The sequence below is a fragment of the Marmota flaviventris genome, chromosome 10, assembly GCF_047511675.1.
Source record: "Marmota flaviventris isolate mMarFla1 chromosome 10, mMarFla1.hap1, whole genome shotgun sequence".
Lineage (NCBI taxonomy): Eukaryota > Metazoa > Chordata > Mammalia > Rodentia > Sciuridae > Marmota > Marmota flaviventris.
Genome location: NC_092507.1, coordinates 31,489,272 through 31,774,889, shown reverse-complemented (window position 1 = coordinate 31,774,889; position 285,618 = coordinate 31,489,272). Strand labels below are relative to the sequence as shown.

The window sequence follows — 285,618 nt, the reverse complement described above, 5'->3', positions numbered from 1 at the left end:
GGCCTGACGCAGGATCAGTGGATGCTGCACTCCCTCCTTCTGCTGCCTCTCCTCTCTTAGGCTGGCACCCAGCGGGGGCCCCTGGCTCTTCAGCAGCACAGCAGAAGGCCCCGGGAGCTGGGAGCTGTGTTCTTTGCTAAATATTCTCTACTTTTAACTGGGAAACACAACAGGCAATACATGAACCTTCTCCCTGCTTATCCACAGTTTCGGTTTTTGTAACCTGTGGTTTGGCCATATAAATGGAAAATTCCAGAAATAAACAATGCATAAGTTTTAAATGGCACACCAATCTGAGTAGGGTGATGAAATCTCTCACCGTCCCCACTCTGTCGTCCTGCCTTGGACATGAATCATCCCTTTGTCCAGCGCATCTATACTGTATATGCTACCCACCCATTAGTCACCTAGTAGCCTTCTGAATTATCAGATCAACTGTTGCTGTAATGCAGTGCTTGTAAACAAGTTTAAGTAACTCTGATTTTACTTCACAATGGCCCCACAGTAGTGGAAAGGAGGCGCTTGGGCATAAAATGTGGAAAGACATAGCACCAGGTGGACTGAGAGTGTAGTGACATTCCCAGAAAAAACACAGTACTATAAAGGGTTGGGTACTAGCTACAGTTTCAGACATCCACGGGGGTCTTGGAATGTATCCAGTACAGATAAGGGGGTATCCTGTGTCCCTCCCACATCCAAGCATGGGAGAGTATAGGGATGGAGTGGGAGGACAGTGCCAGAAGGCGGAGTTGGAAGAAGAGAGGAAATGAAGCCCCAGACATTCCCGCGCTGACCCAGTGACCTCATGATGATTCACCCTGTCGTCCTGAGGGATGTAGGGTATAGGGTGTGGGTGAGGGTAGAGGTGGGGAGCAAACCACAGTCTGAGTCCTGTTGGGTGGACCTTTTTTAGGGAAAGAAGCAGGTGTTGTGCTGAGTCCCTCACCCCAGAGTCCTCTTGGGCCATCACTTGGCTACTGCGTCTGAAGCCTGAGTGGTCCAGTGGGCTTTGTCCTCACCCTGCCAAGGCCCTCTTCCCTTCTGAAGTGCTGCAGAGAGGAAGCACAGGTGCCCTTTCCTGCCCCGGTCTCCTCATGACAGTGCCATGACAGAAGCTATCCCTCCCTGGCCCCGGTGCAGCGGGTGGGATAGAAGCTTGACATTTTCCTTATAGCCTCCAGAGGGGGTTGAAATGCCTCTCCCCCACTTAACACGCAGGGACACTGAGGCTTCTGGAGGTGAAATTATTTAGCCAAGGTTCCAAAGTGTGTGAGTGGCATAGGCAGAATCATTCCCAGGTCTATGGGTCCCTAAAACAGAACAGGCTGGACAGAGTAGTGGGACAAAGGACAATATCAGGATATTTGGATGGATCACTTTTTCTCCTGGTGTAGGCAGGTCACTTGCCCTGAGGTGACAGTACCTGACTATCCCCAGGAGGAGGGAGACGGCTTGGGGGATGGCCTTCTATCTAGACCAAGGACACTTGGTGGGAAAGTGAGTGTGTTTGTCCACAGAAGAGAGGGGAGCAACTGGCACCCTTTAATCTTAAGAAAAGGAGGCCCTGGAGGGCTTATTTGGGAGGAGGGACAAAGCACCGAGGCATGGAGATGCCCTTATGCACCCGTGTGCGTTGCTCCTGCTCACATAGTTCACTTACAGATCGCAGCCCCATACCTGATGCTGGGGAGCACTGGGCTGCACCAGGTACAGTGTGCGCACATGCACAATCACATGCACACAAGGTCTAAAGTGACCTAAGAGGGAGACCAGTCAGATCCTGGAAAGGTCTCCATTAGCACCGAGAGGCTGCTCCATGAACAGGCTGCTCCAAAGCCTTCCCTTCCCTGCCCGCGTGGCTTCTCCCACTTCTCTCTCCAGCTCTTGCTGGGGACATAGTGATTTATTGAGCAGTCTCTTTGTGCCAACTGCATCCTCACTCCTGCCCTAGGTGGGGTGCCATTGTTACCCCTTCAATTACATGTGTGAAAAGTGAAGCTTAAAAGGGAGAGTCCAAAACTGACCCAAGGTCACTGCTCCCACACCCAGACAGCCCTCCCTGAATGGTTGTGCCCTGGTGTATATCCAGTAGGCATTTTAAATTAAAGGCATCAGGCCAATTAGGTTTCCAACTGGGACATTAAATATTTAAAATCCTTTCATGTTGTTTAATTGTCTGCATACTGCAGGGCTGGGGAAAGATTAGCCTCGTGGTTCACATGTACTTGCTCACAAGTTGGCCTTGTTTTCTTCTGGAAGCTTCTTGCAAAATTAGCTCTTCTGGTGACATTTCATGCTGTAACCACTTCCCAGAGTTTAAAAATATGTGTGTGGTGTGGGGTTGAAGGTGGGGGTGCTCTGAAACAGTCAGGTATGCAATTTGGGGGCTGGGGGTGTAGCTCAGTGGTAGAGTGTGTGCTTAGCATTTGTGAGGCCCTAAGTTTGATCCTCAGCATAGTAGGAAAGGAGGGAGGGAGGGAGGGAGGGAAGGAGGGAGGATGGTAATTAGTTAAGTTCTCGTATCTGTTTGCACTAACAAGCCTGTTGGGGGTCGATCAGGAAGGAGCCACAGCTAAATGCATTTACATTTTTCTGGACAGTTGCAGAGAATGGATTTTGATGGATCGAGCTGCATTTTAAATGCTGTAAGTAGCGTAGATGAGTTTGACGTCCATCATGAATTATCTGATGTCTATGGCAACTCAATTTCCTTCCCTCTTTCTCCTTTTCCCTTTTCCCCTTGTTGGGTGACCTTAAGATGAGCCCAAGATGAGGTTAGGACAAGGTTTTACGCCAGTTCTGCCCTCCTCGTATGTGACCTTGCGTAAGCACCTCACATGGTTGAGCTTCGGTTTCATCAGCCTTGTCTGGAAAGTCATCTTGAGGATTAAACAAGCGGATGTGTGTGGAGCTCTGGATGCAGATAGTGACCAAGGTGACCAGGTGGAGCTCTTAGCTTCCACCCAGAACCTTCTATGTGATGGTGGAAAGAGCAGATAAAGCACAGGAGTGAGGGTAACCCAGGAAGGTACAAACAGGCACTGTGGGACCACAGGGGATGGGGGACCCACCTTTTGGAGTGGCTGGGGAGAACTCAGAGGTGGGGACATTTGAAGTGGGTTTTGCAGCATAAGTAGGAGTTGATTGTTCCATTGTTTGTATACACCTCAATTTATTCCAAATAAAGATTTGAAAAGGCACATAAGCATTCTATATGAAGGTAAAATAAAGTCGATGAGGAAATCAGGGGCATAGAAAATAAGGGAAGAAACTAAAATAAAGCCACGGGGCAGGTGAGGACATAAAGCTACTGGAGGCGATTAATAAATAAATTTGGCCCTAAGCTTCTTAGCAGTGAAAACAAAAAAGGAACATGATCAGTTGGCAGTTCTTAGTCATCGTGTCCACAGGATAAAAACACATCAGGTGCCCAGGATGTGCACAGCCTTCCCTGAGGCTAGACCTGACACACATTTTCCCCATGACTTCTCAATAAGGGGACTCAATGTGACACTGTCCTTCACAACATCTCTGCAATAATCATGTCCTTCCAGTGTGATGGCTTCTGAAGGGGCATGGGTCAAGGGACAGTACTCTTGGCAGAGGGAATAGCATGAGCATAGCTCGACATCTTTTTGGGGTCCAGTGTAGGGCATGTCTGGGGCCTGTGGTCCACATGGCCCTGAGTGCTGTGACTCAGTGGACCTCTGGATACCTGTGGAAGCAGTATGGGGATGAGTGTGCGAGGTGGGGCCACAGGAAATACTGCAGGCCAGGGGCCTCACTTTGCAGACACAGCCAGGCTGTCTCTTTGTAGAGCAGGGACAAGACAGGGCTCAGGGCTTCTGTGGCCCTTGTGGTTGGAGCCATTGGCAGCTGGGTTGGGGAGTGGGAGGGCGGGGCCTGGGCAAGACAGGAAGCCTGATTGGCCAGTCTGCCTCCTGGTCTCGGCCCTCAGACACTTGCCACCTCTATCAAGGCTTGTCAGGCCTTTTCTGGAACAAAATTTAAAACAACAACAACACATGCCCCTCAGTCCGTCAGGAAGCAATATGAGAAACCTGAGCTGCCCCGCTCCCGGAGCCTATTTTGGGGGTTTTGTCTGTTCTATTTTTGAGGCTGGTGAACTGGTTTCCTGTTTGTTGCAAAATGGGTGGTTGTCACTGTCTGTGCCTGCCCTGGCTCTGGCCTGGCCTGAAGGGAGGTGGCCTCGCCAGTGAGTCCCATCGTTCCGCCTTGAGCCAATTCTGATCTGGATGAGGGCCAAAGAGGAACCCAGGATTGCCAGGAGCAGGCCCCCTGCCAGCAGCCTCCCAGGATGCCCAAGTGTGTTTGAAGTCATGACACTCGTTTTGACAGTGCTGTTCTCTGGAAAGACGAGCTCATGTCACAAGGAGGGGACATCTCATACTAAAGGGTCCAATTAGAGACTCAAGTAAGAGGATGAAGATGGGACTTGGAAGAAAATGCCATTGATCCCTGGAAGGCAGGAAGCAGACACTGATGTCGATTGCCACTTGCTGGGTGGCAGTCATTTTTGCCACTCACATCTCATTGAATTCTGTATCCTTCCCATCCTTTAGATAAGGAGCCCGAGACTCAGAAACACGGAGTCAATGAGAATCATTTGCTCAGGATGTTGGCCCCGATGATGCCTTAGAGAAAGCTCACGTTCCTCCCCTCCTGCACCACCTGTTTACTGGCGCTGAGGGAGGCGGAAAAATCTGCAAAAACTCACACAGTTGGTTAGTTAGTGGAATTGGAAAGTTGGTGAATTGGTAGTTCCTGGCCTACTGCTTTTCTGAGCGGGCAGGGGAACCCAGCCAGGGCCTGGGTTGACGTTTGCACACATTTCCTCTCCTGGAGCAGCTGGGGGGCCAAGTCCCAGCAGGACCGCGGGGCCCTGGGGATCTGCCTCTCCCCTCCTCCTCCACATGCCGTTCCAGAGCCTGCCATGCCTCATCTTCTTTGGGGATTAAAACAGTGAAGACCCTTCTAGAAGTGTAGGTCTGTTTGATTGGCTGGGTATTCTCTTGCATCAATATATTTTGGTTGTCTTCATCTAGCTCCTGGGCCCCTGGACCTCACCGTATGGAAAAACTGAAGCCAGTTTTCACATGTGTATTCTTTCAATTAACCCCATGCTGAAAGTGTCACTAATTTATGACCACAGTCCTCCAACCCCAAGGCTAGACTCTCTACCTGGGGGCTCTCTCAGGTCTTAGTAGCTCTTCTCAAATCATTAGTTTTCCAGATGAATCCAACCCAGGACTGGGTACACTCAGGATGGGGTAGAGGGATAAAAGACAAGAACCAAAACCCCATGGGCGTCACCAGAGGGACCTTGGAAGTTGGGTGGAGGCTCAGAGAAGGGAAGGAGGCAGCTGGGCTTGACAGCATTGCCTGGGGGTTGTGGTCCCTGATCTCTTCCCTCCACTCCCTCAGGACTGCCCTCCCTGCACCCTCCTGCCAGCCCTAGGAATCTGCACTTCTTCTCTCCTGACCCGCCTCCTCCTACTGGCTTTTCTGTGACTTTATTTAACTCCATGTAGTAACTGTAGCTCCCTGAGTATACAGAGAGCATTAATCATAGTCTGTTCTGCCCATGGTCATGGTTCAGGGCCAGATAATATAGATGAAAGGGAGGGTGGAGGGTGAGAAGGAGGTGGCTAACCCCTTCCTTTGTCTCAGGATGGGCCCTGCCCAGTATACCATGGGTGGGCAGGGCAGCTCAGCCCCAGCCTGCCCTCTCACCTCCATGCCTGCCATTGCTGTATAGAAGGCATCTTGTCACCTGCCTTCCTGATACCCAGGGTCCTCTGCAGATTTAGTGAAAGGGGCACCTGTCTTACTTTGGCACCTTCTCCCATAAGTCCCCTAGAGCTGGATCCATTTGAGCTTGCTGGGTTCTCACATCTTCCCTGTTTCATTGTCTGCATGCAGTACAGACTACCCGCCCTTAGTTGCTTCAGCATTGGTTTCTCCCACTAGGGCTGGGTGGTCCTCAGCTGACCTTGACTGGGCTCACTCCCATAAGTGCATTCATCTGGGGGCTGGGCTGGGAGGCCCAAGTTAGCACACACACACACACACACACACACACACTCACACACACTCACACACACACCTGGGGCCTTGGTGTGGGTTCTTAGCTGGGACACCCTGGTTCTCCTCCACATGACCTCTCATCCTCCACCAGGCAAGACCTGGCTTCTCCACAGTGTGATGGATCACTATTCCAGGAGGGTGAGAGCGAAGCTGTTGGGCCTCCTAAACCAAGGTTAGCATAGCATTCCTTCCACCACATTCTTTGGGCTTAAAGCAAACCTCATGGCCAGCCAGATTCAAAAGAAGGGGAAATAGACCCCACCCCTCCAAAGATGTGGCAAAGTCACATTGCAAAGTTATCTGAGTAGCAGTCATTTACTGTGTCCTACATTTGGAAACCTCTGGACAGTGGCTTCCAGGGAAGCCTTCTGAACTTGGAATGGTTGAGAAGCTCAGGAACAGATGCTTTGGTACCTGCCTGCCCTGAAACTCAGGCCGGGTCTGTTTGCAGAGTGGAACTGGTGCTGGCTGCTTCAAAGGAGTGTGCGCACCCACCTTCTGGATTAAGTCTTTTAACCCTGCCCTTTGCAAAGGGTTTTCTCAGGATCTGAGTCATGATCGGGTACACTTCTGCAGGCACCTCTCAGATCATGCCAACTTTATTTCCTTCAGCCTTCTGAGCACGGGTCCCCCTATGAAAATAGATCTGGATGGTTTTTATCCTTTTTAGCATGTGTTTCTTAGACTAACAATATTTTAAAATTCTTCTTCCTAGGTATAGAAGTTAGGATTTTTTTTTAAATTGTAAGCATCAGAAACTAATTCTTACAAACTCAAAGAAAAGGAAGAAGAAAGAGGAGGAGGAGGAAAAAAGGAGGAGGAGAAGGAGAAGGAAGGGGAGGAGGAGGGAGAAACATTGAAGAAAATTGGGGGTACCTCATGGAATTGGTGAGAGGCTGGAGAATTAGCCCGTGTGAGAGCAAGAACCAAAGTAAGGAGCTCAAGGCTAGCAACACACTTCTGTAGCCCAGGGATTCAAGTGCTAAGAAGAAATGAGACAAGAGCTGCAGGAACATGGAGGCTGTCATGTCAACCCGAAGGATCTGGCAATGTTGACCTCAGAGCACAACAGGAGAAACATTCCAGGTGGATAGAACAGCACGTGCAGAGGCATTGAAGCTTGGAATCAGACATGTTTAGGAACATGCGGGTAGGTCAAGGTGAGTATCAGGAGAAAGTAGGAGAGAGGCAACACAGGACCCTGGAAAGGGAGGCAGATGGAAAGCCTTTCCTGCTGATTGAGGAGTTGGGATTGCATCCTATAGGCCAGGGTTTAGCAAACTGGGTTCCTAGAACCCTAATGACCTGAGAGATGTTAATACAAGTCTCCTGAAAAAAGATCCCATGGCCAAATAAGTTTGGGAAATGTGCATATGCTTATGGTCTCCTTCTTGGAAGATCAATAAGATAGTGAAGGCTCTGAAAAGTCCTGAGGGAGGAGACCTGTGGAAGGCCAGAGCAGTTCTCCAGGTGAGAGAGGCTGAGTTCTCTCTGTCCACAGGGATGGAAAAGGAGGAGTTTCTCCATACTGACAACAGAAGAGATATAGCCCAGCCCTACAGGATGTCACAAGAGTAAGCACTTTCATTCTTTTGAAAAAGTGAGGGGAGGCTTGGTTGCTAATTCTATAGAAGGGAATGCAGCTCCTGTGGAAATTGAGTTCTGACCAAAATGCTATTTTTTTTTTCTAACCAAGTCAAGTCTTCCTAGATTTGTTTACATACCAACCTCTTGGTTCTCTTTGGCTTTTGCTGAAAATGCTAGATTTCCCCAGACTTGTGACGTTGGCCACCATGACTGAACGCTCTCTGCTTTTCTTAATTCTAGAAGTGGGAACATTTCCCCTCCTCCTATCGGGAGTTCTCTTTACATTTTTTTTTAATAAAAAAAAGCATCTAATTTTAAAATCCTCTCTCCTCCTTCCTCTCAGAAGAAGGAAAAGGAAGAGTTTCCCAGGGGAATTTGTCTTGAACAGAAAAACAGAATTGAAGTGGGGCCTGCTGAGGTGGCTCAGGAGCCCTGCTCTGCTGGCTGGGAGCTCCAAGCCCCACACCCTGAGGCTTTTCAGGAGGGTCACGAGGGCTGGGCCCTGGTTAGCAGTGGGAAGGAGTTGTCCTGAGCAGGGCTCCTGTTGGTCTGGGAGGTGTGTTCATCCACTGCGGGTCTTGATGTGGACATTCCAGGGACTTTGAGAATAGGCCCAAGGCCTTCACTAGGGGACACTAAGAATGGGGGGGATTTTGAGTGACAATGAAAGGAGCCCATTTGACAGTGACTTTAGTGCTGCTACGGTTTCTGGTCGCAGCAGGAAGAAAAGGAAGAAGAAGGCTTTTGTCATCAGTTTATAACAGAGTTCTAGAAGGATTGCCAGGAGAGAGCAAAAAGAGAATGCAAACTCATAGCTGTTGAGAACCTGCTTTACATCCAAACAGGAAGCTTGTGTGTGTGTGTTCCTGCACAGAAGCATGTGGTCCTCAGTGCCTGCCTGCGAGTACTTATTAATATTAAATCAATGTTTGGATTTCACAAGTTTTTCTAAAGGAGTATGGGAGATATTCTTTTTTCCTTTCTTCAAAAAAGAAATGAACTGTGGTATAGTCAGTGGTAGAGCGCTTGCCTAGCACGCACAAGGCCCGGTGTTCACTCCCCTGCATCACAAAGAAGGAAAAGAAGGAAAGAAAAACAGAGAGACTAAAGGGTTTTCTTTAATGAATTATAAATTAACACATGCGTTGTATCAAATTGAGAAAATATAGAAAAGTGCCAAGACAATAAAATAGTACCAAGGCCTGATGAGGATAATTCACCTGCCCGAGAGAGAGAGAGCGTGAATCTTATCTAGGGAGGGCCCCAGAGTGTGCGGGCTTCTCTATTTACCCGCCAACCGAGTGAGCCAACACTGAGTGAGGATTCTCTGTAATCATAAATACCAGGCCTATGCATTGTTCCATTTAGCCCCTGATTTTACAGAAAAAGAACCTGTTATTGGCAGCACTGGGATTTGATCTCCAGGCTGGGCTACTTTGTCCTCAGACAGTTCTCTGCTCTCTACTACCTTTTCGAGGCCTTGGGAAACAGGGCTGCTGCTGTCCTGGGGCTGCTTGGTGGTCCCAGCAGAGGGCAGTGGGATCAAACCATTGGTTTGATTTTTGTTCATGGAGAACGAATGGGAAATAGAGATTCTAGACACGGGTCAGAGGTGGTTTAGGGAATTAATAGTGTTCCCCCTCAAGAAGTATTCATGAGCCCTGAGGTGCTGGATTATAGTTTTTTTAAAAAAAAATCGTGTATTTTTAATGAATTTGTCTAGGTAGATAGATACAGAAATAAACAGATGTGTGTTTATGCATGGGGTAACCTACATACACATTTCCTGGCACTGTTCTTTGAGAAGGCCCAGAACAACTAATGCTCCGATAGACATGAGCACACCCAATACCCAGCCCTTGGTTTCTAAATATCATCTTTTTAATCAAAAGAATCAAAGCTCTTTGGAGAAATGACTGATTTCAGACCTGGGCAGGGAAAATACAACATAAGCCTGAAACATCTTGTAATACCATAAAGTAAGGAAATATTTAAACATAAAAGCAACACATAGCAAGATAAAAAAGATGCTGGGATGTCTAAAAGACACAGAAGCCAACCAAGAAAGAGTTCCCAGTTGCCAAAGCTGGGACCTTTGAGCAGCAAAATAAATAATGGTAAGATTGAATTATAACCCAAAGGATCCATGGTTTTTATTATTTATACCATCATTCTTATGAATGTATCATTATAAATAAGTAAAGAGGGAAGAAGGAATAAGTTTTTACAGAAGAATTTCAGATTTTATATATATATATATATATATATATATATGTATTTGTTTCATTGCTTTATTCCTATATATATAATTCCCTTTCCAGTGGATGGAGTCTGATTCTTCTCCTCTCAAGTGTGGGCTATATGTAGTGGCTGGCTTCCAAAGAAAAGAGTGTGGAAAGGGAAAAATAATAACTTTACAGCTGATAAAGCTGGCAGAACCACCTGCAAGGATCAAGATGGACACACCAATTCTAAGTCATGCCAATATCACGTGACCCTGGAAAAGGAAGTGAAGAGAAGGACTTTTCACCCTCAGGACATTTTTTCCTCTAAACCCCTAGCCCCAGTTTAATCTTAAGAAAACATCAGACAGACCCAATTGAGAGGTGTTCTACAAAATACTGAACTAGTACTGTTCAAAAATATCATGGTCATGCAGGGTGCAGTGGTCCATGCCTGTATTCCCAGTGGCTTGGGAGGCAGAGGCAGGAGGTTGGCAAGTTCAAAGCCAGCCTCAGCAATTTAGCAAGGCCCTAAATAACTTAGAGAGACCCTGTCTTGAAATTTAAAAAAATAAAATAAAAAGGACTGGGGATGGGGCTCAGTGGTTAAGCACCCCTGGGCTTAATCCCTAGTACCAAAAACAAACAAAATCATAGTCGTGAAAAACAAGCAAAGACTAAAAAACTCACCAATCAGAGGAGAGTAAAGAGACATGACAACAAAATGCAATGTAAGATCCTGGACTGGATATAGGGGTAGGAAAAAAATACACATTCATAGAAAAACTGGTGAAATCCAAATAAAGCCTGGAGTCACATTAGAGAAAGCTGGGTGACAGGTCTCTGGGAGCTCTCTGTACTACCTTTGTAATCTTCCTGTAATTCTAAAATTATCCCCAAATAAAAGGTTTTTTGATATTCTTTATAAAAAAAGAACTAAATACAAAAACCTGATAATATATTTTAAAGGCAGATTATGATATGAGATATCATGTTTATCTGTCAAATTGGCAAACTTTTTTGAGATTAAAAACCTAATACTTATAGTGTTGTGGAGGATGGGAGGACTTGGGCTCTGTAAACAACCACTGATAAGATCACAAATTGCTTTAAACAGCAAGAGGGCAGTTTGGCATTATATATAAATTAGTGGTGCATTTTCACCCATGAATTCCCCTTTTAGGGATTTATACAGTAAGATAATCATCAGTGTGGATAAGGATCACCTAAAAGAATACTCTTTACCACATTGTTTACAATAGTAAAAGACTAGAAACAATGCAGATATACAAGAATGCGGAAATCAGTTCTATTGTGGTCATTCTATACAGAGACATGTCATGTAGCAAGCAAAACTGACTCATAAACTATTGTTTAATAAATGAAAACATGTTAATAATATAAGGGAGAAGAGAAGGCGTGCACAGAATGATCTAAATGTAAGGGGAAAGTGTATATAGATATATAGTGTATACAGATGCCCCAGAAAACCCCAGAAGGTAGCAGGCCCCAAGTTCCCAGAGGGTACCTTGGTGGTATGTGATTCTGGGTATTTAGGCTACTTCATGGCTTATGGAAAAGCAGCCCAGTGGGCACTTATTGCTAGGATTGCACTGAAGTCCTCCTCCCTATAATCCACTAATTATTCTGCCATGTAGTAGCCATCCACATCTGAAAGAGCAGTGCCCCAGTTCCCCCAACTCTTCTCCTCTCTCTGCTCTCCATCCACCTTTCCTTCAAGGACAGCTTTCCTCACTGTAGGGCTCTGGGGAGACAAGCCAGGGATTCAGATGCAGCTACTTTAAATTAGTCTGTATTTCCCACTGTGGTTCTGGTAGTTCCCCCACTTTATTTTCTGTACAGGTATCTTCAGTGGAGGCAATGAAACCCAGGGAGCTGCCACAGGTAGGTTTGAACAGCCATGGAAGGTGTCCTCTCTCTAAGTCAAGGTCATTGCTGGAGGGAAGGGCCTGGTCAGGACTGTTTCTGCAAGGCTGCCATGTCTCCTGCTCACTGGTCTCCTCGCCAGTTGTTTCCTGTTCCTTGGTGGTTTGTGGCTACTGGAAGGTCAGGTGTCAGAGGGAGGGAGCCGGTGCATTGTCCCTTTGCTTCTGGAGCCTCTTCCTCTGGCTATGAGCGCCTGCTCAGTACATCAGGGGAAGGGGACTGAAGAAAGTTAGAGTCTTAGAGAGTGGAGCTGCAAGGGAGAGTGAGTCACACATTCATCCTCTCAGACCTTTCCTGGGGCCTCCTCAGGCACAGTGTGCCTGAGAGCAAGTCCTTTTGCAATGTAGCCAGGTACCAGGCTGCATGCCAACACAGATGAATGACAAAGCTCCTGCCTCAAGCAACCCAGGACCAGGGAGGTGCAGACAGATGAATAAATGATGACACATTAGAGGTGTCAGGATAGATATTTGTGGGCATACAACAGGACGCGTGGCTGCTTCTGCCTGGTAGAGGTGGGGAGGGTGTATTTGGAAAGACTTCAAGGAGGAGGTCTCCTTGGGTTACCTTGGGTACCCTTGGGTTGAGTCGGAAAATATTATCAGGCATTTCCCTGGTCCATGGAGGGTCCTACATGAGACAGGATTAGATTTTCTTCATATAGCAACAATAAGCTAAAATAACAGTGTCTTAAACACATAAGGGCTTGTTTTCTATTCTCACAAAAGAACCAAAGGGAGCCAGCCCACGCTTGGTATGTGGTGGCTCCACAATATCATCAATAGCCAAGTTTCCTTTTTCTCTTTTGGCCCCCTCCATCTGTAGAGCATGGTTTTCATCTGGAAGATCACCACTTGTTCTAAGGTGGCTACTTGGGCACCAACCATCACATCTACTTTACAGAAAGGAACTGGAGAAATATGGAAGAGCCCTTGCAGCCATTCTTTTAAAGAACATTTTTGGTAGTTCCACCCAATGATTTGCATCTACACCTTATGGCCAGGACTTAGTCACCTAGCTGCAAGGAGTGGAGGGAGGGAGGATATTGCAAAACAGAATGCTCCATTTCAGCAAGGTGCTAAAGGGTCAGAGGAGTTTGCTCAGCACGGAACAGGATTAGGTTGTTCCAGGGAAGAAGAGCAGCAGGTGCACAGGTGCACGTGTGGAGAAGCACAGGCTATTGGAGGAACAGTGAGTGCACCTCATGATCTGGGTGTAGACTCTGTGTGGGGTGAGGAAGGGGCAGAGGATTCTGAGTCTGTGCTATGAGAGGAAGAACGGGGACTGTGCTGGCAGTGATTCAAGTCTGAACTTATTCTACGAGACAGAGTGACTCATGCTGAGGCTTCTGGGGCGGGGGGTGCTAATCAAATCTGGATTTTAGAAGATCAGTCTGAACATTGGTCTCAGAGACAGAATGTGGGTTGGGAGTCAGGATGGGTGCATCTTGTTCATGGGGCCAAGAGGGAGCATGAATTGTGTTTCTATGGCTGTTGGGGATCAGGAAATTAAAGCTGGTTAGGTAGGAAGGGGTCACATTGTTGCAGCCGGAAGACTTGCAGCAATAAGAAACAAAGATGTGCTGAAGACTTTGAGGTTGGGGTGTGGCATGAGTTTCCTACTTATGGATTCTCCCATCTCTTTCAAAGGGGTTGCTTTGCTCTTGCTTTTAGAGGAAGAAAAAGGGAATCTTACTTTTACCACTCTTTCTCTGTGCGTCAACTTTATCACCTCTGATCTCATTTTGAGGATCTGAAACAGATTAAGCAATATGTCCAAGGCCACACGGTTAGGAGATGACAGCACCAGGGAAGCCAATTCTTCCAGCCATCTCTTACCCTCAGGCCAGAAAAGAGTACCTGACTGTCCCTAGACTTTGCTGCATGGGATTGTTTTGTTTGGCATGGCGTGGGATTTGATGTGGATGTCATGTATGATCCTATCTGGTGGCAAACTGTGTATATGTATTCATAAGTTACTTTTACATGCAGTTATTCAAAGGAGGCAGCATGTCCTTAGTTGGAAGGGCAGGGTGTGGGCCATTGTTTGGTTGCAGCTGAGATGGGGTCTGGGCACTGTTTCCTGTTTAGAGTTTCCTTCTTTAGTGAACCGAGGACCCTGCCTAGATCAACCTTTCTCAACACTAGCCCATCACCTACACTATTATTTATTTACATTTTCTTTAAATATGTTTTCATTGAGCTAATTATTTTTACTTATATTTGACCTGAACAATAAGTTCTGCGAAACCATAGGTTTGATTTGATTTGATCTTTCTCTAAATCTCATTAACACACACTCAATACTGTAAATAAAACGTCTTCCTAACAATGGTTTGTCTTATGCATTGCCCTCATGAACCTATTTCATCTTCCCAATAACTTTATGAGGCAAGCATTTTATTATCCCCATTTTACAGACAAGGAAACTGCAGCACAGGGTACTTAGGTAACCTGCCTAAGATCACTCAGCTAGACCAAGGCTGAGGTCCCAAGGTGCACCCTTCAGTGGCCACGGGGGGGTGGGGGGAAGATGAGGAGAGCTTCAGCACCGCCCAGAGGTTACCTGGCAGGGCAGGAAGCAGGGAGGACAGCGGCTGCAAGGTTTTACTGCTGGTGTTCCCTGGAGTGAAGGAATCAGGAGGAGACCTAGGGATGGTGGGGAAGTAGGGTTCTGCTCCATGGGAAGGTGGCTGGGCTCAGCTGCCCAGCAAGCTGAGGAGGAGGAGGAAGGAGCTACGGGCTGGGTTAGGCTTCAGTACTTATTTGGAGTTTTCCTTATTCCGTCAGGCATTCATTCATTTCTAGCAGAATGATTTACACCATTCCCAACTTTCTTTGAATTTTGCTCTCCTAGATGAGATGCAACATGGAGAAAACCGTGTGCCCAGGGCACTAATTATCTGGACCACATCCCAGGATGCTCTTGCTAGCAGGACACCTTGACTGCCATGACTAACTTGGGCTTCCCTTAACAAATGGCCTTGGCTGGGCCCCAGGAGGACTCAGCACATGAACTATGGTGCTTTGCTCCTACCTAAGAAGGAGAGCAGCCTAGGCTCACCCTCCTGCTCAGCCCCCATCTCTCTGCCCAGGGGGCTCCGGGCTCCTGACCTTCTGCTGGGGTTCCTGGCTGGGTGGGCTTAGATGGCCACTTTGTGTCTCTGGGTCTGTGCCCATCTGGATGCAACCCAAACTGCCTAGAGGATTTGGGAGAGTCTTCAAGTGTCCACAAACTTGTCCATCAGCTGTGGTCACCAGAAGCCTCACTGGCTCTCTCCCTTCCTGATCTGGCTTCCACATATGCACATCTGCTTGGAGAAGTTTCACCTTTGCCCCCACCTTTCAGGTTCTGTCTGGAGGAATGAGGGCAATCATGACAGGGTGGAAGGATGGTTAGGGACAGGACTGGTACCTGTCACTTGAGCCTCAGAGGATAGGAAGTTTTGAGCCCAGAGCCATAGGAAGTCCTTTTGAGACTTCCCTCCACTTCTATCTCTGGTTTCTCCAGAGGGGCTCAGAATCTGGCAGGAATAGAAAAATATCCATTCCCTCCTGGCTGCTCATTACCTCTGCCCTCATTCCTCCCCCTGAAACTCTGAAGATCACCTTGCACAGGAAGGAAACAACTTCAGATTTGGTGAGCTAAGTGAGGGAAGGCCTGAGCATACCACAGGAAAAGGGTGATAAGCCCAGGCTGTCCAATGTGGAAGTCACTTGACATGTGACCAAGTACAATTGAGAAAGTGGATTTTTAATTTTCACTTAAATTTAAGTTTAAAAACTAAGACATTAGCTGGGCATGGTGGTGCCTGGCTGTAATCACAGTAGCTCAGTAGGCTGAGGCGGGAGGATCTCAAATTCAAAGCCAGCCTCAGCAACTTAGTGAGGCCCTAAGCAACTTAGGGAGACCCTGTCTCAAAATAAAAAGGAATGGGGATATGGCTTAGTGGTTAAGCATCCTTGGGTTCAATCCCTGGTGCCAAAAACAAAAACAAAACAAAACAAAACAAAATCAAATCCCCAAAACTAAGACATTGTGTAATCTCTCCACCAAACACTAGAGTTTGCTTTAGCCTTTGCATCCTGTAAGATGTTGCTGTGTTGGAAAGAATGTATCAGATGCAGGCCTCAGTAATATTTTAATATTTATGGAGTATTAGATTTTGAATATTTTGTGTTATGTAGAATATATTATTAAAATTAATTTCACCTGTCACTTTTTTTTTCTTTTTTAAGATAGCTATTAGAAAATTACATACATAGTGTATACTATATTTTTATTAGAAAATGTTGGTTTAGAACAGAGATCAGCAAGCATTTCCTATGACAGGTAGTAAATATTTTAGGACTTGTGGGTCATAGAGTCTTGGAGGTCACAACTACTCGACTCTGCCTTTGAAAAGAAGCCTGAGACAGTATCTATGTGAATGAATGCAACCATGTCCCAATAAAACTTTATTTTCAAAGTTTTGGGCTAAGGGGGCCGGGCCTGATGCAGGACAGGGTAAGAAAGGCCCTCCAGAAGGAGAACAGATGAGAGGACACTCACCTGTGTGGAGTGCTGAGACTGTACCAGGCACCTGTCACCTGTTTTCCTGGTAATGAGTCTTTTCATCCTCCCCACAAACCTGTGGGGTGCATATGACTAGCATCTCTGTCCCATTTTCTTAAGGCCAGGCTCCTGCCCAAGTGCACTGGGTAAGAATTTGTGCTAGGCACCCCAGCCCAGGGCCTGCATGCTGTGTCCCTGTCACATGCCATCTCTTTTCCTCACTACATCTCCCAACACTCTCATGAGGTGTCAGTAACCTAATTGTGCAGATGAATACCTAGGACTCAATGGGAAAAGAACTTGCCTGAGTCCCCCATCTGCTACCTGGGCTTGTGCTTGACCCTAGGTCACCTGCCTTCAAAGCAAGTTCTCCTTCCCCAGTGTGACTCTTTCTAAGAACTGTCTTGTCCACTGTGCTGGGCCTTGTTGCCTGCTCTGTTTGAACCCTGGTACCTGTGATCAGGGTAATGTCATTCATCATGGGGCCAGATGTCCCTGCTCTTCCTAGATGCCTGGAAGCCCCTGGGGAGTTAGGGGCAGGGATGGGCTCCTGGACTCGACATCACCTCTTCTCCTCAACCCAGGTCAGAAAAGGGGCTGCAGCACTCAGAGGCACACCTGGAAGAGCATTTGACTTTGTGCCTTTCAGTTACCTCCTGCTGTTACTTATCCAGAGAGCTACAAAAAGCTGGGAGAAGCACCCAAGAAGCACTTTCCTTGCATATATATATAAATATATATATATATATATATATATATATATATATATATATATATTGAAAGAAAATCAGTGTCATAGATTATATACAGCTTTATATTCTGCTCTCTGTCTCATTTGATATCATTATGGACAATTTCCCAAACCAATATTTTCAAAACCAGAAGTTTCAGAGTCTTCTCATTACATTTATAGAGCTTCAGAATTTGTTTAACCACCATTTCTTATTGAACATTTAGGTTGTTTACAAGGTTTTGCTGTTATAAATAACGCTATCATAAATATCTTCCCATGTAAATTTTGTATCTATTGCTCTATTGATCTGTCTCCAAGTGTGTAAAATTCTGAATCAATCTCTCTCTCTCTCTCTCTCTCTCTCTCACACACACACACACACACACACAGCTTCCCTGCCTAATCAGTGGGCTTTAGGCCCTCTTGGAGATAATCTGTTGATGGGCAGAGAGAAGAATGAAAGCAGGGAACAGATCCCTGGGAAGAGGGGCTCAGGAGAGCAGGGCCAGAGTTGGGAGGGCCTGATGGAGCAAGGAGGGCAGGTTTGAGGAGGGGTGAGATGGTGGCTGGGGCAGCTGTCCTATGGAGTGATGCTTATGAAAGAAGAAATGATGGCTGCAGATCTGCCAGGACGCTCTGCGGGGACCTGTCTAAGAATGGGATGTGGTGGCGAGAAGTCAACACCAGACGCATGGCTTGACTCTAGGCCACGCTCTTGTGACGAGTGTGTTTCAGCAAGTCATAGAAACTCACAGACCTCTGCTGGTTGCTTGTGTAACCAGCCTGCCTGTCCCAGACCCTCACACTTTGGGGTGTTGCTGCTGTACCCCAGAACATCCTCAGAGTGCACATGTGAGCTTCCCACCACCTGGACACAGCTGTGGGGCAGGAGCCGTTGGCCTCCCTGGGCTGGTCCCACGACTCCTCCTCCAGGATCACTTGGCCCTATAGAAATACAATGCAGGTCACAAATGTGAATGATGTTAAATTTTCTGGTAGCCACATGAGAAAAAGTAAAGAAGAAACAGTTGAAAACAGTTTTGACACTACATTTTCTTTAACATGACACATCTAAATGTCATCATTTCAACATGTAACAAATATAAAATATTAACAGATTTTATAATATTTTTCCATACTTCATCTTTGAAAATCAGTGTGTCCTTTATATTTACAGCAGGTTCCAATTTGGGCTATCCTCATTTTAATAGCCATAGGTGGGAGTGGCTTCCTCATCAGATGCACTACCCTGCGGCTGAGGGGGCAGGTGCCTGGCTTCCCCAGGGATCAGGGAACACTGCTCTCCCGGAGGCACAGCTACCTCCACAGATTGCCGTTACTCAGAGCAACCAGGCCTGAGTGGGTCATGTGCTGTCTGCCCCTTGCAGACCCAGAATCCACATCCTTCCTCCTTCACCTGCTCCCTGTAGAACCCCACAGCCTTTTACTCCTAAGTCCTGGAAATCCAAGAAGCCTGATTCTAAATCCCTCCCCAGACAATGCACTCCTTTTGCAGGTCATGGCCACTTGCCCTGACTGACCACTGGCCAAGACAGGAACCATCACCAATTTGGGGGGCTCCTCTTTCCCCCTTTCTAAGGGTAGCTCTGACCTCAGTGGGCTCTGGGTGATTTTCTGGCTCCTTTATTCTGAAGAGGAAACCCCCATAAATGTCATCTCCAGCAAGACACCTACTATGCTCATAAAGCAGGGGTGACGTAATGACCTTGAAGTTCCCTTCCTGCCCCAGCTGCCTGGTGATATGTTTTCATGTTCCAGTGTTCGTGTGTGTGTGTGTGTGTGTGTGTGTGTGTGTGAGAGAGAGAGAGAGAGAGCGAGAGAGAGAGAGACAGACAGACAGACAGACAGAACATGGAGTATGTATGACAGTGACTGGGAAAGTGTCCTGAAAGGGCCTGTAGCTGCTAGATTGCCCGCCACCCCCTCATATCGCTCTGCGGGCTCTCAGGCCTGCATGGCCCCACTTTCCTCCTCCCCCCTCTGTTTTTGTGAAGTGGCACACGGAGATGTTATTTATTGTAGCATTCTGACAAATAAAAGCCATTCCTCTGATTTACAACCCCGCCACCTCCTCTCTTTGAGTCAGTGTGTGATTCATCTCTCTAATGTGATACTTCCGAAGCGTGTGGCTCACTCGGGGAACAAGTGTGGCAGGAGCCTTCCTCTTCTGGTCTCTCGCTGTTCTTCCTGATCCCAATGCCCATCCCAGCCGAGACCCAGCCATGGGGGACCTCTGCCAAAGGGCGTCCTATTCTCCTCTGGGAGTGATCCTGTCCCATTGGTTACTCTGTTCCAGGTTCCCAGGAGAATGTGGCAGGGACCCTGAGGACAAACCCTGATTCCCAGGCAGCTGCAAATCCAAGATGCAGTCTGGTTTGGAAGGGCCTGACCTGGAAACCCTGGTGTGCATGGTCTAAAGAGGAGTGGCAGGGAGCCAACAGCGGCTGCCAGGGCCCACCCTGGTCCCCAGGCTTGTTGGTTCTCACCAGTTGCACAATCTCCTGAGTCCTTCTAGTGACTTCCAAGATGTGCCCTGCTTTACTCCTCATTCATTCATTTTCAGAGATGGTCTTAAACTCCTTGCTGACCTCACACTGCTCTTTTATTATTTTTTTTAAATTGTGTCGAAACATACATAAAAATTTGTCATTGAACCATTTTAAGTCTATAAATCAGTGACATTAAGAACATTCCTTTTGTGCAACCATGACCACCATTTCTCTTCAGGACTTTTTTCATCTTTTCGAAATGAAACTCTGTGCCCGTGGTACCCCAGCTCCCCCCAACTCCTCCCCTCAGTCCTGGCAGCCATTATTGTTTCTGTCTGTGGGTTTCTCCTCCCTAGGGACTTACTGGGAGAAAAATTACCCAGGATGATAGGGGTTCTGCCTGGTTGTGTAGACTGACAGGGTAGCAGGGCCCCGCTTAGGCATGGACTGCTCCAAGCTCTGATTTTACAAGAAGACAAGTTCAGAGAAGCACCTGCCCCGCCCCAATGCCCACAGCCAGTCCCTCTCCTTCCTCAGCTCAGCTAGCAGCAGAATGGAACATGGGCACCCCCTACATAACTCTTTTTGTTTTAAGAGATTTTTATGGCCTGTCACCACTGGGAGATCCAGGGACGTTAACAAGATCACGAACAATAGGGAAGCAGGAACTTGTAATTAAAATTCTCCATTTTTTGAATTCCCATTCTTCATTCAAACATCAGCCAACATTCTTTTCTTTCTTGGGTTCCTGTCTTGGTGGCCTCTGGGGAGAGCATCCCTGTTCTTGTCTCAGCAATCAGTCGCTTTGCTACCTTCCTTGCATGGCCTTGCTCACGAGAGGCCCTTAGCTGGACACTTGGGGGATGGACCTGATGGCTGGTCTGGGCTGCTCAGAATCATGATCCCCAGATGGAATCAGGCCGACCTCCCAGGGGCAGGCAATGCCTGCCATTCTTCCTCATCTGCTTCTCTTCCCTGCTCTGGTTTACACACCATGCAGGACAACAGTCCTCCTGGCCTCCTCAGTCTGCATCCTTTTCACTTTCTCCCCAGGCAGCAAGTGTCCACCTCTGAAGATCTTTGCCTAGTGGAAAGGATAGAAGGGCCTGCTGCTGTGGTGTCAAGGGACCTAGAGAGTTGAGATGGTCCCTGACCATGCCACTTTGAGACAGGCAGAAATATTCTGAGAATAAGCCTGCTTGCACACTGGACCTGGCCTTGGAGCTGCCCCTCCAGCTCCTGGCTCAGCTCTGATTTGTCCAGGTTCCTCTGTGGGTGCCCTGACTCTTCTTCCTGGCATTTCCAGTGATCGCCGCTGCCCCTGGCACTGGCTCTTAGCACCTGGTCCTCCCTTTGGCACATGCCCCCTTGGCAGACTGATCTGGCCCAGGCCCCGCCACCAGCCATGCCAAGTCCTGGGGCTGCCCGCCTCTCCCCAACACAGTGGACCTGGGCAGTTTGAGCTGGTTGTCCCCTCCCATGGCCCCTCCTTCACCAGCTCTAGGCTTTTTGCTTTTCTCTCTGGTTTTCTTGGTCCTGACCATGGATCCAAAATCTTGTCCATAGTGAGGCTGCTTCTACCTGACCATGAAAGTGCTGCTGGGCATCTGATGTTATTTCCTTTAGTCTTTCCCAAGCACTATGAAGGACAGATGAGCACCTCCATGTTAAAATAAGAAAAATGAGTCTCAGTCTCATCCGACTGAGACCCAAATCTGCATCTGTCTGCCCCAGAGTCTGCATCCTTTTTACTTTCTGCCCAGGCAGCAAGCACCCACCTCTGGAGATCTTTGCCTGGTGGAAAGGATAGAAGGGTTTCTGTCATCTTCATATTTTTCCCTATTAAATGCTGTATATGACTCAACATGCACTTTGCACATGATCTCACATCAGCCCCTGAGAAGGGCTGTTTTGTCTTCATTTCCTGTTGAAGAAATTGAGTCACAAAGAGCAGCTTGCCCAGCTCTCTCCCGAGCATGGAAGAACAGAGGGTGTTGGGGTCTCTGTCTGACTCCCAGGCATAGGGACTGACTCCAAAGCCAGCAATGCATCCACTGAGTTGCAGCCACCCCTCATTGGCATCGGAAAGTAAGGGGACATGGAGAACAGATGTACCTGGGTTGCCAGCAGGTGGGGTTGGGAGAAAGGCAAGGCAGGCAGCACAGTCTGTGCTCAGATCAAAGTGATCCTAGCAAGTGGGCACCATCTGGGGTTGCACAGTCTGACATAGGGGCCAGAGACCCAGGGACAGTGATGCAGGAGGGCGCTGATGGGCTCAATGGCTACTATGGAGGCACAAGGATCAGGCATGCCTCTCCAGCCACATAGGCCTCCTACTGTTCTTTGAACTTGCTAAGCATACGCCTGCCTCAGGGCCTTATGACGTGCTGTTCTGCTGCCCGTGATACTCTGCCCTCAGATGCACACATGACTTTTTCCCTCTCCCCCTTCCTGCCTCTGCTCAGGTGCTTCCCTCTCCCAGAGGTTTTCTGACTCTATGCAACACAGTACCCCAGCATGTTCCTTCTCCTTGCCCAGAGTGTTTTCTTCTTACCACCTCTGCCAGTGGTTCTATAATGGACTAATTTGTCTCTCCCCCTAGAACATAAGCTCTGCAAGAGCAGGGCTTTGTCCTGTTTTGTTCCCTGGGATATTTCCAGCTGCTAGAACAGTGCCTAGCTCCTAGTCCTGCTCTAGAAACATTTCTTGTATAAGTATAATGAATGAGGGGAGAAACTGGTTCCTATAACTGAAATACGGTATCAGAGCAGGACAGCTGATGGCTGGCTTACCCAGCTCCCAGCAATGTGATTAGTTTGGGGCAAGGCTGAGCCTGTGCCTGGAAATCACAGGTCCCAGCTGCACTTCCAGGGACTCACTGTCATTCCAAGTGCCCTTATCAAGGACTCTCAGCAGCCAGGGGACTGTAGTATGCCAGGCCTCGTGTCAGGGACCCTGCCTGATAAGATGTGCCACTGAGAGAGAAAAGCAGGTCTCCCTCTCTTGCCGAGAGCTGAGTGGGGCCACACTGAGGAGGTGCCTTGTCCCTGAGGGGTGGAATGCATCTCATCTACTTAAACTCTAGGGAATGGCAACCACCCCCTTGCCTTATCCCTTTTTTCCTGTGCTCATTACTGAAGATAAGGGAAAAATCCAACTTTCCCATCAGTGATGTGAATGCTACTAAGACATCATTTGCCGTCTTTGAGCCTTTGCTGAATGTTAGCCCCAGAGGACAGGGATTGGGTTGTGTGTGCACATTGACTGGCCCATGGGAGCTGCCGTGTCTCTGATGGAGTGAATGGGCTCATTGAACACGTGACATAGCAGGCTCCCCACATCCTGCATGAAAGCCTGGGTGCTCATGGCAGGTAGTTCAGGTCCACATTAACCCCTTTACTGGGTATCATCTCTGTATCTTCATTGAGCACCAGAAGCTGTGGTGAGGATTTAACAAGTGGGGCACGTGGGGTGTAGGGTGTGCCTGGCACAGAGGCCTCTGCAGACGTTAACTCTTAGAATTAGCTACTCCTGTTCCTGTTTAGCTGACAATGACTGAGGCTTTCGGGTCTGGGAAGTGAACTGCTTTGGCCTTTAGCCCAAAGCTCTTTCCTCTTCAGCGCAGAGAGTGAGCCCTTGTAAACTGTTATCTGTTGTTTTAACTCACTTGAGCAGACCAGGGCAGGGTGTAAACCCTCCTCCCCAGCGTGTTATTCTGAACCATAGTTAAATATCAGGGACCAGAATTTTGCTTCACTGGGTGATAGGTTTAGGGATTGAAAGAGGACTTGTGGCTCTGTTGACCCGCCCTAGGGCTGAGAAAGCCCTGGACATACAGCGTGACTCTGGAAGCTGACAAACGCCCAGTGTTCCTGCAGACAGGCCGAGGAGATGGGGCTGCGTGGCCAGAACAGCTGGGTGGAGGCTGGTGGCAGGAGGCAGCGAGAGTCCCTGCTTTGTTCCTGGGCAGTCACAAGGACAATCAGAGGCATAGAGAAGCCCCTTTCCTCTCCCTCTGGGCCTCAGCCCAAGATTTGGAGCTTCCTGCTTGCTGGCCAAGGAGCACCGCCGGGAGAGCCCCAGATCGGCCTCTGCGTGGAGGCTGGCAGGCGGCCAGTGCCCAGGGCTGCCCAGCTGGAGCCAGGGCCTCTTTGCTCCCACAGCCCTCCTGCCCACTTGGCGAGTGACACGGGGAGAGAAAACCTGAACCAAGGGTCTGAATCCTAGGCTGGGGTTTATTGGTTCTGCTCAGGATCTTGGTGCTGAGGCAGGTCACTACCCTCCACCTCCTCCCTCTCTCCTATAGAGAGACAGTGGAGCTCTGAGAAGGAGCTTAATACCTGTCCACCCCCCCGGGCATGCACACGGTAGAGATCTGCTGTAAGAGAAAAAGAGAGCAAGGGATAGCAGGTTTCCCCTGGATATTTTGAAGCAGCTAAAGATGTTTCCAGAAAGAGGTCAGAGTGAGGCCTGTTGTCACAACTCCCTTCTGAAGATCTCTAACACAAATAAGTCAGTCAGAAATGGAAAGGAAAACCCCTCTTTCTGGAAAGCAGGCAACAGCTCCACATCATCCTCTCTACCCTGAAGGCTGTCGTGAACCCCCGGAATCTGGTTGAAGTGAAGAGGTGGGGCAGAAGCTGGCACCCACCTGAGTGGATGCGGCAGACTCACCTGAGGCCTCCTCTCCAGCTGCTCCAAGACAGGGCTTCCTTTCACAAACAGACAGGCAGAGCCACAGACAGACCCAGGTCCTCCCAGGCAGCAACAGAAGAGGCTCTTGGAGGCCCAGCCAGCCTGGCTCTGTCCCCCAGAGTCATGGACCCATGCACACACCCCACTGCCTGGACACTGGCTCAGTGTGGACAGTACACCGCCGTGCCCAGCACAGAGTTCCTGAGGAAGAGTTCATGCAGCTGAACTCACAGCCTGACTCAAGAGAGGGCTGTTGTTTTTCTTCCTGGACATGTGATAAGTGTTTATATTTTGGGCCCAAATCATCAATGTCCAGAACAGGTTTCTGGCCTTTGTAAAAGTCTGGGGTCTGTTAGATTTTATTTTGTGGACCACACAGGCCTGATTGGTGGTTTCTTTGCTTAGGTCCACAATCTGACTGAGGGCTTTGTTTAAACACCACGGGGCTCTTTATTATTACTTTTATTCCAACCACAGTAACCCCAAACCTTTGTAGATTTCTCCCTTGCACTGGGTCTTCTCTGATCTGTTCATCGCTGACCATGAACACATAAAAATGGTGTGTGTTGGGGGAGCATATATAACTATGTCCACATGAACACTGGGTGGTGCAGCTTGCTCTCTACAACAGGGCCTGAGATGTCAGGCTGTCTGAAGTGTAAGATGCGACCCTTTCTGGTCGTTTGCTACCAGCAGCAATATGGCTCATTTTGCTGTATAGCGTATCCATAAATTCATGGAATCTCAAAACCTCTTTTCTATCCTCTTAGAGTCTTAAGAAGATCTGAAAGAGTGCAAGGTTGTTTCTGATAAGTGGAGAGTTTGATTTAGATTCTGTTTGTTTCTTTTTCTGTTGTTTTGTTTTTATAATACTAGGGATTGAACCCAGGGGCACACTACTACTGAGCTACATCTCTAGCCCTCTTTTAAAATTTTATTTTTGAGACAGGGACTTGTTAGGTTGCTGAGGCTGGCCTTGAACTTGAGGTCCTCCTGCCTCAGCATCCGGAGTTGCTGGGACTTCAAGGGTGTACCCTTGCCTCTGGCTACATTTAGATTCGGAAGCCAACAACTCTGCTGGAAAGAAAAATGTCATGTCCAAAGCCCCTCTTAAGGGAATCTGTTTTGATTCAGGTTTATATGCTCTGCAGTATGACTACTAAGAGGAGAGACTTCCAATCTTTGATTTATATAAAGAACATATGGATGGAGGGAGGGAGAAAGGAAGGGAATAACAGAGAAGGAACTTGTTTCAAAGTGTTCACCAGAAAACAGAAGGCTGTAGGGTTATTCTGTTTACCAAAAATAGTACATAAAGATATTTGTTTGAACTTAAGCAAAAATTCACATATGACTTAGATGCAGTGATCCTAAATGTATTATTAATCATCCACTGAACTGAGAAATTCCTTTTATTGGTCAAGAAGTGATTTATTGTCCATTTCTAAATAATCTATCCAAAACCCCTTGAGAGTTCCATAGTATATATGCTTCATGGCTTATTGATTATAAGTCTTGTTGAACAATTAATATAAAGGTGTTTCTGAAAAATCAAAATATCTACTAAGTACTGGCCCACCAGGTACCTGAGTTGTCTCTCACAAAATTGTGTTTAATTAGTAGTTAGAACTTTAAAAGTTAGAACTCAGTTCATTTCTGTTCTTCAAATGCTTAAAGCATTGTTTTCTCACCGTGTCTCATCAGCTTGTGCTATACAGTGGTGAACAACTCAATACATTGATAACTTAAGAAAACATGTTTATTTCACATTCCGTTTTCATGATGACTATAGCATCCCTGGGCTACAGAGGTGCCATCTGCCTTCCTCTTCTGGCACCTAAGTGGAAGGAGTGGCTGCACCTGAGATACATTGTTCTCTTTTTGCAAAGGGTAGGTACAAGAGTGGCCAGGACCTCACAGCCATTCAGAAAGCTGCTTCTCCAACCTGGCAAACATCATAGGCCCCCTCGTCTTGTTGGGCGGTGTTGTACGGCTAAGCCAAAGACAAAAGACAAAAACATATGACCCCAGGATGCTCAGGCAGTTCACATGAAAATGGACAGGATTATAGAGTCCATTTGCAAGAAGAGAACAAATAGTTGGGAGTATTGATCAATCACAACATCCACCTTTTTCTGTAATGAGCTCTTGGTCTTTTGCTTAAATCCCAAGCCTTCTCAATCTTTGCTGATAGTATTGATTTTGTATTTAACTAGCAAATCTCTTCTACGAAGACTTGTCTCTAATCTGTGACATTTTCTAATATAATCTATTTTAAAGTCCTTAACTCTACCTCATATACATTTTCTACTCAGGCAACGAAAGGCCCAATCAGGGAGAAAGCGCTTGCCTGAGTCACAGGCTCAGGCCACAGTCTGGCTTGACTCTGAATGAGCCATGCTGCCCTGGGCAGCCTTTTCCTTCTCTGGTCTCAGTAGTCACGTCTGTTCTCATGGGAGGAGGCAATGACCATGGGAACATTTAGGAAGGAAGGATGCACAAAAAGACATATTTGGCGGTTTGAGACTGCTTTCAAAGTATTTGGCAATGGGGTGGGGGCAAAGCTCAGCTGTAGAGCATGCACAAGGCTCTGGTTCAACATCCAGCACTCCACAAAGTGCTTAACAATGAACTAAGGCTGACACAGGCCTCAGCCCTCCGGAAGCCCTAGTTAACTCTCAGTGCTGGATTTCAGGAGGTGTCAGGGCAGCATTTGAGGATGCCCAGAGCAGTGACCGGTAACTAACTGATACAGAGAGATCTCAGCTCTTCAACAACCAGTGCAGTCACTTTAGCTCCTCCCAGATGAGTGACAGGCCCATGTGATGTTTTTACACACATTCTTACAAATGAGAAAATCCAGGCCTGCCAAGCAGAAAGAGTATTAAACTGGAAATTATAAGACACAAGCTTTAGGCTTAAATCTACTGGTCACTTGGCAGGTTACTTCACCCTTATATGCCCGGATTTCTCTGCTAGTGGAATGCAGGAGACAGTCCCTACCTTATAAATAGATTCTGGGAATAAAGCAGCCAGCACAGCACCAAGAGGTGTTTATTGAATTTGCATCTGAACCCACGATAATGTGGCCTGAGTTTGGGACCCAGCTCTACCACTAATTTGGTGAACCTCTGTTTCCTGTAAGCCCCATAGACTGGGTTGATCTGTGGGGCCAGTAAGTGATGCATACCACGTGTTCCCACAGCGCCTGTACACAGTAGATAGACAGATGCTGTTTTCCTTCCGTCACCCCTGATCTCTGTATTGGTGTGCTGAAACATCCTCATTGCTGCCTCTACCCGGCCTTCCCTGTCATTTCTGATATATTTTGCTTCTGATGACTACCACCTTTTTCTCTTTTTTAAAAATTATTTTATTTTCTGTTCTCCATTAGTTCATTTCCCTTTCACCTTCACCGTATATATTGTGAGCTTGGCTTTGAGAGCGGTGATAACATTTGGCTACAAGTAACAGCAGACCCACCTGGAGCCGGCTAAGCCAGTGTGGAAGTGTACACCATCCCACCCTGGGGAGTAGGGCAAGCATCCAGGGCCAGCAAGCTGCAGAGACCCGAGTTCATCCCTTTGCTCACCCTCCCCTCAGCAGGATTCCCCTTGTAATCAGAAGATGAAAGATCCCAGTGGCAACTGGGGTAGATGCTTCCTTGTTCATGCCCAATCTTGGATTTCTTCTTTGTTAGAGAGATTGCATAGTCCTGAGTCCTTTGGGGTGGTTCCCCCCAAGAGTGCTGCTCCGCGGAATGGCCACTGAGAACCAGAGGACCTACGTGGCCTGCTTGAGATGGCATCATATATGTCAAATACAACTTTTCCCACCTCCTTACCTCCCACCCTTGCCCCTGCCTGCCTGCAAACCTTCAAGAAGCCAGAGGCAGCCTGGAAGGGACTGTGGACGCACTGGGCAAGAGGAAGAGGGAGTTAGCTAAGCTGCTTTCCCACTGCCTGGCCCAGCTAGCAGCAGGCCTGAGCTGGGGAGGAGAGAAACACCAGCTGGGTGAAAGGTCAACTTTTTCCTTCCCTTAGTAGTACTCCAGGTCAGCCTGATTCATTACTTAATTAAAACTATTTTATGGGTACAATTACCAGAGGATTTTTGAATTAATTTTATTATTATTATTATCATTCAGTAAAGCTTTTAGAACTCAAAATTTTAGGAACATTATTTTAAATTGTTATTGAAATAACCCTGTATTTATAGAAGAGTCGCCATGATAGAACTTCCAATGTAGAATTTCTCAACCTTCCATTTTCATTATCAATCCATCTCCACCCCAGGAGTCTGTTCACATCTTTATTTCTGTAATGATTCCCCTTGAAAGTTTAACCTGTGAATATACAGTTTACCTGATTATTTGCTGTGGTCCCTTTGAAGACCACAGACCACCATAATATCTAAGTATTTTTCTCTGCCAACAATCAATTTTTTGCCCCTTGGAGACCATCTCACCTTTATTGAGAATCTACACTCTAGAGAGTTCCATATGCCCTGGCTCAGCCTCCCCTGGTGTTAACATCTTATGTAACTACTGTGATTTATTTGTCAAAACTTAGAAATAACCCTGGCACAACAGCAGGAACGAAAACTATGGACCTTGTCTTGGATTTCTCCAGTGTTGTCCTCTTTCTGTTCCAGGACCCCACACTGCATTTAGTTGTCACATTTCCTTTGTCTCCTGCATTCTGTGGCAGTGTCTTGCGTGACCTTGGCTCTTTGGAGCATCCTGATGTGGCGTGCTCTAGGGCGTTCCTCAACCTGGGCTTGCCCGTGTTTCTCATGGTTGACTGAGGCTATGGCCTCTGGGGGAAATGCCACGGAAGGGACATTCCCTGCTTATTGTACCCAGTAGGGCACATGACATCACCATGACCGATGGCTTGTTATGTTCATCTTAATTGCAAGGTGGTGTCCACCAGGTTCACTGTGAAGTTACTATTTTCCCCTCTCTACATCCTATTAATTAGAAGCTGGTCACTACACCTAGCCCACACTCAAGGGGAGGAGGACAAAGCTTAACTTTCTGGAGGCAGGAATATCAAATAATTTTTAGACACATGTTAAAAACCACCATTGTGATGACAAAAAAAAAATCCCCTTTCCCCTTTTGCCTATTTATTTGTTTATTCAATAAGGTAATATTATCATGCACTTATTTTTTTAATTTATCAAGTTATAATGCAATACTTCTGTTGTTTCTTTTGTTTACTCAAATTATTCCACCTTTGGTCATTGGAAGCTTTTTCGGGTTGCTTTTGTCTCCTTTTGACTGACTTTCTTCCTTCCTCCTCACTCCTTCCTATTTTTTTTGGTACTTTTTTACTTTGGGGTACTACAAGATGCTGGCTCAATTTGTGTTTTCCATGCTCCAGTTTTACAATCAGCTCTTTCTACAATGAACCCTGAATTCTAAGACTTTTAATTACCCAAAGTGACCAGAAAGGTTGTAGATGTTTCTTAGATTTTTTTTTTTTTCAAAAGGCAGAAAATAACCAGATCTTCAGGACACACTTAATGGGCCAGTGGAATTAGGCGACCCCACTTCTCGACCCCTCGCTCACTGAAATGGTAACCCTGAGTCACTCGTCCTCATAAGGCCGACCGAGTTAGTTGAGGGATATGCGCATGGTTTGGAAAGTGGGTAATACTTTCCAAAGGGAAAAGCTGATTCCTGTGGCTGACTTTTGACACTCTTGTTTCAGGGCCCAAGGTCCCTAAAAATCAAGAAGTGGATGAATTAATATGTTGGCCGGGTGGGGGGGGCTGTTTGGTGTATAGTCTCCAGCTCCCTGGGGCCACAATGAGAGAGCTACTGATCATAAAGGGTTTGCCTTGCAACACTCTGGCCAGGAGCCCCTACAGGGGCATGGACATGAGATCGGCAGACTCTATAATCTCAAAAGGCCTCTCTTTTCTGAAGGGTTGGGATGTGAGCCCTGTGGGGACACCTGCAGGATGCCTGACCATTCCTGACTCAAGACCCTGAGGAACAGCCCTGCACTCAGAGAGCAGATGGCACTGGGATGTTCCTGGTTAGACCTAGCAAAGACAATAGGTGGGCTTTAGACTTAGTGAACTACTTAAATTAAATTTAGAATAACATGCAAAACCCCTCAGCATACTCCCTGTAAACACCTAAAAGCCGTGACTTCAGTTGAGAGGAGGCAAAGACAGTTCTCTGGACTGGTGGGTTTTCTTCTGGTCCCAAGAAGAGCTCCTCTCATCCCTGAGAGGGCAGCTTTTACACCCTGAGAAGGGTTTTTTTTTTTTTTTTTTTTTTTTGGTGGGGGGGTACCGGGAATTGAACTCAGGGGCACTCGACCACTGAGCCACATCCTCAGCCCTAGTTTGTACTTTATTAGAGCCAGGGTCTCACAGAGTTACTCAATGCCTTGCTTTTGCTGAGGCTGACTTTGAACTCATGATCCTCCTGCCTCAGCTTCCTGAGCCACCGGGATTACAGGTGTGCACCAGTGAGAAGGGGGTTTTTGCACCCCAAGGAAGAGACCTTCATACCTCAAGTAGGGAGCTTTCACACCCCAAGGAGAGGCCCTTCCCACCTCAAGGAGGAAAGCTGGTCAACAAAGGTCTAAACATGGGAGAAGCTGGAGGCTTTGGCTGCTAAGATCAATTCTAGCTCCAAGATTTTATAATTCTGCAAATGTACAGAGTGGTAGAACTATCCAGCTGGGCCTTCCAGGAAGCTCACATTAAATGGGCTTAGTTTGAAGAGAAAGAAAGCAACATGGCTCAGCACTAGACATGGGAGGCAGTATTTTTAGACTTCTGCCTCAGTTCCTCCTCTGTAGAGTGGGTATGAAGGGTGTTTGCTCACTTCTACTCCCAGTGCCTTCATGAATCCAGAATGAACTCAGCCGAGTCTTCCTGCTCATCTCCTAACAAACACAATCTAATGGGAACAGACTATCCTGAGGATGGACCAGTTTGGGCCAGATGATCGAAAGTCCTTCCCCACCAGGAGAATTTGGAACTTGAGCGGCCACTGGCCCCTGACACACAGCAGATGCTCATTGCAGATATGTCAATGGAATGAGCTGAGCCGGTGAGGAGCAGGTCCGGCAGTGGCTGACCCAGCTCTGGGAAGTGTGGCAGGAAAGCAGGCTAGGATTTGAGTCCTGAGGCAGAGCCAGGCCCCACCAGGCTCACAGGACTCAAGGCAGAGAGATAAAAGAGCCATTCGCAGCATGATGGGAGCACTGTGGAATCCTCAAACGACAGAGCTGGCAGGCCCACACCCTCCTTCTTCAGAGGCCAGGAGACAGGCACCAAGTGCCACCTCTGAGAAGCTTTGGCTACACTCAGGCCAGCACGCCTCTCTGCTTGCCTCTGACAGGGAAGCCCATGTTCCTGTGAGCTCTTGTGGGAAATTCACACCCCCACGAGACCCAAGCTTTTGGGAGTCAGGGGTGTCTGCTTGGATTCTGTGTCCTCTTCAGCTCCCAGCTCAGAGCCTCCTTCAAACTTGGGTAGGACTGCATATAAAATCTAAGAGCAAATTTGGGGACTGGAGGGAGGATCAGAAGTAGTCAGTGGAATCAGGGAGCATTAGAATGCTCAGACAAAGCTCTCTATGTGATATGGATGTCAGACACAAAGGCCAGAGGCCCAGGGGCTTGATCAAGACCATCAGGACCTCAGAGGCCTTGGCTGGGGCAGATGGGCTCTGGGGCCAAGCGGACCCAGGCTGGGCTCTGGGCCAGCTGCCAGAGCTGCAGCCACAATGGAGTCTAGTGGGCAGGTAAGTGCAGAGTGTCCAGTGAGCAGAACAATTTACCAGCTCTCATATTGTGGGGTTGGGGTACAGCTGGGCAGCAGGAGGTGAGGCAGGGATGGGAAGCTCTGTGACACTCAGGAGAGACTGTGCATTCTTGACCTGGCCAAAGCAGATCTGGCTGGACTCCAAACCTAGTGCCAGGAAGGGAAACCAAAGCACATGCCCAGCAGCCGGGACTGAGCCAGGGACGCATGAAGAGCGTGTCGGGAGCACCATGATTCAAGCTCCAGCTGTGCCCTAGTGGCACTGGAGCAAATTCTGCTTTTGCCATTTCCTAGTTGTATGTGGCTGAGCAAGTGTCTCTGGGGTCTCTGTTTCCTCATCTGAACAATAGGTAAACAACACTGCCTGTCTCATGGGGTGGGTGGGGGGTGATTAAGTGAGAAAGTGCTTGGCGCACCCTGACATATGGCGAGCACTCAACAAAGGCTTTGCTATTTTTAAGTCATTTGTTATTTTTAAAGTTTTCTCAGCCTCGGCAATATTGACATTCTTGGTTGGATACTTCATGGATGTAGGGGCTGTCCTGTGCATTCTGAAAGGGTGGCAGCATCCCTAGCCTTTATCCACTAGATGCCAGTAGCAACCCCCAGTTATGAAAATCAAAAATGTCATGTCTGCACAGTGCCAGATGTCCCCTAGGGGCAGGGGAAGCAAAATTGCCCCCACTTGAGAGCCACTGTGTACACTTTACCCACCACGTACTGGTCTTCAGACAGCAAGTGGTTTTCTGATAAGCCTGCAGCCAGCGAGGACAGACCACACCTGCCTTGGTCAGTGTTTCTCAGGTCCTGGGCTCACCTGGACCTGGCCAAGGGACCCATCAGAGTAGGTGAGGCAGAGGCTGACCCTGGGCAGGTAGGACCAAGCCCAGCTAAGGGCAGGAGCAGCAGCAAACTACCATCAGTTCTAGAGGCATATGCTGACCAGCGTGGGCCAGAGCTGGCTTAGAGAGACCACGGAGGAACAGGCACCCCTTGGATGAGGGCACTACCCCAAACAGAGGATATAACACAGGATGTCCCCTGTGCCACATCCTGTGACATCTGGACCTGGTAGAAACCATCATACAGTGCAGAAAGGCAATAGACTGGGGAAAGGGAGAGTGTTGTAATTATTGCGTGCCTACTGTGTGTGAGTTGTTGGACCAGGCATACTTCAATTCTCATGCCATTTTCAAACAGGCCCATGACACTCACTTTTCAGTCACCAGGAAATGTTTAGTAAATGCCTGCTGTGTGCAGGGCACTGTGCAAGGTGCGGAGGAGATTCAGGGGACACATTACAAAAAAACTCCCTACCTGGGGCTTGCAGGAAAGATGGACAGCACAGAGAAGAAGGCAGTGTGATGTGAGACTGTCCCCCGGAGGTGGGCGCATCGGGAAAGCAGGGATGGGCGACTGGTGAGGGGCTGCGATGGCATTGTATGGGCATGGACTTGGCTGAGAAGGTCGAAGGCTAAAGGTCCAACTTCAGTTTGCTTCTTGCTTTTAACCTTACCAGTACAGCGTTTGAAGCCCAAGTGCAAATGAACCAGGGGTAAAGGTTAAGTTCCAAACTGAGAACATGCTGGTGAACCTGAGAGCTTTTACAGGCTCCGAGGCTCAGGGACCTGCCCAAAGACCCTCAGCTACCAGGTGGAGGAGTTGGTGTTGATGGACTTCTGGGCCACTCGGAAGCTCCTGCTGTTTCAGGACACACGGGAGTTAAGTGGCATCAGATGGGCCCAGGTAGATAATGGGACCTCCCTCTCTGGGGAGACCGTCCAGCAGGCCAACTCAAGAGTGAGAAAGGAAGCAAGTCACAGCGAGGGAGCCGAGGTTTATAAATAGCTGGGGAGATGAGGAAGGCTGAAAAAGGAACAAGCTGGTGGGGACAGGGAGGGGAACCTGAATGAATTAAAATAAACCGATAGTGGGGTCATGCCTTTCCAGCGCCCAGGAGCCTGGAGCCCTCCTTCCTGCCGGATTTCTGGGAACTCCCTAAATCCAGAACTAAGCCAAACAAAGGAGCTGGAGAGCCCAAATGGAAAGGTTGGAAACACCATGCCATGGCTCTGGGCACTCTGAGGTTGATTTGCTTGGCAGAGGGTGACTCAGTTGACATCATGGGTTTCTCCAAAATGCAAGGTCTTGGGTACCTGGCCCTTTGCAGATTCGTCCACGGTTACATGCCAATCATGCCTGTGATGATGGTCTAAAAATTGGGGGTGATGGCCCTAAGTCATAAAGAAAGATCCGGAGTATTCCCAGAAGATGACTCTGTCCGCTGAGAGGGACATGTTTAAGGCATCCTCTCTATGAACCCTCCTCTGACCCCCGTGAGAGACTGATTGTCGAGCACTTTTTGTGTGGTCGTCTCCCCACTAGCCTGGGTCAGAAACAGCATTTATGGCTCCTCTGCACTTTCCCAGTGCCCGGTGTGACCACTTCCCCATCGGAGAGATGCAAAAATATGTATAGGGTGACCTGAAGACCTGTTTCCATCAAAAAAAGTCCAAGCAAGTTTTAGCCCGTAGAGAATTCAACTTTTTTTATACAACCAACCAGCCACCCAGCCCCCTCTAACCATCTCATGGTCATTTCCAGACAACGGACCAGGCTCCTCCACCTGAACTTTCCCTCAAGGGTCCCATCTGCGGTCACCCTGTTGTCACTCAGCATTGAAGGCTGTCATCCGTTGTCTGCTCCTCCTGTCCTCCCTCTCCCTACACCTTGTCCCATCTGGTGGCTTTCAGTGGAGTCAGCTTCTGTAGGATTCCTCACACCTGCCTCCTTGTCCATCCCCCTCTGTGACTGAGTTCAGCCCTCTGGCTTGGAAGCTGACCACCTTCCATCTTCCAACACGTTATGCGGTCTCCTCCAACATCCCTTCCCCTGAGATCAAAACACCCAAACACAGGTGGGCCCTGACTCCTCCTCCCTCTTGACAAACCTCCACTGGCTCCCCTTGTGGTCCCCCATTTCATGCACATCCCCACACATCCCTCTCACTGAGTTCCTTCTTTAACATGTCCCCCACCCGCCCACCCCATCTCATCTCCTACTGATTCTCCCCTGTGTAACCTGGGCACAGTGGCTTTGGTCCCCATTGTCTGCCCTGTGTTTGTGCCTCTGTGCCTTTGCTCGTGAGGTGTCCTCCCCAGGAGAACCCCTCCCTCCTATGGCCATATGGCCACATATCCTCTCTTGTAAGACTCAGCCCCAAAGGCACCCTTTCTATGAAGCCTTCCCCAATTCTCCTCTTGCACTTCTAATGGTAGTAATCACATCCCTTCCTGAACTTTCACTTCTCTTAACCTTCACTTCTTTTGTGACATTTGTCCCCAACACCAGATTCTAGTTGTCATTAAAGTGGTCTCCAAATTTTATTGATCATATACTTCTCTAGTCAAAGAATTGTGGGGGGAGACACTCCAACATATAGATGTTTTACTTGTTTTTAAATTGAATCACTCTACTAATATATGTTATTTTATACATACTAAATACACATGCACACACTGTCCTGGTATTTTCTTTCCATGCCCAAAGAACTGGGCATGCCGTACTTGGCAGAGCACTGGCGTGGTGAATGAAGGGTGCTGGGGCTGGGGGACCGTGAAGTGGGGGCTGCTCACAGAGTGGAACAGGCAGCTGGAGACTAGGCAAGCGTGGACACCAGGCTGGCGGGAGAGGAACCTTCCTGGCTGCTGCTCCCACTCTCTCCAAGGAACAGGCATTGCAGCCAGAGCAAGCCTGGCAACTGGGGCAAGGTTCAGGAACCCCTGGGCAGGAGGGGACAGCAGCTGGGTCTGTGTCTGCCCCAGGATCCCAGGCTCTCCTCAGATGCCAGGCCATCTCCTCAGGAGACAGAACCTCAGGGGAGTGGGGCACAGTGTCAGCAGCAGCCTGTCCCCTTGAGCTAGCATCTCCACCAGCAGTGGCGGCTCTTAGTAGAGACGCTAATGCAACACGAAAGAGAAGGTCCCCGACTCCCGCATTACTTGACAGATAGCAAACCAAAGCCCCAGGGAAGGGACTTGCCCAAGGTGACCAGGACACTATGTGACGTGTGAACTCTCCCTCACTTGGCATGTGGTTTATGTGTTGGTGTTTACACTGTCAGGTCTCCCCTGTCACCCCACAGCAGACCTGCAGACACAGCTGCCAGGCCTGGCTGCATGCGTGGAACGGAGCCGCTGGGGATCTAGGAAGGAAGGACAGCTTCCCCTAATACCCCCAGCACACATACACACACACACACATACACACAGGTACACCCATGTGTGCACACATGTGTGTACACCTACCAACCAGGATCTCTTTCTGTTAGGGCCGCCTCACCAGCAATGCTCTTTACAAATGTCCCTGTAATCTCCCGGCCCTGTCACCTCCCCCATCAGGGTGGCAGGTCTCAGTGCCTCCATGTCTGGCCATGCACGCTTCCTCCCAGGGAATTTGTTATTTTTCCACAAAGAGAAGGGAGCTGAGGATGACCTGCCCGTGACGCGACCAGGACAGCAGGGAGCTAGCTGGGCAGACCCGAGGCCATGGGAGGAGCTGTGACCGGCCACTGCCACTCTTTGAGCCACAGTGGTTACGGAGTCTCCACTGGGAAGGATCAGAAAGTCCTGTAACTGGGTAGTGGTGATGGTTGTACAGTGTTGTGAAAGTACTTAATGCCACTGGAATTTTACACTTTAAAATGTTTAAATGATAAGCTTGACATCATGTGCATTTTATCACAGTTAACAGAAAACAAACAAAACAAAAACAAAAACATGGACTAAGGGAGTGCTTGGGGCTTACCCGAAACTCCTTTCTGAGAAAACAGTATCATAGTGTGTCAAGAGGGGCATAGGGACAGTAGTTCCCCCTCATTCTCTTAAAGAGGAGGTGTCTAAGTTCTAGAAATGTCTTGAAAATGTTCTGAACCTTACAGAGAGAGGTCCTCTTACAAACCTGTAATCATTAGGTCCCCTGTCGCTTTTAATGACAGAACAGTACCATAACACTACCATTTTTTTTGTGTGTGGCTAATATGGTATCATTTTGGATTTATGTCCCCAACCTGGAAATTCCCAAACCTAAAACTGTGCATCACAGTCACAATGAGAGTTCTGTTAAATGACAGATTCCTAGAGCTCATCCCCAGAGACTCGGGTTCAGTGCTGCTGGGGACAGCCATCTGTATTTTACAAAGCTTCCTGGGAAATTGTGATATGGTTTGTCTGTGGACAGGTCATTTGGGAACCTCTGCCCTGGCCCAGTCAAGTATGGGAGGCTGTATGTAAGGAGGACCCCATGGGTGAACATGTTTGCACATTTCCATTCAGCCCTCCCGCCATCTCTAGAGAGATCTGCACCAGGTCGATGCCTCCCCACCTGGTTCCCTGTGGGTTCCAGCATCATCCCCTCAACTCTCTGGCTGGTAGGGGTCTTCCCTGCTGTCCAGGTCTCTGATGAAGGCTGTCATTCAACATGCCTGCCTTAGACCAGATTGCTAGAAACTGGGCCTTTGGGAAAGGCCCTCGGACTCCATAAAACCCATGTGTTTCCAGGGCAGGAAGTGTTGGTTGATGTGTTCCAACTATATCCACCCAGCATTGCCCGGTTCAGCCTGCAGGGATCCACGGAACATTCTCCACTTTGTGATTGGTTACTTTAAAAATATGTATTCCATAAGCAATCCATAATTATTATAGAGTGAAAAATATAAATCAACTCAAAGGTATGCTCAACCAAAAATTCCTCTGTGCTGAGATCATCATTGTTAAATAATTCTTGTATTAGATTTCTAAACTCTTTCCTATGCAATATGTGTGATATTTGTTTATTCAACAAATATTTGTTGACTGCATCCCAGTCAGGCACTGTGGTGAGAGCCAGAGATACTGGAGTAAAACGATCAAGACAAAAATCCCTGTCCTCCTGGAGCTTGTAATCTATGAATTTGTGTAAATATATTAAAAAGAAAAATGAAGAACTGTATGTTTCCTTTAAGCAATCTTTTCCCACCAATAGTACATTGAGAATGTTTTTCCGTATCAACAAATGTAGATTTATCTACAGCATCATTTTAATAATTGTGTGATATTCTGTTTGATATTTTATCATCATCAAAATTGCCCATAGCCAATCATGGGCATGGACAGTTTGTTCTGATTTTTCATTATTGTCAATGATTTTGAGATGATCATCTTTATCTAGAGATTTTGGGTGCCTTTCAGATATTACCTCAGAATAGATTTGTACAAGTGGAATTTGGGGGTCCGAGCACATGCACTCCTCCTCTTTCTGTTTTCTGAAAATTCTTTTGCTTTAAATGACTATTAAAATTTTCAAAATAATTACAGAGTCATAGGAAGATGTACAGAGAGCTCCTGTGTGTACTTCACACCATTTTTCCCCAATGGTTGTGTTTTATGTAACTGTAATACAATATCAAAACTAAGGATCAATGTGGGTACAATATGTCCATATGTCATTTTCTCGTTAAGTGTAGATTCAGGTAACCACCATCAAAATTGAGATATAGAGTTATCCCATCACCTAAAAGATCTCTATTCTGTTGCCATTTAGAGTCAGACCCTTCCCTGTTTCCCACAACCACTCTTAACTTCTGGCAACCACAGATTTCTTCTTCATCTCTGTAATTCAGTCATTTCAACAACATTGTCTCAGTTAAATCAATTGACCTTTTGAGATTAACTTGCTTTACTCCGCATATTGCCCTTAATATCCATCAACAGTCGGTTCTTTATTATTGCTGTATAGTATTTCATGGTATGGATGTACTAGTTTGTTTAACTAGTCACCTGTTGTAGGACAGTTGATCGCTTTTACAAATAAGGCTGCTGTGAACATTTGTGTGTAAGTTATATGCACAAAAGTTTGCATGTGTATGAGATAAATGCCCAGGAGTATTACTGTTGTGTTATATGCTAAGTCACGTATGTTCAGTTTTTTTGTTTAAGAAACTGCCCGATTATTTTTCAGAATGGCTATAACATTTTATATTCCCACCAGCAATGTATAAGAAACCCAGTTTCTCCACATCTTCACCAACTTTAGTATTGTCACTATTTTTAAATATTAGCTGTTTTATCATGGTTTTAATTTGCATTTCCCTAATGGCTAATGACATTGAACATTTTTTATGTGCTTACCATCTGCATGTCTGCTTTGGTGAAATGCTTGTTTGTGTCTTTTTTCTCATGGCTTGCTTGTTTGAGTTTTGAGAGGTTTTTATGTATTCTAGGTATGAGTTCTTTGTCAGATTTGTGGTTTGCAACTATTTGATCCTAGTGTATAGTTTGTCTTTTCATTCTCTAACAGGCTCTTTTGCAGAAAAGAAGCTTTCAATTTTGAAGAAGGCCAATTTATTGATTATTCTGTTTTATGTATCATTCTTGGGCTATCATGACCAAGAACTCTTCACTGGGTCCTCAGTCTTGAGTATTTCTTCCTATGTTATCTCTAAGAGTTTTATGGCTTCACATTTCCTGTTAAAACCCGTTGACCTGTTTCGGGATTCATTTTGCATAAAGCATAAGGTTGGCAAGGCCTCCCTTGGCTTTGTTTACAGATAGCCAATTGTTATAGCACCATGCGTGGAAATTGTACTCTTCCTTCAATGAATTGCTTTTGTAGCTTTGTCGAAACTTGGTTGGTTGTAGTTGCATGCAACTATCTCTGGGTTTATCCTTCTGCTCCAGTGACTTATGTGTCTATCCCAGCAATAACGCACGCCCTGGATTACTCTATCTTAAAGTTGGGCAGAGTGATTCTTTTCACCTTTTTATTTTGTTCATTTTCAAAATAGTTTCACCTAAACTTCTCCCTTTGGCATGGGCTTGTTAAAAAGATTTGTGGCAGCATATCACCAAACTGCTCCTACAAGGTGGGGCTGATTTAAACTTCCGCTAGCAGCCGTGGGGGTGCTGCTTCAGACACCCACACCAACACTGGCTGTTAGCATTCTTTTAAAAGAATCTTTGCCTATCTGATAACTGAAAATGACATCACATCTTTATTTCAAACTGCAATTCTTTGGTTGCCCTGGAGTCTAATCAGACAGCCCGCGCCTCCAGATCTAAAGTCTGAAGGTGTGGCACCTGGCGATAGGAAGCTTCACATTGCAGGCTTCAGAAATGTCCAACAGAGGCAGCAGGCAGGTGTGTGCGTCGCCCAACGCCGACTCCACTTCCCCTCTGAAGGTACCGCACTCCCTCTTCCTTGCTTATTCTCTCACCTCCGCTTTTGGAGAGGCAGCCATCTGCTCAGGCAGCCGCACGTGCCCCAGGCAGGCATCGTTCTGCAGAAAAGCCCAAATTTTCCTTCAAAATACAGTCAAATTTGACTGCTTCTCACCTCCCCCGCCTACCTGGTTCACGTTGCGGGGGGGGGGGGGGGGCCCTCCAGCATGCCGTCCCTGTCACCAGACCAGCCTGCTAATCGTGGCTGACTCCAACACTGGTCCCCTAGTCTATTGTCTGCTTGTATATTCTCAAGCCAGATGACAGAAGATTGTAACTAAAACACAAGTCAGGGGTCCGGGAGGGTCAGTGGTAGGGTCTCACCTAATGTATGCAAAGCCCTGGGTTCAGTCTCTAGCACCCTCAAAATGAATAAAGAAGTAATAAAACACAAGTCAGGTTCCTTTCCTCAGTAACCTCCCCTTTTTCTCCAGAGTAGAAGTTGAGGTTGCTGAATGGCCTGCAAGGTCTGTCCCCACGTCCCCATGCAACCTGCTCCAACACCCACCAAAGCCAATATATCCTTCCTGTTTCTCAAACACACCCAGAATGTTGTGTGTTCCTGATCCATTTTTCTGGTTTCATTTCTCTGGAAGACAGTTACCTCTGCCTGGAATGCATTTCCTGAGGACCCGCGTAGCTCATTTTCTGTCCTTCACCCTGTTGCAGATTGGAACCCGTGGAGCTTTGCAATTGACTCCTTATGGGCCCATCACTAACGGATGTGCCATGTATATTGTATTTGCTTATTTGTGTCTCCCAGAAGGACAGAGAGTTTATTCATTTCCTTACATACTACTATATGACTGACATCTAATACCACACCTGGGGCATGCAGACTATGTCATGAATAGCCTGTGAGTGAATGAATGAACGAATGAATGGCCACCTACTAATCAAGCCTGCTTGTAAACATTTAGATGACTTCCAATTTTTGTAACAAACAACGCTGATGTGAGAATCCTTGAGATGAAGTGCTCACACGTGGTCACGAGCATCCTTAGGGTTAATTTCTAAATAGAATAGCTTAGATCAAGGGGTTGTATATTTTTTAAGACTTTTGATGGGCTGTCTCAAGAAAGGCAGTATCAATTTCCACGTTTACCAGAAATGCGTGTGTCTTTTTCTCACACACACTCACCGACACTGGGACCTGTCATTTTTAGAAAGTCTCTGCAAGTGACTTGCCACCCTATTCTCATGTGTGTTTTTATAGAAGGAGCTTTGTGTAACTTAGCAGAAAACAAACCCTTTTACAGCAAGTCAGAGGCGGTCTTCCTGTGGCTGTAACCATGGTCCATGAAACTCAAGGCCAGAGCCCACAGTGTAGCTGGCAGAGCTATGGGCAGGTGTCCAGACGTGGCGCTTCCCAGGAGGACCCTAGCAGGTTGGACGTGAGTACATAGGTGTCTGGCCAAGAGTATGGAGGCTGTATCTTGTGGATCACTTGCCTGAATTCTTTCTTTTCCTAGCCAAGCTTGCTCAGGATCTAGACAACTGACAGTGTAAAGTTTCACATCTTTCTAAGGTCCGTAAGTCTGGGATAGGACCCAAGAACTTGCATTTGTAACACATTTCCCCATAAGGCTGGTGCCACAGGCCTGGGTGTCACACTTGGACACCTGCTGGCCTGGAGTTCAGATGTTGCTTGGTCTGTTTCCTGCTAGGTTTGCTAGGTCCTTCCCCAACCTTTGAGGCCTGGTTAGGCCTGGCTGCTGCGTCCCGTGGCACTGACTTCATCATAGGCATGCCATCTCTCTGTGACCCTCTTCCTGGTGTAGAGGCAGACACAGGTACAGGCTCACAGTTCCTCCCAGTTCCTCCAGAGTGTAGAGGCCTTCAGTGGAAGCTCCCCAGGCATAAGGATCAGCTCTGTCTCTACCAGAGATGGCCACAGACGCTCGTGTGTGCTGACCAGCAGATGAGCACTTGGCAGAAGCATAGTTTGAAAGCTGCTCAGTGGGCTTGTTTCACAGGTGAGGAGGTCAAGACCTTGATAAGGGAGAGGGACTCACTCAAGGTCACACCCTTGATGGATGACAAGGGTAAGACTTGAAACACAGCCTCCCTAACAGCCCTCTGTGAGGAGGTAGAATAAGAGGACAGTGTGTTTTGGGGAACTGGCTTGGGTCCTCTATTTATCACGGGCTCCAGACATCTCCCTTCACCTTGTAGGGCTCCCACCTGCCACCTATAGCCTGAGCAATATAGCAGCCATGTGCTGCTTTTGTGTGGACCACACCTGGCCACCTGTGTGAGTGACCAGCACGATGCCTGAAGCGTAGAAGACAATAGAGACTCTCCCGCCTCTCCATGGCTTCTGATGGACCACCAATAGTTCCGTGGATTCAGCGTCCTTGTCCCAAAGGGCAGTGTGGTCTGTGGGTGCATTTTGACCTGGTGGGTCTCAAGTTCCAAGAGGAGAAAAGGAAGAGAAGTTAAAACCCTTCTGGTTTCTTCCAGGAAGAACACACACCTGAAGGAGCAGGTGGTGGCTCATGTGATGTCAGCCCTGCTGGTGTTTCATGAACTTCCCTTCCCTCCTCACCACATCCTCCTGGGGTTTTCAGTGTCAGGGCTCAGGGGGAAGGTGCAGGCACAAGTTAAATATAGAAAGGTACCTACTCAGGGTGAAATGCGTGGGCCGAGCCCCGGGTGAGGGGGCGTCAGCACCTACTAAATTTAGCAGGCCCCACTTCCTCTCCCCTCCCCTTACATGTCAATATGCAAAAAAACAATGCTTGTCAGTTTCCCACTGGGGAAGAATTCAAGGGGTGACCAGAACTTGGAAATGAAGCCTTCTGGGTAGCCATGGTCCCTGTCCCCTGCAAGAGCCCATCTATGGCCACTTTTTATCGTTACAGCGGTTCTGTGAGCTGGGCATGGGAGAGTTGCTGGTCTCACTTGATAAATGAAAACACTGAGTTCTGGAGAGGCTGAGGGACTTGCCCAGTCATTGCCTAGACATAAATAAGCTCAGGTTTCATCCTGACGCTCAAGACCATTCTTAAGAATTTAGCACAAGAGTGCTCTGGGCTTGGTGACCAATACAGTGCATTCAATCTACGGTGTTTTCCAGGGTCCTGAGTGGTTTGCTAACTGCAGGTGGAACCCCACAAGCTAAAAAGAGTGGACCCAAAGTTCAGCCCAACACCAGCGCCTCACCTAGGAGCTAAGACCTGCTGAGGCCCAGCCTTGCCCCAACCCTGCACAACTGGGTTCTGCGTTCTGCCATGTGCACGTGAAGTTCTGGCCTAATGCTCTAATGCTTTGAATGGGCTCACAGAGACAGCCAATTAGTGGAATTTTAGACTCTGGAAGTTCACTCCTTCACTTCCTTGTTTATTCTACTGCCATTTATTGATTACTTCCACATTTGCAGCCTCCTGCTGGAAGTTGGAGACAGAAAATTGCTGCAAACATTTCTGAGCATTAGCCATGCATCTGGCAAGGTGTTGTAGATTTATGGTTTAGTCATCACGAAGACCCTGTGAAGTAGGCATGTGCCATGTATAGACAGGATTCCACCCAGGAGCCTGCTCTGCACCTCTTAGGCCTCTGAAAGCTGAACCCAAGTTGCCTGGCCCTGTTCTGGCTCAGAACTCACAAGCTAAGAAGGACCCCAGTGACCAGCCAGTGCCAGTTTTGTACTCATTTGGGTTTTAAGCAACAGAGCCATTTATTCAAAGAACATTTCAAACAGATTATGTGAGTCACCCCACCCAAAAGGCCACCATTCTCCTGGTGCCTCCTTGTGACAGGTGGAAAACCATTCCCAAGTCCAACTTCGTTTTGCAGAAGGGAGACAGGATGGACCCGTGAGAGGTCTTGCCCTGAACCACACAACTAATGAAGATGAAGTTGTTAGGGCTTTGGGACAAGGGGAGGTCTGTACCACAGGGATGGGGGCTGGGATGCTGGGATTCCTTCCCAGAGAGCACTCGGCCAATTTGTGTAATGGCATTCCATGAGGAAAACTACTTTGTCATAGCGTTTCTGAATCATCTTAGGAGTGAGAGGAGTCCCGTGAAGTTGTGTTGACAGCTTGCCAACTGAAGACCCTCTCTCCAGAATTATTTCCTCTCTCTCTCTCTCTCTCTCATACACACACACACACACACACACACACATTCACATATACACACACACACACTCTTTGTCACTAGGTTTCAGAGAGTTCTAAGAGACCCTGAAGCCCAGAAACGACCCTCAGCTCAGGAATCATCTGTTCTTTTTGCTTTGGCTGAGACCCCCGGGGGCAGTAAGAGGGGCGCAGATAGGGAATCGTTTTCCATGGCAAATGGACCTGGATGCTGGCCCACCCCTGTCCTGCCAGTAATGGTTATAAAGCCACACATTTCAAAGAAACTTCTTTTTACATGCATACCTTCCAGTTGGTGACAAGCACTGTCTGTGACTTGTGGGGGAGAGGGTCAGATTGGAGGAAGGCAACCTGTGCAGACTGAACATAGAGACCCTGAGCAGGGAAGAGGGGTCCCGTGTGGTGGTGCCGGGGACATATCGTTCTCACCTGGGCATCAGGCTCTGCTGCAAGCAGGCAGCTCCCATGCCTTGTCCCTGTCTCGGATCCTCTGTGGAGAGGGAACTCCCCGTTCTGAGCCCAGCTGAGTGCTGAGCTTGTGCCAGGTCCTCCTGTGACATGGGACCACTGAGACTCCTCAGAGCCCAGCAAGAGGGACAGCAGAATCCCTGTTTTACAGATAAGGAAATTCAAGTCTGAGAGAGACTAAGCGAGCCACCCAAAGGCTCCAGCTGGTGGGTGGCAGAGGACATGTGGCCTTCTGATGAGTAGCCCTTCTGATGAGGGCAGGCCAGCTTGCCCTGGCCTCGGTCCCTGTGTGGATATCACCCCCAGCTCTCCAGGATCCCTATGCCTGTGGCCCTTCCTCTGATGACATCCTCAAGATCAGCAGATGCTTTGGAGTGGAATCATACGGTCAAGGGAGAGGGAGCCTTTTTAGGCCTTTTGATCCATGTTCTAAAGTGGCCCCCCAGAAAGATACTATTTAAAGATGTTCATTGCAGCATTGTTTACTATAAAACCACCAATGGCCTATCAATAAAGACCGATGGACATAAAATCTGGTCCATCGGCACAACACCGTGCTCTGCAGCTGTTAAAGGTGGTGACACGTTCAGTGACTTGAAAGCTATGGACTAGTAGCAGGTCGATAATTGGAACATCTCATAGACATAATCAGTAAGACCAGACAGCACGTGTGTCCAGAAAAGGGTCAACCAGGAAGGACACCTAGGCGCCAGTAGTGATCTCTCCTGTGGAACATCAAGTCAGTCTCATTTTATTTTTATACTCTCTGAAATTTTCACAGTGTTCCTATGTTTATAATCAGAAAAAAAATTGATTCCTTCTGCTTTCCTCATCTCCCAGCCAGAAACATGGGTGGGATTTACGAGTACCCTTGGGGTGGGCAGCTGCCTGACCAGGTCCTGGGTGACTGGCGCAGGGTGGGCAGCTGCAGGGGACATGGAGGAGCTGCCTCATCATTTCATCTTCTCTCTGCCCTCCCCATTCCTCCCCTCTTCCCACCCTGAGGTCTGCCTGGCCCACCTCAGTTTCTTACCCGCTTCCCTTCCCTCTTCTATGGTGGGTCATTGACCCTTTATCAGGCAGACCCGAGCCTCCACCCTGTTCCTGCCTCTCACAGGCTGGAGTCCTCAGTCCCATTGCAAAATGGAAGTCCTTTGTCCCCCAAACCAGACCGTTCACAGGTCCTAGCAGTCTAGGGATGGGTGCCCTGAGCCAGGAGCCCCTGTAGCCCATCTTTACCTGCTGCCTCCATACAGAGTGCTCATGCCCAGGCTGCTGGGCACTAGGAACACCCAGAACCTTAGATTCTTCTTATGGGAACGTGACCATGACGAAAGGAGGTTGGAACCAGAGAGAGAGCAAGTCCCCTTGTCTGTTCCTCTTGCAGCCGAGCAGAGGAGAACGTGAAGACATCAAGGCCAGTCTCAGGCCCCATTTCCTCAGCGAATAGGTTACCTTGCAAAATCCTCATTTTAAGATTAGAAAGTTGGCATGAGAAATATAGGGACAATGAATGTGAGGTGATTACTTAGAAGCCTGGGCATTTGGTACCCATTATTACTTTTGATTTATGGAAGTTTTTTTTTTTTTTGTCTAAATACAATTAGTGGTTTATAATCTATGGCTCTTTTTACTGCATTAGCCACAGAGAGAAGCTGTGGGGCCAGAAGGCTGCACATCAAGTTATTTATTCAGAGTGGAAAGCAGGGGTGGTGCAGCTGCCTCCAATATGCTAGTTAGGGCTCTAAAGGACCTTAGAATCATCCGGGCAAGGGGCCACCCACCAGTTCTTTGTAACGTACCCATTCATTCATTCACCACTCTTTTATTCATTCAACAAACATCAGTGAAGGGTTTTTATGGGTCACATGCCATGCTGAGTACTGACCTCCCAGGAGTCACTGCCTAGCTAGGAGGCTGAGGAGTTGCCCTGTCTCCTTTTCAGGGGTTTGTAGTATTCCCCCCAGTGGTGAGGGGTGAGCCTCCAGCCAGAACATTCTTCCTACATCCTTACACTGCACTCCTGCTCAGTTTAGGCTTTGACCTGTCCATCCTCCCCTCTTCTGGGAACATCAGGATGTGGCAGCCTAGGAAGGTGGGACCAGAAGCCATAGGGGCCCCTCTCTTCCTTCAAGGAAAGACCCAGTGTGTGTCTGTAACAAGTGCTGATGACGGCCTCGGGCCAGGGGACTCCTCTGCCAGTGCTTCTCAAATGCAGGTGCCCGTGACCCCAGGGAAACATGGCACTGTCCCAGGGAACTGGTGGAACCACAGCATTGTGTCAGTCCATCCCTCAGTTGGAAGTTGAATACTTGTGTGGTCTATCACATGGGCGGATGTCTGCTTTGGTGTAGAGTAGAATTTTATACCTGCATGAATCTGGAAGACAGAAGACTAAGGCCATTTTGGTTCCTGGGGACTGTCTTGGGCCATGTCCTTGGGCCTCCCTGAGGAATGTGCCCCTGGCCCTGCCCCCTGCTTAGTGCTGCTTTGGTTAACAAAAGGTGGGGGGAGGGTATTAAAAACCTCACAAGGGTCATCTCCAGGATGTGGCCACCTCCTGTGCTCCACCTCCTCAGTGGCATGCGTGAGAAGAATTGGCCCATGTCACACTTCAGCTAGACTAAGGGAAGAACTTATCCATCATGGGGATTGTGAGAGGTTATGAGAAGAAAACCCTGTCATTCAGATCCAAACTCCGCAGGAAGGAGAAACAGGAAAAGGAAGCATCTCCATGGGGCTCCCAGCTTTTTTGGAGCTCAGAGCCTTCCAGAACCAGGCTTCCTTGCTCAGCTGACATTGAAGCCCTTCTGGTCCAGGCTGCTGGCTTCTTTGCTCCCTCAGGCCTCTGCCCACCTGGCACGTGACCAGAGATCCATTCTATGGCCAGCCTTTCTCCTCCGCCCCACTTCCCGCCACTCCTCACCTCCAGCAAGGTGAGGTTGCTGCCCTCGGCAAGCTCCTGACAGGTCAGAGGGGTGTGTGTTGGGATAAGGTCTGTGACAGTGTGAACTGGCTCCTGTTCGCCCCTCCGATGAGCACACCCTGTAAGTCATGCTTACCCAGAATCCCACGGGCCAGTACATCCACTGAGCAGAATTTGCAGAAGAACAAAAAACAAAACAAGAAAATCCAGCTGCAAATAATAACAAAGCTCCCGTTAGACACTTAACACCCAGAACAGAGCTTCCAAAGAATGTCAAGCACTCAATCCCCAGTGACATAATCTAAAGCTTCCACATCCTTCCATCTGGCCAGCACCCGATCATGGCTGTCTCCCCAAAGACTGGAGTCTCCAGCATCAGGGAACCAGTTGCTTCATTCAGCTCTTCCTCTGCATGCAGTAGGTGTTTAGCAAAGATTCAGGGACAGATTTCAAAAGGCTGGTCAGCCTCTGAGCTCTATTCATTGGTGAAGGATTCTGTATGTTTCCATGGAGGGCAGGTGACTAAGGAAAGGAGAATGTTTGACCAAGGTTGAACTCGAGGTTTCTGGTCAGTTCTCTTCTCCTGAGAACAGTATTTCACCTGCCACTCACCCAGCATTGATTGAGCCCAGTCATTTGTCTCCTTGTTCATTCATTCACCTACCATCCGCCACAGGCTGGGCCTGCCCTGAGTCCTGGGGATTGGGCAGCACTGACCCAGACAGACAAGATCCTTTCCTGCTCTTATGGAGCTTACATGATAGGGGGACAGTCTCCAATGCACAGCTCACAGTCAGTGGGTGTCGACCTTGCACCAGGCCCTGTTGAAGTCCTTCTCATGTAGTTTCTCAGTGGGGACCCAGTGGCATCTTGGTGGGTAGTGTTTTATTGTTTAGAACACATCACTTAGCATCTGTGGTGCTTTACTCCTACTGTCAGGGACACCCTTCCCTGTTCCCCGTATCAGCCAATGGAACATCCCCAGACAATTAAAGATGCCCCTTCAGGATCAGGAACTGCCCCCCTGAGGGACATGACATGATCTCATTTAATCTTCTCCACATTTGCATGGAACTGATTCTGTTACTCATCCCATTTTTTGGATAATGAAACTGAGGTACAGAGATGCTCAATAATTTGTTCAGGGTCCCAAAGGTGGCGTGATGGGCTTGCAGCCCAGAGCCTGCCCTCGTTCCTACTCTCACATGCAGCTTTGAAAACCCAGCAACTGGAGATTCCAGGCAGTGAGGGATGCTGTACTGAAAATCAACCCGGGTGATGTCATGTTTCCTAGGCATAAAGCATCGCGCAGACCCAGAGGCAGAAAAGAAAGAGAACGAGCAATGTCAGGCCACACACGGGGCTTGCCACCCAGCCACTCGGGACATCACCTGTAGAGGGGAACGTATGTGTGCACACTCAGTGGTGTGTGCTTTAATGAAACCTCTGCCCTTAGAGGGAACACTGTGCTCATTGAGGAATCACCGGTCACATGGAAGTCACTTGCCAGACTTGCACAGGGATCGGAGGAAAGGCAGTGTCCAGCAAGCCAGATGCTAGGGCAGGGAAGCAGCCCTCTTTGGCTGTCCATCTCTAACCAGTCTGAAAAAGTAATTATTGGCCCACTATGGTGTGCATCGGAGACAATAGCAGTGGATTCCGTGAAACCTTCTGAAATTCATTTTTGTTTGGAGCACCCCTGTGGCTGGCATGTGGTAGGTATTCACACATTGATGGATGGAAAGATGGATGGGTGGATGGAAGGAAGGGAGGAAGGAAGGATGTGTAGATGGATGGGTGGAAGGAGGGATAGGTGGAGGGATGGAGGGATGGGTAGATGCATAGAAGGATAAGATAGAAGGATTGATGGAGAGATGGAGGAAGGATGAATGAATAGAAGGATGGATAGATAGATGGAAGGATAAAGGATTAGAAGTTCAGATGGACAAATTCACCTGCTCTTGCCCAAGTGCCCCCAGCCTGGATAGATTAATAAGATTCAGCATCAGCCCTACATGGATCTTGTAGAAGCCGGATATATTCAGGGTTCAATTCACAGTGGTATGGAATTAATGGTCAAATCACAAGTCAAGTTTAATTCTGAAAAGCATTTGTTGATCTCACCACAAATCAAGTCAAGAATAGGAAAGAAAGCATTTCCAATTGCTTTTCTTCACTGACTGACATAAGCAAATGCCTTGCCCTCAGTCTTCTCAGTACATCTTATTAGATAGTTGAAGGGAAATGCTAAGACTTGTTGAGCACCTACTATGTGTCTGACACTCTATAGTTTTCAAAATAGTCCTGCAATGGAAATATTGGGAGTTTAGGCTGCTCAGATAGGTAAAGCCAGGGCACAAGGTCACACAGTAGTGGCTGAACTGGAAATCAAAACCAGGGTTGTCCTAACTCAGTCCCCAACACCCCATAGAAAAACAGACACATATATTTCTTAACGCAGCAGATCCAGGTGGCTGTAGCCCGTGTGACTTGCCTTTATCATGGGTTCTCTGCACAATGCAGGCCCTGGCGAGAGACTCGAGGGGAAGGAGATGGGGCTCAGGATTGAAGAGGAAGGAACCTGGGTTTGTTTCCACCATGGTGCCCAGGAAGAGCGGCTTAGTCAGCAGCAGAGCCCATTAGTCACCCACCCTTGGGGGGGAGGGCCAGGTCTGTGGGAGGGAACCAGCTCCCCCGGGGAGAGGGCTGCAGACACAGCCCCCCCCTGGGAAAATGCAGGGGCAGGGTGGGTGGGTTCCTTTTCCCCTGCCACTTTTTCCATTCCCACCAGGTCTGTCTGCCAGTTTAGCTGGGGGAGGAGGGGACAATGAGGGAAGATGCCCAGGGTCAGAGAAAAAGGGAAGGGGAGGGGCAGCTTGCCGTCCTTCCTTGAAGGCAGCCAGATCTGCCTTCCTACAGCAGTTCCTCCCTTCCTACCTGTGTGACCTAGAGCGTGTCACTTTCCGTCTCTGAACCTTGGGTTTCCTGTGAGCCTCACTGGGTTGTCTTAGAAATTAGATGAGATACCACATGTGAAAACGCTTGGCCAGGGCCAGCACATGGTCGGTACCCAGGACATAGCTTCCCTCCCCGTCCCCTGTCTTCTCTGGCTGAGCCTGATGAGAGGACAGCCTCAGCCAGACGCAGGGAGCCAAGCCCCATCCTGCCAGCCACCCCTCCTCCCTCCTTCCTCCGGGGGCCTGGCTACCTCGACAGTCATGTTTCTGCCCAGGGAAGGCAAGGACTACAGCCTGGGCCTTCTGGAGGCCTCTGAGTGGAAGACTGAGGCCCAGGGAGGGCAAGGGCTTTGCCTAGGACACTCTGCGGGGGATGAATGAATGGTCCAGGGACCCAGCACTCCAGTCCTGGTGTCACCTGCCTGTCCTTCTCCTGAGGCTCTGCCATGGTGTTGGACACAGAGTGGGGGGTTCCCAAGTGTTGGTCGTCAGGATCAGGGAGGGAAGAAACGTCAAAGCACCTCCCAAGGCCTGGACAACGCTGAGTGTTTCCTGGACATTTGTACAACAAATCCAAAGGCTGCCTCGCCCAGAGCTGCCTTTCCAGAGTGGGCTGAGCCTCGCAGGGTCCCCCGCCCTGCAAACCCAGCCTGGCAAGGTGCACTGTGCACCCGTGTGCAGAGAGGGGAGCTGCAGAAGCCAGGGGGTGTCCTGGGATCCTGCCCCCCACAATACCCTGGTCCCCTCCCTCACTGCCCACCCTCAGCAGCTCATGCAGTCAGCAGCTTTAGGATGATCTTGAAAGCAGAGTGGCCATCAGAGAAGAGAGGCTCAGGGCTGTAAGGCCCAGAGCATGGGGCTGGCAGCCATACTGTCACCAGTGCCCATGTCATCATCCCATCTACCCACCAGAAGCCTGGCTCAGTGCACTAGATTGCGGGGAATGAGAGAAGCTATTTGTATCCTAAACCTGCCACTTCTCAGCTGGGTAGCTTCAGGAAACTTATTTGAACTCTCTAATCCTTTTTGCTCATCTCTAAAACTTTCTGCTTATAACCATGGTTGTGGGTAAGAGAGGACCATCCATGGCTGTGTAGCGGGTAGCTGTGCACAGACTTTGGAAACACTGAGTTGCTGTCTTATGGGACTGCAGTGTCATTGCCACTGGGTTAGTGTTGGGGAGGTGGACCAGGAAGCCTGGACTTGAGCCTTGGCTGTAAGCAAGTCAGATGGTCTCTTGAGACCTCAGTTTTTGTCACCTGTAAAATGGGTGCGAGTCCTCCGCCTGCCTTCCAGGGTTGTCTGTAAGCCTACAAGACCATACTGGGAATTTGTGGTTGAGAAGTGCTTGGTAAATATTGGGAGGGCTTGGGTGCCCTTGGGGGTGGGGTGGAGAGGGCCTAAAGAAGGTCAAGAATTCCTTAGAGAAGGAGAGAGAGTGTGGGGGAAACCCTGACTCTTCTGATGAGCTGGGGAGGCTAATGCAGGCTCATCATCTGACTCTCTGACCCTCTGACTTCTCATCTGAAGAGTCATATGTGCCCCATGCTTCCTGGGCAGTCATCATACAAGTCTGACCCACTATTGCCTCTGTTCCTGGAAAGAGTGGCCTGCTGAGACTGGGCCTCCCTCTCAGGGCCAGCAGAGCCTGGAGACCCCCAGGCCTTGCTGACCTCACCCCCTGACCCCGCCCCGTGCCTGCCCAAGCGCCCTCAGCTCCCGCACTTCTCCGCAGTTACCCAGCTTCCTGGAGTTCCCCTTTGCCACCAGCTGCTCTGTGCACACATGTGACCTCCAGCTCAAGATGTCGCAATCTGGCTTCAGGCTGCCCGGAAACCCCCGGGGCAGCTGAGGCTGTGCAGGGCCAGGGGCAGCGGCGGCTCCGCAGTCATTGCCACACTTTGTGGCTGTGAGTTGGGAGCATCGATTTGGTTTCTATTTTTGGACGTTTCTGTTTCCTCTACAAGAAGCAGTGGGTGGCCCAGGGAATTCAGCCTTCCGGTGGCTGTGAGATGATTCCAAGCACAGTATCATCATATGGATGATGTATTTGAGGAACTGCATGAAATGCTGTGGTCTAACGGTGCCATGGTGCTTTGCAAATGGCGGTGGGGGGGGACCCTGGAATCCACTCTCCTGGGGATCTGAGAGCTGATGTGGTAGTTTTCTGTCCATGATTTTTCTTTACCTTCTTTCAAGAGGCCGAGGAGGGCAGGGAGGCCAACCTGTGGTGCCTCTGTGCACCTGTCCAGCATTTGATCCCATTCTGCCATGACTGTTGCCCCATTTTCCTGATGAGGAAGCTGATGTCCTGGGAAGAGAGTCGAGCCGCCCAAAGGAGCTCGGGTAGCAAGCAGCGGGGCCGAGCTGGGGTCCGAGCTGGGGTCCGGGGCTGCCTGACCACAGAGCAGCTTTTTGCTGCCGGGGCTGGTCGGTGCTTCTCTTCCAGGCCCACACCCAGGTTCTGTGAGTTAACTGGCTATATGAGCTTGGGCAAGTCACCTGACACCTCCTTGAACCCCCGTTTCTGTCTCTGTGTCGTGAGAGAGTTGAACTAGCTCAGTGCTTCTTAAGCCTTCACACAAAGAAAAAGCAAATGCGTTTCTTTGGAGTTTTGTATTTTCCCTTCAACGTGCTCCATACATTTCGCATTCTTTTCCTTAAGATATCAGGGCTCATTTAAATTTTCCTCCTGACCTCTCCAAGTAGCATTGACACTTTGAGAAGATGTATTTACTGTACCCCCAGTACAAAACAGGGACCCCAACCCGGGTTGGGAAATCTGAGGCTTTCGTGCTTCCTAGGGTTTGTAAAAATGTCCATGATTTCTGTGTAGCCCAAGGTTTGTAAGGCCCAGGCCACATGCTGCCATGTGTTGAGGGACACTGTCACTATGTCGGAAGGCTTCCCGTTCTCCTTTGTCCTCCAGGTACACCTGTCCTTCCAGGCCCATCCTTCCTAGGGGCAAAGGCCTAGGGAGGGCCTGCTCCAGTAGGGGACCCCTTCCATAGCGGCACAACCCTGGTGAGAGCCGGTGGAAGGGGATCTGCTCTCCCAAGAGGTGCTGAATCTACACATCAACTTTAGTGGCTGAAACCTTGGGCAGGTCACATAAACAAGCTATTTTGTCCTCTGTAAATACAGACGTGAATCCAGCTTCTTCTTCACAGAATTATGGTGATACTGAAGACAGCAAGACCGGAAAGGTCCCAGCACAGGGTCCATCATAAGGGATGTGGCAGGACAGGTTAATGATGCCTGCTGTATTTTAGGACCAGAGAGCCCCAAAACCAATAAGTCATTTTCTCATAAAAGCCCCTTTGTCAAAAATTTCTCCCTTCCCTGAGGTTCATATTGGTCACCAAGGCCTTGAATAAAGGCACTGATGACTTTTATTAAAATGCATTTGCTGCACAAAAATGCTGGGCTATACCCCCCAAGCCTATCTTCTTCATGGGACCTTGGAAAGTCATCTATCTTCTCGGACCCTCTGTTTCTTTATCTGTAAGTGAGGCTTCTAAAGAGCAAATCAGCTGCTACAGGCAAGACTCTTTAAGGTGTTCAGAGGCTAGTAGGCAACACATGACTCAGTGGCCCATTTATCCCAGGACTCTAGGTCCAATAACAGGGATCTATCTAAGTCCCTTTGAGGATATAGAGATGCATCTAATCCAGTTTTGAGAGTCAGGGACCTTTTCTGGCAGAGATAAGGGTCTCATCTGAGATGTGATGGGTAGCAGGAGTCAGTCACAAAACAAATGGGGCTCCAGAAGGCTGGGGCAGGCAGCACAGGGTGGGGACAGTAGAAGTGCAGGCTCACTCCCTGTGCACAGTTCTTAATTCTCAGACTCTCTGCGGGGTAGTTACCGTTCACCCCACTTGGCAGATGGGGGAAACCAGGGTGTGTTGAGCTGCATGTTCAAGGCCACACAACTTGCATGTGGCTCAGGTAGGCTTTAAACTCAGGCCAATGAGACCCCAAAGTCTGTACTCCCAAGTGGACACCCCCTCTTCAGTGAGTCAGAGTGAGGGGCTTGGTGCTCCACAGTAAAGGCTGGAGAAGGCCTGGCCATGTTTGTGGCTAGCGCCTGGCGGGCACCAGGTCTGAGAAGGGAGGATGTCTGGAGCCTGGAGGGGCTGATCCTGGGGTGTCAGAGGTCATCCATGTCAGCCACTCTGGGTGGAGAAAGAGCCAGAAGGCCTCTGGTTCTTCAGCACTCCCCTCACAGCTCTGAAGGGCATCTTAATGTCTTAATCCTGTCGGGGCCTCTGCTCTCTGGTGGCTCCTTCCTTTAGGCTCTGGGCTGCTTAAGGACACACGGTTAGCCTTCTGTGTGTCTTAACCCCAGGCCGTCCAGCACAGGGCCTGGGAGTGGATGAATGTTTGCTGAAGGAAGCTGTCAATCCATGCCCTGCTTTCTCATATGCCTCTGTCAGTGGGGAACATTCACCAGGTACTTGGGGCATGGAAGGGTGGCAAGGGCTCAGAGAGGTGAGTGTTCTCCCAACACCTGCTCAGGTGACATGGTGTCACCTGTTTCCCTGAGGTGTCAGTTGCTGGGTGAACAGCAGGCCTCCCTCCCTCTTCCTGAAGCTTGGGATCCTTTCCATCCCAGGACCCCACTTCTTCTTGGCCCACCAGCCTCTTCCAAGGCAAGCGGAGCCTCCCTGGTGTGTCAAGGGTGCCTGGCCTGCTCCCTAACGGACAGGATGCACCTGCTCATGTTCTGCAGGCACCAGAGATCTGAACACCACAGCTGATAAATGGACACTGGACTCTGTTTCTCCAGGGTGGCCGCCATGGGGGCCTGGAGCCTGGATGCTCCTCGCTTCTAAGCAGGAGAGGATCAGAATTTTGGAAGTCTCCCTAGGTGGGAACCTGTCATGGGGACCGTGGACTACTGGACACGGGTGGCACGGCCGCAGATGCTGCCTCCTTAAACATGGAAAGGTGGCTCTTCAGAGGCGGCGTCTCCCCCGTGCAGCCCACAGATCATTTTTTTTAATGAGTTGTCACTTTGACAATGGGGCTAAGTCCTGGGTCTGATTCAACGTTGCTGCCTCCCCCCTCCCTCCTTCTCCTCCGCTCCTGCTCGCTTGCCTCCCTCTCCAGCCTCCACTTACTGGAAACGAAATCTCTGAGCGCATGAATGGCAGGGAGGGGGGAGGCGCCAAGACAAAGAGCTGGCTTTGTCTGGCGGTGAATTTAGATAGCATGTGGGTGGCTGGGGAGCAGCACAGACTCCCTTCACCCGCCTGTCACGGAGCTCACCTTGTGTTGGTGGAGAAGGAGGGATGGGTTGGATTCTCAGGCAGCGCCTGGGTCCCAAATGATGGGGCTGGAGACAGCCACAGCATGCCAGCCCCATGGGAAGAGAGGGCTGAGTGACAGAAGGTTGGCAATTTGGGGGAGGGGCGCGAGTAAGGCCTGGAAGCTTCTATCTGAGAGCAGCAAATGAGTTCTGGATGAGGCTGGCCTGTAGGGCTCAGCTCCCCACACCTCCGCCAACTCCCATGATTCAGGTTCCCCAGAGCTAAGGGACACTAACCCCTTCCTCCTAACATTGTAGTCCCAATCACCTCGTCCCCTTCTGTGTCACCTTCATCACTGTCATCAGCAGCAGCAGCATTCCAGCAGGGCTCATCTCTCTCTACCGAGTGCCAGACACAGCTCGTGCGTACAAATGGATCTTCTGACTAGTAGGTACTCTATAGACATTATCTGTGGCTGACCCCGGTCCTGCTTTGTCAGTGACTCAGTGGGCAAGATGACTGCCTCCTCTAGGCCTCAGGTTTCTCATCTTTAAAATGGGCATGATACAATAATGCCATCTGCAGAAGGTCACTGGAGCTCTAGATGGGTTGGAGCATGGAGACACTCGGAAGATGTTGGTGGACTGGAGGATTATTGTTGTTAGAGCAAGTTGTTGGGTGACATCCTGGTTCTGGAGAAGGGGTGCATTTGATGTCACAAACATTGTAGCCCACAGACAGCAACTCACTCTGATTGCCCTCTAAGCATCCTGTTAACACCCTCAAAACCAATTGCATGACTTTGTCATTTTACTGCCACAGTGCTACATGCGCGTTTCCCCTGCAACCCATATCACCCCAACATCAGCAGCCACCCACGACGGGGTCACCGTCACCTCCCTCCCAGGCCAGGGCCGGCTTCCTCTGATTCTGCCCTGGGTGTCTCTGGTTGAGCCCCCTGCTCCCCCCGCCCCCGCCTGCCCAGCCTTGCCAGCCTCCCTCTCTGTATCTTGCAGAACTGCGGCTCCCTCCTCCTAGGCCTCTTGGCTCTGCCCCTCCTTCCCAGGCCTGCCACCCTGGTAACCTGGAATCACCCACGTAGCCCATCACTCTCCTGCTGCATGTCCTCTAGCAGCACTAAGTGATCAGTCAGCAAAGCACTTGGTGGCCACCAACTGTGTCCCACACCAGCCTGCACCCTGAGCTCAGGAGAAGGTGGCTGGAAACATTTTCCCAGAAGAACCCAGGCTCTGTACATTTTTGCTGAAAGAATGTTTACCTTTCGCCTTCTCTGGGCCACACACTGTGCCACGCACATGCCTGACGGCTTCTTAAACCTGTCGGTGAGAGAGGTGCCACTGCCCCGTTTTTCAGCTGAGAAAACAGAAGCCCCAGAGAGGTTAACTGACTGGCCAAGGCTGTGTGGTTAGTATCCATGGTGGGCCTTGTTTCTGATACAGTGGTATCCAAGGCCAGAGGCCCTGTCCCCTCCCTCAACCCTGCAGAGATGACCCTCCCACCCAGGCACACACTCGAGCCACAGTCTGCTCCTTCACAGGCTACTCAGGTTCATCTCCAGGAAACCTACCAGAGTCCTCTTTGCAGGCGGAATGGACCCTCCGAAGCTGCTCACCGCACTGTCCAAGCTCTCCGGGTGCAAGCCTGCCTCCCAGGGCAGGGTCCTCTGCGCTGGTGACCTACTATAAAGGACATGGAGCCCTAGCTTCCAGCTCCGACTCCACCACCGCCTATTGGGGAGACTTAAGAATCTCTGCTTCTGGCTGGATCTCAGTTTCCTCTTAGACATAGGGAGGGGCTGGAGGCTCCTGAGGGCCCTTCCCACAGGAAGCCTGTGACATGTAAGGGTGCAGGGACAGCATAAGGCCTTGGTGGGTCTGCAGCCTCCCTGCCAGGATTTGGGCCATTTGTAGGCATTGCCGAACACCTGGAGCTGGCCCCTGCTGTCAGCATGTGGGTTTCAGTGCCTGTGGCATCCCTTGGCCTCGCTTTGCTTGTGTTCCCACACCATCACATCACTTAGCTTCAGCACAGCCATATGACCTGCTGTCCAGTATAGCCAGGAGGCCACCAGCAGTCCCTGGGACAATGACAGAAAAGACCTGAATCATCAGGAGCCAGCAGGAAAGCTCATAACTACAGCATCCCTCCATGGGACTCCGGCACACATGAGCCACTTAGTGTTTGCAGACTGTTGCTTTGCTTTTCCTGGGTCACTTATTCTGTCAGCATCTATTGAGTACCTGCTATCTGCCAGGCCTAGAGCTATGTCCTGGGGACATGGGTGAACCAGACACTAAGGACTCTCTTGCCTCTGCAAGGACTGGAAACCTGTCCTATGCCCTCTGCCTACCCCACACCCCACCTAACCCCAGACCTAGGAGGAGTCTCAGGACACTATAATTTGGGGTGCCTGGGGGTTTTGTTGCAAGGCAACATCTTACACCCCTGGCATGCGGTCAGGGGACCTTAGTTCCTCCTACAGCTGCTTGAGTGTCCTCATGACATGGCTACTCACTTCTCCCAGCAAAAGGGACTCAACAGAGAGCAAGGTGGAAACATAGTATCTAGCCTCAGAAGTCATGCGAGTCAGGCCTCGTATCCAGTTAGTTCCTCAGATCAGCCCCACCCTGTGTGAGCGCTTGGAGATGGGAATCCCTGAGAGGTACCTTGTAGTCCTGTGAGCGCCGGCAGCTGCCAGATTGATCTTTCTGCCTAACTCTTCCTGAGGGCTGAGCATGGAAATGCAAAGTTCATTTGCAGGCGTCCACTGGGGCCATGAGGTGGGCTTGGGGGCTCTGCCACTGTGGTCAGCTGGGAAAGCTGTCCCAACTGTGGTCTGGAGCTGCTGGAGGATGAGAATCCTCAGTGTTAGAACCCAGCACTTTTTTTCTCGCATCAGCCCCTTTATCCAATGTACTCACTCTACCCATGCTACTTGTTTTTGTGACCGCTAGTGTCACCTGTTTCCTGGAAGTCACACTTGTTTAAAGAAGGGACGTGTGTCATTCTAGGAGGTAAGGAGTTCCCTGTCATTTGAAGGTATTCAGGCGTTTGCTATAGGGCACTAGGTAGAGGTGACACAGGGGGGAGACTGACAGCCCTGAGTATCCCCCACTATCTTTGGGACCTGCCTGCAGGAGATGGGTCCTCACTCCTCTTCACAAACATACTCAGCCCCTATAGGAAACGCCAGTCTCCCTGCCTCTAGTCCCCTGAATGAGGCTTTGGTCTATGGAAACTGTCCTTTTGCTCCACCCCCCAACCTCCACCTGTGGGGTCTAAGTGCCCGGAATTCTGGCTTCCCGCCCATACCGCCCACATTCCACTTGGGAGCCTTCCCTGGGTAATTAGGACCATTAGAGGCCTCCTAATGTCACCTGACCTCACGGCTCGTGGTGGCCCCTCGCTGGCTGCCCATGCATTATTAACATGCAGAGAGCACGAGAGCTCTGCCCAGAGGTGTGACGCCCTGCTGTCCCGGTGCATTTGTTAGCAGCATGTCCCTGGTGGCTATCGTTGCCCCCCTCTGAGGCTGTCCCGTGTTGTTGGGCCTGGCTGTGCCCCAGAGTGAGTGCTATGAGGCAGCTGGCTGTGGGCACGGGGAGCATGTGGGGCCAGAAGTACTGGCATCAGGGACCCCAGACTACAGGGCTAGCACGTCTGTGGGGAGGGCTTCAGGTTACTCCTCACCTCTGCAGGGGAAGGAACTGAGAGCAGAACACACCTCTCCTGCCTGTTCCCTAGTACCTGCTCTTTTCCACGCAGAAACAGGTTGGGCCAGCTAACCTATACTTAAATTGAGATAACTGGAGACACAAGGACAGTGACCAGGAGCCCCAATGATCCAAATACAGCCCTACCACTTACATGTCAGTGGCCTCAGTTGGGGCCTTTCTCTGATTCTTCACTTTTTCCTTCTGTAAAGTGTGCATGTGTTGGGTGGGTGGGGGGGGGGGGCACGATTGGAAGAGATTAGAAGCTTTCTAAGCATCTTCTTGCCTTAAAGTCAATGGGGGCTCATTCAGACTAAAAGATCCATGCTTGATATCAAGTTCTTTCTTAATAGCAAATTTGAGAAGGGGTTCCAGAGTCCTGGGAAACACTGGTGCCTGGAGGTTGAAGGTGGAGGTGGGGGTAGTTGGGATGAGCTTTGACAACCAAAGGCCGGAGCTTGCTGCGTATCTCCCCATTTTGCAGATGAGTAGTGAATGCACAAGGAGCTGGAGGAATGTTCCTCGAGTCTCAGGCAGGCTAAGGGATAATCCGGCCCTGGGTCTGCTCTCCTTGACATGCAATATAGAAGGAGGTAGCATGGGAAGGGAAAGGTGCTGCCAACTATTATCTCCTCTATATCCCGAGTCTATCCCTTGCCCAATATCATCTCATTTCCACAGCCACCCTGGGAGGTGGGTATAGCTACCATCTCATCTTATAAGGTCCCCTGATGCTTGCGCAGGTGAATGGAAGCCCCAAGGGTGGTTCAGCCAGTAGTCCGGTTTCTGATTGTTCCTGGATGGCTGGGGGTGGGAGGTGCATGTCCGAGACAGCCTGCAGAACCCTAGTCAGTGTGAGGAGCGCGATTGAGAGCAAGAATGCAGCCACGTGTGGGCCACCACAGCAATGTGGCCTCGAGCAGCAGCTGCCCTCTATGCAAATGAGTCCTCAGTACCAAGCATATGCACCACAGAGAAAGCCCCTCCTGAGCCACCCTGGGTCCCCAGCCTGTGCCTTGTGACACCTTCCCCACAGCAGCTGCCTTGACTCGAGACCCAGAGTCTCAGACCGACCAGTTCACAAGAACCAGGAATTCCCCACGCCATCCTGAGACAGCTGCAGCCCAAGCAGCAGTCAAAGGCTGGCAGTGGCAACTCTGGGGGCCTCTCTGAGCACTGTCAGGAGGGCCTCAGATTAAGGACAAGTCTGGGCTCATCCATCGCCTGCTGTCCCTTCCCCGCTTCCCAGGGCCCCCTGTTTGGCCTGCCCCACTCCCCTGCCCGGTTCTGAGTGCCCTGGGCCCAGCCAGCCCCTGGTGATCTCTGCTCCTGCTCTGGTAGAGCACTCAGCTCCCAGCCAGGCTGCATGCTCCCCTACTGAGGTTGATGAATCTGTGCCCGGCTCTGGCCTAGCTCACTTATCCCCACAACCTGGGAGGCAGATGGGTTTCTTGCTGTGACCCACTTGCCTGGGGTCACACAGCTACCAAGCGAGAGAGCTGGGGTAAGGAGCTGGAAGTATGTGTGTGCAGAGTGTGTGACCAGGAATAAGATCAGCCCTTAATTCTATAGCCAAAAGAGCTCAGGCAGGTTGAGGACCCGTAGTGTTGGATTACTATTTGTTCAAACAATAAGACAGTGGAGGGCTGGGGTCGTAGCTCAGTGGTGGAGCACTTGCCTAGCATGTGTGAAGCACTGGATTTGATTCTCAGCACCACATATAAATAAGTAAATAAAATAAAGGTCCATTGACAACTAAAAAGAATATTAAAATAATTATAAAACAGTGGATGCCCCCCCCAAGGAGTTCTGAGGATATTTCCTATAGCTCTAGGCACAGCCCCCTTCACCCCAAAGAGCACTCATGAAGCCTGGGCAAGGGTCTTGGCTCAGGAGACCCTTCCAGCAGCTGTGCTGTGGGCAATGATACCATTTTACACACAGAAAACTGAGGCCTTGCAAGGCCTAAAAAGTGTCCCAGATTCACCAGGACGGAAGCAGCTGATGGCTACCAAGCCTGGGGCTCTGCATCCAGTGCTCCTTACTGAGCTGGTAGGATGAGGCCTTCCCCGCCACGGCCACCAGGCTGCCTCTGGCCCGAGGTGACGGAGCAGTGGGTCAGCTGGTCCCCGGCCTGGTCCTCTGGGAGGAGAGGAAACACCAGTCCGCGGGGGATTCCTCCCGCAGCGCCGCGCCCCTCCACCACTTCCTCTGGACACTCTCGTTTTCTTTGTCACTTGTTTAGTTTCTGCTTTTCTTCCCTCGTTCCTTTTTCTCAAGACGACTTTCATTTCCGCCTGTCAGTGTCTCACCCACCCCAACCCTCCCCCATCTTCTCTACTAGGCCCCTGTGTCCCCCTCTTCACCTTGGGATCCTGCCTGGGCCACATTTCCCACTAGAGTGGGGGTCAGGGACAGGAGGGGGCTGCCACCCTGCCTCTTCCTCCTGGTGGGAAAGCCCAGGTGGCTCTCAGAACACCCTGAGAGCCCAGCCAGCCCCCAGGCCTCTGCCCAGCCCCCTAGGCCTCAGGCTCCTCCTCGTCTGTGAGACAGGAGGAAGGCGGCAGATCTCAGAGGATGTGAGGAGAAAATGAAATGACACATGTAAAGCGCCAATAGCCAGTACTTAGAAAAACCCAACAAACGCCAGTTCTGAGCCTCCAGGGCCTGTCTCTGAGTCACTCCGATGCCTGTGTCACCTCCCGCAGCCCGTGTTGGCTGGGCCCCACACCTGGCCAGAGGCAGATGTTGCTGTCTGTGCCCTTCTGTGTGGAGTTACCAAGGCCGCACAGGGGTGGCTCTGAGAGAGGAAGGGCCGGTCCTCACTTCTGCCTCTGCAAAGAGGGGTGCAGTCCTCTAAAGCAAAAGCCTCTCCCCCAGGTGTCCACACACAGAGGCCTCCAACTTATCCCTGCAAACTGCCAGTAACCAGGAACTCAGAACTGCAGGAAGCCCATCCCCCGCTGGTCAGCTCTGCTTGCTAGAAAGTTCCCCCTTCCAGTCAATCAAGGGCTGTGCGTCAAAGAGGTTAGGATCTTGGCCTCCAGAGCCCCTACTCATGATCAAACTCTGGTGTGGCAACTGGCTACCTTTGTGATATTAGGAGTTTCCTAACCCCTGTATGCCTCAAATGGGGTACCTGTGGGACTTCCATGAGCATATGTGTCATGTGCTGTCCCCCTGTAAGTTCCTGGTAAACACCACCCACCACCACTGGGATTCAAGAGCAAGCATCCACAAATTCTTTCATAGCTACTCAAAGACATTTTTTTCCAGACCCCTTCAAATCCTGAGGTTCTACTTAGAGTCTCCCTGCTGCACCTGGCCTTGACTCCTGGGGGTGGCCAGCCTGGAGGAAGTGACCCTGGTTTGGAACCAGATCTATATTTATAATCCCAGATCCAGCCCAGGTCTGATTTACCCACACTTCTCCATGGGCTCTCGGGCTTAAAAAAATGTTGGAGACAAGAAAAGACACAAAGCTTGGTTTCAAATATGAAAACTGCTGCTCAGAACTCTCGTTTGGTTAGTATATTCAAACCGGTCGGGCTCTTTGTCCTGGTTTACCAGCTCCCTCTGGGGCTGACACTTCTCCCTTTGTCAGGATTCCTTGCGACCCTGCTGGCTGAGGAGCCAGAGCCTGCCCTGAGTCCTACAAGTTACTGTATCTAATTGTAAAAACAAAATTATTGTTCAATTTTTTCAGCAAAAGAATACATTTGGGAAGGGACACATTTGATAGGATGTGGAGTAAGTCATAGCTCCTGGGTCTTAAATGGCCCTGGAACAGGTTAGCTCATCTGTCACTCTATCCTTGACTGTAAGGTGGGGACAATCACCTGTTTTTCAGGGTTGTCAAACCTCACCTGGAGCTCCGGTAGTAGCTGCCTGTCTTTGGGGGCCCATAGGGAAGGGACAGGATTGCTGGCTCTCGCTTTCCATGCAGGCAGGTTCTGTAAGGACACTGGACACTGGTGGGTCAGCTTCGTGCATCAGTCCTGTGTGTCTGCGTCTTTCTTTCAGGCTGCTGCCATCCGTCTTAGAAGGAGCAGCTGCTATCGGCAGCAGACAGTAATTTGGGCTATATATGGTTCCGGAGAATTCTTAGCTACTCTTTTCCTGCTTCATGAGGAAAGTCCACACATGGCCATGAAGGTTGACCACCCCTCCAGGCCATAGGGCAATTCAGGAGGAAGACGACTCTGTTCTCCACTCTTGACAGCTTTTCCTTGTGAGGAACTGTCATCCCTTGTCTCCGTAACTGGGGGAGGCTGGTGGCAGGTGTGGGGAATCATTGACTTAGAGGCAGCACCAGGCTGTCCTAAAGACCAGGCTGGTAGTCATAGCCTGGCAGGGGCCTCTGTGTGTGCTCATCTGCTTGGAGTTGGCTGATTCAAAGCTGATGAAAACGTGGTGTCTTGCATTTCAGCCTGCCTTTTTCATTCACTGGCTTTGGGTCTTTGGGTAAGTCACTTGACCACCCTGAACCTCAGTTTCTTCCTCTGTAGACTCTACCACAGTGGGCATTGCTACTCACTTCAGTAGCAAGAAAGAAAAGCACATGTGACTGCTCATTCAGGCCTAGGCAGTTCATGTGCAGGCCAGCCCACTTCTTCCTTTCTCTCAGGAAAACCAGCCTCACCAGCTGTTCTCAGAAAAGCCGGGGCAGGGTTTAGGCGAGGGCCAGGGAGCACATAGAAGACTTATCCTGAAGTTGCATCTGCAGAGTACGCACACTTGTTACTAGAGTTTGTTTATTTGGAGTGGCTCTGAAAGGTCACAGTGGACAGTAACAGAAGTGGGTGTTAGAATGTAGCTACCCCTAGGTCACTATCTGGTCCTACCCCTGCAGACCTGGAAAGAGGATCCTGATTCAGCCAACCCTGTGACCCTGGAGGAACAAAAGGCTACATGTGGTTTACAGGAGGCTTCTGGCCACACAGGCAAGTGATGCCATTTTAAGGAAGTTGGGAAATCTTCTGGCTGTCGTCTCTAAAGTGCAGCAGCTGGGGTCCTGCAGGAGGGCTCGAGGTCCTCTGAGTCCTTCACTCTTGAGCATGATCTAGCAAATCAGCTTGCTTTCCAGCCCTGACCACAGAAACCCACAGTGGGGCCAGCCTAGCCCTAGACCTGGGCTCTGAGAGCGGTGCAGAGGTGTCCAACTGCTAAGCGAGACCCATCTCTCTCTCTTCCCAATTGGCAGTAAAGAACAAAACTATACTTAGGACTACCTCCCTTTTCTGTTTAGCTCTCATTGGCTTTTCTTGAGCTCTTGGCACCTGCTACTGCTTGACTGCTAATGAGCGCTCACAGGGAGTAAAATGAAATCTACGAGTAATAAACAAGCATTAATGAGACGCATCAGAACCAGCCAATTCCAAGGAGTTGTGTGGCCTATTTTTAGGAGGTGTGTGCACATGCGCACATCTGTGGCTCTAATGCTGCAGTGTGGGTGCCTTTTCTGCTAGTGAAATTGTTCCCCGTTCCTGTGATGGAGCCAGAAGTTGAGTATTTCATGGAGTTCCCCAAGAATTCCATGACTTCCAGTTACAGCAGGGGAATGAAGATGGGCAGAGGAGAGAGGGGTTCCCGGGAAGGGACGAGATGCCCCAAGCTCAGGCCTTAGCTCTGATTCCTACCAGTTCAAGGCTATCAAGTCCAGTTCGCTCGGTCCTTCCCCTCCCACTGCTGAAAGCCTCGTCTTCCCTAGATTGCCACAGCTGCTTCTAATTGCCACCTCCATGCCTACCTTCCAATCTGGTCCCCATGGTGAACCCGGGAGATCCATCTAGAACACAGGTCTGGGCCCATCATCCTGGACGTGGCTTCCCAGGGCCTTTGTGATTAATGCCAAATTCTGTTAGACTTGCAAGAGTCATCTGATAGCCATTCCCTGCTCTTTCCTCTCTCCCTCTCCAACAAGTTACAGCCAGCCCACCCCAGGGCGTAGTTGCACACCGTGCCCCCAGGCCTTGGCAAATGTGGCTCCCTCTGCCTTAGACAGCTCTGTGTTCCGCCTCCCTCGACCTAAGCAGACCACCAGACCACGCCTGGGCAGACCACCACCCCACCTCGGCCCACCTCACCTCCCTGACAAATTCCCACTCAACATTCAAGTCTCAGTCTAGAAGTCACTTCTGGGATGGCTTCCTTGCCTACCCCCTCCATGCCTAAGCCTGCCCATCCAACGTGCCCCCATGCCCCCTGGACCCACCCTGGGATAAGACCCGTCACACTGCAAAACTCGTCACACTGCAATTGTCTTTTTGTTATTCTGTCTCTGAGTAACTGGGAGAACTTGGACACTGGAGGTTACCCTGCTGTCTCCAGCTGCTGTACACAGTGGACACTGAATATCTGTTTGAGTGGAGGGAGAGAAGGAAGAAAGGGAAGAAGGAAGGGAGAAGGAAGGAGGCAGAATAAACCAAACTTATTTTACCGATCTCATGGTCTGGTCAGGGCCAGCCCTGGTATCGGTAGTGTCAATTCAATCTTTCCCAAGTGCCTGCTCCGTCCCAAGCCTGAGCTAGGAGCCCGAGAAGTCAGAGAGGGCATGTTCCAAGGACTGCCCTGGAGGGAGGTGAGGCAAGCCACAGCTGTCCGAGGTCACACTGCAAGGGAGATCCCTGCCCCAGGCGCCAGGAGCTTAAGGGAGGGAGGAAGAGGACCCAGCGTGGGCAGGGTGGCGTGGGGATTCCCAAGCTGAGGGTTTCATCAGGCTTCAGAGAGGATGGGGTTTCTCTTTGGTTGAGAGTCTGATGCAGCCATTATTCCCTTAGGAAAATTCCATGCTCTCTCCGGCTAATGAAGTCCACCACATCCACCTCCTCGCTTCCTGATGTGTGTTAGGAAATAGAGCTGGGTGTCCTGGTGTCCCAAGAGGCAGCTAGCAGTAGGAGCAGATGACTCTGGATCCCTCTGCCTAGGTTCTAACCCCAGCTCTGTTCCTAGAAGCAGCAGAGCAACGGTGGGTAAGTTCCTTGATTCTCTGTGCCTCAGTTTCCTCTCCTGTGTAGTGGAGACGATAAAGGTGCTTTGCAGTACCATTGCGTTCAACAAGTTGATATAAGACTCCAGACTGGGCCTGGCACAGGATACGGATCACATAAACATTTGCCACCAGCACTAGTCATTAACCAACATGCCTACAGCTCTTATTCTAGTGTATGAGCTTTTCAAAAAATTTTGGAACACTTGACATGAGATCTATCCTTTTAACAAATTTTTTTGGTGTACAATGCATTCTTGCTGACTATAGACACAATGTTGTGTAGAAGATCAATAGATCGTACTCAACTTAGTTTACTGAAAACTTGAACTTGTGGAATAGCTGCTCCCCCAGCTCCTGGCAGCCACCATTCTGTTCTGCTCCTATGAGTCGAACTGTGTTAGAGCCTTATGCACATAGAATCACGAAAATCTCTGTCCTTCGGTGATGGGCTTATTTAACTTTGCAAATGTCCTCCAAGCTCATCCATGTTGTCACATATTGCAGAATTTCCCTTCTCTTCTTTTTTAAAGCTGAGGTTGATTATAGAGAGAGCACATTCTTATATGTCACATTTTATTTTATATCACATTTTTATCTCCATTCATCTGCTGATGGATGCTTGAGCTCTTTCCACCTTGTGGCTACATGAACAATGCTACGGTGAACACTGGAGAGCAGGCATCTCTGAGAGATCCTGTCTTTGATTCTTTTGGATAAATACCCAGAAGCAAGATTGCGAGATCATATGGTAGTTCTATTTTTAATTTTTCGAGGAATCTCCCTACTGTGTTCCACAGTGGCTGCACCATGTACATACCCACCAGCCGTGCAAGGGTTCCAGTTCCTGTGTCCAAGTGGGGTCAGCCTGTGCAGGGACCGTCCTATCTGTGGGATGTACCTGGGGCAAAAACAACTCCCTCCCTATCTAGTCCTTTTCAGAGTGTCTGCTGGTGCCCAGGAGCGGCCCCAGCGCCTGCTCAGTGGTGGTGTCTCCAGCTGGTCAGGTTGAGAGGATTCCTTGGCTGCCCTGAGGCCAGCTTTTCAGTACATGGGTCATAGAGAGAAGCCAGGCAGGATGTTTGGGGGTGGACAGGGGAGGCGTGGGAAGGGCCAAGTGGCTTGGAAGGACCCCTCAGCTGAAACTGGAGTTGGAATGTGGTCTAGGAGGCTGGGCCTCTGGAGGAGGTCATGTGGCTGAGCCCAACCACCCGCCAGAGCCGGAGTCCTTGTGTGGCTAGGAATAATTCCCTCCTGTCTTAGCTTCTATTCTTGGCCTGTGCAACTTAGGGCAAGAGACAGCCTGACCCGCAGGAAAGGATGTGCGGGCTGGGAGTCACCCAGTCATGGGTTCAATTCCCGTCTCTGCTGCTTAACCAGACGTGGGACTCAGGCAAGGCATGGAGCCTCTGGTGTCCCCCCATCTTGGGGCTGACAGAGTGGTATAGAGGCAATGCTGAGTTCTGTCCCCAAGTCCCACCACCACGTCCTCCCTCTCTGATATCACGGTTTTGACTTCCAAAGTTGTCTCTTAAGAAACCCAGGGCTTTCTAGATGAGCCCAAGACCTCCTGGCAGGGATGGGGACTCCCTGAGCAGGGCAGGGCAGCAGAGGACAGCAGCTGGTCAGGAGCATCCGCTCTGGAGCAGCCCCCCACCCCCGATCAGGGGCACGCCCACTGTGAGATGGAAACGTTGAACCACAGGAAGGAAAGATGACTCGCTCGCGCTGTTTTGGCTTTTTTTTTAGATAGGTGAGTTATTCCTCTGAATGAAGGAATGACTGTGGGTTCGAGGTAAAGATAAAATTCGGATCCAAAATGACTTCTTGTTCCACCTCCCACCAGGTCCTATTTCCGATGGAGAAGACCTAACCCGGAAGCAGACCCTCCCTGTTGTCCTACCCCTGAAGTCCCAGCCTCTGTGCCTCGGGACTGGCTTCCTTCTCTTTTCTACTTGAAGGCTGTCCCCTTACTGGGCACCAAACTCTGCTTGGCTGACTCCTCCCCATCTCCCGAAGCTCCTTCTCCCTGCCAGGAAGTCCTCAGGACTGTCTGGTGACCCTCTGTGCACCCTCATCCGTGGCTGCAGCAGGACATTCTAACCCATGACTCCCAGGTGTCTAGCCTTGGTCTCTCACCTTACCAGGGCTGTGCTTCTTTCTGCTCCCACGTGGCATGGGTCCTTGCCCTCCTGACCTCCTGGTAGGCCCCAGTGGGACAGAGCCAACATGGGGACCCTGGTCCTACTGATTTCAAAGCTTTCCTGGGCTCCCCTCAGCCCCTTGCTGCACACAGGAGAAAACAGCCCCTCAGCCTGGAATTCGTGGCTCCTGACTTGGCCCTGCCTGGACCTTTGGCCTGCTTTCCCCCAGCAAAGTCCAGGTGCTGATTCCCAGCACACCACAACCATCCTCTCCCCGTCTTCCCAGAAGGCTGCCCGACTCCTCCTCTTCCCCGATCACGGCCACCACATGATCTCTCCCTGGTCAAGGCCTCTCCAGCTCTCACGGACTCTCTCACTTCTGGGGAATGCTTGGGACTCAACATGTTCCCACTTCTGTACTCCTCCTTCCCAGCCTGTGGGAAGCCCTGGTGGTCAGGGATGGGAGAAAGCTTAGGAGGGATAGTCCTTCTGTCCATCCTGGGAGAACCAGAGGCATTAATGGATGGGTGAAGTCTGCAAACCAAAAGCACCGTCCTGCCTTATCCTGGTCCCTTTACCTCTGACCTAGAGTCACACCCCAACCCTCACAGGGTCCTCCTGTCTCCCAGTTCACCTGACCCATCTAGTGTCCCACTCACTGTCACACCCACCTAACAGGCTCCCTTATCTAGCAGCTTCTCCTGCCAGTAGGGTCCTGCCCCAGGGTGGCAGGCCCTGCTCCTAGACCCTGCCTGGGCCCTCCCACCTACCTTCCTTGGTTCAGGCCATGTCCTCCCCAGATCCTCTCTGCCTCCACTTCTCATCCTCTTCCAGAGACTGAGTCCTCCAGGCAGGACCAACCCCTCAGGGGCCCCTTGCTGTCCATCTCTGTGTGCTGGCACCGATCTGGTGTTATAACATTCCTGCTGCAAGTGCCCCTGTGGCTTTCAATTTGGACTTGACATAGACAAATGCTGCAGTGACATTTTCTCCTGGTGGATGGTGTTGAGTCTGAGGATGTTCTATGGGCCAGACCTGGCACCTTCAGATCGTCAGTTTATTCAGGCCCAGCCATGGTCCTAAGTGTCTGTCACTTCCTCTGTGGTAGGGCTAAGGCCCAGAGATGCTAAGCGCCTTGCTTGAGTTCACATGGCAACATGGGACAGCGCCAACGTGGGGACCCTGGTCCTACTGATTCCAAAGCTTTCCTCCATGTTGCACGCCAGTGATAGAAGCCAAAATTGTGGACCTCTCTCTAAAGTTCAACTGTCAATAAATTGCCTTGGGGATTTTGTCTATCTTTTTGTAACCCATTTTCCCCCCACATCTCCCATGGGTGCTTGCCATCATCCCTGGCAAGCAGCTGACTGGCGTATGAGGGCCCATGATTCCCCTTAGACCTTCCTGCCCTCCCCAGCTCTGTTGTGGGTCCCCTCCAGGTCACCTGGCCCAGGCTGTAGTCCCAGGCTGGACTTCATGCATGCTTCTCTCCAGGACCTGCAGGGAGCAGGGCTGCCCATGCCCGGGTCTGCCAAGCCACCTCCCATCCCTGACATCCAGGCTGCCGATCGATAAATCCATCTCCTGCTCTTCTCTCCTGACCATCTGTTTTCCCTGGTGGTCCCCAGGGAGTCTGCCAGGCTGGTTGAAAGCTCCCAGGTCAGAGAGAAGAAGCTATCTGGGGGCCATCTGTTGGAGAGGTACCTCGGGCGGGGGTTCCGCAGCTGAGGGAAGCAGCCCCAGCAGTTGAGGGGCTACTGGGAGGATTCAGCAATTAGGGAACCAAGAGTCACCTTTGCCTTTAGGCTCAGAGCCAGGGTGTGCCAACTCTCCCCCAACTCAGGCAGACCTGGGAGATGCCAGGCCTGGCTGCCTCTTGGACATGTCACCAGGGCAAATGGTGCCAGAGGGAACAGGGAAGATGGTCTGAAGCTCACCACCTCCCTCCCCCCAACACCTTTTAAAACACACACACACACACGCCCTTAAAATTGGGTTGCCAGTGACAACCTGGCATATCATCTTCTTTTTATATTATTCTTAGCCCCTCTGTTGCCATAGCAACTGAACAATGCTTTTTAAATATAGCAGTTAATTTTTTCAGCTTCAGCAACAAAGTTCTGGTGCTGTCCAGAGAAGGCCAGTGGCCAGTTTCTCTCTGAGGGCAAAGCCCTCCGAGCTCTTCTCCCTGCATGTCAGCTCCCAGGGTGTGAGCGGGGGCCAGGTCACTTGAGACAAGGCAGTGACCCTCTGCATTCCCCAGCCTGGCTGCCCTCCAGAGCCAAGGGGGAGCAGAAAGAATTTGGTTCTAGAGTCAGCAGACCTGGGTCCGAATCCCCCCAGCCCCGAAACCTCCAGGTTTCCTCCTCAAGCTTCAGGGTCCTTGTTGGGTGACTGGGTTGAGGCATGTGCCTCAGGGACCGTGATGAGGCTAAAAGGAGCAGAAGGAGGTGAGGGGGTGTGGTGCCCCGGGAAACACTCGAGGAAGGCATCTTTGCTGCTTCCTTTCTGCTTCCCCTCCTCCATGCCTTCTCTCCTGTTCTTCCCTCTCCCTTTGCCTCTTTCTGCTCCCCTCCTCCCCACTGTCTTGAATTATTGATGTTGAATTCCCAGCCAGTAACATCAGAGGGTTAAAATCCATAAGCAGCCTGCCTTCAGTCCCCCCTCGGATTGCCCTCCCTTCTTGAGCCGGTGAGCTCATCCGAGTCATAAATCATACATCATGGCTCGAGAACCCAGGCCCCTGTGGTCCGGCCACTGAGCAGCCCCTGGCAGGAGGCAGCCAGGGTGGGATGTCTCCTGGAAGGTACGGCTGGCCCTGAACCTTGAGTGGAGCAGGTACCATCAGTGGCAGCTTGCAGCCTGTAGCTGGCAGCCTCAGGGGTCACAGGAGGGAGCAATCCCTGACCCAGTGACCGGACGCATTGTTTCTGGGTGCCTTGGGCCCCGCAACTCTCTCCCATCATCATCCTGCTCCTCTCCCAGTCCCTCCCCCAGGCTCGCTCATCACCCACTCATCTCTGAGCATCCCAGAGCTCAGCATGGCAGCTGTTAAACAACACACAGCAAAGTTTCTAATACTCAGAAGCAGCCAAAACATGGCATGGGCTGTCCAGAAGGTAGTGAGATCCCCTTCACTGGAGAGTTAACTTAGAGACAGAACAGCCAAAAGACAGGAGGTTGTGGGAAGGATTATGCTAGGTTACAAATTAAATCAAATCTTGCCTCAACCTATGGTTCTGTAATGGAAACAAAAATATTGAAATCATCATATAATTTTGCAGAACCTTGGACACTGATTATTATCCTCATTAACAAAAAAATAAAGTCAACTTGCCCAGGATCCTTATGCTAATAAAGAAGCTGACTCTGAACCTAGTATTCTACGTGCCCTACTCATCAAGTTCAACTTTCCTGCTGAAAACCGCATTGAAGAAGATGTATGGAGTAGCAATTGAACACGGCTCTCGCTGAACCCCTGGCAGGTGGCTTGGAGACCTACTGAAGGCACCGGCTGCTCTCTGGGAGCTGCCTGTCTTATTCAGGGGCCAACAGTTGATACAGAAGGAGAAAATGGGTGCTCTCAGAGCTGTGGGAGCCCTGAGGATGGAGGGATGCTCTGGGCTGGGAAGGGACAGGTGTGGGGTAGGAGGAACTGATGCAAGAAGGAAGGGTTACAGCACTAGCCAGGCCCCGGTGGCCCCAGGCCCCTGCAGGCATTTAGATCTTACTTTATTCAATCTTCCCAGTGGCTCTTCAAGATAGAGCCGCATCCAGTTTTGACAGATGCTTTGCTGTACTGATCAAGGTCACACAGATCAGCAGTGAAGGGACATTATGTGTCTGACCCCAAGACTTCCATACTGTGGGGGAGGATGCAGAGGGTCCACCTGTCAGTCTCTATTGTCTGGAGAACTGTCTAACTAGGAGGTGATGGCTGAGGGGCCTGGCTCGGACCCCCATCCCCACAGAGCTCCCTAGAGAGGATGGAGGGGACCAGGGCTAGGTGGGGAGTGGATGCCACGCAGGGCCCTGGCTCTGTCCTTTGAAACCTGAGATCTGGGGCAAGTCCTGGCTCTCTCCTGGTTCTCTGTGACTTCAGAAAGATTAGCTCAGGGTTTGGTTTCCCCTCTTCACTCAGAAAGGCAAAACATCCATCCCCCTGCCTATCTCAAGTGCTGAAGTCAATGTACCATTGTTAGCACTGACTCTGACCATCCACCTGAAACATCAACCAGCTGCGGCACCCTGACCCCTTACCCTGCTTTACGTTTCTGTATAGCACCTACCTGCCCCGAGGTTACATTTTGTGCCTCTCTGCTGTCTTGCTCCTGCCTTCTCTGCCATGGACTGCAGACCCCGTGAAGGCAGGATGAGAGTGTTAGGGGCTGTCCCCAGTGCCTGAACAGAACTGGCACACACAGAACCAGCATGCCTTCATGTAGTGACCACATGAGGAGGAGGTAGCCTTTCTCATGCCCCTGTGGCCCTGTCTGTGCCTCCTCCTGGTACTTGTCACAGGGTACTGTAATTGCATATGGGGACTGTGCCTCCCTCATACTCCATAAGTCCTTGTGGCATGCAGTGGAGCCCAGCCTGGAGGAGGTATTTAATGAATGTTTGTTGTAACAGCCATCGAAGCTTTCTCCTCCCCATGCCTCAGTTTCCCCATTTGTACACTGCAAGGGTGCTCCCTGGAGAGGTTTGTTGAGTGCTGTCCCTTGGTGTCACCCTGGGATTTGCAACCTGGTGGCTGGCATTTCTGCACCTGTGCTTGGTGCATTTGCGCCACCATTTGCCTCCTGATGCTTATCTCGACTTCCAAGGTTGGTCACTGCCCAGAGCCTGCCTTCCCCTTGATGAGCAATTAAAGCCCCAGAATAGCCCATTGTTTAGAATCAGGTGCCTGGACTCGGCATTTAGCTCCAGCGAGCCGAGTGTGCTCGGACCCCTGCCAGCCACGTGGTGGGCATCACTGAAGCTGCTCAGGCTGCTTGGCTCCTAGAGGCTGTCTCTGGCCTCAAGCAGCCCTCCCCAAGGGGCAGCAGAAACTGATGAGGAGCAGGCATCAGTGGGAACCAGCCTTTACTAAGAGCCAGGCGTCTGATCGTGCATTTCCTATGTCCCCAAGCCAGAGCAGTGTCATTATCCCCATTTCATAGCTGGGGAGCCTGAAGTTGAAAGAGGTCACTTTCCCAAGGAACTGCGACAACTTTGTAGAGCTTCTGAGGGGCGGAACTGAAGTCTGAACACAGGGATGTCTAGCTTCAAAGCCCAAGGTTTTCACCATCCCACTTAGTATTCCCCAAGTGGTGGCAAGGGTGGGCATCATCGGCCCAAGTGACATAGCCCTGAGACGGGCATTGAGTGGTTGAGAGAGGAACATGGTTTTGTGGGTACCGTCAGAGATAGACACTGACAGATCACCAGGCTGGATTTCTGGCTTCTTGAGGTCTCCCCCCAAGCCCTGCATGTTCTTCCTGTTCTTCCCAGTCTTGTCAAATCTCACCTTGTCCTGAAGGACAGGACATTCCTGTTGGGACAGAAACCTGGAGTGAGTGCTATGGAGGGAGAGAAGCCAGAAACTTGAAACCAACCATGAATATGGGCAGGGTAGCACTGGGAGGCCCGCCTGGGGCTGGCAGCACAGAGTCCAGTCCTAGGGCTGGCTGAGTGGGCTGCCAAGGGCCCGTCATCTGGCACCACCACTTACCAGTCATGAGACTTTTGGTAAGCTGGGTTATTTCCTGGGCTTCCGTTTCCTTATATGTGAAATGGGAATAGATAGTGACTACCTGATTTGGCCCTCTTTGGGGAGTCCATGAAGGAAGAACCCATGTAAAATTCTTAACTGAATTCCTGGTAGGAAGTAGGCACCTAGGAAGCCAATATCTGCCACTCTCCTGTTACCACCCTGCTGCGTAGTCCCAGGATCTGGGGCATTGGGCTTGGGATGGGAGGCTGTTTTTCCTCTGGACCCGCCCTGAGGAATAAGCTGGATGCTTGGCTTGGGAACAAGACAGGGATACAGTTTCTAGGCACAGGGCCCAACACTGGGTCTCTTTAGATGTTCCCTCGTTATACAAGGGAGGGTGGGCCTGAGCACAAACAGGACAAATGTGGGTAAGGAGAGCCAGACCTTCTCTCACGGCTGCTGTACTTTTAAACTTGAGCAGGGGTCTCTTCAGGCAGGCTGGGGGCTTGTGTACCACTGACTCAAATCAGCATAAGCTGGAAGTTTCCCTGGAGTTCTCCCAGCTCTGGAGGGAACCTGGACCTGCCTTGCCCTGCTCCACTTCAGGTGTCTCCACAATGTGCCGCCTAACACCTGCGCCAAACCTGGCCCAAGTGGTCAGAATCTGCAACCAGGGCTGCAGTTAGCCTGGTTGCTCTGAGCTCTGCCTCTGGCATTTCTGCGTGAACCAGTGGGGGTCAGCAGGCCACTGAGCTGCAGCCTCCCTCAAACTCTGTGCGCTGGCCCTCCACCTAGCCGGGTGTCTCCCTTCCTCCTCGGTTCCCCACCTTGGATTCCAATTCTCTGCAAAGGCCAGAGCCCTGTGTGAGCCTGACTAGCTATTACCCTCCTATCCTGAGCCACTTGGAGCATGTTCCCCATGCCCTCCAGTTGGGACTGGATTCCTTCCCCAAAAGGAAGATGGCCTGGAAATGGCACTGTCATTCATTTGGCTTCAGAGATGGAGACCACCTGGAAGCGCCCTCTGTCCCATCCATGAGTGGCCCTGCTTGGATTCTTTACAAGCTCCTGTCACCCTCTGGATGCTCATTCTCCAGGCATCTTTGTGATGGGGGCGCCTCGTCCTTCTGCCAGCATGTTCTGTTGTCCCAGCCTGCTGTTGGTGTACTGTCCCAGGTTTGAGCTCAGCTGGGGTATTGCATGCTTTGGGTTTTAGGTAACAGAAACTTAATTACAAGGGCTTAAGCAACAGGGGTCTTTTAACTCTAGAAGCTTAGAGGGGGGGCCATTCCAATGCTGGACATTAAGGATCTAGGCATTTTCCAGCTTCACCCTCCACATCAGCATTATCTAGCCTGTGTATATAGCTTCATTGTTTAGAATCAGGTGCCTGGACTCGGCATTTATCTCCAGCGAGCCGATTGTGCCACCATCAGATGATGGCAAAGGCCCACAGGGCTACATGTGACATGATGGAGTTGTGCAGAAGATGTATGTCTCCCCCAGATTCCCTTTTATTAGCAAAGAAGCTCTTTCCCTGAAGCCCTGGGAAAGACTTCGCTTCACTCTAAAGTGGGAGCCATAGATCCCATTGGTCAGAATTGAGTTCTGTGAACCAATTCGCTAGAAAATGGAATGAAAACTAGCCCTACTTCATTAGACCAGAGTAAATTACCCCCTGGGCCTGGAGAAAGACTCACCCAAATGAAAGCAGGCCTCCACCAGCAGAGAAGAAATAGAGGGAAGAAATAGGTATTGAGTACCTCCCAGTACTAAACCTGTACTTCTCCTATTTCTGTTTAGTGCCAGAGTTCCTGGTCATCACCCTTTGTATCACAGGAAGCCATATGACCTCTTCCTCCCTGAGTGCACCAGGGTTTTCGGTGTACGCAACAGAACCTGGCTTGAGATAACTCAAACAAAAAGGGAGTATATTGGAAGGATAATGAGAACCACACAGAGTTGATAGGCAGACTGGAGGACCAGGCTCCTGAAGGATCCAGGGCTCCTCCAGAGACCAGAACACAGGGACTAATTAGTAGCAGTCTTGTCACATGGCAGAGATGGAAGAGTGAGCTCCAGACACAGGACCTGGAAGAAGCATCAGTCTCAGTCCCCCCCACCCCACCGACCAGGCTGCAGGAAAGCAGGAAGGCTTAGTGTGCCATCCCCAGTGGCCAGGAACACTGAGTCTCCAAGTGAAGAGAGGTGCTATTACAGAAGCAGGGAGAGGGTGCCGAGCAGTCAAAACCAGCAAATGCCCCCCACAGTAGCACGTCGTTCTCTGCTCCACCCCAAAACACAACTGAGTACAGGTTCCCTGTGGAGGCATAGGACACATGACTTCAATTGCATGGGGACAGCCCCTTTGAGCAGGAGTCACATGAGTACCCTCTGTCAGGTGTCCACAGAGATACCCTGTATCACCCTGTGGGGCAAAGAATTCTGTCATCCTTCTATAGGCTCCTTGTGCTGCTTACCTGGGGGATGGCCCTTCCTGTTTCTCCCAGTCACTCTAGAATTTCTGTCAGCAAATTTTCTGTTCACCAGTTTCAGCCCCAGAGTGTCCCAAGTCTTTCTTCAAGAAGGAAAGGAAGGTCAACCCCCAGGCTCACTTCTCCCTAGTGCAGGTTCAGCTTGGGAGCAAAGGGCAGGCAGGTCAGGTGCTCAGCGCTTCCTGGGCAGGAATCCGCTTCATTTCCCCAGCAGCTCTGACATGCGGCTGCCATTTTCCTTCTCTAATGTGGAGGAAACAGTTTCAGGAGGAGTTGATACCCCTTCCCATGGGCACAGCTAGTGCCTTGCTTCCCTGCAACCTGGTTGTGGCGCGGGGTGGGGGGGGGGACTGAGACTGATGCTCCTGCTAGGTCCTATGTCTGGAGCTCACTGACCCCAAGGCCCCCTCCTAATCATTTCACTCCACTGTCCCTCATCCCACAACGCCTCTTGTTCTTCTGCATGGAGCGGAAATGGGTCTGTGACCTTAGTTCACACACTTGTCCTGTAGGCTCATCCACCCCCTGAGCCCTCTCTGCCCCTCCAGTACAGGGACCCATACACATCCTTGTACCTATAAGAGCCTTCACACTGCCCAAAACTGCCGTCCCAGGGTCTTGAAGTTGTCCCTCAGTGCTGCCCAACATCCTGCAGGACTGCACATTCACAAGTTGCATTTTTAATTTTCACAATGAAACTTTGTCTTTGTCCTTATAGTCTTGACTTTAGGGGAGGTGGCTCTGCCCTCTACAGCCAGCAGAGCATCCCTCTGCCCTACCAGTGCCCTCAGCCTGGCAAAAGATCAGGGACTCTATGGGTGCCCTGGGGTTGGCATGCTATAGCTGGGCTCCAAGAAGCCCCAGAGGGCAATCGAATCCCTGCATGGGGCAGCCTTGGAGTAAGCTGTGGAGAGTGACGTGAAACGTACCCCCCACAGCTTCCACCAGAGCACCCCCCTTTCTAAAGTTTACCCACTGGTCTTCAATGTGAGTTTTGTCTTCTAATAATATTCTCTGGATAGAATTCATTAGACCACTGGATACAATGATGCCTTTTTTCCCCATAAGATTCGGCAAGATTATCCTTCAGCTAAACGCTCACCCTGACCTCTGGGAGAATTACCTGGACAGAACTGTTGCTCAGTGCTCTCTCTCTCTCTGACATCATTTGGGGGCCCATTACCTGGACTTGCCATCAATGCAGGCAATACCTCAGCACATGGGTAAATAATAGAGCAAGTTTTCTATTGTGTTCCCCTGATTCCCTTGAAGCAAAGACCCTGGTACTTTATGGCAATTTATTACATATCTCAAAATAACTAGAAGAAAGGAGTTTGAAGGTTCCCAACACAAAAAATGCTAATTACCCTAATTTGATCATTACTTGTTATGTACATATATCAAATTATCACACAGTACCCCATAAATGAGTACAATGATTATGTGTCAATTCGATTTTTCTAAAAAAGAGAAAGCAAAAGAAGTCGGAGCCTGGAGAGCTGGACTCTCTAGCTCCCTGGCTCCTTCCTTCTGTTGGACAACAGAGCCCATCTTGTTTTGTTCTTTGCCTCGGCTGCTAGAATGCCCAGAGCTCAGACACCCAATTAGGCATCAGTCTTTCTCAAATAAGTATTTTTTCCCATTATCTAACATTTGTGTGTTTCTCAAGAATTAGAAACGGAGACAAAAACAAGAAAGGAAACAAAGATCCCTGTGTCTCTAGCCCCCATAACTGTTAATATTTTTTTTCCCTCTGGGTTTTGTTTCTGAACAGTTTTCAGGTGGCTTTCTTTCTAGAATTTTTTTTTCTCTTTTTGTTAGAAATGCCAGGTGTCACAAGGAATCAAACACAGTCTGGGAAGAGGCTCAGCAAGGTAAACGTAACGTTTTTCTGCAGAAGGGTGTGCTACTGAACAGGTCTGGCAAGCAAGCACACTTGGGTGGCCATTCTGCCTGTTTTTATCCCCAAGATAGCAGTGTCCCTTGCCTGATAGGAGGAACTTGAGGTTACAATCTATGTGATTGGCTAATTTGAAAATTGGGGAGGACAGAGGGAAGGTCCATAGTCAAAATGGCTATTCCTGAGTCTCACATCCCAATTAAGGCTAAATAGTATATTATGAAAAAGGGACCATTGGGCTTTGTATTTCTCATAAGCCCCCCCCCCTTTTTTTGTACCTTTTGGTCTCATTTTCATTTTTGTTCTTGTACCCTTTGGAATTGCCACCCATCCTAGACGTATTGAATCTCTGAGGTGGACACCACCCATGGTAATGAGTTCTCCCCTTTTAGCCATCCCAGTGGTCAGGACCACTTGGAAAGGTCCTTTCCAGCTCTGTTGAAGCTTGTCTTCTTACCAGGTCTTGAATAAAACCAAGTCGCCAGGCTGGAAATGATGAATCGTGAACACCAGAGGAGGAGTGGCAGCTCATAATAACAATACCAGCAAAAATTAAAAAACAGAGACACAGATCAAGTCCACCTATGCAGGAGATTAGGAAGCTTAGTAGGTCTCAAACTGACTCAGAACAAACCTGTGACTCTGACAGAGCTTTTTGTGACATTTTTCAGGCACTCCTATAAAAATCTCTTCCTTTATGACCTCCCAGTTTTACTTACCTTCGGGAGACTGACACAAAATACACTCAAGTAACAATTGAAGAACAATTGTCTTATCTTTTAAATGCCTATGTATGGTTATATTTTGATTTTACTCTCCTGCCAGATGTCTGAGACGCAGTTGGTCACAACTGACCTTTTTCCTATCCTGTTAGAGTCAGCTGAGATCTGCCAGGGATCACTCTTGGGAACTTGAGAGAAGCCTCTTGGCTCCTTTACCTTTTCCTATACCACTTATGCCATCTGTCTGGATGGGTCAGAGCTTTGCTGACCACATGTGGCTTCCTTTGGAAGCACCGGGGACATTTCCCTCTCCAATGCCCCTCCTCTTTGGAGAATGAGCACTAATAGGGTTCCTGTTCCTTAGGGTCCTCTTGAACCCCACGATCACCCATCAGGTAACTAACTGGAGTTGCAGGGCCCTTTGAGGGGTCCCATTGTCCCCTGGATCCTGGCTGACCCTAGAGGGCAAGGGCCAAAATATTGGCTTCGTCTTCCTTAACTCTTTTATTTCCTTGACTTTGGTCTCCAAGTTTTAGTTTTAAACATACAGCTAGTCAGTTTCACCAGTCTTGAAGTAGGAGTACTGGCTTTTAACTTTAATGTCTATAATTAATTGTGGTCAATGTTAGTAATGGAAGTCAGCGTTATATTCTTTCTCTCCTATAGGTGATGGCCTATTGTCTCAAATTAACTCAGGTTGTTCTATTAGAAGCAGTGCTTCTGCAAAACACTAACAGGCAACACTCAAGTTTTACAAGGAAAATACAGAATGAAATTAATAAGAACAAAAACATATTCAGTTTGTATAATAGCTATGAACCAAGAAATATAATTTTTATGATCCCAAATGATATTTATTTTGAAATCACAGTAATCTTTAGAACAAAAAAATCTGTCTCTTGAACATAACTTTAAATATGTATAATTATGGCCTACTTTGGAGGCATCCTAACATGGAATAAGGTGAGAGGCAGAGTCTCATTTCAGGTAGAGCTGGGTTCTTGACAAATCTTAGATAAAATGCTTTATTTCTGGAGCTGATCTTTGCCTCATTCTTAAATATCATTTTACAGAGTTTTCACATATTATTTCCTGAATCTATCTGAATATCAGTTAACATAGACAATATTACATCTGAAACATGAATCAAACAGAAAGGCTAGGAGAGCTATTACAAATCCAACTCTCCTTATTACCTTCCAAAAATACATTTAAACTCTCATCCCAATGTAAAGAGTAACACAAAATTATATATATATAATTTATTGATAACAGGTTACCTTTATCCAGTTCCAAAACTTTAAATGACATAAATACCACTCAAACTGGTTATTTATATAAATCTGGAGGAGACTATTGCTATAGACAATTTTAGTTTGGAGAACACCACTTGGTAAAATGTTGTTTTAAGGTTTACAGTTTAAAAGGCTTGAAGAACATGAATACATCTAATACACAAAGAATCCAGTAATGGTTAGGGTCACAATTACACAGATGTCCTTATTAACTAAGTTTAACTTTTACATTAAAGCATAGACAAGGTTCAAATAGTTCTCATATATATATACATAATAATTGTTTATTTAACCAATTATATTTAAAAGACTTTAAATTTTTTTTTTTAGTTGTAGGTGGACAAATACCTTTACTTTGTTTATTTATTTTTATGTGGTGCTGAGTATGGAACCCAGTGCTTCACATATGCATGGTAAGCGCTCTACCAATGAGCCACCACCCCAGCCCTAAAAGACTTTAAAACAGGTTTAAGCCCTAATCTCTTTAAGTCTTAGTTTCCCTAACTAATAAACCCTAACAAACACAAGAAATATCTAGATAGATAAGAGAATATCAATGTTTACAGAGACCTTCTTGTTTCTAATCATAGAGAATTAGCATACTGAGGTTAACCTTAGGGAAAAAAAACTTTGAATAACTTTAGCTAACTGTGCTGATTATAGCCAACTTAATCACATACATGAACTTTTTGAGGTTTACCTTCTACAAACCTCGTGCAACTTACTTAGACATTCTACAATTTACTTACTATATAAAATACTTCCTCATCCAGAAACATTTTTCCTTTTAATTTTCCATACTAAAATATGTTTCCATACCTATAACTTTGTTGTATCTCTCTTTATTCCAGTTGCTGATTCTTTCTTAAATTTACATTCTGAAAAAATTCTTATAAATTTTCTGAATTTAGACAAATTGTTTATTTTTTAACATTAACACTTTATTATTATTATTTGTGGTGCTGAGGATTGAACCCATGGCCTTGTGCATGTGAGGAAAGCACTCTACCAACTGAGCTATATCCCCAGCCCAATTGCTTCTTTTTAATAAGCTTTTCACAGAATTTAATTGAAAAGAGCTGAAAAAACTTTTTATCTATTTACATATAGAATTATACCTCTTCAAAAAAGGTGTATTTGTTTGTTTGTTTGTTTTTTAATACCGGAGATTGAATTCAGGAGCACTCAACCCCTGAGCCACATCCCCAGCCTGGCTTTGAACTTAGAATCCTCCTGCCTCCGCCTCCCAAGCCACTGGGATTACAGGCATGTGCCACCATGCCTGGCTACCTATTAGAATTTTAAACCTTAATAAGCTTGCTTTTAGTTTAAAGCCCAGAAATAAGCAATCTTTAACTTTTTTTTTCATTTACCAATTTATAAAAATTGGATCCAAATTTATGTTAACTTGTGGAATTCAGAAAGCCAGGAGTATTTAAATTTATACTTAGTTGATGTTTTAGTATTTTAACTTTGCAAATTAATCAAATTTATCTTCTAAAAATACATGAAGATTAATCCTATTTATGTTAAAAAACTAATTTGCCCATTTCTAACTTAGGTTACACATGAAACCAAGGTATCAAACAAGTCTGGTTAACACTTTAAGTCATTTAGTCCCACCAAAGAAAAGTCCTTAGAAACAATGGACATTGTTGCACTTTAAGCATTTTATAGACACAAATGCTTTGGCCACCTAGAAAAATATGTGAGTTAGTCATTTCAGAGACATCTTTACACTTACCAATCTAAATTGATCCTTTTCGTTAGGTTTTATTTAAGTCATGTGAACAGAAAGGCATTTGGATCCTTTCATTAAATTGATGAGTCCTCATTTATCTGTAAGCCAATTTTGGTACCTTGTACATGATATAGACACCAGTACATATATAGACGCGGCATGCACAACTCAGGTATGCACAAGTATCCATCAAACAGACAGAAAACTGATTTGGTAGTGCTTTACCAGGTATTAAATCCCTACCAGTAGGAGGCAAAAGAATGATCAGATTTAATCCTTTAGAAGTTAAAATAGAGTCTATCAGATTTTTACCATAGAACGCAGACATGGAGAGGGCCTGGGTCCATTTTCCTTCCCTGTCCCTCAGCCTTAAATTTTCCCTGGAGATTTCTTGTATGCCCTCAACTCCCTATCTGCTCAATGAGCCCAAATAAAATAATATTTTATCATCTTTAGTTTCCTTTTTCCCTTTTGTCCTAGGACTATCTTTCCAATATTTTAACATCAGGCCCAAAGGTCTACCTGGGGCATTTCGGTGTCATATATTTAACTGCCCCTGCACTGTTGTGGCTCCTTCCCCATCCTGCTCTTGTGGGTGTGGTCTCATGTTTCTGAATAGAGGTTCAAACCACCACCACCACCACCACCACTCCTGTTTTGGAGGGTTCTTGCACTCATGTCTCAGTCACACTCATACAACCTCTGGGATGTCCTGATCACCAAGGAAGTACTTCTTTCATGAGAACAGATTTTCCTACCTTGGTCTGCACACAGAGTTACCTGGTCACTGAGGTGCTTGCTTGGGCCCTTTCCCGGCATTGCTGATCTACTCTCAGTTCTGGGTTCACTGTGTGCCTCAGGGATTGCAGGTTTCCTCCCCAACTCTGAGGCTGCTGCAATAGGTAGCAGAATATAGTGAATTATCTCATTTAACCCATAGACAGCTATTGTTATCTTTTCTCTATAGATAAAGAGATTGGAGAACAAAGAGGTTAAGTATTTTCCTACTGTCCCACAGCTATCAAGTGTCTGAATCAGATTTTAAACCCAGGCAGTCTGAGATCAGACTGATAAAGACTCAGAGCATATCATATGTTTAACTGCCCCTGCACTGTTGTGGCTCCTTATAGTCCCTGCCCTCATGGAACTTAAAGTCTTTTTTTTTTTTTAATCAGGCAAGCTAAAACACCACCCAGAGTGATGTAATTCACTTGTATTTGCTGAGAAGCAACTGGGAAGTACGAATGTTTGTAAAGTGCTTGACATCACGGGGCCATCAGGGAAAAGTCAAGGTCATGGATGGAATCTTGGTCCAGGTTCTGCAGTGTGCTCTTTGGCAAGACTAGTCACCTCTCTGAGGCTTCATTTCTTTATTTACAAAATGGATTGTCAATGCCCATTCTATCTGCCTCCAGGCATCTTTATGGAGGCTAAATGAGGTGGCAGCCGGAAACAAGGTTTCAAAACAGGAACAGAGCACCAGACAAGGGTTTATTACAGGACCAAAGTGAAACTTTGGTGTCAGTTTGATGAATGAATGAAGGAAGGAATGGTCCTAGCAGCCCTGCAGATTGACTCTGTGAGTGACAACTGGGTCCCTTCGGGCCATCCGTTGATGTTTTTCAGCGTCCCAATAAGACTCTTTATCCTTGGCCATGCCCCGTGCTCCGGTCCCTTGAGTTATTTTGCATCTGATTTTGTGTGAGCCTCCAAGACTGTTTTAGCAATCATTTATTAATGTCTTTTGGGAGACAGGTCTTGCAGTCAACTCTGTGGGGAGACAGACAAATTTGGAATGATCTCTGCCCTCAGGGGCTTCCAGGCTAAGAGGAAAAAAATATTAATAATAATAAAAACAAAAGCAATAATGACTTGCAATTATTGAACATTTAGCCCATGTCAAGTTTTATGTTCAGATTTTATATACATTATTTCATTTATTCACAAAACTTTCTATGAATCTCTAGAACTAATGTCCCCCCTTTGTTTACATGGAAATAGATTCAGACAGGTTAAGTAACTTACTCCAAGTTCACACAACACTGAATCTATAGAGCTTGGCATGAACCTGAGAAAGAAGATATAGAATGAGGTAACTATTAACTGCTGTGGACCCTAACAGAGGGGCAAGCAGGATGACTGTGGTGATGGTGACACCACAGCTGCTGATGTAATGCTGGTTTCGTTGATGACGTTGATAGGAATACTGCTGATGACCTAACCTTATGTGTCCATCTGCTGAGCTTCTGCTTTGTGCCAGGCCCTGGGCTGGGTGCCTGCTACTATTTTCATTTAATCATCCAGTGTCACAATTTTCGTTCCCATTTTTCTCAGGACATTGAGCTAGAAAAAGGCCGCATGCCTGCCCCAGGGCACACCTCCAGTCTGAGCTGGCTGCATCTCTAGCTGCCTCCAGCAGAGCAGAGGCTCCTCCCCCTGCCAATCCTTACCCTGCAGGGCATGGGCTGGGCATCTCAGAGATACACCATAAATATCTGTTAAGTGAATATTGAATAGATGGATTCCCCAGGGCTTGAAGTCTAAGCCTAGGAGATACAAATAATGTCTCAAGTGAATATGTGAATGAGCATTATTTAAATCTACACAGTGCTGCTGTGATTACTAAAATGCAAGTTAATTGCAAAGTATTATGTTCATTGTTGCGTTTGTATTGTTGTTTATCTTCTGGGTGAGAGGATACTAAGAGCGCAGTTACCATCAGGAGGAGTTTTGAGAACTATCTTCATACAAAAGGGGTCTGTGTGCTGAAAATGGTGGCAGCATCCCTCCACGCTGCGCCACATGTTCAAAGTGCTTTTCCCAGTGTCTGGCATAGTGACCACATGGAGAAGGGAAGCCACTCTCCAGTCTGGGGACAGGACTGGGCATTGCTCCTGGCCCACAGACATCTTTCTTATCTCCATGAGAACTGATGCAGTGTCTAATAGCTCTTAAATGGCTATTGGATGCTTGTATGAATGAATTAATAAAGAAAGAAAGAATGAGTGGATTACCTCCAATAGGTGCATGGGGAGTCTGTGGAGGGTGTTTCCCCCAAGGAATACAAAAATCAGGGCTTCCAGGCCCAGGATGCCTGCCTGCGGGGTCGGCAAGGACAAGGGGCTATGTCTTTCCACTCTGTGTGCGGGGTGATGAGGCTGTGGTTGCACGGCCAGGGGGCCTGGTCTTAACCCTGCTATGACCATGTTGGGGAAGGGGCAGTGGCTGGGGCTTTGTGCTCAGCAAGGTGGTGCTCACCATTTTTTCTAACTCAAATGAAAATTGACAGAAGTATAATGTTCTCACTTCTCTGCTCCCCACAGGCCCCCCTCCATCACAGTTCTTGAAACTCTTAGAAGTCTCTGATATATCTTGACCATGAGACGGTGGCTGGCTTTTGACAGGTAAGCTCTCTCCATTCTCCCCACACACCACAGGCACAGCCCAAAGGCCCCTGGGCCAGGTTTTGTGGCCGGGAGGTGAGTGGGGATGGCCTTGGCCTTGGGTGGGAGAATGGAACCCCACACTCTACAGAAACTTCAGGAAAACGCCACCCAAACACCCAGAGTCCTGCAGCTAGCAGTTCTGCTGTTGGCAGCAAGAGTGACAAGAGTGTGGGGAGGGGAGCCGGGGAACAGTTGTGACCTCAGATCTCTGCTTTAATGTCACAAAGTCCCAAGCAAGCAACTGCTGCTTTGTGTCCATTTCCTTTTCTGTCAAGTGAGGCAATAAATGGGACTCATCGAACAGGACAGGCCTCAAGCTGGCTGGTCTGGGCTCCCACTCAGGCCCGGGATGTTGGGGTGGGGTCCTCCATGAACAATCAGCTCCGTGGTTCTGAATGAGTGGCTGAGAGCTCAGAGGAGGTGGTTATGTTAGAACCCACTGAACGTCAGCAAGGGGCCTGGGTCAGCCAGCTCCTTGATGAGTGTCTGTGGCCCAGCCTCTCCTGTCTCAGGGCCCTGCTACAGCCCTTCAGAGAATTTCCAGGCACTCTGGACACCCACCCTGCTCTGGGCAGTGGCTCTGGCCATGGGCTGCTTGGCTTGCCCTCTTCCCACCCAGCCAACTCTGCTCCCTCTGTCCTGCAGGACAGTGGGCTGCCTCCCCCAGGGCAGTGACCTTCTAGGGACTCAGCCCAGGTATTAAGCCCCTCTCAGCCTCCCCCTCATCACTAAGTTTTAGCAAGGTGACTCCTGGCCCAGAGGGGTGTCTGTGTGGTGGGGAACACTTGTCAATCTTAGAATTTTACAATTTCCTCTCTTGGCACAACTCAAACACTTTCATGTCTTCTGTGCCAAAGCGGGCTCTGAGGCCAGAGAGCTGCCCTCCAGCCCCACCCCATGCCTCCCATTGGAAGCTGGTCAAACCTCCATCTGCAAAACCCCTGCCTCCTTAGATGATTCCAGACTCAATCACAAGAGCTCTCAGGAAAGGGCTGAACAGGGCCCATCATATAGTAGTTGACATGTACATTCTGTGCTCTGCCACCTCTATCCCTGCCCTGGAGAGCATGGCTAGAAAGACCTATGAGGGCTTGGGTTGAAAATGGCATGCACAGTTAGCATGTGCATCGTAACAGGAAGCGAGGGCACAGGCCTCAACCTTCCTTTGAAAAATCTATTCAGTAAAACTCTGTTCCAGGCACTGGTGGACTCTGGGGACCCAGTCAGCAATAGGATGGTCCCTTCACAGAAGGGACATGTGGAAAAAGGGGCAGAAATGCACTATGAGGATTGGTGAAGAAAACGACATGCAGAAGAGAGGCGGCGACACATTCAGAGAGGGTTGTGACTTGAAGGCGTGTGGAGGGGAGCGTGTGGTCTGGCACCTGCGGGGTCAGTGGAGTTCGTCAGATGAGCAGGACTGCAGGAGGGAGTAGAGGTGGCCCAGGTAGAAGGACCGGCATGGGCAAAGGCCTGGCTGTGGGAGCCTCCTGTGGGTTGGGCCTCTGTGGCTGGTGTTGGTAGTGACCTTCCCGGCAGAGCTCCTGTGGCAGGGAAGCCTTCCCAGAAGCTTAGCATCCGACTCCCATCAGCTCAGATGTCATCGGGAGGGTCACACCTTCAGCCAGGCCCCACAGTTTAAGAGGAAGGAGGCAGATGAGTTCCATAACGAGGGCCGCTGGGCAGCCTATAACGGTGGCAAGTCAGTGGGAGACTCTCTGGCTTCTCCTGGCTGGGGCTGAGGGCTCAGTGTACCTGCACACTCTGGAGGGGTCTGGAGACATTATTGCATTTGCACTGGTAGCTCAAGCCCTGAGGTGGAAAGACCCCAGATACCTGCACATCATGGCCACTGGTACTCAGACAGAGGGTGTTCAAAGGACTATGGGGCCCTGGAGGAGCGAGAGTCAGGGCAGGGGCAGCTTGGCACTGTAAGGAAGGAATCTGAAGCAGGACCTGGCCGGTGGCTTAGCCAGGTTGAACCCAAGCAGTCCTTGCTCAAATGACCCCGGGCAGCCTTTCTCTAAGCACTACAGAAACCTACAGGGTTGGAGATATGTCTGTCTTGCTTTAGCACCCAGTAGACACTCAGTGAAAATGGGCTCACTAACAAGAATGCACAAAGGCCTGATGACTTGGCTCCTGAAAGAACTGGAGCAGAGAGTGGGGATGGGGATCGATTCTCTCGGGCAGAGGGAGCAGCTGGAACAAAGGCCTCAGGTTGGAGCACCTGGAGCTGCCAGGAGGTGCTGCCCGGTGTAGAGTGTGCAAGGCTGATGGGGCTGGAGAGGACAGTTTAAGTGGCAGTCCCTCCAGCCCACCTGCCTCATCCCAAAGACCTGCCGTCTGCTGCCTTCCCTGCCCAGCCTGCCCTACCTTGGGAAAGGGAGTGCACTGTGCCCTTTGTGGCCCCACATCCTAATTTGCCACTTCTTCTCTCTAAGGTTCCCATACACTAAGGCCATAAGCCCCCAAGAGGGTGGGCAAGTGGGCCAAAGATGTCCAAGAAAGACCACTCAAAACTCACTGCTGTAATGGGAAGCTTTCTGAATGTTCTAGGCTTTGGGAGCAGGGTGGGAATTTGGGGCTTGCTTTGCCTTGTTTTTTCAAAGGCCCTTTCTTTCCTCAAGCTAGATGAGCTGCACATCGACACAGGGTTGGGGCTAGCTCCGTGGCTTCCTTGCTGGGCACCCTTGGATGAGTCAATTCATTTTTTCGTTCCTTGGTTTCTGTCTCTATAAAGTGGGAATCAGAGCAACTATAGAAATAACTGGGGCAGCATTTGGGGAAACTCTGGGACACCACCAGGCTCAGTGAAAAGTAGTTTCTGGGCTTCCTATTTTGCTAGTGGGGCCTCAGTTTGCTCTATAAAATGAAACGTTGGACAATGTTGATCTTTATACCAGCCAGCCATGTCAATAGCTTTACCATACATGCCCTACATGCCTAAACGCACGTGTAATTTAATCATTTGTGTATGGAAGATAAATGTGCAATTTTTAGCCCCTTTTATTGTGTTTTCTTCTGATTACAAAAGTAATACATATGACAAAAGTCATACATATTTATTGAGAAAATTTTGTAAAGTTCAGGAAAAGAAAAAAATTCGCCCACTGCTCCACGTCCATGACTGAGATACTTAGTGGATCCTTCCCCCACCTTGCTGATGCATATGTCCATACACACATTTCAAATATATGCAGGTATTTTGGATGATAATCTGCACTCTATTTTTTAACCCAAGCTGGGCTATCCAAACAGGCCACTGGGCTGGGCCGTCTGTCCCTGTGCCCGGGAGGAACTGGAGGTAGCAGCTGCCTCTGCTCTCCCACTTCTGCCTGGGCGGCTGGTTGGAGGCATCTGACCTTCGGATGTTCCATGTCTCTGGCGGGTGCACATTTGACACTAATTTTAGCTTGGCCTCTTGAGCCCTCTGGCCTCGGGGCCTGCACATAATGGACGCCTTATGTAGACAGCTGCCAACGGTGCAGGAAGAAGTGTCCCACCTTAAAATGTTCCTCATCGCCGGCCAGTGCTCCGCTCTCGGAGAACAAGCTGGCTCCCTGTTCCCTCTCCCACCAGGAAGGGGCGGTTGTTGATGTTCATGGCCCAGCAGGCTGTGCCAGGGGCAGGTGGCCCGCCCCTCACACACGGGACACTGCATCTCTGGACAGGGTAGTGTTTTTACAGGATGGGTTTTGGTTTGAACTGGAACAGCCAAGAGACTTCCTGAGAAGTGGCTGTGGGTGTGGGGTGTCTGAAAAGTCCTCGTGTGTGTGTATGCTGAGCCTTCTGGAGCCTCGTCTTACATGTGTCAACTGTTATAAAGGGACAATGTCATTGGACATCCCATTTTGTCCTGATAACAGCTCAGTGGTTTTGGTGACAGCATATCCATTTTACAGGTGAAGGAACGGAGGCTGAGACTGAGAAGGAATTAGCCTGAGGTCCCACGGCAGGTCCGTGGCAGGGACTTGAATGTGAATGTGGGTCTCTCTCACTCTTAGTCCAGGGCTGTCTCTGCTCACCAGCACCACAGAGGAAAGGGGCTCTGACCAGGCTCATGCCCATCAGCTCTGTATTTCCCAATGTTTGGTCTTGTTCATCTAAATGGGACTAATTCAAGTTCTGCCTTGGAAGGAAAACATGTTTATTGAAAATGAAGATAGCCGGTTGTTCTGTTTCTAAAGCACAGTTCTAATCGTGGCAGATCCTTGCTTCAGAATTAGAGGATCTACTTTTACCACAAGATAAAGCCCACATACCTTAGCTGGCATTCAGTTTCCATGGTCACTACATGTGGATGCCCCTGAACCTGGCTCCCCAACACTGATCGAGCAGGATACTTGTGTATGGTTGGGAATTGTCCTTATGATCTGCTTCTTGGACGCTGAAGCTTCCCGAGGCAGGACACCCATGGGCTATTTATTTCCATTTCCATGGGCCCTGCACTGGCCTGGGTACAGTCAAGCCATTAAATGTACTGGCCCTCACCTGTGGTCCTTCGTTGGAAACATGAGTTTTAAGTCAGGCTTAGAAATAAGCCCAGCGAGGTCCGCCCAGCAGCTGCCAGCCCAGTAAGGAGTAGTTTTTTTGGCTATATTCCCAGGAGGGGGCTGCAGGGCCAAGTCAGAAAGCCCTGGGGAGGCTGGGAATCGGAATGTGAAAGATTCCCGGGTGTGTGCTGAGACTCACCCCTGCCCCCATGGCCAATCTTCCACCTCCCCCCAGCTCCCTGGCCCTATGGTGACAATACACCCTGTGTAATACATCCCCTGCCCCGACAGTGGCTCTTTGACCCAAGTCGGATGCTCTTCAGGAACAATTCATAGCAGCAGCAGCACAGCTGCTCTGGGGGAAAACAAGTTTTCTAGGGATCATTTGGGCTGAGTGAGGACAGGACCCTTGCACCAAACAGTGCCCCTCTGGACCCAGCCCCTCAGCCTTCCAGACAGAGATGCTCTGGCTATTATCACAGGAAAGGCAAAGCCTTTAGAGTCCCACTACCTAGGTTCTGGCCATTTCTACCACTTAGTAGCTAGGGGCTCCATCTCTTTAGGCCTTAATTTCTTAATCTGCAAAATGGGATTCATAATTCCAGCTTTTGGAGTTGCTGTATCTCATGGGAAAGTGCTTTTCAAATGTCCAGCACAGCATCAGGCACCGAGCAAATGCCTGGCTGCGCTCCTTCTCCTGAGACATGCCGTGGCTACCTGTAAAGGTGGTGGTCTCTGGGAAGAGGTGTCGGGTATATTGCACATGACATACCAGTCTAGCCACAAGCCAGTTCTCTGATTCTGGCATGTTCTTAGGGGTTTAGCCAAAGACAAACCTATTGCTTGCTGATATAACCCATGGAGAAGTGGGTTTTATAATAGGTTCATTTCCCTACACAGCCAGATTTCCAGGATCTTTTTTTTTTTTTTCATTCACTTATTTATCCTACAAGTATCTCGAGAGCCAAGACCACCAGCCAAGTATGGTAGGAGATGTACAGACCCTACAGGCCATGCAGGGACCTTTTCTTCTAGAAGCTCAGTTACCATCTAAGTGATCATTGTAATGCAAGGTGAATAAGTGGGAGGTGACCTGGGAAAGGCAGGCCTCTGGGGAGAGCATGACCACTGCCTACAGGGTCGATTGGGAAAAATTCCATGAGGAAGGTGGTAACCAAAGGAGCCCATTCAAAAGCCTAGAGGAGAAACCATCCCATTCTCCAAAGAAATAAAAATAGTCAAGAATAGACTTAGGGTATTCTAAATTGGTGTATAAACAGAATCTGAATAAAAATCCCAGCACATTTTATTCATAAAATGATTACAAATCACACCTGGAAAAATGGACATGGATGAATGTCCTAGAAAAATTCAATGTGAATAAAGGAATAGACTGTGCTCCAATGGACCAAAACAGGGAGCCCAGAAATTTCTGTCAGAGTGCACGAGGTTTAGTATGTGAAAGCATGACACTGAACATGAGAGACGAAAAGACAGATACTCCCACCATGTTCTGAAGACCACTCGGTAGTGTGGAGGGACAGCAGCAGCTCTGCACTTTGGCCCTTGTACCCCAGTAAGTTCCAAGGTGATCAGAAAGCATACAACCATAAAGGGCATAAATAACAAGGGAACACTTATATCACATTGTGATGGAGACTGCCTCCTTAAGTATAAAACCAAATCCAGAAACCGTGAAAGAAAAGAACTTGAAATCCACAGGCAAAAACCCCATAATGGTCAAGGCTGAAGGAGGGGGAACAAACTAAGGAAAGAATTTCCACACGTGAATGAGGACGAAAGGGTTAACGGTACTCAGCCGCAAAGAGCTCTCGGAATGAAGCGAAGATGGATTGCCAGTAGAAAAGCGGCCAAAGATGTGAACAAGCAATTCACAAGAGATGAAAGACCCAGGATAGCATACGACAAGAGGAACTGACAGTCAAAGGACACACATTACAGAACCAAGATGTACTTTGGGGTGCCTATTGCAAAGAACAAGAGCACTTGGGGAGGTACGAATGGGAGGCAGCACTGTTGGTGGGCTGGGACTGGATACACACCGTCTGGAGGGGAGACGTCCCAGTACCTACCAACACCTCCAGAGCATCACCTTCAACTCGGTAGCTCAGTTCTACCTGGGATTCTATCCTAAGGAAATGATCCTACAGTGCCCAGGATTGGGTATGTATAAGAAGGCAGCAGAGAGCATTGGTTAAGAGCGTGGAATCTGAGTTCCGCTAGACCAGGGTTTAGGCTGTGTGACCCTGGAAAAGTTACGTAATGCCTCTAAGCATCAGAGTCCTCATCTTTCAAATGAGGGTAATAGTCATCCCCCCTTCTTAATGAGGTATGTTGTGAGGCTTAAATTTGCTAAATATTTACAAAACTCAGCAGAGAGCTGGGTACACAGTAAGAGCTGAATTAATATTAATTATTATTACTATTTTTTTTTTTTTTGCCAAGAAGGATGTTCACCATAGTAGTGTGTATAATAGTAAAGAATGAGAAACAACCAAATTGTCCATCAGGAGGGAAGTACCAGTTAATGACTGAAGGAAGGTGTACAAACCTGTATTTATGGATATGGAAAGATGTCTGATATATTAGGGTATGATTTTTAAAAAAAGAGTTGAAAGAGTATAGGAGGTATGTTGCACACAGCATAGGATATGTGTCTGGGTATCTAGAAGGGCATAGGTGCTTATTGTTATCCATAATACTTATGTTCTATAAAGTCCCCATAAAAACTGAATTAGCATATACTGAGTCATTGCTCCTAGGAGCACTACAGCATTAAGTTTCTCTGAGACTCTGGTCACAGCATTTTTGTCAACAGTCAATACATAACATCGTTCTGTGTGTTCCTGTTTAGAGACACCTGGATCAACATGGATTGCTGATTCATAAGCGCTGAACTCAGAGCTGACAGCGTGTACCTGGTGCCTGAGTGAAGCTTACCTAACATGCTTCTTTTCCATAAGGCACTTCATAGCTTTCTTGTGCTCAGGGACACTAGACAGCACTTCAGCAGGGCACTTGATGGCCATTTTAAAAAGTAAAATCACCAAAGAAGCACAAAAAAACATGAAAAATGTGGCACTGAACAGTCCATAGAAGGACACTTGTTTACAGTACGGAAGCTGAAAAAGAAGACAAAGCATCACGTTGTTTGGCCTCAGCTGGGAAAGTCAGGTGACTCAAAAATTTCCCCACTCTGCACATTTGCAAATGACTGTAAAGTGAATATTGATTTTGGGGTTACAAATAAGTTTCCATCGAGTAGGTAAATTTGCAAATCTGAATCTGTGAATACTAAGGATTCACTGTATCCTAAAAGATGATGTATTAGTCCATTTGGGTTGCTATAACAAAATACCATTAACTGGCTAATTTATAAGTGATAGAAATGTTTTGCATGCAGGTCTGGAGGCTGAAAGTCCAAGACCAAGACAGACGTGGCGTCTGTTGAGAGTCCACTGTCTGAGTCATAGATGGCAGGAGGAAGGGTCTCTCTCAGGTCTTCAGAAGGACACTAATCCCATTCACAAGGGTTCTGCCCCAGGACCTAATCATCTCCCAAAGACCCGTCTCCTAATACCATCACCTTGAGGGTTAGAATTTCAACATTAGAATTTTGGAGGGACACAAACATGCAGACCATGGCAGATGGTCATGCTCATGGTAGTTGTCTAAGAGTCAGGACTTCAGGTGAAGTTTTCTTTTTCTCTTTATTCTTACTTACAATGCCTGAAATTTTTATAGTAGACACATGATATAATTAATCAAGGAAATAAAGCTACATTTATTTTAGAGAAAACTTGTAATCGATGACACTTCATTCTCAAGATAAAAACCAAAACTGAGAATAAGAAGCAAACATTGTTATATATCACTTACTATGTGCCATACAGACTTCTAAGACCCCTGACTTTTAAAAATATTTGCTTCACTGTATTGCCCAGGCTGGCCTCAAGTTCCTGGGCTCGAGGATCCTCCTGCTTCAACCTCCTGAGTAGCTGGCACTATAGGTGCATGATATTGTATCCAGCTCTCTTTAATGTATTAGTTCACATGCTTCTCACCAAAAGGCTTCACAAGATGGGTTCTACTACTGTCCCCATAACTGGGCAAGAAAACTGCAGCAAAGAGAGGTCAGACAATTTGCTCAAGGTCACATCCAGTAAGAGGCAGAATCCAGATTTGAACTCAAGCAGCCTGGCTGCAGAGTCTGAGCTTTCAGCGGGCATTCAGTGAATGTCTGTTCATGAGCATTTCCTGGCCTGACACTGGGCTCTGGAGATGCCCAGGGGAATCCGAGCAGCCTCTGCCCTGAAGTGCGTCCCATCTGGATTGAGCGCTGGCATTTCAGCTCAGGGGAGGAGAGGCCTTCCCAGCCCAGCCCAGCCCGAGGACTCAGAGAAGGTACCACCAGCCCTGCACTCCGTGTCTCCCACAGACTGCCTCCCTGTGCTCTCTGGTCCCTGAGGATTAGCCCCTGAGCTCTCTTCTCGGCATCACCCTGGCCTCCTCTATCTTGGAACTTCATGGCCATTATCTTGCTCTCACCTGTCCAACCACATGAGCTGGTGTCAGAAATTCCTTTAACCCAGGGACTCAGCACATTCCTCACACATCTTACCCATCAGTAAAAGTGTATTGAGTGCATATACAAACCAGCAAATAGAAATGCCAAGAGTCTGAGATCCCCCAAATCCTAGGCATCCCGGGTTGTAGCAAAGTAGTTGTCAAGGCTTCTGAGGCTCTGAGGGTCTCTGGAGGCTGAGCCGTTCTGCCAGGAGCCTCTGTGACCACAGGATCAGGAGGCCCAGCTGACAGAGCTGCAAGACCAACATTAGCCAGGGTGTTGTTCCTGCGGCTTCTGAAAATCCCCCTCCCTCTGGGGGAGGCTAAGAAAGGGCCCGTTCAGCTTCTCTTGGCACTTCCAGGGGGAAGGCTGGGGTTGGGACAGGCCAGGCCAGGGACATCTTTTTTAAAATAGCTTCATGCATATTCAACTGCTCCCTGAAATAGTTGGGTGGCTATTTTAAACAGCTTTCTACTCAGATGCCCACACGTAGCAGCATCTACCTTGAGCATGTAAGCCAGCCAGAAGCAAAGAAAAGGGTACAAGAGGACAAGGTTAGGAGCTTCTGGTGGCTTCCCTCCACTCCTCCCCCACCCCTTGGTGTGTGTTTCCTCTGAGGGACTCTCTTACATGAAACTGAAAGTCACAGTTACTATGACAACCTGCTGAAGGAGGATTCCCATTCAATGACCTTACCCACCAGGATCCCAGGAGCACAAATACTCCCAGGCAGCCAGACCTGGCCCTTGGTTTGCTTCTGAGTCTCTCTGGGCCCATTTCCTCCTGGTTTACACACAGTTCTAACAATCTCCCAGCAGAGTAGAAACAGAGGCCAAGGGAGGGCAGGGAAAGGCCTGGCCTAACCGCGAGGGGTTGAGGCCACCGCACAACCCAGCTGTGAGGGTGGACAGAGAAGGACACAGGACTCTGCCAAGGAAACACTTAGTAACAAGTATGGACTGAGACATCCAGACAGGCCCTGGGCCATGTGCTGGGGGGCAAAGATGGTCAGCCTCTGTTCGTGCAATGAGCATAACTGTAAGTACATTCACCTGACCTCTGACTTTGTCCCCCCGCCCCCAAAAGAAGATTCAAAAGAGAAGTTGGAAGCATAAAGTGATAAGTACTGGGGTTAAGGTGAGAATGCAGGTTCACAAAGGAAGGAAGCTGTCTCTGGGGAGCTGGGAGGTGAGGCTTGAGCTGGGAGCTCAGAGCTTTCCTGTGAGACAGCAGGTGGTAGCCTGTTCCAGGTGGCTGGCACAGGACACATAAAGGAACAGAGGCAGGAGGCAGCCGCTCATGGTGGAGGAGAGGGTGGAATGAGCAGAAGAGAGGCGGAGTGACCCTCTGTGCCATGTGCCTGGGGCCTTAGTGGCCCTGCTGTGTCAGAAGAGCTCTCCAGGGCCATGGTGTGACGAAGCACTCCCTGCATCATGATGGAGAACAGCAGCCAGAAGGAAATGGGAGGATGTTGAGAGCTTCATGGTGACAGGTGTGGTTCTAAGAAGGAGTTCAAGTTCATTCCACCTTCTCAGAAGATGTGTCAAAAATCAATACATACAAAGAACAGGGAGGCCAGAAACCTGGGCCCCAGCAAGAGGGCCCACGAGGGGCTGTCACAGGGCCCCTGGGCTTCCGCATGCTCAGCTGTCCAGGAGATGTGGCAAAGGACTCCTTAGGTGTCTGAATTTAGACTCACTGTGATGCCCCACAGTCTTCCAGGAAAAGTTCTGCTCAGGACATCCTGAGCAAGGCAAGGAACAGTGCTTGGCTACCCTTGAGAAAGATGGTCAGTCAGAGGGAGAGGTGGAAGCAACAGGTGGAGCAGAAGTGATGAGCCTGGCCATCCGAGGGCATCTGTGGGGCAAGGTCTGACGGCTCAGTGGCTTCTGGAACCACCAGCAAGAGTCCTGAGCCTCGGAGGCAGCCGCATCTGTCTATTCATTTCCTCTCGTTCCTCCAAATGCACGCACCCTTTTTAGTCTGATTTATTCATTTCACTCATCCAGCTGGAGCTGTGGCTGGGGCTCATTGGCATAGATAATGGTTCCTTTCCTGAATTTTCAGGGATTTGTGAAACCCCTGAAATTTGAAGAAAACGAGTGCCTATCCCCTGCTCATTTTTCTGGAGAGATAGCTCATAGCTTTTAGCAGATTCTCACAGGGACAGGTGACCCAAAAAAAGGTTAAAAACCACTGATGGAGATGGGGATTGTTTTATTTTAAAACAAATTATTTCACTGTTTGGTGGAGAAGCAGGGTGAGAGAATGCCAAGAGAAATCCCAATTCTGCACTGAGCTATCTCAGATGGTGAAATGGCACCGGGGACTCTGCTGGCACCCCTGTCATTACCGGGCAGCGAGGGTATGTGGACTAGGCACTGAGGGCCTCTGAGGAGGGAGCCAGATCCCCTACCAGGGTTCTGCTCTGTTCCTCCCTCTCCCCAGCCACAAAGTCTCTGCGAGACCACAGCCCAGCCTGCACTTGACAGGTGCCCTCTTGGTTTGGATAGATTTAGGAAGCTGGGAGAAATCTAAGGAGAGAGCATCTAGGCTAGACTTTGCATATCGAATGAGGCTTTGAAAAGAAGGGGCGGCTAAAGTTCATTGATCAGCTTTAAGAGTAGCATCAATCCCCTGCTAGAAAGCCCGCAGTAGCTGTCTGTCTCCACATAAAAGCCAGAAGTCTTATAAATGTCTTCATGACCCCAGGGATGTGGTCGCCAATGACTTCCCACATCCCAGGCCCTCTGGCCTCCATACTGTTCCTCAAAGGCTGACGTGGGGCCTTTGCACTTGCTGTTCCTGTGCTGGGGAACATGCTCATGGGTCAGTCCCTCATTGCTTCAATGTCCCCTTCTCAGTGAAGGCTTCTCTGGCCCCTGTTTCACATGGCAACACCTCCTGCTGCCACCACTCCCATTTGCCATTCTCTTTTTCCGTTTCTCTGGATAGCTCTGACCTCCATGAAACATGTCCCTGTCCATGGACTGTGCCCAGTGCCTGGAACAATGCCCGGCCCCCAGCAGGTGCTCAATGAACATCTGCGGAATGAATGAGTGTCTCCTTCCCCTGCCCCAGTTTTTACATACCATTTTTACACACTATAATCTCATGTGGATCTTATAAAAACTCTGCAGGGTGGGTTTAATGCTCCCTTTTCATGATTGAGAACCAGAGATTCATAGCAGCTGGAACCACTTCCTAGGTCCTGGGGTCTCGGAAACTCTGCTCTCCGTCTGTTCTCCACCCCGGAGGGCTTTGAGACTGCCCTCACCAGGACTCCTTGAGCCAGACGAGCGACTGTGTTTGTGCATGATCCTGTCAATAGTTCAAGTTCCTAGCAAACTGGCAATCCAGCTGAGTCCAGTTTTGAAGTATCCTGGAAGTGGTCAGGCATGTAAAAAGCAAATAACGGAGAAAAGAAGACAATTTTATGGGGCTTTTGATGAATTGCATCTTGCTCATTTTTCTGTGTGTTTTGTCCCCCACGCCCCACCAGTGCTGGGGATTGAACCCAAAGCCCCCCACACACTAAGCAAATGCTCATCCACTGAGCTACATTTCTAGTACTTGCTCACTTTTCTGGAAGGGATTACTTACATGGTGACTTTGGACTTTGAAAGTTAGCTAAAGCCAGATGTAAGGCCTGAATGCCACCAGACAGCCATGACAGGAGGCCACTGCCATGTATATAAGCCGGTGCATTTGCTTGTGGTAGAATCCATAGGGATCTCTTCTCACCCCATACATAACAGTCCCAACACAACCTGCCTGCAAGGCAGGATGGAGAGAGAACTATGCTACAACCCCTGCAGGTGTCCGGTGCTGATTATGGAGAATGTCAAAGATGAATATCACAAAGAATGTGCCTTTAGGGAACTTACAATCCAGCAAAAGAAATGGATGGAAAACTGGTTCTGTCCACGTGTGCTTATTTATTCAAACCCTTACCTTGTTCCCAGAAGGATCCAAGGTAGAATTTGGGATTATGATAGAGTAACTGCTGCAGCTGGGGTGGGACCTAGGCTGGATGTAGGGGTGAAGCATCATGGCCCGTATGGTGAACGGGCAGGAGGCCCTTGTGGCTGGAGTGTGGGCAGGAGAGCCTTCAACTGCAGTATGTGCTGGGAGCTGGTCCTTCCTCCCAAGTGGCTCACAGTACAGTGGAGGAAATGGGCAAGCAGGCGAAGGCTCTTCACCTATCTGCAGCCGTGCTCCTCACTCTCAGAGACTTGCTCTCAGTACATGGAAAGCCCCAGACTAACGGGGCCTGCAGCATTTCCTGTGGTGACAGAGGCAGATGCTCCTATAGGCCTTGGTCCTCCTGCATCCCTGACTTTAGGCCGCATGCGTAACAGTCCCAGCAGAGCTTCCGCTCTGAGAAGTCACACCTTGTATTCAAACAGCAAGCTTACAGAGCACAGTCATATCTGTCCCCTCTCTTATCCCTCCATGAGAAGGTCAGGGGAGGGCCGATTTCCCATTATGTGGATGGGACAGCAGAGGCTCAGAGAGGCTAAGCCTCATCCTGGGAAGTGGCAGAGCCAGCATGGGAGTCCAGGCAAAGGGGCCTGAGGCACCGTCCACACAAGCATGCAGCTACTGAGACAAACTTGGGCACAAGACCACGTAATGGCAGGAAAAGGTTCTGTGGCTATTGGGAGAACACTGGACTCTGGAATCAGACTGAGCTGGGTTCAAATCCTACCTTCACCAGCCATGAGCTGTAGAGCTGCCCTAACCTCCTTGAGCTTAAGGTTTCTCACCAGTGACATGAGAATAATAGTTCGGACTTGGCAGGATTATTGTGAGAACTAAATGAGATGCTGCGTGGAAGCTTACCTAGCAAGGTGACAGAGGATGAAAGCCAACGGGTCCCAGCACAGTAGAGTCTAATCTCATCTAATCCTCCAAGCAACCTACAAAGAAGACCCTATTACTTCATTATACAGGTGGAAGGAAACAGCCCAGGGAGATGGCAAAACACTCACAGCCAGCCAGTGATGAAAACTGGCCCCAGAGCCTCAGTTATTAAACATGACCGCTGTAATTGCATCTCAAATCATTTTGTGGATGAAGCTTGGCCTACACAGCCTCAGACACTGGCCAAGTCCATGCAGGTGACCCCGACCCTTGCAGGAGGAAAATGCTGTCCAGAAGGGAGGCCTTGGAAGGTCCAATGGAGCCTGACCCCAGAGGAAATGGTCAGCAGTTGTGGCCTTGGAAAGGAAGGGCTGGAGGGTCACAGGCACCAGGCAGAGCTGCATGGCCAAGGTGGTTGGTGGCTTTGTACTAATGAAGTGGTGACCTGGAATCCAGCAGGCTGGGCTTCCCTTTCCCACTTCCTTCCTGTGCCGACTGTCACTGTCCTGCTGAGTCACCTGCAGGAAGTCAGGGTGGGGAGGCAGAGAGCGGGGAGACCTAGGTCCTCCTGAACCTCTGTCCCCAGCTCACCTCATGACCCTAAATCAGCCACTTCCCTTTGCTGGGGCTCAGTTTCCATATCTGCCAAGTAAGCAGCCTGACCCAAATCTCCAGGAGGTCAGCAAGGGCTTTTTAAGGACACAGTGCTTTCTGGAACATAGTGCAGGACAGAGGACCACCAGTGAGGGACGAGTCACTAGGCTCTATAGAAACACTCCTGTGCTCCCTCACAACCAGCCGAGTTTTTCCACAATTCCTGACTGTCACCAAGAGTAGTAGGACCAGGAGGGTAGTGGAGGGCAGCCCCTCCAAGTGCTGGCATGGTGACCACATGGGGCCACCACAAAGGGCCTACCCACAGGCCTTAGTCCTCTTCTAACTTAGTTTCATCTCCTGGCACCCCATTGGATGCATGTTCCTGACGTTTTATTGAGGCCTGGGCCTGGCGAGGGCCTTTCTAGATCTGTGGGATTCCCAGCACAGGTTCAGTCTTGTGGGAAAATACACAGCTAATGTGGGCCTTCTCCCAGGGTCCAGCAGTGACCACATCCTGCTCGGGGCCATGCAGGAACCCTTCCATTCACCCACACCCACAGGAGCTGTTTTTGCTACAACAATTTCCAACCCTGTTTAGAAGACCTCTCCCTAAGGACGCCATGTTCTGAAGTCAATGCAAACTCCCTTCTGCTGTGGCCCACTAGGATGTCTGGGGTCCTGCGAGGTGAGGAGTTTTTCCAGGGCTGGAGGGCTGCCTGGTGAATGGTGGAGCAGGGTTATGGCACCCGCCTTTGCCTCCTTCCACAGGAGGGGTGGTGGCATGAAACAGGAAGGAGGCCATTGGGCACATGACTCCAAATTTAAGACTCTTCTCCTATAAGTTGGGGTTCAGTTGGTTTCATGTGGCTTTTGAGCCCTTTCTGATGTGTCTACTGTTTCCACCTCAGAGGACAGCGTCCCTCCTGTCCTTGGGGCTGTAGCCTTGCCACCTGGCTTGCGTGGTTCCCACTTGCTGTGTCATTTTTCTTTAACTGGACACCATTTCTTCTCCTTTCTCACCTCCCACTTGTCCTCCTGGTAAACTCACATTTAAGGGACCGTTTGCCTGTCATTCCTTCCAAAATGTCCCCCCAGACCCTGTCCCATCTCTTTCGGCAGCACCTCTGTACACGTTTCTGTTATTTCATTTTTCACCCAGCTTGGTGGCAATCTGGGTGAACATCTGTACTGCTCCCGGAGCACCAGGACTGTGTCCAGGTGAATTTGTGACCTGGAAAGTGACAGCTACCCCGTTGAATGTCTGTTGGAAGAAATGGCAGTGGATTTCCCAGAGGGATCCTGAGTGAGCCGCAGCCTGTTGCTGAGGCTCAAAGCGGCATGATGACGGGACATCCCTGGGAGCCCTGCCACTTAGAGACTGTGCGTCCACACATACCGCCTGTCCCCCATTGAGCTTCAGTTTCTCCTCTTAAAAAAATGGGTTAGCCTCTCAGGTCTTTCTAGGGCTGGCCCACAGCGGTGTTTCTGGAACTCTGTGAGCCACCTTTGCCGTGCCCTGGGGCATTCGGTGGGTTCTGACCTTAATTCCCTGCCCCCCTTCATCAGCCATCCCAGTGCCCCCTCAGGGCTTGGCCAATTCAGGTTCTGGTGCACAGGGAGGAATCAGACTTGATGCCCACCCTCAAGGACTTGCAACCTAGTGATGAAACAGACATATGAGAGCAGCATGGTAACCACAGAGTGCCACGGGGGCCTGGAGGAGGCCAGCCCCAGGCTAGCCCATGGCAGTGGCCAGAGAGAACTTCCCAGAGACATAGGCCTGAGAGACCCAGGGAAGCAGCGTGCACACAGCAAGTGCACACGGGAGCCACTGGGTGTGGCCAGCGGTGTGGACAGAAGGTGCGTCAGCTGCTTCAAGGTGCTGGGGTCTGTCGGTGCCAGTGCTTGGCTGTGCCTGTGTGCCGACATGTGAGGGAGAGAGACTGGGTGAGGGCAGGGAGGCCAGGCTGGTACCCCAAGGCCCCTGGGAAAGAGCTGCCCAGCTAAAGGCAGGATGGCAGAGGCTGGGCTCGCTGGATTACGGAATCGCTGGGGAAACGTCATCTGGGAGGGTGTTAGAGAAAGGGGGGTGTGTCTCAGCAGGGCTACATCATTCCCAGAGATGAGCTGAGAGCAGATTTGTAAATGAATGGGGACTCACAGATAGCCAGAAAGAACCTCCGGGCTGGGACAGCCAGCCTCCACGAGGAGACCTAGACAAATCAGTGGCAAGGTGGCGGCAGTGGGCTTCACACACAGCCAGACACAAGGCCTCTCTCCCCGCTCCTCTCTCCATCCACCGGCCACCTCCATCCCATTAGACTGGCCTCTGGGGAAGAGAGAGGGGCAGGTGAGCTTCCTACCTGCTGACTTAGAGGTCATGTGCTGGACAACCTGTGTCCATGAAAGAATTTAGTGCCAGGGCCTCTGGTGCTCTGTGTCTCATCAACCAACCTGGGGTCCGGCAGGCAGGAGGCCTGACGCCAGACAGACACCTGCTGAGCATGGTGCACTGCTGGAGAGAGCATGTCTCTTTCAAGTTCAAGTTGCCCCTAGACTCCTGAAGCCCATGGATAAAATGCACAGGCCAGTCCTCAGCTTCTAGGGAATGATAAGGGCTCTGGACTAAGACAAACCTTGAACCTCAGTTTCCTCATCTATAAGTGGGAATGATATTAGTGCTGCCTCCTAGGATTACTATTGTACGATTAAATAGATGTGAAATGCTCAGTCCAGAGCTTTTGGCACATGGTAAGTGTTCAGTAATTGGCAACTGGAATGAATTCCATAAAAGGAAAGCCTCCACAAGGGGTGTGTCCTTTCAATTTATACTCCACATACTGTGTTTTTTTTTTTAAAAAAAAATTTATACCATTGTAGTAAGAACACTTGAGACTAACAAATTTTTAACACTGCATTTTTATTGACTATAGATGCAGTGTTGTAGAGCAGATCTCTGCACTCTGTTCCTCTTGCATGACCATGATTAATAACTCTGCATAGTCTTTTAGAGATTCAGAATGCTCTCTAAGGGAGCAAGTAACCAACATGGGAACCAGGGGCACAGGGAAGTTTCTGTACAGAAGTATGTGTTATGCCTCCTATACCATCCCTTCTGCCAGAGGGGACCAGGTCACCATGGGTCTGCTCAAAGAGAAGCAGGTTGAATGTGATGTTGGGTCAGTGGGCCGAGCCACGCCAAGCCAGACCTCTTGACTAGGCTAACAACGCTAAATTACATCCCTGCATACAGCTTCATGCCCCAAACCTTCCCATTGTTTTAGCATTCATGATGGAGTTAGAGTTTGGAAAGGAGGAAGAGAACTGGAGTTTGAGCCCGGGGCCACAAGTGACCTCTTTGTCATCTTACACATGCTCAAGTCAGACTCTCAGCCTAAGGGGTCTCAGCAGTTCAGCCTCAGTGGAGTGGCCTTGTCTCAAGCCTGGTCCTAAGCTGACCTACAAAGGAATGGCTGGGTCACATTGGCAGTCTAGGCCTGTGTAAGACATCCCAGAGACCCGTATGTGCTTTGGAAGGGACAACCAGTGTAAATTAGAAGGGGGCCCAGTAGCTGTGGCCTCTGTTTGAGGCAGGATCTGGACTTGGCTCCTGTCAGTATGAGCCACAGGGCACAGCTCTGGGGTCAGATCCTTAGCAAAGTGAGCTGAACCTGAAATTCTGGTTAGACTAGCAGGACGCCCCTCAAGTCAGACCCCCAGACAGATATCCCACCCCCGGCATTAGAAGGCTATGAGGTGAGCAGAGGCAAGTCCAGGGCACCCACAGGCATGTGGCTTATGGTGAGAAAAGTCATTCGAGCCCTAAGTGGAGCTCAGTTTCCCACATCCTGCCAGGCCCGGGCAGGGTGAGCTCATGAGCTCAGGGATGGGTGGGGCTGAGCCTTCAGAAACTGATCTGAGATCCTGGAGCTGAGCAGAGCCTGGAGGAAAGAGTGGCACCCTGGTCTGCCCTCACTGCCTTGTGGCTGGTCAGCTCCCCTCCATCTCAAGGTAGTCCTGCCACAGCCCCCTCCCCCAATGCATGCCACTTGGTCCCCGGGCCATTGAGAGAGGGTGAGGAAGGACCAGCAGCTCCCTCTGTGAGTGTAGGCAAAGGAGGCCCAAGCACCCAGCTGGCGATGTGGAATCCTTTCTGCGTTCAAAGGCAGGAATGGTGTCCCAGAATGAGCACTGGATTTAGGCTCTGAAAATAAGTCCAAGTCCAGGATCTTCCTCACTTTGGCCTCTGGGAACTGTCACTCCTTCACCCACAAAACGGGGTCCCAGACAGCATGAGCCGTGGAAACTCTAGGTCTGCCAGAACTGGATGCGTATTAAAATGAGCTGAAGAGTGGCTTTGGAGAGGTGGGAAAAAGAACATCTGCCCAGCCTCTGCCTCTGCCGTGAAGGCCTCTCACCTTCCAGCCATGGTCAGAGCAATTCTCAACCTGGATCCTTGAGACCACCCCGTGGACGGTCTCGCCCTGGCCCCAGGTCCTTGCGACAGTACCTAACTCCATGCCTGGAGACTTTCTCCCTCTTTGTGCTGTTTCTCGGCTGGCTGTCCAGACCCTAATCCTGTAGACCCTTCTCGCCCTGGAAATTGGCCATGTAGCGGGAGTGGTCTCTGGGATGAGCTGGTGGGAAAGTGTGCTCAAGGCTGCCCGCCACCACCGACCTCTTGGGACCTCTTGGCTAGAAAGCTGTCACAATCTGAGCAGTTACCAAGCTGGGCCTGCAGGGTCTGGCCGGCCCTGGAAACCTGGCCCAAGGGGGAGGCAGCACTCACTGTCACTGCACTCACAGTGGCTGGATCTGATCCCCTTCTCTAGAGATTGCTGGGATGGGTGGGGATGGTTGGAGACAGAGCTGGGAGACAGTGGGAGAATGCACAGGCCCACGATGCCCATTGCAGGGTGGGGGGCCTCCAGGGAGAAGGTGGGTGGGAGGAAGGGGCGGAGGGCAGGAGGGAGGCTCTGGGACGAGGAAATAGGTGAAGCTGTTTCTCGAGGCCCACAGGAGTTCTGAGCCCTGACCTGGTTGGTGGAATGGGGCTCTGAAGAGTTCCAGCCTTGGCCAGGGCTGGCTGGGAGGGCGGGGCTAGGCTGGGGGCAGGCGGCCCTGCGGGCTCCTGTGGCCAGCTGCCTAATGCACTGTGGCCATGCAGGGCCTGCTGGCTCAGCCTCTCTCTGGAGCCGAGCATCCAGGTCCCCAAAGCCCAGGAGTGCAGCAGCTGCAGATGCCTCCCAGGAACAGGCGTGGGGATCTCCAGGGCAAACAGAGGAGAATGTCCTGGCCAGCCCCCGCCCGAGGGAAACCTCCCCATGGCCACAGCAAACAGGAGGTAAAATATATTTATTCCAAGCAGCAGTTTTCAGACTTGCCCTTTGGAAGGTGGCACAAATAGCCCAGCCTCCCGGACAGCCCTGCACAGAGGGACGTGCCCTACCCCCACCCCAGTAAAGCCAACAACCCATTAGATGGGGACTCAAGGTCAAGTTCAGCCTTTTGGAGCCCTAGCCCTGTCTTTTCATCTCTGTCCAGGCAGCCTGGCAACAGCCTATCCAGGAGGCATTAACAGGCTCCTTGCTTCCTGGAGCTGCCATCTTAAGGACCCCCCAGAAGGTGGGAAGCTGGCCCCTCAGGCAGCCCATCCCAAGTCACCGGAGAGTTAACAGCCACAGGTCCATGTTGGGTGCTAACTGGATTCTGAGCTTCATGGGAGTTCTCATGCGTCCCTCTCTTCTTTTACCAATGGTCAACACTAATTCTTAGAAAGAGGGCAAATGGAACTATCTTTCTAGAAAGAACTTCTGGATTTAAGCTCAGCCAAGGTTCTCCTAGCCAGAAGCCAGGCTGGGCTCTGTCACTAGATTTGTCTCATTGTTCCACGTGGCAGCCTCTGAGATGGGCAGGGAGCACTATCCCATCTTATAGAGAAGGGAAGACAAGCCCAGAGAAGCTAAGAAACTGGCTCAACCTCACACAGCTATCCTGACAGAGCCAAGATTAGAGGTCACCTCTTTAATGACCTAATGTCCTTTCTCTTCCTTCATGCCACTGTATTTCTCTATTGTCATGAGGATTAGACAGAATGGTACGAGTGAGCTGTGTCAGAGTAGTGTGTCCCACTTGGTGCTTGTTCGTTTTCATTACTGGTGCTGAGGGCACAGGAGGCGCAGAGTACAGTGACAATCTCCCCCCTCACCCTGCGCCTTTCCAAGATAGGCATCGCCAAGTGACACAGCCCCTCAATGATGACGCTACAGTGGATCAGGTCTGTGATCCCAGAGCTTGGAATTGAGAAAAACAAACAAAACACTGTGGCAGCTCCTGGGGGTTCAGTGGTGAGCACAGCACACACATCCTTCCAATCATGGAGCTCATACTTCAGAGAGGGCAGCCAGTCATCAGGCAGGAAATCACACCAAGAAAATGACGGTAACAATGTCAATACCTGCTGGGCTCTAACAAGGAAGGCCATGGTGCTAGGGAGTGTATCCCAGGGACCTGGTTTAGTTGGGGGTCAGGGAGGGCTTCTGTGAGGTGGTGATACACAAGGGGAAATAGAAAGGCAGGAGAGGAGTCAGCTGGGTAAGGAAAGGATATAGGCAGACTGGTCTAGGGGAAGGACACAGCACATGCAAAGGCCCTGGGGCAAAGAACTGAAAGAAGATCCTGTGCCTCAGATTGAAGCAGTCCTTGGAGACCATGAGAAAGATTTTGATCTTCCCCTCAACAGTAGAAGGAAGCCATTGGCAGACTTAAGCAGATGGGTCTGGGATCCACAGGGTATGGATTAAAGTATGGAGTAAAGACATTTGGGGACTTGTGAGGGGACAGGAATACTGAGAGGAGCATGGGTCCTATAAAGGAGAAGCTCTCAGAAGGCCCGCCTGTGCCAGCATGGTGCCCATTCCATGTGCCGTGCCCATTCCATGTGCCTGCAGCACACTTGCCTAGCATGCATGAGGCTCTGGGTTCAATCCCCAGCACCACAAAAAACCCAAATAAACAGAAAAGAATTCCACATACTTGCCAATGAGGTGCAGGGAATGGGGCGAGGGGTGGGCCTGCTTGTTCTGGTGAGTGTGAGTTAAGGATGAACCGGTGGTTCCCTCCCCTGCTCCCGCTGCTTCTCACCTGCACTGGTGTCCTGGGAACCCCATGAGGAAGTGGTGCTCCACATTGCTGAAAGGTGACTGGGTCTGATCCCAATATGAAGATTCTGTCCTGCTGGCCTGAGGCCAGGTTAGCTGGAGCAGGTCTAGACATAGAGATGTCTTTAAGAGGCCATTGGGAGGCACTTCAACCGTCAGATCTGCTGCAAACTTTGTGGAGAGGTTTTGGGTCCGGAACAGGGAGGATGTTCCAGTGCTGGCGTCTCTCGCTGTCTCTGTCCCATTCTCCCTCCTCCCTTCCTTTGCTTCCTACCCTGAGAATCCCACATACTTGAAATATCCCAGGCCCCGCTCAGCACCCCGAGATCTCTGGACAGGCTGAAAGCTGGGATCCCCCTGAACAGGGTGAAGGGTCATCAGGGGGAAGGCCTTCTCCTGTGTCCACGCAGGAGGAGGGGAGGGGAGAGAGGCAGGAAGACCAGCTCCTGAGTACCTCCTTCCTCTCCATCCACTGATGCATGACATGATCATTTAACAAATGTCAGGCACTGGACTGTCACCAGGGGCCAGTCCTCCTGGTGCCAGGCCAGATTTGTGTCTGGGTGGCTCTTAGTTCTCCTGACTAACCTGCTTCTGGCTACATCTCAGCCACCTCTGGAGAGGGTTTGGCCCCAGCCAGCTGGGTTTAGAGACAGACATGGGCCTGGGTGTGGGAGGGGCCCCGGGGAAGTGCAATCTCGGCACGCGCGATTCCTCCACCTTGGGCACAGACTAGGGTGAGCTCCAGGGGCCCCTGCTCCTCACACCTGGTGTGACCCTTGTACACCATGGCTCTCGTTCTTCCCCTTTCTCCTCTCCATCAGGGCTTGAGCAGGGTGCTTCTGGATGGTCTGGTTTTTCCAAAGTGAGCATTGTGACCCCGCTTCCCCAGCTCAGTGCCACACACAATTTAGACTCCCAATCAAATCTGATTTCTGGTTGTGCAAGGAGTCCTCGAAAGTACCCTGCCAGATAAATTTTCAACTGTGCAGAACCAACACCATCATTTTCTTAAAAAAAAAAAAGAAAGAAACTAGGCCCAAGTTCATGGTTTTGGTTTACTTTGAGGTGTGGTGGGGAGAAGCACTGGGTGCCTGAGCAGGAAATCCAGCCTGCGGTCTGGGTCACTGTCTGCTAGCTGAGCAGAGCCCCAGCCCTCCCTGCCTCGGCCTCTCCTCCTGTGAAATGGGGATGAGGACACTTTCCTTTCTGGGTCACTGGGACGAGGGAGGCGGGAAGCGCCTGAGAACAGAAGGTCCTGGCCCCACAAGTGTCTGCTTCCTCCAGGCTGCGCAGCACCTTCCCAGCAAACTACATGAGGGCCCCCTAAGGGAAGTGTCCTCGCACTGTCCCCTCGCACCTGAGACCACCCATCCGGCCTCGGGGAGATCCCAGCTGTTCCTGGCCCAGCTGTTTTGGCTCTCACTGTCCTGTGGTTAAAGCCTGCCATTCTGGGAAGTCTTCCTCAGGCCGGGCCCACAGGGAGGGAGCTGAGCCCCTCTGGGGCGGGGAGAAGGCGAGGTCCGGAGGGGGACAGGGACGGGGAGGGCCAGCCTGGGAGAAGCTGGATGAGTGCTGGTTTGTATTTTTCAAATAACTCCATGTCCACAAAGCTAAAAATGTGGTCTGGCCTTACATATTTTATATGCATGTGTGTTCCCAGTACATTTCCTTCTAATTTTTAAAACCATACGTAGCGTCAGGGACATTTAATCCATATGGTTCTGATTCCTTAACACTTAAATCATCCAAATGTTGTTTTGTAGGATCTATTTGCAAATCTCTTTACATAAGTTTTTAACTCATTCTTTCTCCAGGGTATCAAGGCGGGGCCCCTGGGCAAGGCCTCCTCCTCTTCTTCCATCCTCACTTTCCACCCAAACTGGCCAGATGTCTCGATCCCCTCTGCTGTGGGCACCAGCTGCTCAGGCCCTGCCCCTGGGGATGGGGGAGGCAGCAGCAGAGGAAGGATAGACGGAGGGGTCCAGACCTCAGCTCCACATCTTCCTGAGATGTGATCAACCCCCTTCCCTCACCTATGAAGGAGATGAGTAAAGGTTGTGGGGGAATTTAAACAAGGAGATATGTGAGAAGCCCTTGTGGTCCAGAGACTAGGGCCTTCCCATGCCCCACAGGAGAAGTGTAGGGTGGGCAGAGGCCTGTTGGCCTGCAGGGTCCTTTCAGAGGAATTTGGAGGTAGCAGCATCAGCTTGGAGACACTGAGTCCAGTGAAAGGAGAGCAGATGCCACCATAGGAAGGGAGGATTGAGACCAGGACCAAGCAGTGATCTTAGTGGCCAGAAGACGGGAGGTAATGCCAGGAGATGCACAGGCCAGATCTCGGGTGGGAGTCTGGGAGGACAGTGGGCACCCCAGCCTGCCCTGCATTTGGAGTCTGCTCCACATGTGCCAGAGAGGTGGGTGAGGACCTTAAAGGACTCAGCAGACCATGGAGGAAAGAAACAAGGAAGGTGGGTCCCCTACATAAAAGGGCAGGGCTTCCCACCCACCTGTCAAAGCACGGCCTGGGGGGGGGCTTCCTCCCACAGGCTCCCAAACCTGCAGACAAGGCCACCACTACTCCTTGGCCTGGAATTGGGACCCACCCAACTACCCTCACCCCGAGTCCCCCACTTTCTCCTCCCCGTCCTTGGGCCATCCCCAGGCCCTCAATACTCTTTTAGGTTTCTTCACCTGCTCCTCGTGCCGTGATGGCATTTCCTGGCTTTTCTGCTATAAACACCTACTCACTCTTCAAAACCAACCCACAGGTTGCCTCTCTGAGATCACCTCCTGGGACGTGTTGGCCAGCAACTGGCCCCTTGTTCCTCTTCCTCCTGTCACTGCCCCACTCTGTGAGGCCGGTCTAGGATGAGCTCCTCAGGACCTGTGCCTGGAGCTGCAGGTGGGGGGTGGGTGGACAAGGTCACTGCTGTCCTGGAGGACCCTTCTTCTGCTGAGGCAGGTCCCCCTTGTCCTGTCAGCTTTCCGAGAAGCATAGAAATCAAGGATGGCACCCTCAGGACGCTGGTCAGTAGCTGTGGGATGGGAGACAGATGGGACACAGGATGTCCAGGTGTGGCACGGCTCCTGGGAGCCTTCCCCCCCTCCCCCGGGCAGGGGCCCGTTGGCCAGCTCTGCTCTGGACACCACAGGTGTCTGTATCCATGGAGCAGGGTTTGTTTCTCTGGCAATTCCAGAAGGAGCAAATCCCAGACAGAGCTGCCTCTCTGGGACGGAAGAACAGATGCTTAGTCTAAAATTAGGCTGCTGACTGCGACTTCATGGAGGCTTCGGGAGCGGGTCTGCTCCTTACAGCTGTCAGTGTGTAGCTCAGGAGAAGAGGGGCCCCTGCTCCCCGTGAGCACACTGCCCGCGCCAGCAGAGCCGGCACCCTACCACTCTACCTACCGTCTCCCCCATCTTGACCTGTGAGGTCCCCAAATCCCCTGAAGGGGGCACAGGGGGACTGGCCCTCAAGGGCTGCCTCTGTCTGACCTTGGCATTGAAGGCTTCCCCTAGGAAGTTAGATAACCTGTTCCGTGTCCTCTTACTAGGGAGGGTCTGAGCAGGCCTGGAACTCGGTGCCAAATCCAGGCCACAGTTCCAAGAGGCCCCTAGGAGCTTGGGGGTGTCCAATCAAAGCTGAGGGGGAGTTGAGCCGGAAAGATTGCTGTCCACCTCTTCTTGGTCTCCTATTCCCACTTTATTCTGGCACTTCTGACTCTCTCACTGCCCGCCCAGGCTGGACCCTGCTGGCAGGGAGGAGTGGAGTCCAGTGGAAGCCTACTTTGGGGAACTTGTTTATTTCTCCCCAAAGCCACCGTTCCTGACATGTTGCCACCCCAGGGCCTTTGCACCAGCAGTCTTTGCCCACGAAGTCCTTCCCCATAATCACATGACTTCCAGTTGTTGCTCAAAGGCCACCTGTTAATGAGTCTTTCTCTGTCTACCCTACTCAGTGGTGTAAATTCTAACTGAAAGCCAGCAGCCTTGAGTCTCCAGAAGAGCTTGGTGTTTCATTCTGAATCCAAAGGCTGGGAGAGACCCATGTCCCAGCTCAAGCGGTCAAGCAGAAATGTCTTCCTCTCATTCAACCTTTTTGTTCTAGTCAGGCCCTCAGTTGACTGAATGCAGCCCACCCACTTTAGGGGAGCAATCTGCTATGCTCTACTGAGCCACATGTTAATCTTATCCAGACACACCCTCCGGACACATCCAAAATGTTTGGACAAATGTCTGGTCACCCCTGAGTCAGTCAAGGTGGTGCATAAAATCATCCATCATGTGCTCTTCCCTACCCGCAATGGCTAGGGATCCTTTACCTTCAAGCCCAGACCTCGTCACCAAATCCTGCTTACCCTCCCCTCCCCAGTTCTCCCCCACCCCTTCCAGCCCACCACCCTTGGGACATTGCCTCTGCTCCCAAGTTCCCCTGACTCAGCCTTTCTCAGAGGTACTCAGCCAGGGGCCCCAGGATGCTTTCGGGGATTCTCATCCTTCCAGTCAGAGGGCAGGATGTGGGTAGTGAGCAGGAAAGCCTGGGGAAGACAGCTCTGGAGGGCTTGTTTTCAGACCAGAGGCTCTGGCTGACTGTGGTGAGAGCCTGGAGCTCCTAGGGATCAACAGAGGCTCCATCCACACATCCAGGCTCTGGGGCAGATGCTAACATATACTGCACCACTCAGAAGCGTGAGGAGAAAGCCTTCCAGGTGCCCTGTTTATGGAGCACCTACTAAGCTCTCTCAGAGCTTTCCCAACCTACGGGAGGACTCGGCCACCAATACTTTGCTATAATGTGATCAATGGCTTGCTGGTTGTGCCAAATAAGTTACAGGAACATTGAAGAGTGGTGGCGCTTTACATTCTGCTGAGGTTGGGAGTCAGTTAGGAAACAGTAAGAAAAACAGAACATTTGAAGGAGAACTTCTAGGGTGAGTTTCCTAAATAGTCATGGGGAGCATTGGGCAGGGAGGGGGGCAGGAGCAGAAGGAAGGGTATCCCAGGGAAAAGGAACAGCAGAGCAAAGTCTTGGCGTATACGAAACACGTTGTGTTTCGGGACTCGTGAGCTGTCCTGCCAGGCCAGGCCATTCCCCGGTTTCTTCCAAGTGCGAAGACTCCAAGGCTAAGGATGGAGGATCAGTCCTCCCTTCCTGCCCCAGAGTCTGAAAGTCTGGGGTGGGGGTGGGGCCTGAGCAGGGGCGGGGCTAGGCACATCTATATCCCTTTGTTGTGATTGGGGGCAGGTCCCTGGAAGTAGCCTGGAAACCAGCCCCATGGCCTCCCATATGCCTCTCTCCTTCCCAGGTTTCTGCCTTTATTTGCTGTTATCATAGATGTTCCCACGGTGTGCAGGGCCTCTCTGGACCTGGACGGTTAACTCAACGCGGGATTTGTATTGCCATGGCACTTGCTCCTGCCCATCCCTTGCCCATCACAGCCAGGCCCTTCACCTTGGGCTGGCCACCTGGATGGTGTCAATCACTGTCAGATGAAGGTCCCACAAGGGGAGAGGGAGGATTTAAAGCCATCCCAGAACTCCCCCTCACCATCTTGCGGCTTCTAAAACTTTCTTCTTAGACCTGTTACTGTTTGCCTTGTGGTTATGTTTATGGGGTCTGATTTAATTCTTATTTCCTCCCATTCCTTCACTTTATGAGCTACTGAAATGAACTAAGCCTTATTCACCAGAGCATCCCCCAAAGAGCTTGAGGTTTGGGGAGGGGCTTCCTTTATTGAGCACCTATTACATGCCACCTCTGTTCTTGGTACTGAAATGCATTTTTCTCCTTCAATTTCATCAGTTCTCATTTAATCTTCTTGATCCTTCCCTGACATGTGTTCTCCTGTGCATTTTACAGCTAGGAAAACCTAGGCACTGGGGAACTAAGCTGTAGTAAGTGTCAGAGCAGGACTGGCACCTCAGACATTGATGCCCTTCTGCTAGTGAGCACAAAGCCATGTGCAGAGTAAATGTTTGTTGTTATTGATGATCTTGCAAGTCCCTTGGCTTGGGGGAAATTTGTTCTCACAGCTGCAAGGGGAGTGTGGCTTGACTAATCTTCTGATTTCCTGGAACCAAAGGCCCCGCCTTCCCCACCTGCGGCCTGTGCCTGTGGGAGTCCCCAGAAACACTGGTGAGAAGCCAGAATGGTAGACCCAGGGCTTAGGCTGGCCCCAGTCTCAGTGAAGGGAAAGAAGCTGCTTTTCTCATTTAGGGAAAACCAGGCAGTGAGTTTGAGGTCAGCTGGCCTCTTGCACTTGATGTTTACAGGACAGGATAGCCAGAGGGGCAGAAGTGTGTTGGTCAGCATGCTCTGTGACACTCCTGGAGCTAAGATGTGGTCATGCACAGAGTCGTGGAGTCTAAAGGGTTAACAGGTCCATGAAGAAATGAACATACATTGAGCAGCATCAGCCAGGACCGTCTGTGCAAAGTGACGGATGCTCATGGAGAAGAAAGCAGCCAGTGACTGGGGACCAGGGACCCTTACAGGGGCCTTGGTTGCTTAGCTGGACTGGAAGGCTGGGCAGGAGCCGTCCATGCAGAAACAGGTGAGGGGACCAGAACAGGGAAACGTGTGTACAAAATGCACTAGTCAGACTCAGGAACAGGGGGAGATTCTGCATAGTGGGAGCATAGAGGGAATGGGGGTGACGGGGAGGGAGGAAGACTTGGGTAAACTGAGGCTCTGTTATTAAAGGTGCCAATAGACAGGGTGTGTTATCTAGATAGGGTCCCACTCAACGTTGTCTTAGAGAGTTTCCCCTGTATACAGAAAGCACCAAAAGGGCAGGCTGGACAGAGCACCAGGGAGACCTTTGTAACTTATTGGTGGTAGAGGCCTGATTGGGGACAGCTGGAGTGGACAAGAGATTCTGGCTTCAGAATTGGTGTGAGAGATGCTCTCAATAATGAAGGCAAGAGAAACAGGAGGAAGAGAAGTCTGGGTTGCAATACAGGCCCAAAGTCATCATTTCTACTGCTGTTTGAATCCCTGTGGGTGCTGAGTACTCTATGAAGGGCTCTATTGCTGTATCTTGTTAAAATGTCATGTCACATTTGATTTGAAGAAGTTAAGATCAGCAACATCAAGTTCTATGCCCAATGCAACACAGCAAGCGTGTGGCTGGGGTCTGAACCCAGGTGCATGTGGCACCAATATACGTGCTGTTACCCATAGCGTCAGATTAAGCGCTGAGTCATGAAGCTGGAACCACAGTCCTCAGGCAGGGGGAGACAGGTTGGGACTGAGTCCAGAGGGATCCCAGAGAGGTGCTAGCCACAGACTGGGTGAATCTCTAGATCTCTGCCCTGAAAGACAGGTGAGAATCCTGAAAACACACACACACACACGTAAAACAAAATGGTCAAACCACACAAAGCCCTAGGGCCAGGACATGACAGCCACAGGGGATGAGAGAGGGGATGGGGATGGTTGGTAGGAATGAGACCCAACATAAATAACTCAGAGGAGCCCACAGGGCCTATTGCTCATCCCCATCTTGAAAATGCTCTCAAGACTACTGTGACAGCCCCTGGATCCTTAGGAACAATAGTGTATTCCAAAAGTGTATCTGTAATTTGGTTGTTAGGAACTGCAAATAAAATTTCACATGGAGACAGCCTTTGAGATGGCAGATCAAATGCTAACACTGCCCTCTTCTCCAATCTCTTTTAGCCTGTTAAGTCTCTGCAGTGTGATGTTGGCTTAACAGCAGAACCAAGCCCTGTGTGTGTGTGTGTGTGTGTGTGTGTGTGTGTATAGGCGGATTTGTGCACACAGCATTTCCATGGAAACAGGCATTCAGCATCATAGCCTGGGACACCTGGACCACAGTCTTTAGCCCTAGATGTGGGACTCTGACCTCCCCATCTTGAATACCTCTTCTCCACCTTAAGCTTGGCAAACAGCAAGGTAGCGCTTAGCAAGTTTCATTGCAGTACCCATTTACCTGTTGATCTCCATCCTTGGATGGCGCTCCTAGGACACAGGCTTGTGTGTTGCATGTTCCCAGCACAGGGAAGGTACCTGATTCATATTTGAGGAATGAAGGAATGTGGGAAGGCCCTAGGGCCAATTGCTGGGACTTTCTCAAGACCTGGCCCTGTTACATGCAGGGGCTGGGGCTAACAGGAAGGAAATGGCAGCTGGCACAACCTGACTTCTAAATTGTGTGCCATTCAACTACTGGGTGGGAAAGGTGCCCCAGGCTCCAGGGTTGGAGTGGTGGCTCACAGAGCAGTGTCAGGCTCAGGCAGTGAGTCCCCAGCTTGCATCCCAGAGCTCAGAGGCCAGACTCCTGAAGACCTTCTAGCCTCCAGGGAGAACTTTTCAGCACCAGAATTGGGGTGGGGGCTGAGTTTTGAAGCCTGGACAGTGACTCTGGTTGTGGAAGGAGTTAGTGAGGACTCCCTAGCTGTCACTGCTGGTCTTGAGGATGGCCACAGTTGGAGGGACCTGTGTGGCTTGGCAGATGCAGGGGAGTCAGTGGCTGTGTATGGCACAGAAAAGGTGCTCAATGAGCTGCACTTTCCTTCTTCCTTTCCCTTCCTCCTTGCTGTGGCCAGTTAAGGACCCTATTTAGGGGTTGGCAAGGGCATGTCCTGGGCTGCCTGGGGGCTGCACAAGAGGTTTTCCCAGGGAAATAAGAAGGAAGACAAATCCCAAGCCACAGAAAGTTGAAACAAAGGAGCAGTTCAAGGAAAGTACGTTCTCAGGGATGCCTTCTCAGGCCAGGTGCCTTGGCCCAACCCCCTAAGCGTCCAGTCAGTCCAACCTAGCTGAGAATCCACCTTCCATCCCAGCCCCCAGCCAGGGACCCTGGACCCTCAGCCACAATTCTGAGCTGGATAATTCTGCTCCTCTCATGGTTAGTTTGTCTTTGGATTTGTCCCCTAGAACCATTCATCCACTTATTAAACATTTGCAAAATCAGTCCTGGAAGGGAAGAGAAATCAAGTTGGAAAGTTCCCTCTACTTCCCAGTCTGGAGGGAGGGAAGGTCCCTCCCAACTGACTGCAATTTGCAGACAGCACATCTGCAGAGGCACAGAACCATTGGGGTTGCTTGTGGCAGCAGAGGAGAGTCCATGGGGCAGGGTTACCCCTCAAAGGCTAGAGGGACACTCAACCTAGGCTCAGGCTGTCATCTGAGCCTTTGTGGGAATGACATCATAACAAAGCACCACCTCCTCTGCCTGGAGCCATTTCTAGCCCAAACAGTGGACAGGACAGTGGGGACAGGACAGGAGTGGAGTAGATATAGTGATTTGTCCGAGGGGGCACCCCTCCCATTGATTTACTCAAGGGCAGGTTTGTTTGAAGGTGTGAAGGGCAGCGGGAGGATACAGCCCCAAGGTAGCCACACAACAACTCCCAGGAGTTAACATTGCTGCAAGGTGGTATGAGAGGGGAGGGGCTAGGCCAAGTGCCAACCCGCTGAGCTGCAGGACATGCAGCTGGTCAGTGTGGCCCTGCATGCTACATCAAAAAGAGTGGTCCTTCCCTTTGGGGCTTTGTCAGAAAGGGGATGACTCAATTGGAGCTGGGATTGGGCCTGAAGAGCTGATGGAAGTTGGGGAAGATCAAGGTGGAGAGGCTTGGCAATGGGTGGGGGAGTGTACAGTTGTGTGAGTGGGCAGACCCATGTCCAGTTGCTGTCACTCCTGCTTTCAGTCCCTGCAAGCTCTGGAACCATGGCTCCCTCCTCCAGGCCCTAGGAGTGTAGTGCCACTTAGAAAGCTGGGCTTCTCTTATTAAAGCTGCTGGTCTTGGCAGGGTCTGTTTGTTCTGACCTGACTTTGGAGGGAAGTTGGTGGCTCTGCTAGAGGCTGGTATTTGAAGGCACAGAAATCTCCAGGGCCATTAGCCCTGTCCCTTGGGCCCAGGTGAGTTTGCATCCACCACTTTGGAGTCAGAGGAGCCTGAAGCCTCCATATAGGCTGGAAGCCTAGTCAGTATACTGGACAGTGACCCCCCTGGGTCCTTGACCTGGAGGAGACTCCTTACATTTTGCAACCTAGGCACTTGCCTCACTTCAATCCTTTGCTCCCCGGCCCCCTCCCCCCATAATCTCCTGAAACTGTTTTGGGACAGGCTGTCTGTGCCTGGAGTCACCCACCCAAATGGAGTCAGCCTGGGTTCTACTGTGGCAGAGGGCTGACCACTGGGAATCACTTGAGTGTGTGAGTTTCAGGTAGGTAGGCACCTGTGAACCACAGACCACCATGAGTCTGAAGCCCTTGGCCATTGTGCTGGCTGGGGGCCGACTCAGGATGGCTCAAAGCGTGTGGGGTGCTGGCCAGAGCGCAGACCAGAGTGACTCAGGCCCAGGCCCTGGGATCCAGCAACTTCTGGTAAAGTCAGTCCTTTGGGAAGTCCCGGGGTGCCTCCCACCCCCACCCAGGCCTGAACCCAGGGAGGCCCCAGCAGGCCCGCTCCGCCCGCCTTCATTAAAACGGATTCCCGCCTGGGTAGGCGCGGGCTTCCCGGAGTGGGGCTGGCACCTGGGAGGAAGGCAGCCTGGAGCGGCGCACTTTGGGGACTGTGAAGGACGCCCGCCCGGCCCCGGCCCCGGTGCGACCAAGGCGTGGCGCCGAGCGGCACGGCCCCGGCGGTGGCCACCGGGGCTTCCCTGACGGTCCTCCCCGAGGGCCCGGGAGGAAATGACAGCGCTGAAGCCGGGGCGGGCGCGGAGGGAGGGGCGGCGCCCGGAGTGACACGGTCTGTCACCGAGGAGGCCGCTGAGCAGACCCTCCCCGCGGCCGCCAAAGCCGGGGATTCCCCAGATGAGGAGCCCCTGCGCCCGCGGCCGCCCGCTGCGCCCCGGCCCCACCGTGACCCCGGCCGACAGGGCGTCCCAGGGCGGCAGGCTGCGGGGCCGAGCAGCCAGGGCCGAGCGGGCGGGAGAGGCGCCCCCGGCAGACGGCGGGGTCCCCGAGCTCGGCGACAGGAAACTCTGGGGAGTGAATGGAAAGAAGTGGGTGGTCCGGCCCCTGCGACTTCCCCTGACATCACTGCCCAAATAAGGAGCTTCCAAGCGGCCGCGGGGCGGCCCGGAGCCGCGCCCGCCGCCCGGCGCCCGCCCCGCGCCCACCCCGCGCCGCGTGGGCCGCCAGCGAGCGCCCGGGGCACCGCCGGGCGGAGCCGAGCCGGGCGGAGCCGAGCGCGCGGGCGCTGCCGAGCCGCGCGGAGGCCGGGCGCGCAGCCCAGCGCAGTCCAGTCCAGCGCGGCGCAGCGCGGCGCGGCGCAGCCCAGCCCGGAGCCGCGGAGCTACGGCCGCCCGCAGGTAAGCTGTGAGCGCCACGCGCGCCGCCGCGGCCTGGCAGCCCCGGAGCCGGGCAGCGTGGAGCCGGCGAGCGGCTGAGGGGCTGGTGGGTGGGAGCAGGGCTGGGTGCGTCGGTACCAACTCCACCGACCCTTGGTGCGTGGAGCCCGGGCTTCTCAGCAGCCTGGGGTTGCTGGGTGCACACGCTCTGCGCTTAGCGTTTCTCAGACACTACTTCTGTCACCACCCTAGGGTGACACAAGCGTTCCCGCGTCCACACACTTCTGTTTCTGTCTGTCTCTGTCTGTCTCTCTGTCTCTCTGTCACGGGGTACAGCCCCCACCCGCGGTTGACATGCACGGCCTCCTGTGTCCTGTGCAGACCCTCGCCCCTGGCTCTGTCATCCATAGTAGGGAACACACACACACACACACACACACACACACACGAGGTAACCACTGAATGGGTTTGGCAGCCCTAGCCACGCTTCCCCCTGGAGGCCTTATCACAGTTTCACACTCAGAGCCAAGAGCCTTGGGCTCCTTGGGCTCATTGGGAGTAAGTGAAACATTGCTCTGGCTCTCCCCTCCCCCTTGCAGAATGGCACCTGGCACTGGATACAGCTACCTGTATGGTATAGCACTTAGGGAGCTACTCCTGGCCTCACTGCCTGGGTGTTTCTAGAGCAACTGTGCTCTGAGCATTTCTAACCCCCTTATCCAGTGCAGGGTGCTTGGGGTCTGCACAGGACTGGCGGTGGCTGCAGAACAGGTGCAGGTGGTGTCAGCCTTGACTTCCTGCAGGGGTCTCTGTGTAGTGGCCATAATTGTTATCTTTAAAAAATAATGCATTTGTGCATAGTTGGATCAAGGACATAGAGGGAAAACTGGTAGAACCAAGGTATGAGCCATCACTTAGTGGCTCTACATAGATCTGAATGATCTTCATCTTTTTCAGGCTGTATTTGATCATCTGTCCTCCAAGATATCTTGTCAGGGAGAATTGAGATCACATAGGTAAAAATGTTTTGTAAATGCAAAGCCCTGTGCATGTGCCATTTGCTGTGGTTTGGATGGTTTCTGGACTGGCATTTGTCACAGCTCTGTTCTGTGACTTAGAACACCATTTCTGTTCCATCATTGGCAGAAAAGGGGGAATTAATAAATGTCCTTTGTGCCCGCTAGCAGATTTCCCAATGTGTGTTCCATGGAATGTTAGTTCTGAAAGCTGTTGCACGAGTAAAGGTTTCCCTGTTTGAGTAAGTCTGGCAATTTCTGAAAGCTCTTTATCATCCATCTGGCCAATTACAATCCATTGGCAAGTTAAAGGCTCTGAGAAGTCCTGCAATAAAAGAACTGTTTATTTAACTTTGTCAAATCCAGTATTTCTCTCAAGAAAAGAGACTAAGACCCCTTGCAAGTTACATAGGCTTGCTCTTGGAGGAAATAGTGCTTCAAGGGCTGCACGTAGAGATCGTGTGGTGTTGTATGGTTGCAACCAAATTCGGAGAGCTAAGTTCTAATTGCTCTCTTTCAGTAAATAAGCAGAAGCCCAGAGCAGTAAGTGGCTCATCTGAGATCACCTGAGGTGTCACAAGATCACCCAGTAGTAAAGCAGGGACCAGAACCCAGACTCCTCATACAGTGCTCTTACCTCATTGAATTATATCCAGAAGTTGAGAAATTTTTCTCCTAGAACTAATCTTTCTGCTTTATGTGGCCACTCAGAGTATATTTGAAAAACATAAAGACTTAAATGATTTATTATATTGAACCAATTAAGTGATGATCAGGTACCTGCTGAGTGTCATTTGTGGGACTTAAGAATATAAAATTCAAGCAGATGTGGAACCTGCGGTGTGGAGCTCATTGATGGTATCACAGGCACCACACACACACACACACACACACACACATACACACACACGTATGTGTGTTCAGCGTGCACTGCTACATACTCAAAACACCTCTTTTCACACAGATGTGCTCCTCCAAATGCACACACACTCACATGCACCTGCCTACATGCCTGATCCCATACACTCATTTACACACACACCCACTCCTACACACTCTCACACACTTCATCCTGTGCACTTGCTCACCCTCACACATCCGTTCCTACACCCACTCTCTCACATTCACATCCATCCTGTTGTGTTCCAGGCTGCAGCCAAGAGTCACTCATCAGAGAACTCCCGTGTCCCCGTGTCCCCAGAGTTGGCAGGGTGCCTGCACTAACGCCCCAAGAGGAACGCCAAGCACATGGGGAGGCCTTGCAGGGCCAATTATGCTGCATTTCCTCGCTGTCTCCCAGTTTCTCCCAGTTTTCGCCGGGTTTGCCTGTATTGGTCAGCTTTTGTTTGGTTGCATGTGAAGGAACGGCCATAGCTCTAGGGTCTACTGTCCTGTTTGTTTGAATCAACTGTCAAAGAGCTGTGAGGGCGAGGACCCCAGGACCTAGCAGAATCCCCAGCACAGAGAAGAGGTCCCTTAAGCATTTACGGAATGAGTGACAGAGTGAGTGAGTGTCCACTGGCTGCTAGTTTGGCTCTGACCCAGGCCAGCCTCCTGAGGGATGTGGGATGCGCTGAGCGTGTTCACCAGAGCCTGGGGGCTCCAGCAGCGTTCTGGGAATCCCAGCAGTGAAAACTAGCTAATCCCTTTGTTCAAGGAGCCTGCATTCAGTGGGGAGAGAGGTAAGGAATAGGAATGGAACTTGAACAAGGAGGCAGCCAGAAGGAGAGTCAGGAGCAAGGTCAGGAGGGACAGGGAAGCAACATGGCGACTTCTCTGAGGAACTGACATTTGTTCTGAGATGTGAATAATGAAAATATGACAGCTGTGAAAAACTTTGGGGAAAGAATACTCTAGGCAGAAAAACAGCCGGCAGGAAGGCCCTGCTGAGCTGAAGGACCACCGAGAGGCCACACTTGCCAATCACCCACTGCTGAATCCCTTGCCAGCACCCTTTGGAGAGGTATGTTCTGGTGTTTGATCTGGGATCTAATTATTGTCCTGGATCAATCACTGAGGCCAGTCTCTGTGCATCCTGGGCTTTGGGAGCTGCCCTTGCTGTCTCTGAGCACCATCCTGTCTTTTTGGTCTACCCCGCAGCCTGGTACTGAGAAGAGGGTTGGACTCCCAGGGCCTCTCCCTACTCTGCCCTTACAGAATCCCATGCCGTTTGCACGAGGTTCGAGACAGCTCAGGTGGTCCATCTGGAGGGATGGTGAATCGGTTGTACTGCTTCCATTATTAATAACCATGATGTCATGCATCTGTGCGGTTCTTGATCGGCTGCAGTGCACTCTCTCCTATTATCCCCTTCACTCTGTGGACTGATCTGCCAAGTGTGTGTGTGTGGTGGTGGTGGGGGATGGGGCAGAGAGAGCTCAGACACTGCCACACACTGCTGCAGGCTCACCCAGGCCACTTCACTGCCCTGGATCCCTGCTTCCTCCTCTGCAAACCTGAGCTGCAGGAGAGCCCACTGCCTGAGGCTCTTGGCAGGAAGAAGTAAGAACATGCTTGTCAAGAGCCTGCCATAAAGTGGTACCTGGTAACCATTGGTTCAGACTGTGACGTTCTCATTCATTCTGTCACCCCAGTTTCCCAGCCCAGGGACCTGAGTACAGAGTAGGCTTTTAATAACTATTGCAGTTGAGTTGGTTAGCCTAAGGTTGCACAGCTCATGAAGCACCATGCAAGGGCTCAAACCCAGGACTTTGGGTTCCAAAGTCCTTTATATCCACATCCAACTGTTGGGAATAATTGTCATGTTTAATAAAAACAAACCTTCATACCACCTTTGTGGATGATCAGCTTCTGTTTTGCGGAGGATCCTGGAGTTGGGAGGTTCCAGGGTTCTGAGGCATGATGTTCTTTTGTAAACCAATGAAAAACTTTCCTAAGAAACATTTTAGAATCTTCTAGGAGAGGGAATAAATGTGAGAAAGTGATCCTGAGCTTTGATAGTGGGGGGCTTCTTAATCAGAGATGCCAATCACTGTCACCTAAGGGCTTTTAACAGTAGTGCTCCAAGTTCCACCCCCCCACTATCTGATTCAGAGTTTCTAGAGATGGCATCCGGGCACATGCAGCAATGTCCTGGTGCTAGATGTTCCACTGGGTCTGAGAAGCCCAGAGAGGTGGATGCCGAGAAAATCAGACGGGCCTTCCCGACTGCCTTCTATTTCCATCCAAACTTAGCTCTTGTCCCAGGCTCATGGTGGCCACGTGGTAGCAGCATGAACAATGGAGTTTCACAGACCTGCTTTGCATCTCCTGCTCTCTAGCCAGGGACCTTGGCCAAGTTGCTTTCCCTCTCCTGCACCTCAGCTCCCCTGTCTTTAAGGTGGGAATGCTTATACTACCCTGCAGGTTGGATAACAGGAAGCCACCAATGGTAGATGTTGTATTAGATACTTGTGCCCAGCACAGAGTAGGTAAAACAGCAAACCAGAAAGTTTCCGTTGTTCTTATGTAAAGTGAATGATAATAATAAAACTTGCATTTGTGAGCTGGTTGCTACTGAAGGGGTCCAGGAGATGGACCAATTGGCTCTGAACAGCCACCTTTTGAGGCTGTCATAATCATTTCATGTCATAATCACTAGTCCTAGTGCCAAAGACTAGCCAGCTCGGCCATCTTCCTCAGCCTCTCCATGGCAGAGCTGAGCTGATTGGGGACCCAGGCCAGCATCATCTGCCATGCCTCTGACCGTTCTGTGGGCTTGGGAGGGGGATGGGAAGTTTGGAGGGCATTGCTGGGCTTGTGCTCACCTATGTCAGCCTGGTCTCCTGGCCCTGAAGTCAATGAACGAGGCTGCTGGGGATAAATTCCTGGCTTGAGGGAGCCTTGGAAGTGGCACTCCTCACCTTCCACTGTCTTTCATTAGTTTCTTCAGCGGCGGGTTGAGTCCTCCCTGCGCTTATCTCTGGGTAAGCACTGGGAGCAAGTCTGCCTCCTTGAGAACTCAGACTCCAGCAGATCCAACCGCCCACTGGTCCCAGGGCCACCGGCAAGATGTGTTTCTTCTCTAGTCTGTTTGTTCACCTCTAGGATGGGATCTTTTGAGTTACTTGTCAGACAAAGATTTTGTTGTTTTGAGGACCCCACCCTATCTGGGTGCTGTTTTTGAGCCTCTGACAGAGTGGTCAGCAGAGAGAACAAGGCTTCCTTACTAGGTAGAACTCACTCTGATGCTTACTTACTATGCAGATTTGCTGCATTTTAAAAATTCTCTGTATTTCTTTTTCCTTACTTAAATGTGGTTATAACACCGTCACTGGAGGGTACTGGGAGTGTTAAGTGAGATGATGATATGGAGTACTGGCTGTGAACCAGTTCCACCTCATGACTCTACTGTCTGGCTCTGAGCTCTGCTCTCTTACATGTTGCTGCTTTAGGAGAGTCATCTTGACCCCTCGCTGCCCAAGTTCAAGTTCTTAGGGATTGTCAGGTGTAGGTAGATTGTCAGATTGGAGCTCTAGGTCATAAGCACACACACCACCCACCTCCCTGCTTGGTGGAAGATGGGCCCGGGTTAAGTGGTTCCAGCCCCTGGGAGAATTTGGGCAGGGTGCAGAGCTGGGAGTCCTGGCTTCTTTGTGGGACTGCCACAAAGTTGCTGTGTGTTATTTGCCAATTCCCTTGAGCCTGCACTGAACTTCAGTGTCCTCATCTGCAGGCCAGCCTGTGTGATCCCCTGGGTTTCTTCCTGCTTTGAGAAGTTGTGGGCCTTTGATGTGCAGGTGCTAAGTGAATCCAATAACGAAGTGGGCTGGCTGGGTATAGGGAGTTGACCAGATCTTCCTAGCCTGGACTCTGTTGGAATTGATTGTGGCGAGGCCAGCAGACAGGCTCTGGACAAGAAAGAGACTGTGGTTTCTAATTGGCATTGCCACTCATGAGAGAGGAGGCGGGAGAAGGGACATTAATGGAATTGAATTGAATTAAACAACAACAACAACAAAAACATGACTCTTTCTTTTTCCTTAAAGAAAACCCAAAAGGCTCTGAGCCACCTGCTTCCTGAATAGCTTGCCTCTTATTTAAGTTCAACAGTATGTTTTGGAGGGAGAGTTGTGTTCTAGTTCCCAGGATGGAGGCAAGAGGTTGCAGAGTCAAACTGCAGCCACTCAATCAATCATGTGAGCACCCGAGAAGGGTCAGGTATTGTTCTAGGCACTGGGGTGCAGTAGTGTTCAAAGCAGATGACACCCTGTGCTCGCATGGCTTATAAACCAGCAGCGAGAAGGAGGCAGCTATGAACAAAGGAACATGGGAAGATATAGCATGTCAAACAGGGTAAGGGCCATGGAGAAAAATAGAGAAAGTCAGAGAATGCCAGCGGTGGGGCCTTCCCAGACCTCTTCTGTGTAGGATGGTCAGGTGGTCAGGCCTCTGATCAGCGTAGCCATGAAGGAACGTAGAACTGAACAGACAAATTCGGGGAGGATTCTCTTTCTCTGTGGGTACATGGAGATCTACAGAAATGTCTCATTTGGAGCTAAAATAGTCAGCTCAGCCAGACAGCTCAGACCAGGTTGTCCTGTTTTGGAAATAGGACAGAGTCTGCCTAATGATAATTGTTACAATAACATTAATAATAATAATAATAATAATAATAATAATAATAATAATAAAAAATTAGCAACTGGATAGAGCCTTAAATCTGCAAATGCCTGTGCACGTAGGCCATCTCATTCAGCCCTCTAATGAGGTAGAAGGTATCATTGCCACATTGTGGGTGAGGAATCTGAGAGCCATGTATGTGGAGTGACAACCACATACATGGGATCCTCTCACAAGTCAGGGGCAGAGTAGACCCAAAGTGCAGACTTGCTGCCCGTCAGACACTGTTTCTCCCTACAGGGCAGCTGGGACCCACACAGTAACGGACATGCCACCCTGCGTGCATTCGAGAAGGGTGGAGAGGGTGCATATTTCTTAAAGACAACACTAACCCAGAGGCTAAGGAGACATGACTACTAAATAACCTTGTGGTACCCTGGGTTGTCTCCTGGGTCAGAAAACGGGCATCAGCAGAAAAGCATAAAATAGAAATAAAGTCTGTAGTTCAGTCACTATTCATGTATCAATGTTAATTTCTTTGTCTTGACAGATATTCCCTTTTTACATAAGATGTTAACTTTGAAGGAACCTGGGTGGAGGATACACCGGGTCTCTGTTCTATCTGTGCAACTTTTAGGCCAATCTAAACTTACTCCAGAATGAAAAGTTTATTTAAACATGAATGAATGGATCCTCATACACTCCTACTGCCTGGCTTCCTCGGGGTTACTTAGGAAAGCCATACAGGGTCATGAAGTAATGGAATCTCTGCGAGTCACCCCAAGTGTGCCACCTAGAGTAGCTGTGTGAGAAAGAGCAAAATGAGAAACCAGTGGTGGAGGAATGTTGAGATGCCTGGGGGAAATTCCCCCAGGTGAAGTTCAAGTGTACCAGGCAGCCCTCTGTTTTAGGCTACCTGAAGTGTGCCATGTACATTTGGTGAAAGTTCACTGAATCATTTTCATTTACTCTTGTAACAGGCAGATGGAAACCTAGTTTTATTTGTAGAGCTACATGATGTGACTGTGAATTGTACCGAGGAAGGAGGAGGGAAAAGGTAGTGAGAACAGAGAGAGCTGAAGAGGTCTTTACAGGTAATCTGGTTTCTCTGTATGATAGAAAACCTTTAGGCCCAGAGACGGGTGTTTCAGGGAATGAAGGAAAGAGACCAGAGGCCAAAAGATTCTGATATTTGAGGCCTGATTTCCCCATTCACAAAACAAGTGATTCTGGGGGTCCTCCGGCTGAAAACCACTGAACCCAAAGAAAGTGATTGGTCCAGGCTCACCCGGTGACTGCTGAGCCACACAGCTTAGCCTGTCTGGGCAACCAGGTCCCCCATGGTTTCTGGAGGGCTGATGGCCACTCTGCATATCCTCATCTTGGTATGTGGGCATTGGTGTCTCCCTGAAATGCAGGAGAGGCTAAAGATGCTCAGGTATGCAGCTTACCATCAGCATGGGTCGATTTACAGCATTTAGGCATGGAGAGTTTGAAAGAGTAGGATATCCATTCCAAAGTGAGCTCTTATTTTAAGTAAGCTCTGACCTTGTGAAATAAAAATAAAAAATGCAGCATTTCTTAGGTAGAATGCAAGTGGATGAAAAGATGTGTTATGAAGAGAAAATAAAAGTCTTATAGCCAAGTGTCTTTGTGGAAGTTTAAAGGTCTTTATGCTGCAGGATTTCTCAGAGCCTTTAATATGCAAACATGCATCAGAAATCTGCAAAACAGTGTGTGAGCATTGTGAATATGTCTGTAGAAGTGGTATTGTGTGCGATTTTCCAAGATTGATTGATCAGAGAATATATATGTGTACCTACACATATAAGTGTAAGTAGCTGGGCTACCTACTTTGTAAGTAGCAAAGCATTTTGGGAAACACTAAAGTTATTTGAGGTCAAAGCTAAAAAGAATAAAGTGAATGCACAGTAACTAAAACTTGTTTCTGCCTGTTAGCTTCAGCTTGTCAGTTTCTCACTTTTTTTTTCTATTTTGTTAACTTAATTTCTTTTTTTCTCAGAAGAAAAGTGGCAAATGGCATGCAAATGATCCTTCCCCCTTCACTATGTGTGGTGCTCCAGGAAGGCAGAAGTACTGACTTGCATGCATTCATCATGATGAGGATAGGGGCTCATGTGACAAATTAGTGGCAGGTCTGCCACCCAGAAACCTACATGTGACACTGGTGTTTTAGGAGCTCAAAAAGAACCTCACTTAAAAGCTCCTCTAAAGACTGAAAAGCCCTCTGTGGAGTGTGGCTTTGCACACAGGGTCCCCCAGCACCGTGTACCCACAGGGGGGTTTGTGCCACCTACGGGTGGCCCTCTTCACCAACCAGCATGCTGGCTAATGGAAACGCCCCGACGAGAACACCCTTTGGATGATGAGTTCATGCTAGGCCCATTGTCACCCCACTCTCTGGTCCCAACCTTTGGCAGGAAGCGTCCTGTCAACTGTCTGGCCTGCTCTTGAAAGCCCTTCCCAGTGGGCCTCCACCTCAGCCTCCCTCTCCCTGGTTCTCAGCCCCTTCCAAATCCTGCCCGCTCCAAACCCTGCTCCTCACTCTTGTAGCTCCTCACCCTGAGCATGTCGGTGTCCTAGCAAGAGGTGTGTGTATGGGGGTGGTCAATTCCATTTCATGAAAGAAGGAAGTTGTAAGGGAGAGTTTTCTTTTCTCTATAAATTAGATGAGTTAGTGGGGGTGGGGCTGGGAAGGCTTCAGAAACAACTGCTTTGAGGATGAAGGGGTTGGTTCAGCTAGTCCTTCAGACTCAGGCCTGCCCTTCATCCTACTGCGTGTGACTTCAGACAAGTGACTGCAAGTCTTTGAGCCTCCATTTCCTTGGCTATAGACATGGATTGCTGTTGCTGCCTCTCAGGGCTTTGGTTCAGTGGTGTGATGTTGGTGGGGAGCCTAGAACAGCACTTGGCACATAGAAAGCGACGTGTCTGTTATCATTCATGAAAAGAATTCCATGGACTAACTTAAAAAAAGTCAAAAAAATTTAAGTGTGCAAAAAATAGGAACAGGTAGTTCAAAGAAGTAAAAATGACCCATAAACATATGACAAATGCTTTCACTGCTGGAACACAAGAGATTGTAAATTAAAATAGAGTATTTTGCCTGTGAGTGCCAAAAATGTTAAAAAAAAAAAAAATAGAGAAGATCTCGTGCTGACAAGGGCCAAAGACACCTGAGAGTCTAAATTGGTATTGATGAAAATTGTAAGCGCACATTCCTGCTTTAATCCAGCAGTTTCCAGCTATAGAAAAACATGCACACAAAGATGGATATGTACGAGGGCATTCCCTTGTAGCATGGCTTGTGGCAAATTGGAATGCCCTCCACGGCCAGCAGTGTCAGGGCTGAAACTATTTGTGGTATACGTGCATGTGGGATCCTTTGTGGCCATTTGAAAATAAAGAAGGGAACCTACGGGGCCCGACATGGTATTAATAAAATTTTTCTGAACTGGAAGAGGGTTTCTGTGTGATATGTTCAGTTTCATACCATGTGCATGCAGAAAAAGTCCAAGAGTTAAAGGCGTGTGTGCACATGTAGATGCACTTCCATGCTATGGAAACACCCGGTGAACCAGGAGTGGAAGTAGAATTTGAGAGGGTGGAGGAGGGCTTGTCTGCTTTATGTATTTAAAATACACACACGCACACACACACACACACACACACACACACACATTTTAAACAAAGGAAACAAAAAAGAAAGCTCAAGAAAAAGAGGGAAGAAAAATCTCAGCTGTTAGGATTACTGTGAGGATTAGAGGAGATGGGACTTGACAACTGTCTAATGCAGTGCCTGGCACTTAGGCAGTGCCCAATTTCTGCTTGCCTCCTCTTCTTTCCTCCATATCATCTGTGCCACTCCCTTCCCCCACCATGTCCATCCCAGTGCTTTTCCCAGACTCAATAAACATGCAGTGGTGATTTTAACAGTGCCAGCCTCCCCCAGGCTGTCATCACCCAGTGAGGGTCCCGTGGACCTGTCAATGTAGAGGACCTGCCCTGTCTCATTCCCAGGCAGCCCCCTGGGTCCTTTCTTCTTGGCTCTATTGTAAAGAAAAGGCTGCCATCCTTTGTTGGGTGTTGTCCAGCCACGTCTCTTGCCCCCTAGAAGGAGCCTCTTGCCACCTTGCAGTCTGGGGCCCTCTTGGTCACCACCCCGTCCTCAGGGTGAATCTTAATCACGTGGGTCCTTTCTGCTCACTGCTTTGTTTCTTTCCCATTCACGGCCAAGGGATGTGGCTTTCCTAGTCCCCTTCCCCCACTCGCTTCCACCTGGCCCTGATGAATTCCATCATGCCTGCTTAAAATCATTTTACTTCCAATTTGCTAATTTAATTCTAGTCTTACAGAATTTTGGCAACCCTGCCAAATCGGGTGCCAGATGCAGATTTAATGAGCATATTTTCAGTTCTTTCTTTCCTGTCTTCATGAAGATGCTGAAGAGAACAGGCTCTGGAACACATTCCCAGGGGACTGCCTCCCTGGAGCATCCCTCCTGGTTTGACCCTGAGCCACTGGGTGTGGCCCTTCAGCCAGGTCTCTCCCTGGGTAGAGGGAACAGCTTCTTGGAGAAGGGAGCTGTCATTCATCCTCCTCCTCGTCCTAGAAGCCCCAACCCAGTTCCCATCATTTGGACTTCACAGGAAATGTATTTGGAGAAAATTACTTATTTCCTCCAGCCTATGTCTCCCTGCAGCCATGTGCAGCTCAGCAGATGTTCACAGATCCAGCGATCTAACAAACACACACTGAGTGCTTTCTAGATGGATTTCTGGAAGTGTGGTCCATTGACTACTTGCCGTAGAGTTCTGGCAGGGGTGGGAAATACAGATTCCTGGGCCCTTCCTCACAGCTCTGGAATCAGACAGTGGCATAGGGTGGAGCCCTGGACTCTGCAGCTTAGAGGATTCCTATGCCTCCAGCATTTCCACGTTGCTTGTCTCATTTCACCTCATACCAGCTCCTCATGGGTCATAATTTTCTCCCCCTGAGGAAGACTCAAAGAAGCTAGGTAGGTGATTCAAGGCCGCAAAGTGGTAAGGATCAGAAGTGGGACTCTGCCTCAGAGCCTTTTGATTCTAAATATAGGGCTCTTTCTCTCTCCTTGGAGCAGCAGCTCAGGGCCCAGCACTGTGATCTGTGATCCCAATGTCATCGCTCATGGCTCGGATCAGAGCAGGTTTGTTTGTGTCTTCTCAAGTTCATCCACCCAGATGAACCTGCTGCCCTGTACACATGTCTTCCTGTCTGGACAAGGACATGGAGACTGAGCGTGTGCACTCTTGGGCCACCAACTGTGTGGCACTGTGAGAGCAGGAACAAGGACACACACCACATTGGATTCTAAATTCTAAGCCAAGCAGTGCAAAGAGCCAAATGGAGCATACAATGAATTCTCCCTCCAGGAGTAGGTAGGAGGTACGGGCGGAGCTCTCTGGCTTCAGCTGGGAAGGTCATGCCTATGAGCAGATCTCTTCCATTTCTGAGCCTTGGTCTTGCAAGGCAAGGGTTGGCCACAGTCTGGGATCTGTAAATGTTTTAAATAGTGGAACCTCTCCTTGATCCTCCAACATTTATTTTTAACTCAAATAAAAAATCTCACACTGAAATCCCATAATATAACAAAGAGACAAAATTGGAGACATCTCGAAAGGCTTGGGTTTTTAGGAGATAAATTGGAAACATTTCATTGTAGCATTTAGAATGGATCGTCCGTGTGTCTCCTCCCCCCACCCCTGGTGTGACACGGACTGCAGCCTCAGGCTTTGGAGACAGGCACACACAGGTCTAGTCTGTTCTGGCTGTGTGACCTTGGGCAAGTTGTTTCCCTTCCCTGAACCTCAGTTGCTTCTCTATAAAATGGGGATGATAAGAGTTGAGGAGAGGAAAGGGTTGAATGAGCCCATGTGAACGGCACGCTCCGTGTGGTGCCAGCACGGGGAAGGCACGTTCCTTCCTGTTTTCCTTTGTAGAATAGGACAGAAGACGTGAGAAACTGGACGGTCATGGGGGAGATTCCCAGGCCATCGAGACACAATGTCATATGCGTGAGTGAGATGGATGGTGAGGCCGCGACATAGCTGATTCATTAAGTTGTTCAGCCCCTCAGTGGGTGAACCTTGTTCTCTGAAAAACCCTTAGGGAAAGGAGTTTTGGAGGCAGAAGGGTTTGCACTGAGCTTCCCAGATGGGATTCCCAGGGCGGGAAGCAGAGGAGGCGGGCAGGCACACAGGACAGAAGCAGGACTGGGAAAAGAGCCCAGCCACATCCCAGAGCCCAGGGTCAAGATGAGAGTATCATGGGCTCCGAGCTTAAGAGCTGCATGTCCAGCAGATCCCAGCATCTGGCGGCAAAAAGCTAGAGAAGGAGTGGTTGGGAGCTGGTCGGGACCTGTGGCTCAGGGGCATTGAGGCTGGGGAGGGGAGACTCTAAGCTCCCCCCCCCATAGCGAGAAGGTGAGGGTGCCTGGCCAGGCCCACATTCAGATCCCCCGGAGCAGCCCAGCACACCTGTGTCCCTGCCCAGAGCCAGACTGTAGAACAACTGCTCCCTCTATCCTCAGCCAACCCTGGAAGGGCCTCCAACCTAGGCCCCGCAGGAGCCTCCCTTCGTGGTGGGAGAGTGAGTGGAGTAATGGGCAGGGGATGTTTTCCATCTCAGTGGCGTTATTTCTGGCTCTGCTCCTGCAGTCACTGTGGGAGCGGCCTGTGCCCGGCTCAGTGTGGAAACACGCTGAGGTTTTCAAGGGTGATGTGTGCTAAGCGGGCAGCTGGGAAGCGACTGCTCCCACTGCAGTAGGTGTGAGTACCCCCCTCACCCTCATCCTGGGCTGCGTTCCTCCTGAGATGTTGCATGAAAGATAGTAGCAGAGGAATGCCCCACCCCCCCCACGCAAAGACGTCCACATCCTAATTCCCAGAACCTGTGATTATGTTAGATTATGTGGCAAAGGGGAATTAAGGTAGCAAATGGAGTCAAGGCTGAAGATCAGCTTGCCTTGAAATAGGGATTGCCCTGGATTATCCATGTAGACTTAATGTAATCATAAGGAACTTTAAAATATAAATATATTCATACATACCCACATACATACATACACACACACACACACACACACATACATACACTTAGGTACTGTTATAATTGTACAAATTTATGGGGTGCTGTGTGATCATTCATACATGGTAGATAGAGGCAGATGACTTAGCATCGGGGTGATGCAAAGTGAGAAAGACTCAACTGGCCATGGATGGCTTTGAGGGGGCCACCAGCCAAGGAAGGAATGGGGCAGCTTCTAAAAGCTGGGAATTGGAGCAAACAGACTCACCTCTGGGACCTCTAGAGAGAAAAAACACAGCCCTGCAGACACCTTGGTTTCAGTCTGGTGAGACCCGTTTTGGACTTCCAAGCTCAGATGATACATTTGTGTTGTTTCAGTGTATTTGGTGTGGTTAATTTGTTACAGCAGCCTCACCACAGGGAGGCCAAGACTGTCATGGGAAAAGTATCCTCCAGTTCCCCAGAGCAGAGGCTCATTGTGCACAGGCTGTCGGGTATTCTCAGGGTCTCTTCTTGGCCTGCTTCTCCACTCTTGGGCACAGGTTTCCACTGTCCAGGCTGGAAAGTAGGAAAATGATTGTCCCCTCTGTGAGCAAGCAGCTGTAGAGCCCTGAGCGGGGTCTCCTGCAGGTGCACTGTGCAGATATAGCCCCTCAGCCAGATGCCACCTCACTCCCCCTGTCTGCCTCCCATTCCATAGGCCCTCCCATTCCTCAAGGCTCCCATTCTGTCCCTTCTAAGTCACTTCTTCCTCTGACACTTTGCATGCCTGTTGGTTGTGTCCCACATGCACAGGGGCCACACTCTGCAGCACATGCTCCCAGGTGTCTGGACTTGCACACAGGCTGCATGGGGTTTGGTCCTGTCCCCGGCACTTGGTAAAGCTGGTCTTGGCAAGTCCCTGCCTCCTTCCTCCTCCTCAGGCTGGAGGTAATCATGGCTGCCATAAAAGCCCGTGGAAGACACTACTCTCCAGGGAAGTGCTGCTATCATAGTTACTCTTCTCTCCTGGAGATGCAGGCCAGGACCAGTAACTCCTCTCCCAACGGTGGCAGGTGTCACCTGGGATGCCCAGAAGCCTTTGTCTGCTTGCTGTGCTGAGCACTTCTCATATGCCTGGACCTGGGCAGGGCCTGGGAAACCAGGAGGACTGAGGCCTCGCCCTGTGTTGCAGGAGAGCTACTGTTGCCCTGGAACGAGCTCAAAGGTCTAGAGGCCGTGATGGCAGAAGGCGTGAAAGCTTCAGAAATAAAGGCTCCACTGTCCAGACCAAGTCTAGCTCTGGGTGTTGTCTACTCTTTAGAATATTGAGCCTGCAAGACACCTGCCTTCTAGAAATAAACTTGCCTTGTGTACTTGTACATCATGGCAAGAGTTTGTGGGAAAATATAGAGAGGTGAGAGCTGTTGTTTTATTGAAGTACTTTGCCTGTCTGTCAGAGAGCACCTGGGCAGCTGAGTGTAGGACCTTGGAGCCAGTTCTGCTTCTATCTCACATCAGCTGGGGGACTTGGGACCATCCCTCAATCCCAGAGCCTCACATTATCTGTAGTAGGAGAGTGATCGAGATCCATCTCACCCAGTAGTTAAAATAAAAATCAGAACAAATATGCAAGTGCATTTGAAACCTCTGGGTATGTATGGATATAGAAATTGCTACCAAGTGGGGACATTCCTTCAAGGATCAAAAAGGGATCTCACTTAAATTCCTGAAGTTAGAGATTCATCCTGGCTTTCAGGAAGAGCAAAGAACATGTGGTTCTCTGTTTGTTTTTCTTTTACTGGGAAGAATTATTCTGGCTGGTAATCAGCCACTTGACGGGGAGCTAGAACAGAAGGAGTCCTTAAGAGATGGGCTTCCTGAGGACTGCTGGGAATGTGGCAGTTCTGGACACACGTCAATTCATGAGGGTGCTGCAGCCACACCCATGTCCCGCCCACCTACCCTGACCCCTCAGACCCCACAGTCTCATAGTCCTCTAAGTTTAGCTACTTTAAGAACAAAAAATAGGGAACTAGGCAAGGCTGGACCCGGGGAAGGATAAAAAGATTGGAAGGTGGGGGGCACAGTCTGGGGAGGGGGTGAGCAGGGTGGGCAGCGGGGAAGGAAACACCTGGCAGGTGTTGTGCAGAGTGGGCCAGAGGGGAAACAGCCCTCAGATTCCTTCCCCTGCATCTGGAACCTCCCCTAAGCCTCGGCCCATCTGAGTTGTGTTCCCAGGCCTCAGAGCCAACACAAGGCAACTGTCTGCCCCGCTGACTTCAGGCCACTGGGGCTCAGAAACCTTCAGCGCAGACAGAGGGGTGGCCGTTTCCCTGGGAAAACCCTCCAGTCCAGGTAGACAGCGTACCTGCTGGTCAGCAGATTGCCCTGTTGCTTGGTCCTGGTAAGTGAAGACCTGGGCATGGTGATGTCGGGGCCACACCCTGGAAGGCCAGCCAGGGGCAGGGTGAGTGTGCCTGGTTACTCATCCACTCAGCACGCTTTCATCGCACCTGGGGCATGCCAAGCACCGAGCTTGGCACTGGAGACGTCGACGGGACAGCATGTTCTAGCCCTGAAGGCCGCACTGTCTGCAGAAGGGCAGCTAGCCCAGTACTGTAAGGCAGAGCTCTGGATGGACGATTGGGGGCATTCGAAAGGGAGAAGCTGCCACAATCATCAAGGTGGCCAAGGAGCACCATGGCCTAATCAGAGCTGCCAAGAAGAAGTACCCCTCTAGGCAGCCTGGTGGGTAGACCAGGGAAGAAGGGTGTCATGTGGTGAGACCAGGGGGTCGGGCAGACAGGAGGTGCTGAAGCCTTGGCCAAGGTGATAGCAGGAGAGTGGCTAGGAGCTGACAGGCTGGAGAGTCTCAGGGAACCTGGTGACACCTGGACTGGGGGTCCAGGAGGCGCTGGAGGTCAGCCATGGCTCCTGCTCTCCCCACAGCTGCTCAGGTGATACCAGGGCCCCCATGCGGAGATTCAGAGGGTGAGGCTGGACAGGCCTCCTGGGCCCTAGGCTGTGGGGCTCAGCCATGGAGCTGGGTGGGGATGAGCCTGGGAGCCCCTTGGCGTCCTGGCTGTCACCCCAGTCTACCAGGTCCTTCAGGAAGCGCCAAGAAGAGTGTGTAGATGGCACTGGGCTGTTGACTCATCTTTACCCACGTGCCCACACTCATCTTCCCTTACCACCCAGGGGTAGTAAAATGAGAGAACTCTGTGTTCATTCACTCACTCACTCATTGCCACCAGTTGTATTTGAGACTCTGTGAGTGACAGAGATGAATCACACACATCCCAATCCTCAAGGACTGTGTGTTTTGTCTGTGGTGCCAACTGGCATTTGGGTGGATTGTGTTCCTCACGCAGGGAGGAGGGAAACACCTTTATAAAGAGAAAAAATGTTCTGAGAGGTCACAGCTGGCCAGAGGGGTGGGGGTTGGAGGGCTCCGTGGAGGAGGTGGCATGTGAGCTGGGCTCACGTGGGCTGATATGGGTTGGACTTGTTCGAAGTAAAATGGAGAAAAACACTTCTGGCAGAGAGAACCATCAGAGGCATGTGAACACTGAGCCTGGTGGTTTGGCAAGGAGGGGTTTTTCAGAGGACTGTGGAAGCCAGAGGCAGCCCTGCGGGCTCAGGAAGGAGATCCCGCCTGGAGATGCTACTCTCCAGGGGAACCACTGGAGGATTTGGGGAGAGTGACAGCGGGTGTCAGGAGTCTAGCTATAAAGAGGGTGAGCTGGGAGGAGAGTTCAGACCCTGCTGTGCGTCGGTCCCGGTGAGGGGGTGGCCATGGGGATCTGAGCCAGGCTGGTAGAAGAACACATTCCTTGACCCATGGGGAGGTTTGGGCAGGCGCCTTCCTAAGTGCCTTGTGTGGATGGTCTGATGGAGTCGTCCCCCTCCAGCCAGGTAGGTGCTTCCTGGAGGTTCCGAGATCGTGGCAAATTACCTGCCTGTGGTTGCACAGCTGGAAGCAGAAGCGTGGGTTCTGACCCAGGAGCCCGTGACCCTAAATGCTGGCTCTGAGGGCTGCCCCAGGGCCGTGGGTCCTTTGGCCATGGTGACAGGCCCCCTCACTCCCTGTAAGTTGTGATGGGCCCCATGAGGCCTGCTCTGGTTCACTGATTCGAAACCAGGGCCCACATATAGGTGGTAAGAATGTAAATAACTGATGCAATGGAAACTTTCTATGGAAAAAGGTCCCCACTCATGCAGCCACAAGGCCAAAAAAAGACAGAGCCTCAGTGGGCTGAGCGGGCTCTGGAGCCAGCAGTTTCCTTTGGCGTGGCCTTTGTGTCTGGTGAAACTTTGAATCGGTGGTGGTGGGGTTGGGGAAAGGCGGGTAACTGGCAAGAGTGGGGCAGGTTGGATTTTGAGCCAGAAGCTGGGCAGGGATTCCAAAGGGCCCATGTCCCCAGGCTTCCCCTCTGAGCAATGAGGGCAGCTGTTGTGGGCACAGAAAGCAATTCCCCCTCCAAAAACACACACCCTATTTTGCAATCTTCTCAGCAGGCATTTACTAGCACATCCCAACTGCGGCCCAGTGGTTGAGGTCCCGTGGCTGGGGTCTCCCCAGATCTCAACTTGCTTTTCTTTTCTTTGTATTCACTACTATCTCTGAACCTCCAGGAACCTTTTCTTTTCTTTTCCTCCCTGCGAATAGGTTGCAGTGTTCTCGTAATGGGATCTGACACCTTATTTTAGAAGACAAAATCCTTATAGGTATAAGTAAAACTAAAAGACCAGAAATAACTGAAGAGCAAGAGAGAGAAGTTTCTGGAAAGTCAGCTCTGCATTAGTTACTTCTTACACTGGCGGCGGGGGTGGGGGGGTGCTATTGCTCCCATTTTAGAGGTGAGGAAACTGAGTCCAAGGTGTTCAATGACTTCCCCAGGCCACTCAGTGGCATCCAGTTTTAGGTAACACAAAGTGTTGGACTCTGCCATGGAAGGCTGTCCACAGCCCTCTCTGTTCACGGCCTCAGTTTTCTCAGCTGTCAGATGGTGATGAGGAGCCTGCTTGCAGGATTAATATGATGTTGACACCCTAAGGACAGTGTTGGCACATGGCAGGCACTAAACAGTGCTGGGTTCCATCCCTGCTCTTGGCTTTAGCCTCCACAAACCGGGAAGATGTCAGAAGTCTTCATGGGGAAGCAGCTCAGGTGGGGGGCTCCTTGGGGAAAGGTTCTTGTCCATATTCCTACCAGAGCTACGAGACCCTGGGACAGGGGCAAGGCTTCCATCACCTCCACACCCTGGGGTCCTGCACTGTGCTGGTGAATGTCTTATGGAAGTCACTCGCTGCCAGCTGGATGTGGGCTGGATGTAGACCATCCAGTGGGCTTTCTGTTGTACCCAGGGAGGGGAGAAGCTGTCCTCTGTGCCCTTGTGGTGAGTACTCAGTTTCACTGAGAGAGGGCCCCCTAGAGGCATGGCCTGGTGTGGCAAGAAATGACCCCCCACCTTCTCTCTGAGCACCTGGGCCTCCAGGTGCAGCTCTGGCATGTCCCCTGCCCCCCTGTCTCCTAGACTCTGAGGCTGTGCCCACCTCACACCACCAGCACCTTCCCTGCCTTGCCCTGCTCAGCTTGGAGAGCAGCCATCTTTCCCCTGCTGGTCCCAATGCCCAGTTTGTGGAATGGGTTTTCCTGCCTATCACTGCAGTCACTTGGGCTCCAACTTCCTCTTTTTCTGTTCTCAATGCAAATGGAAGTGCATCGCCATCCTGTTTCCCCTGCCTCTCCCGAGGGCCGCCCCTGGGTCGCTCTGCAGGCACGCCTTGGCCTTTTCAGTGACTCGGAGCTTGTTCTGTTGTGGCGCTCTGCTCATTCTTGTGGGGACACCTCCAGGATCCACAAGTCAGCCACCATGTGGGTGAGAAGCCTCTCTGAAGAACTCCACCAGGGACCAAGAAGGTCCTAAATGGCCTCTGGGTGGCCAGATGCATGTGACCGAATTCTCAGACTACAGCACAGGCTTCTGAAGCAAAGGCCAAGAGCCCAGGAAAGGGACAGCTGTGACCCTGACCAGAGGGAAGAAGGTGGGAACCTTGAAGAGCCGACCCAACCCCAAAATGGAACCAGAGGAGGAGAAATGGACTGTGGGAAGGAGATTTGGAAGTTCTCCTACCCTAATCCACGAAAGGGCACTGGCATTTATTGAGCACCTCTTGTATTCTGGGCCTGTGCCAATCTCACACATGCTTTGTTGCATCTGATCCTCGTGACAAACCCAGGTAGAAATGAGGTGCTTCACTTCTGACTCATGAAACAAGTGAGGCTCAGAGAGGTTAAGTAATTCAGCTGAGGTCACCAGCTATTAATGGATGAACCCAGGGTCTAGACCTAATTTCTGCAGATGATGTCAGGGCTGACTCTCAGGGGTGTCCCAGGCTATTTCTGGGGCATTGGACAAATGAGGCACATCAATAATTCTTTCTGTTTCCCCTCCCAATCTTCAGTGGCATGACCAGTAGGATGATTCCATGTGACTCTGCTATGTGTGTCCCTGTGTCTTGACTTTTTATATTTTCATATTGATCCACAGTCCACAACAGCAGGAAGAAGCGTGAAAATAGAAACCTTCATCCCACGATTCCCTGTCCCAGGCAGAGCAAATCCAGCTTTCCTGTGTGCTGGCTCTGTCTGCAGATGTCTCATTCAGAATGGAGGGGCCACCAGAAGTCAGGAGGGCAGCTGGGTCCTCAGAGCCAGCCTTCCCCACCTCTCTGGGCTCATGGTCTAAAGCCCAGCACACGGCCCAGAGCATCCCGGCCCCTCTCCAGCTCTTGGAAACCAACCATGTTGTGACCCACTGCAGCTGGCCCCTGCCAGACATCTGGGGTCGTCCTTCACCATTTATCAGCTGCAGTGAGGCCAAGCCCAGTGCTCAGGGCTCCGGGAAATGGGTCTCCCTCCACTCACCAGCAGAGACCATGCTGCGAGGCTTTGGTTCTATGGGAGGGTGGGAAGTGGAGAGCACAGGCCTTCTCCATCGGGCTTTAGGTGGGGACTGCAGAGGAGCTGACCCTGGTCCTTCTTGTCCTGACTGGACCCTACCCTCTTCTCTCACTAGCCCTTCCCTGTTCAACTGTTTTCTAAACAGAAGATCTTTAAATTTTTTTTTATTATAGTAAAATACTTGTAACATCAAATTCACCATCTTCACCAATTTTTAAGCTTACAGTTCCATGAGATTAAGTATGTTCATAAACTTGTGCAAACATCTCCACCATCCCTCTCTGGAGCTCTTCTCATCTTGCAAAAGAGAAACCAGCAACTAACCCATCCCTCCTCACTCCCCCTGCCAGGCCTGGACAACCACCATTCTGAATTTGTGATCATTTTTTCTTTGGAGGGGTACTGGGGATTGAACTCAAAGGCACTCAACCACTGAGCCACATCCCCAGCCCTTTTTAAAAAATATTTTATTTAGAGACAGGGTCTTACTATGTTGCTTAGCATGCCTCACTGTTGCTGAGGCTGGCTTTGAACTCACGATCCTCCTACCTCAGCTTCCCAGCTTTAAATAGTAAAAGTGAAACTTGTATATTGGCTGGGTTTTTGTTTGTTTTTAAGTAGCAAAATAGAAATGTATACAAAAGAAAACACATCTTCTAAATCTCACCCATGCCGCAGTCCCACCCTAGGGCAAGGTGACAACTGGGTATTTATCCTCCAGGACATTTCCAGCATTCCCTTGTGTGGAGATATGTGTGTGTGTGTGTGAGAGAGAGAGAGAGATTGGACCTTAGCCATCCCACTGAGAGGAAGTGTGTGCAGCCACAGAGTACAGGATCAGACGGACTGAGACTCACCACCTGGCCAGGGCTCTGAGCCTCTCTAACACTCATGTGAAAAATGGGAATACACGGAGGAAAAGTCACAATTAATTTTTATTATCAATAGGAATATATGTGTATCTTCCATTAAGAAAACTAGTGTCCCACGACTACTCACTAAGTGGACTTATCATAACTTATTAAGCCAAATTCCTGCCGATGGACATTGGGGCCATTTCTGTCATTACTGTTAAAAATACTGCTGTAGCAATCACATGTGCATTTGTGTGGATGCTTGTTTAGGTTGGTGTGTGGTGTGTACTTGTGAAACTGTAAATTTTGGTAGATATGTAAAAATGTTCTCCTAATCTCCACCATACCGGCAATGTTTTTTGGCCAGGCCTCTCCAACCTGTGAAAGTGTCAATCATTTTCCTCTTTGCTAACCAGTTGGGAAAAAAATAATACTGACTTTTAATATATGCCTTTAATGATTAATGAGACCTGCAAATGTTCATATCTTTATTAGACATTTTTATTCCTTCAATAATGATCTTTCATTTTCTCTCTCCATTTTATTGGCTATATGTCTTACTGTTTTGTTGGTACTTATTATATATTATGTATATTGATCCTTTTTTATATGTGTTGCAAAATATCGCAATACCAATTTTATTATCCAGCATGCCACCACACACACACAAGAAATACGTCTGACAAAGAGTTACTTTGATGGAATGAGTAATAGAGGGTTAAGTCCTTATATTTCTAGAATTTTAGGAATTTAACCTACTCTTAAGAATTCAGAAAACTCCAAATATTTTTACCCCGTCTGTCATTTGCTTTTTAACCATCGAGGGGATCTTTTGTTACATGGTCTTTTGTTATAGCTTTACCTATTCAAATATATTCATCTTTCTTTTAATAGCGCTGGGGTCCAGTTCAGGCTTAGGTCCTTAAATCCTTAGGTCATTTCCTAATATTACACTATGCAAGCATTCTCATGGTGCTGGCCTTTCTCACGGAGTTTCTTGGATATCGCTTATACTTTTAATCCACATAAATGCCCTTGTGTGCATGGTGCATGGACCCCCTCCTCCGCCCACCCTCCCTCACTCGGAATTCCATTTTGCTGTCTGATTTTCTTCGTGGCACTTACCACCTTGTGCCTTGCCATTTATTTTACCTGTTTTACTGTGCTTCTCTCCTGGCTGGACATTCAGCTCTGTAAGGGCAATGACCTCTGTTTGCCCACTGCTGAACCCTCAATGTCGGAACAGTGCCTGGCACACAGCAGCCACTTAGTAGGTGTCCACTGAGTAGACAGCAGTTGTTCTAGTTCTTTGCTTTGCTGATTTGAAATCCCCTCTTTGGTAGCCTCTTTCTTCTATAGTTGTAACGTTTTTTCCTCTCCTTTGGTTTTATAGTTTTCTTGATATCATCAATTTTCAAAGTCATGGACATCACGTTATATTCCAGTTCTCTTAAAATAGTTTCATATATATGTTCGCGTTGCCTTCCTCAGTGCTTCTTGTGATTTGCCCTTTACTGCTAGTCAGATTTGCCAACAGTTTGCCCGTGCTGTTCTTTTCCGAGGACCAGTCTGATCTTTGTTTCTGTTGCTGTGGCTGCTGTCATTCCCATTCGTTTACCTTTGTTTTCAACTTTATTCATGTATTTCTTCTAGGCTATTTTCATTTATATGATTCTTTTTCAGCTTCTTAGGTAAACTTCTTAATTCATTTAGTTTTAGTCTTTCTTCTTTTGTCATAAACTAATTTAAGGTTTATATGTTCCTCAGTGCAGTTTTGATTACATATCATAGATTTCAAAAAGTAGGGCTCTCAATGGGACTTGGTGGGGCATGGCTGTAACCCCAGTGACTCAGGAGGCTGAGGTGGGAGGATTACAAGTTTGAGGCCAACCTCTGCAACTTAGCAAGATCCTGTCTCAAAATATAATTAAAATAAAAGGGATGGGGATATAACTCAAAGTGCCTCTGGGTTGAATCCCCAGTAACTAACACACACACACACACACACACACACACACACACACACAGTTTTTTGTTTGTTTGTTTGTTTTCTGGTCCTCTTTGACTCAAAAGTTATTTAGAAAAGCAGTTTAAAATTGGCACATGCAAAGTTACTTTTTTAAATTTTTGTGTTCCGCTATTTGTTCACTTCAGATATTAATTCATTGAGAACTACAGCCGGGATCTGTACAATTTAGACACTTTAGATAGGAGACTTTCTTGCAGTGTGATATGGGGCATTTGAGGGAAAGGAATTTTATCTGTTTCTGGAATGTGTAGGAAGTTAAACCTACTAATCACATCTTCAGATCTTCCCTATTCTTCTTTGGAGGCAACTTGTCCCATCAAAACTGATTCATAATCCCTAAAGCCGTCTTTATTTTCTACCTTTATTCCTTGTGGTTTTAAGAATGTATTGTTTCATCTATTTTGTGGTCCTGTTGCTCAGACTGAGTAAAGTTTCATGATTTTGTGTCTTCCTGTAGGCCCTTGAGCAATATAAAGTGTCCCACTTTATTTAATATTTTTGCATTTTGTCTGAGACTCACATTGACTTCCCTACATTCTTTTTGTTACCATTTTGCCGGTTAAGTATTTTTTTCCATTTCTTTGATTTCAACCTTCCTTCATCAATTTGTTTTATGTTTATTACTTACAAATCTAGCATATGGCTAGATTTCTTTTTTTTTTACCCAATAAGATAATTGAATTTATTCATGTTATTAAATTGATTAATATGTTTGGTCTTACTATTGTCATCTTATGTCTCTAACTTATTGTACTTTTTTTCTCCTGTTTAATTTTTCCTTCCCTAACTCTTGCTAAATTAATTGGATTTTCTTTGTTCCTCCCTTCTCTCACACATACAGTGGCTTAAAAGGTCTGTATTTTATTTTTCTTCTAGAAATGGTTGTCCTTAAGTTAAAGATATTTCTCTATTCATGTTAAGAATTCAATGGTATCTAATTCCCAATAAGATGAACCCAGCATTAAGGACGTCTGTGTAGATATAGCTGTACTTGTTCTGCTTTTATCATCCCTGTTTCTTGGGTAGGCCTTCTTGCCCTTTCTCGGATGACTTATTCTGGTATAGTTTTTATTTTGTTGGAGTAATTCCTCGAGTAATTTCTTTGAGAATAGGTAAGTGGGTGGCATCCTATTTTAGCCCTTCTCTCTTTCACTTTGAGACCTGGCTGACTCATGGATCTCAGGGCTTTAACCCTTTTCCCTCAAGATCTGACATCTTGGCCCTGTAGTGCTCTAGCCATCAGTGAGGCGGAATCAGTCCGACGTTACCTGGTTCTCAACATCTTTTGTAGGGATTGTTGGACGACAGCTCTCCTGATAGTATCCAGGCTGAGTTCGCCACTTGCCTAGGAGGGAGATTGCCACCTCCACAGAGCCCAGGCACATGTGGATGGGGGAGGCAAGGTGTCTGCACCAAGGACTGGAGGTTTCCTTTAGATGAAGATGCGGGTGTGGGAGCCCGAGGAGGCTGTGTAAGGCCTGGAGCACCGTAGTCCAAGAGGAGGGGAACCAGAGAGGCGAGGAGTTTGAGGCAAGGGATTCAAAGAATTTCTGGACACAGAATGTTGATGAAGAGTGGGTAGAGCCTTCAGGAATTTCTGTAATGAACAGACAAGCCATCTGCATGGCCAGCGGCTCCCAGAATAGTAAAGCCACGTAACTGAAGGTCACAAAGGGTGCAGGGAGGAATTCTCAGTTCCCCATGACTTCCCCCTCTCCACATGGGTCTCTTTGGAAGCCTAGAGCATTCTTATATGCTTGGATTTCAGTCCCTTTCCTCTGAGTGTGTCTCCCTGCCCAGGCCACCCAGGTGAGGCCAGCGTGGCTCCGATGACACTCCCACTCCTCAGGCTTCCTGGCCAGCTGGTGCTACTACAGATCTCTTCTGATTTTCATATTTCTCTTTTTATGTCAGTTGTGTTTGGGGGAGACGAGGTAGATGGATGGACTTAGTTGGCCATCTAGAACCTCACATGTGTATGGCATTTGCAGGTAGCCTGGATACTGGTATGGCTGGGCAGCTCTCTGACCGGTTGCTAAGAAGGGGACCAGTGCTGTCAGTGAACAGTGATGCTGGCCTCATTCCCAGGGCTCCCGCAGAAAGAAGTCTCCCAGCTTCCATCCCATCCCACCCCCTCCAGAGACACACCCCCTCATCCCCACCACATGACCTCATTGGTTAAAATGATCCCATGACCTCACTCCCCGGGTAAGACCAAGTCTGGCTCCTCCTCCAGTAAACCTTGGGCTCTGGCCCCTGCTGACTCCTCCCTCAGCAGCTGTGGCCACCCTTCCCTCCAGCCACTGGGACATCAGGCAATTTCTCCAATATTCCAGCCACTTGAGGGTTCTCTGTTTGAAATATCCTCCTTCCCTCTCTCTTTCCATCTCTCTCCCTATTTCACACATTCAGACACCATCAGAATCAACTGCTTCACCATGATCCCCTTAAGGGACTAACCCGAGGCTATCTTTTATCTTTGGTACCTACCACCCACCTGAACCAGCTTAGGCACTGAATGCACATCTGTTAAATGTGCTGCATTGGGGTCTAAAGAGACGCCATACAGTTGCTGTGTGTAAAACACCTGTTAGGGGTTGGGGATAGAGTCACACTGCCCCTGCCTGAGCTAAAAGGGCTTCCAGGTTGTCTCTGCGCATACTGAACGCCGTTATTTACCTTAAGAGAGCCACAACAAATGTGCTTTGGGTGTGCTGGAAGGCAGGACTCACGTCCCGTTTTGTGGGAGCTGGTTGAACCATGTGAGGGAGGATGGGCACGATTTGGTCAGGTAGACATGGTTGTGGGGGAAGGGAGTACATTCTGGGAAGAAGAAATTGCCTGAGCAAAAGACTCAGAGGTAGGAAATTGTGGATTGTTTGTGGAACAGTGTGTTCTGAGAAATCAGTGGGAGAAATAGAACATTTTATTAATAATTGCAACCTATTAGAGGGCATAAGGTCAGACTCGGAAATGATGGAAAACCATGGAGTTGTGAAGTTTGGGTGAGGGGCTGCCAGACTCGGGAAACGATAGATGGGAGCCAGGAAGCAAGTCCAGCCTCACCCCTGTGAGGTGGCACCCTGCTACCTTTGGGCCTGGGGCAGGACTGCCTGGATTTGGTAGGGGCAGGTATGGAGGGGAGGGGACAGCAGAGGGACTTGGGTGACCTGTATATCCTGTAGAAATCAATAGTGAAAAGTGGTTGCCAAGCACTAACTATTTGAAGACTAGGTTAATGCAATGTCCCAGGCCTGTGTGCAGGTTACTCCAGGCCCAGAGGGTTGAGTTCCACTCTGGGACAAAGCGCATGGCAATTGTGCAGGGTGTCTCAAGTGCCAGGCATTGTTCTGGGTCATTTACGTGAGGTCATTAAAACCCTGGGAGGCACCTGTTGGTCTTAGCCTCCTTTTCAGGCACAGCAACTTACCAAAGTTGGAGAGGTCGTATGTAGAAGGATTGGGACTTGAACCCAGGTATCCTGGCCCTAGAAACCACATTCCAGCCATCATGCCACACTGCCTAGAGCAGACACAGTGAGCAGAGCCCAAAGAGCACAGCACAGAGGGGACATGCCATGCCACAGTTGACTAAAACAATTCCAGCTTTAGGAAGCACGTTCCTCTGTATTTTCTCACTTGGTCCTTAAAATAGCCTGCCAGGTTGATTATTGAAATCTGATGCTCACGCCTAGGCTTATTTATTCAGTAATCATTGAGCTCCTTCCCTGACCCAGGCTTCTGCTGGTCCTGATCATTCTGTTTTGTTTGGTGACTCGAGGAATACAATGTGCTCTTGCATCCATGATTATAGCTAATCCTCACCCATGCCCAAATTTGAGTCAGTTTCATGGGCCAGGTTAGTGTTCTCTTGCTGTGTAACAAATTACCTCTAATTTAGTGGCTTCCCACCAGATGCATTCATTGGCTCAGTTTCTAGGTCAGGAGTCTTTACAGAAGGGCTGGATTCTGCTCAGGGCTGACACGGAGGTCTCCATGGGCTAAGGTCTCATCTGGAGGTTCTGGAGAAGATTCTGCATTTCCAAGCTCATTCCTGTTGTTGGCATAACTCAGTTCCCTGTGGTTGTAGGACTGAGGTACTGCGGCTGCTGGTTGTTGGTGGGGTGGTTGCACTCCGCTTCCAGAAGCTGCTTCCAGGTCATTCCTCTATGGCCCCTTTATCTTCAAATCAGCAAGGGCACATTGAATCCTAATGATTCTAATCTCTCTGGTTTTCTCTTCTTAACTAGTCAGAAAAGACTCTTCTTTTAAAGGGCTTTCCTGCTTAGCTCAGGCTTAGATAATCTCCCCATTTGAAGATCTACTGTGCCCTAGAACAGAACCTAAACAGCATGATCCTGGGGTGTATGCAGAACTGAACACCAGGGGGACTGAAACTTGTGAAGTTTCCCACCCAAAATAAAGGCAAAGAATAAGGCTCAGAGAAATTGAGTATTGGGTACAGGTAGCACATGGCGGGTTCCAGAGCCACTACACCAAACACGGGGGGTCAGGCCCTGCACCAAGAAGAGCAGCTTGGGAGGAGTTGGGGACTTGGGTCTCCTGGTACCAGGCAGAAATTGTTCTGTGTCTAAAGAAGTTGACCAAGAAAACTCTTTGACCATGGCTTTCAACCACCTCCTGCAGGATTCGAGACACAAACCCAGCAGCCTGGAAGTAGTTCATGGAGCAGCCTCAAGAGATCCTGGCCAGGCAAGCTCTCCCCTCCAGAGGGCAGAGTGGTGTGTAAGAGGAGGCCGCAGCAACGTGGACATGAATGCTGGTTTCCAAAGAGAACAGCGTTTTAGTTTTGGTCACCGGAAGTGGTGCCTTCAGCACAGGTAGGAGACAGCAATGCCTGGAGGTGCTTGCTGGGCGCCATTTTGATGAAGCATGAGCTTGCTTTCATTCTTCTTAAAATGTTTGTTACTGCTGTGATTATCATTGCCTCCCTTGTGCCTCTGGGGAGCTCTGGGAGCTCTCAGAACTGCTTGTTCAAGAGGGTGAGCCCTCAGGTGCCAATCCTGCCACTTCCCCATGTTGTCTCCCCAAACTGCTGTCCTGTTGCCCCCAGTTCAACAGCCTTCATCCTTTGCCTGGACACAACAAAGCCTCTCATGGATCCAGGCCTGCCCATGCCTCTGTCCAACACCTGCTTTCCAGAGCCTCTTCCTCTCCTGCCCTCCCCCACCCACCCACTGCCCAGTCAGAGGAGGTCAGTATCCCCTGAAGGCAGGAGATCAGCTCCCCAGACCCCACTGTTGGAAGAATTGGAAGGTCATTAGTAGTGGTCCTCAATCCTAGCCATGTGTCAACATCACATGGAGAGTTCCAGAAATTCCAGTACCTGGGCCCCAGCTCCAAAGATCTAAATTGGATTGGCCTGGGAATATATATAGTTAAATATATATTTAGTGCCTCAGATAGGTGGTGTGGTCAGGCTGTGATTCTGGTTAGGTGTACGGTATTAAAAAGCTTTTGGGGTCAGGATCAAGTCCTTGGGTGTTTGGTGTGGAATGCATTAGAATTACCTGGGGAACTAATTTTTTAAAAAAAGAAGAAAAGAGGGCAGAGTGAATCCCCCAGACACCCATGCCCTCAGACTTCAGGGGCTTGGGCTGCAAGAATCTGCCTTTGGATTCTCGTGTAGCTAAAGTTGGAAACTTGGAGATTCTTCCAGAGGCTCTGGAGATGTCCCTCCTGGCCTATGCTTGGGTCTGTGGGCATAGCTGTGTGGTCCAAGGGGAATTTCCCAACCTGACTGGCTGTGAACAGTGACTCATCCTGTCCCTTGAGAGCAGAAATCTTCTCACTAGGCATAGGGGCCGGGGCCTCAGGTGCCTCAGAGGTGGCATCTCTGTGGCTGCGTGGACTGTGGAGTAGGACCAGGACCTGGGCTTCTGCCCACTCTCTGCAGCACACCTGGACCCAGCAGACCCAGGCCTTGATCAGAGTTCTCCCACAGAGGTAGAGAGCAAGCATCCCCTGGATCCCTAGGAAGAATTGGGCATTTGAGCCCCATTTTGGTGCTTGATAGTACAGCCTCTCTCCAAGTTCAAATCCCAGCTCTGACAGTTTGTACAGTATTTATTGGTGCAGGTGCTCCTCTTTGTGTCTCAACTTTCTTACTTAAAAAGTGAGGCTAGCAGTGGCAGTGGCCCACAGGGGCGACGTGCAGGTAAGGCCCATGGGACAGGACCAGACATGTAGCAAGGACTCCCTACTTTCCCACCACCATCTAACACCGGTGCAGACAGGCAGGCCACCATTCTTCCTGTGACACATCTGCTATGCTCTACCACCTGGTCCCAGGGCAGGTGAAGTCGAGGGATCAGCCCTTGCTGCCCACAGGGCCTGGCACTTTACAGATGAGTCTGAGTCCTGCAGAGAACCTAGGGAGGTGGGTCCTGTTGCTCCTTGTGTACAGATTAAGAAACAGCACAGAGATGATCAGTACTTGAAAGACAGTCACACAGCTACAAGGAGCAGAACCTCTGGCTACATAAGACCCAATACTTTTTTCCTCCACCAGATTCTTCCTGAAGAAAGGCAGCTGTAATTCAAAGATGGCCCTCCCCTAGTCATATCTACATTTTAGTAGGAATAGCCCATAATAAACGGTCCCTTGGCATTACGTACTTTTCCTTTCCTTGTACTTCAATTTGTTTGTCTCCTTCTGTGTCCATCACAGTGAACTCTGTGGGCTCCTCTCCTGACAGTCTCAGGGCAGGGTCTGCATTACTCCTCAGCAGCATCCTCGGAGGGATGCAGGCATAACTCTGGGGGAACTGCCCTCAGGGGTCCTCCCCAGACCAGGCACTTGCTCTCCCCTATTTCACCCCAACTCTGGTTTGTCTACTTGGGCTCTGCCAGCTGCAGGGGGCATCTGTGGAGGAGCAGGAAATGAGCTGTCAGTTCCAGCTAGAAATCTGACCCCCACTCCTTCCCGTGCTCTTCCTGGGGAAGAAAGCAGCCATGATTAATGGGGTGCTGACTCCGTACTGCTGGGGGACCCAGGTGATCGTGGGCTATGGCTGCCCACTGGCCCGTCTGTGGAGGTGCAGGGTGCTGGCCCAGGCCAGCAGGTGTACTACTGGGAAGGGAGAGATCCATCATCACCACCCAAGGCCTAGGGACCGCTGTGTTCCCTGTCAACCGAGGGTAGGAGGACATGGGGACACTGCCCCTGTTCAGAAGGTACCTGAACTGGGGCTTTCTCCAGAATAAATGTGACTTCTGATTGAGTGACTAGAGGACAAAGATAATTCAAAAATAGACATGGAAGCATTTTTCTTAGCAGCCAACATCTCTGCTAGTAGTCTTCAAGCTTTTGTTGTCTGAGAAGCCATTTTTTTAAAAGTCAGATCTTGCCTGGAATGTCAATGTATAAAACAAGTTAATGTGGCAGAGTATTAATATTCAACTATTCTTTAAGTTCAAATCTTTCTCATGTACTTATTATGACAATATATTCATGGTATAATAACTCTGATACATAAAAACATTGAAATATGAATCCACAAACTGCTTTGTGGACCAAATCCAGACTGCCACCTGATTTTGTAAATAAAGTTTTATTGGAACACATTCATTTATATGTTATCCATGGCTGCTTGAGATTGTCTGTCCCTTGTAGCAAGAACTATTTGCTATTTGGCCTTTTACAGATAAAATTTGCTGACCTGTATCCTAGATAACCATTGTATTACTCTACTAGCCACAACATCCAGTGTTCCTCTTCTCTCTCTTGTTTTGCTTGGCTTGGCTGCACAGTGTTAAGGAATTCTAAGTCACATCAATACCACTATGAATTTTCAACCGTATACCTTTTAGCTACAAGGTGGTCTTCACTACATATCATCCAGGTATCCAGGGAGGGGTAGAAGAGAGTTCTGGTGTGCACCACTGACTGTCTCCAACAATTGCTTGAATCCCTTCTTATTACAATCAGAAAGCAGACAGGAAGCCCCAGAATCATCTATGACACCTGTGTGAGAATCCTTGAAATACATTCTCTTATCATTGAACACTTCAGTGTATTCTTGCTTGTGTGTTTTTACGCAAGCAGACGTAGTCCTGAATTTCAACAGCACAAAGATGCCCAGTAAAAAGCTGAAACCCAGTTTATCTTTCTGAAGACCCATTTCAACCCTGAAGTTCAAGATCTACCCAGACCTTAGTGCAGGGTCTGCCCTTACTCCGGCAGCGTCCGCCGGCTGGCTACATGCAATGGGCTACAGTGGACCACGGAATGCGTTTGGATATGCAGGTCTGTTTTCTGTTACCGTGTTAATAGGAGTCAGACTATATTTTTAGGGTAAAATTCTCATGTATCAACTGAAGAACTTCTGAAATAGCTCCATGGAACACAATTTGAAAACTTCCCTTCAGCAAATATTGGGGGTTGTTTTTTTTTAATGAAGACTTCTTCAGTTTTTTATTGGTGCATAATAATCACACATAATAGTGGGTTTCGCTGTGGCATATTTATAATGTAATTTGATTAATTTCATTCCTCAGTGTCCCCCCCCCTTGCCTTCCCTTCCTCTCTCCCCTAACCCCATTCCTTTACCCTGCTGATCTCCCTTCCATTTTCATAAGATCCCTTTTTTCCCCAAAAACATACGACCCTCGACTTTCTGAGGCTGATTTCTTTTGCTTAATATGCTGCCCTCTCGTCCCATCCACTCTCCTGCAAATGATGTAATTTAGGGCTGAATAAAAGCCCGTAGTGTATATATACTACATTTTCTTTCCGTTGATGGGCACCCAGGCTGAGTCCATAGCGTGCGTGGCTATCGTGAATTGCTCTGCTGTGCACATGGGATGCAGATATTGGTAGAGTGTGCTGACTTGAGTTCTTCTGGATGAATCCCAAGGAGTTGGATCATGGGTGGTTCCCTTCCTGGTCTTTTGAGGAACCTTCATTGGTATTTCCATAGTGGTTGTATTACTTTATGTTTCCATCTACAGTGTACGAGAGTCCCCCCCCACCACCACCACATTTCATTGCTTCAGGATAGCAGAGGAGGAGAGAGGGAGAGATGGCGGAGGGGAGGGAGAGCTCAGGCTGTTGGCAGGAATCACTGGACAGCTTGGGGAGGGGTGGGGAGGAGTCCCTAGTGAGAAAAGATTTCAGGCAACACAGAGGCCACTTGAGCTCCTGCTGCGGCTTGTGATGTATTTGGCCATTGGCAAGACCTAAACTCAGCTCCCTGGTTACTTTGATGACTTACAGCTCTCAACTTGGAAGAAATGGCACAGAGGAGAATGGGAAAGCCTAGACCATGCTCAGAGAAACAGGGCATGAAACAGGAGCCTAGAAGTCTCTTCCAATGGCCACTCCAAGGACCTGGGCAGCCATTCAGCAGACCCAAGTGTGGGTCGGGGGAGAGGGAGAGACCCCAGAGGGGACAGGGCGGGTTAGCACGCTGAGCCAGGGGCCTCACTGGAGGACCTGTGTGTTGGGCAGTTGAGGTGACTGGATGGGGACCAGCGTCAGGGGAGGTGGTGCCGAGATGGGCAGAGGTGTGAGGTGTTGGAGGCGAAGCTCACAGAGCCAGGCGTGAAACCCAGGAGTCCCAGCTCCCTGGTCCCTGCCCTCCCCTCAGCGGTGCCATGAGGGAGAACCAGGCCTGGTGGCTTTGGGTGACTCTGGGCTGGAGGAGGCCTCAAGGGGATTAAAAAAAAAAAAAAAAAGCCCCAGTCTTTTCTGAGGTTTCGCTGCTCGCCCCATAGAAAAGGGACATTTTTAGATTTTAAAGGGATGACCTCCTTTTTTTCTTATTTACATAGCCCTGTTTGTTTATGTAGTCCTTTAAAAATAGCAGATGTGCGCTAAGCTTAGTGCTCTCTCTCCCAGCACCAGCGGCAGAGCCACTGTGTGGGGAGAAACACCTTTTTATCTAAGAGAGGGACAGCCTTGTTCCCGAGGACAGATGGGAGCAAAACAGGACAGGTAGGAAGTTTCGTGGTTTTTCATGTCGCTTCTCCAAAATAGCCACACTCTGCCTCCCACTTCCTGCCTGGCTCGTCGCAGAGTAGACTTTCTCCTTCAGAGGACTCGTGTTCTGTGAGTTCTCAGAGAGGCTCCAAGTGAGTTGTCAACAAGCAAACACGCTCGACCCTGAAGACCTTGAGCTTGGTGTGGAGGCCCCATTTCAGACTTGAACTACTGGGTTTGCAGTCTGGCTCTGCTGTGTGGCCTTGGGCAAGGTACTTCACCTCTCTGTGCTAAAGCTCTAAGAGGGTGATAACAACTCTAGCTCTATCAAGAAGATTACATGAAGGAATATGTCTCAAGGGTTTAGATCAGTATGGGCACATAGCAACTCTTAATATATCTTTTAATAAAAAGTAACAATATTGTCAGTATCTCTCTACTACCTGGACAACTGTACCAGCTTCCAACCACTTTCCCTTCCCTAGCTTGTATATTCCAGCCCTTTCCTCATCCCAGACCATGCTGCCCCCTGCTGAAAATCCACCCTTGCTTCCAAGCCTAGGGCAGGAGCCGGCAGACTTACCCTAGATGGCCACATAGTAAATATTTTAAGCTTTGTTAGCTATATAGTGTCTCTTGTGACTTTGCTGTCGCAGCATGAAAGCAGCCATAGACAACCTGTAAAGATAGCCATGGCAGTGTTCCAGAGCGACCTTAGGTGCAAACACAGGCAGCGGCTGCTCTTGCCACCCCTGACCTGCAGGAGGAATGCGGACCCTGAGCTCAGCATTCCGGTGCAGCGCTTTCCGTGGCTCCTGCCTCTTCCTCCTCCTTTCTCCCTGTGCACATGCTGTTCCCTCCTAGACTCCCCCTCCCTGTCCCCGCCTGCCCCTCCTCCGTGGCACCAGGAGCCCCTGCTCTGGGGTCCTGTGGAACCTCCCTCTGTTTCAGCTCTGGAACGTGCACAGGCCTGGACTTCCACCCTCGGGGGCTCCCATCCATCAGGGATTCTCCTGCAGTTCTCGGAACCCCAGTGGCACACTGTGGGGGTTCCTCAGGGCGCATAGTGAGCCCTCAGGGAGTTCACGGTCTGGGGAGGAAGCTGGGGTGTGAGTGGGGAAGAGCCATCCCGCAACCCAGGCGGGAAACGACAGGCCGTGTGTCTGTTGGGGATGCCCGTGACGCCTGGTGTTTCTGAGCTTCATGGACAGGAGAAGGCATTTGAATTTGGGCCACTGAGGGCAGGACAGAGGGCCAGCAGGTGGGCTTTCCATGCAGGGAAATGCCTGGCTATGGCTGCTGAACAGGTAGAGCCTAGACCTGAGGGCAGGGTCCATGAGTAGGATGCTGAGGGGGTTTAGATTTTTGTCTGAATTTGCCAAAATTTCTCCAAGCATGGTCCACAACTCTTCCTGAAACAGAGTTACCTGGGGTATTTCCTGAACATATAGACTCCATATTTTCCTGAACATATAGACTCGGGTCCTGTCCCGACTGGAGGTCAGGAGGCCAAAAGGGGTTGAGGCCACAGTCTGGAGGAAGAAGAAGATTGTGCTGCCTATAAATATCTTTCAGATCAATGTCACCTGTAGGAAGCAGGTGAACGGGCCTCTCCTTCCAGACTGGGGAGAGGCGAGGCAGGGATGAATAATCCTCTTGGAGAGCAGAGGAGGACTCCCAAGCTCAGACATGGCAGGGGACTTAGCCAGCACGCACTGTGGTTGCAGATACGGAGCCAACTCATTCTGGAACAGACTTCCTCTCACAGTCTTTGGCAGGGATGGTCCCTGCGGTGCCACAGGTAGAAGAGGGCTGAGCCTGGTGCATGCCCCGGGTCCCTACAGCCTGGTGCACAGTGGTTGATTGGTGATCGTTGAACAGATGAGGGAAGGGGCCGTGGGCAGCAAGGGCATGGGGCACTGGGAAGGATGAGGGAAGGAGAGGGGATCCGGAGGTGGCTCTGGGGTTGCAATCCTGAAAGTTCAAGAAAGGAAGGTCCCCACACAGAGGGAGAAAGCAAGTGAGTTTGGTGCTAAGCGCGCTGACTTGAGAGGCCAGTGGCCCCACTCTAGCCAAGGTGTCCAGCCACCGGAGACACGGGACAGGAATAAGGGAACAGGCAGGCCACATGTGCAGCTCTGGGGGCAGCCAAGAAAACCCAGCACAAAATGCAGAGACACGGAGGATCAAGGACCAAAGCCCGAGGACAGAGCACCCCCACCTGGAGTGAAAGCGAAGGGCTCAGAGAGGCGGGAGCAGAGCAGGGTGCGGGGGCCCCACCGAGGCAAGGAGACGTGTGCTGCAGGTCGCCGCGGGACTTAGGTTGGCCCCTCTTTAGAAGAAAGCCAGCCAGCCTAAGAGGGAGCATGCCGCGGGTAAATAAAAATGTCCATCCCAATAAAACCAAAGTCACGAGTTTCTGTTTTCCTAAGACGCGTGCTCCAGGCCAGCCAGGGTGCAGGCTGAGCGGGCGAGGGCGAGATCTGGACGTGCCTGTCCCGCCTGTCAGGACAGGCCCTGCCATCCCGTGTCTGTCCAGGCTCTGTGAGCACATGTCCTCGGGCTCACCTTGTCCACCTCTCCTCCTCAGCACCCAGCTCCCCCGCTGTCCCTCTCCATTCATTCAACAGACAGTCATCCTGGGGAGCAAAGCATGTTCAGAGGGACTCAGGCAAGGCCCCACCCAGCCATGCCCACGAGCCACCCACCAGAGAGCTTGAAACCCAGAGATTCCTGGACTCGCAAGTTCAAGGTGCCCCAAAGAGAGTGCAGCCAGCCGCCTTGTCCGAGCGGCCTCTCTGTGGCCAGCTGTGTAACTTTGCTGTTGTGGAACAGTTTGGCCTAGGCTGGGGGGACACGGAGGTCCAGCTGTCTGGGTATTCCCCCTAATCAGGCTCTAAAACTATGGCATCTGAACATCCTCCCTATTGACCTCCTGCCAGCTTCTCCCTCTGTGGGTCCCACTCTGTCCCAACTCCTGACACACACGCTGGTGACAGTGATACCCTGCCATACTATCATCTGCCCTCAGAGAAGTGAATCAGCCTTAAATTCAGTTCTGCTTAGACACAAGGTACCAAGCACCATCCCAAGTGATAAAATGTGACACCTGCCTCTTGGAGTTACCTTCTACTAGGAATATAGACATAACACACACACACACACACACACACACACACATAGACACACTATTTTGTGAATTATCAAAAATATAAATATATGTAAAACAAACATATGTGACGAGATAACACCCAGGAAAGGAATCAGGGGTTCCAGGGCTGGTGAGTTGTGGTGGTTTTTAAGTCAGATGGTCAGGGTGGACCTAGAAGGGTGGTGTCAGAGCTCAGAGCTGAGGGAGGGGAGGGACTGTCACTGTGGGTGGTTGGGCAGAGTGTTTGGGTGGAGGAAGGGTCCTGCTTGGGAAAGGCAGGAGGCTACTGTGACCGGAGGGTGAGGTGGGGCGCAGGGGAGAGAAGGCCAGACAGGAGGGAGGGCAGATCAGCACAGCCTCGGGCAGAGGCCAAGGAGGAGTCTGAATGGCCTGCCCTGGCTGCTGTGTGGAGACCATTGCAGGAGGTTATGCTGTCACCAGAAGGTGATGTCCTAGACCCGGGCAGTAACTGCAGAAGCTGCAGACAGCAGCTGGATTCCGGCTGTCGTCTGAGAGCCAGCCAGCACCCCACAGTGAGAAATGGGATGTGAGCCATTAGAGAAAGTTTGGAGAGGAGAGCCCGCTGACATTCCCAGGACTCATTCCTAGGGTAGTCAACTTCCCCAGCCTCCATTTGCTCATCTGGAAAATGGGGCATTTGGATAGATACTGCCAGATTGCTTCTGGGAATGTGGCATATGGAAAGCTCACTGTTTGGGCTCAGGTCCCTGGGGGCTGTGGTGACTGGGGAAGGCTTTGAGGAGGTGGGGTGGACTATGTGCTTAGGAAAGGAGTTAGACCAGGTACAACCCACAGAGAAAGGGTGAGAAAGAAGCAACCAGGCAGAGGGTGGCGAGACCCAGGAGTGGCGCCCACAGAGTGGCGGGCAGTGATGTGGCTGGAGCACTGGCCTGGGCAGGTGGGCAGAAGCCAGTGTACAGGGAGGGGCACACCAGCTCCCCAACACTAAGCCCTTTAGAAGAGACCAGCAGGTTGGGGCCCGAGCATATTTTGGAAACAGTGAGGCCCTCAATTTTGAGCATTTTCAGATGGACATGCTCAGGCAGGAAGGAGCAGGCCTGGCTCCCAGCCGGGGAGAGTTAACCTCCTGGCCCAGCATTGCATAACCACAGAGTCTACCAAGTGCAAGGAGACTCTTCTGTGTGGCAGCCAGAGTGGCAAGCCTGGTGGCTCTGGGCTCTGGCACTGTCCCGCAGCGGAACAAACAGCCCTCCCTTCCCAGATAATGGCCCTCATTGAGCATTGTGTCCATGGCCAGCACCCAGCACTGGGCAGCTCAGCCTGGGTAAGTTTCCTCTCTTGGCTGCTTAGCCAAATATTTACACTGCGCCTTTCTAGTAAGACAGTTCCTAGGAACCAGCCGGCAGCGCGAGCCGGAGACCCTGCTCCCAGCTGGGGCAGGGCTGCACACACCCAGCATGTGAGCCTGGCCCGGCCATTGCCTGCCGGGACACTGTCGTAAAGGAAGACACTCGGCTAGAAGCTGCTGGAAGGCCTACCCATCTCCAGAGTCACTGGCATCTTAACAGAAGAGTGAACTCCATTTTATTATCAAGCAGGGGTAGAACTGGGCTGGTCCATCCTGCCTCCCACAGGGCCTTTGCCTCAGGAAGGGGAATGTGTGATTTGAGGAAGATGAAGATTAGAGTCTGAATCCTGCCTCCTTGGACCAAGTCTTCTCCTGCGCTGCTGGTGTCAGAAAACACGCCATCCCTCTCTGAGTGTGTCTTTCGGCAGAAGGGAAGGGGCACGGGAGCTGCCCTCTGCAGCATCTGGACCCCTCCAAGGGACCCATGCTGTCAGAGGAAGGTCTGAGGAAACGGGCAGGAAAAGACCTCAGAAGCTGTCTCTGCCCACGGTCCGCCAGGGGTTGTCCTGGAGAGAAAGGGTCAGAAGGGTTCCGTGAGGTTCTGGGGACAGAATCAAAACAAGTGAGTGCAAATCACATGTCTCACTAATAGGAAGATTCCTCAAACAATAGGCCCCCTGGCTACTTTAACCCAAAACACACGTACGCTTTGACCCATGGTCCCACTTCTGGGAATCTGGGATATGGAACAATAGCACCAGTCTGTGAAGATATGTGTACAAAGGATGTTGATTGCAAAATTCTAGCAGGGAAAAATTAGAAAAACTCCAAAAACTCAATAGTAAGGAGATTTTTGAAAGTGTTAGATCCAAACCAGGACAGTTAGCTAGGACAACAGACATACTTTATGTCTGTTTTGAAAGGTAGTATGGTACACTGGCTAAGAACACAGGGTCTGGAGACAGACTGGCTGGGTTCTAGAGTCCACCACTTACAAACTACTTTGTATGGCTTTTCTGACTATCCGTCTCCTCTTCAGTAAAAGTAGAGATTATAATAGTGTTTTCCCTATAGACTTGTTTGGAGGAATCACTGAGTCAATGTATATGACATGATTATAACTGTGCCTGGTACATAGTAACTGCTAAAAATAATTTGGTCTTTGACCTAGAAAGACTGTCTGTGACAAAAGCCAGGTGCAGAGGAATGTACACAGGGTGATTTCTATAAAAATAACTATTTTTTTATAAAAACAAAAAAATGACCCTCAGTCTTAACCCTATCCTCCAAAGAAAGAAAGAAAAGAAGATAGAGAGGAAGAAAGGGATGGCAAAGCAATTGCTGCTGCCCCAGGTGTTAGTGGCCTCCTGACCGTAGACTTAAGGAAGACCTGAGTCTCATAGGAGACCAAGACAAAGCCTTTGGAGGTTCCTTCAAGCCCTGAGACTCTGCAACTTTATGGGGCCACCTTGGTAACCTCAAAGCACATCCTATCCTCACGTGTGACAGAATGGAATAGCCTACCTTTTGCAAGATTATATGCCAGTTTCTTTCTGCAGGTAGGGAACAAAGGCATTGGTTGGTGGCTTGGTTTTAGGGGAAAGCTCCTTTCTCTGATGGCAGTCATTGGTGGGATGACATGGTTCCAGGGCGGATTCTCCAAGTAACAACCTAGCTTAGCTCAGTTTATGTGAGCTTCATCAAGAAACCATGCCATGCCCCATTGGAGATGGGTGCCACTTTGGTCATTCACACCATGCTCAGATCCACCTCTCAGTGTCATGGGCTCCGGGAACAGAGGGGTCCATAACAGGCTGAGAAGACCCCAGCTGGGGTGCGGCTGTTGTAGAAATCAGAACCACTTCTTCCACTTTGGATAGAACCACTCAAGATGGGTCCAGAGTGTTACAAGCAAAGAAAAATACATTCGGTAAAGGGATCCTGGAGTTATTTCTGTATTTAACACATATGTAAGAATTTTGAAGTATTTTAACCAAACAACTTCAAAATAGATGGTCATATAATAAACACCAGCAAACTCATCCATACAGCGGAGGCCCCAGCACACCCTCCACGATCTCAGGCCCCTCCCCCCTTCCCAGAGGCGGCCAGCATCCTGAACTTGCAGTTATCATCCTGCAGTTATTTTCTGGCTCCTACTATGTACCAGGCAGAGTCCTGGGCGCTAGGTTTAGCCTGCCTCACAGGACTGCCATGGAGCTGGGTACAACCCCATCCCATCTCTCTCTGCCAGTGGTTCTGTCCTATGAGATTCCTTCAGTGAGATCCAGTCTTTGGTCACATCTAACTGTCCCCACCATCTGGGGCAATGAGAGAAGCAAGTCTGGGAACCCAACACCCACCCTGTCTTTAGCTTTAGGGTCTTGGGCTAGGCCCTTCTCCTCCTGGGACCCAGTGTCATCTGTCCAATGTGGGTTTGACCCAGGGGCTGCTGCAGTCCTTCCAGATCTGCTCCTTCCGTGGTGCGGTGGTCAACCCGGCCTGGCCCAGGGTGTGACTCCAAGCACTCTCTAGGAACTGGAGGTGAGAACGAGCATCCTCTGAGGGAAATGATGGCCCGTGCCATGCCCAGTGCATCTGGGACTCAGGGCAGGGCTTCTTTCCTGAGCACAGGACACAGACCACTTGTAGAACATGAGGTGACTTTGGAGAAGTGTGGGTGAAATTCTTCAATAACAACTTATTTACCTCAATAAAAACATAGCGTTGGCAGATATACCCAGGATCCTTATTGCTTAGGACAAGGCCATGTTTGAGCAAGTCAGATTTAAGTCAGGGTAAACTCAAATATTAGGCCAATAACATGTGATATGGTGGTATAGATTTGTGACAAAACTTGTAATGGTGGTCCCCAAAAGGCACAGTGTCTAAAACAGGAGCTGGTGACTTAGACAGTGGACCCATTGGGCATTCTTAACAGAACTAAATACCCAGCTCAGAGCTGGCACATGGGAGTCCAGAAAGCGTCAGGAGGGATGATTTCCTGAACAGGTCCCTGCTTAAAACTGCAAGAGAGAAATTTCCTTCAGATCTTAGTGCCAAGAAGAGCTCTGCTTTTACTGAAGAACTGGCCTGTTGTTCATCATCAGCAAACCGAGAATGTCATCTAGCCGTGCTGCCCTTCTTTGGATGCAGGGAAACTGCACTGACTCAGGGCCTGTGGGGCTTTCTAGCCACTTGTTCACCTTCTCGTGTCCCTTTGGGTCCAGCCCTTGGGTCTTTCACTTCCCCTGGGTGGACAGATCCTCGGTGGAATAAAGCAAGTTAAAAATTGACAAAAAGGGAATGGCCTAGTTAATTCATCAGTGCGCCGCGCACCAGCAGCGCATGACCGAAGCATCCTTGGCTCTGCTTTGCCTGCTGGGGTTTCCTACCGGGAGCCACTTCCCTGCCGAAAGGGTACTTGCATTAGATGGGGTGCTGAGCAGGTGAGGTGGGTGCTGCCTTTCTGTATCCACAGATCTGAGTCAACCAAGCCCTACACCCCTGCTAAGCTTTGGAATCATCTGAGAAATGGGATTCTGCCTCCAGACCCAGAAGGGTAGTCCCAGGTCTGGTGACCTTTGACACCCCTGTCTCTCCAGCAGAGAATCAGGTTTGCTCCCTAGGGGTTCCAGCCCCCAAAGAACTTTCCAAATGTAGGGTCATGCTTCACTGGTTCCTAACCACTCCTGGCCTGCTGCTGGCTTCAAACTTTTCTGATTTCTGACTTTTCTGACTTCTTCACTGGCCAGTCCTCTATACTTGCTGCCAGACCCCAAGCTGTCCCCATGGTTTGTAGTAGCCAGCTCCTGTGATGATCTCCCAGGCCTTACAACCTCAGAGCTACTAGGGTCAGGATACTCTGGGAAACACTATGAGACACTGACATTTTTAAAGCAAATGACTAATAACATATGCTAAGTGAAAGAAGCCAGACCCAAAAGCCCTCATATTGTATGATTCCATTGATAGGAAATGTCCAGAGAAGACAAAATCATAGAGACAGAAGGTAGATCCATCAGTGGCTTCCAGGCCTGTGGGTCTTGGGCTAGGTCTTGGGCTAGGCCCTTCTCCTCCTAACCCGCTAATGGACTCACTTCTAATGGCAGGGGTTTCTTTTTGGAATGATAAAAAAAAATGTTAAAAATGATTAAAAAAAAGAGTTAGTGGTAATAACTATACAACTTTGTAAATATACCCAAAATCACGTTAGTGATTAAGGGTGGATTTTATGGTACGTGAGTTATCTCTCAATATTTCTGAAAGCAAATGAGAGACACTTCAATTTAGGAAATTTATTTATTCATTAACAGATTATTATACTCTGGTCAAAAATTAATAACACAACCTTCCTACGGAAAGGAATGAAGGCAACTTCTGTAAACGGTCCATCAAGGTTTCCCACCAATATACCTCTCTCCCTTCCTTTGCTCACTCACGCGCTGCGTGGCAGACACAGGGAACACAAGGCCATCAACATACAGCCCTGCTCTCTAAAACCTGTGGCTATAAGTTGGACATGAGAAAAAGTTCAGTGAAAGGATGCAGAGCAGGAGCCCAGCCCCACGAGTTACGTCCTAAACAGTCAGGAATTGTCAGCTTCCACTGCTATGTGGAATCTAAAAGAGTCTATCTCCTAGAAGTCAAGAGTAGAGTCGTGGTTGCCAGGGGCTGGGGAACGGAGGGGGAAGTGGCCAGTGGGTACAAAGTTACAGAGAAGTGGAATGAATTTTGGTTTTCAGTTGCACAGTAGGATGCCTATAGTCAAGGATATGTATTGTGTATTTCAAAATAGCCACAAGAGAGAAGTTTGAATGTTTTCACTACAAAAAGATAGATGTTTGAGGTGATGGATATGTTAAATACCCCAGTTTTGTGGGTGGGGGGTACTGGGAAGTGAACTCAGGAGCACTCGACCACTGAGCCCCATCCCCAGCCCTGTTTTGTATTTTATTTTAGAGACAGGGTCTCACTGAGTTGCTTAGCACTTTGCTTTTGCTGAGGCTGGCTTTGAACTCGCAATCCTCTTCACCTCAGCCTCCCAGCCACTAGATCACAGGCATGTGCCACCGCACCCAGCTGAATACCCCAATTTGATCATTATGTTGTGTGTATGTGTATCAAAACTTTACACTCTATCCCATAAATATGCACAGTGATTGTGTGTCAATTAAAAATAAAACTTAGATTCAAAAAGAATTGGTGCACACTTGTATTCCCAGTGATTTGGGAGGCTGAGGCAAGAGGATCGCCTCAAGTTCAAGTCCAGCCTTGGCAACTTAGGGAAAACTTGTTTCAAAATAAGGTAAAAAGATCTTGTAATATAGCTCAATGGTAGAGTGCCCAGGTTAAATCCCAGTACCACAAAAGATAAATAAATAGAAATATTAGCAGTGTCATTGCCACAAGAGAGGGTCACTATGAGTGACCTGGGCAGGAAAGCAAGGCTAAGATCCAGTTTGAGAAAAAGAAATTCTGCACTTGGATCAAAACCTATGGGGAAACCCACGAAGAGAAGAATGTGGCATGATAGAAAGATCTCGAGTTCTGGGGAAGGGAGTGGGGAGTCCCTGCAGGCAGTGAGCAGGGCTGGGCCCTGCATAGCATCCCAGGAGATGGAGCCAGTACGCGCTTGCCCGGTGGCTGATTCAGGGCCCAGCCCTCCTGGCTACCCTCCATGGCACCCTCCCCAGGGCATCCCCTTGTTCCTCTCCAGGTGCCCCAAAGCCTCCTGGGGCTACTTCCTGGGAGGAGGAGCTGCGTTATCTCTGCCTGTATGTGACCGCCCCTGGCAAGACAAACAAGAAACCAGTGTCTAGGTTCTCCCGAGGCTCTGGGTGAAGGGAACAGGCAGCAGATTTCAGGCTCTCGCAGGTTGGAGTGGAAGGTGCTGTCATCCTGGAGCTCTCTGGGGCATTTAGGAGGCCACGGGGAATTCATTTTTCATGTCCACAAGCCCTCTTGGTCCCTGAGCTCAGGATGCAGCATTTGTCCGGGTTGAGGCTAGGTGGGGAATTTGGAGGTGAGTCAGATCCTGGACAAGACCCAGGAGCCCGGGAGGCCCCAGGAAGTGTGACTGAAAGGGGGAGGCACTGCCCCGCCGCCTCCCACCTTGCTCAATCTCTGTTCTCTGGTCTGTAAAAGGAAATGATAAGACCCTTCCCAGAGGGCTGTTGGAGGAACTCCTCAGTCATGAAGTGAGGTCCAGTGTGTTGACCGTGAGGGACCAGAGGGAGCAAGCAGCGACAGCCTCTCTCTGAGGGGGATGAACTTGGGTGGCATTAAATGCGGTGGTGACCCGGGAAGTGTCAGATGAGCTCTATCACTGCACTAATATAAGGTGGCATTATTCTTGTCATCATTGTTAGTATTATCTGAAATGCGGGAGGGGGCAGCCCATCCCTGGCCCCAGGGAGAAGTTGACAGTGATGACATGTAGGATTTGACTGGATGAAGAAGGGAAGAAGAGGGACTGGGCAGCAGGAGCGAGGACCAGGACGATGGAGGCTGGAGGGCGTGGGTGGGACACAGGGTAGGGTATCCACAGACAATGAGACAGGAAGTTAAGGCAGGGTCATGCCCTGTAGACACAGCCTGGAATGCCAAGAAGGGGGAGCCCATGTCTGTGCAGACCTATTGGGAGCCTCAGTCAGGGCCAGAAGAACTGCTAGGGTCCCAGGCTAGGGAGAAGAAGCATCCAGAATGTCAGGGTAGATAAAGCCCCCAGAACTCAACTGTAGTTAGTACCCTCTTTTTCAGACAGGCTGCACAGTGAGATGGCAAAGCTGGGTCTTGAGATTCCCCAGGCCTGAACAGAATTTGAGTTTTTCCTTGTTTCTTGAGGCTATCTGAGAGGTGGTTGCAACATGCACTTGGGAGGCACCAGCCCTCCTGGACTCCTAGCTCCACACTAAATTGAATATGTGTCCCTGGGCAAGTTATGTGACCTTCTGTGCCTAAACTTCCTCATCTGCAAAACTGAGTTAACATCACCTACTTCTTAGGATTTTTTTGAGGATTCAGTGGGCCTCAGATGCTTAGCAGAGTCCTGGCATACAACCAGTGCTCCACAATGGCAAACCCTCTTGCTAATAGCCCAGTTGCTGTGCAGGTCTCTGTCTCAAGATGCAACTCTTCTTTCTCAAGCTGCCAGCCTTTTGCCAATTTGCTTATCTTTTCTTCTGGATCTTCTCCTTTTCTTCCGAATTAAATACACTTGACTTCAGCTTGCTCTAGAGGAGGAACTGGGGTTATGCTCTAATCCATCAAGTTAGCATTTGTCTATTCACCCGTTCACTCATTCACTTGTTCATAATGCAAGGGGCAACCAACCAACTCCTTGGAACATTGAGAGGCATGGAGCAATAATTCCCAAAGGGTCCGTATTCAACTCCATGCCCCCAGCCCAAGATCTTCTGCCAGGGTAGAATTTTCAAAATCACCTGGATGGAAAAAGGATGTGTGAAAAAAAAAAAAAAAAAAAAAAAAAATATATATATATATATATATATATATATATATAATTTTTTGGTAAGACAGTCTCAGAATATCATAATACTAGATAACTTCTTGCTCAGTGAGTTCAGAGAGAGAGAGCCTTAAGAAAATTAAGAGCGGCTTCCCTAAAGGACGCAGTGTGCTCCCCAAGGGCTTTTAGAGCTCAGTGGATGTCAATAAAGGAAGACCCAAATGAGGACCTGAAGTGAGAATTTCTAGCCAGAAAATAAGACTGGAATTCAGTATTTATTGAATTTAATGGGCTCTCTGGTGGGCCTCAGGAGCTGGACTGGCCTGTGGGTCCTCTCCTAAACTATACTAATGGACCACTTGGGATAGGAGTCCTGAGGAAGATGCCCTTTTGTCATTGATGACCTGATTTAGAGTGTCATGGTGACCCAGATTTTCAGGGACTGGTTATCCTGTCCTTCTCTGGGCTCTTTTTATAGGGTCCCTTTCGAGAGAGATGAGCAAAATCCCCTCCCTCCACCCAAGAGAACTCCCCTTGACCTCCAGCCATAGTCGTCTCCTCCTCTCGCAGTTTCACCTACAGATGCTAATAGTTAAGCACCATCTGTGCTCCTGCCACCGCTAGGGGCTGGGATGAAATGGTACATCAGACAGGCTCCTTGGCCTAAAAGTTCAGCATCCCTTAGGGGAGAAAATTCTGGAAACAAATAATTACCACACAGTGGGAGACATGTAATAGGAGTGACATGCCCTGGGTCCAGAGGTGCCTGACTGAATGTGGAGGGTCATGGCAAGTTCTTGGAGGAACCGAAGCCTGGAGCAGTGTGTTGTTAGTCAGGGTTCTCCAAGGGAAACACAACCAACGGGAGTCACACACACACACACACACACACACCATGTAGATACAAGGAAAGATGAGCTGAGGGTGTGGCTCAGTGGCAGAGGGCTTGCCTAGCATGTGTGCAGGCCCTGAGTTTGATCCCCAGCACCACGAATAAAATAAAAGAGGAGCTATTCCTTGGCAAAGGGACTGGTGGTTTAAAAAAAGATAAATGACATCTTGTGACAGAAAAAAACTATGGAGCAACTGGGATAATGGCACAAAGCGATGACATTATTGAGCACTGTATGCCAGGCACCAGGCTAAGCACTTAAAACACACAACCCTCTAAGCAGTCAGGGGAGGGACCAAGGGAGAGAGGGAAGAAGAGAGAAAGAGACTTGAGTTTAAGGAATTGTGAGGCTTGGCAAGTCCTAAATCTGCAGGGCAGGCCAGCAGCTGGAGACTCAGGGAGCATTGCAGAGTCAGAGATGGTCTGCTAGCAGAATTCTGTCCTTTTCTGGGGAAATCAGTCTTTTTCTATTAAGACTGACAACCGATTGGATGTGACCCACCCACATTATAGAAGATATTCTGTTTTATGCAAAGTCTACAGATATGTTAATCTCTTCTTTAAAAGTCTTCATAGAAACTTCTGGAATTATCTTTTGGCTAAATGTCTGGGTCCATGGCCTAGCCAAGTTGACATATAAGATTAACCATCACAGATGGGTTTGAAGGACATTGCAGAGTTTGCCACATGTCTAGGAGGGAAAGGACATTTTAGGCGATGTGGAGGGTCATGGCAAAAGTTCACATAAATTGACGTGGGGTGAGATGGTGGAGAAAACTAGAGATTCAGGCAGAATCCCATGAAGGAGATGAGGGGAGCCTTGAAGGGTCTTCAGAAAGGGAGTCATTATGGGTCAGAGATAACCCTTAGGAGCCTCTAGAGGGTGGGATGGAGCCCCTTTCTCCTGGTGCCCTTGGAGTAGACAGTTTGCTGACTCTCAGCTCTTATGATTGACAGGGTGCAAGGAGTTGGCTAACCAGCCATCTCCAAAGGCCCTCCTCAGTCAGAGAGAGGGAGATACAATCTGCCAGGTGCCATACAGAAGCTGCCACCTTGAACAGTCCAGTCACTGACTGGTCCATGGACCACCAGACTGCTCAGATCAAGGCTAGCTGTTCCTGCCCTCAGCAGAACTTGATGGACTCTGCTGCCTCATTGGGCCTGATTCAGGGTATCAAGTGTGCTCTCAGTGGGACAGATGCCATGCAGCTTGGAGATGATGCCCCTCTATTGGAAGGGCCCATCTTCCCTCTGGCCCATCTTCCCTTCCTGGAAAGGCTACCAGCCTCTCAGAAATGAGTCGTGATTTCCATACTCATGGAGCACAAGTGTCCACCTCCAACTTGCCCGTGGGAATCATTCTGATGACAGAATAAGGCATTTTTGAAAGGATGATATTCTAATAGCTTTGGACAATAAGATAGGAAACCGTCCATGGACCAGAAATTTCACAAATCTAAGGAAGATAGAGTGCCCACCAGACTGCATGGACAGCGAATCAGAGGAGAAAACATTGTAGACCAGAACCCCAGAAATCTGAGTGGTTTTTATCCCAGAAAAGCTAAGCATAGTTTATTCCAAGAGCCGACAAAACAGAGTAGGACTGACTACCAGCATTCTTCCCTGAAGATCTCTTGGGAGAATCCAGCACAGTCCAACCTCTCCCCACTTGCCACACAAAGAGGCAGGCAGCCTCGGGCAGGCCACATCCCAGGAAATGCTCTGAGGAAAGTCATAGGAGCTAGGTGGTGGCACATCTGTCCCAGCACTTGGGAGACTGAGACTGAAGGATCACTGGAGCCCAGGAGCTCAAGCAGGAGTTCAAGGCCAGTCTGGGCAACAGGTAAAACCCTGTCTCGAACCAAAAAAGAAACAAACTCATAGACCTGGGTCGGAGAGAGGCTGAGTGAAGAAGTTCCAGCCAACTCCAGCAGACTCAGTGTAGGATAGAAAGCAAGCAGGGGAATGTCAGCAGCCCTGTCTCCTGTGAAATACACCATTATGCCCACCATGGAGAACATCTTTCTTTTGGTAATGGCAGAGGTTCCTGGCTGGCTTTCCCTACATAGCCCATCCTGGGAGTCTTGTAATCTCCATCCTTTATCTTCTTACAAAGACCCCATCAGAGTTACCCCCCACCCACCCATTACACTGCAGGGTGAATCTGTCACAGAAATAGAACACACACCTCACAGGTGTCATTAATTTCATTAGTTTTTTTCACAGATATCTTTTTTCCCTTCTTCTGTACTGGTGTAAATTTTAGCAAGGTACCACAGACAGTGGTGGAAGGTTGGGAGGAAGAACGGGGAGAAATAGTCAAAGATATAACCAAAGAAATTTCCCCGTGAGTTGAAGAAACAGATTTTAGAATAGAAAGAGCACACGGAACTCAGGATAGGACTTGGTAAAGTGAACATTTAGGCCCATCTTAGTGAAATTTCAGAACATCAAAGCTTAAAAAAAAATCCAGAGAGAATCAAAACTTAAATCAGAATTTCTCAACAGCATCACAAGATGCTCGAGTATATGAGGGCAGTGTTTTCAAAAACCCTGGAGGACGGTGATTTTGAATTAAGAGTCTTATCCTGTCAAACTCTGAAAACAAAGTAAAGACTTTTCGTGTGTGAGAATTCAGAAAGTTCGTCGCTCAGTCACTTATATTTTCTAGAAGAAAATAAAAACCTCTTATAATTATTTCTACTAATCAAAAAGGGAATCCCAAAAGCTGATGGCATGAGATTCAAGAAATGAAGGAAGCTAAGCATTTTCAGTAATGTGGAATTACCTTTCTTTCTCTTGGGTTCCTGCACACCACGTAGGAATGATATTATTATTGCTTATTAGCTTCACTTTTTAGAATTAACCTTTTGACTAAATTACAATATAGAAGAGAATGTGAATGTTGTAAAACTTGACAAGGTAAGAGGAATAATATCTAACTAACAAAAATTTGGAAATGGACAGGAAAGAAGGGAATGTACAAATTTCATTTTTCCTAGAAGGACACAAACAGACAGCTTCTCAACGTGACAGACCAAGAAATAGCAAGTTATGTATATTATTTGAAGATGCTAAAGGCAAGTGTCAGGAACTACCAAATATAAAATTGTGAGATGGAGTGGAAGAAAGTTGGGGGAGAGTGTAAATGCAAAGAATTCCCTGAGTTTCACTGCAGTACCATAACCCAGTGAGGATGGTTTTGGAATTTTAGGGCTTAGAAGACATCAGACTTCTAACAATTTTAGAGGAAACAGACTCCACAACCACACCAGTACCGTGTCTCATCAGTGCTTGCTTCCATCCAAACACATCTGTCCTGTGATTCTGACAGCAGATGTATCATGACTGTGAGAAGGCTCATTCGTTCACTCAACAAATGTTTCTGGGCTGCTCATTTAAACAGATGGGAAAGCTGACTCGATTCATGTTCTTAGCCTCATCTCCCACTCCTGATGTAAATCCTGCATACCCAACATTCTAACCACCTGGACCACCTGCCTTCTCCCACTCTCGGAATCCCCCCACATCATCTCAGCTCCCACATGCTAGTACCCTTTGCTCATCCTTTAGAGTTCTTCTTATGCAATAATATTACAGTTTATTTACCCATTCTATTAGTTGTCCATGTTTCTAAAACCAACCAAGTGAGCCGTCCTCCCTACCCTCTTCAGCCAACCCCCATCCTGTATTTGGAACCTGTTTCCAGCAAGACATCTTCCACAGCTTATGATCTGTTTTTGTTTGTGTCTCTCTCCTTATAGGCTTTGTAGTTTTTAAGAGCAAAGTTCATGTCATTTTTCAAGTTGAGGTGGAGCATACATACAATTACATGCACAAAGCAAAAGTGTACACCTACAATAGTTTCTATATGTGTATGTACACGCATCATATCAATATGTAAGACATTTCTATCACCCCATAATGTGGCTTCCTAGTTAATACCCATCTGCCCCACAAGAACTAATCACTATAAAATAGATTCTGCCCATAAAATAGATTCTACCTATACTTAAACCAACTAAACGGAATCATATAGTTGAGTGCATCTGAATGACTCTGTTTATTATTACATCTCTAAAATACACAATTATGTCTGTAGCTGTACTTTGATCTTTTTTATTATGATATACTGGTAACAATTCTTATGCAAGCATATTACAATTTATTTACCCATTCTATTTGGGTTGTTTCCAGGTTTTTGCTTTCATGAGTAAAGCTGTTATAAACATTTTTGTTAGTGGTTTTTGGCAGACAAACACATGCATTTCTGTAGGATATATCCTCAGAAGTAGAATTTCTGGATCAGAGGGTAGGTGTTTATTTGGCATTAGGTTTTTGCCAATCGATTGCCCAAATGGTTGTGTTTACCTTTCCACTAGTGATACACTAGAAGAGTTCCAATTGCTGTACCACCTTATCATCATTGGTATTATTTTGTTTGCTTCATGCTTGTTGTTCTGATGAATGTGTGATGGATGTCATTTATATTTCCCTAATAGAGAGGATAGATATGGCATTCCACCCAACAGCAGCAGAATCTTAATTCTTGTCAGGTGCCATGAATCTTTTCTCCAGGATGGATCACATGTGGTTGCAAAACATGTCTTAACAATTTTAAGAAGATTAATGTTATACAAACATCTTTTCTAACCATAAGAGAAGAAATCAATAGCAAGAGAAAAACAAGAAAATTCACAAATTAAATAACAAACTCTATCATTGGGGTCAAAGAAGAAATCAAAAAGGAAATTATAAAATACCTCAAGACAAATGAAAATGAAAACACAGCCTACTACAACTTAAGGGATTCAGCAAAAGCTGTAGTAAGAGGGAGATTCATAGTAATGAATAATTACGCTCAAAAGTAGAAGGACCTTAAATAAGCCACCTCACTTCATACTTCAAGGAGCTACAAAAAGGATAACAAGCTAAGCCCAAGGTTAGCAGAAGGAAGGAAATAACACAGATTAGAGAAGAAATGAATAAAATAGAAAAATGATTGGAAAATTATACAATGAAACCAAGAGTTGGTCTTTTGAACAGATAAAATTGGCAAACCCTTAGCTAGACTAAAAAGAGAGAGAGAAGATTCTCTTTAATCAAAAATTAAAGAAGAGACATTACAACTGCTGCCAGAGAAGTAAAAAGGATCATAAGAGAGATTACTATGAAAAATTTCATGCCAACAAGTTGGATAACCTTAAAGAAATGGAAAAAAAACACCACCTGGAAAAATACAGTCTACTCTGACTAAATCATGAAGAAATAAAAGTCTGAAAAAATAAATCATGAAGGAAAAAAAGAAGACCTATAACTAGTATGAAGATGGAATCAGTAATCAAAAACCTCCTAATAAAGCAAAGTACAGGACTAAATGACTTTACTGGTGAATTCTAACAAACATTTAAAGAAGAATTAACATCAATCCTTTTGGACTTCTACCAAAAAATAGAAAAGGAAATACTTTCAAAGTCATTTTGAGGCTACCGTACTCTGATACTAAAACCAAACTAAGATGCCACCAAAAAAGGAAAACTATAGGCCAACATTCCTGATGAATATAGATGTAAAATCCTCAACAAAACACAAGCAAATCAAATCCAATAATGGTGAAAGAATATCCTACCATGACCAAATAGGATGTATTTCTAGGATGCAGACGTTTTAACATATGAAAACAGTACATGTGATATACGACACTAACAAAATAAAGACCAACAGTCACATGATCATCTCAACAGATACAGGAAAAACATTTGAAATAAATTCAACACCTTTCACAATTAAAAAGAAAGAAAGGAAGAAGTTCTTAGCCAATTAGCACCAGAAAAAAAGTTTTCAACCAAATGAAGGCTGTATAGGACAAACTCACAACTAATGTCACGCTCGATAGTAAAAAACTCAGATTTTCCTCTGAGATCAGCAACCAGGCAAGGAGGCCCATTGTTGCCACTTTTATTAAACATAGTTCTGAAAGTTTTTGCCAGAGCAATCGGGCAAGAATAAAAAATTAAAGGCATCCAAATTGGAAAAGGGGGAAGTAAAATTGTCTCTGTTTGTAGATAATATGATCATATATATATATATATATATATATATATATATATATATATATATATCCCTAAAGATTTCTATTAAAAACAACTGTTTGAAATAATAAATTTAATAATGTTGGGGGATACAAAATCAATATCCAGAAATCAGTTGCAATTCTATTTAACAACAATGAACTATCTGAAAAGGAAATTAGGAAACAGTGTCATTTACAATAATACCAAAAAGACTAAAATACTTAGGAATAAACGTAAGTAAGGCTACAAAAGAGGAGTAACCTGAGAATTACAAAACATTGATGAAAGAAGTTCAAGAAGAATCAAATGGGTTAACATCTTTGTCCATGGGTTGAAAGAATTAATATTGTTGAAATGTCCATACTACCCAAAGTAATCTACAGATTTAATTCAATCCTTATAAAAATTCCTGGTGGCATTTTTTACAGAAATAGAATTTAAAAACAATTTTATAAATATGGAACATAAAAAGCTCTGGATAGCTGAAATCAGTCCTGAGAAAGAATAACAAAGCTGGAGGTATCACACTTTTTAATTTCAAAATATATGACAAAGCCACAGTAACCAAAACAGTGTGTTACTGACATAAAGACAGGCCTACAGACCAGTGAAACAGAACAGAGATCCCAGAAATAAATCCACACATTTACGGCCAACCAGTCTTCAACCAGACTATCAAGAAAACGCAATGAGAAAGGATAGATAGTCTCTTCAACAATTGGTGCTGGGAAAACTGGATTCCACATGCAAAAAAAGAATGAAATTGAATCATTATCTTGCACCATAAATAAAACCAATTCCAAATAGATTAAAGAGTTACACATAAAACAAAATCTTAGGGAAAACTTCTGACATGTGCTTACTGACCATTCAGATAACTTCTTTCTTGAAATGCTATTAAAATATTTTGCCATTTTTTAAAACTGTGGTAAAATACACATCAAATTTACTATCCTGTTTCCGTTCAATAGGGTTAAGTACATTAACATTGCCATGCATCCAATTTACAGAGCTCTTCACTTTGCAAAACTGAAACTCTGTACCATTAAACACTAAATCCCAACACCTTTCTCTCCAGAGTCCTTGGCAACCATCATTCCACTTTCCGTATCTATGAACTTTGACCACCCTCAGCGTCTCATATGGGTAGAACCATATAGTATTTGTCCTTTTATGATTGGCTTATTCTTTAGAGTAATGTTCTCCAGATTCGTCCATGTTACACAATATATCAGAATTTCTTCCTTTTTAAAGACTAAATGATATTCCATTGTGTGTGTGTGTGTGTGTGTGTGTGTGTGTGTGTATATATATATATATATATATATATATATATATATATATATATATATTACATTTTATCTGTTTATCCATTGTTGAATACTTAGATTGCTTCCACCTTTGATCTATTGAAAATAATGCTGTCATGAATATGGGGGTTCAAGTATCTCTTTGCTTTCAATTTTTTTGAGTATATACCCAGAAGAGGAATTGCTGGATCATACGGTGATTCTATTTTTTGAGGAATCACCTTAAAATTTGCTTTAAGGAACCACCACACTGTTTTTCATAGAAGCTGAACCATTTTACATTCCCACCAACAGTGCACAAGGTTTTCAACACTTCCCTATATCCTTGCCAATGCTTCTTTTATCATCTTAATGTGCTTGAGGTGGTATTGAATTGTGGTTTTGATTTTGATGTCCCTAATGATTAGTGATGTTGAACATCTTTTCTTATGTTTGTTGGTCACTCATAGCTCTTCAAAGAAATTCTTGTTTAAGTCCTTGCTCAGAGTTTAGTTGGGTTGTTTGTTGTTGTTGTTGTTGAGTTGTAGGAGTTCTTTATATATTCTTCATATTAATCCTTATTAGATGTATAAAATGACAATCATTCTGTCAGCTGCTTTTCACTCTGTTCATTTTGTCTTTTGATGCTTAAAGTTATTAATTTTTTAGTATTTATTTTTTAGTTGTAGTTGGACACAATACCTTTATTTCACTTATTTATTTTTATATGGTGCTAAGGATCGAACCCAGAGTCTCACATGTGCGAGGCAAGCGCTCTACCACTGAGCCACAACCCCAGCCCAAAAGTTATTAATTGTGATGTAGTCCAATTTATCTATGTTTAACTTTTGTTCTCTGTGCTTTTGGTGTCACATCGAATCAATCTGTTGCCAAATTCATTGTTCTGAGGCTTTCCCTATATGCTTTCTTCTAAAAGCTGTTACGCTTAGGTCTTTGATTCATTTTAACTTTTTTGCTGTTTTCAGTTGGGTTTTTCTGTGATTCATTCCTGTTACTGGCCTTGCATTGAGAAGGCCCAGGTGATAATTGCAGACTGATATATGAAGAAATGAGATGCAGACTGATTATTCAGAGAACCGTGTCATTACCAGTGCGGTTATATTTCATCCACACAGGTCATACACAAGAATGATGGAGACTGTAGGTGTTCTCTGTGACCACTGTTTGCTTACACAGTGTCACCCATCTCCCTGGTCATTTGTCCTTCTATGGTCTATTCTATAGCATGAGTCCACGCACAGGTAGGTGTCCTGGTAGACAGAACCTGAACTACCCAGGAAGCTTGAAGGCAGGGGGCCTTTTGTACCACTGTCACCTAGGTAGAAACAAAATGCCATCAAAGGAACAGCTGGAGACCTGCTGGAGACTGGCAAGCCGGCGGCCACCGTGCAATCCAGGACTTTCTCAGGCAGCACTGATGTTAACACTGACAGAAGACAGATGGCCAGGAGCCGGGTGCCCACTCTCATTTCAGGCTTTGTTCTTCCTCAAGCCCTTTCACCCACAAGAACTCCCTGGACCACTGAAGATAAATAGGTCGAGCGAAGTTCACAGATGCCCACTGAGTTCTCACCCGTGTGCAGAAGCCTCTTTGAATCCTTACAGGGGAAAGAAGATATAAATAAATGGCCAGAGAGGTGGGTGGATAGATGACTAGATGTATAACAACAGACCACTTAGCAGATGAACTAAGCCCAGGCGTGAGGGCTCCCACATGCCCTTGATGAAGCAAGGCTGCTCTTCCTGATCTCAGTTCATTTTCAGTATCAACGGGGAGCAAGACTTCAATGCTGTAGATTTTTTTTCCAGTTTAAAGAAAAAAATACTATTCTTAACAAGGCCAGCCCACCTGGCAGGAAGGAAGGCTGCTAGGAAAAGTGTTTGGTTAACCACGGGGTTAGGACTTTGACTCCAATCTGAGTCCTGTTGATAAGGGTGGTGGGATCCCAGCTTCCCTGAGGGTCTCCACTGCAGAAGTTACCCGATGGCCCAGGTTCTGGTTCTGGTTCTGCTATTTAGCAGCTTTGTGATTTTGTGCCTCTGTTTCCTCATCTATAAAATGGGAATAATAATAGTACCTGACCAGCAGGGTTATTATCAGAAATAAATCAACTCATCTGTGAATTCCCTGAGAACAGCCCTGACACATACAAAGAGTTCAGGTGTACAGTCCAGACAGAGAAGCTTGGCTTACACCATCTTCACCTGGGTTATCACAATGGCCAGAGGTGAGTCCAGGCCTCTGCAAGTCTGGCCGTCTGGCTGCATCGTGCTTGGTTTCACTGTGAGATGTGCTGTTCGCAGGGGTGTTTCTGGAGAGTACATTTTTTCCAAGTGATATCCATTTCGTGTTGGTCCCTGGACCAGACAAACAAAACAAACACCAGCCAGACAAAACTGACTCAGGGTTTCCCAATGTATGAACAGAATGTGTTTTTCAACCAGTCACAGAAATTCCAAGCCCCATCTAGGTCTTGGGGATGGGTGGGAGGTAAAGAAGAAAAGTAGGAGCACAGCGGTCAGTCCTTCAAGAAAAATTAAATAAGAGCCTCCCCAGGAATAATTCACCACTCATTGTTGGGAGAAAAAGCATTTTTCATGAAACTCAGCCCTAAGGTTGATAGGTTGGTCAGCTTTGCCTTACTGTGACAAAATACCTGAAATAATCAACTTTTGAATAAAGGAAAGGTTTCTTTGGGCTCACAGTTTGGAGATTCCAGTTTGCGGTAGGTAGGTCCCGTTGCTTCTGTGTTTGTGGCACGGCGGTAGCTCATGGAGGGGAAGTGGCAGAGTTAGCAACTCACTTCATGGCAGCCAAGAAACAAAGAAAGAGGAGGGTGGGCCATGTCAATAATCCTCTTTGAGGGCACCTTCCCAGTGACCTAAGACCTCCCTTAGGACCCAACTCTTAAAGTCCCCACCACAGTTCAATAGCACCAAGTGAGGACCAAGCCTTTAACACCTGGGCCCTCAGGGGACATTCAAGATCCACACCAGCTAACATGGTCACACAGAGCAATTCACACAGAGGGTCACGTGTGGTGTGAGGGTGGGTGGCTGGAGCCCACCGGGAAGATTCCTGGAGGAGCTAGGAGACCAAGAAGGAAGGCAGGACCCAACGGGGCCTCCCTGACTAACCTCGGCCCCTTGGGGGTTTCCTAGGCATCAGCCTGAACCTGGGGTCCAAATCCTGCCTTTGCCCTTCCTTGCCTGATTTAAAGCCGTAAGTGCCAGTTCTGATGTTTGCAAAAAGGGGACATGTGTGAGAATCCCAATGCTAGTGTTTAGCACTGCTGGGTACGTGGTAGTTGTCAGTGAGTATTTTTAAAGTATTTTTATATTTTACTTCATGCCAAGCCTGGTATCGGGCCCTAGAGATATAAAGATGAGTTAGACCCAGGCCCTGCCCAGTCCAGGAGAAGACAAGCTCACGGGAAGATGCTGATGGACTGCCTAAGCCAGGGCCTGACCTCGGCAGACACCCCAGGCTTCTCTGTGAAGTACCACTATTTGACCTACTAGATTAGCAGAAAATGTCTTCTTCCTGGACAGGCTGGCCTTGGGACCTAGTTTGTGCCTTTTTCCCAAGAATGAATCCAGGTTGAAGAGTTGAGGGGCCAGTCACCCCAAAAGCTTGGTCCAGCCCAGCAACATGTCTGCCCACCCCGTGGGGAGAGGTTGTGCCTCCTCCCTGCTTTCTGAGGGTCACAGAAATCATAAGGAAAAAAATCATAAAGGAACTATAAGGAACCATTGGGTGATTCTGAGGGTCAGTGGCCACAGCTCTGTCAGGGGACCACTTTGGCACCACTGAGTCATCACAGTTTGGGGACAAGATGGGAAATGCACAGAAGCTCCTCCCAGTGCCCACCCTGGCTCTACACAAGGTCCCCACCCAGACACCAACTGTCACAGCCCTGAAGGTAGATGTGCCCTGGGGACACATTCCAGCCTCCAGTGCCTGGCATGTCGTCCCTCCCACCTATCCTGAGTCCCTTTCTTGCAAGTCTAACTTTGACCAGGCTTCCCATCATTCATTCGGGCCCGTCTCGAGCACACCTCCTTCCTGGTAGCATTCCCCAGGTCCTCTGGGGAGTTCTTCCCCTGGAACAGCAAGGTGGAAGGGCAGATTCAAATGGAAGGGCAGGATGGAAAGCCTGAGAGGGCTGGTGGCCCGGCCTAGTGATGACAGGACTGAAGTGCCACTGGCTGAACCTCTCTGCATGGGGAGCTATTGAGAGTTCTTGACAAAGGGAGCCCTGGTGAGGTCGGCCATTGAAGAGATGTGGGTGGGGGAGGGGGAGAGGCTAGAAACCTAGAAGCCAGGTGATTAGCCACGGAATGCAGTCAGAGCTATCTCATTAGTGTCCCTAAAGGCCAGCCTGTAGAAGAGTGTTTGTCAGATTGGCATCAGGAGTTTTACAAAACATGTAGCTTCTGGGGTCCACTCCCCCAGAGATTCCGTTTCAGTGGATCTGGAATGAGGCTAGGATCTGTGCTTTTAGCAGATGTCCCAAGACCTTTTAGGTGGGGGATGGGAATGGACTATCCAATAATGGTGCTAGGGCAGCTGGCTAGCTATGATGACAACAAATTAAAAGTTTTATCTGAACCTCACACCTTATATACCCAAATAAATGCCAGCTGGAGCCAAGATAGCACTGGGGAGGAAGAATGGAGAGAAGGAAAAAAATCATAAAGGAACTATAAGGAACCATTGGGTGACATTCCAAAAAAATAATCTTCAACATGAAACCTAAAGTCATAAAGAGAAAGAGTGATAATACAGTCTGCCACATAGAGCCAAAAATGTTCTGTACAGCTGTGTTGAACACTGATGATAAGTCAGTAAGGAGAAAATATTGCCAGCCTAGATGTGAAAGATTGATATTCCCCAATATTCAAGGTTTATGTAAACCCATAAGAAAATATGGTTCACATAAAATATGAATCTATAAAAATTTAAAACAAAATATGATCCATTAGAGACATTAAAAAGAATGAGAAAAATAATCTCCTGGATGAAATAATTGATGAATAAGTTTACATAAAAACGCTAAGCCTTACTAGAAATCAAGAGATAGAGATTTTTAAAAAATAAGATCCCATTGTGGTAAGCAGAACAGTAACCCCCAAGAGAGCCACCTCCCAATTCCTGGAACCTGCCTTGCCTATCATGGCAATGGGACTGTGGTTGTAATTAAATTGAGGACCTCACGAGGGATTATCCTGGATGAATCCAACAGAATCTAAAAAAATGCACAGTTGATAGAGAGAAGCAGAGGAGTCAGGATTAGAATAACTCAGTGTGAGAGGATGTGGCTTTGAAGATGGAAGGGAGCCACCAGCCTCTAGAATCCGGAAGCAGCTCTGCAGAGGTGCCGCCTTCCAGAGACCAACATCACACTCCAACCCAGGATGAGTTAGTGTATTTGTTCAGCTGCACCAAGGGACCAAGTAGCTGGTTTCAACAGATGGAAGATGTATTTCTGTCTGAGGCCGATGTCTTGGCTTCACATCGTCACCCAGTCTTATCCCACCATGCCTTCGGGTAACGCGCTTGACTGTGTGATCAGCATTCACTCACCACCACCCCATGGTGATCCTTCCTGAGAAAATGGGCAAATGGAAGGCAAGCGCTTGACCTGCTGGCCATGACCTACAAGTTGCATACAGCACCTTGGCCAGAACTAGCTGCAAGGGAGGCTGGGAAATACAGGCTCTAGCTGGGCAGCCATAGACCCAGCTAAAGCTCAAGTAGAGTTTTGCTTTCGTTTTGGTTTTGTTTTTAGTAACCTAGGTCCTCCTGCACACTAGGCCAGTGCTCTACCACTGAGCCACACCCCCAGCACTCAGGTGGACTTTGATGACTAAAAAGAAAAACAAATAGCTAGTCATGTTTCCCATTCCCAGCCAAGGACCCAGCCTCAACATTGGCCACTCTCTTTGCCTAGACTTTGCTCTAAAGCTCCCTGACCACTTCTCCCCGTGTCTCTCTAGAACCATGTACTCCTGTCTGCCCTGTATTGCCACCATCTGAGCCTGTGGTCACTTTTGCTTTTCTTTGCAGGTGAAGAGTTGGGTCTTGCACATGAACACACACACAGTATTGCATACAGAGGTTCTTAGAGGAGACACTGGTTTTGTTGTTGGATTGTTAAGTAAGACTATTAACTGCTACCTACAATCCAGCCTGTGGCCCTGTTCCCTGGGTCCCAGTTGTCAGAGTTAGGAGGAAGATTCATTTTCCTGGCATTTTGAGATCAATATGCTTTATTACTGTCAGTAAAATGTTTGAACAGATTTTGGTATCTTGGGAGATAAGTATATATGTCAGTAAATTACAATTAAAGAACTTTGTTCAGACCCACCATTCTGGGGTCAGATTGATCTAACAGTGACCTGGGCATGGGGCCCCTGTCCCCATCTTGGCACAGCCTTATCTTACTTGGCAAGTGGCCCAGGCTCCTCAGCCTAGAGCCAGAGGCACAGTCCAGCTGGTCTCCTGCCGGGTCTGGTGGCATTGTCCTCCTGATAGAGCCCAGCTCCCGGCTCCACCTCCTACAAGCCCCAGGGTGTCTACTCTGGGCTCTGGTCCTGTGGTACCAATGCCTGGTTGCAGGAGGTGATTTATCGTTTGGCTTTGGACATAGACCGCCTTGCCTTGAGTCTGTTGGCTCCTCCCCCAAGGCCTTTGTGGCTCCAGCCCTAGCAAGCCCTGCCCTCTTCCTTGTTGGGCTGTTCCAATGGCTAGGCCTATGGAAGCTTCTGGAACCTTCTGGAAATGACCTGGTATGTTAACCAGTTGGTGGTTGAAGCTCAAGTTCTCTTCATGGTCATCAGCTGTCTTCTAAGCTGCAGCTCTCTGGGGGCTGTGGCCTCAGTGGCAGGCAATGTGGACCCTGTAGCCATTCTGACATCATCAGCAAAGGACATGCATCCTCTCTATGGACTGGGGTTCAGACCCCTGTTGGCCTGAAAGGGAAACCTCGAGGTTCTGACCCCATATCTCTGGTGGCTTTTTTGTTGTTGTTGTTGTAGATAGACACATACCTTTATGTTGTTTATTTATATTTATGTGGTGCTGAGGCTTGAACCCAATCCCTCGCACATGCGAGGCAAGCGCTCCACCACTGAGCCACAACCCCAGCCCCTCTGGTGGCTTTTATAGGTGATCTTTCATAGGTGACCCTGGAGAAGCAGAGTTTTCTTTGTCATTCAGGCTTATATTAAAATTTCACACTCAGTCTCAGAATCTCAGAAAGTAGGAAAGACCCATTTTCTTGGTGTCTTGGTCACAGTGGCAGAGTGGTCTTCCTGAAGGAGTTAAAGAGGTAGTAAACACCCGCTCGGGCTGCATCTGAAGGGCAGCACACCCCAAGGCCTTAGGTGTTGCAGTTTCTCCAGCTGCACCTGCACCCCCGCTGCCCCTCCCATGGCCCCGAGTATCATGCTATGGTAGAGGACAGTGGCAGAGATCACTGGCCCTGGGGTAAGAGGACCAGTGTGGCCCTGGGCCGGTCATTCCCACAACATCCCAGGTGCCCTGTCTGTAGAATGAAGGGGCCTCAGCCCACAGCCCTCAGTGACTGTGCATTCTCAGTGCTGACCCCCTTTGTGACTCCTCTTCCAGAGTTGCCAGAAGGAGACCCCTTTATGGAGAAGCTTGATACCGACCCTAGGTAGGCACCGCTGGCCCAGTGAGTCACCCGATGACTCAGTAGTCACCTGACTCTTCCCTCATTCACCCTGCCCCTGGAAATCATATGGAGCCCCAGCCACTGGGGGCTTCTTGCCCCTGGAGAGTATGTGGCTTTGTGAATGGCAAACATAGGACCAGACAAAGTAAGGACCTCTTGGCCAACTGACCCCCACTAGCTGATCATGTCACCACCCATCATGCCACGGGATCCATCCATCCATCGGAAGAAGCCAGGCTTACCACTAGCCAGGGTTTGGGGTGCTTTGAGATCTTTACACAAAAGCAAAGTCAGCCCTTTGTTACCCACATACAGAACCCAGAGACCTCCCCCCATCTCCCAACGGACACACAGGTACAGCCAGGCCTGGAGGCCCAGCCCAGCCCAGGGAGCAGCTCTCCCTCCACCTGACTACAACTGTACATGAGGTCCACCTCGTCTGAATTTACATGGCTCAGCTCTTCTGCCCACCTTGACCTGGATAAGTGAGGTGGGGTAATGCCATCGGCATGGGTTGCCCCACCTCAGCTGAGCACCCAGCTTCTCCCACCCGGTAGATGCGGTGAGGTCAGCTGAAAAGCCAGTGCTGCTATTCAGACTCTAGACACCCTAACACTCCTCACTGTGAACCCAGGGATGTCCCCTAGGGTCATGCTGCTGCTTCCCTAGAACAGAGAGCCATTGACTTCCTGCCGTGCTCAGCCACACAGAAGCCCCAGGGAATGTCATTAATTGAGGGAGGAGAGATGAGCCTGGCTGGGGGCTCCAGAGGCTCAGGATGGTACAGCTCTGCCATCTGTGATTTTCAAGGCAAATCCTATCATCTTCAGCCCTCAGTCTCTTCATCTAAGTGAGGGGATTGCACTAGTCCAACATCCTCTCCAATAAACATTTATTCCTGTGGTCCCTCTATAGTTATCAGCAGGTCCCAGATTGGATGACATCTTATATGGCCACCCTGTTGACTGGGACTTAGTAAAAGAAGATTTCCCTGCCTCCCCCACACTCAGCCTGCTTTGGGAGAATGCTTTCTTTGCCTAGGTCGGAGGAGGGATTTGGCTGCTAACCTTTGCTGAATTGTGATCTTCCATTAACAAAGATCAATTACTGCATTTGCTAGAGGGACATCACTGAAGACACAGATGATCTCCTGCATCATTACTGCCCCTGACTGAAGTGCCACATGGAAAAGTTTCATTTCAAGCAAGCTTTTTCTTCCTGTAAGGAACCTAGATCATTGTTCCCCTCTGGCTATAAGCACTCTGTAATGGACCACATCTCTCTTTTCCCCTTGGCTGTCAGGGAGCTCATGTATAGCTGAACTATAGAACCCTTAGGATTGGTATCTTAGTGTTCTTTTTGTCCCACCAATCCTAACTTCCTGCTCTATTTACATTTTCTCAGTTCTAATTTGTTATCTTTGTTACAGTTTGTCATTCTTCTACAAATATGATGTAATAGTTACCTTGAATTCCTTGTAGAACCAAGACAGAATGAAAAAGGAGAACATTTATAGGGTACAATTTTTACTAAAAAGATCAAGTCATCTGCCCTCCTTAACCTTGTCATGGGGCTGAAATCCTGCCATTTCAGAGACAACTCTCTGAGACTTAGAGACTTGTTCATCTGAGCAACTCCAGAAAGGGCCAGGAGTGAACGTCTCACTTCTGTATCAGCAAATGGGAGATGAAAAGCAAGACAAGGACATAGGACGCCCAGGGCAGGTTGCCCGGGGCAGTACACGCTTACAGCAGAAGAAAGTACAGAAACACTTCTCATCCACCCAGGGGCTCCCCTGGGAACAGGCACCTAGGAGGGACGGGGGACCAACTCCAGCTGTGACAACTTGCTGCTTAGAAACATCAGACTTTAAATAGGACTTTCATGGCCCTCAGTGTTCCCAACTGGGAAGTCATGTGATTGAGCATGACAGATTCACAGTGGCCTCCAGCTTCAAAATTCCAACCGTGGCCCTGGTCAGAAGGGACCTGAGATGCACTCAGGACCCAGGGAGCCTGGACAGCCTGATTTTCGGCTGGCCTGGGAGGATGCTCTCACTTGGGAGTCCACTCAGACCATCAGACCAACTCTGTCCCTGCAATTGGCAAAGGCCTTCATTCTTAATGAGTTCCAGAGCTTCCCTGGGACTGACTGGGCACGAAAAGTCTCCAAAACTGGAGGAAGCTTCCAAAATGCTCTTCCTGGGGATCCTTTGGATCAGTCAGGTGGTCTCAGGTGTGTGGAGTGGGAGTTCCCGTGAGCTACAGCAGTAGTTGGCGGCTTCTCCTTGAAGCGCAGGGCTGGGAGTAGGTTCTCAAGGGCATAAAAAGCAATGATGTCTCTCTCTTTTTCTCTTGTGGACACTTTCATATCTAGGGCTAGAAAGAAAGATTCACAAGAGAATAATCCTCCTCTTGGGAAACTTACACCTGAATAACCCATGGGCACTTCCTCCTGTGCCAGGCCTAGCACCGCCCAAAATTCATCCAACAGCATCCACATCCATGACCTCGCTGGGCCCACGGCATCCCCAGGGTGCAGTAGGGCAGGAAATGCTGTTGTCTGTTTTATAGATTGGGCAGTGGAGGCTTAGAGAGCTCCAGCTCACTCAGAACGGGTCCACAAAGCAGGACAGGCCTCCTGACCCCGACTGCCCTGCCATTCCCAGAACCTGCCCTACCTTCAGCCCCAAAGACTCCACACAGCCACCATGTCACCAGCACACTGGCATCAGCTGCAGAGGCGGGTGAGGGGAAGACGGGCAGCGCTTGTGCACGTGGAGCTGGGCTGTAGTTCTCTGGCTGATCTTGGAGGGGCTTCCGTGGGTTTTGACACTGAGTCTGAGTGGCCCAGGCCATGGGGACACACCACAGTAACTCTGTCTTCTCTTTTGTGTGTGTGTGTTTCTGTGCGTGCGTTTTTGTTCCGTAGAAGAGTTTGACTTCTCCTCCGAGGCCACCGATCACCAAACACGGGACAAAGGAGAGAAGAAGCCAGGACGGAGCTGCCCCCAGCATCCAGTGTGGCATCTCTTGGGCTGGCACCAGGGATGACTGGGCCATGGACACAGACGTCTCCCACCTTCAGCCGTTCGCATAGCACACGGGGGACTCGTGGGGGCCACTTGCCACTGCCCACCGGCACAACACAATGGCAATACTGACATCCCTCGTGACGTTTTCACTACAGACATTCAGGCAGGAAGCGCTGGTGTGCTTTCTGTCTGCCAAGTAGAGGGCCATGCCTCACCCAGAGGAGTAGCTTGGGCCCCAATGACCTGCTCTGAGTCCACTAGCAGCCAGTGACACTTGCAAAAAAATCTCCCAAAGCCGTCTCAGGGTGGGCTTCTGCAGCTTTTGACCAATGTGGCCAAAGCTGGACGCCTCCTCCGGACACTTGGATTCTTCGTAAATGCAGCCTGCCCCACCCTCCCTGAGTAGCATCTGAGGTCTCCGCGAAGGTCATGGATCCTGAACAAAGCATCAAGGGCACCAAGAAGGCTGAGGGAAGTCCCCGGAAGCGGCTGACCAAAGGAGAGGCCGTTCAGACCAGTGTTTCCTCCAGCGTCCCATACCCAGGCAGCAGCACAGCTGCCCCCCAAGAGAGTGCCCCCCAGGAGCTCCTAGCCCCGCAGCCCTTCCCTGGCCCCTCGGCAGTTCTTAGGGAAGGCTCTCAGGAGAAAACGGGCCAGCAGCAGAAGCCCCCCAAGAGGCCGTCCATCGAAGCCTCCGTCCACATCTCCCAGCTTCCGCAGCACCCTCTGACACCAGCATTCATGTCGCCGGGCAAGCCGGAGCACCTCCTGGAGGGGTCCACGTGGCAACTCATTGACCCCATGAGACCTGGACCCTCAAGCTCCTTCGTGACACCTGGGCTCCACCCGCAGAGCCAGCTCCTCCCTTCCCATGCTTCCATCCTCCCCCCTGAGGACCTGCCTGGCATCCCCAAGGTCTTTGTGCCCCGTCCCTCCCAGGTGTCCCTGAAGCCCACAGAAGAGGCACACAAGAAGGAGAGGAAGCCCCAGAAGCCTGGCAAGTACATCTGCCAGTACTGCAGCCGGCCCTGCGCCAAGCCCAGCGTGCTCCAGAAGCACATCCGCTCACACACGGGCGAGAGACCCTACCCCTGCGGTCCCTGTGGCTTCTCCTTCAAGACCAAGAGCAACCTCTACAAGCACAGGAAGTCCCATGCCCACCGCATCAAAGCGGGCCTGGCCTCGGGCGTGGGCGGTGAGATGTACCCGCCAGGGCTGGAGATGGAGAGGATCCCCGGGGAGGAATTTGAGGAGCCCACCGAGGGAGAAAGCACAGACTCCGAAGAGGAAACTGGCGCCACATCTGGGCCCCCCACAGAGCTCTCCCCCAGGCCTAAGCACCCCCTCCTCTCCAGCAGCTTGTACAGCTCTGGAAGCCACAGTTCCAGCCACGAACGCTCCTCCCTGTCCCAGTCCAGCACAGCACCGTCGCTGGAGGACCCGACTCCCTTTGCAGAACCCTCATCTGAGCATCCCCTGAGCCATAAACCGGAAGACACCCACACCATTAAGCAGAAGCTGGCCCTCCGCCTGAGTGAGAGGAAGAAGGTGATTGATGAGCAGGCATTTCTGAGCCCAGGCAGCAAAGGCAGTACTGAGTCTGGGTACTTCTCCCGCTCCGAGAGCGCTGAACAGCAGGTCAGCCCCCCAAACACCAATGCCAAGTCCTATGCGGAGATCATCTTCGGCAAGTGCGGACGGATTGGCCAGAGGACCGCCATGCTGACTGCCACCTCCACCCAGACCCTCCTGCCCCTGTCCACTGAAGACAAGCCCAGCCTGGTACCTTTGTCTGTGCCCCGGACACAGGTGATTGAGCACATCACGAAGCTCATCACCATCAACGAGGCTGTGGTGGACACCAGCGAGATAGACAGCGTGAAGCCCAGGAGGAGCTCTCTGACCAGGCGCAGCAGCATGGAGTCCCCCAAGTCCAGCCTCTACCGGGAGCCCCTGTCGTCCCACAGTGAGAAGACGAAGCCCGAACAATCACTGCTGAGCCTCCAGCACCCACCCAGTACCACCCCCCCTGTGCCTCTCCTGAGAAGCCAATCTATGCCTTCGGCCACCTGCACCCTCAGTACCCCCCACCACACCTTCCGAGGTAGCTACTCCTTCGACGACCATATCACCGACTCTGATACCCTGAGCCACAGCAGCCCAGTGTTTACCTCCCACCCCCGGATGCTGAAGCGCCAGCCTGCCATCGAGCTTCCTCTGGGAAGCGAGTACAGCTCTGAGGAGGCTGGACCAAGTAGCAAAGACGCAGCCTCCAAGCCCTCCGACGAACCAGAACCCAAGGAAAGTGAACTCACCAAAAAGACCAAGAAGGGCTTGAAAACAAAAGGGGTCATCTATGAATGTACCATATGTGGTGCTCGGTACAAGAAAAGGGATAATTACGAAGCCCATAAAAAGTACTACTGCTCAGAGCTTCAGATCACCAAGCCCCTCTCTGCAGGTGCTCACGCATCTTCCGAAGCCGAGAAGAGTCAATTGGAACACGAGCCGTGGTCCCAGATGATGCATTATAAACTGGGGGCCACCTTGGAACTCACTCCACTGAGGAAGAGGAGGAAGGAGAAGAGTCTTGGGGATGAGGAAGAGCCGCCTACCTTTGAGTCAACAAAAAGTCAGTTTGGCAGCCCCGGGCCATCTGATGCTGCTCGGAACCTTCCCCTGGAGTCCACCAAGTCACCAGCAGAACCAAGTAAATCAGCGCCCTCATTGGAGGGACCTACGGGCTTCCAGCCTCGGACTCCCAAGCCAGGGTCCAGTTCAGAATCAGGGAAGGAGAGGAGAACAACGTCCAAAGAAATTTCTGTCATCCAGCACACCAGCTCCTTTGAGAAATCCGACCCTCTTGAGCAGCCCAGTGGCCCAGAAGGGGAAGACAAATCTCTGGCCCAGTTCTCGTCCCCGCCACCTGCCCCGCATGGACGCCCAGCGCATTCCCTGCAACCCAAGCTGGTCCGCCAGCCCAACATTCAGGTTCCAGAGATCCTGGTGACCGAGGAGCCGGACCGGCCTGACACAGAACCCGAACCACCTCCTAAGGAACCCGAGAAGACAGAGGAGTTCCAGTGGCCCCAACGCAGCCAGACACTGGCCCAGCTCCCAGCCGAGAAGCTGCCACCCAAGAAGAAGAGACTGCGCCTGGCCGAGATGGCCCAGTCATCCGGGGAGTCCAGCTTTGAGTCATCTGCGCCTCTGTCTCGCAGCCCGAGCCAGGAAAGCAGTGTCTCTCTGAGTGGGTCCAGCCGCTCAGCCTCGTTTGATAGGGATGACCACGGGAAAGCTGAGGCCCCTGGGCCCTCATCTGATCCTCGCTCCAAACCCTTGGGCACCCATATGCTGACTGTCCCCAGCCACCACCCACACGCCCGAGAGATGCGGAGGTCGGCTTCGGAGCAGAGCCCCAACATTTCCCACTCTGCCCACATGACTGAGACACGCAGCAAATCATTTGATTACGGCAGCTTGTCCTTGACAGGCCCTTCTGCACCAGCCCCAGTGGCTCCACCGGCTCCGGTGGCCCCGCCAGAGAGAAGAAAATGCTTTTTGGTGAGGCAGGCCTCTCTGAGCAGGCCTCCAGAAATGGAGCCAGAGGCCACCCCTAAGGGAAGACAAGAGAGTGAGGACCCACAGTCCTCATCCGGCAAACCTTCAACCAAAAGCTCATTGCCCCAGATTTCCTCAGCGGCCACCTCGCACAGTGGGCACCCGGGAGGCAAGAGCCAGGTGCAGGACAGGCCCCCGCTGGGGTCCACTCCACCCTTCACGGAAGCACTGCAGGTGCTGCACCACCCCGTGGCCCAGCTGCCCCTGCAGGAGAAACCATATCTGCCCCCACCTGTCTCCCTTTTTTCTTTCCAGCACCTCTTGCAGCATGAGCCAGGACAGTCTTCAGACTTCTTCTCCAGCCAGGCCATGTCCAGCCTCCTCTCCTCACCATACTCCATGCCTCCACTCCCTCCGTCCTTATTCCAAGCCCCACCACTTCCTCTCCAGCCTACTGTTCTGCACCCAGGCCAACTCCATCTCCCCCAGCTCTTGCCTCATCCAGCTGACATTACCTTCCGGCAGCCCCCTTCCTTCCTCCCCATGCCATACCCGGCCTCCTCAGCACTCTCTTCCGGGCTTTTCCTGCCTCTGCAATCCCAGTTTGCACTGCAGCTCCCTGATGTGGAAAGCCACCTGCCCCAGATCAAAACCAGCCCAGCTCCACTGGCGACAGCAACTCCTGGCCCCTCCTGCAGCACAGGGTACAGCAGTGACATCCACTTGCCCCCTGCAGCTCCCCCAGCCAGTTCCTCGGCACCCACATCAGCCCTGCCGCTGGCCCTGCCCACCTGTCCAGACACCATGGTGTCCCTGGTGGTGCCCGTCCGCATTCAGACCAACACGCCGTCCTATGGGAGTGCAATGTACACCACCCTTTCTCAGATCTTGGTCACCCAGTCTCAAGGCAGCTCAGCAAGTGCACCTCTTCCCAAGAGTGAGGAGCCCTCATCCAAAGGGACAGCCGCGTGTGGGGCACACATGTATGAGGCTGGGCCTGGACTGCCGGGCTTAAGTGAAGAGCAAAGCAGAGGTTTCCAGACTCCATACCTGAGAGTGCCTGTGACATTACCTGAAAGAAAAGGCACTTCCCTGTCATCAGAAGGTGCCTTGAGCCTTGAGGGGAGTTCCTCGACAGTGGGGGGAAGCAAACGTGTCCTTTCACCAGCTGGCAGCCTTGAACTTACCATGGAAACCCAGCAGCAAAAAAGAGTGAAGGAAGAGGAAGCTTCCAAAGCAGATGAAAAACTTGAGCTGGTAAAACCATGCAGTGTTGTGCTGACCAGCACTGAGGGTGGGAAGAGGACAGAGAAATCCCATCCAGGAAGCCAGGGCCAGGGCAGGAGGGAGCTAGAAACACTGGCCAGCCTGTCCTCAGACCCATCTGACCCCAAGGAAATTCCTCCCCTCTCTCACTCCACATTGTCCCATGGGACAGCCCCAGGCTCAGAAGCTTTGAAGGAATATGCCCAGCCATCTGGGAGAGCTCATCGAAGAGGGTTGCCCCCACTGAGCGTGAAGAAAGAAGATTCCAAGGAACAACCTGATCCCCCTCCCCTGGCTCCTCCCAGCTCTCTGCCTCTGTCAGAAACATCCCTCAGACCTGCCAAGTCACAAGAAGGTACGGACTCAAAGAAGGTACTGCAGTTCCCCAGCCTCCACACGACCACTAATGTCAGTTGGTGCTATTTAAACTACATTAAGCCAAATCACATCCAGCATGCAGATAGGAGGTCCTCTGTTTACGCTGGTTGGTGCATAAGTTTGTACAACCCCAACCTTCCGGGGGTTTCCACTAAAGCTGCTTTGTCCCTCCTGAGGTCTAAGCAGAAGGTGAGCAAAGAGACATACACCATGGCCACAGCTCCGCATCCTGAGGCAGGAAGGCTTGTGCCATCCAGCTCCCGCAAGCCCCGTATGACAGAGGTAAGTTCAGCATTGTTCTTTTTTTCACCACTGAGTGCTAAAGACCTTGTTGAGCTTTTAAAGCCACATTGTCTTCAGGTTCCATGTGTAGAACTAGAACTGAGGGGGAAGATTTCCTCTCTGACAGCTGTGACTGGTCACCTTATAAGGAAATATGTTTATTGGGTCTCTTTATCAGTGTGTTCCGTTCATGATTGGAATAGATACATTTCACGAAAGTTGGCTATAAAGCAACCCTGTTTCCCCTGGAGCTTCCACTATAAAATCAAAGACACAATTTCATCAAGGAAAAAAAATAATTCTAAAAGACTGAGTTGGACACTTGGTTGATGGGAAAGCCCCTAGCAGTTTCAGAACTTTGTAACATTTACTTACCTCATAGTTGTCTCTTGTCTTATTAGACTTTTCATATTTTTCATATTCATGATGTCAAGGGCTCCAATTTACTCCCTCATTGCTTCTGACCTGCAGGTATATCAGAAGCTATGAAATTATATAAAGTTAACAGGTCCCCTGCACTTTTGGCAAGTTTAAAATATAATAATTCCAAATTTGCATTAGACAAAAGACACCTCCAAACCTTAAAAAGGCTAGCCTGAGGATTTGATGTGTTGTCCTAACTTGGCACTTGTGAAATGAGAATTTGGTCTTGCTTGTTGAACAACCTCCCTGTACTACACCCTTGGATCCAGTCAAAGCTCACCTCCACCTGTGAGGCAGCATTGCCATCTCCACACTCCATATGAAAGAACCAGGGTCAAAGGCTGAGAGAGGTCAACAACACATGGCAAATGTTTAGCAAACCTGGAGTATTAACCCAGACCTGTCTGTCTCCAAAGAGTCTATTTTTCTTCTTTTAATTCTTTGAGGAAAGAGACCCTTAAAATATTGTTGCAAATTTAATGATGTTCACTAGTGTGTCCTCTGACCAGATGCTTTGACTGAATCAGGCATGGATTTCCCCCAATTAAGCTCCTATTGTAGATGGATGAGCAAAAGCATAATCTGTAACTTCCCACACGTCCATGCCTTCCTCCTGCACTGAATGGATTTTATGCATTGGGTTTGTCCTCATCTCAACTGGAGAGTCTTCACAACTGTTTTCCAATTCATTTTCTAGATGTCTTTGTCAGTCTACAGACATCTCTGAGCAAAATTTCCACTTTTACCATAAACATCAGACTGATTTGCTCTCGCTGTCTCTTACTAGCTAGAGCTGCTGTCAAGATGCAGCTATAATTATACCTATAATTTTGGGGGCACCTACTGTGTGCCAGGTACTATGCTAAACTTTACTTTTATCCTCACAACCACCTTGAAAGTTAGTGTGCAATATCACCGTTTTATAGATAAATGCACCAAAGCACAGAGGTGGGATAACTTGCACAAGGTCATGTGGTAAATGGCAGGGACTGAATTCAAACCTGATTCATACTCTGAAGCCCTTTCAGATGATCCACGCTGCCTCTGTTCCCTTATGTAGATTGTATAGGGTATTTATAAGAAAAATGAAGTGCTAACTGGTTGAACTGGATTTGGCTATCAGTTGTTTATAATACTACTTTCCTAAAATGAGCCAAAAACCTGCAAACTTTTTCCTGGAATATGCTATTTGGTTCAAAGGCAGGTTTCCTACCAAAGTGCACCAATATGCACAATTAAAATAGTTGCACAGTCTACAAGTTGAGGCCTTGCTACAAGGCCTCTCTCTCTCTTTCTCTCTCTGGCCTCTCCTTGTATAGCTCCAGTGATGGGGAACTCACCACCTCATGGGACAACCCAATTCATCTTTGGGAAGTCCTTTATTCCACCAGGCTGACAGTTGTCATCTTGTGGCTTACACTCTCTGTTAGTAGTTCTGAAAACATCCTTTAGTTTGTCATAGCATTTTGAAGCTTTTTTTTTTTTTTGGTACTGGGGATTGAACCCAGGGGTGCCTAACCACTGGGCCATATCCCAGACCTTTTTATTATATTTTATTAGAGACAGGGTCTCACTGAGTTGCTAAGCACCTTGCTAAATTGCTAAGACTGGCTTTGTATTCCTGATCCTCCCAAGGAGGTTCCAAGGCCTCAGCCTCCCAAGCTGCTGGTATTACATGTGCACCACCATGCATGGCATTTTGAATTTTTTCCTAACCATTTTCTTGAGGATCTAGGATACTGTATTACATTTGAGTTTGGTCATACAATTTTTTTTTCTGTTTGTAAGCCCCAAAGAAACTCAAGCTTCCTCCTTTGGGGTCATTTTTATAACCACAACACTATCACAAAAAAGTTAAGAACAATGATGCAGGTGCCACATTGCCCAGAGTTGAAGCCTACTACTCCATCTACTAGCTGTGTGACCTTGGCTGGGTTACTTAATCTTTCTGTGCTTTGGTTTCTTCATCTGTAAAATATGGATAATAATATCATTAACTCATAGAACTGTAGAGATAATTAAATGAGTTAAAATACACAAAGTGTATTTACAACAGTGCTTAGCACATTGACACTCAGTAAATGTTTTTGACTGTACTTACTCATTATCATTGAAAGTTAAAAGGAATTCCTGGTCCCCTGCTCAGGTTGCCACCCAAGCCAACCTCCTCTAGCTTAATCCAGTCATCACCTTCCAATCTGAAAAGATTATATGGAGTCACTAAATTATATTAGTTGGTCCTAGAATGGATCTTTAAGATGATCCAACTTCCCCTTTCCCCAGACTCTGAGGCCCAGAGAAGTGAAGCAAATCCACCCTGGGGTAACTCAGCATGTGATGGCCTATCTGGTACTGGAATTCAGATCCCCTGGTTCCCAACTGGGTGCCTTTTTCCACAGTTCTACCAGCCCTCACCCCCAGTACAACACTGTTGCTCCCTACACAAGGGGGTAACCCACCCCCTGCCATCCCTGGCAGGTAGAGAGAACATATTCTTGAAATAATGGGAGTTGTTGGGAAACGCGAGGTCAATGCCAGCCTCCACACTGAACTAGGTCTCATTGAGGCCCATAACTCTGCAAAGAGAATGGATTCCCTTAGACCAACAGCCCAGAGCCTGCTCAGCCTCTCAGGTCTGACTGGCAGGGAGGGAGGGGGTGTTGGTTTCTGTTGGTCAGTGTCACCTGGCTCCCAGCACTAGCTTGGGAGGACTGGGGTCCTAGAATCAGGAGACCTGTGCTCTGCTCCCAGCTCTGCCTTTAACTAGCTGTATAACCTTGGCTTTCTGATCTATTGGTGAGAACTGCAGCAGTTAATCTCCTGGGGTAGAGTGGAGGCTTCATTTATTTGTTCAACATTCTTCAAGCGTCTCCTCTGAGGCCAACCCTGGTTTGGGTGCTGAGATGATCGAGGATAACAAGATAAGGACCTGTCCCCAGGAGCTCCCAAGCTAGTACAAGAGACACAAAGCAACCCAGCTCTGTGGGATGGTTAACCAGAAAGGCCAATCAGAGCCCCAGCGTGGGAGACCTGGCCTCTCTGGGGTGGGTGCCTTCATTCTGTCGCATGGGGCTGACAACACACGTCTGGGGGGAGGGGCAGTTAGGGGAGTCCACCTGCGTGTGGGTCGGTGCCACGCAAGGGATTAGGCCACTCCCAACTGAGAAGGAAAATTTAACCAGCTCTGATTTTGTCACCCTGCGGTGGGCCAGGTGCACCTCCCGTCGCTGGCTTCCCCGGAAGGCCAGAAAGAGCTAGCTAGAGTGGAGATGGAGGAGGAGAAGCGAGGGAAGCCGGAGGAGGACGCTCCCGCCCCCAAGAGAGGGGAGCCGGCAAGGATCAAAATCTTCGAAGGAGGGTAAGACTCACGCTCGGTTTGCAGCCTGCTCCCTGTGGAGTAAGAGCCTGCGCCCCCTGTGCGCGGAGGCGGCGGGCGTCTCACTGCAGGGCGGTGCCCACAGGAGCCCTGAGATTCCTGCGCTGACTTTGTGCAGGTGCCACCGTCATGGAACTTGCAGTTCGCCTCTGAGAACACCAGGGGGCGCCTTGGTGGGCACAAGCCACGCTGGGTGTTTGCTGAGGATCTGGAGGGGTCTGGTCTGGGTCTTTCTCCAGCCCTGATATTTCCTCAGCTCCTGGACGGGTTTCTAGCCCCTGCACGGGGGTGATAGTGAGCCTCCCAGCTCCCATCTCAGTCCCTTGCAGTATGTTCCCCAAAAGTCACCTGCCTCCTGCCCAGGCCACCCCACCTCCGCATGCCCAGTTGCCCCCTGGGCATTTGGGCTCTGCGCACAAGGCCAACTGCAGGGCGGAGAGCTGTTGCACCCACTGGCCTTTTACTCCCACTCCCGTTCTGACCGCCAGGGCCTGGGGCTCTGGTTTGGAGAGTTTTGAACGTCATCTCTGGTCATTGGCTTTTGGTGCATGGCTTTGAAGCCTGCTGCTCTACACATTTCAGAATTCACCACTGTGGGGACCTTCTGGGCTCTACAAGGGAGCCTTGCTTCAGACGTGCTCTGTGCAAGTGTTTTGTGCTGGCTGTGTTCTATGTGGCCACGTGTCTGCTCCCCCGGATGTGGGTGTCTGTGAGCAGGTGCCGTGGTGTCTGTCTCGGGGTCCTGTGTCTGTGTCCCTGGTGTGATCAGGTTGGCCCCCAGCCCTACACAGTCCTGAGGGACAACAGTGAGGAGGAAAACTGGCCTCCCCGGGGGTTGGTCCCCAGGCCTTGGCCAACAGGACTGTCACTGGCTCTGACTCTCTAGCACCTGCAAGTGCCTAACTCACCAGGTCAAAGTAGGGGGCACAGGAGTCCCCTAGAAGGTTGGTGGAGAGGAGCACAGACTGCCACCCTCCCCAAGGCCACACATAGGCATCTTCTTGTAGCCTGAGGGGTCCTTGGGACTGATGATTGGTTACCAGAGCGGTGGGGCAGGGGGCAGAGATGACAAACATGCCCGCAGCATGCTGTCCCCAAGCCAGGAGTGGCTCCATCCAGGAACACTGGGTGTTTCCCAGTGCTGACCCTTCCGACTAGGGACAACTGTTTTCTGCTCCTGCCGTTTGGTTAGAGCGCCCTCGTGTGTCTCTGTGTTCTCATACACTGGGTCCTCCCAAGGGCACCGGAACCGGATCCCAGGATTGATTTATGCATCTGGTCCTAGGAACGTGCCCTCTTCCCTCCTGGTTGAAGGACTGGCTCTGGGGCTCTGGGGGGCAGTGCAGTGTTTGCTGGTGGACAGAGATCCTGCTTCTTCAAGGTATTCTGTATGTACTAAGAGGCAGGCACCTCCAGACCTGAGTCCTGGGTCACCGAGCCACCCCCTGCTTCCTGTATCCCTGGAGAAGGCCCAGCCTCTGGACAGGCAGCTGTTGGGAGCCTCTCCCTGTCCAGCTACCTCCTGGACATCACTGCCTTTGGCTGAAAGTCATCCCCAAGTCCCTTCTCTTCTTGCAGCCCAGGCAGTGTTCCCCTCCTCCATGTCACATGTAGGTTGACACTGCACCCCACTTGCTGTTCCAAAATCTCCCTGTCTTTTGAGGTTTGTCACCCCTGCCCCGAACAGCGGTCCCACCTGCCTCTGTCTAGCCTCAGACCATCCCGCTCACCACCTCTCCAATTCCCAGTGACCTTATCTGTGAAGGGGACAATAACATACCTGTGGTACCTGCCTTAGGACCCTTGGGGCCAGTGGCAGAGGGTACCCTTCACAGGAGCGCAGGAGGGGCACGTGGGTGTGCTTCACCACAGCGCTCTTCATCTCCATCCAGGGCGACCTCACTCTGCCTCGTCGGCTGTGGGAACTCTCAACCCCACTTCTCCAACTTGTCACAGCTGATCTGGGCACATGGGTTTATGTGGTGTCTCCCATCAAATCCTTCTCTCTCCCGAGCCAAGCTGTCCCACCTGAGTCCCCGCTGTCCCCTGAGTCCCACCCTCACTTCTGGCGATCCTCTTCCTTTCTGGTTCTCCTTGGGCAGTTGTCACCATCCCCAGGAGTAGTTACAAATGTTTGGGAGAAAAGGAAGGCACTTTGGGTTGTTACCAGAAGGCACCTGTGACACCTTATCCATTCAACCAATCACGTGACCACGTCCCTCCCAAGACACCAAGGCTGCCCCCACCCCAGAAAGCTGAATGCATCCTTCTACAGCCACCCCGGGGTTTTGCCCTAGACTCAGTTCCTCCTACTTATTTTTCTTTCTTTCCTTTAACACAACAAGCACCTATTTTTCACTCCGGTTCATGGAGCAGAGTCTGCAGTGGGGCTTGTTCACTGGGTCCACAGGGGATTTGGGCCAGTGGAGCCCAAGAGAATAAGAAGGAGAGAGCAGTGTACTGGGCCTGGCTCCTAGAGCTTCCGCCCAGGGGCTTCTGCCCAGGTCCGTTGGCCAGAGCGAATCATGGGGCCTCCTCTCCATTCTTGGGAGTCAGAAGTATGACTACACTTGTCCTTGGAAGGACCTGAAATCACTGGTAGGTAACCCTGGCAGTGACTCCCGCCCGTTACTCATGTGTCTGCAGCCTGTCCGTTTCACTCAGCGTAGCTTTTTGAGCTGTGTCCACATGGAGGCAGAGAGGTCTGGTCATGATGGTGAGTCAATAAGCCAGACCCGCGTCCATCACACTCGCCTTACTTTGTTCTGATTTCTTAGTGATGATCTGCTGCTTTGAATTGTGCCCTGTCTCTACACCTCTGTCCTGGCCCTGGTTTTCTCTTTGGGAAAAGATTTGTGTTCAGAAGCCACTCTTTATTGGGAAGGGTTCATGGGACGCTTGGGGGCAGAGTGCTCTGCTAGGGAGAATTCCAGGCCTCCCGTGGTCCAGGCAGACATGGCACTGGGTGGGTGTCGAAGTCTATTTTCTGAGAGGAGTGATTTGTTAAAAGTAGAGCTTTGTTTTGTTGTTTTGGTTTGGTTGGGATTGAACTCAGGGGCAACTCAACCACTGAGCCACATCCCAGCCCTATTTTGTATTTTATTTGGAGACAGGGTCTCACTGAGTTGCTTAGCACCTCGCTTTTGCTGAGGCTGGCTTTGAACTCACGATCCTCCTGCCTCAGCTTCCCAAGCCGCTGGGATTATAAGCGTGGGCCACTGCACCTGGCAAAAGTAGAGTTTTATTGAGCCATGGTTCTGGTTGGCAAGAGCATGGCACCAGCATCTGCTTGGGATCTGGCAAGGGCCTTCTTGTCACATCATGACAAGTCAAAGTGTGTCACCTGGTGAAATAGAGCTCCTGACTCTTTTCCTTCATCTCCAGTCCAACAGTTGATCAGTAGTCAATTCATTGTGGAGCATCTATTTAATCAGTGCTCTGTAGTGTTCTGGGCCAGAAAATACAGTGACCCAAACAGCAGCAAACTGTCATCCTGTCCTCAAAGTGCATGGGACTCCACAAAGGCGGCATCACAGGACCCAAGTGGGACCAGTCAGGACTGAGAAGCTTATAGCAGAAAGGGTTCCCTGGGGACTTGAGTAGCCAGCTGGAGAGGGTCTCCCAGGAAGGGTAGTAAGATTCAGACAGGTGGAAAGGTGAGCAGTCTGTGTGGTGGTGGCCCAGGGTCCTGACCAGTGTGGCTCATTCTTCTTGCCTTGAGTGTTCTCCCTTGCTGATGGCATTTACTTCCTTGGCTCCAAAACTCATCACTGTGCCGAGGACCTCGCTCCTGAACTACAGGCCCCTGCTTTGGATGCCTCTCTGCCTGGGAGACCCACAGCATCTTGAACTCAGCATGTGACTAACACGCCCTCTACTTCCCACCACAGCATCCCCTTCCACATCCAGACACCAGATGACAAGCCTAGCCCTTCACCCTCTAAACCTTAGTGTCATCTTGGACACCTTCTCCTCTCCTTCCCAATTAGTTCCCAGATTCTGGGGTCTACATAAAATAGTCAGGCCCTCAGCATGGTCTGTTCCCTTCCTCTGCCACTGCTCTGGCCTCCCATTTCCTGCTGTCTATTGGGCCCTGCCCATTGCCAAATCCGTCCAGCCTTCAGAGGCTGGCACTAGACCCCTTCTCTAGTGAAACTCTCAGACCTCTCCACATTCCGTAGTCCTTTGAATCACTTCTATCAGAGCTGGTGCTAAAATCCTGTCTCTCCTGAGTCCCTTCTCAACTTGGATCCTAGGGAAATGCTTGGCACACAGTACACGTTGACCCCTCCCTGTGGCCCTGACTTCCTGGCACATGGTCCTCTCTCTGCATTCCCTGTCATCTCCATATCTGAACAAAACCTGCATTTTCCTGCAGACTTCTGGGAGTACCAGTCAGAAATGTGTCAGCTCTCACCCACACCATGCATCTGCCTTGGGTGTGTAGAAGGGCTTTCTGTTAAGCAGTGTTTTCACACATACAAAGTTATTTTGTTCCTTGAGGGAAATGGATATATTGTCCTAACTCAAGTTCCCTTGCCGGGAACTCAGCCCAGTGGGCTGGTGTAGAAGCAGCAGCACTGGAACCCATAGGAACTCCCCAGCTACCCAAAGTGGCCATCCCAGCCCATTGTGGGTGGGGGTCTAGGTCTAAAGATGGGGGTGAGCTCAGATGGCGAGATTCAGGGAGGCCAGGCCCAGCCAAGTGGGGATATTCAGTATGGCCATGGGCAGATGGCTCGGGCTTAGATGGGCAGCCCAGCCTCAGCTTAGAGCTGGAACATGGGACAGTGGCACAAAAGCCCAGTGGTCAGCTGGGCCAGTGAGGTTTGGTGTGGGGTTGCCCAGGGCTTCCCCTTACCATCAGGCCTTTAGGAAGACAAATCCATGCCAGGCCCTGCTAGCCACAGATCCCAGCTGTAGCACTTGGGGAAGAGTGTGGATGCTGGGTGCCCTCGCTCCTCACCCCAGGACCTTGCTCCATGCAGATTAGCACACTCAAACTTAAGGTCTCCACCTTAAAAACTCCTCTGACTGCAGGACCTAGATCATCCACTCTTTCTATTCCCTTTAAAGAACTCCAGAAGGAGCTGGCTGTGTGGTTCCCTCACCTCTCCTCCCACCCCATGCAATCCCACTGCTGTGGACCCGAAGCCTCTTCCTCCTCCAAGATGCTCTTCTCAAGATCAATGGTGACCTTCACCTTGCAGAGGACAGTGATCACTCGTTCTGTTCCTTCATGACCTAGTGGCAGCACTGGGCACAGTGACCCCTCCCTTCTCCTGGTAGCACTTTGTCCACCTTGCTTTTAGACACTTAATCTTCCTCTTCCTTGGCTGATTTCACTTTCTCGTCAGCTTTGGAAAGTCCCATCATCTCCTGATCTATACGCATTAGGGCCCCGCAGAGCTCAGCCCTGGGCTCCCCTTTCCTCCAAACTCCCTCCCAATATGATCTTCCCCCATCTCTAGGCTTAGAACTGCCATGTGTATACCTCCTGGAGTCCTCCCCAGAGCTCCGTGTCATATCCCGCAATTCTCACGACAGTCCATCTGGACATCGAGTGAACCCATCCTTAGTCCCCAGCACAATGGATGCTCCAGAACAGCTGTGACTCTGGACTCCAACATTCATCGCAGAAGTCATTGTCAAAGTCCACTTACTTTGTTATTGTTCCATCTGCAGGGATTGCGTTATTAATAGACACGTATGTCCATCTCATTTATTTGTATTTCTAGTAGCTGCATTCATTTTTATTCAAACCTTGAGAGTCATGCAGTGTTCTTAACACGCATTGTTTTATGATATATCTATATTTTAAAAAGCACATGTGTGTGTGCATGCATGCTTCATGAAACAGTAGTTTGTAGAGAATCATTTTAATAAAGATTATTTAATTTCTTAATAATCTTTCATAAATAACATTCCTCCTCAGCCTTTGGAATCCAGAAGCATACCAGCCTAGATGCCTTGTGCCTCGGCCCCTCTCACTGGGAATGCCAGAGTTAAAAGGATGTTGAATGTGTTTGGGGAGATATGTATTGCCTTTTTTACTTGGGAAGTGAATTGATCCCACTTTGGATTACATAAGTAGGAATAAGTTGGAGACTTAGGGATAGGCACAAACCTGTCAGGTTACCCACGATAAAACCCAAACTGGTACAACACCTGTGACCCTGGAGTTTGGTGATGTAGAATATGAAATGCATACAATAGGTGCACAGACTAGGTGAAAGCAACATTCACTTACTGAGTGTCTCTTTGAAGACTTTCAAGTGGTCAAAGGGGGAAAGAGGCATCTTTTGACAAAGAGAAAGATGGTGAGCATTCTGTTCAGGAGATTTCATTTTTCAAGATGCTTGGGCCCCAAATCACTGTTTCATGTCCATTAGAAATTCCTGTCAACTTGTCCTTGAACCCAGATCCAGAGTCTGCCCGCTTCTCCCCACTCTGAGGAAAGCCACTTCCAGTTTGGTCTCTGGCTAATCAGGGTGTCCTGTTCCCTCCTGCTCTTCTTCCTGTCTCTACCCACAGCCAGCAATTCTGTTAAAGGTGGCTCCGCTCGGCACCTCTGAAACCCTCGCGTGGCCTGTGCTGGTCCAGCTCCTCCCTGACCTTGCCTGCTGCTCTGCCCCTGCCCCGTAGTCCAGCCAGGGTCTCTGGGCTCTTTGTGAGACATGCTCCTGCCTCAGGCCTTGCACTCGCTGTGCCCTTTGCCTGGGGCACTTTTTCCAGAGTGTCATGGCCCCCTCACTTCCCTCAATCAACCCTGAGTTCCTACCCTCCTTTGGCATTTCTTATCCCCTTCCCTTCTGTATTTTTCTCCATATATTATACATATATTTGTAAGTATATTTCTGCCTCCTTCACTAGACTGTGAGCTCTGTGAGACAGCAGGGACTGCGTTGGTTCATGCTGAATCCGCAGTGCTGAGGATCCTGCTGGGCAGTGCTGGAGAGTGCTTATTGCAGGAAGGACTCTTCTGCTGCATGGTCAGGATTCTCTGAGGCCTCAGGTGAAGGGAAGTTCCCTGAACTCAGAGCTTTGGGGATCTGACAGCTCCGGATCTCAGGAAGGAGCAAGGACACAGTTGGCCAAACCAAGCCAGGCAGGGACAGTGCATCAGCTTGAGGTCACCTCAGCCTGAGGAGGGTGAAGTCAGGTGGCCTCCACTAGAGGCAGGTGTCTGGGGGTGGAAGCCATGGCCTCTTGCTTGCTGATCACTCTGTCCTGAAGGTATTAGATGTAAAAAGGAAATGCGAAGGGCTGCTTCCTCCTGTGCTGCCAGCTCCCAGGCCAGGGCCTGCTCTGAGCAGAGCCCTGTGTGTTCTAGGGGCCAGAGAGGATTGGTCCTGGGCCTGCTCTGGATGGACGGGGTGTTCTTCCTTCTGGAGAGTCGAGGCTGTTGGTGGTCAGGGCCCTGCCTTCTTCCTGAGATCCAGGGCCTTGATCTCTGATCATCTTCAGGCTTCTCCCTAGAGGTATAGATGTGTACTTCTGAGCATGGCTCGAGGGGGCTGGGGAGAAAATTGTCCAACCCCCATTCCATGGGCCACACTGGGTTTGTCCTCTCTTTCCTGATGCCCCCAAATCCTGTCATTCCATCCCTCCTAGGGAGTATGGCCTGGACTTTTGGAAGAGGATGGGGTTATTGGGCTGAAGGGAGGGCAGGATATTAGAGTCTAGGTGAGACTATTAGTATTGGATTATTATTATTAGCCATTATTGATAATATTGTTAGATATTCCCTAGCCTAGTGAGGCGGTGGCAGTGAAGAAGGGGACAGGGCTGTAGGACTCCTGAGGAGGTTGAGGGTGGGAATCAGAGTGACTGCTGGGCTTCTGGCTTGAGGAATTGCTGGCAGATGGAGGCGGGTGGGAGAGGAGCAGGAGGAGCAGGCTGGGGGAGGGGAGAGCAGGGAGGCACTTGGCAATCGGCCGTGAGCAGACACTCAGAGTTCAGGGCTGGAAATACACACTTGAGAGTTGTCAATACACAGATGTGGTCTAGGCCTCTGGCAGTAGATGGAATCACGTGGGAAGATGGAGAAGAGAAAAGGGCATCTGGGACTGAATCCGGGGGCAACAGCATTCAGAGGGTAAGACAAGATGCAGCAGCACAGAGACTGAAGGATAGTAGGGAGACAGGAGGCTCCGCTAGAGCTGAGTGCTGAGCATACAAGAAGGAAGAGACTCTTGACTGTGCCACATGCTACTGAGAGGCCCAGGATGGTGGGGACAGGCAAACATCTGTGGTGACCTCGATGGAGGCTGTTTCCATGGTGAAGAACTCCCTATGGCATAGGCCAAAAGGAAGAATGGAGGTGGTATGTGAAAACCCCTGTCCCCAGAGGCTGGCTATGAAGGGAAGCAGCAGAGATGGGGGAGGTGGTACCTGGAGGGAGTGTGAGGCTGAGCATGTGGGTGTTCGAACTGATAGATCTTTGTGTGTTGGGGGGGTGGGGTGTGCATGTGCACAAACATGCGCATGCTGCTAGGAATGATTGACAGCTAAGGGCAGGCGATGATGCTGGGGAGACAAGGAGCAAGTGTGGGGGCTGGTCCACAGTGATGGTGAGGACAGGCCACTTCTCTGGTAGTGACAGACAAAAAGGAAGACACTGGTGGCAATGCCAGCAGAACCAGCGCTCCGTGGGTAGGAAACAAAAGGTTTCTCTCTGCCTTGGCCCAGGCCTCTTCACCTCCCAGGCCACCAGTGGGCTCAAGGTCTTCACCAACAACAGATGAGTGAATGGCTGTTTTGAAAGCAAGCAGGAAATTTTTATCCACAGGAAACAACATAAATTCTTGGAAAAGTTATTCCTTTGTAAAGATTATCTCCAAAAGACAATCTCCAAAGTAAAGATCTCAGGAGGTTAATCTAACTAGTTAAACTGTCTTCAGTCTAGTTAGATTGACTCTGCTGGATGGCCACCTTCCCTCTGAGTACTCCAAGGCCCTCCTAGAGGACTCACGCCAGGCCTCAGAGACAGCAGATTGTGTCCTTATGAAAGGCAAGCCACGGATGGAAAAAAAGAAAATGTGAAAAGGGAAATGGAAAAGACAAGATGGGTTGATGGCCAGACAGACTGTGCAAGCATGCTGGGGCCAGAGACCCTGCAATCCCTGTGGCCTCGCAGGGGAGACATCACCACATCCTGTTAAAATTTCAAGGAGAATCGTTCTCTTACAGGCAGCACTTGTGATTCCTGGATTGGTCCAGGGCAGCACACGGTGGCCTCATACCCACTGCAGAGCTTAGCATCATTTGGGTCTGCACAGCATCTAAATCCCAGCCACGGCTCCTGTCCTGGGGACTCAGGCTGAGCTCCCAAGAGCAAGATATCTTCTCCCTGCCTCTCTGGTGGGAGAAGCAGCCTCATGGAGGATGGTGGCATTCACACACACTCCCTCTTTCAGTTTTCATTTTTATCTAAGTTACACAGGTACTGAGTTTAAGAAGTAAATCATTTGGCAGGGTCTTCTTCAGAGAGGGTGAGTGAGGAGTTAAATTTCTTGACACTACTAGGTCTGGAAATGATGGAAATGTCTTTCTGCTCTTGTGCAATTGATTGAAATGTAGAGTTCTTGGCTGTAAATGAGTCATTTTCCTTCAGTTTTGTGAATACGTTGCTCTGTTGCCCTCTGGAAAGCTCCAGGAAACTTCCAGATCAATTCTGGTTCCTGTTTTACCCTCTGTGGCTGTCTTGGGGTCTTCTTTTCATCCCTAGACTGTGGAATGGATCTTGGGGTGGGTCCATTCTCACCATGAAGTCTGGTGACCTGGGACTTGTGCTTGAAGAAGTTTTCTTGAATTGTTTCTTTGATGATTTCCTCTCCCCTATCTTTCTTTCTCCTCTCTCTCTTGAGCTTCTGGGATTCAGAGGTTGGCCCTCCTGGCTTGTTTCTCTGATTTACACACCTTTCTGGCAGATTTTCCATTGCTTTGCACTTTGGCTGTGATCTCTGTATACCATCCTCCATTTCATCTTACAACGGAGAGGCCTCACATCTGGTGCACATGCTATCTCTTCCTCCCTGTGTTTCCTTATGGTACCCTTGCCCTGCCCTCAGCATGCCACCTCAAAGGCCCTTAGGCTTTCACACTTAGCAAAGAATAACCCTGTACTCCTGCTCAGGCCCAAGAGGGTAGTTTCCAGGTTGATGGAGTTGAGGCAGGGATGGAACCTGACTGCTTCTAACAGGACCATTCACCCATCCTCCTTATCCTGGTTTCCCTCCATCCCCCCTTCCAAGGTGAGTGAGGGATCCCATGGTGTAGGACACATTGGTTCTCAGATTTCCCTAATGCTAGCTTAGGGCTCCATTTTCTTGGGTTTGCCAGGTTTCTTTTCCATTCATTCATGTCTCCCCAGATTCCAAAGTTTTATTGTTGGTCTCCTTGTCTTCTTTCTCACACTCCTCTTGGTGGTGGGTTTATTAGAGAGAGAGTATGTTAGTTTTCCCTACCATCTTTTTAGTAAAAGACTACTAATAAATTGGTTTATCCATGGAACTTCTGGGGTCACAACACCATCCTGCTAAGAATTAGGGGAGCACATGGGGAAAGGCCCGTGGTCTAGGAAGCCTGGGAAGGCTGGGAGCTTTGGACAAGAGCCACAGTAGATTCCAGCCCCACCTCACACAGGAAGTACCCAGCAGAAGTGGTGCTTCCTCCCCTTCCTCTTCCTGTCCCCCACCCCTCCTACCCTCCACCAGCATGAATCTGACTTTGCTGATGGCTATAAGCTTTGAGGGGACCCTACGTGGACAGCCCATCAGACAGCAGAGAAAAATTCTGCTCCAGTTTTGTAACTGTATTGAACCACAGGCAGGAAAAATCGAAAACAGAAAGGAAAGGGATGTGGATTGTTGGGCGGATCACGTGTCTGGCAGCAGGGAAGAGCAAGGGTGCCCCTGCATTTTCATATCTGAAGATCACTGGAAACATTTACCTTTCCTGGTTTGAAGCATGGTCTCCTACAGGGTCAGGGGCTGTGGGCGAGGGCTTGTGCTCTAGAGTCTGGAGACTGGTCATTACTGGCTCTTGTCTCGGGTGGTTCCTTGGCTCCTTGTGAGCCTCAGTTTCTCATCCATGTAGCGAGGGGCCTCCGCATGGTTTGGGGGAACTGTCTCCAGGGATCTGGATGTGACATGTGAGACTTTCCTGCTCCTGTCCACTGATGAGCTGCTTTAGTTCTAGGGACCTCAAAGTGGGCACGAAATACTGAGAGGTGTGCCTCAGAAAGAACCTGATGAACGGGCTGCAGGCAAGCACCAGCAGCTCCTGGCTGTCCACGGGGCGGAGGCCCAGCCCCAGGAGCACTAATGCCCCCAGAAGGCTCTCCAGCTGGCCGCCTGCCCTACCACAGGAGCGCGAGGCTCTGGCCATATCCTGCACCCTGCACTTGGCCACCTGCAGCCTCAGCGTGCTCCTCAGAGCTCCTGGGGCCTTTATCCATGCTGGAATCAGAGCTGCCTCTCAGGGCTATTGTGAATGTTAAATAGGATGGGGTTCGTGGCACACTGGCCCAGAGCCGCCCCTCACCCAACTCCATTTGCCAACCGGAGGCAAAACCTTCACAGCCCACCTTCAAGTGTAGCCTGTTTCTCAGTTTACCAGCAGGTGGCAGGACAGCTTTGGCATCAGCCAGCCCTGGGTTCAAATCCTGACTCTGCCACTGATTAGAAAATCCTTAATTTCTCCATGCAGCCATCTTTCATCTGGAAAATGAGCATACTAATAGCACCTGTTTCTCAAAGTTGTTGATGATTCAGTGTAAGGATATTTGTATGTAATGTGCTGGGCACTGGGCCTGGCATAGAGTAAGGTGACTTCTTTTCCCAGCATCAATTATGACTGCCTGGTATCTACTGTCTTCTCCAAGGGCTTTGCCTAAGTATAAACTTAGAACCAGACCACCTGCTCCGGCTTCCTGAATCTCCCAAAGCGGCTGGCTGATCTTGGGTAAATCAGATAGCTGCTCTGTGCCCTGGTCTCTCCATCTGTAAGATAGAGATGATGATGGCAATTGAGGATTTGTGAGAGGATTGACTAAGACACCGCCTGAAAGTACTTACTTCCAGGTGCTTGGGCATTATAAGTGATCAGTGAAAGTCTGCTATGGCTATTAGTATGAAAGCGCCCCCAGAAATCATTTGATCCAAATTATTCATTTTGCTAAGATGGAAACTGTGGCCCAGGGAGGCATTATCACAGCATGTGAACAATGGAACTGGGCTTCTTGGCCCTGACTTGGTGTATCACCACAGGAAGAAGGAAGGAAGGGATGGCCAACCCAGAGGGTTCCTTTGGTTAAGAGACAACACAGAGTGGCCTGATGAGGGGTCATATCCCATGTAGGTTGAGGAGGACACCCCTACAAGGTTGGGACCACAAATGGGGAGGCAGGGCCTGAGCAGATGACGAAGGCATCCTTATGAGGGGCTTGGTATGGACTTAGCTGTAGAAAATGTAGACTAAAGAATTCACAGGTGACGGGACATCGGTTGGTGACTTGCTCTCAGATAGTTCAAGAAAAAGGACTATTTTACACTCAACATTCAGCCTTGCCATGTGTTTGTGATTGTTTCAGAATAACAACTTAATTAGAGGGAGAACAGTATGGCTCAGTAGAGAGGAGATCCAGGGGAGCTGGGAACTGAGAGAAGAGTTTGAAAGTTTCAAGGGGACAGAGGCTGGCAGCCTCCAGGCAGATTGCTGAACAGGTGGACTTGGGCTAAGGCCAAGACAGGGAGGTAAAGCACTGGACCAAGGGAGGAAACTAGACCTCAGTTCCAAGCAGAATTTTGTATTTGTGCTGTGGATGGGTGTCATCTGTCACCACAGGTGGCTTGCAGCCCGGGTTAGGACAGGCCCCCCGACTGGAAGGTTGGGGACACTGTGTGCTACCACAAAGTAGCGGGCAGAAAATAGACTGGGCTTGGGTGGGCTGTAGAGGACCTGTTGACTGAGCAGGCAGGCTCCCAGGAACATGGTGACAGCCGACAGGGACAGACACAAGAGCCAAAATGTGCGTAAGGCAGCCTGGGAGAAGCCAGGCTGGGAGCAAGGCCTTGTGACTTGCTGGCCAGTGAGGCTGGCAGTCCAGAGCCAGCCGGCACCCAGCCAGGGGCTGGGCAGGGTTTCCAGAGCCTGAGCCAAGGGCAGGTGGGGCACCTCCCCAGGGAAGGCAACAAGGACTAGAGGCTGCTGGCGGGGCCCTGGAAGGCAAGGGAGCTATGTCCACAGTGTTGTCCAGATTCTGGGGTGGAATCTTCAGGGTCCAGGGAGCAAAGACATTCCCCAGTGGAGGCCAGGGTGGGCATGGGCTAACTCAAAGAAAGGGGAGCCAGCTTTCCCCCAGCAGAACAGATAGGCCCTGTGGACTTGCACAATGCCGGCAAGTCTAGCAGAGAGCCACCCGAATCTGCATCTCCCCTAGGTTCCCCTCAGAAGTTTCTGGGGCTGCTTAACTGGCAGGCTCAGGACCAGACTCTCAGGACTGAGCTTTTCTGAGGTCTGTCTCACTGGTGGTGGCCCCTAGGCTGAAAGAAGGGAGCAGTGGCATCAATTGTGGCCAGTGGTGGCCCCTCTCTGAGCCTGGACTCTGGCAGGGTCTCTCTGGGGTCTGGTTGCTACAGGAAAGAGCTCATGGATGTGCCACATGGTCCAGGTCCTCTTCCTTCCCCTCCTAGGAGTCAGCATCCCTGTCGTCTCTCCTGGTGGGCCCCTAAGGATGGGACCCCTGCCTGCACTGATTGGGGGAGGCTGCTATGAATACAGTGGGGTTTTGTCCGGGGCCCACCAGGATTGGGCTTCATGCTTGCTTTAGTCTTTCCCAGAGAGGCCACCCAGCTGTGGACAGTGCACTGACAGCAGGAAGCTGGCCTCCCCTGGTTCCCTGGCTCTGGGCCAACCTGGCAGGAGGTGCTGAGCCCAGCCTTCTCACTTCTCCCTCCTACAACAATGAGGGGCCTGGCTGAGAGTCAAGCTCTGGGTCTCTGCAGGAAGGCCTGGGTGTGAGGAGGGGCTGGGGTTCAGCAGGCTCTGCAGACAGTCAGGGCCCAGGGAGGCTCAAATGCCTTGCCTACTGCCTGAGCCTAGGGACGCCGGCCCTCCCCACCGAGGTATCATGGTCCCACTGAGGGGACCCTTGGAGGCCACTCCTGCCCTTTCACTTAGAAGAAGATGGGGACCCAGGAAAGAAGCAGGTGTGGTGGCCTCAGTGGACACACTCTCTAGGTTCAGTCCCAGCTCTGCCACTTATGTTCCCCAGGCAATTCCCCCCACCCTCTGTCTAGCTCCTTTCTTCATTGGTACCTGGGGGAAGATAACAGGACCTACCTGTTTCTGTGAGGCCCCTGTGAAGTGCACAGAATGGTGTCCTCTCAGAGGCTGATAAACTGTGGCCAGGGCTGGCCCCCATCTGACCTTTGCAAACTCTTATCTGAATTTTCCTTTGGAGGTGTATCCAAACCCTGGCCTTCCCATTAAACAACACCTCTGTCTGCCACTCTTCCTTCTCTGCCTCCCTTCAAACCTCTGATCAGCTGACCTGGGTGCCCAGGGCACCTCTTTAACAAAGGGAGGAGTCAACCTTGAGCTGTCCCTGGATCCCTAGGAGCAGTGGAGGCTCTGGGCTCCCCAAGGCCAGGTCCCCTGCGAGCCATTCTCTAGCTACATCGTCCACTCCCTGACCACATAACACACAGAAGTCTTGGCCCGATCATCTCCAGTTCTTGCCCTCCCCGTCCTCTGCGCTGCTCAGGTGCCCTGACCTCTGCTCCACTGGGTAAACCCTCACCTCCTGGAAAGCTGCTCCACCAGAGTCCACTGACCCACTTCTCCACCCCCTTTGACCTCAGGCATTCTGCCACCAAATGCACTGCTCTTTGCCAGCTTGTCCCAGACTGTCAGATTTCTTCAAGGCCAGGGATCTGAGCAGACTTGTTTAGCCCCCAAAACCTGGCCCATGACACAAATGCCATAGAATGCTTATTTTTCATTCATCAAATTTTTATTGGGTGACAACTCTTATAGATGTTGAGGTTGTAAGAGCAAACAGAAGAAAAGCAAAAACCTTGAAAAGCCAACAAAGTCTTGCAAGAAAACCAAGTTATAAGTGCCACACTTCCTAATTCCAAAACTGACTACAGAGCTACAGTAATCAGAACAGTGTGGCGCTGGCATAAAGACAGCGTGAGCAAGGGGGTAGAACAGAGTCCATGATAAACCCTCACATTTATGGTCAAATGATTTTCAACAAGAATGACAGGACCATTCAATGAAGGAGGAATGATTTTCAACAAATGGTGGTAGAAAAACTGAATTTCCTCATGCAAAACACAAAACAAAACAAAAAAACCCACATATTTTCATTTAACTCTGTATGTGTACAAATTCAGATAGATGTATGACTCCTGTCTTACACCACATACCAAACTGACCCAAAATGGATCAAAGACCTAAAGATGAGAACTGAAACGTTAAAACTCTTAGAAGAAAACATAGGAGAAATGGAATCTTAGTGGGGTTTCAATTTGCGTTTCTCTAATTGCTGGAGATATTGAACATTTTTTCATATATTTGTTGGCCATTTGTATTTCTTCTTCTGGGAAAGTGCCTGTTCAGTTCGTTTGCCCATTTACGGATTGGGTTATTTGCTTTTCCTTGGGGGGGAGGAGGGAACTTCATGCCATTGGACTTCATTTGAAAATGATTTTTAGATAGAACACCAAAGCACAGACAGCAACAGAAAAGGGAGATCAATTTTGGCTTCATTAAAATGTAAAACTTTTGCTCATCAAGGAATACTATCAGCAGAGAGAAAAGGCAATCCCAGGAAATGGGACAAACTATTTGAAATCATTTATTTGATAAGGGATTAATATCTAGAATAGACACAGAACTCCTATAACAAAGGAAATGCCTATTGTCCCCGGCATTGGGAAGGCTCTGAGCAGGGACACGCGTGGTGTGTGTGAAGGACAGCAAGGGGCCAGTGTGTCTGGAGCTGCGAGTGAAGGCTGGGGCAGGTGTGAGAAGAGGTGGCAGGAGGCCTGGATCCTTTAGGGCATGACAAGGGTGTGGCTTTTGCCTCCAATGAGGTGTGGGACGGGAGTCCTCTGAGGGAGTCGTTTTATAAGGGTCATCTGGGGGCTGAGTGGAGAATATGCTGGAGGGGGACAAAGGTGGTAACTGTCTTGGGCTGTGACCATAATCTAAGGGAGAGGTGGCAGGAGCCATCAGCAGCATGGTGAAAGGAGTCAGAGTCGTGTCATTTGTTAAGGTGGAGCCAGTAGAATGTCTCAGAAGTGGGTGCCTCAGGGGAGGAGTGGGGCCACCTAACATCCGACCCCTGCTCCTCGTCCAGCTGCTTCTCACTTGCTTCCAGCCTGGTCAGTCTGCAGGGCCCTGCCGGGCTGCATCGGGGGCCAGCAGGACCTCTCCTCCGACTGCATGGCCCACTCCCCAAGGCCTCTGGATCTTTCTGAACCTGCTGGTCCCTGGCCTCCGGCAGCTCCCTGCTCTTCCTTTCCCACCCCCCTGCTCAGATCCCTGAGCACCCCCTGAGCACCTCAGCAGCTGGCCCACAGAGCCCACCTGCTCCTGGTGCTCGGTCCCTGCCAGTCCCCTCTGCAGCTGACTCCCTGTCCCTGGCAGGCAGAGGCAACCCAGGGAGGCTTGGAGGTTTGTCAGATGTCATTCTGATCCTGCTTACCTGCATACCTCTTACCTGTCTGTATACTTCAATCTGGTGGCCTCAGTCTTCTTGTCTGTGGAATGGAGAGAATAACGTCAGCTCTCTGGGTTTCTGGGAAAATAAGGCCCCAAGCACACTGCCAGTACCACAGTGCCAGAGCCCCTGGGGCGCCACCAACCCTCAGTGTCATATACACAGATGTGATACACACGAATAGACGCCCATAGACATACATGTGTTTTAAGAATCAACTAGTGTATTGACTTGGACTGGAGAGGAGGGGTTCAAATGGGCAATGGGGAGCAAGGGGCTCCTTGTATTTGTCAAAACCCATGCCACACTCCACCACCCCCTGTCTTCCTCCTCTGGCATGGGGACCCTTTCAGTAGCCTCCCTCCCCCTCCACCCTCTCCCTCGTCCCTGTGACCCCTGGACCTCAACCTCAGTGATGGGGAAGAGCCCACCTGGCGGGAATGTGGGGAGCAGCAGCTCCTGCTCCCTGCCCTCTCCCCTCTCCCAGCCCCCCCTGGGCTGCGTCTCTCATCTCAGTGCGATGCCATCTGGAATCCGGATTCCATCCTCCCGGGAATCTTCCCCAGGTCTCGATCCCTCCCTGGCCTGCTGGGCTCTAGGCTCCCCCCCAGGCTCCCCCTCAGTCTGCCTGCGCTTCATAGCAGGTTCTTGGTATGGGCTGCTGCTGGGTAACAGCCCGTCACAGGCTGCGATGCAAATCGTCTGGGTGACTTAGGCAGCACCTGGACAAATGCTCCTTATTTCATTTTTCCTGTTTGATTTTAATGTGTGTCAGAAAAATGTAACACATGAAACTTGCAATTTCGTGGCTATGAGCCTTGGGTGGGTGCAGGGGGAGGTGGACCACAGGCCGCTGCTCAGGCAGGCCTGTCTCCAACCTCTGGCTCTGCCTCCCCCCACCCCACCCCACCCCCGCCAAGACACCTGGATCACAGAGTTGTGAGCCTGGTGTGGTCTGCATGGAGCTCACAGGAAGAGTGCTTCTGGGAGGCCAGTCAAGGCAAGGGTGGCCCTGCATGGCAGGAGCCGGGTGCTCAGGGCTAGGTCATCTTCTACCATCTTGGGAAAATCGCCGCTGCATCTGGAGGCTGAGACCTGGGCTTGGCTGTGCCTGGTGGGCATGACGGCTGAGGAAGCGGCCCATCCTACAGAGCCGGTCACTTCCCATCTGGAGGGTGCCAGGAGGAGTACTTCCTCCTGGCCCCGGGCAAGGACCAAATGAGAGGACAACTCTATATGCACAGCACGAGCACTGAGGGCCCAGGGGACACACAGAGATGGAGGCAGGTGGAAGGGGTAGGCAGGACAGGACAAGGGCAGGAACAGGTGGGAATCAGGAGTAATCCCTGGAGCCCAGATTTGAGTCCAGCTCCACTACCTGCCAGGCCTGTCATCTTGGGCAAGTTACTTAACCTCTCTGTGCACCCCCAATCTGCAAAGTGGGCAGAGGAAGAATAACCACAGTGTAGGGACATTCTGAGGGCTGTGCCATGCTTGCTATGTGCCTCCTCTTCCCTAAAGCCTGGCTCTGGCACCTCCTGAGACCCTTGACCAGGAGGCTCAGAGAGGGTGGGACCACCTCTGAAGGCAGGGGCTTTGAGATGAGGTCTGAAGGCCAGTTAACAAAGGCAAGGAGAAGGGAGGGGAGGGAAGGATTTTTCCAGATGCAGGAACCAGTGAGGGCAAAGGTCCAGGCTGACCAGAGGTCAGCACCTTGGAGGGAAATGGTAAGGGAGGTAACAGATGATGGGGTGGCCAGAGAGGATGGGACAGGTGGGCAGGCTTAGGAGGAGCTGTGAGTGGGGATCTCTGAGCTACAAGGGGAAGGCCCTCTGTTTCTTTCCCATCAAATAGAGGAGGCCGAATTGCTCATCTCACTTCTATGAGGGGAGAATGGACATGAGGAAATGAAAACTACTATAACTCCCAATGCCCCATGCATGGGGGCTGTTCTTCCTATCGCCAAGGCCTGGTCCTCCTGTGGCTCCCTGCAGGGTTGGCTCCAGAGTCTGGTCCAGCCAGAGCCTTTGTGGAGTCTGCAGTTGCCTCCAAAGAATTTGCAGCCGGTCAGGCCTAGACACACCCCACTCGGGCTCCTTCTTTGCCTGTCACCCTGTGACCTCCCATCCCATGTCTCTGTGCCTTGCACGTGCCATCCCCTCCATCTGGAGGGCCATCTCTTCCCCAAAGCCCAGATGCCCCAGTTTCATGGCACCCCTGACCTTCCTCCCACCTACCCTGCCTGCTGGGCCCCCCTGTCCCTCTCAGCCCCCAGGACCTCTCACGTTACCTTCTGCTGACTTTATTGTTTTCTGTTTGGTTCAGACAAACGGGTGCTTGCCCTGATGGCCAACTTTGGAGCCCACAAGCAGGAAAAGTAAATTTAATAAAGCCCATAGTTGCTTTAAACATAGAAGTTTGAACATGCAGACCGTGGGCCTGATCAGAATGATCTTTGGTTTATGGTGCCACTTTCTGGTGTGTGGCTGAAGGCAAGTCACTGTGCCTCTCTGAGCTCTGCTCCCCATCTGTGGTGTAGGGATGACTCTCTCCACTTCACAGGGCTCCCATGAGGAGCCAGGAGGCTAGAGGAACCCCAGGGTCTGCCTCCACTCTCAGCCAACTGTGCTAGCAGGAGCTGTTCTCATTCATGTGCTCCTGCATGTCTCTGGATGTACTTCCAGCCCCCGGGTTGCCTTCTTGCTGGGGGTGTTTCTGAAAGGCACTTCACATGCTTTAAATAGCAATGGTAAGTGACACTTCATCTGGGCCAGCTGGTACTGCTGGAGAGTTGCCCACAGGCTTTCTGGAGCCTCTGTGTGTGGACTCTGTGCTTGGCCAGGCAGCGGCCCCTGTGCAAGACAGCGTGGAGGGAGCAGGGGTCACTTGGGGAGGGAGGGAATCAAGGATCACCATTCTGGCTTTGCTCCAATGGTTGTGTGACCTTTGACAGGGTTCTTGACCTCTCCAGTCTCCAGCCACCTTGTCCCCTCCCTGGGGCCTGGAGGTTCAGAGTGAGCACAGCCCTCGGCGCCCAGATCTTACTGAAGTGTGTGTCTTCTGAGAGTGCAGCCAGCCTGTCTGGAGAGCCACTCTGACCTGTCCCTGGAGCCTCCCCATCAGCTTTCGGCTGCTAGAAGGCACCATAGCATCATGGGGGCCTTTCTGTGCCCTGAGTCCATGCTGTCCAGCCCTGGGGAAGCTGGTTCTAGTGAGTGAGGGGGAGGGAGGCCACCCCCCAGGTCAGCTCAGCCTGCCTCCTCCCAGCAGCCTCACTGTGCCTCGGGAGGACCCTAGGGCATCTGCTTGACCCCTGGTGAACCTCACCGAGGACCTGCATGTGGCATGGCCTGGGCACAGAACCTGTCCCACCCGCCTCCATACAACCTGCTCCCTACCCACCCGCAGCCACAGCAGCCATCACGTACTAAGGGCACAGACTTGGGGACCTGCCCATGGTCCCTCAAGCAGTAGGGAGCAGGGCTGGCATCACCGTCAGCCCCATTTGCTTCCTGAGCCCACGTTCTTTCCTTCACACCCTGCCACAAACTGGGGTGCCAGTGCTAATCCCTCTCGGCCACATGCGTGGACCCCTGGGGAGACCCTATTCCTGCTCCTGCCTCTGCCCAGGGCCCAGAGGGACCCAGAGAAGAAGAAGGAGAAGATGGTGGTGCTGCTGCTTCCCTGGGGCTCATGGTAGGGGTGGGTTCACAGTAGGGAGCTCTACCCTCTGCTGTCTGCCTTCCTTCCTGTGCTGCAGAGAGCCTTCCTCCTACCAGCAGCATCTTCTGCAGGGGTGTTTAATACAGAGGTGGGAGATTCGTGTCCTTCCTCTGCTATGTGCTGGCTCTGTGGCCTCGGGCACGTGGCTTTCCCTCTCTGAGCTTCCTTTTCCTCACTTGGAAAAGAAGCTTGACATCACCCCCCTCACTGGGCTCCAAGATGGAATCAGTGGGGTCCCGAAATTAGGAAGAGGCCTTGTAAGTGCCACAGGACGGCAGGTGTCGGTGTGCGGTGGTGTTGCTTCTGTTCTGCAGCCAGGGCAGGAAATGGCTGAGTAGCTGCATTGAGTCCTGTGAGCCACAGGCCAAGACATCGTCAGCAACCCAGAGAGCCCTTGATAGCAGAGGTGACGTGGAGTGCCCATCAGCCGAGGTGTGGCCTCACGCCCACCAGGCAAGGAAGGAGGCTCTGTGGCACAATGCCAGAAACTTTATTCAAGATTGTGTGTGGCTTGCAGCTCCACGGTGGGCACTTGTCACTGGAATGAACTGAGGAGCGGCATTGGCTCCTGAGATGAAGGGTGGGAAGGTGCCTAAGGGTCAGAGCATGACAAAAATGGGCCAGGAGACGGGACTAAAATAAGAAGCTGAACTGTTGCATGAGGTCGGACCCTTGCACGAGGTGCCATTCCCAGCCAGTGGAAAACCTTCCCACGTGTTCAGAAGCATCCGCCTGCCCTTCTGCATCCGCAGCCTCTGCCCCTTTCTGTCTCCCAGGCCGGGCCTGCTTTCTTGGGCCCAGCATCTGGGTCATGAGCACATTCACTGATCAAGAGCAGTCACTGCTCAGATCACCATGTGTTTCAGTCTCTGACAAGATGTCACAGAAATGGCATTGCTGAAGGGCAGCCGAGACAGCAATGACAGTCCTCCAGCTTGGTCTTAATGGATGAGCTCTAGAAGCTTCTGATAGCCATGTTTCTCACCTGCCTCCCTCTGTGAAAACCATGCCTCACTCTGTCCTGTTAAGAACTGTGCAAAGCATAGGGCACGCCCAACAGAAGGCAGAGGAGGTGGGACCAGCGAGCAGGAGCCCCGATCACCCCTGATTATTGTCAGGAGAGGGACCCAGAGCATCTCTTTATGCTCTTCTGGTCAGGAGAGGGACACAGCATCTCTTTATGCTCTTCCTCCTCCTTGGACCACACCTGGCACAGACACGGTCACTGTGGAGGGGGTGTCCTGAGGAGCTCCTGATCCCCTTGGCTGTGATTTTGGAGGGCTCTTGGGGGCTCTGGCTCCATCCACCATTTTTTTTTCCAAAACTGGCCATGGCTGGGGGAGATGGTAGAGCCCTACCACGGGGACCAGCTGATGGTCCCCCTGTCAACAGGGCTGGACAACTGTACCAGCCTCAGGGCACCAAATCCCTGCCTTCCCTTTGGAGCTGGGTGAGGGTAACATCCCAGGGACTTAATCAAAGTGGGAGGGGAGAAGAGCATCCCAGACAGGGAGTTCGGTTCAGAGGCCTTATTTTAAAAGCAGAGCAGTCATGGGGGTGTGGTGGCACACACCTGTAGTTCTAGGTACTCCAGAGGATGAGGTAGGAGGATCACCAATTCAAAGCCAGCCTGGGCAACTTAAAGAGATCCTGTACCAAAATATAAAAGGGATGGGGTAATGTGCCTCTGGGTTCAATCTCCAGTACTGGGGGCAGGGAGTAGTACACTCAGGAAGGATTCAGGGGAGAAGAGATGTGGGCAAACGCCTGTCAGTACACAATACACCTGCCCCTGGCTCACAAAGGCTCCTTCCCCCCCACCCAGGGCTCTGGGCACCCCTAAAGAGCTCACCACAGTGAAGACCTGCCCTGATGTAGGAAAATCACATGTCCATGGGGAGGGGTAGAGGAACGGGGCTTTTGTTGAAGGGGTGGTTCAGCCTGGAGTGATACCTAGGAGTTCCCATAATGAAACAATGTCACAGCCAGAGCCACCAGCCAACTGCTCTGCATGGTCAGCAGCAGCCCTCTGTCTGGGGCTAGTAGAGATAAGCAGCTAGGAACTCTTCAGTTTGGCTCTTCAGCGTCCCCATCCCTACCCACCGCCTTGTCAGCGTCCATATCAACAGGTTGCCTCACCCTCTGAGCCAGGACAACACCCTTCCTTCCTTCCTCCCTGTTTTCCCACCCACTCCCTCACCTATTTGTGGCTGATGTGGCAGGAATGCTGTGTCCATTTAGATTCCCACCAGACCCTCTGGATCTTGAGTCCAGCTTCCTCCCACACAGGAATCTGTATTTCCCTGAACTTAAATGGTTTTAACATTAGTTAGCTTTCCCTGACTATAACAAAATACCTGAGAAAAACAACTAACAGGTGGACTTTGGACCCAGGGCTTTTCTAAGCTGGCCTCAGGTGGCTTTCCAGCCTCAGTTCCTGCTATTTGTCCCCAGGGCTGTCATATGAAATTGGGCCAAAATTTCTGCTATTTAATTTCTGTAAAAAAGTGCCCCCGCAGAGTAAGCTATAAACAATAGCTGTCTTCTTCCACGCTAGAGATTGCACCTCTGACCCTCGTTGACATTTTTTGAGTGCTTTTTTGTGAGTAAAATATATGTTCGTCCATTAACAAAGTGGAAAAGATAACATATGGGAAGGGATTGGCACAGAGCGGGCACCGCAAAACTGTGAGCTCAGGTGCAGGTGGAGGCCCTGGGTCCCCACAGTTCTGGCCCTTGTGTGGTGAGAACACTGGCCACAGAGTTCCACCAAGGCAGGAGGAAGTATCTGGTCACTTCCCACCTGGTTCTGTTGAGACAAGGGAGTGAGGTCAGAAGAACATTAGAGGGAGATGTGATCCTATATCACACTGGGCTGGGTCCAGCTCCACTTGAGACCTGTGTCCTGGGCCACTCCACCATTAGAAGAGTAACCTGGAAGAGTCCAGGAGAAGGTGGCCAGTCCGGGGAGGACTCCGTCGCGCATGGAATTGTTCAAGGATGTGAAAACACTGGAGCTGTGGAGTCTTATCTTTTGGAGACCGTTCTGTGAAAGAGAAGCTGGACTAGACGGAGCCCAGATGATGGGTGAGAGCACAGGCCACCAGAAAGCAGGGGACGCCTGGGAAACTGTGAGTCTCCAGGTGCCAAAGATGTACGGGCCGTGGGAGGGGACAGCCCTGCCAGAGGAAGCACAGGGCCCCTCTGCGTCGGAGGTGTGAAGGATCTTGCAAGCACGAGTGTTCTCTCCCAGTGATTTCCAAATTGTTTTTACATCACAGGACTCTTTACACCGTGTTCAGTTTACACAGACACCCGCTCTGAAAAACAACTCGTTCAGAGCAGCTGTGGGAGGAAGGACCCCAGAAACGCCCTGCTCAACCTCCCCACGCCCACCCCCCACAGATCCTGAGCAGTTTGCAAGTCCATGTTCTAGAACCCACCTGGCCGAGGCTGCTGCAGGCTGGCACCACTCCAAACCCTCCCTGCTTCGAGGAGTCCACTCCTCTCTGTCGGTTTCATTTCTCTGAACACGAGGGGCCCAGGCTTCTGGCTGCCTGCCTGCCTCCCTAATCTCCCTGTCTGGTCGGAAACAGGGTGTGGGCTGCATTCTGCAGACCTAAGCTGACTTCAGCCGGGCTTGGTGCCTGCGGGGTGGTGCTTAGGCGTCTGACTTGGTCAATGAGAGGTCACTGCGCCACATCTCCACCTATCACACCCAGTCGTGTGGAATAAGTAAGGCTCTTCCTGTTCTCACCACCAGGCGGGTGTCATAGCCCTGGGCCACCTCTGTCTTGCCAGCTGAGGCTGGAAACTGGTGTTGAAAGATCGTGACATAAAGCCAAGAAATGGTGAAAATGGTACTTGTGGGTAGCAAGCCTGCCAACTGGACAGGGACTGGTCTTGGCAGTGGGGTGCTTCCAGAATTTCTAAAAGAAGGCGTCCTTGAACCGCTCTTGTCTCTCTAGAATCTGTGGCCTCTATCTTCCTGCCCCAGCCTCTCCCTGGCCTCTGGCACTGCCTCTACTCCATCCTCCATTCACAGACCAGGAGTCTCCCAGGTCAGCCCCCGCAGACCCCACAGGAAAGGCAGTGCTGTGTCAGCCACCTGAGACCCCCGCCACTGCCCTTTGTACACTTTCTACTCCTGTCTCTGTCTGTTTTGTGATCTCTTAAGTGGCTGTGAGTCACTCTCGAGACCAAGGTCTGTCTTATAAAGCTTCATACTCCCAGCCCTGGACCAGCCTCAGGCCCAGACCAGGCCTAAATAAGTATTGAGGAAACAGAACCCTGCTCGCAGCTCACACTGCTGCACACAGACTCCACTGGCGGTGGGCTCTGTGGCTGGTTGGATCACGTGTGTGTGGCCTGGCACTCCTGGCACAGCAGGCCCGGGTCTGGACAGTGCCTCAAATGCACCCCCACCTCAGACATTAGGATGTGATGTCATTTCTGCAGAACCTGGTCAAGAGGAGGATCTGAGACGTGCTCAGAACCCAGTGTGAGCTTCCCCGTGACCCGCAGTTCAGCCGCCCCGGCTCATTTTCCACCAAGGCGTGTGCTTCCTACTTTGGACAACTGAGTATTTTTAGCAGATCCACAGCTCCGCAGGCTGGGCCACCTGCCTCCTGCTCCACTCCCCACAGACATCCCTTCCTTTTTGAGCTTCCGTCGGGGAGCAGACAAGCCAGCCAGCTCACTGTGGCTGGACCTCCAGGGCGCAGTGACTGCTGGGAACCAGACCTGAGCCTGGCTTCACAGGACACAGGCTTGCCCTCCAAAGCAGGCCTCAATACAACAGAGTGGGTTTCTGATCACTCACTTTGTGCGATTATACCCAAGGGGCGTGCCCCCGAGGGGGAAGCACGTGGAGCTATGAGATGGTAATAAAATCAGTAGGTTGACAAGCCTTCAGAGTATCTAATTTGGAGGAAAGGTGAGGTTTGATAATTAAATATTAATAATAAATGGAAAAGTCAATAACATAAATGTGGAATTGCCTCATAGAATCTCGGATTAGGAAGGTAACTTGGAGGCCATTGAGTTCATCTCTTCCTTTAAGAGAATAACACAGCTTGGTGGAGAGAAAAGTCCTGCTAGAAGGAGAGATGTGCCTTTGTCTACTAGCTGTATGACCTTGAGGAAGTTACTTCAAACCAGAAGTTCAGCTCCCCACTTGATCTGCCTCTCCTTGTTTGGTTTTGGAGGGTTTTTTGGTTTGTTTGTTTGGGTTATGTATATACTGCGATTGAACTGAGGGGCATTTTACCACGAGCCACATTCCCAGCTCTTTTTATTATTTAATTTGAGACAGGGTCTTGCTAAGTTACTTAGGGCCTTACCAAGTTGCTGAAGCTGGCTTTGACTTGTGATCCTCCTGCCTCAAGCTCCAGAGCCGCTGGGATTACAGGTGTGCGCCACCACACCTGGCTAGGAAGTGTTTTTAAAAACAGAATTGCACAGCAGTTGAACACCTGAACTTTGTAGCCAGGCGACCTGAGTTCAAGTTCTAACTCTATTAACTCACAGGCTGTGTGGCCTCAGGCAGGTTACTTAACCTGTTGCTGTTTTCTGGTGTAAATGGAGTGAGTGGAGGCCCAGTCTTACAGGCCTGTCGTGTGGTTTAAATGAGGTAATGCATGCAAAGCATTTAAAATAGTGCTTGGCACCAGGAGGAGCTATTTAAAGTCTGCTAATATTTTTAATTTTAAAAAACATCTGGATGTGTGCTTTTCTTGAAAGCACTAGAAGATGTGACAGCCTCGTGCCACACTTGGCTAGATGGGTGTACTCCCTGTCCTTGTAGAGAGAGAGTGTGTCCTACCTTCCAGTTCTGCACAGTGCCCACCACTCCCCTGTCCTTAGGCCTCCTCTGCTTTGCTCACCACAGTGCCAGCCATGCCCCTGGGCACCCTGAGCCTGCGCTGGGTCTTAGGGGTGAATATGGAGTAGCTGATGAAATGCCCATGTCCCTTTTACAATGGTCCAGCAGGTCCACCTACAGCCTTCTGGCACTGTGCCAGACATGCCATTGCTCATGGCAGCCGGAACTCCTTCCTGTTCATCTGGCCCCTATGGGAACGTGGCTGATGATGGGGAGCTCACTTCCTTACAGAGCAGCTTCATTGATGAGTCCGTCCCATTCAGAGCCAGGAAGAGCAACCTCATCCATTGCTCTGCCTGAAATCCTTTTAAATTCCCATCCCACCCAGTCTTGTGGAGCCCAGAGCAGCGTGTGTGGTGTGCCACCTCCTTTGGGAACACTGTGCCAAGCTTCTATGGGCTTGGTGGAACTTATGGGTCTGATTGCCTCTGGAGAGTCTGAGGCCACAGCGCAAGGTGTCACATGCTGATTGTTCAGGCAGGCAGCTCACTATGGGCAGTGGGGACCCTGACCAAGTCCAGCTGTGTGACCCTGACCAAGTCAGCCCCAGGGTCAGATCTGGGCTCTCACCCCCACTTCACACTTTCTAGCTGTGTGATAAGGTGGGACGAGACACTCAACCTCTCTGTTTCTCTTTGCATCTGTTCACAGGCTGCTTGAGCAGCTTTCTTTTCCGTTGAGACCATGAGTCTTAGAGCAAGAGAATGAAAGCAGAGTCATCCAGGAAGAGCCCGGCAGTTCCATGCCCAGGCAGCACCCATCATCTCCTGACTCCAGGCAGCAGGACAGAAAGCTGCTTTCTACCAGGGCTCCAGGACCCTGGTGATGTAGCCATGGGGGCTTCTGGCCCTACTCCACGGAGCTCCTGGCAGACACAGTTCTGAACCTCAGGCAAACAGGTGGCCCAACCTCAAACTCTAGGTCCCTCCAGCCAAGATATCTGAAACCCACAGAAGAAGCTCTTTTCCTTTAAGAGCACATCCATACCGCCTGACCAAAGCCCCTGGCTTACCAGGACAGCAGAAGACAGGCAGGCAGTGGGCCTGCAGTCCACGGTTCCAGACCTGGCTGTGGTGGGCTGTCTTGCAGCCTCAGAGCAGGCAGGGAATTAGTCCCCTCCCCAAATGGGATCAGGGCAGCCTATGGCCCAGGTCTCCAAGGAGCAGCCTGGGGTGGAGGAGGTGGCAGCGAGCAGACCCGGGAGGAAGGCCTGTGCCCCAGGAAGGCCCCCGCACAGGCCTGCTTTCCAGCCCTAGCCCTCTCAGGGCATTTGCTGCAGCCGTGGACACCTGGGGATTCTAGCCCAGGGCTGGACTTTCGGGAAGGGCTGGGTAGAGACGGAGACCATTCTTGCTTATCTGCAGTGTCACAGGTCCCTGGGAAACCAGAGAGGGAAGGTGCCAAGAAAGCCTTGGTGGGTACCATCTGAGAGCAGTAGTGCAGCAAGTCTACATGGGGATGGGGACTAAGTAGGAAGATTGTGTCAGGGTGATCTTGGCCATGTCACTTGAACCTTTTAGGGCTTTGTTCCTGTTTGTCAACTTTCTGTTACTGTGACAAAATACTTGAGATAATTTATTTAAAGGAGGAAAGGTTTGCCTTAGCTCATGGTTTCAGAGGTTGCAGTTTGTGGCCGCTTGAACCATCACCTGTGGGCCTTTGGTGAGGAAGCACTTCATGGTGGGGAGCATATGGTGGAGGAAGCTGTTCATCTCATGGTGGCCATGAAGCAGAGAGAGAGGAAGGGACCAGGGTCCCAATTTCCCCTTCAAGGGCGCACCCCAGTGTCCTAACTTCCTCCCACTGACTACCTCCCACAGAGGTAGACCTTACCTGCCCAAGGTCCCCCAGGTGGATGTTGAGGGGCAGCTGGGTGTTCAGCCTTGTAGTCCTGGTTGGAGCTGGAGAGAGGAGGGGGAGCCGTGCGTGCTCAGGTGGGAAGCCACCTGGGGAAGGGGCGAGGTGAGAGGCACACAGGCTGGAGCCTGGGGGGAAAAGAAGAGGGCTGCACAGGAGGCGCAGTCTAGAGGGAACGTCACTCCAGCCACGCAGTTGCCTCCAGAAGGCAGGGAAGAGGGCAGACAGGGTAAGGTAACCCTGTGAGCTTGGCAAGGACTGGTGGTCAGCAGAGCAGGACTGCAGTGACCCAGGGAGCGTGGAGTGGTGAGAAGGATGGACAGCAGTACGGAGGGCCCTTTCCAACCTGGGTCCGTGCAGGGACGCAGAGGAACTAGAGCTGGAGTGGCTTGGGATCCAAGGGGGGCTTGTGATGGGAGAGAGCGGAGCCTGTGTCTGTGGTTAGAAGGAGCCAGGAGGTGACAGTGGATGGGGTGGGGCCTCTGTATGGGCAGCAGGGCCAGGTCCTCAGGCAGGAGAGACCAGCCCACATTGATACACAGCTGCCCCATGCCTGTCCCTGGGCTGTACTCTTCAGGAAACACAAAGACAAGACGTGGTCCCGGCCTTCATGGAGGAGAGGAGTCGCAGGATCCCATTTTTTGCCAGAGCTGTGTCTTCCAGGTCCTGGGGTGCTCAGCCCTTAGCGGCCCTCCTCAGGCTCTCCGTCACCTTCAGCCCCACTGGCCGCCCTTCTGAAAGACCTCTCCTCTGGGCTTCCAAACCACAGTTCTCTCCTGGCTCCTGGCTTCTCTGACCTTCCTCTGTTTGGGGCAGGTTTCCTGGTACCATATTTTCTGCTCACCCTTATCCTTGGGGCAACCCAGGCCTCTGCCCGTGACACGGTACCGGTCTAGTTTTTCTTTCTCTTGTGTGCTCACCTTCTCCAAGCAGGTCTGCACAAACTCTCCTGCGTCCCACAGATCCCCGTGTGCTCGACGTTCCTTCACATCTCTCTCACTGAGTGTGAGACACAGCAGTTGAAAATCAGAATTCCCCATCGCATCCCCCTCACGCTTGAACGGTGCCGCCCGAGGGAGCCAAGCTGCAAACTTTGGATCTTTGTTTCTCCCTCATTCTGACCCCCACCCCAGCCAGATGGCCACCAACGTCTTCTGGTGTCCACACTCGAAGACCCTCGGGTCTGTCCTGGCACAGGAGTCCACACTCACTTCCCTCCTCCAAACCACACCCACGCATCCGGAACTGTCCTTGAGACTTTATAGCTACATGAGAGACAACTTTGAGCAAATCTCAACTCCTTAAGGTGGCATTGGATGGTGATCCCCCTGCCCTGCCTGTCCAGCCTCAACTCCTCTCGCCCACCACACCCCAGGACTTATCAACCCTGCCGCTGCTCCTGGGGTCCCTGCTGGGAGCCCTCCCTACTACCTGTCACCATCCTCCCCAACTGCTCCCACTCGGGCTCTCCCTCGGTGCTCCCCAGCAGATGGCAAGGTGTGGTACATGGTTCTGCGTGCGCCCCAACCCCAGTCAAGTCACCACCCTAAAGGACTCGGTCTCTTCTTTCTTTCTCTCTGAAGACCATGCGCCATTCGCTTGAGCTTGATATGGAGGGAGAAATGCAGGGGGCTGAGATAGCTGAGGTGGACTGGCGCGAGGACCTTAGCACAGAGCAGAGCCCAGATGCAGCAGAGGTCAGAGAGGCTGTGGGCAGCAGGAGGGTGCAGAAAATCTGACTCCAAAGGACACCATCGTGCTAGGTGGTCAGAGGAACTCAAGTTTCGTGGACCCGCCGGGCAGGGCCGGGTGGAGGTTGAAGCCAGGTGGCAGCAGGAACCTCCGGTGCAAAGAGGAGATCCAGCCATCCTCTCGTCTTCTCCTGGCTGGGAAAGGGTGCCCTGTCTCAACCTGCTTCCCCTGGGTCCCAGGGCACAGAGGGTCATGGGAGTTAAAATCCGGGTGTGGACAGCTGTGTGATGGTGAAGAGTTATCATTTAGTAGGCAGACATCCGTGTTTGACGGGAGGGTGCTCTTCCTTTAGCACAATAGTCAGTTCCCCCACCCCTCCTCCAGAGCCTGCAGTTCCTCCTCTCGAACACAAGATGGTGTGTGCCCTTGACCAGGGTTGAGGTGGCCTGGGGCCTGAGGACCCTACCTGACTGGCTGGTCAGCACCTGTAAAGGTGAAGGAAGGACAGCTTTAGGTTCCTTGAGAGGCAGACGGCCAAATCTAAGGTGACCAAAAAAACAGGCCCATAGGGGACAGCAATTCACATGCGAGTGTGCGTGAGTGGGCAGTGTGTGTGTGTGTGAGATAGAGTATAGGGTATGAGTGTGGAGGTTTGTGAGAGCCTGAGCACAGGGGTGTAAGAGGGATGTGTGTGTGTGTGTGTGACTATGAGGAGCGTGGTGGCAGTGGAGGCACGAATGAGGGTGTGAACGTGAGTATGGGGCATGAGTGTGAGAGAGTGTGAGGTCTATGTGAGATCTGAGCCTGGGTGGGTGGGTGTGAGAGTGAAAGTGTGAGGGGGCTGGAACTAGGGTGTGTGAGAGAGACAGAGAGACTGAGCGTGAGGGGTGTGTTTGGACTTGAGTGTGGGGATGTGTGTATGAGCATGAGTGTAGGGTGTCTGAGTGTGAGTGTGGAGGGGTGTGCAGCTGGTGTGGGGGCACACATGTGTGAGGGTGCATGAGTGTGTGGGTGTAAATGGGAGTCTGAGTATACATGAGAGAGAATTTGAGGGACGTGTATAATTGGGGTGTGCGTGTGACTGGGTGTGTGCGGGTGCAGGTGAGTGTGGGGTGTGGGGTGACCCTTCTGCTGCTGCCTGCAGCCCCTCACAGAGCCCTGTCTCAGGCCCATCCCTGTGACATTCTCTTAGCCCTAAACTGAGGCTCCTGAAGCAGGGTTGGGCCCTTGTCACCTCCTGCCCCGCTCCCAGTCCCCATCACTCCCTGGCCCTCTCTCTTGAGTGTGGTGATGGGCAGCTCTGGCTGCAGGCGTTGAAGGCGTGCTCACCTCCTGCAAAGCACCCTGCCAGCGGCCCTGAGGCTCCGTGAGTCAGAAAGCTCTCTCCTGGAAGCCGGCCAGGATTCCCCGCTGCCCGCCACAGCCTCGCCCGCCTGCGTCTGGAGACGTGCTCATTTGTAGTGCCAGAACATGGCAGTCCGCTCATCGTCGGTTGAGCCTGTGGGCTTTGTGGGCTTCTTCCTGCTGGTGGAAATGAGAGTGTCCAGTTCAGGGTCTGGGGTGTCAGTGGCCCTGAGCCCCAGCAAATGGGTTGGCCAGTCCCGAGGCCCCTGAGAGCGGCTGGGGCTTCCTGATGCGACTGGGAATCTGTGTCCTACAGAGCTTGACGGAGCTGGGGTGAGGGAGAGAGCATGGGGCTCCTGGCCGCCAGGCTCTGAAACCAGGAAAATAATGGTGGTCCTGGCATTTGCCTCCCTGGAGCATCGGGGTGGCTTCCTGACAGCTTGTTTTCACCCCTCCTGGGAAATGGACGGGCTCAGGGTAGGCAGGTTCGGATCCTGGTTCTGTCCCTTTCTGGCTGTAGGATCCTGGGTGAATGTCTCGCCCTGTCTGAACCTGGGGTCAGGTCAGGGTCCTCTTTGTTGTGAGGTCATTGTGATTTAATCCAGGTCAAGTGCCCAGCACAAGGCGAGCTGGGTGAATTACAGCTTCTAGAGCTGCTGCTGTTATTTTGTGGGATTTTACTCTGTGACTCTGGTGGCCTACGGTGGCCGTTCTGTATGGTGCTCACTCTCTGTGGCCCAGTGGTCAGGGCTGGTTGTGGAAAGGAGGCTGTCAGAAATGCGCTTCATGTCCCCTGGCAGGAAGTACCTGCCTGCTACTCTAGGGAGAAAGGCAGGTGTGGCGGGCGTACCTTTCAGAGGTGGCCGGGTGCAGGGGTCCACTGTGGATCCCCAGGGCGCCTTGCTCCCTCCCAGCCCACGGTGCTCCACATTCTCCACTCCAGGCGTCGTGACTGGGCTGGGCAAAGCTAGGAAACCGTGCATCTTCTGAGGTGGGAACCTGCCTCTTCTCCTCCCTTTTTTTTTTTTCCTTTACATGACACCTGTTGCTCATAGGTACAAATCAAACGAAGAGTATGTATATGTGCGAGGCCGCGGCCGAGGGAAATATGTTTGTGAGGAGTGTGGAATTCGCTGCAAGAAGCCCAGCATGCTGAAGAAACACATCCGCACCCACACTGACGTCCGACCCTATGTGTGCAAGCACTGTCACTTTGCTTTTAAAACCAAAGGTAAGAGACAGTCAGCTGGGGCACTGGCTCTGCCCCCTGCAGGGAGCTCCCCTCTGGGAGCCCCAGCACAGACCTGTTTGCCTGGGGCCTGACATTCATTTCCTGAGTTCCCACCCCACTTGGTGCCCATGGCAGAACAGCCAGCTCCAGACTGGGCAGTGGCACCCACGGCTGCCCCCGCAGGTGCTCCTGGATCCCACACACAGCCCCTCCTCCCACCGGCACACCCTCTCACCTCCCTGGGGACACACCCCCTCACCTCCCTGGGGGCACTCTGCCCAGCTCTTGGTTTCCTACTTATCTCATCGCTCTTCCTTCTGCATGTCTCCGTAGCCGTTAATCCACTGATCTGATAACGTCCAGCATCCACACCCGTCACTGCCACTCTTGCATTTGGAAATCCATCCCACCCTGGGCCACTCGCACACTCGCATGCTCACACGTCTTGTGCAGAGTTCACTCCTGCCCCACCCCTCCTCACCACCCCGCCATGCCCCTGCTCTGCCAGGCTTCTCAGTAGCCTTTAGCAAAGGGCCCAGTAGCCCCACCCCTAGACCTGCAGCGTCACTCCTGCCCCGGCCACACCCACATCAGGGTCAGGACAGGCTCCGGCAGTCACCTGTGAAAGGAAGGACCGGCTGTTGAGAGCATGCATCCCAGAGAGCTGTGATGGGTCCCAGCAGTGGCCTGGCCGCCGGGGGTTGGATGAACCAGGTCCATGAGATTCTTGGATGGACTTAGTTCTTTCCCTGCGAGACCTGCAGGGAGGGTCCTGCCTCTTGCTCACTGTTTTGGGGAGCTGAGCAGAATGGAGTGCCTCGGAGGGGGGCACAGGCCCTCAGCACCCTGGCGGTTCAGCTTCTTATGCTTTGCAAATGCCCGCGTCATGGTTTGGACACAAGGGTGCTATCTTCTCCTTTGAGCATGTTGGGGGCCTTCATGATGGCCCCTCATTGTTTGCCAGGGAGCAAAACTCAGCACAGACTTGGGCTTTGCCACTTGTCCTTTCTTCTGTTGATAAAGCTGTTCCCAGTGGTGGCCACTGGGCAGCCTCTGTGGAAAGAACCCAGTAGAGGCTCCAGCCTCCCTCCTTCCTCCATCCTCTTGTTGCCCGGCCCCTTCTGTTCTTTCTGTACTAGATCAGAGGCCAGTTTATCACATGTCCTGGCTCAGTGGCCTCCTCTCTGGCCATGTTCCTATTTCTGGTCTCCCAACCCCATTAGCTGAGCCCGACCCTCGTCTGTCCTCTCAACGTCATCTTTGAGTTGAACTCAAATTTTCCCACCAAGGTTTTGGGTTGGATGGAGTTACACAGCCCCCCCCCCCCACTTCCTTTTCTGTGTCCTCTTCTCTCTTAGTGGCTCAGAAACAATGTCCCAAAAGGTGCCCAGAGAGTGCAGCTAGGCCTGGAGCCTCCTACCCTGCTGATGAGCACATCAAAGGCATCTATCCCTAGAGCCCTGCCACACCCAGGGCAGCTCAGCTCAACTCAGCCTGGACTCAGGCTCTGTCCCCACATGTCCCCTACAATCCAATTTCCTGTGGCCTTAAGAAGCCAGTTGGAATTTTATGGAAGAGAAAGATGGGGAAATTTGGCTGACCGTTTAAGTAACACAGTCTTAAGTAATACAGCTCTAAAAGTGGAAGGCTTCTTGTCCAAGCCCCTGAGAAGCTGTAGAAAGTGAGTCCCGGAACCAGAAGTGACCATGCACGAGAGCCCCTGCCTCAAGGGCACCAGCCCTCCCCTTCCTCTGGATGAGCAGGTCCTCCTGTCTCTGGAGGGAGGGGCCAGGTCTGCAGTCAGATGACCTCTGGAGTGGGTGGCAAGTGCTGCTTCTATTCCCAGCGCATCCAGGGGATCACAGGGCTCCATCGTCGGCATGAGGAGCCTGGGAGAGCCCCTGGCCACAGGCCACACAGTACACCTGTGCCCAGCACACAGCCCCCTGGGAGCCTCTGCCATGTGAGACAGGAAAAGCCCATTTCTGTTGACTCCCAGCACAGGCAGTCCCCTAAGGGACCCCGCTGAATTCCTCTGCCTTGCCTGTTTTGCCAAGTCTGAGTAAGGTCTGGGGTCTTCATGGGAACCCCCACTTTCTAGGAGGCGCCTTCAATGGAGGCCACCCCTGGCCTGACCTCCCTTCCTGGGTCTCTCTGAGCCACCACAGAGTGCAGAATCTGAGCAGGTGGGGTGGTGCCCCACATTTCCAGGGGTGTGGAGTGTCCTCTGAAGCAGGGCCAGGCCTGGGAAGCTTTGCTCTCAGCCGGGGAGCTTCCCGGCCAACGCCAGAAGACATCTGAAAAGGTAGAATCGAAACTCTGTGCCTAGCAGAGGAGGCCTCTTGAGGCAGTGGCAGATGGAAGCAGAGAGCCGGTGGGCATGAAGCGGGGAGGACACTGGAGCTCTTGGCCCTCCCTGGGGCCAAGCTCTGATAATGCAGCCCCTCCCTCTCCTGGGCTGTCTGCATACCTCTCAGGTGACCTCCACCACTTTCCTCTCTCTCCCTTAAACTGTGGCCTAGGCAGCCTACATGAGCATTAAGGCTTGGCCTGGCAGTCCTCGGGACCCCTGTCACCTCTGCCTGGCTGTGCCGCGTCTGGGAGCCCTTCCTGTCTGTCTCTGTCTGCCTGTCTGTGTCTCGTCTCTGTGTCAGACGTGGAAGTGGCAGCTCAGGCCTCTGGGAGCTACCTGAGGAGCAAAGGCCCGGGGACTGGCCTGTAGTCTGTCCTCTTCAGATGGCTTCCAGAGGTCAGCAGGGTGGCTGTGCTGTGTGCGGGCCATTGCGCCGATCGCAACCTCAGAGGACAGAGATGGCAGCTGTGGACAGGCCTCGCGTCCATTGGGCCAGCAGGGTGGGGGCAGGGTTCCTCCAGATACCCGTCACCTTCCCCCCACTGGCCTTTCCTCCTCCACTCCAAGCTGTCACTTTCTGTGGGGGGCTGGGTTGGCTGTGAGAAGGAGTGGCTCTGCCCCTTGACAGGGACCTGGCCTCCAGCCTCTTTCTGCAGGGTCAGTAAGCCTCTCCCTGGTCAGAGGCAGTGACAGGTGGGGAAGGAGGAGTGGCGGGGGGGGGGGGGGGACCGGACGAGCTCAGGGCCACTCGTCCAGCGTCTGCTCCTGTGACCTGCAGACTTACCTCAGCCTCCCTGCAGCCTCCGAGGGTGGTGGCAGAGAAGAGGCAGACCTGCCGAGTGGGAGCTTTGTGGGGCCTTCTCCTGAGCACCCCTGAGGCCCAGACCGAAAGGTGAAGCCATTTCTTCATGAGCATCACCTGAGCACCTCTCTCCTCCTGACCCAGCACCATGTGTGGCAGAGTCCTGGGTGCTCCATAGAGAGTGACCGTCATGGAGGGGGGTGGGTCTGCTCTGGGCCAGCCACACTCTCCTGCCGCATGGGTTGTGTCTTCAAATCCTCTCAGCATCCCCACGAGGTAGGTATTACTTTACAGCTGCAGAAACAGATTCAGAAAGGTTCAGAACTCAGGGTCACACAGCCAGCAGCGGCAGAGCCTGGGCCACCCCAGGCCCCATGCTCAGAATCATCTTAGACTGTTGCTTCCCCTGCATGGAGCCAGCAAGGACCCCGGCGCTCCAAGACCTGGGCCCAGTCAGTGCTCTAAACTAGCTAGCACTGTGTCTTGGGGCCACTTGGTCAACCATGGTGGTTAAGGGGAGTCATGCCACCACCCAGGACAGCCAGTGATCTTAGCTAATGGAGTCATCAGCACCTGGGCCCAGAGTTAGGTGAGCAGCAGGGACAGGCCTCAGCCTGATGGGGGTTGGATTATATGGTCTGTGAGGTCCCTCCCCAACACTTGTGATGGCATTTCCCTAGGGGGCACTGAACACCCACAGTGTGCTCAGTATCTAATGTAACTGGTAAGAAACCTAATCCATCTAGGGGAAAATGTTTGTGAGAAATGGCATGATGGCCAGAAGGAGGAGTGTTCATGTCCTCGGTGGCCTGGGGTCATCAATGCAAGGAGGTTGCTTCCAGGGCTTGAGGGGTTGGTGTCTCTTGTCCACGGAAGACCCCAGGAGTCTCTTCCCACCTCTTGACAATCTTCAGGCATGACAGCGAAAGTGGCATTCACGAGACTGATAGAGACCTTTGGGAGCCCTTTGGTCACAAGATGTCTTGGGAAGATGTGGTTCTGCTCCCCCTATGGTCAGGAGTAGAACAGCCCGGCTTCTGTCCAGTGGCAGGAAAGGAGGACACCTCTCCACTTGTCCTGCTGCCCTTGGCTCCCCACACCTCAGGGAATCCCAGCTTTAGCTCTCCTCCCCCAACTCTTCAGCAAAACCCCAAAGTTCTCAGGCTGATTCAGAAGCACCCTTTGATCATCCATGGGCAGTCCCCCTGTTTACCCACCCATCCGTCCCCTCTCCGGCTCATTTCTCCACCATCCACTTTCCCTGTCTGTTTCTTGCACTCTTCCCGTCCATCTCTCCTTTCATGCAGCTTCCCTTCCTCTCCTGCAGTCTGACCTCCCACTTCCGCATGTGTGTGCAGCCAGCCGGCAGCTCTCCCTCCACCAGCTCTCCACTTCCCATGTGGAGAGCTGACCCCCTTTCCATCCATCCGCCGGTTCATTTCCCTCATCCACTCATCTGCCCATCTGTTCATCTGCCTGTCTGCTCATTCTGTCCCTTCCCTCTGCTCTCTTCCTATTCTGCTTTCCTTAGTTCCTCTAGCCACCGAGCCATCCATCCCTCCATCAATCTCTCTTTACCTCCATTCCAGCATGTCTAACTCTTTCCATTCTCCTCTCCTCATCCATTCATTCAAACTTACACATTAATACAATTCATGAGACAAAGCACCTGACTTGGGGAACTTATGATTTATTATGTGGTAGAGCATTTGGAAATACAGCAGTCCTCAGAGCACAGTCTGGGATGGGCCCAAAGGAACATCCAAGGCATCTGGCCTGTTCTCTTGGGGCATGCTAGGGTCACTTGACCTCTCCTCCCAGGACATGGCTGTCCACAGAACTCTGTGGTTTGTGAAATGCTGTGCACATGGCAGGGGAGTAGGGAATGAAGTTGCTGTTCCCATTTCCTGATCTCACAGAGCTGCGGCCCCTGCTCCATAGCCTGCAGGGCTGGTGTTACAACTTTGGGCAGAGTTGGCCTCCCCAAGAGTTTTGTAGGCATGGGGCAGGAAAGAGCCTTGCCCAGGCCTTCCCTGAACCACCTGCATCCTGTGCCTGCACTGCACATTGGCCTGGGGAAACAGGCCCAGGAAATACACTCTACTAGGGAAGCCAGGCTTGGGCCCCAGGCTTTGGCTCCCAGGTTCGTGGCCAGTAGATGTCCCTACTCTTACTTTCTGTCCTCTCTCCAACCCTAAGAGTAACTTTGCCCTGGATCCTCTTCACAGACCCTAAGGTTCTGCCCTATGGGCTGCCTGGAAGAGACCTTGGCCAGAAGGGCATGTTCAATCCCCACCCTCCATGATGGTCATTGGGAGTCCCTATGTTATTGCACCACTTAAGGTGGCCAGTCATCCTGTCTGAGGCAAGCTGCCAGCTCCTGGGCCCAGACTGAAATCAGAATCAGGAAAAAAACAATTGCACTTGAGTGATTTTTTAATAATTTCTTTCTTTCTTTTTTTTTTTTTTTTGGTTTTGTTTTTTAACCAGCATCTCCCTTTCTCATTGGACCCTCTGTCTGTCCCTTCACAGCCCCATGCCCTCCCCATCCCGGCTCCTGTGTTCCACCATGACCATCAGCTCTGGCTGCACGCCTTGGCCTGACCATTGGGGCCGAGGGGTGCCTGGCCTCTGCCCAACCCCTGCAGCTGGCAAGGCTTCTGCTGGTGTGAGAAGCCACAGCTGCCTCTGGCCCTCCCCAGCCCTGTCCTGCAGCTGAACCTGAGTCTGTCCTCATTCCTTTCCAGGGAATCTGACTAAGCACATGAAGTCGAAAGCCCACAGCAAAAAGTGCCAAGAGACAGGGGTGCTAGAGGAGCTGGAAGCCGAAGAGGGTAAGGAATGGGCACGCCCACCCTCCACCTGCCCCTCTCCCTGTCCCTTCCATCTGCCTTCCTCTCCACTGCTGCCTCTCCCCCTGATTTTCCCCCTCCCTCCCATGCCTTTCCCTTCTGATTTCTTCAACTGTTGGGGCACAGAGGTGGAATTCACAGGGGATCACCCCCACTCCCATCTGCAGTGGTGTTGAGCACTGCCGCCCCTCAGAGCTCTGTGGATGTACACTGAGTATGAGCACATGTGTAATCGCCTTTGGCAACGAGCACCAGCTATGTGCCAGGCACGTTCTAAACACATGCCTGAAATACCCGGCAGACTTCACAATGACTCTGTGGGTCCTGACTCTAGAAGCTCCATAACCACACTCTGACATGGGCCTGAGGGTTTTAAGAGAGCCAAAGCCAGATGCAACAGCCCCTGTCACCTACCAATCCCCATCCCATGACCACAACCCAGCCAAGTCCTCCAGCACCAAGAGTCATGTTAGAGCCAGTCATCTTCCAGCACACAGGGGAGAGGGAGGAGCTGATCGAGGCTGTGGGTCTGGTGAGCACTGCCCGGTCTCAGCACCCAGGTAGGAAGCCAGAGGAGCTTTAGCAGATGGACAGGTAGTCCCTCCAGCATAAAAACCTTTGACCACAGATTTCTTGAAATCAGGATCAAATACTTAGAATGTAACATAGGAGAACCTGTGTGTGTGTGTGTGTGTATTTTGTTCAGTTTTCATTTTTCAGATTTGGAGATGTATTTGCAGTCTCACAAAAGAGTTAAATCACGTTTCCCTTTCTCTTATAGAACAGAACACAATGAAATTGGGGCTGTACTTCCCAGTACCAAATTGTGGGGCTCCCATGCTTGTCAAGAGTGGACATCAGGCCATTTACAGAGATTGTTCCATTAGGTCCTCATAACAGGTGGTAGGAACTTGTGTTTCCGCATTTCAAGAAAGTAAAGTTCAGACAGGTAAAGGCAGTCACCCAAGGTCACAGAGATGCACTGGCTCCACACTACTTCCCCATTGCTGGGGGAGCTTGAGCCCAACCCAGAGCCTCTCTGTGGTCCCTGCCTCCCTCCCAGCCTCACTTTCCCAGTGGGGTGGACAAGGATGACCACACCCACCGTTGTGAGAATGAAGTCTACACATTCCTTCCAGAAGCAACTATGAGGACAGCTCTGCTCTGAGCTCCACTGTACAGTGTCAGGAAGCCTGTGTTCTAGAGGGAAAAGCAGACATTGAATAATATGTAATAGAGCAGGGGAGAGAGGCAGAACAAAAAATAAGAGGCCAAAGACCAACTGAGAGCCTGGAACATAGCTTTGTGGGGTCTGGGGAGAGCTCTCTGGCAGAGGAAGCAGCAGGTGCTAAGTCCCTAAGACCACAGCACTTGACCCCTGTGGCTAGAGCCCACTGACACCAGGACAATGGGTCAGAGACCTCGGGCCAGGAAGGTCAAGGGGTGAGCTTGGCTGTCATCCAGTGTGAGAAGGGTAACACCAGGAACTTCCCTGACCGCCTGGGCTCTGGCTGGGTGCAGGGCATAGCCAGCAAGGGGCACAGGGGAGGCAGTGGTCCAGGCCAAGCACACCTTAGGCTCAGACCGCCACACAGTGCAGGTGAGAAGTGGTGGATTCAGAGGTAGAGCTCACAGATCTTGCTGTCACATCAGAGGGGGGAGAAGAAGAGGTTAAGGAAAAAGGAACCCAAAGATGACTCCAAGGTGTCTAGCTTAAAGATGGAGTTGCCACCTCCCGACTAGGCAGATTCAGGGCATCAGGAGTTGGTGTATGCTGGACATGAAGCGACAACGTGGGAAGGTAGCCTGAAGCCCAAGCCCTCTGGTGGCTGGCATTGTAGCCCCGCCCTGGAGGAGATGAGGTCGGGCACCAGCGCCACCGTGTGGCGTATTCCAGCTATGGCACTTAGCAGTGCAGAGGTGCGCTCCTTTGGTGGTCCTAGGGCCCTGAGCTCCTAGTGGGCAGGACTTGTTGAGCTTTGCCCTTGATCCCAGGGGCCAGACATCCCTATGAGAGGCATCAGGAAGGGGCGAACCAGACAGGGGCATATCCCCTAGAGTCCTACAGGAACCTGGATGTGGAAGGCATGGCCAAGCGTGCACCAGGCCGGGCATCCTTGGCTACCATTATTCATGTGCTGAATGACCAACACAGGCCACCTCAGTCTTTGGGCCTCAACTTCCCCATCAGTGAAGAAGGTCTTTAAGGGCCTCCCTGGTGAACATCAGGAGATGCTGGCCCTGACTCCCTCACCAGCTGCACCACCCACTGACTGATCTGCCCAGTGCTCATAATGCTGCTCAGCTACCTGCCTCTTAGCTGGCCGTAGCTAAGGATTATTGGGTGCTAACTGTGTGCTGGACCTCAGAACTCTCACAACACTTTCATGAGGGGCTATTATTACTAATACCCCTCCCCATTTTACAGGTGAGAAAACTGAACAAAAAGATAAAAGGAAGTTAGCCAGAGTCACACAGCAAGGGAATGGTGAAGTTAGGATCCAAACCAAGGCCATGGACGCTTTTCAAAGCATAAAACCATTTTTAAGCTGTCAGTGTAATAATGCAAGGGCTGTGAACCTTAGTTCTAACTCAGCCAGGAGCTTGATGGATGATCTTGGGTGTACCCCTACCCTCTCTGTGCCTCTGTTTCACCATACCTGAGTGAGGGGCAGGGGTAGGTGAACTTCTGGGGCTGCAGTAGTCTACAGCCAAAGTCCTTGGCAAGGGGACTCAAGTTTGGCCTGGAGCCAAATTTCAAAACTTTGCCCTCCCATCTCTATCCCCCTTTCCCTCCCAACCCCCACCCCGTCCCCATTTCCTCCCGATTCCTCATCTTTTTGCTCCCTGCTGCCAGGAGACCCTGCCCTTCCTCTTGTGGCCCTCCCCAGCTCTACCCCATCATTTTGGACCTGCAGCCCACCGAACATCTTCTTTTGTCCATTTTACTTCTGCATGTTGATTTTTTGGAAGCAGGCGGTACTGGGCGTCCTAGCCCTGGGGAAGCTGGGCCTGGAGGAGATCCAAAGCCTGGGTGCACCAGGGGCCTGGGTCACCTGCTATGTCTGGTGGTCCCAGTCAGTAGTGGGTGTAGTAGTGGTAAATGTAGGTGATGGGCCAGCCGATGGTTCACCAGCCCATACTCTGGCCGGAAACATGAGGTCATCATTATCTAGCAATGGACCAGCAGGACCCAAAGCTCAGGGCCTTTCAGGTGGGCCAGACATCAGCAAAGCTCTCCCCAGCATCTAGAATGCTGCCCATTTCAGATATGGCTCAGACGAGACCTAATGGTGACCCACCTGGTCCAAGTTGCTCCTCGCGAAGCCAAACCAGGAAGCTGGCATTTCAGAGCTGCTCTCCCCAGGCTAGGAACATCATAGGCCTTCTAAAGGGTAGTGGCTCCTCAGGACAAGGGCATGGCCAGTGTGGGCCCTGCTCTGTGACTTGAGGCTAGCTTAGCCAAGCTTCTCACAGGGGCCGTATTTATTCTACTACCTACCAATTGTGCCAGCCAGCAGCACCCGATCATGGTGTCAGATATGTGTTTAGACTAATCATGCAGGCCAGCTTGGAATAATAAATTTCATCTTTAACGAATCCACAGTGACTATAATTTTGGAACCCTGGCTAGGTGCCAGGCCTGTATTTTCTCTTCTTAGCTAACCCTGGGGGGTGAGACTGTCATATTTGTTTGACAAAAGGGGAGACTGAGGAATAGCAAGGCAACATAACTTGCTCAGGGTGAAACCTGATTATTAATGGAAAAGGAGACTGTCTCACCTGCTGCGGTTCAGCCCCAGACCTACTGTGACCTTATTGGGTAACTTACTGAATCTCTCTTACCTCAGTTTCCGCATCTATAACCTGAAGATTAGAATAGTCCCAGCATTCTTTGAGGACTACATGGATTAATACACTTAAAGCTCTTAGATCTGAACTTGCATGTGGTAGAGATGAAGTCATTGCTGTTCATGATGATTTACAAAGCATTCGCATATCTGTGGTGTTACTTGGTCCACCCAAGAGATCTTGTGCCATTACCATAGCAATACTGCCTGGGTGGCAGATCAAGAAACTGGGCTTTAGAAGGAACAGCCAGGGCTGACCTCAGGTCTCCTGCATTCTCCCCTCAGGAACCAGTGATGACCTGTTCCAGGACTCGGAAGGGCGAGAGGGCTCCGAGGCTGTGGAGGAACATCAGTTTTCAGACCTGGAGGACTCGGACTCGGACTCAGACCTGGACGACGACGAGGACGAGGACGAGGAGGAGAGCCAGGACGAGCTGTCCCGGCCATCCTCGGAGGCGCCTCCACCCGGTCTGACAGCCATGCCGCGGGCAGACTCCTCACCTGTCCAGGGTCCTCAGCCCCCAGATGCCACCTCTGACAGTGAGGCCACACGAGGCGGCTCAGTCTCTGATGCCGAGCACTTGACAGCCAGCCGTTGCTCCACGTCCAGCCAGAGCATCCTGGGTCTTCCCCAGCTGGGACCGGCCCTGTCGGGCCCTGTGGAGAAGGACACAAGCTCAGCCCTGAGCTCTAAGGCCATGTCCCCCAGAAGGCCATGGTCCCCAAGCAAAGAAGCAGGCAGCCGTCCACCACTCGCCCGCAAACACTCACTCACCAAAAACGACTCATCTCCCCAGCAGTGTTCACCGGCCCCAGAACCACAGGCCTCAGTTGCAAGCATGCTTGGCCCCCAGACGGGTCCAGGAAGGGACACGGCCCCTCCTCCTTGTGGGTCTCCAAGACTTGCGCTGTCTTCTCTCACTCCCCACCCCCCGGGAAGAGAACTGGCCCCTCGAACACATCTATCCCCAGAACTTGAGGGAACCACAGATGGAGGCCTCTCCACACGCTCACCCACCGGGAGATGGTCTCTGGGTCGGGCTGAGTCACCACCACGGTCAGCGCTGCCATGGAAGCGGGCCCTGGCTGGGCCAGGCAGCCCCGCAGCGGATGAGCATGGTCCAGGCTTGGGGCCAGCTCCGCGGGTTCTCTTCCCGCCCACACCTCTACCTCACAAACTTCTTGGCAGAAGCCCGGAGACCCGCACCTCCATGTGGGTGAGTTCCTGCCGTTGTCACTCCTGGGGGTGGGAGGGTTACAAGTTCACACTTTCTGAGAATCACACCTGGAGCTAAACGACTCTGCCCGATGAGTAGTTGCTGATAATTTAGCAAACATTCCTTGGGCGCTACTATACCAGGCACCAGGCTGGGCACCTTCGGCCATCTGGGTTATGACACTTTGTTGCAACTTCAGCAGCAGCAAGTGTGGGTTCCGGAGTTCATGGGTCAGAGTCCTACCCCTAGTGAGAGCTGTGGCCTTGGATGTGGGTGGAAATACTTGTGTAATTCCCCACCGGACCCAACCCAGCCTGCTTGCTGGGCAGATGGCAGAGTTTAACCCCAATCATCTCCATCTCCAATGTCATTGTCACAGCTCCCCATAGCCAGTATTGCTCCTGTCAGACCATGAGCACAGCTGCCATTGGCCAACACCGTCCATCGTCCCGGCACCTCAGCACCCCACTGATGCCACCTGTCACCCTGATGGATGTTGTCCCATCATCCACACAGTCCCTACCCTATTGTCGTGCCATCTCTGTACCACCAGCATCCCTGTCACCACAGGACCCCACCACTGACAGTGCCATCTCTGTCAACTTCACCTTCCAACACCTTTTCTGTCACAGTGTTGTCATGACCTGATATTGTCACTCCTGGAGAAATCTTACCTTGATTTTGAATTTGGAGGTCACGTTACAGTTCCTCATGGTGGAAGGTCAAGAGCCTTGGGTGGGAACCCAAGTGCCAAGGTGAAGTTGCATGAATGAAGACCATTTTAGGAATAGGAGGGCAGCAGAACCAAGGTAGAGGGCCAGGCCAGAGTGACAACAGGGTCCCCTCCATCGGAGAACCCTTCCTCCAAATGTGCTGGCGGGGGGTATGAAGACGATGGGGCAGAGTGGGCTCGTGGTCACTAGAGCTGGAGACAGCCCGCTGGGCAGCATCGTGAGTACAGCCAGCAGCCTGGTTCTGGCCCCAGCTCAGCTGGTTTCACGGTGGTCTGGGGCCCACTGCGCTCCGTGCCTCTAGGCCGCTGTCCTCCATGTGCCCGACATGTAACCCTTGCCTTCCCCTGTCTTGTTTTTCTGACCCCTGCAGAAGGCCGAGTCCCGAAGTCCAACCTGCCCGCCTGGCCCTGCTCATCCTCTTTCCTCCCGACCCTTCTCCGTCCCCCATGACTTCCACGGCCACATCCCCGCCCGGACAGAGGAGAACATATTCAGCCACCTGCCTCTGCACTCCCAGCACCTGCCCCGTGCCCCGTGCCCCTTGATTCCCATCGGTGGGATCCAGATGGTCCAAGCCCGGCCTGGGGCCCACCCCACCCTGCTGCCAGGGCCTTCCACAGCCTGGGTCAGTGGCTTCTCAGGGGGTGGCAGTGACCTGACAGGGGCCCGAGAGGCCCAGGAGCGAGGCCGCTGGAGTCCCACTGGAACCTCATCAGCCTCTGTGTCCCCCGTGGCTAAGGTCTCCAAGTTCACACTCTCCTCGGAGCTGGAGGACAGAGACTACCCCAAGGAGGGGGAGAGGACAGGCAGAGGCCCAGGCAGACCTCCTGACTGGGAACCCTATGGGGCCAAGGTGCCTGTGGAGCCTGTGGCCACACACAGCCCCTGTACCCCACGGCCACCCCAGGGCCAACAGGTGGCGCAGTCCTGGAGCCTCCACTTGGAGTCACCTTGCACGCTGGCCACCCCTGAGGCCTCTGCCGCCCCACCACTGGACCGCAGCAGCTCCGTGGGCTGCCTGGCCGAGGTCTCTGCTCACTTCCCAGCTCGGAGGAGGAACCTCTCTGGGGAACCCAGGACCAGCCAGGGCTCCCCCAAGCCCTCAGGTAGTGGGGAGCCCAGGGCATCGCCACCCCAGCCCAAGGACAGGGCCCCCCCAAGCACTTAGCCTCTCTCCGTCCGACCGCGTCAGCATCTGGCTTCCGGTGTTCCGCAACAGACGTTTGCAGCCAACGTCCTGGAGTCATCTTGCTCCCATGGGCCCCCTGTCCCATCTGTCCATCTGTCCACACAGTTTCTGCTCAGCTCCCATCTGTTATATCTTCCCACATATTGCAGTTACCTGTGCCTTTTTCTATACCTTTTGTTGCTTGAAAAGAAACAAATCACACACACACACACATACATAAAAACAAGACAAACCCACAAGGAGCTTGAGGCTGTGGATAGTTTGTGCTTTTTAGGAAAGGCTGCAGGAGGGGTGCTCCCTGCAGTCACAGCCACGGCCTCCAAGGACAGCGAGAGGCAGCCGCTGGCCTAGGGAAAGGGGATGCACTGAGGGCACAGAACACAATTAAGTGGAGACGCAAGCAGTCCGTGTACAGAAGTTTAGGGTTCCTGTTCATCGCTGCTTTAGTTCCCCCTTCCCTGCCCCGGCCAGCGGCCACTCTTTTCTGCCAGAGAAGGGCCAGCAGCCCCAGGCAGAGGAACACAAATGCAGGCAGAACCCCAAGAGATCATCTTCTTTTTCCTTTTATTCTCTATAAGAAAAAAGCGGGGGTGCAGTTGCTTTTGCTAGGATTTCAACCCAAAATAGCAGGTAGAAGGTAAAAACCGGTTGGTTCCCCCAGGGATCCCAGATACCCGGCTCATCTGAGTTGTGGGCTTATCCTGCATTTCCCAGGTAAGCAAGCCATGTGACAGCCCCTCCCTTCAATACCCCCATCCTGCCCCCAGCCTCTGGGCTAGGAAAGGAGTCCAGACTGTCGCTTTCTTGGCTCTGGCACACCTAACCCCTGCCTTGCTCTCCTGGCCCTGGCCCTCCTGACTGGGAACCCTAAAACCCGCAAAGCTGAAGGGCTGAAGCCAAGCCTAGAGACTATCCTCAGCTTGGGATTTGGATTCTGCTTCACCTCAGTCCCTGCAGCACAGGGGCCTTACGACCTTCATAGCTGGGCTTTTCCAGTGCTCGGCGCTGTGAACTTACAGGGCTCCGGGTCCTTTGGAACAGGACTGGTTTCTCTGTCCCCTCCACACATGGCCAGGCCTCCACTACCTAAGGAAATACCCCAAACGGTGACTGGTAGGAACTGCCTTGGCCTATGTTTTGGCTTAAATCTCTTTTAAGACACCCCCCCCCAAAAAAAAAAAACCCCTATAAACATAGAAAAAGAAGATGGTGTTTGGCATATCCCCCCCACCTCCTCCTCTTCTCTTCTCTCAACCTAGAAGAGTTGTGAATTGTACCACATCCTTTGAATTTTTCTCTTATTTCCTGGGACAAAAACAAAAACAAACAAAAAACTCTGCTTTTCAAGAAAAATAATTTGACCAGAAATTTAAATCCCAAGTTAAAATATGGAACTTGACCTCCAGCATGTTTAGCCCATATAATCAATTGTAAAAGTGAGTGCTCCTGTGCACTGCTGCTTAAGGTTCCCATTTCCACCTGGGAGAGGATGAGTTTCCCCTATCTTTCCAGAAACAACTAATATTTTACAAAGAGGGGCCGTGGTATGTCCCACCCAGGCTAGGTGCTGGTGCCACCTTGCACAGAACAGGGACCTCTCTGGCCAGTTCCCAGACCTCCGCCAGGCTGTAGATAGGCCTCAACCTCGTGCTTGGCCATCCTTCCCCTCTCTCCAGCTCAGGCCTTTCCCTACAGGCCCCTGCTGGGTGGACAAACCAGCCACAGGCCCAGCCTCCACCAGAGCAGCCGCTCATTCTCCTCTGCCTTGCTCCAAGCTAAGACAAAAAGAGCAGGGCCTCCCTGGGGGCCTCCTGTACTCTCGAGCGAGCGCTGGGGAGTTGGGCTAGCGCCTGGCTGCTTGACTCAGGCTAGGGCTCCTGCTCACCTTAGGAGAAACCAGCAAGCCTACCTGGGCCACATTGGCACTCTTTGGATCTGTAGCAAGTGAGTAAGAGCCTGGGCTCTGGTCCCAGACCCTGGCCTCTGTCCTGGGCTCCCCTCACTCAGGCCATTCATCCTGAACCCCTAGGCTTCAAGAGCTGAGCCTCAGAAGCTGGATACATTTCTGTCCCTGACTGCTGGCTTGGCTCCTGACCTTGGGGATAGCCACCCCCCTCCACCCTACTATACACCCCAAGCTCTCCCAGGCACTGTTCCCCCTGTACTCAAACAATCCATCCACCAAGGTCCCCTTCCTGGGCAGCCTAGTAATGGACAGTGTGGCCATCAGGGGAGAGTCCCTGCAGTTTCCTGAAGAAGTAATGGGCCAGGGATCACTGGAAACCTAAGGGACAGGGACAGAATACCTTCATAGAATCTGGCCTCAGTGCTGCTGCCCCACAGGGGCCCAGAAGAACCGAATTGATACCACCACAAAGCACAGTGCTAACCCTCTCTGCCAGACCCTGTGCCCACTCTCCTGGGCACTGGGCCCCCAACCCATATGCACAACCTCCCGCTTTGGGGGAAACCTCTCTCCAGCCACGCCCCATTCTGGGCCTCTGCCCTCTGCCAGCCACGCAGTTTCCAGCCTGCCTATGATCTACTGCCCCTGCCCCGGGGGATCAGTGGGGCCAGCGGCGCTGACGTGGTGCACACACCCAAGCTAGCTCTGTTGAAATGCCATTTCTCGGGACAGACTAGCTCTCGTCCTTGGATGTTGGCCGTGGGGGAAGAACCAACTTGCTGTGGTTTCCAGACAAACCTTATCTTCTGCTGGGGATCCCAATCCACTTCCCCCCACCTAGGCCTGCCCTCCAGGATGCCCTTCACACCTTGGCAATATCAATCATTCTGGGTACTAACCCCTTTCTTCTCCAAGGACAGGCCTGCTCTCTCCTATCCTTGTCCATAGCTTACACTGGGGTCCCAGCCACTGAGACCCTCCAGGGGCCGGACAGTAGCAAACTGCTCACTCCCCCAGACTTAAGTCCCTCCGTCAGAAAAAGTCTGAAAGAATTCGCTTCCAGATTCCTCTAGGCCCTGTTCCCTTCCCACCCAATCCTTTGGAATAAGGATAAGCAATGTAGCTGAGCTGAATTCCTCTCTAGACCTTGTTCCAGACAAGTCTTTCTCAAAACTAAAGTCCTGGCCGAGCAGTCATCCTCGGAGACCAGTCTGCCCCGGGGTAGAAAGTTCCCGAAGACCTGTGCAAACTCTGCTTCCGTGTCGTGATTCCAGTCTGCTTCCCATTAGGAAAAAAAACGCATCGGCACTTATGATCACTTTAACTAAATCTAGTGTTAAAAGAAATGAAAAGAAACAGAAAAAAGAAAACGTGTAGGCAGATGTAAGATACACACTCTCTGTAAGATAAATATTTGCCTTTTTTTTCTAAAAGGTGTATGTATTCTGTACGTGAAATTGTCTGTAGAAAGTTTCTATGTTCTTAAATGGCAATACATTCCAAAAAAATTGTACTGTAGATATGTACAGCCACTGCACTGGGATGGGGTAGTTTTGCCTGTAATTTTATTTAAACTCGGGTTTCTACATTTGCATCTTGCAATGTCAGTATGGTATATATCAGTGCAAAAGAAAAAAAAAACTCAACAAAAAATCCATGCAGGTCTAAAGCACAGAGTCTGACGTACAAAAGGAAAAAAATGCTCAGTATTGATGTGTGTGACCTTTGTTGTAAATTACATCTGTACTGTGAATGAGAAGTTTTTACAAGTATAATAATTGCCTTTATTACAGCTCCAGCTGAGTGTTCAGCCGGAGGATATTTTTTAAAAAAAGAAAAAGAATAGCACGTTGGAATAAATTTGAAGATCCCAACATAGCCCTGTTTGCCTGGCTTGTGGTCTTTTCAAGAGTGGCAGAATGTCAGAATTGAGGGGACAGTCAGTGTACCGAGTGCCCATTTTCTATGGACCAATCTGATCCAGAGCAGGGTGACTAGGCCACAGTCACCCAGCCCATACTGTCTTAGGGCCCTCGCTTCCAGGCCTGGCAACAAAGCACCAGATGTGACCAGGGCCTGTGTCCATCTCCTAGGCCTGCCATGACAAATTACCATCAACCAGCTGCTTTGAACAACAGAAACGTGTTCTCTCCCTCAGTCCTGGAAGCCAGCGATTTGAAATCAAGATTTCTGCAGGGTTGGCTCCTTCTACAGCTCTGAGGAGACTCTGTTCCCTGCCACTCTCCTGGCTTCTGGTGACTGCCACTGTTCTGGGTCTTCCTGGTTTTGTGGTCACCACTCCAGTGACTATCTCGTCTTCACATCTCTGGGTCTCTTCTCTCTCCTCTAGGCACTCTAGTCACTGAATGAAGGGTGATCGCATCTCAAGATGCTCAATTATTCTGCAGATACCCTTGTTCCAAACAAGTGCACACTCACAAATTCTGGGGAGTAGGATATCACAGTTTGAGGAGAGGGCGGAGGGATTGCCATTCAACTGACTATAGAAGGAAACTTGAAATCCAATCCTGGCACAGCCACTTCCTGCCTATGTGATCTTGGGCAAGCCAACTAACCTCTCTGTGCTTATTTCCTTATCTGTAAAGTGGAGGTTATTGCTCTGTGCATGTAAGGGTGCTTGGGAGGATTAAATGAGATGGTACATAGAGGGAGGCTAACAGAATCTTGAACACAGGAAGCTTTCGACTTACTGTGGTTTCTGACAAATGATTTCCGAGCAGGACTTCTGCAGGATACTGGGGTCACCAGGGTAAGAAAGATGTGGGTCCCTCCCTTTTGTATTCCACGCTGATCTGCTGAGTGCTGCAAGGGCAGTCATCCATCAGTGAGCAAGACAGATGCCGCCTACCTTCTGAGGGCTGCCCTTATAACAGGCAGCTGTCAGTCACTCTATCACAGGGCCAAACAACGTACGCAGAGGAAGAGAAGTGTGCTCCAGTCCAGAGGAACTCTGGGCCACCCACAGACCTGTCCCTGAGAAAAGTCTAAGGGCCAGAAAGGCAGGGGAAACCATGAGAAGGAGCAGACAGAGGCTGATGGGGACAATCAGAGGGGTTCTTGGGGCAAAGCGCTCCCCAGAGGTTTAGCACTGAGGACCTAAGCAGTCTTCTTGTTTTCTCAACAAGGAGTCCAAGCTGGTGCAGGGGAAGTTGGCCTGGGCCCTTTGGAGACATAGTTGAATGCTGAATAAGTGGTGGCAGCAGAAGGTGGTGGTTGAGCAGCCAGGAGACCGGGGAAGGGGGACACCTGCCCACACCTTGGGGCCCAGGGCACAGGAAGGAGAGAGCTGGGCAGGAGCTGGAGGGAGCTGCAGTCCAGGGGAGGAGGACTGCAGAGCACTGGACAGGCTGACGGGGAGGAAATGACAAGAGCCCTCGCTGACTCCATCAAGAGATGAAGTCACCGTTGTAAGCTGAGGGCATCCAGAGGGAGGAGGTACAGGCCACCTGGGGATGGATTTTCTCTGTAAACAGAGTGACATCATCTGGGAAAGTTTCAGGAAGAGACTTGAGGAGCTTGGGTGAGCACTGAGAGAAGAGAGTCCACCAGGGAACCAGGCAGGCACCCACGTGGCTCTGAGGGCCATGGCCACCCTCTGGCCCCCTGTGTGGCTTCTTCCAGCGTCCATGCCCCGGGCATGGGGAAGGACCCAGTCAGATTCATCCAGAGTGTGGTTTTTGTCCAGCAGTGGCACAGAGGGACAGTGAGCGCTGGAGGTGAGAATACTGGCAAGTGAAGAGGTGAAGGTATGGCCCACTGAATCCATGGGCTGGAAAGTGTGGCTGAGGCAGAAGGAGTCCTGTGGTCACACCATGGGGGGCTGGATGGACACAGAGAAGGCAAGGCTGAGAGTTGCCTTAACCGACTATTTCAGAGTGAGACGGTAGTAGATGAAGACTGTCGACCACGGGTGTGATGGCAGAGATACTGTGAGAGAGTGCCACTGGAGGCCCAGAGGCCAGGAGGTGAGCGCACAGGGTGCTACACGGGTATACAGGTGATAAATAAATAAATCCTGCTGATGGCAGGATTAGGTGGAGATCTGGGCTGTGAGCCAGGGCGTATCGATCAGAATAGGTTCTGTTATGTTGCAAAAAACAAGCAATCCAGCTGGATACGGTGTCACGTGATCCCAGTGGCTTAGGAGGCTGAGGCAGAAGGATCATAAGTCCAAAGCCAGCCTCAGCAACTTAATTGCTCTAAGCAATTTAGTGAGACCCTGCCTCAAAATAAATAAATAAATAAAAGCCTGGGGATGTGGCTCAGTGGTTAAGTGCCCCTGGGTTCACTCCCTGGTAGCAAAAAAAAAAAAAAAAAAATCCAGACACTCCATGGCCAAGTGCAACATATCCCTTCCATTCACATTTTGCTGGCCAAAGCTAGTCAAATGGTCAGGCTTAATGGAGGAGAAAAAAAACAGCCTGAATGGTAATCACACAAAGTCAGGACTTCTCAGAATTAGACCAGGAGATGAGCAGATGTCAGTGGCGGGACGGTGTCAGCCTCAGAGAGCCTGGATTTATGCAGGGAGTCAAAGAAATAATGACCTGGAGGAGGCCACAGGAGGCAATGACAGCAGCCAGCATTAAAGTCATGGAGCGTGGAAGGACCAGGAGGTACTAATAAAGCAGGTGCCTGGGAGCATGGCCTCGGGGAGTCTGAGTCTCAGTCCAGCCAGTGGGGAAGTGCAGCCCTGATCAGCCCCAGAAGAGGAAGTAGAGCGTGCTCTGTGTTCAGCATTTTACCCACCCAATTTACAGTTCTTCAAACCACCCAGGGAGTCACCATTTGCAGAGTATCCATTTGCAGAGAAAAAGTCAGCCAAAGGCACACAGCTGGTCGGTGGCAAGAAGGGGACTAGAACTCTCCTCTGGCTGGCCCCAGACTGCCCAGCTGCTACCACCCAGGGTCCAGCTGGGTCTCTTGTCCAGCAGCTGCAGGCTTGTCAACAGTACCATCTGGCAGCCACGTAGGGTCCTCATGCCTGAGGCCACAGATGTGTGAGGACTGACCAGCAGATGCCAGCACTGGGGTCCAGGACTTGAGAGCACGGAAAGAACACATGAATTCTTTGGAAGATCATCCGCCTACCCTACTGACCAATGCGCACCTGTCTTCCACATGTTGCTGGATGCCAGCCCTCCCAAGTGGCTCTCCTGAGGCCACAAAACCTTTTTCCTCTGAGAGTGGAACAGGACAGGACGCACATTCCCATTTTTACAGATAAAGGGTGGAGCCCAAGATGACCCCTTAGCCAGTGGCACTCTGGGCCCAGAGTGCAACCCAGAGTCTCAGGAGTGCAGCGGTGTGGTCTGCAGCTGCCGAGGCCTCAACCAAGCTTGGCCTGAGTTCCCATCCCCAGGGTTAGGCTGAATCTGCAGGACTGGCAGACCTTGCTCTGTACCCTGACTGGGCTCAGAACCTGGAGACCATGCTCTGCCCTAGAGAACCCTGGGGACAGGTCACACAGGCAAGACCACCTCAGAAAGCCAGGCCAGCCCGAGGCAGGAGTGAGTAGAGAGACGCAGAGGAAGAAAGGGTCTCAGAGGGGAGAGGGACCTGAGTGCTTCAGCCTGTGGTCAGGCTGCATGGGGTCATGCTACCAGGCTAGAGGCCTGCATGGGTATAGCTTGGTAGACCCTGAGAAGAGGGGACTTATCACCGCATCATCCTTCACATAGTAAGAAACCTGGGCTCAGAGAGGTGACCCTGTTTCCCCAAGGTCGTTGTGGTGAGCACCAAGGTCATCACAGTTGGGAAATAATTAGCTTCCCCTAGAGGAAAGAGCCTGGGCTTCTTTACTACTGAGTGGTCCTGGAACCTGGGTTGGTGCTGGGAGGGCCCAGCACCCATAGTCCCCAATCTAATCCTGGCCTCATCCATTTTAGGAAGACCCAGTTGTCATTTGCCTCCTTTTCAAATGAGAAAACTGATGTCTAGAGCCAGAAGAGCTTGGCCCAAGGCCAGGGCTAGGGTTCCTAAATCCCTGCAGAGCCACCTGAATCGCATGGCCACCCACCTCTGCCACAGGCCTGAGCTGCTGCCCATCTCCCCTGCCCAGCTCTGCCTTTTTAGGAAAGGAAAAGAGCAGCCCTGGTGGTGGGCAGGCAGGCGGGCAGGCAGGCATGCTAATCCACCAGCTCCTGGAGGCTCTGGTTACCCGTGGTTTGAGGCCCAGGCAGCCCCAGCTGGGAGTGCCAGCGCAACCAATGGGTGCCGCCGCAGAGCTACCCAGCCACAGCCATACAAGGTCTTGCTGCAGCCCAGGCCTGAGCCGGCATAGGGCAGCTCCAGTGCTGGCACCCGCCCCACCCCTGAGCCTGCCAGCCCAGCACGTCCTCGGACTCTGCCTAATCCAGCCTGGGAGCAGACAGGGCTGTGGTACACGTGCACCAGGCCCAGGGCTCCCTAAGGTCAGAGAGGTGGCACCCAAGGTAGAGGCCCAACCAGCCATGGGGGTCCAGGCTGGGGTCAGCATGATGGAACCCAGGCCTGGTTCAGGCTGTGCATCTTTTGACAAGACTGTTCTGTTCCCATCATCCCTTTGGCCTGACTGGCCACATGTCCTGCCCCCTCTACCTTTAGGAAGGCCTCAACAAAGTTAGTATGTGACTCTTACACTTTCTGGGGACTTCCCAGTGTCCAAACCCAACCCATTTGATTCACCCTGGGTCTAAAACTGCATGCATCTCTCAGAATTAGAGGTGTCCACTTGCACGTGCATGTTGTGAAAGTGTGCATGTCCCCTTGTGGGCCTGTGTATGCCCACGATCACTGCTGTGGGTCTGGGAAGGTAGAAGCAGGTATGTTTTTCAGCCACTCCTTGGCAAAGCCCACCCCATCTGTCAGTTCATAATGCCTCTAACTTAATGTGACGAGACCTCTGGGAAGTTTGAAATATAGCCCCATTGACAAGCAGGGAAACCAAGTCATGGAAGGGTTCTTTACTCAAGGTCAGGGTGCCAGGAGTCAGCCCCAGAGGCTGTACTCTGGGCCCCTGCAGCAGTCTGATTTCCTCTTCTGTGAGTTTCAGATCCTGGGGAGAAAGGGGTCTGGTTGCATTTCAGGAATGAAAGACATTGTCCAAGACAAGAGGACACTTTGCTCTTGAGTGGGGTGGGTCTTTCCTAGATGTGTGATGCACCAACATTGTCCAGGTGACAGCCATGGCTGCTCATTGTGGCCCAAGTGGGCAGCCCACTGGCTGCACTGCCCCGGCCACCACTGACACCTAGGGAACCCAGGTGGGAACCCTAGTTTGGCAGGGAAACCACTGGGTTCGAGCATCCTGGTGCATCCTACGTGGGACCGGCTGAGCTTGGGGCCAACAGTGAGGAGCTCTACAGAGCCACCAACAGGTGAGGGAAACGTGCCGGCACAGGGGGTGGGGAACCTGTCTGGCATCAGGCTCTGTTTGCTCACCCAAGAAAAGATGAGATAAATATAGACACAGGATTACTCAGACACAGCCTGGGAAAACCGGCTCCCGAGCCTCACTTCAGTGCTGGCCCAGCCTCACCTTCACCGGCCTGCCCACGCTCTGCCTGCTGCCAGGCCTGCTCCGCCTCCTTTCAGGACTCCCCACCTGGAAGCCTTGGGACAGCCCTTCCTACCCACTCTCTCTGGAGATGGGGCAACAACTGCATCCCAAAGAGAGCAGATGCTTGCAGACTAGGAACACACAGTGCCAGGGCTGCACTGGGCCACAGGAGTTGCCTTTCCAGGCCAGGCAAGACTCCAAGTCAGACTCAGTTTCCCCACCTGTGAGGTGAGGACTGGTGCATGTAACCCCCAACTTCCTAGGGCCTGCAAGTTGGTTGGAGTTGGGGACCACCCAGCCAAAAGGGGTGCGGCTGGAGTCTCATTACTAGAAGATGAGGGTCAGATCAGAGTGTGTAGGGGCTCTGCCCTCGGCCTCTGGAGCCAGGCCGCAGGAACTGGACACCCACCTGTGCAACTTTTTTTTAGCCAGGGGACTTTTGGAAAGTTACTCAACCTTTCTAGCCTCAGTTTCCTCATCTCTAAAATGAGACTAATCATAGCCTTTAATAATAATTATTATAATTATTACATATTATTTTATAATATGAATATTATGTGTAGTATAAGGATAATAGCAAGGATGAGTTACTACCTGCAGGAAGCAGTTCCACCAGGGCCTGGCACAGATCAACTACTGCATTTGTGTTTGTTACTATCAGGCCGAGGCAGGCAGGCTATGGGCACAGGTGGCCTGGGTGGTGGTTCAGAGGCCCTCACATTTCTAGGGAACTGCCTGGTCCTGGGCTGCACAATACACAGCACCCTGCTGGTCTGTGGCCTTTGCAGGATCCTGCCTCTTCCTGGCTTTCAGAGTCAGACACACATGACTTTGAACACCAGCTCCATCACTGAGACACTGTGTGACCTTCAGCAAGTGACTGGTCCTCTCGGAATCTCCAATGGACAAAACATTTGGCACACCTTTCTCTGTCCTAGGATTGGTACGAGGGTTAAAAGAGGGGGATTGTGGGCAACATCCAGCCCAGCTGGGCAAATGGACTCTCCACATTTCAACTCATTCTGACCCCCTTCTCTTGATTCCTCCAGCTTCCTCTAGTGGCTCTGAGTGCAGTCTGAGAAAGGTCACACCTGAGTCCCCGATCCTCCACATACAAGGGCCTTCTGGCATAGGAAGCATATGTGCCCCGACATTGTGCATGAGCACAGATCCCCACCCCAGGTGGCTGGGACCCCTAGGGATGTGCATGTTCCCTCCTGCACAGCAGTCCCCCTGCATTGCACTCATACCTGTCCACACAGGTGTCTGCACCTGCCACATAATACTTTGCAAAGGAGTGCACACACACATCCTCATGCACATGCACACACAGGGCACAGCCATACATGGGCACAGAGAGACAGGTGCCTGCAGGTGTGTCCCTGTGCATCCTCACCAACACGCACGGATGTCCTAGCCAGGCCCGGCCCCAGGGTGACCGTCTTCATAGCAGAAGAATGCAGATAGCTGGCAATGCTCTGCCAGCGGACGTGAGGGAGAGGCCGAGGGGAAACCGCATGGGCAGGAATCCCAGCAGGCGTGCCAGACTGAGGTGGGGCCCTCGAGTGCCAGGAATTGTGCAGGGTGGGGGGGCACGTGCAGATGCTTGCTTGCTCCAATCTCTCCATCACCCCTGTCACCTCAGAACCTCTGGGTCTTGAAGGTCAAAAGGGCTCCATGCAAGGCTGACTGAAGGTTCTACCTGTCCCACCACCGTGCCATGTGGCGGGGCCCTGTCTTTCTTTGGGCTGCAGTGGTGAGTCTAAGCTTGGACCACATGGTCTTCCTCACTGGGGAATCAGAAGAATCTATGAGCACCGAGATCTGTAGGAGGATTGTTGTGATTGATGCAACACTACAGGTCAAGGGAGATGATGACCATGTGTAGGTCACTGTAACTCTCTGGATGCAGACTAGGAGCAGGGGCTAATTTGCAAACTCCCTGAACATTCATAAAAAGGAGGCTGCTCCTCACTTATGGATGCAGAGTGCAAATCTGAGGTGCAAAGAAGCAAAGCCCAGAGCTGGTTGATTCCGGAGCCTACCATCAAACCACTGCTGTGCCGGCGGCTCTGCCTCCACGCACTCTTCACTCTCTGATAGAGAGATCTACAAGTGATCTAAGTATGGCCAGCAGAAAGACGGGTACTGTCCCAAATATCAGGACCTTGGCTCCAAGCAGAGAGGGGCCTCCCTGGCCCCTGCAGCAATATCCTTCCCCACCTGTGCCACCTGTGGGAAAGACCACCACACAGGGCAGGGCCAGACTGAGAGCCAACCAGGGCTTTGGACTTTTCTGCCAGTGCCCATCGCTGGGAATGAGCTGAGACTGGGTGGGGGCCATGTCAGGGTACCCAGAAAGGATGGGCAGTAGGTGGAAACAAGACCACTGTAAGGTGAACTCCGGGGTAAGGAGAGGTCACCCCCATCTCCTTCGTATAAAACAAGAGAAACAAAAGCCAAAGGGTTCCAGAAAACAAGAGCCAGGGTGGGACTGGCCAGGTCCCCAGTGAAGGGTCCTCAATTGCAGAATCCCAAAGGCCAGGACTAACAAAGGTGGTCTCCTGAAAGAAGACCTCCATGCTCCAGCCCTGTGTGCTAGGTGGGACTGTGGGCACTATGCCCTGGTGTCAGGGACCTTGTGGTTGAGAAGGGAGAGGAACAGAAGGGGAAGGGATAGGGTACTTCCTGCAGCTCAGCTGGCCACCCAGCCTGCCCCATGTAGTTCCTACTCAAACTTGGTCATGTCTGACCACAGAGGAAACTAAAATGGATTCCCTCTTGAAGATGATGCAGTCAAGGAAGGACCTGAGGAACAAGGGACATGCTAATGCACACAGAGTTGGAGGGAACAGCCCACAGCAGAACCTTGGGATTCTCACTCCTTTTGCCGGAGCTGACCACCTCAGCAGCACGCAGCAGTGTGGGAAGTAGGACACTTCAGCCATGTAGAGGGGCCACACCCATCAGGAGGAAGGGGCCTGGTCAAACTGCCCTGGGGTCCTGACTGCTAGGCCAATACCAGTGTGGCTGGGCAGATGGCTTCCCCTGTCTGAATCTCCAATTCCACCAGCAGCAATGTCTGCTACTCAAGGTTGTTCTGGTCATTAGGTGGCATTGCCTTTAGAAGGATCAGACACAGCCTGGCACATCAAGGACCTTCAATGTGACCATCTGTAGTTTGCAAAGACTTCTCAAGGCCCATACACTCCTTTGCAAAGTATTATGTCTCCAGGCTTGAGGCCTCCTTACCCAGGACAGGACTCTGGGGAGGAGAGACTGTCAGTATCCTCCCATTTGCAAGATGAACAGGCCCAGTCCCAGAGAAGGGGAGTGTCCAGGGACAAACACACAGAAGCTGGAGGTAGGGCTTGGAGGAGGACTCACCTCTGCTTCCTTCCCCCACACCCCCCTTGATGTGAACCAGGGAATGGCCCCCAAATAGCCTCCCTAGGGCAGCTTCAGGACTTGCTGTGGCTATTAAAGGTCTCAGTCCCTCCTACTGGCCCTTCCAGGGCAGGTGCCTTTCTCCCCCTCGGGCAATCCTGCACCCCACCGTGGTTTCCCTGTGATCCTCAGGGATGCTGGGCTACCAGGACCATTTAGAGTCAGCCCTGCTACGACTTGGATGGAAGTGGAGCGTCCCCGCCCGCAGCGGCCACCGGGCCCTGGTGGGTGGAGGAGAGGTGGGGGGGCGTGTGGTGTCCCTGAGAGCCAGCGGCGGCCCTGCACTGCAGCGGGGTGCACGTGGCCGCGCTGCTGCCGCGAGGTGATGTCAGGCCCCGCCGCGCCCGGGCTCTGGCACGTTCGTTCGCGGAGCGAGGAACAAAGCGTCCTCCGCATTCCTGCGCGCTGACTCACTGCCGTCACGTAGCGCGCCGCCAGCGCCGCGCAGCTTTGCCCAAAATTGGTCGCGAGGCGAAGGCGGGTCCGCCACCCGCTCGGTGCTCGCCTTGCCGCCTTGCGATTGGCCCCTGGCCCCCGGTCTCCCAAAACGACGTGAAAACGAGAGAGTGGGCCGCGCCAGGTACGGTTGTAGGGACGTGGTATGAGGTTTCTCGCCTAATCCTTGAACGTCCTCTATAAGGAAGGTACTGTCCCCATCACCCTTTTACAAATGGGGAAACTGAAGCACAAGGAGGTTATAGATGGGGAAGCCGAGGCAGGGGAGCTGATAGAGAAAGATGCCGGCACTGCTTTACTCTAGGTGATCAGGGAATCGCAGAGCTAGGACTTGAACCCAGCTCGTAAGATTTCAGAATCTGCACGTATCCGCTAAAATGCACCGCGTGTGGCCACGCCATGCGTGCCCTCCAAGCTACCTGCCCCCACGAGGGTTGAGATCAGGTCCGTGGGATGCGCCTATTGTTCCTCACTTCGCATGGCTAAGCCTCCTTCCCTCACCCAGAAAGTGGGTCCTGGCAGAAGGGGGCCCCCCAGAGGTTGCTGGGGGAAATTACAAGTGAGGATCCAAGTATTACTGTCTAATGGAAAGAAGAGGAAAGGGGGTTTGGTTCAATACACCTTGGTGGTGTGCTGCCCCTTTCTCCCCCACCCCCACTCCCCTTGGTCATACAGGGCAACAGCAAAGTACAGAGAGGAGCTGAGTTAAGCTGAGCATCTTCTTCCAGGCAGAGCTTTCCTGGAATACACCTCAGTGCCGACGGGGGACATTGAGGTACCTTAACCCCATGGGATCTACACTTTGTCAGATCTGAAAACTGAGTGGGGGGGGCTCTGTCCTGGACTCCTCTTCTGGCCCAGCCTCTGTCTCCATTGGAGTCTGGTTTCGGAGAACATGGATCTCTTTGGAGTTGGAGGCTGTTGGGGCCAGAGACCCTCTAGCCCTAAGCTTGCAAGGATGAGGTGGCCAGCAGGTGGCCTTGATCTCAGGTGCCAAGATAGACCAGGCAGCTTTTCCCCTGGCTGGGGCTCTTCTGAGAGTCCAGGCAAGGATCTGGAAGGAGGTCCCCACACTTCCCTTCCAGGACTGGACCCCAGGCCCCACCCTGCCCCAGCCTTCCCTTTCCCTTCTGTCTCACTTTGATCTGGGGTCTTGGATTGATGTTCAAGACCCTTGTGTCCTGGCCTCCAGCCTCCTCTCTGACCACTGAGTGCCTTCAGCCATTTATTCCTCTGCTTCTTCAGCCTCAAATGACTCTCCTGCCAGGAACCCACCCCGCCCCCCAGCCTCCTGGCTGAGGCCTTGCTCATTCCTCTGGGGGCCTGTACCTCCTTATCTGTCCTTCCCTTTTGAGCCAGGCACAGAACACACACTGGTCCTTAGTCTCAGCACTCTCATTCCCAGACTTTCCACACTGCCAGCTCCGTGTCCTAGACAAGTACTGATGCCTCTGGGGTCCCTTTCCCCAAATCCCAGCCAAGCCAGAGACCCCCAAAACTACCCCCAACCCCCACCTCAACATCTGACACAGAGTGAGCTCAGCGTGCTTGCTGCATGGTACCAGGAGCATGGTCTTGGGGCCTGAGACCCCTCTCTTCTATTTCTGGCTGTGTAACCTTGAGCAGCTGATGCAGCCTCTCTGAACCTCACTCCCAGGCCCCACCCAGTCCACTTTTCCAGGTTTGTTTTGGAGAATCAAATGAAGGAAAGCAGGGAGAGTACCTGGCACGTGGGCACAGCTCCCCACACAGCTGTCATTATCACCAGGTCATTATTACAGACCTCCCTTATGCCTGAGGCCTGGGTTCCAAGGCTGGGCGGCAGGCAGCAGGCAGGTGATGAACTCAGAAGCAGCCGCAGCCCCTGGTTGACTCAGGCTGAGGAGGTCCCAGGAAAAGTGTTTGCTTTATGTTCAGCCTGAAGCAGTCAGGCTCTGCCTTCCCCTCCCCACCTCCACATTCATCCAAGTTCAAGGCCACCTCCCCTTAGCTGGGGGAGCTGTTCATCTGGCTGCTGTGTGACCTTGGCAACACTCACCCTCTCTGAACCCACCCTGGAGAGTGCTGTAATGGGGCAGGCTGCGGCCTCACAAGGACCCCAAGCTCATCTTCCAGGCACATATGGTGGGAGCTCTCTCATGGCATCTAGGCTCCACAGGGTGGGTCTCCCTCTCTCTCTTTCCAGTACCTGGCCTGCGGTGTGGTGGGAACTCTCAGGAACCTTGCACACCATCCTCCACCTCCTTCTGAGAGCTCGGGGTTATTATTTTTGATATATTGAGAAACTGAGCCCAGAGATCAAAGGGCTATTTCCCAACACCACACAGTAAGGGCCACAGTCATCTGCTATAGCCCTCCGCTCTCTAGGGGACTCCTGGCTGGTGGTGGCTGCCCCCCTCATTTCTCCCCAGCTCCAGCTGGTGCCAGGGGATAGTCAGGAATCATCATCTTACAAGATCTTTGCACGAATCTGTAGGACAGAGAGAGTCAAAGCTCAGAGAGCTGGAAGTGTTTGTCCCAGGTCACCCATCACAGGGGTAGAGAGCAAGATTCTGTCCCCTATTTTTCTGATCTGCTCCTATCCCAGCTGCCTCCCCAGTTGGGCAGGGTTTTGGGGTTCCAGCAATTCAAGGTCTCAAGGAATCCAAATGGAGGCCTTTTGGTCTCACAGACACCCCCTGGCTATGGGTAGCCAAAGAGGGGATGTGCTTGTCCTGCCAGGTTGGGCCCACCAGGCCCGCCTGGGCCCGCGGCTCCCTGCCAGACCCATTGTGAGGTCATCGGGCCATCCCAGCTCCCTGTCTGATCTCGCTGCTGTGACTCAGCCCTGCCTTACCCAAACCTCCCCCTCCTAGAGGACCCCAACAATGGCTGGCCTGGCCTGGCCTGGGCTGCCCCTGCTACCCGCCCGTACAGGGCCTCCCTCCCTGAGTCACTGAGTCAACTCCCCACCCGGCACAGTGCGTCAACAGCCTCCTCCTCTCCCCCAAGCTCCCAGGGTTCCCAGTGCTAAAGGACCAGGGACCAGGCTGAGGGATAGGTGGGGGAGACTTCTGCTGCCCCCAGACTTGGGCCCTGGGTTGACCCCCTGGACTCTCTGACCCCAATAGGAAAATCCAAATTGGACTTGAGAATTCAGGCCCAAAACTCCAACTGACCTGGGTTCAGATCCCTTGCTAGATGGATGACCTTAGACAAGACACCAGATTCCTGATGAGAAGAATAAGGGTGAGGAAATGAACTGCATCCCACATGGATTCCAGTGGGATCATGTATGTTGGGATGGTGGCTAAGGATGCAAGCCACGATGCAGCCACGACGCAGGCAGACCTAGATTCAAGGAACAAGCCACTTCACCCCTCTAAGCCTTCTCTTCTATGATGTGGGAATAACAAGGACTCTGCTATGGTGATTAAATGTGATGATACATGTGAAAGGTTCTGTGTAGCGTCTGACACATGGAAAGTGTTCAGTGAACAGCAGCTACGATTGATCCTATATGTACCAGGCACTTGGTGGGTCCGCATCGCTTTCAATGAATGATGGAGAGATGGAGAACATCTTCTTCCCTGATGCTCAGGAGGCAGCTCTCCAAGCTGAGGGTCCCAGTGGACCTGGACCGGGTCAGTTAATGAAGAGTAGGTGGACTTCACCAACTTCCCTATTTCCAATTCAATTCATATTTATTGGGCATATGATCTGAAAAAGGGCAGTGGGGTTGGGAGAGATGTTGTAGATGACAAAGGGCAGAAGGATTGAAGTAGCTCCAATCCTGGAATCAGAGAGGCCTGAGTTTGAGCTCCAACCATTCAAAAAGACTAGCTCCCCAACCTTAGAGTCTGGAGATGGGTGCATGGGTGTACCTCAGAGGGTTACCACTGAACGGATTAAGTGGGAGCTTGGTGACTGTGCTCTATCATCAGGTGTAATCAGTAACAACGTTGGCATCCACTTCTTTCTCATTTAATCCTCCCTCAGCCCTGCTGCTGCAACTATACACACTTAATAGGGGAAGAAATCAGGACCCTGAGAAAGAGGAAAGAGCACACGGGATGAGAGGGTCTGGGCTCAAAGCCTAACTCAGTCTGACACCAGAATTAGAGCCCTCAGTCACCAGCCTGCCCTCAAGGACAGGCGAGATGAGGCTGGATAAGAGTTGACTCTTCGTAAGACCTGTGTGGGTGTCAGGGAGGCTTGGCACGCCTGGCTTGGATGGAGTTTGGAATGCTTCCTGGGGGAGGTAGCATCTGCAATGGGCCTTGAAAGATGAGCAGAAGAGATCAAGTAAGAAAGGAGAAAGGATGGGCGGCCCCAGAGTGCACGGAGAGGTGGGAGCCGGCAAGGCTGCTGTGTGCCAGGGACTGCCCTAAAGCCTCGGGCACCCAGATCAGCCCTGAAGGAATGAGGCAGGAAAGATAGCTCAGGGTCAGACCCTGGCAAGCCCGATGCCAGCCAGCCTGGGCATTTTGTGAATTGCCTCACCCAGATGCCAGGCTGGGCCCTGGTCACAGACTCCAAGGGAAAGCTTGGCTTTTGTAGGAAGACAGCTTTGCCCAGAAGTCTTCTGAAACGCAACACATCTCTGTCCAGAGTGGCATTATATGGTGTCCTAAAGTGAACACGGGTGACTGGAGCCAGCTAGGATGGATGTTTGCCTTGGACGGTTGGGGTCATCCAGAGCAGTGGAGGGGTTACCTGTGGGGATCTGGCCCACAGCATGAAGATGACACAAGTCCCCCCTACACACACACACACACACACACACACACACACACACACATGCACACCCTATTCCTTTCCAGGAATGTGCCCTACCATGAGGCCCATATGTATTCTGCAGCCCAAAATGAGGAACAGAGGCCAGCTGGCAGAGCCTGCTTGTGCCAGATCTTATGTTGGCTCAGCCCCAAAGCCTCCCAGCATCTGTCAGGTGGGACATTTCTTCTGAGATGCCTTTGAAAGATGTGGCCTCCGACATTGAGGAAGGTTAAACATGCTGCCCCGTTGGTCACGTGACAGTGAGCCACAGAACCTTCCCTGCCCTTACTACCTTTGGCCTGGCCCGGTGTTAGGCACTTGTCCACAGAAGGTTGGAGGGAATCGGGTGAGGGTGGGGGGATTCAAGCCTGAGTCACAAGGCTTTGAAGCTGGCACCCGGATCTGCCAAGCCTCAGAGGTTCCAGGGGTGGGTGGCCCCTGACTCACCCCCACACCCTGAGCTGCCCCAGGCAGTGGCTTTAGCTCCTGACCGCCCTGCCTGCCAGAGCCGGGCTGTGCCCCTCCTGGGTCACTCATAGCTCAGGATTCCCAGTACCTGGGCGGGAAGGCCAAGGCCTTCAGGCAAGGAGGTATCCCAGGCACACCTTTTCCCAGGAATGTCGGCCTGAAATCACAGTGGGAAGCCCAGCTTTGCCTGCCTTCTGGGCACCAAGTTATCCTGAAGGTACAGGCACCAGGCACTTATTTTTAGCTGACACTGAATTCTAGAATGAAGTACTGTACTTCTGCGTGGCCCAGCCTCCTGGTGGCTCACCCCTTCCCAGAGGGGAAAGGCGGCCTCCTGGTGGGGCCCTGGGTGCGCCTTGGAAAACATGGGTTCTAGGCAACAGAGTGGGTGTGGCTCTGAAAAATACCAGCTGCATGTCTTGGCTGGTGGTGGTGTTGGTGGGATGGAGGCGAAGGTTGGGGCTCCAACCCCTCCAAGCAGGAGACCAGGCCTTAGAGAGAAGAGTGCAGACACCCTGTTTTTTTAGGATCCAGGCCTAGCAGGGAGACCTCTGGCAACTATTCTTTTTCCTAGACCTCAGTTTCCTCATCTGAGTATAGGGCCAAGGGCCCTTGCATTTGTAGGTGGCTGTCTGATCTTTTCCTAAGAGTTATCTCAAGTCTTCATTGTTAGAGCATCTTTTAAAAATATTTATCTTTATTGTATTTATTTATTTGTATGTGGTGCTGAGGATCGAACCCAGGGCCTCGCACGTGTTAGGCAAGCACTCTACCACTGAGCCACAATCCCAGTCCTGTTAGAGCATTTTTAAAGATGATTTCAGACAGAAAAAGAGGCCTAGACACCCAACCCCTCATTAGAAGGGGTATCTGTGCAAAGAACAGGGGCCTTGTCTGGTGATAGAAAGCCATGCTGTTACACTCCATTTCACCCCAGTCTTTGACTCCGCTAGGCCCTGGACTGGGAATTCCAGAGGAAGCCATGTGTCCATGAGCTCATCGTCATGAGAGGTGATGCTCTCCCTAGAAAATAACAAAACTGGCTTCAGGGAGAGTGTTACCTGCCTTTCTAGCTTTGGCCCTTCTAACCTCTCCTATCTCATTTCTACTGAAGGAGGGTGGAGGGAAGGGAGGCTGGTTGGGTGGATGTATGGGTGGAAGGATGGAGAAAAGGTTAGACAATGGGTGGATGGAGGAGGTTTGATGGAAGGAAGGATGCAAGGATGGAGAGATGGATGGATGAGGGGTGGTAGTGGATGGGCGGGAGGACGATGGGGTAGATGGGGTGTAAGCCAGCGTCAGCGGATGAGTATGGGGGAAAGCCTAGCCCTGCCTCTTGTTCACTGTGTGACTGAATAAGTCCTTTCTTTGGGGACTCATCTGTGGTGAGAATCATGGGCTCAGCCTGCCTCCCAGGTTTGCTTTTGAGATCAAATGAAATAAGAATGGACTGGTCATGCCAGACAGGCCTCAGCCACTGGCCTCTTGAGTTCCATGCTGTGTTTTGTGTTTGGGGACACAGGTGAGAGGCCTGCCTCTACTCCTGGGCCCCCCACTTTGCAAGCCTGCACAGAACTCTCTGCCTGGTACAAGCCAAGAGGAGCCCTTGGAGGGGAGGTACTATGGAGGGCTCCCAAAGGCCAAGGAGTCAAGAAAGCACAATGGGGACACACAGAATTCAGGCTGGGACCTTGCAGTTACATAGACCTGCCTTCTAATCCTGGCTTTGCCACACCCAAGCTGTCTGACATTGGGCAAGTCACTTACCCTCTCTGAGCCTCAGTTTTCCTCACTTATAAAATAGGGACAAATTACAATACCTGCCCTGTGGATATTTTGTGACAGTTAATGGACATAATTCATGTAAATCACTTAGTACGGGGCTTGGGATATATTAAGTGCTCAATAAATACACACTGCTTGCTTTATCCCCCAAAAGGTTAAATAGGGAATCAGGCCCTGACTACTCAAAGGGAACAAAAAAATTGGAGTACAGAGATTTCCATCCTAAGAGCTGAGTTCCTGAGTTGGTCTTCTTATTTCAAACGGCCCGGCAGGACTCACATGGTCACCTGACCAGGGTGCTTTGACTGAACAAAGTCTGCTTTTAGTGAAATTCCACCAGTTCCATGGGCCTCGATGACCCTGTTCTGATGATTCTTGGATTAATAACAAACAAGGCACATGAATATTTCTTTAAAAGTACAGTTTATGTGGGAGATATAAATCTTTCCAAATGGGCTGAGATGGAGGGAGAAGGAAGCAAAAGGGGTATCCTCAAGAAAGGAGCCAGGCCCACAGGGCTGAGGTTGCCCTCGTTGAAACCCAGCATGAGGACAATGGTGTGGGTGGTGGTGGCCCTGCTGGTTCAGGGCGAGCTGTGGCCAATAGCACAAGGCCCAGACCACCCACCATAAGCAGGCCCTGAGACTCAGTGGCCCAAGACCCAGTAGCACAGCCCAACCAGTCCCCAGTCTTGGGGACAAGTAGTGATAGGAATATCTGAAGTCCCCAAACCCCAGCTCAGGCTCACCCCAGAGCCCCCAGCCTAGGCTTGCTCCACAGCCAAAACCCTCCCAGTCTCCCATAACCCTAGATCCTGACACGGGCCCCTGCTCAGCTCCTCTTTGCTTACTCTGCTAAGCTGCTTGCATGATGTGTACCTGCAGCAAAACACTGTGTCCCTTCTGCCAGGGTTACAAACAGAAATTTCTGAAACCTGGTAGGGCCAGGTAGCAATGGGGTAACTGGTTTTCCAGAGGCAAGAGAGGGGAAGGCCCCAAGCTGGAAACAAGAGCCATGTAGCCATGAGCCATGCATCCCTTTGGGTAGCTCCAAATTCATGTCCCTGGATTCTGAATGTCACAGGCAATCAGGGTTGACAGCATCTCTCACCATTGATGGGAAGGGATAGGACTGGTACATGGCCACACAGTGTGAGTAGCAGAGCCCTGGACAAAGCCCCCTGGGCCAGGGCCTTACCTGGTGGATACCCCCACCCCCACCCCCCCCTTTTTTTTTAACTGTGGCACAATATTGTTGGTACGCTTGACCCTCAGTCTGTGTGTCCTCCATCCAACAAGGGTCCATGGCTGCTGGCCAGCTACTCAATGGTGCCATATGCACCCCACGCAGGGATTATAAATGGAGCTTTGGGGTACACAGGGAGACAGCCCAGGCTCATCCTAGTGCCCTGGTCTTTCTGTCAGTGGGGTTCAACTGGGGTGAGGGTGTCAGAGCCCTGGGCCCAAAAGGACCCAGGACCCCAGGCACAGCTGCATCCTGGGAGAACCTCGGGAGTATATGGAAAGAGTAGGGCTAGATTAGGATCCAAGAGAACATGCCCAGCCCCATTTCTGTCTTAAACAAGTGGTTTAAGTTATCTCATTGGACCCAGTTATCTCATCTACAAGACGGGAGTGAAGGCTGGAGGGGATTTCTACAGGGCAATTCCTAGTGTTGAGTCTCACCCAAAATACAGATGCCTCCACTGTCCTCTGCTGCCAGCCTTCCTCCCACTGAGTCTCTCCCTCTCCAGCTGGGGTGGGGTACATGGGGAAAAAAAACATTTTGTGTGGAAAACAGTTCCATCTAAATTCTGACAGGGTGAACTTTGGTGAATCCCAGCCCTCTCCGGGCAGCCTTTAGAGACCCAGGCAGACAGCAAAACCAGGTTGGGTTGGGAGGGGCAACATGGTGGTGTCAGGGCAGCTGGTGGGCACCAGAGGAGGTGGGGGGGGGGGGCATGCCGACAGATCAGCCCCCAAGGGCAGGAACATGCAGCCAGGCCCCTTAGAAGGACCAGCGTCAAGGTCACCAGAGCAGTTACTGCGCAGGGGTAAAGGTGTCATTGCCCATGACCCGGGAGAGGCCAAGGTGATGGCCAGGGCCCAGGTGAGCGGTCCAGGGGCCTGGTGTTGGCTATTTTGAACTCAGCTTAATTTTCTCTACCTGGAAACCAACTCTGGCCGGTGGGGTAGCACTGTTCCCGGAATGTCTTCCTCCCCTAGGACCTGGCCCACTCAGGTTCCCTGGCCAGGCCTCTCCATTTCACAGGAGCTCTGGGTGCCCAGCTGGAGCCCAGGGCACGGAAGGAGGGAAACCGGAGCTGGGCTCAGCGCGCAGCTCCCTGCGCTGACCCTAGAGGCCCCAGCAGCGGCCCCTGCCCTGTCCTCATCCTCCTTTCTCAGCCAGGAAGGATCCTGTCCCTGGGTCCATTTAATGCTTTTATTATGTTTCCCAGACTCTGGCTCCCTATTGTCCTGGGCAGGCGTTTTGCATTTGTGTAAAGATTAGCCAGTTCGAGCTGCACCTCTCACTCCCTACCGTCTTCCTCCTGTACTTTCTCCAATCCCAGCTGTTCCTTTCTCTCCGTGCTGGTTTCCTGGTTCTGCGTTCCCCCTACCTGTCTTTATCTGCCTCCCTGTTTGTTTTCCTCCCTGCCCTGACCCCCTCCTTCTCCCCGCTGACCTGCTTTGGCTGCTTTCTTCTCTTCACGGCTCAGTAGTTTGCATTCTCTCCGCCCCCTCCCCCCCACCCCTGCCGAAGTCCCTGTTCATATTCTCCCCCGAGGCACATAGAAAGGACTGGGAGTATTGCTCCCTCATTCCAGAGATATTCTCCAAAATTCTTAAGAGAGGCACAGTGTGAGGGAGGGCCCGTGAGCTCCCCCGAGCAGGGAGTCACTTGTGGTTTGTTTGAGAGACCAACATCAGGGTCCCAATGCCAGCTCTGCCCTGTGCTGGCTGTGTGGCAGAGGTGGCCCTGATCCTCTGAGAGCCTCCTTGTGGACAGTCATGGAGCTGACACCGGATGATAACAGCTGCCTCCTGGGGGGCAGTGAGGAGTCCAGAGTGCTCTGAGCACATAGCAAGTGCTCAAGAAATGACGCTTCTGATTCGCACTGTGCCTGGCCCCAGTCTGGGGGAAGGAAGACCCTGGTAGATGGCATCGGCCTCCATTGATTCTGTCCAGCTTTAATAGGGTCTCACAGCAAAACTGCCAGTTCCTGTGGTCACCTCTTTTCTCCTTCATGAGTGTCTAATGCAGGGACTAAACACACAGGGCAAAACTACGGAATGGCCAGGGTCCCACAGTTCAAAGCCAGGCCTGTCTGCACTCATCCGCCTCCCTCAGAGAGCACTCACAGGGCTCCGACTGTGTCCAGGGCAAGCCATAGGCCCGGCCTTCCCTGGGTTTCTGGACCTCCAGGAGTGCTGGGGAGACAGGCTCAATGCCGTGCGTCAGGCAGGCTCTGGACATTCCAAAGAGTGAGAAGGGCCTTTCCCGTTTGCCTGGAGACAGGGTCCCTAAGAAGACGCGTGGGAGGTGGACTCGGAGCCAGGTCTGGGCAGGCACAGGGTGACTGCCAGTTCCCTGCGCTGCTTGGTTCCTCAAGGTGCTCAGCTTGGCACCTACACACCCCTACTCCTGTCTCCAGTGAAGGTCTGGGCCAGCAGAGAGATGGGGAGCAGAATGCCAATCCCCAGGGAGCCCCCTCCCCTGCCTTGTCTCCCCCACACACACTTTTCTTTTGCATAAAGTAGTCCCCGAGGTGAGCTTAGCATCCAGTAATGTCCAAGAAGGGACAGCACTCAGCACGCTTGTGTGTGCGCCCACAGGGACATGGTCCTAGAAAGGACCCTGGAGTCACCTTCTTTGTCTCAAGGGAGACTCTAAGGCAAACAGGTTAAGAAACCCCCTATTTTGCAAATAAGGAAGCTGAGACACTGGAGGAATATCCATGGCCACAGCTGCGTGGCTGAAGAGCTTCTGCTGGAGGCACTGAGGAATTGGGGGCGTAGGGGGCAGGGGCACTTCCTGGGTGAGGTGGGGATGAGGCAGCCTCAAGCTGGTCAGAGGTCAGGGGTAAGCTGTGTCCTTCACTGATGGAAGCAGCCCCAGAGGGGGGCTCTGACTCGCCCAAGGCCACTTGGCCTTGACTGGGCCTTTCACATCCCACACAGGAGAAGGGCATCCTCATCCTGGTTGGCAGTGGACGGCGGGAAAGATGCAGTGTCTCCTCTGCTCACAGAACTGTCCCCCCCCCAAACTCTGAGCTCAGGGCAAGGGCTGTGGAGGCCCACAGGAGGGTGGGGAAGGAGCGTGGGTCACTTTGAGGGTGACTTGAGGAGGCCCAGTAGGACTGAAGGGGCCCTTGGGGGCTGCAGGAGAGCCCTAGGCCCAGAGGTGCTACGGGAGCAGAACCTTCCACCTCCCTCCCCCCACGCCACTGAGGCTAGGGCGGGCCAGGCACCCGGGGGAGGAGGCGCGTCCCTGGCTCTCAGCCCAAGGTGAGGCGGGGCTGGACAGCAGGGGCGGGGCGCTGTGCCTGGTATTATAAGAGGCAACCAGGGCACCAAGGCAATGAGCTACCAGCTCGGCTTAGCAGCAGGACTCTGGCAACAGACGTTCCCGCTCCGGTGCAGCCCAGCCTGTGCACTGTACCGCTGCTATGGCCTCTGTGCCCACCACCTGGTGCTCCGTTGCTCTAGCCCTGCTTGTGGCCCTGCACGAAGGTGAGCCTCCCTGGCCTCGCCTGCTGCTGCAGCCCTGGGCCTGCCCGTCCGCGTCTCTCCCAGAGCTGCTGTACCCCCAGGCCAACGGGGGGCATGCAGGCGGGAGCTGTGGTGGGGTGCTCTGCAGGTGCAGAGCGCTGCAGGCGTGGGGCAGCTGCTGGGGCTTCCCCGGGCTGGCCAGGAGCTCCCGAGCAGTCAGAGTGCCAACTTCCTCAATTGTGCAAGAGGAGGAGCCTGGCGGGTCCCCCTATCCCAAGCCGTGCCAGCGCCCTGACCACCTCTCCGCCTCTCTCTCCCTCCTGTGCGTTCAGGGAAGGGCCAGGCTGCTGCCACTCAGGAGCAGCCCGCGCTCTCGCCCCATGCCCAAGGCGCCCACCTGCGGTTCCGCCGCTGCTCCTGCAGCTCCTGGCTTGACAAGGAGTGCGTCTACTTCTGCCACCTGGACATCATCTGGGTGAACACTCCCGGGTGAGTATCCATGGAGATCCAGGTGGGGGCTACCAAGGGGCAGGGGGGCAGGGCAAGGATACCGGCATGCCAGGGGACATTTGACACAGTCCAGCTCTCCCCGGGGCCTCCAGATAGAGGCATTGGGCTAATGTCAGTACGACCAGTTATTGTTTCATCTCCCATGTGGGAGTCTCCAGAGACAGGTAGAGGGCTATCTCCTGTGAATATTCACAACCGCCTGGTAAGAAGCTGTTGGCTCCATTTTCCAAATCAGAATAGTGAGCCTCAGAGAAGTTAGGTGACTTCCCCAAGATCACACAGGAAGGAGTTGGTGATAGACCCCATCCCTAGTCTGTGGATACCAGAGCACATATCTACTCAATCAAGTTGCCTCTGCAAAGAATACAATTAGTGACCCATGTTTTGATTGTGCCAGGCCCTATGCCAAGCACCGCATGTGCAGTTTCATCTCATGGGTCCCCTGGCCACCCCATGAGGCACTATTTTTGTCCCCAAATGACAGATGAGCAACCTGCCCTCTGTTCCCTGGCTGAGCCGCAGTGGGAGCCGGGTGCTGTCTGTTCTGCCTGCTCTGCCTGCGCCCGCGCTGCCCCCAGGCCACTGCATACCTCAAGTTGAAGTTTCTGTGTGTGTTTGTGTTTTTTTTTTTTTTTTCTGCCCCAAATTGCATAAGGCAAGAGAGGCCCAGCACGTAAGTGTGTGTGGAGCTAATCCGCATCCAAACACTTGCTCAGGGCGGGAACCCTGCCAGGCCCTGCGCACTGGGTCCACCTGGAGTCATTACAGCTCTAACCACCAGCTAAAATTAGCTGTCACCCAAAGGTGCTGGTCCGACCAGACTTGGGGCCCCTGCCCTGCCCTGACCACCCCAGTCAGGCTGAATCTGCAGTCAGCCCCACCTGAACACACACACACACACACACACACACACACACACACACCTTGCTGTAAGTTAAAGCTCTAAAGCGTATTTGTCACTCCTCCCAGCAAGTGGTGCTGGGTGGGAGCAGCTTAGCCCGAGCCTGCAGCCTGCGTGTTTACGTCTATGAAATGGAGGCTCCTCCTTTCCTTCAGGACTAGCTGGAGCCTTTTTGCACAGGGGACCTGACTCCATTGGCTGGAGTTCCTGTCTGGGAAGGGAGAAGGGCTGGGAGGACTCCCCAGTTCCTGCCTTTAGGGGGGGACCCTAGACTCCAGCCACTTCCTCCCTGTGCTGGGAGCCCTCACTGAGCCCAGCTGAGCCAGGGCCCAGATGCCCAGAGAAGGGATGGGTCTTGTCCAGGGCTACCTAGCACTTGTAGAGGAGCCTGTGACTTTAGTGGTGGGCCTTCTTGCGGTCAGGGGATGGTCACTTCTCATTGCCATTCTGGTGGCAAGATTGACGGTTCCAGTGTACAGTGTGGACAGTTGCAGCTCACCAATGGCTGTGGTTGATCTAATCCTCTCTCTCTCTCCCTCTCTCTCTCTCTCTCTCTCCCTGCCCCACACCATTACCTTGTTGGCTGCCCGCCCACAGACAGACAGCTCCTTACGGCCTGGGAAACCCGCCAAGGCGCCGGCGCCGCTCCCTGCCAAGGCGCTGTGAGTGCTCCAGCACCAAGGACTCTGCCTGTGCCACCTTCTGCCATCAGACACCCTGGTAGGTGGGCGCCGGGCCTGCAGAGGTAGGGATGGCTGCTGGCCTGAACCTGCCCTGGCAGCAGAGTGTCCAGGAGGCCAGCAGAGGGGCTAGCAGGGGTCAAGCAAGTGGCCCTGGGTGCATGGGCAATGCCCCTTCCTGCAGGCAGAGTGCAGCTCTGGGGGCTTCTGAGAACACTCAGGTCCTCATTCCTGCCTGGGCAGAAGGAATGCTCCCCAGTGATGGCTGAGGGAGCTCAGGCCCAAAGAGAGGTCAGGACTTGTGTCAGGCCTACAAGGGATCAAGCTCCCCTGGGCCTTAGAGGCCAGCCTGAGTCCTGGAGGCCTTCAGAGCTTCCTCAGAGGAAAAATAGCATCTGGAGTTGAGAAGCCAAGACACATCCCAGTGTCACAGAGTTGCTGGGCTTGAAAGGGGGGTTTTCCAAGGCTTCTGATTGTCCCCGGCCTCAGTTTTCTCATCTGTAAAAGGATTGGGAGATTTTGTTCCCTTACTTAGACCATGTGGGACAGCAGGAACTGGCTTTCAAAATCCCAAGCTCCGGTTCCCAGGATGGTTTACAAGAAAGTCCTCCTCTGAGGCTCAAGCTGGGGCGGAGTTTCCTCAAGCTGCCTCAGTTTCCCCTAAAGCTGCAGGTGGCCAGATTCTGGGAAGAGCAGCCACACAGCTGCCTCTTTTTTGAGACCAAGAATATGTTCCCGGTAGCTCGGTTTTCCTCAGTCCCCACCCTGCCTGGGAAAGGCAGGATGCCAGGTGCACAGAGTGGAAATGGATCTGCTCCTGAGGGCGGGTGGGGTGGGGGCTGGGCTGGGCCTGCAGCCAGGTGGCTTTGGGGCCCTGGATAGCCCCTCACTGGGGCCTTATTGCTCTCTATTCAGGGCTGAAGCCGGGTCAGTCCTAAGCAGCCAGTCCCCTGCAGATGTGTTCCAGACTAGAAAGACATGGGCCAAGGAAGGAGAGCTCCTCCAGAGACTAAGGTAAGCGCATCGCCCTAGTCGAACATGCCCTGGAGGCCTTTCCCATCTCCCTTCTCCACATGAGGCGTGAGTGTTCATTGTCCAGCCAAGAGAACAGAGACTCAGAGAGGGAAAGCCACTTGCCCAAAGTCACACAGTGGCATCTGGCTGACTCCAGAGTTTACACGCTCAACCACTGTTTTTTGTTACCCCTGGGCCTTACTTGCAGTGTTTTAGAGGGTTTAAGGGCTCATGACTGGGAAGGATCATAGTTTGTTCATTCAGGCTATCTCCATCAATCATCTCCCACAACCTAAGACTTGGAGGGGGCCCACTGCCCGGCCTGCTGTCTCTTCCCTGTCCAGTCTGCACCTCTTCCCCTCTGGCCTTACTGTGGCTCAGCTCCAGGCTTTGTGCAGAAGGTGCTTATGAGTATTTGTCCACCAGTCTGCCTTAAGAACAGAAACCTCACTCCTGCCCGTGCATCAGAGTGACCGGAGCAACTGCTGGAACAGGGACCCCCTGATTTGAACCCCAACCCTACCACAAACACATTGTGACCTCAGGCTTGGCCCACCACTTCTCTGTGTTTCAGATCCTTAGTTTTGAAACCAGGGAAATGGCCATCCATTCCACAGGATTGTTGTAGGGCTGGGTGCATGAAGTTGAGCCCAGGGGAACTCTGCAGGTCTTCACCACTTCCCGTCTCTGCCACTTAGGGCTCCTGAGGGCTGAACAGTGCTGGGGTCCAGCATAGCCCCACAGGGATTCCCATCCTATGGGAGGAAGAGGAAGACAAATAAGAGAAAAGGCAGGATGGTGGGGTGGGCAAGAGCAGGCACTGACCCCCACACTGTCTAAAGATGAAAAAAAAATTAGAATAAGACTTTGCAAGTCCACAGCACTTCACAGTGTGCAGAGAGCTTGCTGTGCCCATGAAGCACCCATCCTCAGGGCAGTTCAGGCCTGTTTTTAGCCATAGGCTGAGAAAGAGTCTCAGAGAGGTTGTGGCCCTCGCCCACATTCCCATACCTTGAGGCCAGCCTCCAACGCCCAGGCTGAGACTCACTGGGCCAGGAAGTGGATGCTTCAACATTGCTAGGGTCTCAGCCAGGTTCAAAGGGCGACTGAAGCCATATTTGTCTGGTCTGGACCATCTCGAACAGGACCCTGAAGAATGGGTAGAATTTGTGCAGTTTGGAAGAGGAAGATAGACAGTGAGCAAGGTGTGGAAGAGGGAGGGCAGATTGTGGGAAATTCCAGGGCTACTCCTGGCCGGCTGGCCATTCTGACAGCATTGAACACCAACTTTATCAAAGACCCCCATCAGCAAAGAAGCTTCTAGGCCCCTGTGTGACCTGTCTTAATGTGTAGGCCTTGCTTTCGGGCTTTGGTCACCCTCTGAGCCCAAGGCAGCCATCACCCAGGATCTGGGCAAGGGCTCTCATCCTCCATTGCCCCTGCTTCCTGAGACAGTCCGTGTCCCCTGAGATGCTAAGTTGATCCTTCTTGATTTCCAGGGACATCTCTGCTGCCAAGATCCGCTCTGCCAGGCGACAGCGGGAGGCAACAAGGGAGCCCAAGCCGGCCCACTCCAGGTGGAGGAAGAGATAGCACTGCAGGCTGGGAAATGCTGAGAAGAAAGCCCATGTGGACACGGGAGGAGAGGGCAGCTCATGGAGACCCTCCACCTGTTTCCTGGGCCAGGGCCTTGGCCCCGGCCAGCTGGACCCATTTGCTGGGGCTGGCATAGGTGCTGGCCTCCCCACATGTGCGGGAGGCTTCCTCAGGACAGCCTGGTGCCCTCATGCTGCACAGCCCTCGGCCCCCAGATGGCAGGGCAGTCTGCTGGCGATGGCTGCTGGCCCCCAGGCCTGCTGAAAGTGACTGAGGGAGGCCGAGTGAACCTGGAGGTCGTGTCCCGAGGAACTTCCTGTTTGCTGGGCTACAATCCAGGAGGGACCTTGCAGTGTGGCAGGCTCACACCTAAGGCAGTCGTGGAGGCTGCGTGGGTCCCCCCAGGAGCTGGAATCCTGACCAGCCCCATCTGTCCTCTCTGGCTCCCCCTTCCCAGAGGCCGGGTCCCCCTCATGCCCTTGGGACACTGCTGGTGAGAGCCTGTTCTGCTTCATCCCTCTGTATATAACTTATTTACTCTAAGGACTTTGAGAATCCCAGTTATTTATTTTAATGTATTTTTTTTTTAGATCCTCAATTATTTACCCGAGAACTTGTGTTTGTAATAAACAATGAAATGATATTCTGATATTTTGTTTTGGCTGAGCCGAGGTAGAAGGCTTCTCTTAGGAAGGGGCTACTTGGAAGTCAGGGGACCCAGGAGCAGAGAAAGGGAGCACCAGGTCCTGGCCCTTCTCTGGCTGCTAGTCTGCCCTCTCAGATCTATCATGTACCGACACAGCCATTTGCCGCTGTGATCAGGATTCTGGGACCTACATTCCCACCAGAACAGAAACCAATGGCCAGGACTTCCTCCAAGAGCATGTTTAGAAGATGCCAAGACTTTGAGGGTATGGAGACCGGCTTCTGCTCCAGCTGCCCTGTCTTGCCAGGGTGACCACAAGGCCCAGAGCCAATCTGTCCTGTGAGGGATGGAGCCAGGTGGCTGTGCACAGCCCTGGTGGTCAGTGATGGGCGCCGTGGTGGAACCGTAGCCTGGCCCTGGCTGTGCCCTTTGCCTTGGGCCTTGGCAGGGCCCTACTAGAGTTTGATGTTGTCTGACTGAAGAAGCCTCAGGCTCTAGCATTGGGCTCACCAGTCCTGCTACAGCCCAAGAAGCTGCCCACCCGGATCCCAGAGACAGCCTGCAGCCAGGGCCCTCCTGCTGGCAGCTGCTAGACCCACGGCCTCCATCTCTACAGACTCTCAAGCAAGCCCTGCCCTTTTCCTGAGGCTCACCTATACTGCGAGTGACAGCCTGTGACCTGAGCCTACTCTGGGGACAAATTAATGGACTAAGCAATAATTATTTATATATTTCTCTAACACTGCCTTATCCAGAAAACGAATCCTGATCTCCTCGTGGAAGAATAACATGCTGATGCGTATTGAGCTACTACTACTTTATCCAGATTAACACATTCTATCCTCACCACAATCCTGTGATGCAAGTACTTTCATGATTCTCCTTTTTACAGATGAGGAAAATGATATAAGAGAAGGCAAGGGACTTTCCTTGAGTCACACAGCAAGTAAATACGGGGCATCAGGATGAGAGCCCTGGTTTTCTGCATCAGAGTCTATATTATACATGTGCATAATAAATATTTATTGATTGAATTCATGGATCACCAGTGTGACCTTGAACGAAGCTCTTTCTGCGCCTTAGCTATTTTTTCTAACTCAGAAGATGGGAAGCAATAGTCCTCAACTCACAAGGCTGGTACAATCACCAGACAGGCAAACTGCGGGGCCAGGCTGAGCCCAGGGCCCGAGGAGCAGAGGCTGCTTGTCAGGCTGCCAATGTGATTATGTAACATGTGGGACGGGGACTGAGCCAGAGGACCTGCAGAGAGGGAGAGACTGGGGCTGGCTAGAGTGGAGATGGGGGCAGGGGGCAGAGAAAGGATTCTGCACAAAGGGACACACCTGTCACTTCAAAACCTGAGCAGGACTCACAGGGGAAGGGGAGGGATTACAGGAAGGGGAAGAGGGACAGTGAGCAGGGACCTATCGGGGAGGTCCCTCTGCCAGGCCACAGATGGCTGGATCAGGCAAGGGGAGAACAGCAAAGATGAAGCCACAGGAGTCTTGAAGTTCAAGTGAAGGAGCTGGATTTTCTCCTGTGGGCTGTGGGAGACATGAAATCGGAAGAATGGTTCAGAGCTGGGCTTTGGAAATTTGCCCTCAGAGGGCTGGTCACGGCTGAGACTGACGGAGGTGACAGGTGGCAGGAAAGCAAAGGCACCCACCCCTGACAGGTTGGCGGTGCCTCCTGGCTGGAGAGGCCTGGTGGGAGGGGGCGGGGTCAGCCTCTTACTGCCCACTGCAACCCAGGGTCAGAGCCCCTCTCACATGGCCATGAGCCTGAGGCCAGGGGACCCTCACTTTCTAGCATCCCATCAAAATGATCCTGAAAGCACAGCTATCGGCCAGAACTCGCCAGCTGTTTGGGGCTCAGCAGAGGCGTGGGGAGCCCTGGTTGAAGGTATGCTGGAGGCCTGGGGAGGCAGGAGCTCACTGCCCTTGGCACCAGCCCCAGGGCCCTGTTCAGGGTTCAGAGATCAGTGATCCAAAATGACTGAGCAGCGGAGATGATTAGAGGGAAGAGGGGAGGCAGGAGGCAGGGACAGGCTGGGATGACGCTCAGCCCGTCAGATCCTTGGTCCCTAGAAGTGGGGCCTTTGGCTGGGGCCCTGTACTTCAGCATCTGTCTCGCCCCGCCTCTCTCCACAGGACAAGAACTTTGCAGAGCCAGGGATCACGCGTGCCGAAAGTCTGTGCCTGCTTCTAGATCACACGCTAGGTAGCCGGGACCCCGACGTGAGGAACAGTGGGGTTACAGTCTGGGGGAAATGGAAAAATGTGAGAAGCAGCTGCCAGGTCAAAGGCAGCTCTGGTAAGGGTGGAGTCTCCATTTTAGGAAGTTTGCATTTTGTGGAACAAAAATCTCTCCCCTTTTAGGTGGGTGCAGTGTTTCAAGCCTATAATCCCTCTATTCAGGAGCCCAAGGCAGGGGGATTGCAAGTGTGAGGCCAGACTGGACAACTTAGGGAGACCCTATGTCAAATCAAAAATAAAGAGCTGGGAGTGTCACTCCATGGTAAAGCGCCCCCGGGGTTCAATCCCCAGTACTAGGAGGAAAAAATTTCTCCCGATAGGTATTTACTGAAAACGTCTCCCGCGTTTTCAGTAAATACCTATCGAGTTTTTTTTTTTTTTTCAAGGTTTTCTGAGTCAAAATCATGTTCCTTCAAATAGAGCCCCAGGCAGAGATAACAGAGAAGGGGCGCGGGATGACTCCGATTTATCGGGGTTACATTGCAGGAGAAGACGCCTATCCAGACCCAGAGAGGCCGAGGCCGAGCCCCAGGCTGCCTCTGCCTCCCTTCATCGGGAAAGAGCCCCAGAGAATTCTTCATCTCCCCTTCTCTCTCTCTCTTTCTCTTTTTCTTTCTCTGAAAATAGAGTCCAGGGTCAGTTCAGATAAGTCATTTGCTATCAAGGCAATAAATTCCTGAACCGTGGCCATCCATTCATTCAACAGAGATAAATAATTGCCTCTGGGGAGACTCTGTGAGCAAGACAGACACAGCCCCTGCATCACAGGCCCAGAGAAGGGCCATTCAAAAAAAAAAAAAAAAAAACACTGGTGGATATTAAGATTAAAAATAGGAGCTCCCATTTATTATGGGCTTAGCGTCGCTCTCCCCTATTAACTCCTGGTTCCTCGTGCAACCTCATTCACAGAGCTCTGGCATTGGGAAGTCAGGGTGGGCACCCATAGTCCCAACTGCTCAGGAGGCTGAAGCAGTAGGATTCCTTGAGCTCAGGAGCTGGGGACCCGCCCAGGCCACACAGACCCTTTCTCAAAACAAGCAAACAAAAAGGTGATAGAAAAGATAACCAAGACACAGAGAGGTTCTGTCACTCGCTCAAAACCACACAGCTAGTGTGTGGCTCAGTGGAGCTTTAGACTCCAGGTAAGTTCTCCCACCTCTCCAACAGGGAACCACTACACTAAGATGGACTCCCTGGGGAAGGGGACTCCAAGTGGCTTTCTGGAGAAGGTGACATGTGAACCAAGTTTTAAGAGACTCAGTTGAGTGAGGGGGCCTGGGAAAGGTGGGAGAGTCAGGCAGGAACAGATGGTACACTCCTGAGCACCACACCAAGCCCTGGCACCAGCATGAGGGGCTGGTGCTCCAGGCAAGGGTCACCTACAGTAACTGCCACCCCTCCACAGCCTTGGAGTCAGTCTCCCAGGGGAGACCGGAATCGCCTGCCGCTAGTGCTTCACACCTGTGGACGCCATGCTGCTGCCCTTGAGGTCTCCCCAGTGGGCAGGGATGGCAGGCAGGAACAAATGAAAGGGACAGGGGTAGAAAATGCCTTGAGTTGTCCTTGAAGCTGGTGGCAAGGCAGCTGAAGGACAGGCAGGGCTACCACATGCTGGGAGGGGGACAGGGCATCACAGCTGGGGAAGTGGTGCCAGGCACGTCGGCCAGACCCCGGAAGAGTCCAGAGAGAGGCAGCCAGCCTGAGCAGCAGGGGCCAGGCTGGGAGCAGCCTCCGATGCCAGGACTTTGATCTTGAGTGATGGGGAGCTAGCGAAGGTTACCGAGCAGGGGAGGCCAGGACCGGAGTGCCTCCAGCTGCTGCCTTTCCATTGGCCCTTCCCTGGCCGTGCTTTCTGCTCGCCCGGCCCCTCCTCTCCAGGGAGGGCAGAGTGTGGGGCTCGCCTTGGCCTGCCAGGGATCCCAGCCAAGAGCCCTCAGCAGCTCAGAAGGGGGCCGTGTGCGGGCCCGCCAGGAGCCCTGGAAGAGGAATGCAGCCTAATTAATTCTCTGAAGCTCCCAGGGCCTCGCCTTGTGTGAGCAGCTGCCAGGGCAGGCCTGCCAGGGCGCCACCGGGCCAGGCTGTCGATCACTGGGTGCTGCAGGCAGCCAGGCGGACTGCAGGCCACAGGTTGGGGAACAGGGACTGGGGGGCCAGCCCCTGGTATCCAGGATCACACAGGTCCTCCGTCCCCTTTACGGCCAATAAAGAGCCATGGTAGCAGTGATAGCCCACAGCCCTTGAGACCCCGCGGCACACTTGGTACCCATGAGTACGCCTTCCTCACTGCTCATCGGATCCTTACAAGGGCAGTGAGATGAGTACTGTTACTATCCCCATTTTGCAGAGGGGAAAAATGAGGGTCAGAATCATGCAATCAGCAAGCAAAAGCAGGGAAGCTGGGATTGGACCCAGGCAGTCTGGGTGCCCAGAGTATTCCTCATAACCACCATCCTGGGAAGGCTCAGCAATGGAAATCAGGTCCATAGAGGTGGGATACCTTTCCAAGGACAGACTAAAAGGGGATCAGGAGACAGTAAAAGGAGTAAAGACTGCTAGGGATAAAGGCCACATTCCTGGTCTTGGCTTAAATTGCCTCCTCCAGAGGATTCTGTCCCTCTCCTGGCCCTGCAGGTCATTCAAAGAGATGTGTAGCTCACCACTTAAGGACAGGTAGGCTGCAGGAAGCGATTCTGTCCATATTAGCTTTCTATTACTGTAACAAAATATCTGAGAATAATCAACTTAAAGAAGAAAGGTTTATTTTGACTCATAGTTTCAGAGGTTTCCGACAAGTTAGTTGACGCCGTTGTTCTTGGGCTTGTGGCTAGGCAGCACATCATAGGGGAGCACATGGCAGAATACGTTGCTCACCTCCTGGAGGCCAAGAAGCAAAAAAAGAGGAAAGAGGAGGGTCTGGGGCCCCACAATCCCCTTTGAGGGCAGACCCCAAGTGAGATAACGTCCTTGCACTAGGCCCCACATCCTAAAGGTTCCACCACCTTCTAAGAGTGCTAAGGGGCTGGGGAACAAGGTCCTCTGGGGGAGGTTTATCTAAACCATAGCACTCTCAGGGTGTCCACCCATATGGACCCAATTCTGCCACCTGGGCCTCTTCCAGAACAGTGCTGGCCCTGTGTGCTGGCCCTGTGTGCTGAGGCTCATGCTGGTTGCACATGCTCAGAGCATCTGCCTAACCTATTACCACCCCACCCCACCCCCTGCCTTATGGGTGGGACAGCCAACAGCAGCTCAGTAAGGTGTGGCCTGGAGAAAAACCTCGCAACTAGGAGGTGACAAAACCAGGAATGGCGGTCACACTGGCCTGACAGCAGAACTCTGCCCAGAAAGGGGGCAGCACGGCCAGGTCAGGTCCCCTGAGGAGCCTCACTTTCCTCATCTGCCATACAAGGATGAGAGGCCTGACCTTACTGAGTTGTTCTGGAGTTCATGAACAGACGTCCCGAAAAGTCTCCTACGTGAGACACTGCCCTGAGTCCTTCATTTAATTAAAAAAAAGAAAAAAAATTGTTTTCCAAACAAGATTTTATTCATGGCTACATAAATATGTCCTTATAAAGCTTCCCATATGCTTTCATTACCCCCTAGGTGCATATTCAAACTTATCCCATTTCCCACCAAAGGGGATCAGAAATTGCCACCCCAAAATATGCCCCTTTTGTATCAGGATTGTTCTGGGCTAACAACAGCAGTTGAGAAGCGGCACATGCAGAGCGAGCTCTCCACCCCCGCCCCGCCTACCTGCCTAAATGTAGGACATAAATTTCCCTCTGTGAAGGTACTTCCCCTCCTGTCTCCTGAGCCAGGAAGAGAGCAACCATTAGCACCCAGACAGAAGCCAGCACCCAGACAGCTCCGCATAAGCAAATCTCACAGAAATAAACTTACCCTCTACTAATTCCCCCATACATTTACCTTCCCACACACTGTCACCCCTAGAAGCCTGAGACCCCTTTTTCCTTTCTCTTGTCACTTCTCCATACATTTATTCTCCTTTGTTAAACTGATATATGAGCCTAACTGTCATCTTCGGGTCTTTTCTATGAAGGCCTTCCTGCCTGTAAAAATTAAAATAGTAATAACATCAAATAAAATTCGTATGCTTCTTCTCCCATTAATTGGCTTTTGTCAGTTTAATTTGCAGACCCAGGTGACAGAACTAAGAAGGCAGAGGAAAGGATTTTTTTTTTCCTTCCTACTCCAACAAGAAATTAACACTGCAAAAGAATGAACTAATTAATTAATTAAAATAGCACTGTGTGGTTGTATATAAATTTTTATATTCATTCTGGATTGATTTTTTTGCTATGTATTTGTATTGAAATATAATTCACACACTAAAATTCACTTTTTTTTTTAAGCGCATAATTGGGAGGTTTTCAGTATATTTGCAGTTATACAATCATCAGCACTGTAATTCCGAAACATTCTCTTTTTTCTTTCTTTCGGCCTAGGCAACTTAATGACACCCTATTTCAAAGCCAAAAAAAAAATAAAAATGGATGGAGATGGAGCTCAGTGGTAGCATGTTCCTGGGTTCCGTCCCCAGTACCACAGAACAAAACAACAAGTGAAGGGAAAGATCCATCTCACACTTCTGTAATCCGTTCTTCTCCCACAACAGATCCAACTATTGGTCTTTGTTTTAATAGCTCCAGCGTGGTCCACAGCCTGGACCAAAGGTTGTTTATGTAGCCATCCCCCCATGATGCTCTTTGGTTGGCCCCCATTTAATGTCCCTATAAACGCTCTGCAGTAAACACCATAGTTACACATCTTTGTCCACAGAGGACAGATTGTTAGAAACCACTGGCTCAAAGGACAAGCGCGTTTTAAATATTCTCCTGAAAATGGGGTTCCTATTGGTTCCTCCCACTGCCCCGGGGCTTGAGTATCTATTTCCTGGAATCCCTTCCAGTACTTGGTTGTATTGATCTCTCATTTGCTGGTCTATCAGGAAAGCACTTCTCAACATGGCTTCTGACACGTAAAAGAGATAAGGCCGCTTGTGGTTTCAGGTTCTCTGGAGGCTGAGGCAGGAGGATCACCTGAGCTCAGGAGTTTGAAGCCAGCCTGGGCAACACAGTGAGGCCTTGTTTAAAGGAGAGAGAAACAGAAAAAGAGAGAGAGAGAAACCTGTTGGGCCTCTGGTGGAAGAGGGTGGGGACATGGAAACCACCCATGTTCTGCTTCCTCCCCACTCGGTACACAGGGCCCCTGTAGTGTTTTCTAGCACTGGTGTCTGGGATGCCCTTGGACGGAGGTCCGGCCCGCCCAGGTTGGCCTCACCATCAGCCTCTCAGTCCTGCCCCTAGGCCTGGCCTCGGGGAGCTTGGGCAGGGAGGAAGGACTATCCCATCTTCCTTAGCTGACCCCACCTCCCCCTTTTTAGTGGGGACCTTAGGGGAATGGCATGCTCATCTGAAAGCATGTGTGGTGGGGGACTTCAGCCCCCTGGACCTGTGGGTGTCCTGGTTGCCTCTCAGCATGTGGCCCAAATGGGCTTTGTGCAGAAGGCAGGATCCTAGTCTCGCCTCTGCTGAGTCCTTGCTGTGGGGACCCGGACAGAGTGCCAGCCCTTCTGGGCCGCCAGTCTGCAGCAACCCTCCCAGGGAATAGGTGCAGAACAGACCCCTTCGGAGGCTCCTCACAAGCCACCCGGGGTGGGAGAAGGGTGTCTCCTGGGAGGTGGCAGATGGGGTTAGGGGAGGAACAGGGAGGGCAGCGGAAGTGAGAGCACCCCTGCCCCTCAGGGCCAGGAACCTGAGGCTCCTGCCCAATGCTTTGACTCAGTGTGTGAGTGTGGGACACTGGAGTTCCACCAGCTTAACAGGAGTCGGTGCATGTGCACGGGTCATTCAACTGTGAGCACGTGTGCCCAGGAGGGCACACCTGAGTGTAAAATGTGTTCCTGTGCACACAAAGGGGACCATTCTGCATGTCTACTCCTCAAGCATTCAGGCTGTGGCACACTGGGGGCCCACTCACGATCCACATGTGTGTGTCCCTGCGGTATTGTATGTTGACGTCCATGTGTGTGACCGTGAGTGCCTCCAGTGCGTGTACCTTAGCCTCGTCGCCACTGTGTAGAGTGTGTGCATGCACACCTGCCCATTTAAGGATGCCCAGACTCCTTTGGGCTGTGTGGGAAAATCCATGTTCGGGTGTATGTAAGTGACATGAGCACACGTTACGGTGTGTGGGTGTGCAGGAACATTCACATGAAGTGAATGTGAGTGTGCACGGGGTGTGTGCACATGCAGGGGATCTAGAGGTGCCAGGTGAGGTGCTGGCGATGTACGGGACTGCTATGGTCTGTAGGTGTGCGTGAGTGTGCCTTCCATAGGTGAGGCCTGGGACACCCCAGAGGTGCCACCTCGGGCTCTGTGAGACATGACATTTCCTCCAGCCCCGTGCCCACCTGGCTTGGCCCTCTCTCCACCGCTTACGCTGAGAGATGGTGTCACTGGATAAGCTCTGAACATCTTGTTTTATTTACATGTGGATTATTATTTTAGTAATTAACCAGTTATTATAAACCTTATTTATTTTAAAAACAAACATGCAGATGCAAAATTCAGATGGAATATGAAGGGAAAGCCGAGGAGTGGGGGGGTTCCTGGAGCGGCTTGCAGGGTCTGGGGTGATAGCCCTGTAGGGGCCCAGAGCGGTCAGGAAGGGAGTTGGGGAGCAGGGCCCAGAGCCCTGCTTCCGCTTCCGGCTGCCTGCCATGGAATCCCATTCCCTTTCCCTGTGGCACAGGTGGGCGGTCAGACAAAGCCCGACTTGGAAACCTCAGGCAGGTGGCCCCCGCTTCGATGGCAACGTGGGCAGGGCAAAGTTCCTGCTCTCAGCCGCTCACGCCTCGTCAGTAAACGTCTGGAGCTTCGATTCCTAGGAAGCTCCAAATGCAAGCCCTGGTACCTGCCCACATTTTTCTGCTCCTCCTGTCCCTGGAATAATTCCTAAGCATCTCTCCCTCCGCCTGCACTGCCTCCTGGCCCTTTAAAAATTCCTATCACCCACCAAAGCCCACATGCCTGGCCACAAGTTTGTCTGTGTTCCCAAGTGGACTTTGTACTCCTTGGAACAAGAACAGGCTCCCCACAGTCCACTGGGCCTGGCCTGCCTTGTATCAGTATTAAGTATTAAAAATTGGGGATAAAATGAGTAGGGAAGGGAGGCGAAGGGCTTTGTAAACAACAGTGTTTGATAGAAGCAGCAGGTTGTTGGGTGCCTCCCGACCAGGTGAGTCAGCCTGATCCTTGCCCTGCCCGGAGAAGGGAAGAGAAAGCACCATTTATCAATCTCCACCTGGATCATTTAAGTCTTATCGTTCTTTTCAAGGGTGGGGGGCATCACTGGGGACTGAACCCCGGTGCTTTGCCATGGAGTTACAACCTCAGCCTGTATTATATTTTATTTTGAGACAGGGCCTTGCTAAGTTGCCCAGGCTGGCCTCAAACTTTCGATCCTCCTGCCTCAGCCTCTGGAGTCGCTGGGATTATAGGCATGTGCCGCCCTTCCAGCTAAACCTTATCACTTTTGATCCTTACCACACAACTATAGGCAAGCAGTACTTTTATCCCATTTTAGAGAAAGTGATCGTCCTCAAGAAGAGTCCTCTACAAAGCTGAGACTCTAGCACCAGCCAGCCTCTAGGGCTATCTCCAGGCCCTGGCTCTATTTCTCCTTTGAGGAGCGCTTAGTAGGTATCTGAGACTCAACCCCAGGGGCTCTGGACTTGCCAGAGTTCAGAGTTCATGCTCTCAGGAGCAGCCCCAGGTGATGGCTAGGTTCGTCTGAGTTGGTGGACAAAGGCCCCAGCTTCCTCACTCCTTGGGAGGGACAACCTCCCATGGGCCTTGGCCTACACTGTATCCCGGATGGGCTCGGCCCCGTGGTCCACCTCCTGTCCTTTAGATCACCTGTATTGGTTCCTTTACCTGTCTGGCTTCCCACATCCTTGTGGTTTTCTGGAACCACCTCACAAACACACACACCGCCCTAGTTCTAGTCTCTTTCTAGAGGCCCCCACCCAAGGTGGAAGGGCTGCAGCTATGAGGGGCTTTGTGTGCCCTGGAACCCCGGGAAACTGTTCTCCAAAGAGGCCTTTGTCTCAGAGGGAATGGGCCTTGGTGAGGATCAGAAGAGGCTGGGCGGAGGTGTGGGGGGTGTGGGGGTGTGGGGGTGGGGGGCAACCCTGAGGAGCCCTGGCAGGAGGGACACAGTTCAGCTGTAGCCCCAGGCTGTGCACAGCATCAGGTGGGCAGCATGTGCTAAAGGAGAGGGTGAGGGTGTGAACACACAGTCTCTGGGAGGAGGCCACACCCATGCCTCCCTCCCTTCTCCAGAAGTGCTTCTCCGTCAACCTCTGCCCCCGCAGGTCCAGGGCGGACACTGCCTGAAAAATCCCCAGCACTCAGCTGGCCTGGGTCCTTCCAGGAGGGCAGAGAAGCTGCCTGTGGAAGGCCCCGGACGTGAGTCAAGAAACCCAGTCCTTCTCTAGGTCTCACAGGGGGCCCGGGTGGGGTTGAGGAAGGGAATGGAGCCCTTGAGGGCCTGTGTGTTCCAGTCCTGTCAGGCAGCCACTGGCACACACTGCCTCAGACACGGATATCTTGTCCCTTGTCCCTTGTCCCTTCACACTTGCAGAAGAGGGTATTCCTTTACTCGGGGGAAGTTTTGGTGGTGGAAACTCAAGTACTGACAAAGATGTCGCCTGACTTTCTTCCCTCCACTCCTCAAACCCCACCACGTGAGCCCCAAAGCAGGCAGCCTGCGGGCAGGGCCAAGTGGGGAGAGCCGGCCAACTTGGGTTCAGAAGAAGCCCCTTAAGGACTCTGGGCCTCAGCTTCCTTACCTGTGAGATGGGTGGAAAGTGCCACCTGGCTCCAGGCAAGCCTCTGTCCTCTCCTTTAGTCCTTAATGAGGCAGAAAAGCAACTCTGTTTTCCGTTGACAGAGGAGGCAACCGAGGCTCAGAGAGGAAATAAGGAAGCCAGGCCTTGGTCAGGTGGTAGAATATTGCCTGGCCAGCCCCTGCCAGGGAACCCTGGACCCTCAGCCCAGCCACTGCCTCGCCTGGGTCCAGGAGCCTGCACATTCCAGCCTCTCCCTGCCTGGCCTGGCCCTGACCTCGGGGTTTACCCACTGGCCCTTTTTCTCAGCTGGGGCTGGGCCAGCAGTATCAGCCCTGCTCTGGATACCTTTGGCCTCAGGCATGCAGGGACCTGAGCCAGGAGGTCAAAGGGGCAAAGCACAATCTGACCTACTCCCTGGAGAAGCTCTCAGAGACTCACAACACCTAGGATAAGCAGGTACGCCTGGCCACGGGGGACCTGCTGGCTTCAGCCTGGAGGGTAATCACACACCTCCTTGGTTGGCCAAAGAGGATCGAGAGCAGAAGGGGCAAGGCTGAGAGACAGGGAGAAGGAGAAAAGGGAAACTGAGGCAAATGATGGATCTGTATAGGTTCATCTGGGTGTATGGCAGAAGAAATGCCTGGATATGTTCATTTAAAAAAAAATATGTACTAGAATCTTCATAGTAGCACCATAGTCAAACTGGAAACTAGCCAAGAGCCCAGCAATTGTGGAATGACTATAAATTGAACAATGACTGCACAAAACCATACAGATGATCTGACAAACTGAAAGCACAGAACCAAATAGTATATACCATTGTGTTCCATTTATCTAGTTTTAATAGATACAAACTAATTTGTAGTGTTAAAAGTCAGAATAATGCCTTGCTTTGGGGGAGGGGTGTGAGCAATGACTAAAAGGCAGCAGGAGGGGTGTTCCAGGGTCATGGTCATCTTTAGTTGCTTGCTGTACATAAAGCTGCATGATGATTTCAATTTGGGAAAATCCATCGAGCTGATGATTTGTCCACTTTTGTGTGCATATAAGACTTTCTTTTTTATAAATTTTTTATAACTTTATTTTGTTTGTTTTATTTGTATGTGGTGCTGAGGATCGAACCCAGCACCTCACTGAACCATAACCCCAGCCCCCCCCCCCCCCCCCCCCCCCGCATATTAGGCTTCCAAACTCTATATAAATCAAATCTTGCAGCATGCACTCTTTCCTGTCTGGCTTGTTTATCACAACATTGTGTTTTTGAGATTCATGCAAATTCATTCATTTATTGCTGTACAGTATTCCATTGTGTGAATATAGCACAATTTATTTGTCTGTTCTGTTGACGCGAGTTGGACTGTTTCCAGTTTGGAGCTATTATTAGAAATAGTACTGCTTTGAGCCAGGTGCAGTGGCTCATGCCTATAATCCCAACGACTCAGGAGGCTGAGGGAGGAGGGTTGCAAGTTCAAGGCAGTCTTAGTAATTTAGTGAGATCCTATTGCAAAATTTTTAAAGCACTGAGAGCCAGACACAGTGGGACCATGTCCACCTGTAATCCCAGTGGTTCCAGAGGCTGAGGCAGGAGTATCCCAAGTTTGAGGTCAGCCTCAGCAACTTAAAGAGGACCTAAGCAATTGAGGAAGACTCTGTCTCAAAAAGTAAAAAGATCTAGGGATGTAGTTCAGGTATTAAGCACCCTTGGATTCAATCCCCAGTACAGAGCAAGAGGAGGAGGAGAAGGAGGAGGAAGAAGAGGAGGAGGAGGAGGAGGAGGGGGAGGAGGAGGAGGGGGAGGAGGAGGGGGAGGAGGAGGAGGAGGAGGGAGAGAGAGAGAGAGAGAGAGAGAGAGAGAGAGAGAGAGAGAGAGAAGAAATAGGGCCACTTTAAACAATTCTCATGTGCCTTTTGGGTGACATGCACAGGCGTTCTAGCTGAGGGTAGTCTAGGAGTGACGCTCTGAGCCACAGGGTTTACATGGCTACAGCTTAAAGTCACTGAAAAATAGTTTCCAAAGTGTTCTGCCAATTTATACCTCCACCAGTTATATATGAAGCTCCAGAGTCTCCCCAGCACCTGGTTTGGTCAAATATCCTTCCGGCCATTCCAGTGGGCATGAAGTGGTGCTGTGCTGTGCTTTGAGGTCGCATTTCCCTGGTGCCTAATAAAGCTGAGCTCCTGTCCTCCTGGGGTTTACTAGCAGCAGACCTGAGACATAGTCAAGAATGAGTGGTTTGCTTGGCAAGTACATTAGTCTGCCCAGGCTTCCAGAACAAAACAGCACAGACTGCGGCTTAAACAAGAGAGACATTTCCTTGCAGTCCTGGAGGCTGGAAATGCAAGATCAAGGTTAGGCAGGGTTCCATTTCTGGGGAGGCCTCTTCCTAGTTTGTGCACAGCCACTTCCTCTCTGTGTCTTCCTGTGGCCTCTTCTATATGTGTGTGTGTGTGTGTGTGTGTACATGCATTCGCACGCACATGTGCACGTTGAGAGAGATCTCTACTGTCTCTTCCTCTTCTTCCAACGACCCTCTTTGATGACTTCAGTTACCCTTAATTACCTCTGCAAAGGTAATTACCTCCAAACACAATCAGGTTAGGACTTCAACCTAAGAATCTAGGAGGACACAAATCAGTCCACAGCAGCAGTGATCTGGAAAACCCAGAGAGGAGTGAGGAAGTGAGACAGGGAAAAGGAGGCGGCCAGCCTGTTAGCAAGCACATGGACATCTTGGGCATCTGGAGCATAATCCCAGTGGGGGGATCATAAATCACACCCCAAGGGAGCAAGGGAGCTGAGTGTTTTATAGGGCAACTCCTGTCAGCCATGAGTGGAGGGCCTTTGAGGGCGTGTGTGTACATCACTGGGGTTTGTGTGAACCCACTGGCCACTGAGGCAGAGCAGCCTTGCTGGCGCCATGGACACTGTGGGCACAGTGCTAAGTGCTGGCCATTGGAAGGAGCCACTGCAGCAGCGTGTCTTCATGGCTACTCACCAGAGGCTTCTGGCTGTCATGAAGTGGCTACCCAAGGGGAGCGGGATTTACTGATTGCCGGGCAGGCAAGGGCATTCTAGAAGGGACTGAGGCCTTGAGGGATTCCCCAAGCACCTTGTCTAGCCTGGGCTACAGGGGGAAGGGGAGGGATTTGAGACTGAGGTGGGGCCAGTAGACCCCACACAAAGGTCTGATGGGAAGATGCTTCTTGGAGACTCTGGAGAGAGCACCTCATGTATGAGGTTAGCCACCCAGAAACCCAAGCTGGGCTCTGTCCATAAAGTTATCCCAGGACACTGCCTTTCAGGGTGCCCCAGGTCCCCCAACTGTCCCCTATCCGGCTCCTGGCACAGAAAGCCCTACCGGAAAGCAAGGACCAAGAGGCCAGGCCTCCCAGAGGGCAGGAGATGCTCTCCCCCAGAGGCCAGGCTATATCACCTGGTGGAGGTGGAGGAGGGGAAGGGCTGACCTCAAGGTTGGACCTGAATAAAAGGCCTCAAGTTCAGGGAAGGGCCACTGGTGTGTGATCTCAGAGGGCGCCTCTCCCCTGAGGCCATCTTGCAGGTTAGAATGGTGTATCTAACGGCCATAGCCATGGAGCCCAACCATGTGGGCTAGGGGTCGGGGAAAGCTGGGCCTGGGAGCTGGGCCTGGATGCACTCCCCACTCCCTCCACCCTCTCTGTTTTGGCCTGCGGGAGATTGGGAAGTGGGAACTTAAGGCAGGTCTGAGCAGGAGCTGACTGCTCTGCATAGCTATCTGTTTGGAGCCCAGCCACATTCACCTCTGTAGTCAAATAATAAGGACCTTCTCTCCAGACAGAAGAGTGACCCCGACAGGACCTGGTGGGTCAGGCACAGTGGACACCTGTGTCAGTCCAGCTTTTTCTTTCTTTCTCTTTTAATATTTTTAGTTGTAGATAGACACAATACCTTTGTTTTATTTTTAATTTTTTTAAAAAATTTTTAGTTGTAGTTGGATGCAATACCTTTATTTTATTTATTTATTTTTATGTGGTGCTGGAGATCCAACCCAGCGCCTAGCACATGCTAAGCGAGCACTCTACCACTGAGCCACAGCCCAAGTCCCTTATTTATTTATTTTTATGTGGTACAGAGGATGGAACCCAGTGTCTCACACTGGGATCCACCACTGAGCCCCAGCCCCAGCCCTGTCCAGCCTTTTCTTGTCAGGCCACATCTCCTCTATTAATCCTGCTCTGCCCACATAACCAGGCAGGAGGACCTCAAAGAACATGCCAATCCAGGCAGCTGGAGCACCCACCTCCCAGGCCCAGTCACTACCTCAGGGATAAACATATGACCCAAGTCAGGACAATGGGAGTCTCCCCTGAGGCCTTTGCTAGAGCTCTCTGGAAACTCTACTGAGATTGTGAGCTAGAAGGATAAGATTGTAGCACCTGTTGGTTATCTTGCATCAAACGAAAATAGAAAAATATCTGCCCAGGGGAAAAAACAAAGTTAAGAAGATGCAGACATAGCTAAGAGATAGAGAGAGGGGTAGTCTTCATGATATCATTTAAACACCCAGATGTAGCCATGCCTGAAGTTCCTTAGGCTTCCCATTCACAAGAACAAATGCAAAGCCTATTCTGTGTATGTTGGTCAGTTTCTGTCACTTGCAATCTGAAGGATTTGATTAAAAGAGTAGGTGAGAACACTGCCAAGCCCTTTCTGCACCTTCACATCCCAGAGATCACAGAGATTGCAGGGAGTTCCTTGTTAAAGGCCACTGTCACTGAACTCCTGTGATGAAGCAAAGATCACATCCTGGTGCCCTTCTTGGACCAGTGGCAGTTGTGGAATGCAAGGCGGAGCTGGCACTGCCAGCTGTTTATGTTCAGGAGTTCAAAATGTTACCCACGCTATAAGGGCTGAGTCTTGGCAGGCTGCCCTCCACCTCATTCCCAGAATGTTCTAGAAGGTGGGGGGAGGGGATGGGATTCATTATCTGACCAGTGATTCTGAGGTCTTTAATCACTTTATCACTTGTCAAAATGTAGGATCAGAGCGAAGTAGATTTAGGAGAAAGAGGAAGAAATATTGCATTTTTTTTGCATCCCCAACATCAAGAGGCCTTATTCAATGTTACTTTGATTATATTCAACAAACAACCAGAATGTCCACTAATAAGGATCTGGTTAAACAAATGATAGGGCATGGAGTATTTTAAAAGTGAGGTAGCACAGAAAGAGGTTGCCATAGAAATATGGGATGGCTAATTTTGTTTGTTAACTTGACTGGATTGAGAGATGTCTCAAAAATCGGTCAAGCATAGCTCAGCAGACACGTGTGAGGGTGTTTCCAGAGAAGGTTGGCAGGGGTCAGTGTAGGAAGGGGCAAGATGCTCTCTGAGCATGGCAGGCACCAGCTAATAGGCTGGGGGCCCAGGTAGAACCAAAAGGAGAAAGCCCACAAGCTCAATTCTGGAGCCATGTGTCTTTGCTGCTGCTGTCACCGATGGACCTCAGATTCCAGCTTCTTTGGTCCTTCAAGATGGACTTTCACCAGAGACTCTTCAGGGAGCTTCCAGGCCTTTGGCTTAGACTGGGGCTGCTTCTTCCTTGGTGTCTCTTGTTCTGAGATTTCCAGCTTCTTAGACTGAGCAGCTACTTACTGGTCT

At 50.9% G+C, this 285,618-nt stretch overlaps 2 protein-coding genes and 1 long non-coding RNA gene across 5 annotated transcripts; all 3 read left to right on the top strand.

The window, feature by feature from the left end:
• Positions 1-66,727: 66,727 nt before the first annotated feature.
• LOC139707446 (uncharacterized) lies at positions 66,728-70,273 on the top strand. The gene is made up of 2 exons (XR_011709015.1): positions 66,728-66,816; positions 68,680-70,273. It is a non-coding gene; the product is annotated as an uncharacterized lncRNA (long non-coding RNA).
• A 15,888-nt stretch (positions 70,274-86,161) lies between these two features.
• Positions 86,162-242,187, top strand: Hivep3 (HIVEP zinc finger 3). Of its 2 annotated transcripts, none has more exons than XM_071617752.1 (8): positions 86,162-86,229; positions 147,393-147,586; positions 183,548-189,137; positions 192,773-192,918; positions 225,230-225,405; positions 231,308-231,394; positions 235,549-236,480; positions 237,585-242,187. In XM_071617752.1, the coding sequence occupies exons 3-8, from the start codon at positions 184,080-184,082 to the stop codon at positions 238,380-238,382; spliced, it is 7,197 nt and encodes a 2,398-aa protein (XP_071473853.1). In that variant the 5' UTR covers positions 86,162-86,229; positions 147,393-147,586; positions 183,548-184,079; the 3' UTR covers positions 238,383-242,187. The 2 variants fall into 2 exon arrangements, with proteins under 2 accessions (XP_071473853.1, XP_071473854.1); XM_071617753.1 differs by lacking the exon at positions 86,162-86,229 and adding an exon at positions 119,199-119,271.
• A 21,266-nt stretch (positions 242,188-263,453) lies between these two features.
• On the top strand, positions 263,454-268,673 carry Edn2 (endothelin 2). 2 transcript variants are annotated; one of them, XM_027936923.2, is made up of 5 exons: positions 263,454-263,517; positions 263,829-263,985; positions 265,505-265,627; positions 266,503-266,601; positions 268,101-268,673. In XM_027936923.2, exons 1-5 carry the CDS (start codon positions 263,454-263,456, stop codon positions 268,192-268,194), a joined length of 537 nt encoding a protein of 178 aa, XP_027792724.1. In that variant the 3' UTR covers positions 268,195-268,673. The 2 variants fall into 2 exon arrangements, with proteins under 2 accessions (XP_027792724.1, XP_027792725.1); XM_027936924.2 differs by lacking the exon at positions 266,503-266,601.
• The last annotated feature ends 16,945 nt before the right edge of the window (positions 268,674-285,618 follow it).

Coding starts and splice junctions, on each gene's coding strand:
- Edn2 (XM_027936923.2), top strand. CDS start 263,454: ATGGCCTCTGTGCCCACCACCTGGTGCTCCGTTGCTCTAGCCCTGCTT. Junction 263,986..265,504: donor ATCTGGGTGAACACTCCCGG/GTGAGTATCCAT, acceptor GCCCGCCCACAG/ACAGACAGCTCCTTACGGCC. Junction 266,602..268,100: donor GAGCTCCTCCAGAGACTAAG/GTAAGCGCATCG, acceptor CTTGATTTCCAG/GGACATCTCTGCTGCCAAGA.
- Hivep3 (XM_071617752.1), top strand. CDS start 184,080: ATGGATCCTGAACAAAGCATCAAGGGCACCAAGAAGGCTGAGGGAAGT. Junction 189,138..192,772: donor GCAAGCCCCGTATGACAGAG/GTAAGTTCAGCA, acceptor GCGGTGGGCCAG/GTGCACCTCCCGTCGCTGGC. Junction 225,406..231,307: donor CTTTGCTTTTAAAACCAAAG/GTAAGAGACAGT, acceptor ATTCCTTTCCAG/GGAATCTGACTAAGCACATG.